The sequence below is a fragment of the Nyctereutes procyonoides genome, unplaced genomic scaffold (genome assembly GCF_905146905.1).
Source record: "Nyctereutes procyonoides isolate TBG_1078 unplaced genomic scaffold, NYPRO_anot_genome, whole genome shotgun sequence".
Classification (NCBI taxonomy): Eukaryota; Metazoa; Chordata; class Mammalia; order Carnivora; family Canidae; genus Nyctereutes; species Nyctereutes procyonoides.
In genome coordinates this window covers 9,312,934-9,601,291 of record NW_026575037.1, presented here as the reverse complement: position 1 = coordinate 9,601,291, position 288,358 = coordinate 9,312,934, and the positions used below count along the sequence as shown (strand labels likewise).

The following is a 288,358-nucleotide window of genomic DNA, read 5'->3' as shown; positions in this document are numbered from 1 at the left end:
TCTATTACAAAGATATTCCCCAAAAATGCTCCCTTTTTTATTCATTTTGTTTCGTAACCCTAGGTCCCCAAATCTTAGGAAGAAAAGAATAGTGAAACACTAAATACCACAGAGCAATACTGTGAAGTTTAATGGGAATTTAAACTAATGAAAAATCTGGTACAAATACAATCCACTTACACCAAACTTCTAGGTTAGTTCTCAAGACATATATCTTTTTGAAGAATTATTTCAACCCCCCCCCAAAAAAAAAAAAGAATTATTTCAACCCCAAATCCACCATAGGTAAAAAGCACGCATGGAACATCCATTCTTCTTTTTAGAAAATGAAGAAATATAAATCAATCTAAGTTTCTTATCCCAGGAACAATATGAAAAATCACCATTGGAAATCTGTGCTCTTTTTAACCTAGGCAGATTTCAAATTCTCTTTTTTTTTTAAATTTATTTATTCATGAGAGACAGAGACAGAGAGAGAGACAGAGACAGAGGGAGAAGCAGGCTCCATGCAGGGAGCCCGACGTGGGACTTGATCCTGGGACTCCAGGATCATGCCCTGGGCTCAATGAGGTGCTAAACTGCTGAGCCACCTGGGCTGTCTCAAATTCTCTTTTTTAAAAGTGGAATGAATGATCATCAGGAACTATATAAAGCCCAAATCCCAAAGCAAAAATTTTTATAACCAAACTCTTCCTAGAAACGCTCCTACCATGAACATCAGATATTTGGGTTCCATAAAATGAGGATTGTAGGTTTTTAGAGACGGAAGGGTTTTGGTGGAAGCCTCTAAACAGATGCTTCTCTTCCAATTTACAAAATGGAAGATGTAGCCCAAGAAGATTAGGGACTATAGTTTGTGTGACTCATGATCGTTGAAGGATTTTGGGAGTAACATCATGAAGGTGGAGGAAAGAAAGGGAGAGAGAGGGAGGAGGAAGGGGGAAAAAAGATAGAAGGAATAAAGGACCAAAGAAGGAAACAGGGGAGGAGGGACAGGAAGAAAAGTAGTATTTGTTATATATATACACACACATATATATATCTATATACATAGGTATGCATCTCTCTATCCATATATCTATATATATATCCAATAGCTTTTACTATTTCAATTAATTAAATTATCCCAGCAAGGGACACCTGGGTGGCTCAGTCAGGTGGGCATCTGCCTTCAGCTCAACTCATGGTCCTGGGGTCCTGGGATAGAGCCCTGTGTTTGTGTGGGGAGGGGGGGATTCCCTGCTCAGTGGGGTCCTGCTTCACCCTCTCCCTCTGCTTGCTGCTCCCCCTGCTTATGCTCGCTCTCTCTCTTGTTCTATCAAATAAATAAATAAAATCCTTTTAAATAAATAAATAAATAAATAAATAGTTCCAGCAACCACTACTAAAGATATTAACATCCTCCATTTAGAGTTGAAGAAACTAAAGCTGAAAGAATATAAACTTCCGTATTTTTAGCACATTGGAGAAAGGAGGTAGAAGTAAGAGAGGCAGAGGTCCTTCTGAAGGAGACACGGGCTGAGAGAAAGGTAGAAGGGATGTGTGCTGGGCTGACATTTACTCCTCGCCTCCTACCTGTGGCTACAGTACTACTACAGTGAGGAGGTCCCAGCTAGGCCCATGAGTTACATAGACCCGACTAGTAGGATTGAGGTTCATTTCTTCTCTCTTTGTCAGGTACAACAAATGCAAAGGTAATAGTAGAATTTACAATTTACAATGTTTTCCTTTTCTGCAAGTTCTTTTAGACCACTATGTCTCCTTTAACCCCTCATCAACTGCAGGACATAGTCAATTATAGAAACACAGGAGGAAATGGCCTAAAACTAGGACCAAATGCTAAAAAGGAGGAAAACATCACTTTGATCCAGCCAATGTTTATACCCCAAGATGTGGGTTTTGATTATTCTGATTTCAGCTCCTAGCACAATTGGCACATGACTGATAGGAACTGATTTCAAAGGAAGATAAAAGATTCCCAAAATACATTGTGTCTCTGATTTGTAAACACAACTTTGCTGACACACTATTTAAATAATTTGGAAAAAGTGAAGGGCTCTGAAGTTCACTAACATTTCTTGCCTCAGAACATACACGTCTTTCTTCAAAGTTTTGAATGTAATGTCCCGAGGATTCATACAGACTTCTCTGGCAAATTATTTAACTTCTGTGTCTCTCAGTTTCCTATACACATGAAAGATGGACTGGTCTAGGGGGGCCTGGGTGGCTCCGTTGATTAAGTGTCTGACTCAGGTCCCAGCTCAGGTCATGATCTCAGGGTCCTGGGACTGAGTCCCGAGTTGGTCTTTGGGCTCAACACGAAATCTGCTTGAGATCCTCTCCCTCTGCCCCCTCTCCTAACTTGTCTATCAAATAAATAAATAAAATAAAATAGTTTTTAAAAATGAAAAGGAAAAATGGGCTGGTCTCTAAGTCCCATGCCAGTTCCAGCCTTCCTGGCTTCTGTGATTCCCTGCAAGGTCCTTGTATGGAATGCTAAATTGATTCTTGACATTTTTTTTTTAAGATTTTATTTATTTATTCATGAAAGACACACAGAGAGAGGCGGAGACACAGGCAGAGGGAGAAGCAGGCTTCCTAGGGGAGCCGGTTGTGGGACTTGATCCCAGGACCCCAATCCCAGGATCACAACCTGAGCTGAAGGTAGATGCTCAACCACTGAGCCACGCAGGTGCCCCACTCTTGTTATTTATGCACTACTGCTGATTTATAGACCAATTTTCCTCATCATCATCACTGCAGAAATTTTCTTAGAGTATCAATTATACGCTAAGAGCTATATGTATTTTACTTCTGATTCTCACCATTATCCTTAGCATAGGCATCATTATCTCCAATACACATGAAGAAATTGCCCTAGCTCAAGGATTATTCAGTATTGGGGATTAATTTGAGGATAAGTGCTATAGGATATTCTTAAAGTTGATTCACCAAAAAAAGGTTTTCGTTTGCTTGTTTTGCTTCACTTTGTTTTTGCCTACTTTTTTTTTTTTTTAATTTAAGGTTATTTCCTTAGGTTAGAGCCAAAAGAAAGTAACCGTATTTTCAAAGACTGAAGGTGAGCTCTTTTTCAAGGCATTACATCTAGCAGGCAGTTCCTGAACTTTCCCCCACAGACAGAATGGCCGTTTCTTTCCTGGTGTCTTTTTTGGATGCTGAACATATTTCCATTCCAGCACATATAACACTTTATAGAATTTAATCATTCCATGCCTATCTTCCCTCACCAGAGTTTCTCACACGATTACTTTTATCTTTACTGGAAGAGATGTCTTTTTAATCTTTATTGTTCCATCAGTTCAATAGTGCCTGATATAGAGTGGGCATAAAAAAATCTTGAATTAATGAAAAAAAATCTTGAATTAATGAGTGAAATGTTGATAAATTAGGTTTTGTGATATTGTGTAAATTTAAACTACAAGCAAAAAAATGTATGAGTATTATATCTTTTCTATATTTGCATCAGCATGATGGGCTGGCATGATGCCCTTCTTCCTTTCCCAGGTCCCATACTCTCTAAAAAAGGTTTTTGTAAGTACTCTCCCTTTTAGTTCAGGAAATTATCTCCATTCTACCTGACTTCAAACCATCTAGCTCTGGTATCATTTCCACAATTTTTGTTTCATCCTTATCCTGTGTTTTCCTTTTTCCCCTACATCCTCACTACTGACAGCCAATTGGATGGTGAAGCATTGCTCTACAGCTTCCATTGACAAGGTCATCATAAACGTCATAGATGGAGATGGTTACCATGTTCTCTCTGCTTATTTATTCCCATTATTTCTTGACTGATCAACACTAGCATTATATGAGTTATTGCCTTACTGATGAAGCAGGTTCATAATTTACCTCTTATTCTTCTTTTTCCCTATGTACTTGTGATGATTAGTTGTATGTGTCAGCTTGACTGGGCCATGGGATATCCAGATATATGATTAAACATTATTTCTGGGTGTGTCTATGAGCGTGTTTCTGGAAGAGATTAGCATTTGAATTGGTGCATTGAGAAAAGCAGATAGTCCTCCCCTTTTGAATGGGCATTATCCCATCCAAACATATTATAACCCATTGAGAGCCTGAATAGGACAAAAAGGCAGAGGAAGTTTGGATTGTCCTCCCTCTGCCTGACTGCTTGGTATGGGACATCCATCCTGCCCTCAGTGCTCATGGTTCTCAGGCCTCCAGATAACGCCGATGTGTTATCCAGCTCTCCCAGTTCTCCAGCTTACACACAGATCATGGGACTTCTCAGCCTCCATAACTGAGTGAGCCAATAACACGTAATAAATCTCTAAATGTATAGATATATCCCATTGGATCTGTTTCTCAGAAGGACTCTAATACATACTTTTTTTTTTAATTTCCACTGTTGGATCTGCCTAAACTTAGTTTTCCATCCATACTTTTTCTTAACTTAGACCCTCAATTTGTTAAGGAGCACATCTTCAGGTAACTTCCTAAGAAGAATGCATGCAGAGGTAGATTTTCAATGCATTGGTATATCTGAATATGTCTTATTATTAGACTGATTATGTCACTGAATATCGTATTCTAGATCGAAAACATTTTCTCTCATGCTTCAAAGATAATGATCTATTTTCTTTTAGTATTCACTATTACTGTTTAAATATTTTATGCCATTCTGGATCTTATCCATTTGTATAGAACCCCTTCCTCACCTTCCAATTGTGCTCCCATGGCTGGAAATTTTATTATCCCCCATCCCAAATTTCACACAGGTACATCTAGGTAGGTACAAACATTCACTTAGCCTTCTTGTCATCATCCAATACTTTCTTTTTTTTATAAGAATTTATATATTTCACTATTTAATTTATAGCAATTCTCTGGTACCTTTGAGTAAATGTCTTCATCTGAGTGAGATGTTCCTTGACCACCCAGCTAAAGTTGTAGATATGCCCCAGCACTCAATCTCTCTTCCTTCCTTGCTTTATTCTTGTTCAGAGCACAAATCAATCTCTAAAACACTGAATAATTCACTTACTTTTTTTTCCCTCTTCCATCACTGGACTGTAAACCTCAAGAGGACAGGGATTTGAGTCTGTTTGGTTCACTATTACATGCCCAGGACTCTATCTGGCTCCTGGTAGGTATTTAATAAATATTTGTTGGGGTGCCTGAGTGGCACAGTTGGCTAAGCACTGGAGTCTTGGTTTTGGTTCAGATCCTGAGCTCAGGGTCTTGGGATCAAGCACTGTGACCAGCTCCACCCTCAGCTCAGAGTCTGCTTGAGATTCTCTCTCCCTCTCCCTCTGCCTCTCCTATTTGTGCTCTGTCTAAAATAAATAAATAAATCTTTAAAAATAAATAAATAAGGGTGCCTGGATGGCTCAGTTGGTTAAGCCTTTGACTGTTGATTTTGGCTCAGGTCATGATCTCAGGTCCTGGGATCAAGCCCTGAGCCCACACTCAGCTGGGAGTCTGAGATTCTCCCTCTCACTTTCCTCTGCCTCTTCCCCCTGCATTCTCTCTCTCTGAAATAAATAAGTACATCTTTAAAAATGAATAAATAAATATTTGTTAAATAAATCTTTGCTTCATATTCAAGAAAGAAGGGAAAAGGCAATAAAAGCCTCCTCTGCATGTGTGGGGCTTGTCAACTGTGGAGACGTCCCTTTAGATTGAGTGGTTGATTTAGGGCAGCTGGCCATGAGGAAACCTGGCCATTACACTGGGAGACTCTCAGATAAGAGATTGCAGAAAAATTTACACCCAAATTCTCTCCAAAGGGTTCATTCTGAAAAGCAACTGAGATACAAAATTTTATTTAGAGTTACGAGTAAACAATTTTAAAATAATGTGTGTGGGAAGGATGTAGAAAGAGAAAGAGAAGAGAAATTGGAAGTAACTCTACGTAAATAGATGATGCTAGGGTTGTTGGTGATGATTTTTTATCTTTGTATTTTCCTATATCTTTCACTTTTTTCTATTTATTATAGAAATCTGTAAAAGTCTGAAAATTAACAAAATATGTTTCCAAGATGTTCCAGGGAGGATTATCCCAGTGTTTCCCATCTCAGTGAACTGCTCTCATGTGAATATTTATTCAACACTTTCTCCTTCCAAGTCACTACCTGATTCTACTCTTTAGCTTTCTCCATGCCATTTTAACTCTTTAACAATCTGGAAATACCATTTTAATTTGGGCCTAGGCTTATTTAGAAATCTTATATTTGATAGTGTTAGCATTTCTGCTACCTAGGCAACAAAGTATGTTTTTTTTTCTCTAACATCTTTTCATTTTTAGCCAAGTGAAATCTCAAAATCTTTTAATAAACTTGTAAAAAGAAAAGCCAAACTTAAATATATTCCTTTCTCTTAAAGACAAAAATAAGGGAATAAGTATACAGGGCTGCTTATAGGACCATGTTTCTTAGAGAAAGCAGAACAAGTCTGGAGAGGGAGAAGAGAGTATATTTCAAAACAAAACAGAAAACATCCTGAAATGCCCATGAAGTTCACTTCCAATTTTCAAAGTTCAATTACTTCCTGGAAGAGCATCCTGACTGACTACACACATTGCATCTTAAATACACATAGACCCCCACGTACACTATTTTTTTGATTCTGGAGGCAATGCATCTTATTCTAGAAACATTCAAGTATTAAAAATTCAAATATTGATTTCAACAAAAACACCTTACCCTAAATTCTAGAGATAACCTCTCTAGGATGCACTTTTGAGTTCTACACTTTAACTTAAAAATTATGTTGCAAAAAAAAAAAATTATGTTGCATATATTACCATATCATTAAAGTTCTTAAAATCAGAAAATTTTCAGAACCATCAATGTACCATAGTCTAACCATTCCAATAGAATTTTTCATTTGATTTCTTTCCAGTTTTTGATATTATAAATAGAATATAAAGAACACTCCTGTGCCAAAAGCATTGTCCACATCTCTTATTCATTTCTTTTTTTTTTAGATTTTATTTTTACATAATCTCAACACCCAATGTGGGGCTCAAACTCATAACCCCAAGATCAAGAGTTGCATGCTCTACCAACTGAGCCAGTCAGGTGCCTCTCTCATTTATAATGACAGAATTCTAGAAGAATCCCTGGGTCAAATGGCCAGGGGTTATGAAACTCCTGAAATGTACCACTGACTACCTCTCCAGGAGAATAGCAACATGGGATACTCCCCCACCCAGGTGACCTGACACTATCCACTGTAGCTTTGCAATGTATCTTTTGTTTGGTGGAAAAAGTTCCCCCTCCTCATTAGCTTTCCTTTCCAAATTTTCTTTTGCTATTCTCATATGTTTATTCCTCTAGCAAATCTCCCAAAGATAAGTTCCATTAAAAATGTATTGGATTAAAAAAATGTATTGGATTGCATTAAACCTAAAGATTAATGTGGGTAAAATTGATAAATTTGTAACAGTTCACACAGACATGCTGTATACCTTCCTTTGTTTAAGCCTTATTTTATGTTTCTTGGTATAGTTCTGCAGTATTTTTCACAAAGGTCTGACACATTTCTTATTAAGCTTATATTTCTAAGTGTTTTATATTTCTGTTACTATTGTGAAAGAGATATTTTTCTCATTATATCTTCTGACTGTGGCTGGTGTGTTTGAAGTCCATTGATATTTATATTCACTCATCTTGCTGAACTCACTTCTAATTATTTTTTAGCTGATTCTCTAGGGTTTTTCTAGGCATATTATCATATCATCTGTAAAAAATGATAACTTTGTTTCCACTTTTCCGGTAATCACACTTCCTATTTCTGCTTTCTGCTGTGACCAAAACTTATAAAATAATATTAAATAGTGAAAGATAGCTGACGTTCTTGTTTTATTCTTGATGTTAATGGAAATGTCTCTATTGGTATTTTCACAATAAATAAAGATATACGTTGTCAGTGTAAGATATTCTTTAATGTGTTAAGGAATTATTCTTCTATTTACAGGTCACAAAAATAATTTTTTCCCATTAGAAATGATTGTAATACTTCAAGATTTAATAATCATATGTTTTTTTTTCTTTTTGACCTATCAATATGATAACAATAAACTTTCTAATATTAAACCAAACTGATATTTTCTACTTGGTAGTGATGGATTATTCATCTTGAATTCTTTCTAGTTCAGTTGGCTGTTAAATCATTTAGAATTTTAAAATATATTAGTTCATTTCTTTTTATCCTATCTTCATTTGGTTTTATTACTGGTATTCATAATAGCAGTAGTGATCATTTTACAAGTTCGTAGCACATCCCAAACACTGCATTTTGTTGTTATGATCGTTACAACAATTAAAAATAAGAGGGATGCCAGAGTGGCTCAGTCAGTTAAGCATCCAACTCTTGATTTTGGCTCAGGTCATGATCTCAGGGTCAATTAAGCACCACGTGGGGCTCAGCACTGGGCATAGAGCCTGCTTAAGATTATCTCTCTCTCTCTCTGCCCCTTTTTACCCCTCCCTCAAAAAAAGTTAGATATAGTATTATTTATATTTTATAGATAATGAACTGAAGCCCAAAGAAGTTCTTCACTGAGGCTAGAATCTTACAGCTTGACAGAGAAGCCTATCTCTGCAGCCTATACTATGTAGTCCTGAGAGTTAAATATGAGTTGGGTAACTCTCCATGCTCTGAAAGAAAATATATACAATAGGTAAAATCTGTTCCTTTGGAGAATGAAAAGACTGATCCACAGGAGGCAAAACAATGCTGTGAAAATACATGGGCTTTGAAACCACACAAATGCTGGTTTGAATTCCAGCTCTATTACTTAGTAGCACTCAATAAATAGGAATCATGGTCATTGGAAAAAGCCTTGTCCCATGGGGTGCCTGGCTGGTTCAGTTGGAAGTGCAGGCAACTCTTGATTTCAGGGCTGTGAGTTCAAGCTCCATGTTGAGTATGATGCCTACTTAAAAAAAAAACTAAATAAAAAGTCTCTCCCCAAGCCTTCTTTGACATTTTCCCTTTATACTTGCATCTTTTTTTAAAAGATTTTATTTATTTATTCATGAGAGACACACACACAGAGAGAGAGAGAGAGAGAGAGAGAGAGAGAGGCAGAGACACAGGCAGAGGGAGAAGCAGGCTCCCTGCAAAGAGCCCCATGTGGGACTCCGTCCCGAATCCTGGGATCACACCCTGGGCTAAAGGTAGAAGCCCAACCGCTGAGCCACCCAGGTGTCCCTGCCTGGGTGTTTTTCTAATATTTTTTCTGCAACACCCTATAGCCCTAGGAAGTCATGTACTTCTAGAATAAAATGTTATTTCAGAATCATATGTATTATTCTCTCACAGTCTTAAAAGCTCTATGTTTGTTTTTATATCCTCCTTTGCCTTTGGTATTTAATTGCATGCTCCCCTTTTGTTTCAACTAGATTTTCTAAATCGTTGTCTGGTGCTTTTTTTTTTTTTTTTTTTTAAGAAACATTCTCTTTTAGAATAGTGCAGTAAGCTGATAATGACCCCCTACCCCCAAGGTTCATGCCCTAATCTCCAAAACCTGTGAATATTATCTTACATGTCAATAGATTATTTGCAGATGCGATTAAATTAAGGATGTTTTATGATGGGAAGGCTATTCTGAATTATCCACTTTTGCCCTGTGTGACCACAGGCTCCTTATAAGAGGGACATGGAAAGGTCAGACAGAGGAGAAGGCATTATGATTCCAGAAAGTCAGACTGGAGTGCTGTGGCACAAATAAAGGCATGTGGGCAGCCTCTAGAAACTGGAAAAGACAAGGAAAGAGAATCTCCTCGGGGGCCTCCCGAAGGAACCAGCAGAGTCAACATCTAGCGTTTAGCCCCCTACGATTCATTTTGGATATCTGAACCTCTAGAACTGTAAGAGAATCAATCTGTGTTATTTTAAACTAATAAATCTGTAATGATTTGTTACAGCAGCAATAGTAAACTGATGTAAATAGTTTTAGATTGACAGAAAAGTTGCAAAGATAGTACAGAATTTCCATGTACCCATACCCAGTTTCCTCTATTGTTACTATCTTACGCAAACATGATATGTATGTCACAATTAATCTACAATATTGATACATTATTGTTAACTGAAGTCCAAACTTTATTCAGATTTCTCTAGATTTTTACTGATATCCTTCTTCTACTCTAGGTTTGCATCCAGGACACCACATTATATTTAGTAGTCACGTCTTCTTGGGCTCCTCTTGGCTGTGACAGACCACCCATGTTTTTTATGACCTCGACAATTTGAAGAATATTGGTCAGGTATTATTTAGAATGCTTCTCAGTTGGGAGTTGTCTGATGTTTTTCTCATGACTAGACTGGAATTATGGGTTTGGGGGATGAGGATCACACAGATGAACTGCCATCTTCATCACATCATGTCAAAGATACATATTGTCAACATGACTTATCACCATTGACATTGACCTTGGGCACCTGGCTGAGGTCATGTTTGTTTCTCCACTATAAAAATACTCCTTTCTCTTCTTTTATCTGGTGTTTTTCAAATAAGGAGCTTTTAAAGTTTATTTGTCAATTCTACTGGTTTTGTTTTGTTGCTTAATAAGTAATTAATGTCTGCTTTAATCTCAATGGATTCTTTCATGTTCGTGGTTTCTTTTTTATTCTTTTTCTAACTTATTCAATTAAATCCTAGACTTTGTTTTTATGCTTTTAAAAAAATACATAAAGCAAGTAAGGACACATGATCTCTGATTGGCAAGGGGTTGTTTGTTTGGACATCTATTATTAATAGTGATAAAAGAGTGTATTTTATATAACTTCTGTCCTTTGGACCATCGTCCATTTTTATTTTGGTCCATTATTTGATTACTTTCTATACTTTCTGTATTTCCGTGAGTGCTTGCAAGATATAAACTAGGCCTTGAGTTTGTAGTGGATAGGAACATATTTGTTTTGAATACTATTGAATACTCAGCTCTTCAAATAGGGCCTGATACACAATAGGACTCCTTCACCAAATAATTACGGAGTAGATGATTATAAAATCTTTGACATCCCCAGTTGTAACAACGAAAGATGCCTCTAGACATGCCCAACTCTCTCCTTGTAAACAAAATCACCCCCAAGAATGAAGCACTGCTCTACGATGATATGATTATTCACATAGAAAATCCCAGAGAATCTACTCCAAAAGTATGAGAATTAATATTTGAATTCAGCAAAGTTAGTCAATGGCTATAAAAACAATATTTAAAAAAATACATTCCTACATAGTAGTAATAAACACTCAGAGAAAGTAGTTTCACAATAAATAACATCAACATCAATATCATTGAAAGTTAGAAATTAAGAAATCTAGTAAAAGATGTGCAAGAATTTATGAAGAAATTTATAAAAATATAATGAAAGATGTTAAAGAAAACCTAACAACAGAGAAACTTACCATTATGTTGTATGAAAATGTTATCATAGAGATAGTATTGTTTTCCAAATTGATCTAATTCCTAATGCAATTCTGATCAAAACCCAACAGGGAGGGGGTGCCTGGGTGGCTCAGGGGTTGAGTGCCTGCCTTCAGCCCAGGGCATGATCCTGGAGACCAGGGATCAAGTCCCACACTGGGCTCCCTGCATGGAGCCTGCTTCTCCCTCTGCCACTCTCTCTCTCTCTCTCTCTTTCTCTCTCTCTCTCTCTCTCTCTCTCTCTGTCTCTCATGAATAAATAAATAAAATCTTTTTTTTTAATAAATAAAATCTTAAAAAAAAAACAAGGAGTGTTTGTGGGATCTGACAAAGTGACTCTAAAATTTATATTGAGGAACACAATATAGTTAAGCTACTTCTATAGAAAAATAATTAGGGAGTCTTGCTATAACACGCATCAGATTTTACTCTAAAGCTATATAATAATCCAGAGTGTAGGCAGAAATAGGCAATTAACACCAGGAAGCAGAAGAGATATTTTATTTGTAGATCTACACATATATGGTGACTTGATAATGAGAGAAAAGGCTTTCAAAACCATGGATGATGTAAGCTATATGCTGAGATAACTGAACTTATATTTTTGAAACATTCTCTTTTGTTGCTATTTATTATCTGTCTTTTATCATTACAATGTAAGCTTCATGAAGGCAGGGTTTGAATCCGTTTCCTTCATGGCTATATTTAAGTATTGCCTTGGATAACTACTTTTCACTTGCATTACAATTCATCAACATAAATAATTTGCTTTTTTTAAAGATTTATTTATTTATTGTAGAAAGAGGGGGAGAGGGAGAGAATGTGCATGTGCAGTGGAGAGGGGCAGAGGGAAAAGAAGAATCTCAAACAGACTACCCACTGAGCATGGAGCTGACTGAGTCACCCTGGCACCCCAATTTGCTTTTGTTTTTGAGGGTTTGTACTTCCTCAAGTATTCCCTTGCATTGTGGGAATCCTAAAGAACAAATTATTCCACATCTTGTTCCCCTCCCACATTTTCTGAGTAGACTATGGTTTTAGTGACAGCATGAAGAGTGGTACTTTATGTTCACCCACATGTCCTTCAGCTAAGCTGGCTAGAGCACTGCCATTATCAGGCCTGCACCAGCCTGAGCCCCCCCAGAGGAATGACATTCACAAGCACACAAGGCACCCTCAATCAGCCCCCTCTGTCACACATAGAGGTCTAAGAGAGTTTTCCTAAGAGAACCAGGTGGCAGTGGGTAACTCAGGGCAAATACATTAACCCCCCTGGAAAACTGAGTAAATCTGCGTGCCTCTCCCACATGATTCATTCATTTACCAAGAATTTGTGAATTCCCTTTACTAATGGGCCTGATCCTGAGTATGGAGGCTGGGGACCATCTTCCCTAGACATCCCGTCTGGTATTGGTCTCTCAGTGCTTCATGGGTTAGTCTAAGATAACAGAATCTATGTCCACTACAGGAAAAGAAGTCTCTTCATTTTATAGTCTAGGAAACTAATACATGAAATGATTGAGTGACTCATTCTAGGGGAAAAAAAAGTGGTATGCCAGAAATAGGGGTGGTTGGGCAGTGAAAAGCACTTGGTTCTCTAAAGTTAGAAACATCTGAGTGTGAATCCTGCTTTGGCAACTGACCAGCTGAGTGACCTCAGGGAAGTGACTTCACCTTCTCAAACTATTTTTCCTTACTTAATAAATTAAGAAGGATAATATCTTTGCAAGATTGTTGTGAAGATAAAAGACAAAGTGTATAAAATGTCTGGTATGTACTAAATTTAACTGCAGGTTTCTAGTTTCTTCTTCATTTTATCACACTGCCTCTTACTACAAAACTGATCTTGAAGATAGAATCTATGTTGTCTGAGTCTCCTGTTTCCCCATCACACATGGCACAGTTCAGAGCATATGGTGGGGGCTCCAGAAATACATTTTTTAATGTATTTAAAAGATTTTTAAAAGATTTTATTTATTTATTCATGAAAGACACAGAGAGGCAGAGACACAGGCAGAGGGAGAGGCAGGCTCTTTGGTGAGCCCGATGTGGGACTCGATCCCACGACTCCAGGATCAAGCCCTGAGAGGAAGGCAACCCTGAGCTACACAGGCATCCCCAGATACACATTTTTTTAAATGAAAAAGGTTGTTTTCTTAAAGGACAACATTCACTTAAATGAACAATGAATTTAAATCTACTCTCTTGCTTTCTCCATTCTTATTGCTTTTTTATACTCTTATCTTTTTTTAATCCTATTTATTTATTCACGAAAGACACAGAGAGAGAGAGGTAGAGACACAGGCAGAGGGAGAAAAAGGCTCCATGCAGGGAGCTGGACTTGGGACTCGATCCTGGGACTCCAGGACTACGCCCTGAGCCAAAGGCAGGGGCTTAATTCCTGGGCCACCCGGGAGTCCCTATACTCTTATCTTTTTTACATATATTTCCATATGTGAGAAGATGACCCATAAACAAATAAAATGTTAGTAATGAGTGAAATTTCCGGCTTATAAGAGGCTGGTGTTCTTGAACAAGATTTAGGAGCTTATATAGTTTTAATCCATGGAAAATAACTAAGTTCTTCCAAATGTTAATTTATATTTTAGTATAAAAATTCCACATTATCAGAACTGAAAAGATTTCCAGAAGCATGCCAGAGGGTAGCTTCTAAGTTTACTCTGGCACAATGCCATTTACGGGGTGAGAAAAAGTTCATGATTTTCTATTGTGTGAAGTCACATGTACAAAGTCCTTTTGTCCAAGTGGCCTCGTCATGTGACACTCCTAAATATTTTTCACTTGGCCTTCCAATCACGTCCAGAGTGTCATACCCTGAGAAGCAATTTGATGTATGAATAATGGAAACCCAAAGTGAAGCTCAAAGGAGTCACCAGTTGGTGGGAATTGTTCTGTGACTAGTGAACCAAACGTAGACAACTCCAAGTTTACTTAGAATGTGGACAAGGTGAGGAAAATTCAAATTGAGAGCTGAATTCGTTTCAGGGCTAAGTGGTAAAAATAGAGCACTGGTGGGGTTATTGGAGGACAAAGAGTAAATGAGTTTATTTTGCTTGGGAACAGAGTTTGAATCAGAATGGAGTTCAGAGCATTTTAGGACTTGTTCGTTTTACCAAAAAGAAGCAAAAGCAAACGGATCATTTTATTACACACTAGAAGGCAAAAGAATTGGGATTTATTTTCCCACATGGCATGAATAAAAACATGCAACATTTTTCGTGTTTTGAAAAATAATCAAAGGGTTATTTGGCAGGAATGGTATTTTTCAATTCCTGCTGTAAGCTACTCATTTTCGCCTTCTTAAGCCGGCTTTGCCTCTTACAGCAGCCCCGACTACCCTATAGCTGCTTAATCACAGGAACTCACAAAGGCCTGTGTCTGCTTGTTTTATTCTGCAGATTCTCAATCAGTCCCCCGTGAATGGTTGTTTTGACACTATCCGGTTAGCAATTCTGTGTGCACTGTCCAAGCCTCTCCTCTCCTCCAGTAACAAATCCTCATTAGACTTCGATTTTTCAGCCACTTACACCCTGACTACACATTTCAGAATATTATCTAGCTCATCTATTTGCCAAAACTGGATGGTAATTTGTTCAATAAAAGATACAATTGTTGTGCTGTATCGCTATCATTTCATGTGTTAAAACAATAACCCTCTAAGAACCACATTACTATGCATTTTACAATTGTCAGGTGGGGGGGGTGGGAGGGTTGTTTTCTTTAAGGATTTCTTGAGAAGGGGCCACGTTCCAAGTCCTTATTACACTCTCTGATAGAAATAGAAGAGATAAAAAGAAGTTGTAAGCAGATGAAATATCCCTCCAGTGGTGTTCATTATGGAAATGTTTTCTGGGGTCCTTGATAGAATCTGCTCCTTTTCACTTAACAGGCTAATCAGGTGACTAGATCCAAGGCCATTTTAAGACTGATTGAAGAAAACACACACAAGTCCCACAGCTCTCTGGAAGGGCTTTCAGCAGTCCTAATCACTCAATTCTTTGCTGTTAAACAAGAGGTCTTGGGGAGGCCAGATCCCCTTTTCATGGTGCTCTTGTGAATACTGATCTTATTGATTAAAAAAAGGAAGGCACTGAAGGGGCACCTGGGTGGCTCAGTCGGTTAAGCATCCAATTCTTGGTTTTGGCTCAGGTCATGATCTCAGGGTCGTGGGATAGAGCCCCATGTCGAGCTCCAAGCATTCAGTACTGTCTGTACAGGATTCTCTCCTCCTCTCCTCCTGCCCCTCCCCTTGCTTGAGGGTTCTCTCTTTCTCTTTCTCTAAACAAATTAATTAATTAAATCTTCAAAATAAAATTTCACAAAATGATGGCACTGGAATTTCTAAAGAGAGTAGTGATCTGGATAGGGAAATTGATGCTTTTTGAAGCTGCGCCAATTTCCAAAGAAGGTTAAGAAAACATCAGTTGGCCATCTCAAAGAATGATGCTTAAGAGGCTTATGGAGATAATGGGGGCATAGCACCGCAGTATTCCCAAACTCATAAACATTGGCATTTATCCCTCTTTACATATTGCTCCTTGATACTAAGCCTGACACACATCTGTGATAGTCAAAGCGAATAAACCTATTGCCCCACAGTCAAGAATAGGTCATTCTGTATTAATAAAAGGTAAATTCTAGGAACCACACATCTTGTTTGTAGAGTTCCACTTTGCCTAACTTTTGGGGAAAAATGCTCTTTATTTCCTAAGATTCACTATGTGGAGTGAGACCAATATGATGTTTTCAATACTTACTATTCGAATGTAAGAATATGAGTTATCATTCCCCTTATGGCTTTCAATGCGCTTTCTTTTATGTAATGTTGTTTTTCAAACAAAGATAATCAGAGATGTGACAGGGGGTATACGAGATCAAAGAATAAAGAGCATCCATTTATTGTTCCTGCTGGTGAGACATTTAAAATGTTACTTTGTATTAAAACAAACACATCTATTATTAAATATAATGCATAATGCACGTGAATTTCTCAGATAAAACATGAGACTTCAAAGCAATGTCATGCCTAAAATTTGCAGCTATGAGCTTTGCCTGTAACCTGCTAAGAGCATTAAGGGGTGCTTGGTGGAAATTTGAGTAGCATAGGTATGTACTTTCCTTATTTTATCTGCCAGCATGCACATACAATAGTATGTTTATCCCTCTACAAAACAGAAAATTCAAGTTTGGAAGGTTGAGCACTTCTCCAAGTCACTTTGCCACTTTCTACTTGACAGGGCCCTTTCTGGCTGCTTCTCCACAAGGAAGACCTTGTCTACAGTGGTTTTCATGGTGTGGTAGCCTTCTGAAGATGTCCATGTCCCAATCCCCAGAACCTGTAAAAATGTCACCTTACATGGCAAAAGTGATTTTGCAGATGTTATTAAGGTAAGGATTTTGACATGGGGAAACTGTCCTGGGTGATTCATGTGAGCCTTATATAATCATAGAGTCCCTGTAAGGAGAGACAAGAGGATCAGAGTCAGAGATGAGGTATGAGGATGGAAACAGATCAGGTAAGAGAGAAGATACTACACTGCTGCCTTCGTATGTGGAGGAAGAGACCACAAGTCAAGGAATGTTGATGATCTCTAGAAGTAGACAAGGAAGTCAAGGAAGGAAAACGGGTTCTTCCCAGAGCCTCTAGAAAGGAACACAGCCTTACCAACATCTTGATTTTCATCTTGTATGATCCATTTCGTATTTCTGATCTGCAGAGAATAAATTTCTATTGGATTAAGCCATTAAAATTGTGGTGATTTGTTACAGCAGCAACAAGGAATTAATATACCTGGTAAAGCTTTGATAGTCCCCCAATTTTTCTCTTATCTTTATGACTCTTATTAATGATATTTTATGGTTTTATCTTAATAATTTTATCACATGGATATATATATATGTATATATATGTATATGTATATATATGTGTGTGTATATATGTACATATGTATATATATATAGCTTTTAGCTCTATTCAGAGTTCCATACATTTTTAATTCCGTTAAAAGACAAATGGACAACTGTGGATGAGAATGTAAAGAGATCAGACTGCTTGTACATGGATGTAAAATGGTGCAGCCACTATGGAAAATGTTGGTGGGTTCACATTAAGTCAAACATTGAATTACCAAACTGACCCAGGAACTTCACTTCTAGGTATCTAAAGTCCTGCAAACAGGTGTTCAAACAAAAACCTGCACACAAAAGTTCAAATAGGTTCAGCTATTCACAATAGCTAAAAGGTGAAAACAAACCCAAATGTCCATTGATTTAATAAATAAATGTGGTATATCCATACAATGGAATAGTATTCAGTCATAAAAAGAAATGAAGTACTAATATATGCTACAGTGTGGCTAAATCTTGAAAACATCACACTAAGTGAAAGAAGAAACTTCCAAAAGGCCAAATATTGTTCCATTCCATTTAAATGAAATATCCAGAGTCTGCAAATTCAGAGACAGGAAGCAGGTTCAAGATTTCCAGAGGCTGGAAGGAGTGAGGAGTGGGGAGTACCAGCTTAATGGTTACAGGATTTCCTTTTGGATTGATGAAAATATTCTGGGAATGAGATAATGATGATAGCTGCACAACCTTGTGAATCATTAATGGTAAATTTTATGTGATGTGTAATTTACCATAATAAACTTTTTATTTTATAATCTTTTAAAGATTTTATTTATTTTTTCATGTGAATAGAGAGAGAGGCAAAGACATAAGCAGAGGGAGAAGCAGGCTCCCTATGGGGAGCTCGATGTGGGACTCAATCCCAGGCCTCAGAGATCACACCCTGAGCCAAAGGTAGACACTCAGCCACTAAGCCACCCAGGTGCCCCCATAATAAATTTTTTAAAAAGACAAATGGAAATGAAAATTTTTAGGGTTGAAGTGTAATGAAGTACCTGCTCCACTGATCTGTAACTCCCAGTTCTCTACTCCAAAAGTTCCCAGTTGAATCTTTGGTTTTCAGGTAAATGATTATTTTGGATATTTGCTGCCTATTTCCAAATAACATGCTTATAGTGTACTGTCATCTACTGATTTATAAATTTTGACATTACCTATTGCCTTCCAATTATAGTAGGTAAGAGTTTAGTTCTATTTTTAGCAATTATATTTTGAATATCCAAGAACCCTTTTGTTCTTTGACACTGTGTTTTTGCACTATATTGTTCTTCCTAATCAAGGCAATTTCTTCTTTCTCTGACAATGTATGATAATTGTGTTTTATTCTGCTCCCTGCCTCGTCTCTGTTTCATCCAAGTTCTTTCTTCTTTATTCATTTCCTTCTCTGTCCTTGATGTTGAGGACTTTCTTCAAATATCTATGATCCCTGACTGTTCATGTATAGGAGCAAGGCACAAAAAATTTGGCTGGCAATTCATAATCATTGCAGAGTAATAAGGCCAGTTGGAACTTCTATAAGGGAAACTCATATGTCGGTATCATAAAGTCTTTTCTCTGGGGTCACTTGGTTTCTGCAGAGGGAACTTCTTTACATTTGTATTCCTGTGTGTGGTGGGGGTTGGGGTAACATACACAACGGCTGGCCCTTCAGGTGTTCCACTGTTAATTACTTCCCTTGCTCTGCACCTCTCTCCAATATTTCTCCAGGGAATAAGCTGCTGGTCTCCTGAGAAAGGCCTAGGTGTTTAATAGATTTTTCACCAATGCCTGGGGCTTCAACCCCACCTTCTACAGCCTGTGCCTCTCAGCCTTCGCCTCCCCAGACGCCTGCCAGGCAAGTGAGTGCATTTCTCAGTGGTGTTCTTCCTGCTAGGACGGAGGCCACGACTTCATTGACTCCTTTTATCTTCTATCAATAATTTGTTGGCATTTTCTGCTCACATTTTTATTTCTTTACTTCACTTTAGTGGGGCTCCCATAGGGGAGATATTGATTTGATGTGTTTAATTTACTGTTTTAACTGGAAATCAGATGTTTTGCATTGGTGGTATATTCAGCACTCACTTATCCTGTCTCAATTCTTCCTCACAAATATTCTGTAAAGATGGCTAATATCATGTCTGAAATTTCATAGCTAAACAAATGGAAATTCAAAAAAGGATTCACTTGTCCAAGGCCACATAGCTGGTAAGTGAAAAAGCCAGAATTTGAATGCAAGTCTTTAACTCTGTCTAAAGATCTTTAGTAATAATAGTGATAATAATACCAAAAAACATTAATACTTATATAACACTCTGTATGGTAGGCAGAATGATGGCTCCCAAAGATGTCCCCATCCTAATCCCTGGGGATTAGCAGTATGTTATGCTATGTGGCAAAAAAGAGTTAAAGGTGCAGATGGAATTAAATTTGCTAATCAGCTAATCAAGTAGGGAGATTATTGTGCATTATTTGGGTGGATCCAGTGTAATCACAAGATTCCCTTAAAGTGGAAGAGGAGGGAATCCCTGGATGGCTCAGCGGTTTAGTGCCTGCCTTTGGCCCAGGGTGTGATCATGGAGTCCCACATCGGGCTCCCTGTGTGGAGCCTGCTTCTCCCTCTGCCTGTGTCTCTGCCTCTCTCTCTCTCTCTCTCTCTCTCTCTCTGTCTTTCATGAATAAATAAATAAAATATTTGAAAATTTAAATAAATATTTTTTAAAAAATAAATAAAGTGGAAGAGGAAGGTAGAGAAAGAGAGACAGTCAAGAGGAGATGTGATTACAGAAGAAAGATACGGAGAGATGCATTGTTGTTGGCTTTGAAGATGAAGAAAGAGTGCCCATAAGCCAACAAATATGAATGCCTACTAGAAGCTAGAAAAGGAAAGGGAACACAGCCTCCCTGTACCCAGAGTCTCCAGAAAAGAACACAGACTTGTCAACAATTCAATTTTAACCCACTGAAACCTGTATCAAGCATTTGACCTTGTCCTTACAGAACTGTAAGACAGTAAGTTTGTATTGTTTATGCCTCTGTGTTTCTGTTAATTTGTTGTAGCTGCCATAGTAAACTAATATACCATATGCTAGGAATTTTGGCATATCCATATAATAGAATACTTCTGAACAACAAAAAGGAAGAGTGAAACATATAAAAAAATGAATGAATCTCAAAAATACGTTAAGTGAAAGAAGTCAGATACAAAAGAGTACACACTGTATGGGACACCTGGGTGGCTCAGTAGTTGAGTGTCTGCCTTCCACTCAGGGTGTGATCCTGGAGTCCTGAGATCGAATCCTGCATCAGCCTCCCCACAGGGAGCCTGCTTCTCCCTCTGCCTATGTCTCTGCCTCTCTTGTGTGTGTGTGTGTGTCTCTCATGAATAAATAAATGAAATCTTTAAAAAAACAAACGGGTACACACTGTACAATTCCATTTATATGAAAGTCTAGAACAGGCTAATCTAATCTATAATGATAGAAAGCACATCAGTGGTTGCTTGGGTTTCTAGATTAACTGGAAACAAATATAAGGGACCATTTTAGGACAATTGGAAACGTTCTTTATCTTTTTTTTAAGATTTTATTTATTTATGAGAGACACACAGAGAAAAAGAGAGAGAGACACAGGCAGAGGGAGAAGCAGGCTCCATGCAGGGAGCCCGACGCGGGACTCAGTCCTTGGTCTCCAGGATCACGCCCCGGGCCGAAGGCGGTGCTAAACTGCTGAGCCACCCGGGCTGCCCCTGTTCTTTATCTTGATAGTATTGGTGGTTATACAAGCATATAAATATGTGAAAACTCACGGAGACAAACACTTAAAATGAATACATTTCACTGCATATAGATTTTATCTCAAGAAAATTGATTTTTAAAAAATGTATGAAGTCACACAGCTAAAATAATAAGGTAGCCCAACTTATTGTGCTCTCACCACTAGATAATGCCACCTATCAGGACTATTTGGACACTATTAAATCTAAGTAAATATCCCTAATTGTGTGGGTTAAAATCCTTTGATACATCTCCCATCAGGGGGTGGAGTCTCATTCTCTTTCCTGTGAATTTGGGCTGGCTGGTGAGCACTCCAATCAATTGAGTAAACCAGAAATGGCAATATTCCAGTTCTGGGAGGGCCTTTAAGAGACTGGCAACTTCTACATTGGTCTCTTGGAGCCCTGGAATGCCTTACAAGGTCAAACCACCTTGCTTGAGAGATCACATGGAGAGGTTCTGACATTCACATTGAGCAGGAGAGGGGCCCAGCTGAACCCAGCTTCTTGCCATTCTTCAAAAGATACTAAGTATGTGGGTGAAAACGTCTTAGACTCTCCAGACCAGAAAACTCCTGGGTGAACATGACTCAGTGACCACACACAACATCACATAGTACAGTCACATACACATCACATGGCTCACCTAGCTGACCCTGCCTGAGTTCCTGACCCACAAAATCCTGAGTTATAATAAAACACCAAGTTTGGGGGTACTTTGTTATGCAACAGTAGTTAACTGGAACATGATCAAAGGGCATTCCCATTTCTGTTGCCACTGGGATTTTTTAATGCTTCGAGGAAACCTTTCTCTGTAGTATTCCAGATGTGACACTATAATTGTCCCACTTGTGGGCTTAATGGAAGATGAACGGTTGGAAGGATTATGGAGGCTCCTCATCACTTGTTATATCAAATCTATAAATAAAGAGAAATGTGAAAATAGAATCACCAGGGTCCCCTGTTCAGTTACTGCATCTGAGCTGCTGAGGGTTCTTTGCGGCATTTAAGATAAAGTATAGGTGATCCACAGCACGCCTAATCCAAAAATCGGACAAACTCGAGGTTTTGCGTAGAAACTAGATATTTATGTAGTTCTTCTATGAAAAGTAGCCTTTCTGAAATGGAATCATCTTCTGGATACATATAAGCTATTGGCTGCAGCAGAATGAAGATATTTTCTGAAATGTTGGGCAACATCTGACTTCAGCATCTGTCTTAATGCAGCATGATAAATATAAAGCACTGATGTTTCACTTTATGGGCTCAGAACCCTGCTTCACTACAAAGTGCCAGCTGTCCCTAAGCTCCGATTGCTTACTACTCAAGAACAGTCAATGTACAAAATAGAACTATGCACAGACCGGCAGAGAAGTCCTTGGCGATACTGCAGATTCAAGGACTGTCAGGACCATCCGAATACCTTTCAGAGAAAAAGGCTTTCATTTGTCATAATTTCTAAGCATATTTTCATATCATCAAAGTTCTTAAAATGTATGTGTGTATGTACGTTTATGACAACCCAGACTGTTTATGTACAGTCTGACAAAACGATATCGAATGTGAATCCTTAAATAATCTGTCAATACTATTAGCAATGCCAGGTCACGTGATTCCCTGCCTAAAAGCCCTAATAGCCACTTACTGAAAACTGTTTACCGTGGCCTAAAAATTCTGACATGATATCTCTACTGCCAAACTCTGTCACCTGACGTGTTCTTTCCCTGCACTGTTCTCCAGTCACAAGGGCCTTTATTAAGCACTTATTATGCGCCAGGTCCTATGCCAAGTTCCTTAGAGGCATTATCTGATTTAATATTCATAACAGCACTAGGAAAGAGATAATATTATTGTCATTTTATAGATAAATTAAGATCCAGCAATTATATAACTTGGCCAAGATGACATAAATACTGAGTGTTGGAGCCAACTATGTAACTCTCTGTATACTGAAATCAGCTCCCTAATGCTTATCTTCTCTGAATTCAGACCGTATACCCAACTGCCTTATTGGTACCTCCACTAGAATCTCTAATAGGCATCTCAAACTGAACATGCTAAGTAATCAGTAATTTTGATTTCTCCCTCTCTCCCCATCTTCCCAAATTCAATGGCACCACACAGTTGCTGAGGACAAAAGCTTAGGTGTCCTCCATTTCTCTGCTTCCCTCCCCATCAACACTCAGGTTCTCAGTGACTCCTGTCAGGTTTCTTTCCAAGATACAGCCTGAATCTGCTCTAATCTGGGCCATCTTCAATTTCCCGCCTGAGCCAAGAGGCTCCTGATTGGCCACCTGCTTCCTCTCATCCATTTGTCAGACAGTGGCCTTAATGGTCTTTGTGAAGAGGATTCACTTACTCCTGAAAACACTCCAGTGACTTCTTTCCACTACACTTGGAATAACAATCCCTGCCAGTTCTCAGCCTCTCAGTGTTTGTTACTGTCTTTTGTGTTATTGTTGCTATTGTCTGGGAAAAGGAAATCAAAGCAAAGGGTTGTATCACTCTTACTCCTTAGTAGGTGGCGCATTATCATCTTCCATCCACAGAAGATCCTCCTCACTTTGTTAGTTACTTTATTTCCTTTAAAAATTTTTTTTATTTAGTTATCTATTTATAGAGAGAGCACATGTGGGAGGAGCAGAATGAGAGGGAGTAATCTCAAACAGACTCCACACTGAGCATGGAGCCCCACAGAGAGGGTGGCGGGGTCGGGGTGGGGTGGGGGGTGTACTGATCCCACAACCCCTGAGATCATGACCCGAACTGAAACCAAGAGACGGACACTTAACCGACTGAGCCACCCAGGCACCTCTGCTTATATCCTCTTATCCAAATTCCCCACCTGCATTTCCTCTCCATAAAGTGAGCAACCATCCTAATGTGTTTTGCACATTATCATACCTTTTGAACTTATGTAAATGATATTGTGAAATAAACCACATTCTGCTTCTGACTTTTTTCACTCTGTGTCATGTTTTGAAGATCACTCCAAGTTACAAGTCGCATGGTGCCTCCAGTCCAAGTCTTCTGGCTGCTGTGCAGAAATCTCTGGTGCATCCATCACCTTAGACTATCCATCCGTTCCCTGAAGGACAGACAGACACCCAAGTTAGACTGGCTCCTACTCCTTACCACCATAAACAATAAACATGCCATTTTTGTGAACTTGTGTGAGAACTACTTTGCAGTATTTATCAGAGCAGAATTGCTGGGTAATCTTGTATATTTAATTTGAAATGTCCTGCCAAATGGCTCTCCCGAATGCCTAAGCCTCCATTCGCCGAATAGGCATAATGGGGCCAATATATCCCCCTGCCAATGTCCCTGCCAACGTTAAACATAATCCAACTTCCTGAATTGGCCACTCAAATAGGTGGAAAGTTTATGACCACTAATGAATTTGAGCATCTTTTATGTGTCGTAGCCTTTTGGGCTTCCTCTTCTGGGATTTGCCTGTTTATGGCCTTTGGCTATTTTTTCCGCCAGGATTAGTGACTTTTCTTGCTGATTTTGCAAGACTTTTTTGTCAATGCTGGATATAGTTCCCTGATTGAGGTAAACAAAATATTTTCTCCCAAACTATCATCTGTCTGTTAACTTGATCAGTGTTATTCCTTATTAGAATAGCAAATCTTTGCCTTGATAAAATTAATCGTTAGTGCTTCTGAGTATTTTTAGGCAGTCTTTTCTCAATGCCAAGATACAAATAATAAAGGCTTTTTGTTTTTTCCCTTGCAATGCTTGCACCTCTTTTTTCCCCTTTTTTGATAGCTTGGAAAAGACTTCCAGGGTTATGGTACACACTAGCAACAAGAGTGGATATCCTTTTCTTGTTCCCAGTCTACCAAGAGGTAGTCCCTCCTGAGGTTTTCCAGGAATATAGTTCTGTTTTATTTTATTTATTTATTCATGAGACACAGAGAGAGAGAGGCGGAGACACAGGCAAAGGAGAAGCAAGCTACCTGTGGGAAACCTGATGCAGTACTCGATCCTAGACCCTGAGATCACACCCTGAGTCAAAGGCAGATGCTCAAACAATGAACCACCCAGGTGTCCCTCTCCATTTCTTCTTTTGCCAATTTTGACGTCTTGTAATTTCTTGGCATTTCTCTATTACATACAGATTTTCAAGTGTTATAATACTTTTATTATTTTTAAAAATCTTGATTGAGACTGACATTATTTCTGCTTTTTAATTTATTATTTGCATTCCCCTCTATTATCTTTTATTAAGTAAACATCCTATGGTAGTGTAACATGCACACAGAAACATACATCACAGGTGCATAGCTCTATGAATTTTTATAAGGTACATATCTAGGAATAGACATGGTGGATCAAACCTACATATGTACACAAAAACATATGTACAAAAATTATCACAGCCGCATTATAATTTAATTGCCAAAAGTGAAAATAACCTAAACATTCATCAATGATAGAAAAAAGAAATGTTAGTATGTTTATACCATAGAATGCTATCCAGCAATAAAAGGATAAAATACTACCTCACAAAAAAAACTCACAAACATAATGTTGGGCCAAAGAAACCAGATACAAAGGAATACATACTATATAATTTTATTTATATAAAATTCAAAATAGACAAAACTAAATTATGATTATGAAAATCAGAATAATGGAATAATGGTTAACTTTATGGGGTTCAGGGACTGGGAGGGGCCTGAGGAAAAGTTCTAGGGTGTTGGTAATGGCCTAGGTCTTGATCTGGGTAATGGTTATAAAGATGTGTTCACTTTGTAAAATGCAATGAACTATTTGTAGTTATGATTTGTGTACTTCCTATATGTATAATACACTTCAATAAAATAGATTCAAAAGTGGGGATCCCTGGGTGGCTCAGCGGTTTGGCGCCTGCCTTTGGCCCAGGGCGTGATCCTGGAGTCCCGGGATCGAGTCCCACGTTAGGCTCCCAGCGTGGAGCCTGCTTCTCCCTCTGCCTGTGTCTCTGCCTCTTTCTCTCTCTCTCTCTATGTCTATCATAAATAAATAAATAAATCTTTAAAAAAAAATAGATTCAAAAGAGACAGCAACTTTCATAGCGGTATACCTAAAAGCCTTACAAGTAGCCCACACCTGGTAAGAACATTTCAAACAAAGAGATTTCAAGAAGTTGAAAATAAAAGACATTGGCAGATTTAAAAGGCAAATATAAACAAACAAAAGGAGTGGTAATATTAAAATAAGGTAAATGAAAAGGTTAAAAGTACTGAACAGGAAACCCATGAACATAATGTGATGACAAAAAAAGCACAGTATTGGGGTAGCCCGGGTGGCTCAGCGGTTTAGCGCCGCCTTCAGTCCAGGGCATGATCCTGGAGTCCTGGGATCGAGTCCCACATCGGGCTCCTTGCGTGGAGCCTGCTTCTCCCTCTGCCTGTGTCTCTGCCTCTCTCTCTCTGTCTGTCTCTCATGAATAAATAAATAAAATATTTTTAAAAAACACAGTATTTGTGAAGAAGTCATAATAGTCATAAATTTGCTTAAGCCAAATAACAGAAGCTAAAGACATAAAGCAAAACTATGAGAACCTACTTAAAATGCAATCAGAAAAAAAATGCAATCAGAGTGAAAGATGTCAGTATACTTCCTTCAGAATCAGGGAATCTGGTACTCAAAAATAAGGACAAGGAGAAATTGACTAGTATATCAAAAAAATTCAACTTAATCAATTTTTAGATGAATTTCAGAAAGCTCTAGTAGAAAACACAGTTTCCATAAACCATAAAATATTTGCAAAAATCAATAATATACATATTCATAAAGAAAATTTTATAAAGTAAGGTTATAAATAACCCATTAAAATTAAGAATAAATAATAAAATGTTGACCAAAAGTAAGAAGCACTGACTATATGGAAATTAAGAAACACATTTCTGGGGATGCCTGGCTGGCTCAGTCCTTAGAGCATACAATTCTTGATCTCTGGGTGTGTGAGTTCAAGCCCCACATTGCACATAGAGCTTACTTTAAAACACACACACACATACTCTTAAATAGCTAGCCATTAAAGCAAGAAGATCTCAAAGCTAAAATTATAAACTCTATATAGAAAGCAATGAAAAGGGAGAACATGTCATAACATAAACTTACTGGACAGTCAAAAATGTACTCAGAGCTTTAAAAAATTGTCATACTGCCTTTATTATTTTAAATAAGAAAGACAAGGGGCGCCTGGTTGATTCAGGTGGTAGAGCATATGACTCTTGATCTTTAAGTAGTGAGTTCAAACCCCACACTGGGTGTAGAGATTAGCTAAAAATAAAATCTTTAAGTGGCATCTGGGTGGCTCAGTTGGTTAAAGTGTCTGCCTTTGCCTCAGGTCATGATCTTAGGGTGCTGGAATCAAGCTTGCATCTGTCTCCTTGCTTAGCGGGGAGCCTGCTTCTCTTCCTCCTCTGCCCCTCCCTCCTGCTCATGCTCTCTCTCAAATAAATAAATAAAATCTTAAAAATAGGGATCCCTGGGTGGCGCAGCGGTTTAGCGCCTGCCTTTGGCCCGGGGTGCGATCCTGGAGTCCCAGGATTGAATCCCACGTCAGGCTCCCGGTGCATGGAGCCTGCTTCTCCCTCTGCCTGTGTCTCTGCCTCTCTCTCTCATTCTGTGTGACTATCATAAATAAATAAAAATTAAAAAAAAAACTACAAAACTTTAAAAAAAAATCTTAAAAATAAATAAATAAAATATTTAAAAAATAAGAATAATTGGGATGCCTGGGTGGCTCAGTGAGTTAAGCATCTGACTCTTGATTTCAGCTCAGGTCATGATCTCCAGGGTGAGACACATTCTGGGCTCCACTAACTATGGAGCTTGCTTAAGATTAAGATTCTCTCTCCTCTACCCCTCCCGCCAAGCCCCTCCCACCTCCCCTCAGGCATGTGCATGCTCTCTCTTAGGAAATAAATAAATAAATAAATAAGCTAATTAATTAATTAATTAATTAAAAAATGAAGAAATTTGATATATACCTAGGAAATAGAAAAAGAAGAGGAAAACTTTTTTTGCCATTTAGGAGGAGAGAATTTATAAAGATAAAAATTGAACCTAACCAAATGAGAAACAAAATTTAGTAGAACAATAAATGAATCCAAATGCTTGCATTTCAAAAGAATCAATAATGTAAATAACCTGTTGCAAACTTGCTTAAGAAAATAAGAGAGAAAGTAAAAATAGAAAAGATTAGGAATGAAAAAAGAGACAAACTACAACATAAGAGATTTTTTAAATTATAAAGTGAAATTACACACAACTCCATTGCCACAAATCTGCAAATCTAGAAGAGACAGACAGTAAAATATAAATGACCAAAATTAACCCAAAAAGAAGACAAAAAACACTGAATAGACTAATTATCACAGAGGACACTAGAAAGGCCAAAAATATCTTTCACTAAAAATGTTACCTACTGGTTTCATAACTGAAATCTCTCTAACCTTTAAAGAACAGCTAGTTCCTATGTTATTTAAATGATTCTAGGCCATAGGAAAAAAAATACAGAAGTTCCTGATTGATTTTACAAAACCTGAACAACTTTAATACCAAAACTTTGTAAAGAAGGTATAGAAAACATTGAACTGTAATCTCCCTTATGTACATAAATGCAAAATTTTCTTCTTAAAAAGGCAAATAGTATCTAGCAGTGTAATAAAAGAATATAACGACATGAATAACTAAGATTTATTCAAGGAACACAAAGGTGGTTAAGTTAGGAAGTCTACCAAAGTAATTCTTTAGAGCAACAAGGGTAAAATGTGATCATACCAAACATGCTAAAAAGGCATTTAATAAATTCAACAATCAGGGCACCTAGGTGGCTCAGTTGGTTAAGTGTCTGTCTTTCACTCAGGTCATGATCCTAGAATCCTGGATCCAGTCCCGCAACTGGATCACCCGCGGGGCAGAAAGTCTGCTTCTCCCTCTTCCTCTGCACCCCACTTCCTGCTAGTGCTCTTTCTTGTTCTCGTTCTCTCATAAATAAATAAATAAATAAATAAATAAATAAATAAATAAATAAATAAATAAAATCTTAAAAAAAAAATAGGAGCAACTGGGTGGTTCAGTCAAGTAAGCGTCCACCTTTAAGCTCAGGTCATGATCCTAGGAAACTGGGATCAAGCCCCGTGTCCAGCTCCATGCTCAGCAGGGAGCCTGCTTCTTCCTCTTTCTCTGTTGTTCCCCCTGCTTGGGCTCTCTGGCTCTCTCTCTGTCAAATAAATAAGTGAATAAATAATCTTTTAAAAAATAAAAAATAAAACTTATTAAAAATAAAATAAATAAATCCAACAATCATTCCTAAAAGACTCCAGAGAAGGGGTGGGACTTCCAGAAAGGTTGAGTGACGAGCCCAGCAAATGCTATCCCCAAACAGCAATGAATAAAACTAGACAAAATTGTTATAAAACAATCCTTTCAAATTCTAGAAATTAACCAAAGCACAGACAACAAATTGAAAGGCATTATTTATTCCCAGGTACATTCCTTGTGAAATCTCTTTTTCTGATATTAATATAACTATGTCGGGACCCCTGGGTGGCTCAGTGGCTGAGCATCTACCTTTGACTTGAGGCGTGATCCTGGAGTCCCAGGATCGAGTCCCATATTAGGCTCCCTGCTTCTCTCTCTGCCTGTGTTTCTGCCCCTCTCTCTCGGTCTCTCATGAATAAATAAATAAATAATATTTTTAAAAATATATAGCTATGTCAGCATACTTTAGCTCAGCATTATCTTTTTACTTGTAACCTGTTTATTATAACCTGTCATTATGTAAAAAGGGCGGATTTCTTATAGAAATTTTTTTTGTCATTTATATGATGTAATAGGATTAGGTTTAAATCTACCCTTTTGCTATTTGTTTTCTATTTGTTCCATCTACCCTTTGCTCCTTTTTCCCTCTTTTACCTGCTTTTCAAAAAAATTAATATTCCACTTTATCCATGGAATAGTTAAAAAGTTAATATTTTATTAAAAATAAATATTCCACTTTATCCATGACCGTGTATTATAAACACCTCTTTTTCTTTTCATAGTTGCTCTATGTAATAGATACCTTCATCTTATCACTGTCTTCCTTAACCAATTTTATGACATTTCCCACAGATTTTAAGAACCTTACAGCAGAGTACTCCAACTACTCCTCTCAAATATCTTGTTGTCTCACGTTTTCATTCTTTTCTTACATGTTATAAGCCTCACAATACACGTGAGCACTCCCCACTTCTCCCCGTGTCTCGTTGCCTCTGATACCACTGCCACATTCACAATGCTTCTGAACCAGATGTGGGGGTGGGGGCAAGGGTCCCCACAATGAGCAATTCTGTGACACCACCTGGGAGTTCTACAATTTAACTCAGTTCTGACACTGTGTACCTGGAGGTAGTGTCAGATCCCATGGGTTAAGGGCTCAGTTCCACTGGACCACTGTCACCCTTCAGATGCCAGTTCCAAATCTACCTGTGCTTCTGATTAGCCATAAATCAAAGGTTCCCATGACCCCCTCCATGGGGGTCATTCAATTAATTTGCTAGAGAGGCTCACAGAACTCAGAAAAAACAGTTTGCTTACTGTCTACCACTTCATTTACCACTTCATTATGAAAGGACATGATAAAGGACACAGATGAACATCCAGACAGAGGAGATGCGGGGCAGGGTGGGGGTGGGGAGGGTCTGTGGGAAGCACATGGGGCTTCCATGCTCTCTGTGGGTGCCCCTCTCGCAGCACCTCCACGTCTTTACCAACCTGGAAGTTCTTTAAATCCCATACTTTGGGGATTTTTATAGGAGCATCATCATGCAGGTATGATCGGTCATTAACTCCGTTTGTGGCACCCCTGCCCTCCCTGGAGAATGACAATGAAAATGCCAAGCTTTAATCATGACTTGATTTTCTGGTTACCAGCTGCTGTTAATCCCACTCTGGGTAATTTTCATTTCAGGTGTTACACTGAAAAAAAAAAAGGAAGGGGAGAAAAATGGACCCTAGGTATTGGATATTTTAAATATGGCCACAAGGGAAAACCCTACTGATAAGGTAAAATTTGAGCAGTGACCTGAAGAGGGTGAGATAAGGAGATCTGAGTCTTCATCTTCCACCAAAGCCTTTCCTATTACGCCTTTAACACTTTTCTCTTTGCTTTTTTTTTTTTTTTAAGATTTTATTTATTTATTCATGAGAGACACAGAGAGAGAGAGAGGCAGAGACACAGGCAGAGGGAGAAGCAGGCTCCATGCAGGGAGCCTGATGTGGGACTTGATCCGGGGACTCCAGGATCACGCCCTGTGCCGAAGGCAGGCGCCAAACTGCTGAGCCACCCAGGGATCCCCTTCTCTTTGCTTTTTAATTCATTCTTCTCTTCTAATAGAATAAGAGTAGCTTTCCATAGTCTTCTGTGTGTTTCTTTTTGTCTCGGAGTCTCCTTAAATACATTCTTTTACATTTTTATTTTCTGTCTGGCTCTCTCCTGTCTTCCTTTCTCTTATTATTAACTGCTGCTGCTTCTCTTGAAGCTTCTGTATCTGTAATGGTTTTACTTTACTTTCGCTCTTTCCAAAGCGTTGACTGTTCACTCTTCACCTCCTTTCTCCTTATATTGGAACACTTTTTAATTTTCTGTTTCTAGAGACCACATCTTCTTTAATTTACTCGATACCAGGAGGAAAAATATTTAGTGGCATATGTCTTTATCTGCTGAATTATTCTTTGTCTGATTTCTGCTTCTCATGTATCTTTTTCTTTGTGGCCGCTTTCTGATTACTACTCAACGTTGAATGGGACCATTTCTAGACCAATTACTCACAAAAAGTTGTGTGAGAAGGGTTCATGAACTGAGTAGAGACAACGTTGCTTGGGCTGAGGACTTTCTTACACTTCCTGCCACATACACATCTGTACTACATGTTCTCAAACTCTAATTGTTCTGGAGCTACCTGTGGGTTGAACAGAAAGTTCACGTATCTCTTACCTGCAATGATTTTTTTTTATAGTGATTTAGTGACTATTATTCCTGGTTATCTCTGTTTATCTATAAGCAGCAGCTGAGCTGATGATCACTTATGTTTACTCAACTCGCCCATCCAATTGACAGCTTCTTCTTGCAGAGATGGCAGGTCCACATCGATTGCCCTTTGCCCCTTATCTCCTGCTTCTCTATGGTGTTAAACCATGCTTGAGATACTCCCAAACCCCTCCTTTACCCTGTCAGACCTACTGATACAAGAAAGTGAATAATGGTTTAGCCTTCAGCCTGGCCCAACTACCATAACGAAATCCATGTGCTGCTCAAGGTCTGTTGAGGTATGTGCCCATTCTTGCTGTGCTCTTCTGTTAGGTCCACATATTATTGTACTTGACAGCTATTTCTCATAGACTTGTTCCCTGATGTTGCTTCTTCCTTATCTCATGTTCTTCTCAATAGTTTATTATTATTGTTTTGTTATCGTTGGATTCACAGAGAAGAGTGAAATAGGTGGGGCACATGGGAGACTCAGTAGTTGAGTGCCTGCCTTCAACTCAGGTCATGATCCTGGGGTCCTGGGATTGAGTCCTGCATCAGGCTCCCCACAGGGGGCCTGCCTCTCCCTCTGCCTATGTCTCTGCCTCTCTCTGTGTGTCTCTCATGAATAAATACATAAAATCTTTTCTTTAAAAAAAAGAGTGGAATATGGGATCCCTGGGTGGCGCAGCGGTTTGGCGCCTGCCTTTGGCCCAGGGCGCGATCCTGGGGACCCGGGATCGAATCCCACGTCGGGCTCCCGGTGCATGGAGCCTGCTTCTCCCTCTGCCTGTGTCTCTGCCTCTCTCTCTCTCTCTCTGTGTGTGTGACTATCATAAATAAATAAAAATTAAAAAAAAAACATTTAAAAAAATAAAATATTAAAAAAAAGTTGAATAGAAAAGCCTTTATTCCAATCTTTAATTGGAAGTCTCAACTATTTTAATTTAATTCAACTCAATAAATATTTACTGAGTGCCTATGAAGTATAAGGTGCTGAGTTTAGTGCTAGGGAGGGTAAAAAGATGGAGGCAGAAAAACACAGCAAGTATCTGAGGAACACAAATAATCCTGTTCTATGGAACACAAGTGAAAGGAAAGAAATCTGCACCCATCACCATGGTGGCAACAGGAGCGTTGCTTCAGCAGAAGAGTATTTGCAACTCTGCTTGAGTGAAAGAGTCTTATTTATGTTCTGTGAACCCTCAGGACTATCCTAATAATAGCAATGCCTGGAAGTATTAATACATGATGCGAACCATCCAAATAATTATGGTAACAAATATTCAGCACGTTCTTTGGTAGGTACTTTCATCCAGAACCACATGGGCAACCTAACAAAATAGAACTTCATTTAAAAAAAAAGAAGACCAAATGTAGGAAGAGCAGTTAGTTCTCTGGAGTGGGTCCTTGTCTAACTAAGAATGTGGCTGTGCCCTGCATACTTAAAGTAATTGTTCTGTGGTAATTAAGCAAAAAAAAAAAGATTTTGTATCTCTTTAAGAGGCCAGACAGAGACCAAAAAATAAATGGAATCAAGGGCTTTGGGGACACTGATGATGCTTCAGGCAAAGAAGTGGATTTAAATACAACTAAGCAAGGAGAAGTGGTGGCCACTTTGTATTCTCAAGTCTGGAGATATTAAAACCAAAAATTACTGCAACATTTCATGGGGTTAAATTACTTCTTCCTATGGCCCCAAACCATGACAAAAAAGTCTTCTCCTTAAAGAAATAGTAGCTGACTCTCTCTCTCTCTTTTTTTTTTTTTTAAGATTTTTATTTATTTATTCATGAGAGACAGAGAGGCAGAGACTTAGGCAGAGGAAGGAGAAGCAGACCCCATGCAGAGAGCTGAATGCAACTCTTGATCCCTGGATTCCGGGATCACACCCTGAGCCAAAGGCAGCCGCTCAACCACTAAGCCAACCAGGCATCCCAGTAGCTGATCCTCAAAGCATTTTCTCACTCATTTACCCTCATCTCCTTTTCTCTGACTCCTCTGGATTCCCAAGAAGCACATTTTGCTCAATTTCTGAGTTCTGAGAAGAAGCCATTGGAGCTCTGATTTACTATTTGAAAAGCAGAGCTTACAAGACCGACACTGTTTTTTTGTTTTTTGTTTTTTCTTCTTTCCGAATCTTGCAGGATATCTTACAGAAAGAATAGGTATGGGAGCCTTTGAGTTGGGGAGGGACAGGGAATGAAAAATCTTAAGCATTGTTGGCCTAACATTAGACCTTGGCTTTGAAAAATATTAGTATTCACCCGTGTCAAATTGGTGGTCCACAGTCCTAGATTGAAAATAACTGTACATAAGCAGATTCTACAAAAACATGTTTTATTACATTAGCAATAATAATTAGATAAATCCTATTGGGAGTGACAGAAGAGAATTGATAATTACAGAGCTAAGACTCCGGGGTAATTGGTTCTCTGAAATGTGGTTCCCACACCAGCAGCTTCAGCATCATCTGGGAACTTGGTGGAAATGCGAGTTCTCAGGCCTCTCCCCAGACCTACTGAATCAGGAATTTCGTGAGTAAGATGCAGCAATCTGTTTTAACAACCCCTCCAGGTAATTCTTATCTACGTTAAAATTTGAGAATAATAGCACTCCGGGAAGGAAAAGAACACAAGATAAAGATCAGTGGTTCTCAAACTTTATCCTGCCTCAGAATCACCTGGAAAGTTTATTAAAAAAAAGATCATAGAGCCTACTCTCAGAGTTTCTAATTCAGCAGGCCTAGCTAAAAGGGAAGATGATTATTTGCATTCTGTCGAGTTCCTAGGTGGTGTTGATGCTGCTGGTCCTGGGATCACACTAAGAACCATTGGTCTGCATAAAAGACTTGAGTAAATTCAAGACTTCCTTGGCTCCTGTTCAGAAAAGGATTTTCTGGATGGAGGACTTGGGGAGTTGAGAGTAAGGAGGAGAAGTGATGACCACATAGACACGTCCATGATTTATACAGAGAAAGGCTCTTCCCACTTTGGGCCCTGGGCAAGCAGCAAAGTCTAGGCAAGCAGGGCTTTAGGTTCATTCACTGAGTTTCCTGCTGCCCACGTATTGTAGGAAAGTAGTAGAAAGAGCTAGCAGTCCACGAAGGAGAAAGCAGAGAATCTTCAAAATGGCCTTCATTAACCAAGGCCCAAGGATCAACCATGGTGATGACATGTTGGTTGATACCTGTGTGAAGATATGAATTCATAGAGAAGATTTGCCTCCTCTTACCCTGACAACTTAGCACCCCAGAAGTCTCAAGAATTCAGCCATAAACTGAGGGAAAGTGGTGAAATCTCCAGTATACTTAGATTGTTTTCACCGCTATGTAGAAATAGGGCCAGGGTCATTCCTGAAACAGTGAGGGATCTGGGGGATACAATCAACATAGTGCATTTGAAAAGGTCCATGCTTTTAGCATCTTTCATAGGCTTTTTGGGATATTGTTAAAGAAAAAATTTTGATGGATAAAGAAGATGTGGTTTATGTATACAACGGAATATTACTCAGCCATTAGAAACGACAAATACCCACCATTTGCTTCAATGTGGATGGAACTGGAGGGTATTATGCTGAGTGAAGTAAGTCAATCGGAGAAGGACAAACAGTGTATGTTCTCATTCATTTGGGGAATATGAATAATAGTGAAAGGGAATATAAGGGAAGGGAGAAGAAATGTGTGGGAAATATCAGAAAGGGAGACAGAACATAAAGACTTCTAACTCTGGGAAATGAACTAGGGGTGGTGGAGGGGGAGGAGGGCGGGGGGTGGGGGTGAATGGGTGACGGGCACTGAGGGGGACACTTTTTTTTTTTGTATATTTTTTATTGGAGTTCGATTTGCCAACATATAGTATAACACCCAATACTCAAACCATCAAGTGCCCCCCTCAGTGCCCGTCACCCAGTCACCCCGTCGCCCCGCCCACATCCCCTTCACTACCCTTGTTCGTTTCCCAGAGTTAGGAGTCTCTCATGTTTTGTCACCCTCACTGATATTTTCACTCCTTTCCCCTTTATTCCCTTTCACTATTTTTTATATTCCCCAAATGAATGAGACCATATAATGTTTGTCCTTCTCTGATTGACTTATTTCACTCAGCATACCTTGGTTTCTGATAAGAAATCCATGATCATTTCAGTTGTTTCTCTACAGGTGATACGCTGTTTCTCTCTAGTTGCTTTCAAAACATTTTCCTTGTCTTTAGATATTTGAACTTTGTTTACACTGTGTCTGGACTTGAATTTCTTTGGGTTTATCCTGTTAGGGGTTTGTACAGCTAATTTTAAGAAAATCCAATTTACCTATTTTTCTTTTGTTGCTTGTGATTTTGATGTCATATTCACAAAACTGTTGCCAAATCCAGTGTCATAAAGATTTTCTTGAATGTTTTCTTCAAAGAGTTTCATAGTTTTAGATCTTAAGTCTTTGATACACTCTAATTTTTATATGTGGTATAGGATAATTCCTTTGAATGTGATATTCAGTTTTCCCACCGCCACTTTTTGCAATGGCTTCCTTTCCCTCTTGGTCTTGACATCCTTATTGAAAATCAATTGACCATATAAGTGAGCGTTATTTCTGGACTCTATTCTATTCCTTTGGTCTATGTCTGTCCTTATGCTACTACCATGATTTATTTACTGTAGGTTTGAGTGGCCCCCCCCCTCCCCAATTTATTCTTTTTCAAGATTGTTTTGCCTCTTTGGGGCTCCATGCAATTCCATATGAATTTGAGGATCAGCTTTTCCAATACTGTGAAAAAAAGCTGTTAGCCTTTTAATAAGGATTTTGTTGAATCTATAGATCACTTTGGGTAGCTGAGGATAACTTTGGTTATCCTCTTAACAATCCTTCCTACCCATGAACATGGAATCTCTTTCCATTTGTATAAGCCTGATTTCTTTCAGCAGTGTATTGTATTTTCAATCTACAAGTCTTTCACCAACTTGGCTAGATTTTTTCCCCCTCAGTATTTAATTCTTTTAGATGCTATTGTAAATGGGATTGTGTTCTTAATTTCCTTTTTTGAATTGTTCACTGCTAGTGTATAGAAACACAGCTAATTTTTATGTTGATCTTGTACCCTGCAATTCTGCAGAATTTATTAATGCTAGTAGTTCTCTTGTGGAACCTTTTGGATTTTATCTATATAGGATCATGTCATTTGCAAATAGAGATAGTTATCTCTCCCTTTCCAATTTGGATCTTTTCATTTTTTTCTTATCTAATAGCTCTGGCTAGAACTTCCAGTACACTGTTGAATAGCAGCAGTGAAAGTGGGCATCCTTGTCCCAGACCTTCTGATTTTAAAGGGAAAATCTCCAGTCTTTCACCATTGAGTATATTAGCTATAGGCTTTTCATAAATATGAGGGGGACACTTGATGGGATGAGCACTGGGTGTTATTCTGTATGTTGGTAAATTGAACACCAATAAAGATTAATTTATTAAAAAAAAAAAGAAAAGAGGGATCCCTGGGTGGCGCAGCGGTTTGGCGCCTGCCTTTGGCCCGGGGCGCGATCCTGGAGACCAGGGATCGAATCCCACGTCGGGCTCCCGGTGCATGGAGCCTGCTTCTCCCTCTGCCTATGTCTCTGCCTCTCTCTCTTTCTCTCTCTGTGACTATCGTAAATAAATAAATAAAAAACCTTTTAAAAAAAAAAAAAAGAAAAGAAAAAATTTTGAAGGTTAATGTTAATGATGCTTTGGAAACATGGGTAAGGTGCAACACCTCATGATAAACCTTCAAGCTTAGAGCTGAAATGGCCACTTCAGTTGCCATACCCAAGGGATTGGCCTGAGGGAGGCACAAGATAGAAATTAAGTTGAGTTATAAAACATAAAATGACTAATTATGAGGAAACTATTGGTAAAAACTTAAATTGAAAGACATTCTACCAAATAACTGGCCTGTATATTCAAATATGTACTCCATATTAGATTATGGGATTGTAGCAACATTTTCCTAAATTTGAACAAAAATGAATGCAGCTTTCTCTGCCTTGGGACTTTTACTTGCTGCACCCATACCCATAGCTCATGCTTGATGCTTTCTCCAAAATGGTGAAGTTAATAATTTAGTACAAAGAACTTATCCACCAAGAACAGAAATTGTTTGCTTTTCCAAATTTGAATTATTTCATTTATTTATTTTTTAGAGAGAGTGTGTGCAAGCAAGATTGAGGAGGAGCTGAAGGAGACAGAGAAAATCCTCAGGCCAACTCTGCACGGAGCATGGAGCCCAATGCAGGGAAGATCAAGACCTGAGCTAAAAGCAAGAGTAGGATGCTCAACTGACTGAACCACCCAAGTGCCCCAATTTTGAATTCTTTTAGGACTTTCAACAGTCCATGGTTGATTTCCTTCTCTGGATGGTGAGTAGGCTGCACTCAGAGTGGGATGTGGTAGAATTGTCCAGGACAGGTGTGGAATATCACATAGTCTTGATCTAAGTCATTCCCCTGGTAATAGGAGCCACAGTTTAATGCTGACACCTGAGGCAGGAAGAGCAGCTTCTTGCAATCCCTTTCAAAGTGACTACTCTTTGATTTCTCTCTTTGTACAATCTTTCTTGTTTCTGGATTTCTATCCTGCTTGCAATCTGAACCAGACGTTCTAACCCTTGACTTTATCCAGCCTGGAACTTTTCCCTGGTTGTTTCATGGATATATCACTCATTTTTCAACGGAGATGTAACCTTCTCAGAGGCAGGAACTGTGTCTTCCATGACTTTTGTATGGTGAATAGTTTTGTACTGTGCAGAGGAAACATTTGTCAACTTGTTCACAGAATGCAGTGAATAAATGAATGAATGAATGAATGAATGAATCGTAGTGCCCATTTCTCCTAACATGCCAGTTTTTAAAACTAAGCTTCGTTCAAACATACATCTGTTGAATTTGATAGAAGGAAAATAACAAATTATTTACTGAAAAATTTAAGAATTCTCCATCTGCATATAACTTTTATTTATATCATTAATGATTACCTGTATGTTTCTTTCAACTCCTTGTTAGAGAATTACTACATGCTTCACTATTTAGGGCCAATAATGATGCTTGTATAGAGGCACCTGGCTGGCTCATTTGGTGGAGCATGTGAAACTTGATCTCAGGGCCATGAGTTCAAGCCCTACATTGGGCTTACGTAAACACACACACACACACACACACACACAAACACAAAAAACAAAAAAACACACATCTATAAGCATACTCAATGCTTATCTCAAGTGAGCTGTTGGACTAAGCTAAGGCTGAAATAAGCTAAATCTAGCTCTGCTGTCCCTCCTGTTTATGGTGTCCATATCCTCCTAACCTATCCCCCTACTCCCACTCTCCCATTTCCTTCCTAACTAGCAGCCAACCAATTAATTAGCTGGTAAGAGCTAACGTATTACCCCTTCCTAAGACTATTTGTCTTTTAGTAAAGGAATCATTAAGAGCTAGACTTCAGATCTACAGAAATGAATCTCCAATTATAAACCTTCATATATTGAAAAGCCAGTAGGAGAGATTTAGGGATCCGGTTTAAATCTCCCCTTCTAGGAAGGAGCCCAATTTACCTATGCACAAAGCCAGTGCTAGTAAGATTTATGAAAAATATCTCATTTCTATTTCATGTTTACAAACCCAATTTTTTTCATTTTACATAGGTATTTTCCTGCTTTGGGGAATGAATTGGGGCTCATGAAACTTACAAAGGACTGGCTTAAAAATCTGAAAGTAATTTATCAACTTGTTTATGAATTCTTGTTATTAGAACATTCATGTATTCTATTTAAGACATAAATGTCAAATATCTGATAGAAGTGCCAACAGCTACTAATACCACGCTCAAAGCAGACATTGCTAATTGATCGTAGAGCCCCTTTCCTTCTTAACAGCAGCCCTCCAGACAACCATTGCCATTGATCTGTGCTGGCTTGCAACATAAAACCTCACTGCCATTACTGTTCTTCCAGACATCAAGGTAATGAGGAAGTAAAAATTTGTTAGAATATTATCTGATAAGAATGGAATCGGAGCAAATGACCTGTTACCAGAAAATACAATTAGGAAATAAAATACCATATGTGAAAATAAATTAGAACTAAGGAATTATAAAAAGATGTAGGAAGTCAAGATGGGAGGGGGCATTGTTTTGTGTGGCTAGTGTCATTAGAACTTAATAGAAATTAACAGGTTTCAGAAGGTAAGAAAGAAAATGAGAGAAGGAAGGAGGGAAGAAAGGCGGGGGGCGGGGGGGCGGGTAGGGAGGAAGAGCTTTTGGATGGAATGTCATGGAGGGATGAGTGATTTGTTAGACAGCATCCTTATTTCAATGACAAATGCAGCAATGAACTTCAGAAGGCTATTCCTCAGTAAATGCCAAGGGCATGAGCCCTAGGCATAATTCAGTGAAGACAGTTCCATAGTGGGTCAAGATAATGTGCTCTAATTTGATACCAAAAAAAGAACAGACTACTGAGAAGTGTGGGTGGATAATCCCAAAGGGAATTTGATAGTTTTGCTGAAAATTTTCTACATTTGGGATATTACTGCCAGTCCACTACATAGTATAACTTTCTAATGACTGTAATACTAAAAAAATAGTATCGTCTTTGTGTAAGCCCTTATAAAATAATACTCTTCCTCTCTCCCTTTTAAGTAATTTTAAGAGTTTGCCAGAAACTTCCGTCATTGTATTCCCTCACAACATTGCTATGTCCTATAATAAGGCGTTTCTGAATTAGTTATATTTTAGGAGAGTTGCTTCTTGTGAACATATGAAACATATTAACTTGACAGTATTTTTCTCCTCCACAATGTAACACACACTGGTGCTGTGTCCTCAAACACAGCAACTATAATTCCAGATGCTTCCCAATCAAGAAGAGTTCCTGGTACACCTAGGTGCTCAATAACTATGCATTGAATAGAGGAATATCAAGGACCCTCTTATATTATTTTCTCCAACATGCTTTAGGTTTTGAATGTTTCTTTAGTAAGCAAGCTCATTTGAATAGTAATAAGTTTGCATGTTCAGATCACTTTGAAATCACTTTAGCCCTGTTAATTCTGAACTTTTTGTGATATTTGATTCTTACTGAATTTCACTTATGGGGAATGAAAGACACCAGCTAGCTTTAAAATGTTGCCTTTATTTGGGATCTTCTCTCAATGATATGTGCATGATCCTTACTGCATACCATAAACGAAACCAAATTCTAGAGGAGTTTAAGAGGTAAATGTAGAAAGTGAAATGATTTTTTAAAAATTAAAAGAAAATTTAGGGCAGCCCAGGTGGCTCAGCGGTTAAGCGCCGCCTTCAGCCCAGGGTGTGATCCTGGAGACCAAGGATCAAGTCCCACGTCGGGCTCCCTGCATGGAGCCTGCTTCTCCCTCTGCTTATGTCTCTGCCTCTCACTCTCCCTCTGTGTCTCTCATGAATAAATAAATAAAGTCTTTAAAAAAATATTAAATGGAAATTAAAATGAGATACTCAGTCTGATATATCACTTTAGTACATATTTCCACAACAATAATACTTAATACTGGCAAGGGTATAGATTTGCTGGAAAGCATTTTGGCAATATGCACCAAAAACCTTTAAGGCTCCCAGGCAAACCAGAGCAAGGTTGCATGTATCACATTAGTTCTATTACATTGTTTATAATGGCCAAAAAGTCTAGATGTCTGAAGAGAAAGGGAATGATTAAAATAATTAAACCATGTAATTGAAAAAAATTGTTGACGAAATTATGAAATCATGGGAAAATTCATGAAATAATATTAAATGACAAAAAATCAAACTGGGAAAATTCATGAAATAATATTAAATGACAAAAAAAATCAAACTGTGCACATACACACATACACAGTGTAATTTCAGTTACCTTGAACCAATATATCTTTATGAGCATAAACTTTAGAAACAAATATACCAAAATGTTAACTCTATGTTTTGCTAATTAAATTTTTTCTTCGTTGTACTTTCCCCCTTTTTTCCAAAATTTTCTACAGTGATCGTATTTTATTCTCCCAAGTTTTGAGATGTAGCATGTGAAATAAAAAATAAAATGCCTGATCTAAATGGAGAATTCTAGAATGCTTCCTTATAAACTTTCAGCTTTTTCTAGATGAGTTATTTCCTAGTATGTCTCTGGGTTCTGTCTTCTGATGTTTCATGTCCTTAATCTGTTCTCAACTTATCTCCCCAGGGGCTGGTGCACTTCAGTGATGGATGATACAATTTCTCTAAGACTATACTTAAATCACTAAAAGCCAGGTCAAATCTGATAGGTCAGATGTGCGTTGTAATAAGAATAAAAAAAGACAGTGTCACCAAGAAGTAGTCAAAGGGATGGATCCCATCAGACTTTAGAAGCAAGTTTTCTGCCCAGTACACTTCCCCTCAGGAGTCTTCCTTGAACCCCTCGAGGGTTAGGGGTTCTTCTTCTGGCTTCTCATGTCATCCTGACTTGCCTTCAGCATGTACTGCCTTAATGAGATAATCTGTTCATGAGCCTTTCTTCTCTCCCAGCCCAGGCTGCAAATTCCTTATGCACAAGTTTCTGTTTTACTCATCTCTGTAGCCTCAGAACACAGGACTGGTCAATCAGAAAAGTGCTTCTTGTCTAATGGTTTCATCTGCACTTCAACTCTTTAAAATGAATTTAAAAGAGAAGTGAAAACATTAGTCTCTTGAAACCAACATCGGGGAACAATACTGAATCCTGCCTGCCTTCTCAACTCAGCATGGCAAATCGGACACATATAAAATTGGTGGTTTCAGATTATTCTGGCCAAAAGTGGTGTATGAAACCCAAGCCTTGTATCATTATCACATGTTCGCTTACAACTCTCCCCCATCCAACAGACTAACCATTAACTGAAATAAGCCCTTCTTTTAATAACTTTGCTTGGAAATGACTGCCCAAAACCATGAAGCAGAATTGAAATCTTCTCATTTTACTGAAATTGGACCAGCGGTTACTGTCACACACTCACTGCTGTGGTCACTGGCTGTTTCTAGCCTTGCAAGCCAGGGGTCTCTTCTCGGTTAGCCGCCTAGCTGTCACATTGTACAGCCAGAGGCTGAGGCCACCGTGAACTCCCTGGGCTATAGGAATCCTGGGAGGTTAGTAACATTCTTCCATTTGGGATTTGCCTATCAATCCTGTTTTCTCTGCTGGGAAATCTTCCTGAGCCTTTTCATCTGGACAGCTAACATCCTCTAAGGGCTTCTGCTCCGTGAAGACTTGCCTGACCACTCTGTCCTATGAAGCCCTCATCAGACTTTGTATGGGTTTCCTCCTATGTCTGTTTCTCTTGCTAGACAGTAAGTTCCTTGAAAGCAGGGGTAATAGTTCATGTATTTTTATAGCACAGTGCCCGAGAAACAATCAGTCAATAACAAATTGAATAGAACCACTGGGGAAAAAAAAATAGTACTTTCAGACTCACTCTAGGAGTTACAGCCACTTCTAAACAGATTATAAACTTTTTCTGACATAGTGTGGTTGGTAGAAGTCTTTGAATCATAGTTCTATCAGTTACTAGCTTTATATTCTAGTAAGTCAACGTCTCTTAAGCCTCAATTTCCTAATCTTTTATAAAATGGGGAGTAATAAGAATGTGTAGTTGTCAGGATAAATGAAAGTATGCCATTCTCCTGGCACATAGTAGGGGATTAATCATCTTTGAGCTGTTTTATAGTTTCCCCCACACCTACCAGAACAATTTTTCCCACTGCAGTTTTTCTCCTGTTCTTTAAGATTCTTACTTTTTTCCCATCAGACTTCACGATCTAGAGCAGGAACAAACACTTTCTGTAAAAGGCCAGATATTGGATATCTTTAGGCTACACAATATTCTTGTACCATATTCTTTGTTTTTACTGTCTTGTTTTTGTTGCTTTAGAACCCTTTTAAAATGTGAAACCATCCTTAGTTCATGGGCTATAAAAAAAAAAAACTGTCCAAATTGGACCCATGACCTATATGGGTTTACGGGTTTGCGAAACTGAGCTCTAGAGCCAGGATTCTTAAAGTGCACCCTGCCGGCAGTCTCAGCACCTCCTGGGAACTCATTAATGCAAATTATTGGATCCCACCTCAGACCTTGTGAATTAGAAATGCTGAAGATGGGTAAGAATCTGTGTTTTAGTACACCTTCCAGGTGATATTGATGGGTGTTCAACCTTGACTGCATGTTACCATCACCTAGAGAGCTTTTAAACAGTTCAACACCCAGGCTGCACTCCATACCAAATCAGGAACTCTGTGGGTGGAGCAGAGCCATAGGTATTGAAAACCCTGTGGGTGAATCAATGTGCGTGTGTAGTTGGGAACCCACTGTATGAAACTGAGGGAGAGCCTTTGCATCTGCAAAGAAAGATTTAGTACTAACATTGCTAAAGTATCTAATACTTTGGGGTCTTTTCTTGTTTTGACAATTTCTTGAAGGAATCTTACTACAATCAGTTCATCAAGGCAGCTACTCTGTACGGCATACAGAGCACTGTGTTAGGTACACCTGGAATATTGAAAAAGTATGTTAATATAATCCTTTCTACTCTGAATAATTTGCATATAAAAAGCAAACTTCTCCATCTCAAGGGACTCAATTTCAGTTTTTTTTTAAGATTTTATTTATTAAAAAAAAAGATTTTATTTATTTATTCATGAGAGATACACACACAGAGAGAGAGGCAGAGACACAGGCAGAGGGAGAAGCAGACTCCACGGAGGGAGCCCAATGTGGGACTTGATCTTGGGACTCCAGGATCACACCCTGGGCCGAAGGCAGTGCTAGACTGCTGAGCCACCCGGGCTGCCGAATTTCAGTTTTACAAGTAGAGAGCAACTCAGAGTACCACCCATATTTCCTTTGTCAGTGAGTTTCAACCTGAAACATCTTTGGTCACTAATTTCATTCTCTTCACCATTACTACAATGGGCCAAGTCCATTGTCCCATGATTCCACAAAAAGTAAGCTGAAGGGTGTTTTATTCTTGTTGCAAAATCATGTTTTCCTATAAATATTCTGTGGAAAAGTCTTTGTATGGTTTTATATTGGTAAGATAATTCTAGAGTGCCACATTTGACAAATGACATCAGCTAGCCTGCTCTAGCCATAAACCATTTTAGAACTCTTATGCATAGTTTGGCTTCAGGTCAAGGTGGTGTAATATGAACCAGCAGAATATACAGCACAGTGTGTCCTTAGCAGCTATCCTAAAGATCAGCAAAACTCATTCCTGTAAGAGAAGCTCATCTGTGAAGCAAGGTCAAGCCCAGTGGTAGAGAAGGTTCCCTTAATGGAATCGCTCCTTGCCTGGAGGTGCTCCTGCTTGGTAACTCTTCTGTGGTGGTCGCTCTGGTTGGCTTATTCCTATTCCCTCCTACCACCAACTACTGCCTGTTTTCTTTGCCAGAGGTATTTCCATGTTGTTCAAGAGTGATAGCCATTTTTTTTTCAGGGGAGGCTGACCCTAGGGGCAAAATCTTGATCATTTAGGTAATTTCATTTCTTTTGCCAGTGATTGGTTTAAGAATAAGCATGTGATTCATAATTCTGGCCAATGAGACCTGACAGAAAGTCTGCAGAGGGAGCTTTTGGAAGGATCTCTTTGCTATTCAAAAGGAATGCAAAGGAAGATGTTTCTTCTTAAGCCATTGGACACAGTTTTGTGAGGATATGATGCGTAGAGTGGCCATAGGCATCTTGCAACCATGAGGGAATATGTCTGGAGCCAAAAGCTGACACCATGAGAATGATGCAATAAAAAGATGGAAAGAATCTGGCTTCCCTGATGAACTTGTTAGCTGTTGAATTAAAGACTCGGCTATCCCCTGACCTCCAGATTTCATTGCTGTGTAAGATGATAAATATCCTTATTATCTAAACCAATCGGTGGATGGCCTGTTCTTACAGCCAAAAGCATCCTAACTAATACATCTGTGTTAGTATATCATCAAATGTAAGAAAATCTTGTGTTATACTTAGTGTCTGCTTATACTCCAAAAACATACATATTAGTACTGGTGATTTTTCTGTTGGAAGGAAGATTTTTTTCACTCATTTCTTTCTTAGTTTTCTCCCTTACTGACATAGCTTATCTCCAACACAGAGCTATGTCTCACTGAGTATTTTATATCTACCACTCTTATTCATGAAGACCTGAGTGAGCTTTTTTTTTTTTTAAGATTTTATTTATGTATTCATGAGAGACACTGAGAGAGAGAGGCAGAGACACAGGCAGAGAGAGAAGCAAGCTCCATGCAGGGAGCCTGATGTGGGACTTGATCCTGGGACTCCAGGATGCCACTCTGGGCCAAAGGCAGGCACTAAACCACTGAGCCACCCAGGGATCCCCTGAGTGAGCTTTTAACTTTGATACTGCATCAGCCTACAACAGAATGGTAATCCCATCCACCCCAAGCACAGACACAATGAAGGATAGTCCTTACCACGCAATAGCTGGCATTTTTATCCATTTGTGGTTCACAGTGACATTAGCATTACCATAATCCTGAGTCTGAGTTCCTCCAAACCTTCTCTATATACCCAGTGTTTGACCCATGATAGTTGTTCAATAAATATTTGTTGGATGAATGTGTGAATAAACTATTAGTTGTAAATTTCACATCAAGGAGAATTTACAGAATTGAGAATATTTGAGGCTCTATTTTTGAGGTCGAAGCCCAAATATTAACTAGCCTTTTTCTGCCATACCTCGTTAAACCCAGATTGATAAGTCTTATAGCTCCCCTTTTAGGAATGAAGAGCCCCTCTCTCTCTTTCTTTTGCTCTGCTTCTCATGCTTGCCCTGTCTGGAAGTTTCAGAATCTTAAATGAGGGGTACCTGGTTGGCTCAGTGGTTGAGCATCTGTCTTTGGCTCAGGGTGTGATCCTGGGGTCCTGGGATCAAGTCCTATGTTGGGCTCCCTGCTGAGAGTCTGCTGCTCCCTCTGCCTGTGTCTCTGCCTCTCTCTGTGTGTCTCTCATGAATAAATAAATAAAATCTTCAAAAAAAATCTTAAAAAGATCTGATTTTGTGAAAAATTTTAAAACATATTTTCATGTCTGCAAGAAGATTGTTTTTTGAAGCCCAAAGAATTCCACCATTGCTTGTTGAAAGTCTGTAACATATTGGAGCATGTGTGTGCATTTTGAGAGGGACATGCACTTGTGTCAGTTCTACAGTAACTAGTTTATGTGGATGACTTCAAAGGCAAGGGACTGTGACATTGCTTTGAAGAAGCGCCTTCCTTGAAACGATTTCATCCATCAGACTGATTCTGGTAGCTAGAGTAAAGAAAAGATTGGCTCTGTTCAACCGCTGTGTACTTCCCCCCAGAGAAGGGCCAATTTGTGACATTCAGGGTGAGCCTGGGCAAGGAAGAAAAAGCCCTCTTGTTCTCTTGTGGAAACTTCATCATCAGACTCAAAGAAGGGAGGCTGCTTCATGCTAAGATTAAATGTCTCAAGAACCAGATCCTCCTCACCGAGAGAGAGATTGAATGACCTCAAAGGAGAAAAAGAATGGTGTGCTGGGACCAGGCTTCTCTGAAGCTAATTCTGCTTCCGAAATTAATTCCTCAGTGGATAACACTTCCTTGATAGTTCCAAGAAGGAGGGGGAGCATGCAAAAGCAAAGGAAATGTGTGGGTTTTTTTTTTTAAGATTTTATTTATTTTTTCACGAGAGACACATAAAAAAGCAGAAACATAGGCAGAGGCAGGAGCAGCCTCCCTGCAGGATGCCGGAGGGGTACTGGATCCCAGGACCCCGGGATCACTGACCTGAGCCAAAGGCAGATGCTCAACCTCTGAGCCACCCAGGTTCCCCCGGAAATGTGTGGGTTAAATGTGCTTCCCTCAGTCCCTTGTCATCCATGCGAAGATATAAAAATTATTGGCTGAATCCTATTGATTAGTATTAATCCCTCCCAGCAGAGTTGTCTGAATCTCTATCTAACCCTTCAGGTTTCCTTATGAGATAGTGGCTTGTTGATATGTCTGTCTCTTCCACTAAATTTTAAGTGCCTTGAAACCTGGTCCATGTTTCATCTTTGAACCCAGTGTCTGAAATACTTACAGTAGCAGGCACTCACTAAATATTTTGAAATAGAACTAAATCATTATGTAACAGTGAAAAGGCTCAGGCTCACTAAGTTGACAGGTATTTACTAAGCCTAGAAGAAATCGGGCAGAGACTGTAAACAATGGTATTTCACTTATATAATGAGGAGAAACTGATTCATAATCAGAAAGACCACATTTCAAATCCCAGCTTTGCAATCCACTGGTCATTCTACTTTGAGGTAGTTACTCAATCTCACGGAGCTTCATTTTCATCCTCTGTGAAATGGGGATAACAACAAATTTCTCAGTAGATTGTTGGGGAGATTAAATGAGGTGGTGCTGTGAGTTGATTACAGCCCCTCAAAATTCATGTTGCTGAAATCCTAATTCCTAGACTGTGACCTAATTTGGAAATAAGGTCACTGCAGACACAATTAGTTAAGATTAGGTCATACTGGACCAGAGTAGCCTCCTGATCCAAGGTGACTGATTTCCTTATAAAAAGGAGAAAATAAATACACACACACACACACTCAGGGAAAACACCATGTGAGGCTGAAGGCAGAGATCAAGGTGATGTTTCTAGACACAAAGATAACATAGGTTGCCAGAAAACCACCAGATGTAGAGGCACGGAACAGATTCTTTCTGTAAGCTCTCAGAATCAATCCTGCTAACACCTTGGGCTCTAGCCTCTACAACTGAGACGGTAAGTTTTTGTTCTTTGAAGCTACTCTGTTGATGGTACCTTGTTACGGCAGCCCATGTAAGGCAAGGCAGGTGGCATAAATAGTATCTAGAGGGTAGTGTGTGTGGGGACCCCTGGGTGGCTCAATAGTTTAGCGCCTGCCTTTGGCCCAGGGCACGATCCTGGAGTCCTGGGATCGAGTCCTATGTCAGGCTCCCGGCATGGAGCCTGCTTCTCCCTCTGCCTGTATCTCTGCCTCTCTCTCTCTCTCTCTATTATGAATAAATAAATAAAATCTTAAAAAAAATAGAGGGCAGTGTGTGTGTCATAGATATTCAAAATCTTTCTTTATTATTCTCTATTAGACTTCTGTGAAAGTTTATACTTCAGGACTTTGGCTGCCATTAAACATTTGATTTTGAAAGGGACAACTGAAAACAGTGGGCAGAGATTATATAATGATTTATGTTAGGAAGGCAGAGATTGGCTAGTACGAGTCAGAAAAAAATATGAAGACATGGCATTTAAGGTGAGGATATGTTAATGGCTTGAGCGAAATATTCCTCTTTAAGGAACCACATTTTCTAGAAGTTATTGGAAGTTTCTCTTTCTTTCTCCCAAGTATTTTTCTTCTTCTTAAAGCTAGAAGTGGGGCACCTGGGTAGTTCAGTGGTTGAGCATCTGCCTTTGGCTCAGGTCATGATCCCGGGGTCCTGGAATTGAGTCCCACATCAGGCTCCCTGCATGGAGCCTGCTTCTCCCTCTGCCTATGTCTCTGCCTCTCTCTATGTGTCTCTCATGAATAAATAAATAAAATCTTTAAAAAAAAAAAAAGCTAGAAGAAATGTTGATTTCTGGTCTTTATGGTATATCCTTAGAACTAAAAGAGAACCAATCAACCAAAAATGAAATTAAACAAAGCAGGGATGTCTTTTAGAGTCTACTTTCTCATAAGTTGCAAATAAGACCGTCTAAGGCTTTGATGGGAAAAGTACATTTAAATTTTTCCTCTATTTCTCTAGAGAACAAAGGTCTTTTCTTCTCATGTCCAAACTTAAAAGGCTTGAGATGTGGCCATTCATAGACATTCAGTCATCCAGCAAGGACTTCTGAGTGGGCCTTTTACTCCATTATACTGCTGTGTGTTGAGGTGCTGTGGTCTCCTCCACGGAGAAGCTCCCAAGCTAGTGAAAGAGGCAGAGAGGTGAACTAATGATTGCCACACAAAGGGAAGAGAGCCCTGGGAAATTCAGGAACGTGATGCTGGGAGAAGCTACCCTGCCTAAGAAGGGGCAGGAGGGCTTCACAGAAGGACTGCAGTGACACTCCATGTCGAGGGGTGAGTAGAAGTTTGTGTGTTTCAGCAAGATGGACAGTGGAGATGAAGGGTGCTGAGTAAAGCAGGAGGAGTCAATGGGAGGGAGGATTTCCTGGGGAAAGAAGTCTGAGTTGAGATTTGAATGAAAGAGGGGGCCATGGAACCCCATGATGAAAGGAGGATAGTACAAATGCTTTACCATAGGCAGGGGGACTTATGGGGGGTGAGCCTGGGGTATTGGCAGAGGTGTCATAAAAGCTCTTATTGGCCATGCTAAGGAGCCTGGACTTTATCCTGTTGATGGTAGGTTTGTTGTTCTTGTTGTTGTTGTTTATCATGGTAAAATATGCACAAAAAATTTACTGTCTTAACCATTTTGAAGTGTGTGATTCAGTGTCATGAAGTATATTCCCACTGTTGTGCATCACGACTATCTGTTCACAAAACTTTTCATCACCTCAAACAAAAACCCTATTCATTAAACATGGAATTGATGTTTAACAGGGAATTACCATTTTCCCCCTACCCCCTTGTCAGTCTACTTTCAACACTGTTCTACTCCATCTCTCTCTCTTTTTTTTTTTTTGTTCTACTCCATCTCTATGAGTTTGCCCATTCTAGATACCTCAGATAAGCGGAATTATACAATATGTGTCCTTTTGTGTCAGTTCATGTAGCATAATGCTTTCAAAGTTCATTCATTTGTAGCATGTATTATAATTTCATCTCTTTTTTTGTTGTTGTTAAAGATTTTATTTATTTATGCATGAGAGATACACACACAGAGAGAGAGAGAGAGGCAGAGACACAGGCAGAGGGAGAAGCAGGCCCCATGCAGGGAGCCCGACACGGGACTCGATCCCGGGACTCCAGGATCACGCCCTGGGCCAAAAGGCAGGCGCCAAACCGCTGAGCCACCCAGGGATCCCCTAATTTCATCTTTTAAGGCTGGATCACACACACACACACACACACACACACACACACACACACTACGTTTTTTAATACATTTATCTGTTAATGGACATCTGGGTTGTTTCCACCTTTTGGTTGTCATGAATAATGCTGCTGCTACAAACATCGTGCACAAGTATCTATCCCAGTCTGTTTTCCATTTTGGGGGTGTACACCTGGAGGTAAAATTACTGTATCATATGGCAACTCTATGGTTAACTTTTTGAGGAACCATCTAACTCTTTTTCACAGCAGGGCTCCCATGTTAACATTCCCACCAGAGATGCATTCCAGTTTCTCCATATCCTCTCCAACGTTTATTTTCTGTTTTTTTTTCCTCCCTTTTCTTGTCTCATTGTAGCCATTCTAATGGGTGTAAAGTGGTATCTCATTGTGGTTTTGATTTCCATTTCTCTAAACATTAGTGATTTGAGCCTCTTTTCATGGGCTTATGGACTATTTGCATATCTTCTCTGGAGAAAATGTCTATTTTCCTATTTGCCTATTTTTTAACTGGGTTGTTTGCTTTTTCATTGTAGTATTGCAGGAGTTCTTTATATATTCTGGATATTAATTGCTTATTAGGCATATGATTGGCAAAGAATTTCTCCCACTGTGCAGGTTGCCTTTTCCCTTTTTTGATAGTGCCTTTTGATGCACCAAAGAGCAATATGCAATTTTAAGCAGAGAGCAGATATTTTCCAATTGGTGTGTGGAGGGTAGATTTGAGTGGGGCAAGGCCAGGGACCTGGGGAGACAGGTTAGATGACCACAGTATCCAGGTAGATGAGACACAGTGGGGTCTAAGCTGGAACAAAGAGAAGAAATGGGAAGAAAGGGATGCCTGGGTGGTTCAGTGGTTGAGCATCTGCCTTTGGCTCAGGTTGTGATTCCTGAGGAGGGCCTGGGATTGAGTCCCACATAGGGCTTTCCACAAGGAGCCTGCTTCTGCCTCTGCCTATGTCTCTGCCTCTCTCTGTGTGTCTCTCATGAATAAAAAAATAAAATCCTTTTTTAAAAATGGGAAGAAAGACTTATTTAGAAAGTAAAAGCAACCCGAGTACAGTGAGAGCGGAGAAAATAAAGGACAGAGGGAAGAAGCATTGAGGAATTGCTTTGATATTCAACAAGAGATGATGAGGACCTGAACTGGGAGAGTAGCAGTGATGGCAGAGAAGAAACAAATTTGAGAATATTAAGTCCTAACTGATTGGACAGGCATAGGAAAGAGAGGACTGATTGATGACTCCAAGCATGAAGAGCCCAGGAAAATATTACCTTGATTTACAGTTAACAGCCTAAATTAAATTAGTCTTTGACACAGACTAGTCTAGATGTGTCAACCCCTGTATAGAATGGTTTAGTTGAGCCTGCCCTAAGTCTCCCCTCCTACCTTCACTTTCCGCTAGAATCATTTCTTCTTGTAAAAATATATTCTATGATTTATACAACCTCAAATTCTTTTGGAAGGATATGGTATAATAAGTAAGTGTAAAAAAGTAAACCCAGGTTCAAATCTGGATTGCCATTTACTAGCTTTGCAATTTTGAGTAAGTGGCATAAACTCTATGAACTTCTGTGTCCTTCTATGTCTGTTCAGTGGGTATAATAATAGCATCTCACTCATGCAGATGCCATGGGGATCCAATGGAAATGATTCAGGTCAGACACTCAGTGCTGGACCAAAAGTCTTTATACATATGAGCTGTTGCAATCATTGCTATTCCACCTCTCTATCCAATGTCAAAGTCCAGTTGGATCTAAAACAACTTGAAGATGTGAGGAAACAGGGTGGCAGGGCAGAGGGCAATGAGGGAAATATGAAGATCAGTAACCAGTGAGCTTCATGGAAGAATCATAGCCCTGGAATCAGAAAATCCTCGTTTAAATCCTGAATTATTCTCTTGACTAGCTTCATGGCCTCTTCTGCTTAAGACCTAGAAGGGGAGGGACTGTAGGTCAGTACCAGTGGTGAAGGGAATGCTGGTTCCCACCCTTCTCTCAGAAGTTTGCCACTGTGTTTTTTTCTGGCTTCTGAGGCATTACCTCCAAGAGAAATGGCAGGTCCCTGCACTTGGAGCCCAGATCTACAGAATTGGTGCTGAATCTCCCACCCACAGGAATGTGACAATCAACCTGGATGATGCAGAGGATTGCATTCCAGAATGTTTATGATACTGGTTAGGAGAACTGGAACATATTTCATATCAGAGCTTACTTGTTACTATGGAGGGAAGTGTTTCCTATGACATGCTCCTTCTTCAACCCTCACTGGAGGTGACACTATGAAGGGTTCGGTCCTCAGCTCGTTGGCCACTGTGAACCTCAGGCAAATTCTGGGGAGTGTGGGTTACAGCTGCGGTGTGCTGCAGTAATAGTGTACCACAGCGTGACTTCCCGACAGGCTTTCTCTATCAACAGGCGGAAGCTCTTTCACAGCCCAGAGTGGGAAGGAATTTGACATTGTCTCATTTAAAATAAGCACTTTCTGCCCCATGGGTTCAATTAGCAGTAGTGATATCAAGCATTTTAAAGTGTCGTGTTCCATCTAACTATATTTCTACAGGGAAATGTTAAAGACATATCTATCTATACATATGCACATAGAAAATGATTAAGAAGGGTACCTAGGTGGCTCAGTCACTTAAGTATCTGCCTTTGGCTCAGGTCATGATCTCAGAGTCCTGGGATAGAGCCCCGCATCAGGCTTTCTGCTCAGAGCCTGCTTCTGCTCTCCCTCTACCTGCCACTCTGCCTACTTGTGCTCTCTCTGCTAAATAAATAAATAAATAAATAAATAAATAAATAAATAAATATCTTTTAAAAAGAAAAAGATTAAGAATCCATAGTCTGAAACCACAGGATTTTTTTTTAAAGGTTTTATTTATTTATTCATGAGAGACAGAGATAGACAGAGACATAGACAGAGGGAGAAGCAGGCTCCCCGCAGGGAGCCTGCTATGGGACTTGATTGCCAGACATGGGATCATGCCCTGAGCCAAAGGTAGACGCTCAACCACTGAGCCACCCAGGCATCCCAGAAACCACAGGATTTTAACATTTCTGAAATAGGCTACCCCAAGCTTTGAAGAACATATGACACCTCCCCCCTCCCACAAAAAGCAATATGGCAGCTTTTATCATTGTTTTGTTTAATTCTCTTGCTAATGCTAATTAACTTGTAACTATATTTTGTCTGCCTTCAAAGGAATTACATATAATGGAGAGTATTAGTCACAAACACGTGTGTTCCACAAGCAAACACTGTCCCATATTCATTTTAATTTTGAGTTGATCACTGACATTAAAGACTGGAAGATTTCACATGGAAATTGAGATTTCTGTTCTCTTCTGAGAAAGCATAAAGGACTCACCTCCATGGATGTCAATAACCACCTGGAGCTGAGAGGCACCTCCATGCACCTCAGTCCCCCTTTGGCCTATGGTCATCATCGAAATCACTCCCTAGCCCTTAATAGCCATGTGAGTAAGACACCCTTATATCACACACATTCTGTATATTGTAACAGTAACTACTTATTTATATTTATTTAACAACAACAACAAAAACAGTAACCAACCAAGTATTGATGAAGCATCTACTAAGTGCTCATTCCAGTCCCAGTTGCTCTTCTAAGCCAAAAACAGAAGAAAAAAAAAAAAAAAACCCTCACTCTCATGTTAAAGGCACTTACAGTCTGGTTCTGTACCACCCAATACAGCCTCTAGTCATGTGGCACTACTGAGCCTTTGAATTAAGTTAGTCTGAACTGAGATATGCTGTAAATATAAAATACATGGTGGATTTCAAAGATATACCACACGAAAAAGTAAAATATATCATTAATAATTTTTATATTGATTACGTGCTGAAATAACATTTTGATACTACGAGTTAAATAAAATTTATTAATAAAAGTACTTTCACCTGCTTTTTATTTTCCAATGCCACTATTAGAAAATTTAAAATTACACATGTAGTTCACATTATATTTCTACGGGACAGCACTGGTCTCATTGGTCAATGTGTGTTCAGCAGAAGTTTATCCAGACTCCAAGAAGCTGGGATGAGAAATGCACCATAATGGAAATGGAAGATGGATTTGAATAGATGAAATGTGACTAAATCTGTGCCTATTACCTCACAGAGCCTGAAACTGCAACAGGCTGTCTGTCTGTTAATCCCATTTCAACTCTTTTCCTTCTGCCTCACTGACATGCATTGGTGACAATGATGGTGGCTGACTCTGAGGAGTGGGGGAAGGGGGCAGCAAGGTTTAGGATTTCAAGACTGCTGGGAAGCTCAGTTTGCTCAGTCCTCTGAGAAGCAAACAGCCAAGATGGAATTAAATATGCAAGGATTTTGTTAGGGAAAATACTTGAGTAAGAAAAAAAAAAATGGGAAGAGACCCAGAGAAGCCTGGGAGAGCTAGTTAAGAGCAGGAGTGCAGGAGGGAGGGATGGAAGGTTGGGGGAGGTGTCCTCTGCTGCTGTGGAGTCTGAGGATGATGGTTCAGCAAAGAGCACTGTGTCCTGGGGGCAAGGTCGGGGGTCCTAGGAGTCCTGTGTTTCCCAGGTATGGGTCTGCTGTAGTATCTCTAATGCACTCGGTCAATGGCTTATAGCAGCCACTGGGAAGCTTGGCCTCCACACAAACACAGCAATGGGTTTCTGAGCTCAGCAAAGCTGGGGCCTGTGGTTTCTAGTTGGAGATCTGCAAGTGCATTTTCGTGACTGCCACAGAAGCCATCTCTGGTACCCAACAGGCTTGGTCAACCTAGAAGAATATAGCTAGAATACTTGCTGCAAGAGAGCAAAGACTAAAATAGCCACTTCTTCCTCTCATCCTTAGAATGCCAGCATCTTTATCTATTCACACAGGTCTCCTGTTCTGATCCTTGAATTATCTGTACAACTCTCCTTCGAAAATGCTAAAAATCAAATATATATAAAGAAGAAAGAACGACCCCAAAATATACTCTTTATAGTATGAGTTGAAGTGCTGATGGGCTGGCAGTGAGCAGAATGGGGGTTTGAATCAAAAATCTTTAAGGTCACTTCCAATCTCCGTAGCTATATTTCTCTAACTCTTAAAGGAGTAGACTCTTTGTTCAATAGCCTTTTTTCTGTACTATAAAATTAAAACAGGCTCTTTGAAAAATGGAGGGAAAAATTTTTTTTGAGAAAAAGTATTTTAAGAAACAGTCACATCAAATTCCACCACAGAACCCGCCATTGTTAACATTTTAATATTTTTCAAGGCATATGTGTATAAAGTTTAACCTTTATTTGATTGTATTATATATACAATTTGATGTCTTCTTTTATAGTATAATGTAGCATAAACATTTCCTCATATCATTAAAGACACTTCAGTGTGGTATATATTACTGTACATTTCTGGATACCTCTTTATGATTAATTCCTAGAAGACTAGTAGTTGCTAGGGCAAAGGGCATATAAACTTCTAAAGCTTTTGATATATATTGATAAATTACTCTATCAGCAGTGTATCAGAGTGCCTGTTTCCCTAAACTTTCCTCAATCCTAGAGGTAGTAATTTTTAAAAATCTGCCAGTTATATACAGAGAAAATGGCATCATATTTATTTTCTTTTTTCTTTTTTTAAAAAATGTTTTATTTATTTATTCATGAGAAACACACACAGAGAGAGAGAGACAGAGACAGAGACACAGGCAGAGGAAGAAGCAGGCTCCATGTAGGGAGCTTGATGAGGGACTTGATCCCGGGTTTCCAGGATCACACCCTGGACCAAAGGCAGGCGCTAAACTGCTGAGCCACCCAGGGATCCCCTATTTTCTTTAAACACTAGTAACATTGAACTTTTTGATTTATTTTAGTAATAGTTTATATTTCCTCTTTTGTCAATTATTTTGTCCTATCTTTGATTAGCTTTCTGTTGAATTTGTATCTTTTCTTATTGGACTATGGAACTCTTTACATACTAATGGCCTAATCATTTACCTATCAACTATATTGCACATATTATCTCAGTATGCCATTTACTTTTCAATTAGTTTATGATTATTTTCTTATACAATTGTGTTATGCATTCAAAACTAGCAATTTTTTCATTTATGATTTCTGCTTGGCCAAGCCTTGCCTATTTCGAGATTATAGAAAATTTTAAACCTATGTTTTTTCTTGTACTAAAAAAAATAATAAAAGTGCCTTTACTTTTCACACTTAAATATGCCATCCTATGTCAACTATATTCAAATACAAAAATTTTTAAATAATAAAAATAAGAAATTGAGGCAAAAAATATAAATACATATGTCATCCATATGGAATTTATTTTTATATTTGCTCAGGTATAATTTAATTTTGCTATTACAAAGTGTCATCAGTTTGTTCCAACCCTTCAATGCCATAATCTATATTTTCCCATTTATTTGAATTTTCATCTTTACACAAGGAGAGTATTTTAAATTTTTCTCATTGGTTTTAAAAATCTCCTTTTTATTAATTTATTTCCAGTTTTATTGCACGGTCATTAGAATGTGGCCTATACGCTTTTCTACTTTGGGAAATGTATGGACATTTCTTTTTTGTCAGGTACGGTGGATCTCAGTCACTGTGAACTATTGTATGGTGTGTTGCAAAGTAAAATTTTACTGGTAATAAAACATTTAAACTTGCAACTGATATATATATATATATATATATATACACACATATATATATACACACATATATATGAATCAGAGTTTATCTGATATATCAATAGCAATATCTTTCTCATTCATTGGCATTATAATTCTTTTTTTCCCCAGTTTTATTGAGATATAATTGACATATAGCACTGTATAAGTTTAAGGAGTACAGCATAATAAGTTAACTTACATATGTTGTGAAATAATTACCACAATACCTTTAGTTAACATCCATCATCACCTACAGATACAAAAAGAAAAAAAAAAAAGAAAAAGAAAGAAATGTTTTTTTTCCCCTGGGATAAGTAGGCTTAGGAGGCATTACAATTCTTTATCATGGGACAAACAGGTGGAAGCTATGTGGAGTCACATCTTTACATTGATGTCCAGAAGTCTGGTCATTCTAGGGTTCTTTTCTTGAATTTCCAGAAGGATTCTGCTTCCATGATTTTTTTAAAGAGTCTTACAGTAACTCTCCCCAGGTCCCTCTGACTCAAGCTGATATACTTGAGCCTCTATTTCCTTTTTTCTTTTTTTTTAAGATTTTATTTGTTTATTCACGAGAGACACACAGAGAGAGGCAGAGACACAGGCGGAGGGAGAAGCAGGCTCTCCACAGGGAGCCAGATGCAGGACTCCATCCCCCAACCAGGGATCATGCCCTGAGCCCAAGGCAGCCGCTCATCTGCTGAGCCACTCAGGTGTTCTAAGCCTCTATTTCTTACAGTCAACAAAGCCCCACTAGAACACCATGCACATGCTGGAAGAAGGGACTGGGCCATATCAGATCAGTAGCCTGAGGACGTAGATGTGAAACTTGAGCAACAGATCACTAAAAGAGTGAGGAGCCCTGGGGAGTGGGTGAGTTTTCCAGTTGTGCAGTAGTTCACAGTTGACAGGGCGGGGCTCTCTGTCCAACAGTCCCCTTTAGCAGCTGGTTCTGAGCACTGCAGTGTGATCTAACTCTGAGTATGGCAGTTGGTACACTTCCAGAAGTTTCTGTAGGGATCAATTTGCTACTCCCTGGGTACTGTACCTCCAGGTTCTCCAGCATGGGTAACAGTGAGACTCCACTGCAAACTCCTTCTTCTTGCTACTTGGGTCCTGCTTTTGCATTTCATGAATTGGAGGCTGCCTCTCTTTTTCTTTCAAATAAGTTTCATTTTATCTAAAGGAAATATCTAAAAATATTTTTTTAGATTTTCTAGAATGTGGTAGAACTTTAATTTAGTTATATGTTTGCTTCTGTTTTTAAAAAAACCTTTGAAGGAGCATGAAGGAGTAAAGCCCTTGTGCTCCAATTATCAGCATCAGTTGAAAATTACATTTTCCATTTAATTCTTTTTTCTCATTTAAAACTAAAATGTCTTAATTTGTCTATAATACCTCCTTGTTGAAGCTGCCCAAGTAACGAAGGAAAAAAATACAATGAAAGCAGATCAAAAAAAAAAAAAAAAAAGAAAGCAGATCATCTGGTAGAAATACCAGGATATCTTTAATAGCTGTAAAGCATTATTCAACATATAATTTGTATACTTTCAGAATAATAGGCATCATATTCTTTGATATTTTGCTTTATTCTTTTCTCCATACTTTTTTGTTCCCTCTCTTCTCTCTTATAGTCAGTTCACATCAGGATACGTAGTGGGTGATATCAGCAATAAATAACTTATTCAATAAATACATTTTGAGCTCCGCAATTTACAAAGCTTTTAATTTTTAAAAAGATTTTGTTTATTTATTCATGAGAGACACAGAGAGAGAGAGGCAGAGACATAGACAGAGGGAGAAGCAAGCTCCTCGCAGGGAGCCCGATGTGGGACTGGATCCCAGGTCTCCAGGATCACGCCTTGAGCTGAAGGCAGTTGCTCAACTGCTGAGTGACTCAGGCGTCCCCTGATTTACAAAGCTTTAAGCAAAGGGTTCTAGGAAATGTGAAAGATAAACAAGTTCTGGCTGTAGCAACTGTCATCACAAAAGTGTAAGCAAACTTCAACCTTTTCATGTGTTCAACACAATTAGTCATTAGGGAAATGCAAACCCAAACCACAGTGAGATACTCCCGCATACCCACTAGGTGCAAAAAAGACAGGTATTAACAAGTGTCTGTGAATGTGGAAAAACTGAAACCCTCCTATTCTTTGAGGTGATAAAAATGTTCCAGAGTGAGATAGTGGTGATGGTTACCCAGTCATGTGACTGTACAAAAAAACAACCGAAGCATACAATTTACAAAATACATATCTACCACGTATTAGTCAGAATTGGTTAACTCCTATAACAAATAAGCCAAATCTCAAAGGCTCAAAAAAAGCCCAAAACTTCAGTAGGAGGTGGGGGAGGCAGAGTTCAATTTTGATAAGGGGGATTTTGGAAAGCTTCTCAGAACAAAAGACATTTAAGTCAGACCATAAAGAACAAGAGATTACAATAGCCATTTACAAAGCATCCATGTCTGCTCTTTAAATGTGCCAAATGGCAGGCCTTTATGTTTAATTCTCTGTATATGTATATGGTCCCTTTGAGGCAAAGGAAGACCCGAGGCTCAGAGAGGTCAAGATCGGCTTGTGGGTGGCCACAGAGCTAATAAATGGCAGAGAAAGAGTTGAATAGGCTGACAGGCGAGTTCTGGGACTATGAAGAGGTTTGAGTAGTCTACACAGAGGGAACAATATGTGTAAGGGCGTAAGGGTAGAAATAACGGAATATGGATGGGAACCAGCAAATTAGCCAACTAGCTCCAGTTAGCACCTGGAACTGGGACTTAATCTTCAAAGGTAGGCAGGGCCCAAATTATGGAAGGTTTTGTGTGCGTGATGGAGAAATTCAGAGAGCAAAATCTCCTGTTCCCACAGAGTTTATAATCTACTGGAGAGACAAGACCAACACGTGAAATAACAATTACCATTCACACATTACAGGCTGGAAGCAGGACTATATTCTAAGCGGATACCAGTTGAACAGATGACTTGAGTCTCCAGGGATTCATCTGTTACACCCACAGTGGCAGAGCTCTTGTGTGACCTGGAAAAAGGGGCGTGCCATGCTGGAAAGCTAACTTCCAATATCTGGGCAAGGCTGTGAAATGTGGAGAGGTTGGAGCGAGCCTCGGGGTGTAGCTGACCCCTCCTGGATGTCCCACCCTACTTCATTCTTCTCTTTTGCCTGGGGCTGAGTCTCACTCCTTTGTGATAGGTTCTTAACACTCCCTGCTTCAAGTGACTGTTACACGTTTTCATCTTCTGTCTACCCAGATTTGGAAAGTGAGATAAAAGAAATAACCGACCCTAGGGAGAAACCCAAGAAAGAAAGAAATAGATGTAAGTCAGAGTCATAATTTTCAGATCTAGAAAAGCAAGTTACTCAGAGTAATTCACACATCATTGAGAGACCAATTAGAACCATTAGCAAGTTGTTAGCACTGACTTTAAACTACCTACTCTGATGTAGCCCCAACCATTCTGAAGGGGCTGTGTGGTGTCACTAGAATCAACTAGTATAAACATACCTGTACATAAACAACCCTCAATCCACAACCGTTTGTTGGGTGCTTTACCTCTCTGTGCATTGTGGTCCCTCCCCAAAGGAAGATTTCAATGCACACACTCACACAACTATTTGGTCTCAAACAACTAGCTACTGGTCTTGATGGTGGAGCTAACATAAAAGATGTGGAAGGTCCCCAGCAGCGTAAGATTGTGAAATTTCAGCAAGGGAGGAAGACTATGGTCATACAAAAGTTCAGAGATCCAAGGCTAGGGTTGCTCAGTTATGCCTCCCTTTAGGCCTTAGACTGGGAGCCTCGCCTTGAAGGATGAGTAAAAGTGAAGCAAAAAAGTGGAGGAGATTGAAGAGAAAATATATTTCTAACAGAATGTGGGCTCTGGCATCTGACTAGTGAGAACCAATCTTGGCTTTTACCACTTGGCCTTGCAATCATTACTTTATCCCTACTTTCCCACCCACATCTGCGTGGGAATGATGAGAACAGTAGGATCTGATTGCATTGTTGGGGAAGATGAAGTGAGTCAGTTCACATACATTATGATTTACATGATGCCTGGTATATACAGCAGACAATCAGTGTTAGCTGTTACGGCATGGAGCAAATACAAATAAAGCACATTTCAGAGCAGTACTTACTTTAGGATCACTTGTTTCTGACTAATCCTGCCAAAGCTACTTTTAACTTGATTATTCAGAAAAATTAACCTGATTAGAACCTTTTAAAAACAAATCATATAAAATGAATTCATGCTGATCAATATGAGATATTATAGGAGGTGGTATATATAGTATTTACTACTTTTTTTCCCCAATCAACCTTCATTTTCCTTGGTTTCCCTTTTATAGTCAAGTTCAATTTTTTTTAAGATTTATTTATTTATGATAGACAGAGAGAGAGAGAGAGAGAGAGAGAGAGGCAGAGACACAGGAGGAGGAAGAAGCAGGCTCCAAGCCGGGAGCCCGACGTGGGACTCGATCCCGGGACTCCAGGATTGCGCCCTGGGCCAAAGGCAGGCGCTAAACTGCTGAGCCACCCAGGGATCCCCTCCCTTTTATAGTCAATAGGAAAAGGAATCTATATGTCTGAGCTTGGGCTGCTATAACAAAATGCCACAACTGGGTGACTTAAACTCCAGATGGTTATTTCTCACAGTCCTGGAGGCTAAAGACTGAGAACAGGGTGCCAGCATGGTCAGGTTCTTGGGGATGACCGCTTTCCCAGCTTCCATTTCCAGATGGCTTTGTCGTGGGTGGCATGGGGTCAGGGAGAGTTCTATATTCTCTTCATATAAGGGTGCTAATCTCATCATGAGGACCTCACCCTCATGACCTCACCTCCCAAAGCTGTAATAGCATGACACAGGTTAGGGCTTCAACACAGGAACTTGGTGGGGGGGTGGGGTTGGGGATATAAACATTCAATCTATTTAAAAGAAAAATAAGAAACAAAAAATTCCAACTTATTTGTTGTGAATGGTCTTATAGTGCCAAGTATGTATAAGTTAAAGCTTCAGGAATAAAATAAAGTTAATTATAATAGTAGGGACTTTGACGTTTAAAAATGCAAATTTTCTGAGCAATAAGGATATCAGTTTTCTTTGAAAGTTACAGTGAGACGTGAAGATATGGAACTTAGAGATTCTGGTGGGGTGGGAGGGCAAAGAGGTGATGATTTTATCACTTGTAATCAGAGGGGATAATCATGTTTTTCATTATTTTTATATGTTTATAGTTATCTTAATAATTATGAATAGCTAGAGATTATTCAGTAATAAAATGTCTAGTAGATTTAGCTTGTGCTGACCAAACACGTTTGCATGGTTTGCACTGCATGCCTGCCTCTCTGGCTCCCAGTGCCCCCTCCTGCCTACCCTCCTCTGCCTTCCTATTGTGCTCCTCTGCAGATCTTGCCAAGAGCAAGGTCCCACTGTCCCCACAGTCCCACTGTGTCTCCCATGACGCTCTGCAAGAAGTGTGTGTGTGTGTGTGTGTGTGTGTGTGGTGAGTCTCTATTCTTGCATCCTCCAGATGTGGTGGGGAGGAGGGATTTAGGAGAGGTGTCCCTGGGATCCCAGGTGAAAGGAAGAATGAGTTTTCTCACTAAAACAATGTTTAGCAAAGCAGTTAATTTCTACAAAAATTACAGCACCAAAGAGTGTTTACTAAAAAAGCTAAAAGGAGCTTAAGTTTCCTGACCCCCTCATTTTACATGAACACTTCTAAGGGGTTTCTGTACTTTTGATTTTCTATGGCTAGAACACCTGGCTGCCCAAATTGTGCTTCTAGCCCTATTAAACCTGGATTGTTTCTGGTCGACACTATCATTTCATTACAGATTCCCTCCACGGACTACTTGCAGACTATCCTGAGAACCTCACTACCATATATAATGTCTATTGAAAAACACACACTTAACATACAACCTGTTCTCTGCCCTAGGAAGTTATCTAGGGCAGTTGTCTATCCCTCAAGGGATAGAATTCAACACGGATCAACATTTATAGAGTTGGTTCGTTTAGTGTGGTCTGTGTAGATGAGGGATGGAGGTGGGGGAAGTGTGCACAGAAAAAGCTTGTTACCCTTAAGGATTCATTCTTTTACATAGATACACACACACATCTTAATCATCATCTATTTCTTTCATTTTGGGCCATTTAGGCATGGCCCAAAAACCCCAGAAAAGGGTTGACTACATTTGCATAAACCCAGCAGATGGATCCCTCCCCCAACTTTAAGAAATAATGCAAAGATTAAAAAAAAAAGTCTACCAGATTTGGGGTTAAACTACACATCTGAAATAACAGCTCGTATTTCTTGAGTTCTTACCATGTGTCATTTTGCAAAGTGTTTTACACGCACTGGCACCTCGTTTTATTTTCTTCTTACTTTCACAACAAGCCGATGAGGTAGGAGCCAGTATCATCAATCCCATTTTACAGCTGAGGAAGGGAAGGCTAACAGAAATGAGGTGGGTTGCCTAGGGTGATAGAGATGGTGGCTGGCAGTGCCTGATTGGAATCCTAATTTGCCTCGTCTCCCTTCTTAACCATTCCTCTTCAGACTACAGAGAATCCTGGTTCCCAGGAGACAAATGAACTAGAATATGGATCATTTAAAAGAACAGAACACAAGCAGATTTTCAAAAACAACCTGATATCAGCCTTTTAAATTGATAAAGAGGAAGCACTGGAAAATCCTTTTTTTTTTTTTCCCTCCCCAAAAAGGCTGACCTCCCCAGCCACTCTGGGTGGTTATGAACTCATTTCATCACACTAAATCACGAATTTGCCTTTCAATTAAAGTGTCTCATCACTGTCAAGGCTCTGACGTGTCCTTTCCCAATGTCCAACTTCATCTTGGTGTAAAGAGACACGATTCGGTTGGTTCGTGTGTAATCCACAAAGACCCAGGGGGGTATCTTTTGCCCCTATTGTTTTCTTGGGTGTCCTCACTCCGGAGGCCAGGCATTCCTCACGTGTCTGGGGCAATGCAGCAGCAGCAGCAGCAGCAGCAGCGAGGAGCCCAGAAGCTGCACAAAAGACGTCCGACCGCTATCAATGTGAAAGATCAATTCAGGGCTCGCACGAGAGACCCAAGATGACCGGGAAGAGGGGGGAAAACAAAACAAAGCAAAACAAAAAAAAAACCTTCTCCCAGAGGGTGGGAAACTGGGGGACGTCTTGTGAGTGCCCGCAGAGACCTGAACGGATAAAGTAGTGACTGCGACCTTTCGGGACCCTCACCCCCGCCCCCCACCCCGGGAGGCGCCCGGCCCGTGCGGCCTCCGCCCTGGTCGTCCCCCGAGGCCGAGAAGGGCGGGGAAGGGGAGCGGGGCGCGAAGTCTCCGGCCGGGGCCCCGAGGCGCACCGCTGTCCCCCCCCCCCCCAGAGCCGCCTCCACCGGGTCACCTGGGCTCCAGGGCAGGGTGGGGGCGGCTCTGCGGCGCTCCAGCGGGGAGGGGAGCGCGCGGCGCGCCCAGGGTGCCCGCGGCCCTCCCTCCGAGCGCTCCCGGCGGGCGCGGCCCCGCGGCGGGCGGGCGGGCTCTAGCGCGGAGCTGGGCCCCCGGCCGGGAGCTGCCCCGCACGCCCGCGCCTCCCCGCGGGTGGCAGGGTCCGCACGCGCGCAGCGCCCCCGCCGGGGCCTCCCGTCCCGCGCCCCCGCGCCCCCGCGCCCCCGCGCACGCGCACAGACACACGCACGCACACGCACACACACGCACGCTCGCGCGCACAGCTCCGCGCAGCCCTCCCCTCCCCCTCCCCCCCCGCAGCCCCGCGCGCCCCGCGGCCTCGGCAGGCTCCTCCCCCGGGGGGCGGGGCGCGGCCGCGCGCGGGGGCGTGGCCGGCGGCGGGGCGTGGCCTGCTGCCCCCGCCCCCCGCGTGAGTGACTGGGCGAGGAGCGCCCCTCCCCGCCTGCCTCCAGCGCCGCCGGGCGGTCCCCTCCCTCGCCCGCTCGCAGCCCGCTCCCGCTCGCTCCCTGCCCACTCCCGGGGGGACGCTCCGCGCCGCGGCCCCGCGGCCGCCGCTTCTTTCACACTTTAGTTGGGAGCCGCGCGCCGCGCTCAGCGACCGGAGAGCTGGCCGCGCGCCGTGGCCTCCCGCACGCACGCACGCGGGCCGGGCTCCGGGGCTCTCGGCGCCTACTCGGAGCGGCGGGGAGGAGGGGGACCCCCGGACTCTCGGTGGGGAGGCGGAGGAAGAGGAGAGGAGGGAGGAAGAGACGCGGCGCGGAGGAAAGGGGCGGGGGGCGGGAGGCTTGCCACCTTCAGCCCCCCCGCGAGCGCCCAAGGTAAGCGAGGCCCCCCGGAGGGCAGCCCCGGCGGGCAGGGAGGGAGGCCTGCGGGCATCCGCCGCGCGGGAGGGATGGGAGCCGCGGAGGGGGCGCTGCGGGCGCGGGGCCGCGGCTGCCGGTGCGGGGACGGAGGCTGGGGTGGGGGCGCCTGCTCGCCGGGCGGAGGGGCTGGGATGCGGTCGGGGCCGCTGACGACTTTCGTCACATCGAGGCCTGGGTGGCTGGTGCGAGACACCCCTCCCTGCCACCCGCTCCCCCTGCCGCTCTCCGCCCGCCCGCCCGCCCGCCCGCCCGCTCCTCTCGAGCTTTGCATGCAGCCGCCGTACTTTGCAAGCCAGAGCTTGAAAGAAAAGGAAAAAAAAAAAAAAAAAAAAAGCAACGAAACCCCAAAACCAAAACAAACAACAACAACAACGAAACAGATCTCAGAATCCTTCACTAAGTCTTCCGAGTCCCTTCTCCCGCTCGGACTGACCGATCGATGTGTTTGGGTGGGTGTTGGGATCCCCCGGGATTTCGGAAGTTTTGACCTTTTGGGGGTGGCTGGTCTCGGTGCATCTGTTTGCCCACCTCGGTGTGTTTATTTATTATTCGTGCCCATGCGAGGCAGCAGCAGAGGGTGCTTGGGTATTGTGCACGGAGGAGATTTCACTCTCCTCTGCAGGCAGTTCGCGAAGTCTCTCGGCTGCTGTCCTCCTGGATCATCCATCCTCCCTGCCTCCTCCCTCTCCGGAGGGATTTTTCCCCCCACCCCCCCCCACCCCCGCCCCTACCACTTACTGTTTGTGTGAGAGAAGTCCCTGGGCTTGAGGGCTCTCATCTCCCATTCATTCCTCTTCTAAAAGCCCTGAATTGGCTCAGGCACATTGGTCAAATTTGAGGTGAGGTTTTTTTTTTTTTTTTTTTTTTTGCTCCAGGAGTTACATGGTCAGAGATAAAAATACATACACAGAAACACGCATTAATCCTGAGTGATGACAAACACAGTTGGAGATAGAAGTGATTTGTTTCAGTGGGAAGCCTACCTCTGTATAAGGTATCTTCCAATCGCGTGTGGGTTAGGAAATTTGTTTTAAAATAGATAGTGCTTGTGTTGTGTGTGTGGCTGGAAGACAGCCGTAAGTTCAGCTATTGGAGCAACTCTGAAAGTGATACACCCTGATTATCCAGAACCTTGGTTGAAGACATACACAGGCTCTGACTCAGACGTTGGGAGGGGGGCTGACACACCATAGATTCCATGAGACACTTTTTTTTTTTTTTTTTTAAGGAAACATTATGGACCGTTTGGGGAAGTGGCATGTTCATTTTACACTGAGAGAGGTTATGAAAACCTTCCTACTCAAGGGGGTGGACTCACCTTTCACCTAATAATAACCTTTCAGTTTGGTAGAGTTGGAATGTACCAGGGTAGAAGAAAACCAAGGGTAATGTGGGTCTGAGCTATTTCGCTCTCCTAGGGGGAGGTGATGTTTCTGAAGGGGTTTTCAGCCCAGGATGCTCAATTTGGGGGCTTTTCTCCCCTCTTTCGTACTTCTAGAGCCGGATTGTAGGGCCAATAGGACGTGTTCTGTGTTGGCTCTTTGGGAAATACAATTGAACAGACATGGAAATTAATTTAGACCAGATCCCCTGTTTTTGTTTTGCCCCTTGTGAAGTGTCGTTGATGAGACATCTGAGTGTATTTATCTGAGGTGGACCAGCACTTTCACTGACCACAAAATGCAGCACTGAAATGTCATCTCCACTCGTGTTTCTTACTGGGCAGATGGGATTTAAGAGAACAGTTCTAGAGGGCTGCTGGGCAAAGCAGCAGAGACAAGCAAACTTAAGCTCTTGGATCAGTCGATGCCCGAGGAGGAGTGGGTGCTTCTGCTGTCAGGCTCACCTCCATTGGAGCATATGCCCCAAGAAAAATGGCCTTGGTTAATGGGGGAAGTCTTCTATCCAATGTTAAAAGTTCATCCTGGGAGAACCCTGAGGTTCTAGCTTCCCTCTGCAGCACTGACTCATTTTCACTCTTGGAGAGAACTGATCATTTTTGTTTTCTTGGCTGGTAATTTATCCACCACCCCTTTCTCCCTATCTCATTTTATCATCTAACATGGATTTCTGGGAATTAATAGGCCACTGTTTGAAGTGGTTTGAGCTTCTTGAAGAATCACAGGGTGCAAATCAAGAGCTTGTTCGTTAATTGGTACTACTTGCTGTGACTGATTAAAAAAATCCTACCGAGGAGGAAGGTGGTTTGGCCGATTAGGAGTATCATTTCCAGGCAGATGGTGCCTCATCGTTGTGCTGGGTTTTCCGCCCGGCAAGCCTTGACTGTTACGTTTCCAGTGGCTTGCTCCAGGCTCTTCATGGCCGGCCCTCTTGCTACTGGCTATTTTCTCTCAAGAGAATGAGACACCCTAGGCTGGGAGATGGAGTGTCATGGCACCTCCCAGGAGGTCAGAAGCAGGACAGGGCAGGGACTCAATCACAGGGCAGGGGGGTAAGGGGTTGGGGGTGGGGTCCTGAGTGTGATAAATATCCCCGGCTTCCCTGGAACTTATCAGTACAACTTGGGGCTGCTTGAGGCACAGACTAGTGTATTTAGGGCCACTTTATGGTCCTTCTTTGGAATTTCAGAAGTCCCATAGCATGGGAGAGGTAAATGTTGTGATTAATTAAGTTCTTGTTAAAACATGAAAAACAGATCGCAATAGACCAGGATAACATACTGCTTGGAAAACTGAGAAGACATGGGTAGGGCCTGTCTGCAGGGAGAATTGCAACACTGAAACTGTATTTTGGAAATTGGTGACAGTTGTGACTTTAAAAGCTCATAATTCAAGGGCTTATCTAAAGTGGCATGCAAATTATACGTACACATATTTTTAAAGTAGGCAATTATTTAGCTTGACTATCTCAGTTCTGAAGTTTAATTTTACAAGTTACAGTTGCAACAAGAAACAACTTGACCTGTCGTGGTTATGCAATCATGACAAGAGTGGTTGGATGTAAGCTGGGCTAGGATGAACATGGAAATGAATACCCAACAGCGTCCTCAGTCAGCAGGTATTAAGAAGTTTCTTGACTTTTTTTTTTAAGTGAAATGTGTTCCTGGAAAATGTATTTCCTCGGTTGTAGGCCAGGCACAGAATGTAAAGACTGCCTAACATCACCACTTGTAAAAGGAGAGAGAGCTCCCGTCTTCTGCAGTGGGAACAGAAGATGAATTGACCAGGTGTCTGGAAGGCAGGCAGGTTTGGGTCATCTTTGCAAGCCCCACAGTAACCAGCACTACCTTGTACTTGGAAATTACTCAGTGAGTGATTGAATTGAATTAATCTAATTAGTTAAGGTCTGTAATGTGTCAAAAAAAAAAAAAACTCCTTGGAAATACATTAGCTACAGACTGCCATTTCAATAAATCAGTGTGATAGCTTATTAACAGCTCCATATTCAGCCTCTGATAGGGTTTTTAATTGTTGAAGAATATTTGACGGGCAAGTAAACGTACCAAGCGTCATGTCCCCCTCAAATTACTGGAATTTCTACTTAGGGGCATCTTGTTTGGATTATATTGTTGACAAATATTTCTTCCCTCATGAGTGTGACTTATGACCATGGTCTTTACGTTTTTTGTTCAAGGAGTTTGGTGAATAATAACGCATCATATTAATGGGGCGCTTTATGGTTTTCAGAGAACTTTCATGTACCTTGTCTTACTGGACTTTGTGCTGTTACCGTAGCACTCGGGGTTTCCCATGCTGGAATTTCTCCTGGAATGTGCCTGGATCTAGGAGTAGGGGAAAGGGTATGGGGAGGCTCAGGTCGCCCCAGGTCTTGGTTACCAGGTTTTCCCATGGGAGGCTGTAATCACTAGTCACTGCTGCTCCCTCTAAAATAACATGGAAGAAAATAGAGACTTATCTCATGCAGGGAGCTCACCAGGCTCCTGGCATCCTGTGGCTCTGCCCCTTCATCTGTTCTCTCTTCGGGCTGCCTCTTACCTTACTCCTTTGCCCAAATGTCCCTTTCACCTTTTAGTCCTTTCTGGAGCTTTAACATGGCCTTCTGTCTCACAGATTTTCATCCATAAGACCCTCCCGCTTCTTATTCTTCCACCTTACTTTCGCCTGCAAGACTTGAGTATTTGGTGTCTGAATAATCTTGTCCAGGATTTTAACCTTATCTCCAGGCCCACTTTCTCCTTCACTCCGCCCACCTCCCTGTTCAAGTATAGACTTCTGGCTTCTGGGGAGCTTCTTCCTTCTGCCCTCCGGGTCCCTCTACCTTGTCCTACTTTGCCCCACACCTCCCTTATTACTCCCACCCACTTCTCTCCATCAAGCTTTAGATCTTCTAGCACATACCTGCCTGTGCCTGTTTCACAGGCTCATGCCGCTTAGCAGATGCATTTATAGCATTCATGAGTTCAAGTGCACATGCCTTGTGCCTTGTAGAAAAATGGGACTAGAGTACCTGCAAGTTTAGGGATCTTTTTGGCCTTTGTTTTCACTTTTTACTTCAGTATATTTTGGATTTTTTAAGGTTCTTAAGCCACATAATAATAGCTGGAGTACTTCTTTACTTAACTTTTACATATTGTGTTGAATAATAATGGAACAGCGCAATGATTATTGTTATTTTTAAAGATTTGGACAGCAAATGAAAAGCATTCCGAGATTTTCGTAATGGCACCGTTGAAAGGTTTTGCTGTACACCAAAGTTTACCGCCTAATGACAGAACTGGAACAGTTTATTTAATGTCATCTTCACATTACCTTATTTTTTTCTCCTTTGGTTAAATAAATATTACTATAAGTTGAACCAGTTTTTTTCCTCATTTGTTATGGTTTTACTGCTCTCAATGAAAATTTTATAAGCTTACAGGACACATTTATGCCAACTAAGGATTCTTTAGCTAATATTATTAGCTTGTTAACTAATAGGACCTAATATTGTTGGTTTTCCCTGTAAGTTTGTAGCATAGGTCAGCCCCGTCAGTAGGGAGTCAGTGGGAGAAAAAGTATTAATGGGGACAACTACTAGAAAAACATTTCCTATTGACTCATTACATATATACTTGGGTTGGTCTTTTTATAAAATTGTACTTCACAAGTAGATCCAACACTAGTTATGCAATATCCTGAGTGCTCCAGGGCTTTTGGAAGAAGGTGCTTTAAAGCAGAGCAGGGAAAATGGTTTTAAGTAAGAATTCCTTTTCTTTGATGGATTGTTGTTTTATTTGAGTTAGATGGATACCATGGTAGTTTTAGTTCACCGGTAAACCCTATGTTAGGATGTATTCCACCTCACTTGGTGACTTATGATTTTCCCCACCTGAGCTGGGTAGAGAAAAGGTAATAAGAAGTTTAGTCTTCACTCAAGTTTGGGGGCCTCTTTCATGCCTGTCATCACATGTATATCATAGCCACTCCTGAAACCCTCTCCCTGAACCCCTGGTTGACAAGGAGGTCTATATATGGTTGTTTACAGTGCAGTGGAACCCTTCTATTGACAGTACGATTTCTATCATGAGAAGATTGAAAGGCCAGGTGTAGAGTAAGGAGATGCTGCAGGCTGCCAGGCTGTGGTTTACAGAGAACTTTTCAAAAACACAGATCGTTAATACCTGCCAAGGGGTGACTTCAGCAGTTCTATATGAAAGTTCTGCCAGAAGCAATTTCCCTAAAATAATTTTGTAACCGTTCTTACAGTTAAAAGGTTATACAGGAAGAAACAACATATATCTCCTATGTCTCAGAAAGCTACTATTACTATTTTAATGAAGGAGATGAGACTCTAGGAACCTCTTTGAGTTGCTTAATATTTGCTGAACATTCAGATGTTCTAGCTTCTTTGCCAGGAATCCATGGCAATCTAGATACAGCAACCAAAACAAACCTTGTGCTTATCCTTGGTGGCCAGCCTTTCTAGCACCCACCCCAACCCCACCTTGGGATCTTCAGGTCTCAGTTTAGATCCTGTCTCTGACCCTTTGCTGACAGTAAGAGTGGCTCCTCCCTTGCCTTCCATGAATGTCTGCAACACTTACTGATGTTTGTTTCTTTCAGTGTTAGTTTTGATTTTTCAGTTATGTATTTTTTGCTGCCCCACCAAATGATAAGATCCTCTGTCATGCTCCCTGGGGACGTATTATGCTGAATAAGTGGCTGACAGCTGTTCAGTGGTCTAAAGCTCCCAATTTTTCTCTGTGAAGACCTTGCTCCCATTCAGAACTCTCTTTAACCAAATGAGGAAGTATAGTGTGGGATGAGAAAAGATAATGGGAAAAAAAAAAAAGATAATGGGAATTTCTAAATTCCTTTCTTGGCCATGATTAGGGCATCTAATCTTTCTTACTCACTCAGATAATTTATTAAACAAACATTTACTTTTGTTGATGATACTTTGTGTCATCTCTGTGCCTGGCACTGAAGAGATGCTGGAGATATAGATAAAAAGGCCTGGCCCTGCCTTTGTGGATTTCTCAGACAAGCATGTGAATTGACGTGCAAACACATGGTATGTGGTGAATAGATGCTGCTTTGGGAGTTGAGGGAAGAAAGCAGCCAATTCTCTCTCTAGAGTTAGGCTGACCGTGCAGCCTGGTTTCCCTGGGACAGCCCTGGTCAATGCCTAGTCTTAAGATACCCCCTTGGCCCTCCGAAGTCTCCTAGTTTGAACAATAAATTGAGTGATTCCCCCAAATAAAGAAGTCGTATAAGGCTTCGTAGAGAAAGAGGTATTTGGGATGACAGTCAGTGGCTACACAAGAGTCCTCTAAGGTATTGTTTACATTTCTAAAAATATTGGGGGGCGGCCAACATTGGCTTTTAAACTTTATTTTTCTCATATTACTGTGGATTCATAGACTAGTTCACAGACAGGCATTTGGGGATAAAGGAAAAAGGAATTTGTGGACAAAGGGAAGATGAAATAGGACATTTTAGGCAGAAGACGCACATGATGCAGAAACCTGTGGATGTGGGCGAGGAGGCTGAGGAACCACACAACGCTTCACGGTAAACGGCTTTGACTTACTGCCCCAAATACAACAGCGAGAGGCACTGGAAGATTGTAAACAGGGGAGAGACATCATTTGCATGATAGTTCCTTCCAAGTGTGGGTCAGAGACTGGAGGGGAATAGGGACTGGAGTCAGCCAAGGGAACTTGGGGAACTTGGTACTACTAAGTAGGTGAGAGCTGATGGAAACTGAATTAATTCCTGAAAATGGAGAAGATGGACAGACAGGAAAGGTATTAGGAAGCAAGATTGGTGGAACTTGGTGACAGATTGGGACTGGAGAGCCAAGAAAGGAGTAAAGGATAATTGTACAATTTTGGGACAGATTGTTCTGTCTTTGCCTGGGACAAGGGATCCATGCATCCGGAGGAAAGGTTGTTAATTTGGCTTGGAGTATGTTGAGTTTTTGGTGCTTCTATTCTTTTAGATGGAGATATCTTGAAATTCTGGTCTAGATTTCAAAAGAGAGATTTGGGACAGAATTGTGGATTTGGTCTCAGTGAATGTTTCTTAGGAAATTATTCCCTAACCTCCACGGTGAGGTTAGATCTCTCTTTTCTGTCTTCCAGTTGCAGCACACACCTTGTCTGTATGTACTTACTACGATTATAGTTGCAGATTGAGTTTTGTGATTCCTCAAATCTGATTATTCACCTCCACCTCCCAACTGTAGGGTCCACGAGGGTAAGACTATATCTGTTTATAATTCTCTTGTATCCCCAAGACACCTACCACACAATTGGGGACTAGCATATATTTGGTGAATGAATGAATGAATGAATGAATGAAAAGAAAGAAAGAAAGAGAATTTTTGTAAATTTGGTAGTTGTAGCTGTATCGTTTGGTATGAGATTGCCTGGGGAAAGTAGGTTGAAGAAAACTGAACAGTGAGTTCCAGGCAACACCAACCATTAGGGCTATGGATAGAAAAGGATAGTGAAAGAGAATGAGCAGTACAGGCCTTCAGAGAGGCAGGAGAACCAGGCGAGCCTAGTGTCAAGGATAAGGGAGGGTGGATCAAGAATCCGCATGTGGTCAGAATGGTCCAATGAAGAAGTAAATAATATTGAAGAGTAAAATAATATTGAAATGGCCCAATGAAGAAGTAAGATAATGTTTGTAATTCTGTTATTAAATAGAAGTGGAAATATATATCTTATGGGAGATATCAAGACATGGGTACTTAGCCCTGTAGTATTATGTTAGCTTACACTGCATGCAAGTTCAGAATTCTACCCCTCTTCTGTTTTATATGTTGAGATTCTGAGGTTTGCTTTATATAATTTACACCAGCATTGATGTAGCAAAAATTTGAGGCCATTATTTTGGGAGGATGGTGAAATAGCCCAGTGTTTAATCATTGTGAATTTATGAGTGTGCATACTGATTGAAGTGGGTTAAAATACTTGAGTATTTACATGCCACCAGATGAGGAGCCATTAACAGTTGAGACACATGAAGCTCTAACACTATAACAAAGGATGGCTCATTGTCTGATTCTAGAAGCCATGAGTAACAATGTCATCAAAGCTTTGTCTTGTGAAAAAGAGACTTTAAAAGAAAATATTTTATTTATTTATTCATGAGAGACACACAGAGAGAGGCAGAGACATACGCAGAGGGAGAAGCAGGCTCCGGGCAGAGAGCCCCATGTGGGACTCCATCCCAGTGAGCCAAAAGCAGACGCTCAACCGCTGAGCCACCCAGGCGTCCCCAAAAGAGACTCTTATTGCAGAGTATTTTTACTTGTTTTTAGTCTCCACTGAGAAACTCTGGGTAGAGGTGGGAGAGGCATCGTAATGTACTGGAAAGAAGGAGGGCTTTGAATTCAGCACATTCTGTCCCAATTCTACTTAAGTTTTGACTCTAGCTTCATAATCTTGAATGGCAGTGGTAATAATTGACAATAATAATAGAAGCTAACATGTTTTGGTGGCTTACTCTGTGCCTGGGTCCTGTGCTAAGTACATTACTTTAATTATCTTCGTTAATGCTTGCAACATGAGAAATCTTCTGCCATTACTCTACTTCATGGATAAAGAAGAACTGAGCATCGGGGGCTTTGGGACCTTGACCAAAGTTTTGTAACCATCAAGTGGTGGTGCCAAGACTGGAAACCAAGCTCTCTGACCCTAAAGTCAGGCCTTTAATTACCAACTCCTGGCCAATTCTGTTTTCTCCATACTCATTTTCCCCTCCTGCCACACACACCCATTCTCTTCCCCTCACCTACTGGTTCTTTTTGACGTAAATCACAGACATTATGTCATCTTGTCTGTGCATACTAGATAATATTTCTAAATGATAGGATTTTTTTTTCTTTTAGTATAACCACAATATTATTATCCTGCCTAAAAAATTTTAACAATAATTCTTTAATATCAGATATCCAATCAGAAAGCAAATTTTCCTGATTGGCCTGTAATTATTTTTAATGATTAATTTGTTACATTCAGGATTCAAACAATCTTTACACCTGAAAGATGCATCTGTCCTTATTTACAGACCTACTCTTTCTATTTTTCCCTCTTCTGTTTCTTTCCTGGAAGTTTATGTATTCAAGAAACGGTTTTTTTTTTTCTGTAGGATTTTCTGCATTCTGTAATTTGCTGATTGCATCTTCTTTCTTGGTGTTCATCACCATTTCTGTTTTTCGTATTTCCTGTAAGCTAGTAGTTTGATCTAGACTGGAAGCTGGATCAGATAGTTTGGCAAGAGTGCATCATGAAAAGTGTTAGGTACTTCTGTTACAACCCTTTAGGAGGCACGTGTCCCTTCTTATGATGGTGAGTTTAAGACTGTCAGTGGATTGAGGTGTTGTCAGCTTGATCTCTCCCTTATGAAGTTTCCCCAGGCCCTTCAGAAACCATTGGTGGTCATTGCTTAGATAGTGTTTCAGTAAGGGTTGTGCAAGGATGATAAACTGCCATCCATTCTGCATTTGTTAGCTGGAGTTTTTCTATCAAGAAGAAATGAACCGCATCAATTATTTGGTTACCTCAGAGTATAGCTTATCTAGGAAAATTAATGCTTGGTTTTATTCACTCATTTTAAATAATATTCAGAATAATGTATTGATTTTCTAGCATCTTCCAAAAAAGACTGAAGAGGTGGTGGTGGTTGTCTTTTCCTATTTTTTTGGTATTCTGAACTCATGGATTTTATACAGGTTATGTATTTCAGTCCCTTGCAGTTATTTCTTTCAGAGCTCTAATTATCTTTGGCTTCTGAATCCCTTTGACATGACTGTAGTGGTTTTTGATATATTCTTACTTTCTGGTATAACAAGATATTTCAGACTTAGCTAGGACTTTTTTTAAACTGCAGATCATTTTTAGTGGTCAGTGGTTTTTAGAGACCACAGTCCAGGTCTTAGGAATTCTTCTTGTCTGGTCATTGGGCTGGTCATTGTGCAATGGACAAGTTAGGAAAACGTACATATGTATTGTATAGGTATGTGTTTGTGTATATGTGTGTGACGTATGTGACATATGCCATATTTCTATTTAATGTATGCAAACACCTTCATTTCCTTCTTCTAAAAAAAAAGGTAGCATATTAATAGTTTTTCTCCTTGTTTTTTGTATTTAACACTATATTTCACGGATCACTCTGGAGCCATATATAAAGTTTTTCATTGTATTTTACAACTTCAGAGACTCCAGGGTATATATATACCACACTTTATCCATTTGGATATATGGTTGTTCCCAGTCTTTTGCTCTTACATTGTAGTAGGAATGATTGTTTTTGCTGGTGGAAGTTTATTTGCAAATCAGACATAAAGCCTGAACTAAAACATTATTTTTCCTTAATTGAATGGACAGTGCTGGCAGTTTTCCCCCTGGTTTATCATTTATTTGTTTTTTCTCTCCGACTGTTTCTTTTTTTTAATTTTAATTTTTATTAGTTAAAAATGTTTTTATTTAGTAATCTATACCCAAGATAGGGCTTGAACTCATGACTGTGAGATTAAGAGTCCCATGATCTTCTGACTGAGCCAGCCAATGTAATTATGTTTTTATTAATGTAAATTTTTTCTTTGATATAGTCAGTTTTATCAGTCTTTTATTGCTTCTTTGAGTCATGGTTTTGAATCATGATACAGAAAAAAAATTTTCTTCTAGATTATAGCGCAGCACTCTACAGTAGAAACCACATATGTAGATTTTTCGTAGCCATATTAAAAAGAGTCAAAAGAAACAGGTGAAATGAATTGAATAATAAATTTTATTTAATATGTCAAAATATCATTTCAATAACTTAGTATTTGTTTTAAAGATTTTATATATTTATTCATGAGAGACACAGAGAGAGGTGGAGACACAGGCGGGGAGAAGCAGGCTTCCTGTGGGGAGCCCGATGTGGGACTCGATCCCAGGACTCCAGGATCACTCCCTGAGCTGAAGGCAGACGCTCAACTGCTGAGCCACCCAGGTGTCCCAATAACAGTATTTTTAAATTAATGAGCTATTTTACATTTCTTTTCCATGCTAAATTTTCAAGAACAGATGTGTGTTTTATACTATAGCACATTTCAACTTGGTCACTAAATTTTCATAATAAATACTTGAATTGTGTTTAGACTTCATAAAGTTTGCTGTTGAAAAAGTAAATTCTCATAACCAGATTGTTCCAAGTGTACATGAAAGTTTTCAGTAACTGAGTTAAGTATTTTAAACTTACAATTAAGTTAATTAAAATGAATTAAAACTACCAATTTAGTTCCTCAGGCACACTTAACTTACATTTCAGGTGCTTAGTAGCCACATCTGGATAATGACTACCCTTTTGGACGTTACAGAGGGTCACCCATATTTTCTTGTAGTGCTTGTGTGGTTTTATCACTAACATTTAAGTCTGTGACCCCCTTGGAATTTGTTTTAGGGAAATGGATCCAATTTTCTCTTTTTCCACATGGCTATCTAGATATCACAAATGACTTATTAAAATTTCAATCTTTTCCCCATGATACGAGATGTGCCCTATCATATGCTTAATTTTTGTAAGTATTTAATTGGGCTTTCTATTCTGTTTTCTACTGATTTAATCATAGAAGTGGTATAATATGTTTTAACATTAAAACCATGATGAACTACCATTTCATACCTACCAGGTTGGTAAATATCTGTCAACATCAAGCAATGGGCAAGGATATAAAGCAGAGGGAATATGCATATGATACTGGTGATAGTATAAACTGATACAACGATTTTGGGAAGAAGTTTGGAATTTATTGTAAAATGGTTCCCTGGTCCTCTTAGTATTTGGGGTAGCAGAGCAAATTGCAGGCCTGGAGTAGAAGCAGTTTGGTCTCATAACTTTATAACTTGTCATTCTGATACTATTTTTTTTTTTTTTTTTTTATGAAATGGAGTTGTGAAGAAGATTGGGAAGCATGGCCTCAGAAACTCTTACACATTGTAGAAATGCTCATGCAAGAATACTCGAAATAGGCTTATTAACAGTATATTGAAGAAAGGAATTGTGATACATTTATAATAGACAGTAGTGAGAGTAACCTACAATTGTGTGTATCAACAGGGATGAATCTCCTAAGCATGATATTGACTGGAAAAGCCAGATAGGGGCAGCCCGGGTGGCTCAGCGGTTTAGCGCTGCTGCCGCCTCAAGGACATGATCCTGGAGTCCCGGGATCGAGTCCCACGTTAGGCTCCCTGCATGGAGCCTGCTTCTCCCTCTGCCTGTGTCTCTGCCTGTCTGTCTCTCATGAATAAATAAATAAAATCTTTTAAAAAAAAATACCAGAATGTCGGGATCCCTGGGTGGCGCAGCGGTTTGGCGCCTGCCTTTGGCCCAGGGCACGATCCTGGAGACCCAGGATCGAATCCCACATCGGGCTCCCGGTGCATGGAGCCTGCTTCTCCCTCTGCCTGTGTCTCTGCCTCTCTCTCTCTCTGTGACTATCATAAATGAATAAAAAAAAAAAAATACCAGAATGTATATTTGTAAATGAGCTTTTGTTGTATTGTGTGGTGAAAACCTACACTGTTGTTTGTTCTTGGCATCTTATCACCTGTCTGTTAATAGAGGTTCCAAAGTCCCATTGGAAATGTGTATTCAAAACTCTGTGTTGCTGTTTAGACAATTGTGAGGGCTAAGATATATATATATATAATATAAAACAGGAGTGCTGCATCAATGGAGAAATGAAACTAAACTGTCAGCCACTTGATGAAACCAAGACTCTCAAACCACACTGTTGACCAGGGTTGTTTTTTTTTTTTTTTTAATCTTTTATGCAGAATTACCTCATGATCAATTGGTTCTGTGGCAAAAATGCTTGCATCAAAGATGCTTACGGCCAAACTACCTAGAACTCTTCTTTGGATCTTTTTTTTTTTTTTAAAGATTTTATTTATTTATCCATGAGAGACACACAGAGGCAGAGACACAGGCATAGGAGGAAGCAGGCTCTCTGCAGGGAGCAGGATGCGGGACTCTGTACCAGGACCCCAGGATCATGACCTGAGCTGAAGGCAGACGCTCAACCACTGAGTCATCCAGGCATCCCACTTCTTTGGATCTTAGATGTTGTCCATCACAGAGATGGGATTAGAGTGAGGGTGAGGGGTTATATCCTTGGAATAGAAAAAGAAGCACTGGTATTTATGATCAAGTGTTGAGCTTTGGAAAATAGCATTTATACTAGAACGTGTGACAGGTTATTTGTTAAGTGGTACAGAGGATCAGGATTCCAAGGGAAATGTAGTTACATTCAGTTCAGTTGGCACTGCTTCTCTTCTCAGTACAGCCTGAAAATAACCTTGTAATCCACAGAAATGTGTTTCCCTGATTGCTCCTTTAAAGGACTACAGAGGAAGGACATGAGCTTCACTCTGTTACATTGTGCTTTAGTGAGCCAGCTGCATGTGCATGAAAGAGGAAGGGAAAAGAGTAAGTGGATTTTTTTTTCCCTCCCCACACTATCCTCTACCTCCTTTTCCCTACGGAATTGAGTCTGTGATGTGGAACTGTGACTATAATATTTTATATGTCTAAAATGAGTGAGAAAAATTAAATAGGTGCCTAAATGGTATTTCCCATAATCGAATGAATACACAACTACATTTGGTAACACTTAATATGAAAAACTCAGAAAATCTCTCAGGTGAGATTTTCTTTCTAAGCTAAACAAAACTTTCCCCACGGGTCCCATCCTGTGCTCGGCCACCTCTACTTAGCGCAGTGTATGCATCTATTAAACACATGCATGTGCAGGAGTTCAGGAATCCACAAATACTGTTTTCCCTCTGAAGTGAATAAAATACATCAGCTTGGGTTATTTTTGTAGCTCTTATAATAGCTCTTACTTTACCTTTGAAGCATAATGGCTTTTTTTATTTTTTATTTTTTATTATTTTTTTATTTTTTAGGGCAGTAAGTAGGGATGGGGCATTTAAGGGAGTGTGCTGGGTCTCTAGCAAAGCATTATGGCTCTTGAGATGCCAAATGAACATTGTGTTTGACATGCATGTTTATCTTTTTAACAGATGTAAAGAAGTCTAAAATAAAAAGTTACGTATCTTCATTGCACTGATAGTCATGGGAAAGTCTGGAGGAAAGTCATGGTGAAGAAGAGCCAGGTTCTGGTTTTTGCATTGCGTGGGCGTATGGATTCCAACTCAGGGTGCTAATGGGTGTCATAGAGGGAGAGGAGCGGTGACCTTCCACTCTGAGGAGTTAGAAACCATCAGGTGCCCCTGGATGAATCTGAGCTCTCATTTTCCATCTATACTAACCTGGCTCTAAGATGGGCAGATAATGAGAAAAGTGTCCTAAGTAGGAATTGTAGAAATTCAATATTTCCTTGCTGTGTTGGTATATGACTCAGTGTACTTGGTGATACATTAAAATTGTCCTACTAAAACTGGAAAGTGTGTATTAATATTGTAGTATCTCAGTGGGCAATGGTTTATTTTTGTTGGTGGTAGTGTATTTGCAAGTCAAACATAAAGCCTGAACTGAAACATTACTTTTCATTAACTAGAGGACAGCTGAATGAATAGAGGAGGTGAGTAAATTTATTTTGCCATAACAGCTCTGGGCATGGAGGGTTTGTGCATGTTGGCAAACCCTGCCTCCAAAGAGACTTAGTTCTGCGTCTCAACAGTAGGGCTCATTCTATCAGTGACAAAACACTGCTCTGCTGGATTTTTTTATTGCCTTGATTTTTTTTTTTTGTTCATCGTATAGTATTTTGAATCCCAGGATCAATGACGGGTTATTATTTGGATTATTTATTAGGGCCTGGAGCTTTGCTAAATTGAGCTATAAGTTAAAATGTTTATAATTAAGGAGGAATTTTTATCTGTGTTAGGTATTTGTAAGGAATAAAGAATCCCTGGTAAGCACCTAGAAATAGGAATAGTCACTGAGCTTCTAAACAGATAGGATGTGAAGGCTTATCCCCCCTGAAGGCTTTGCCATCCTTTGGGGATAGTCTGACCTTTGAAAAAGCTGTTGTAAGCCTGGTCAGGTTTCACTACCTTTTCTCTGGCATCCCAGTCTGATGAAGTCTCATGCATAACACAAATGGTAAATTAGGGTCCTTTTATTTAGTTCTGACAATGTTCCATCAGAAAATTTTAGAACAAAGTCTGTGCCTTAATCACACAGCTCTTCCCACAGTGACCTAATGGGTTTAGATGTCAGCATCCTTTGGGTGCCAGACTACCAAGAGTTATTTCAGCTGAGAAAGTAAAATATGGAGAGCTTCCAATATTTTTGTCTTCTCTTCAGCACTTTGGGGTGTGTGTGTGTGTGTGTGTGTGTGTGTGTGTGTGTGTGATTCTTACTGATTTTCAAAGAAAGTTTTCTTCAGTGTGTTTTCTGGTGTGGGGATGACCTCAGGCTAGCAGTTGGCTAACCTATTTGCTTGCAGTTTCTTTTCTGTCCACGTGAGTTTCAGTAGAGGGGCCAGAAATCCGCTCTGTTTGTGTTTTTCAGTGAGGAGACTCTTGTGTTGGAATCCATTCTGATCTTCTGCCTTTGTAGGAGGAAATCAACTCACAGTATTGGTGAGGAAGTAAATGAAAGGCAGTAATAATGGAATGTAGGTGGAGTGTGGGATGTAGCTTTTCAGTGGTGATGGAAGGACCACAGGGGGAGTGTCAACATAACCCCCTTACCAGGTGTCCTCTGGAAAAAGGGATTCATAATGGATCTTGGGAAATTCAAACAAAAAGAGTAAGAAGACAATGATCTTTTTTTTTTTTTTAAGATTTTATTTATTTATTCATGAGAGACACATAGGAGATTCATGTCTCCTATGGCGGAGACATAGGCAGAGGGATAAGCAAACTCCCTGTGGGGAGCCCGCTGCAGGACTCAATCCCAGGATCACAGGATCACTCCCTGAGCTAAAGGCAGATGCTCAACCACTGAGCCACCCAGGTGTCCAGAAGACAATAATCTTTACCAAAGTAACAGGACTCTCTTGGTTATGAATTAATAGTTCTTTACAGACCACCAATTAATGACTCCTTGTGTGAGGACTTTGTCCATATGGCCTGCCCTTCATTGCTCACTGTCTACCAAGCACATTGCTTGGTTGATGGCAGGCCTCGACAGATCGTACAGAATTGAATTAAATGTTCTGGTGACTTCAGGGGCTCTGGGTATTCATTGTTTCATTTCCCTTCTCTGTGGGTTGCTGAGTAATATCTTACTAACTAAGCTATAGTCTCAGTTGGCTTTGAGCTTATTTATGGCCTTTCTCAAGTAGCACTGCAGAGTAGCTACCACAGAAAAGAATCAAAACATTTATATAATTTGTATAACGCCAGAGAAAAAGACATATAGCAGAATAGGGCTAACATATGAAAAATTGGCAAACTTACGAGAAGTAAAAGTGATAGACTATGGAGAAGAAAGGGTAGGGACAGTAGGGAATTTATTTGTCCAATATAATAGAAATGAAGTGCCTATTCTTAAATTTCAAAATAACATCTAATAAATATGCAGCAAGATTCATCTTTTTAAAGGATTTATTATGGGGCGCCTGGGTGGCTCAGTTAAACGTCTGCCTTCAGCTCAGGTCATGATCCCAGGATTCTGGGATTGAGCCCCACCCGCACTGGGCTCTCTGCTTGGTGGGGGAGCCTACTTCTCCCACTGCCCCTCCCCCTGCTCCTGTTCTCCCTGTCTCTCTCAAATAATAAAATCTTTTTTTTTTTAAAGGATTTATTCTGATAAGGAAAAGAAAAAAAAGAACTATAGTAGATAAAAGGTATGTGATTAGTTTGCTAATATAGGAAATATGGCTTTGAAAGCAATATCCTAATAATTATACCTGTGTCTGGGCAGATAAAGATGTTTCAGGAAGTCAGAATTTGTCTTGGGAGGAAGAGTTTTGCTGAGCCCAAGGATATTTTTTAGGTGTATACGTTGGATTTCATACTCTAATCATAATTTTTGAACATGTTGAATGATTTGATCAAATTTATAACAGCACGTGAAATATCTTAGATTCAGCCTTTGGTTTGGTGGGCAGTGTTGAGATAGCAATGAAATCTAGTTCATTTCCAGTGTATATCTGTATATTGAAATGAATCACAACAAATTCTATGTGGATGAAGGCTGATGGTATATGACAATATTGAATGAGAGCTTGTGATCAGTTTTCAGATTTTCTTCTGATATATACGTGGATTAATTTTATGTGATGTAATAAGAGTTAATTTGCCAAAATATCCTGGGATGCCTGGGTGGCTCAGCAGTTAAGTGTCTGCCTTAGGCTCAGGGTGTGATCCTGGAGTCCTGGGATCGAGTCCCACATTAGGCTCCCTGCATGGAGCCTGCTTTTCCCTCTGCCTGTGTCTCTGCCTCTCTCTCTCTCTCTCTCTCTTTCTCTCTCTCTGTGTGTGTCTCTCATGAATAAATAAATAAAATCTTAAAAGAAAAAATTTGCCAAAATATATTTTTTCCTCTAAATATCTGTCTCAATTAGAGTTGTTTCTCTCAGGCAATTCTAAAATCTTCTAGAGATAATATAAATGAAATATTTGTAATTTAGAGAAAATGCCCTGTTTATTCTCTGTATTTTATTGCCAGTGTTTTGTTGTTGTTTGTTTGTTTGTTTTTTTAGAGAGGGAGAGAAAGAGAGATGGGGCAGGGTAGGGGGAGTGAAGGGAGAGGGAAAGAGAAAATCCTAAGCAGGCTCCACATCCAGCGTGGGGCTGGATCTCACAACCCTGAGATCATGACCTGAGCCACAATCCAGTCAGATGCTGAACTGACTGAGCTATCCAAGTACCCTGCCAAAGTTTTTTGGTTTTAGTAAACATGGAGACTTTAGCATGAATGCATGTGACTTATAGGAAAGTTTATGATCAAATTCAAGAATCAACAAGGTCCCATCTAGTTTTTTGGTGTTGACATAAAGTAGGCTTGGAAAACCTGTTGGTTTCTGTATTCTCTAGAAGGACTTTTCTGCAAATGGACTAGGGAATATCACTCCCTTATTCATTATTGCAAAATAAGAATATTTATATTTCACACTAAAGTGTGGCTACTGGGCAGCTTTCCATTGCTGCTTTCAAATTAGGATGTGGTAAGTTCAATGCTATCTTTTATTAAAACCAATATAGCTAAAGGTTCTTGGTTACATGAATTTCTTTTTAAATGCACTGTCCTGAGTTTATTATGAGAGATTGCCAGGTTCTGTATGTTATTTCTGTCATAAGCTAAAATTTGTCTTCAGTCCACTAAGCTTGCCTTGCTGCTCCAGACCTGAATGTGAGGTTCGAAACTCATGTGATACTTCATTGGTGTTAATCACGTAAACGGGACACCTGACATTAGGTAGAGATGAGTGAATATTTAGAAGCTATTTGAAAAGGCTGTTTATCTTCAAATAAAATCAGAGAGAACTGGGATGTAGAGGCCTAATTTACCATCTACTGTGTCTTCTTTTATTGTAGATGGCTTTTTAATGAGATGGACTGTGTGACAAAAGATGACATCATTGGGTGCTTTTTACATTTCTATGTTTTTAATTGAGTTATATTACTTTCCTAATCCCTATTTTTCAATAATCCTGCCAGATAGGATTTTCGTAGTTAACAATAAAACTAGGTTTAAATACCACTCAAAAGGAGACAGCAGGGGCAGCCCTGGTGGTGCAGTGGGCACCGCCTGCAGCCTGGGGTGTGATCCTGGAAACCCTGGATCCAGTCCCACGTCGATCGAGTCCCACGTCAGGCTCCCTGCATGGAGCCTGCTTCTCCCTCTGCCTGTGTCTCTGCCTCTCTCTTTGTGTCTATGAATAAATAAATAAAATCTTAAAAAAAAAAAAAAGGAGACAGCACACCATCCACTGTTCAGAGGATGAACCCCTCAGGATTGTCAGCAGGCCAGCAGTGGGTTTTCTTGTGTAGGAATGTATACTTGAAGATAGAAATTATGGTCTCAGGGTAATGTGAACGTGTCTGCATGCTTGGGAACATCCTGACAGGTGGTGAGTGCTTAGGGGAAGCCTTATACAGGATAAACATTGCTTAGCTACTTATTTGTCTGTTTCTTAACGAAACACATTAATAAAGACTAAGAACGCAGAACAAAAGTGGCATACGGATCAAACAGATGAAACCAGAAGAGTGTTAAAATCAAGAAAGGCATTCTATAAGGCTCTGCCTAATTATATTAAAGGTAGTCTGCAAATGTGGCCCTGAGTTTCCCTGCAGCCATATGAGAGGAAGCAACATTATCAATGACAAGATTCAGTTATAGGATAAAAATACATCTTTGCTTTGCACAGTGCAACTGTTGCTGCTACTCAGAGAGAAATTCATATGGAGAGAAAAGGACACTGAGTGATGACAGTTCAACTTTGCATGGGAAAATCCAGATTTCTTCCTGAACCTTTTTTTAGAGATAATTCTGATTGATTACTGCAGGCAGGGAGCAATGTAAGACATTATGTTTGAACATCTAGAGGGATTAACTCTCAAGATACAGTCATCCTAAAACCCTGAGAGCAAGTGGAAGAAATCTAATCTGTGCTGTTTTTTCTATTATCTCTTTGGAGGACTTGTGTTACTGCAGTGAACCTGCAGGGTCCACCATGAGTAATTTCTTGAATTCTTCAAGCAAAGGAGTGATTGGGGCTTCATGCATGTTTTGATGTATTTATATATACATGTATGATGAAATGTATGTGGGAGAATTTCTTAAAACACTACTATTTGTCATCAAACTCCAGAGGTGAAGCCCATCCTCAAATCCTGATAAAAATTATGCAGTATATTTGCAGTCAGTTGTTAAATTTATTTGAACTAAATCTCACAGAATTAATGGTGATTAAAGTATGAGAGTGAGTAGCTGCTTTGGATCAGGATAGACCTCCTATATTATTAACATTTTAACAATGCCAGAGTTGATTTTCTTCTTAAGGTTCATAAAAGTATTTGAAATCTGTAGAATATTTCTTATTTTGATCATCTACAGAGCTTGGCAATAAATCTCTGAAGTAGCTATGGTCAGACTTGAGTTACCAGGGAAGTGTGTTGCTGAAAAAACGCTCAAGGCATTGAGTTTTTAGACATGCTTGACTATCTCATAAACCCCTTGTTTCCAGAGAATGCTGTGGGAATCTTCGTGAGCAATGTAGGGACTGAAGTGAGGGGATGTGTCAGCTTTGTCTTTACTCTCACTGTCTTCTGTGCCCTTAAAAATATGGCCCGTGTGTGTGTGTGGCAGGGGCACCTTCAAATCTTTTCTTTGACCTGGACTTTGCTAGAGAAGTCAAAAGGAGAATGAAAGATGGAGGAGTCTCAGAGTCAGGAATAAGGGGCCCAGGGAGGCCACTCTACCTTATTTGCATTTTTCTCTGAAAAAAAAGTCCTCATGTGTATACATTTTAATTACTTGCTCCTTCCTTCCAGGTAAATATGTTGATTTACCTTCCAGGTAATTATGTGCCTGCTTGTGTGATTAATAATAATAATCTAATACTTATGTACACACTGAGAGATTTTTGCAATAAATAATGCAACTTGAGAACTGCAGAGTCTACTTAGATCTCTTTCTACCCCTATAGCATAACATTGAACCCAGAAGTTAGTAGTTGTTCAGTAAATGCATAATGAATCAATTTGATTTTAGAGCCCAGAAAACCATCCTTGGGCTGCTTCTGGAAGAGAGGGCAAACATTTCCTCAGTGGAATCTTCATAGATCACTGGTCTTACCATGGGAATTACTGTGGCTGTGGACCCTAACACCTGACTCATGTGAACTTGAACTAAGTGGAGGAGCCCTTCAGATGGAAAAGTTGATATTAGAAAGTAAACTCAAGAAAGCCTAACCAAACCATGAATCTGACTGTAAACATTCCCATTCCATGGTCTATTTTTATTCTATTATATATAGCTAGCTTTATTTAGTATCCTAGATTGACTTGCTTTTGTTGATATTATTCCTTTGTTAGAATCTGAAAAAACCATGTGTGAGTTTTACGATTTAGAACTAATACTGACACTTCTTATTACTAGTTTATTGCCCCTTTTGGCCATATTTGGATGATTTATACAACATTTTCTTCTTACCTGTATAAAGGGAAAGCAAAGCACCCTTGCCTCCACTAGTTCATTTTTCAATCTTTCAGATGATTTGTTTTGTTAGGTCAGAGGTACATTTGAGGAAGATCAATGCTTATTAAACAGTGTGCTGGTTGTTGGGTTGGCCATATGTATGATTTTGTACTCCTTTCTTCTTGGAACATTAATTTTTGAAATGATAAGACCTACATTTTTGTGGTTCTTCCTAACCCCTCACCCAGACATGGCACTGTTCTAGGCACTGGAGATGCAGCAGTGGGTATGACCATTGAGTAAACTTGGGGGATATAGATCAGAGATGGTCATGAATGATGCTCTCAGTGTACTTAAGGAACACTCTCCAGGAATACAGGAGACACGAACCTTGCTGTTGACTTTGGTACTAATTAGAAATATGACCTTGAAAAACCCTGTAGCCTCTTTGGACCTATTTTCCTTATTACTTATGGCTGGGTAATGGTCTAGACAAGTTTTCAGACTTCATTGCACATCAGAATGGCGTCGGAAGCTCACTGAAATGACAATTCCTGGACTTTACCAACAGATCATCTGTTGTAGAATGTCTGGGATGGAGCCCAGGAATTTGCTTTTTTTTTTTTTTTGCATGTTCTATTCTGATGGACGTGGACTGTGGGCCACACTGTCAAAAACATCTGGTGTAGGCCAGTGTTTTGCGAACTGTGGGAGGTAACCCATTAATGAGTCATGAGATGAATTTAGTAGATTTTGAAAAGCCTTGGAAAAATGAAGTAGAAGAGAAGGTATCAGAGGCTTCTTGGGGCAAAGGTAAGTAAAATGAGAAAGCCACCATGTGTACTTAGGGTTTGTTAGAGCAACGTCCCACTTCCAGGCATGTAGAAGACTGTAATGCTTACTCATTGCTAATTGACTTGAATCTGCAAATAGGAGCTTTGGAGTTCGTCTTTTTCCTGGAGCACTGATTATTTCAAGAAGATGAATTGACTTGAGATGGAGGTTTTAATACTGATGGCCACCTGCACTGCCCCAGGATTAGAAGTAGTGATTCCACCATGGCCGGGGAACCTTTTGCTCAGTATCAAACATAGAGAAAGAAGATATTTTCTAAGTCTTCTCCTCAGGAATATAATAGGAAGCCCTGCTCCCTTCCACTTACTGAATTCAACTTGGGTAATGTAAAATAATGGTCCCAGGCCAAAAAAGATTGCTAAGGATAAACTCCATCTTCACAGCCACCAAATCATCTTCCTAAAGAGATGATTTATTCACAGGAGATCTAGATGGTTATTCTTGGCAAACTGAACATCTCTCTCTCTTTACTAGTATTTGCTCAACAAATATCTTTGGGATGAATGCTCTCGAAAGCTACTTTAACTCTAAGATGCTAAATAAATAAGACTTTTCTTTTGTGCATTTGATCATTTGCTTCTTGAGGGAATCATATTTTAATATTTTTTGCTATCACAGTGAATGATTGAAATTTATGAGAATGATGATGGGAAAAGAATAAGATTTCATGAAAATTAATCAAAATGTTAAATTAGGCAGTTGGCAGAAATTATTAATATAATTTATTGTGTATACTCATTTGTGTCTCTAAACTGGGAGAAACTTCAGAATAGCTTTGGTTCATTTCGTACTACTGTTAAAGATCTTGCCATTGCTTAAAAAAAACCCCAAAACCAGGAATATACATCATAAAACACTTTTTGAACTTTTCTTTGAATTTGCTTTTAGAGTCTAGTTATGATCCTCATAAGAAAACCAGTTTTATTACTTTAATGGTCACACCTCATTTTTATGAAAAACAGTATTACTCAACATGATTACCTACATTATTTGGCAAGCTTGGGCTCTGCAGTCAAATGCTCTTCCCCTGAGCTATACCCCCTAAGCTTGGGCTCTGAAGGTCTGTCCAGTGTTTCCTAGAATCAAATACATCTTCAGAGAAAGACAATTTACTGTCTCTGAGCCATTGAAATGGAGGCAGCTGAGAAAGAGGAATCTCAAACATTGAAGCAGCCTCCTTCACCATGATACTGGAAGAAGTACTGGTTTCTAAAGGTGACCACTCCAAAAGCTTGTACTGTTAAATGTAAAATTTCCGAAGCATTTATTTTAAAACAAAACTTGGTCATACTTAATAGTGATTGACAAGTTGTCAGTGAAGGGTCCAAAAAAGAGAGATTGGAATTAGGCCAAGTTAACTTGTGACAAGAACCTAAGTGGGCCTAATCTGTGATTCCTTCAAGGAACAAATGGTTGAATGAATGAAAGTCACCAAAGAAAAGTTTTTTCTTTTCTTTTTTTTGGGGGGGGGGTGTGAAGTCTGGTATTCCTGTTGATCTATACGTCTATATTTGGGGCTCAGCTGAAAGCATGGTGCTTGACAGCAAGACAGAGGGGTATACCTAGGCGAGACATGGCATGCTGTATATTAGGTAGATTACTGTCAAAGCCCTTTCCAGTGAAAAGGAAAGCTGTGTATAAAGAATATGGCCTTTGCTAGCATAAGGAAGAACAGTCAAAATTTAGAGCTGCTTCCATAGCGACAATGCTATTTTCCAAGTACAGTTAGAGTCTAGGTACACCCCTCCCCCAAAGGCATCCATGCGTCAAGACAGCTCTCAGAGTGGCTATGGAATCCTTGCAAAGGCTTTAATTAAACATTTTTTCCTAGGGACTGCCTGCTTGTTTTACCTTACTAATAAAGTAAAAATTTCTGCAGATAATAGACCTGAAAATTAAGACTTAGGTTGCTGTCTTGATTAAAACCGTTTAAGCAGGGATTTTAAATTTGGGTTTTTTTTTTTTTTAACAATTATCACAAGGAATTCTTGGCATTTATGTGTAATCTAATTTTAGATATTGAACTCACAATTTAGAATTATCAAGCGAAAGAAAAAACTTCAGTTATCCATGTGATACTTTGCAATCTCAGATATTTCATCTGAATGAGGCAACACCAACATGCTGACTCTCATTTTAGCTCTGTCCACAGTTCATTGAAGCTGCCACCTCCCACCTCAGAAGGGTGGAAGAAGCAGTGTGTGGTTGAGAAACCACCAGACGAATATGAATAAGAAGATCTAAAAAAAAAAAAAAGATCTGATGAACTGTGTTGGAATATGCCAGGTGACTGGGGGCATAACATCATCATGCCCTGTGTGTGGGATTCGGGGGAGCCCTCGGTTGGTCTTCTCCCCCCACCCCCCAAGTGTCTGTGGTGGTGACGGGAGCCTTAGGATGGGCATCCCAGCCTTGCCAAACCACACAGCCTATTCTGAGTCATAGAAGCCGGTGGCTGTTGTAGACTGTTGCCCCATCTGCTCCAAGAGGAGCCAACCCTTCCAGAAACTTTTTCCTCAGGGGCCTTGTCTCCATTGTGGGTTGGCGTCAACTAAGACTTTGGTCTACTAGTGAGATGATTTGTAGAAAAGAGCCTTTGATAGAATTAACCTTTTTCTATCACTCTCTGGGAACGGCTGAACTCAGCTGTCTGAGTTGACTTAGGTTTTCTTCTGTTGGGCTTGTGTCATGGCTCCCAAAATACTCCTACCAATCTCAGAAATTGTGATCAGGAGATAACTGAATTTACAGCGTGCCTTTCTTCTGTATATTCATTATTTTTTTCAGATTTTTCTCACTTAGTCTTAAAATCTGCAGGCAGTATGTAAGGCCTGGGGTGTGGCATCATGCCACTGGACAGAGGATATCAGGGGATATCCTGTCCACACAGCAGGTCTTTAGGGAGACCAATGTTGAGTTGAATCATGCCTTTTCCCTTTCAAGTTCTGTTATTATTGGTTTGGTTATAACAGTATCAGAATGATTTTATAAGAAAGACCATATCTTTTTTTATAAAAGTACAGCTTCTTTCACAAAATTTTGTTGCCTTTTTTTTTTTTTTTAAGCCCAGGTTTTCTTTGTGAAATTAATTGCACACTGGTGTTTTTCCATGACACATCCACGGGGTCTCTGTTGTCTGTGCTAGTGATGAGTTGAACCAGTTTCATGATGAAGGGGGCAGAATGGGACGTCAGATGGTCCTAAAGATGCAGACAGTCCAGCACAGGCACTCCTAAGTCGCAGTATGGTCTTGGGTTATTTACTTATCCTGTCTGAACCTACATTTCCTAAGACTCCTTAAAAAATTAAGGAGGAATGTAATGTCTTTCTAACTGGCTTTTGGTGATGATTAAATGAGAAAACACATATAAAGCATGGTACCTGGCACATAGTAAATTCTCAATAAATGGTAGCAATTCATGAAAAATTTTTGAACTTCAGTAAATCATTTTCTTGGGTTGGTATCTGTGGGGAGATAACCAGTTATCAGTTTACCAAGCAGGAAGTACTGGATACTTCATGGAATTGTAAGAAGTTAGAGCAATAAAAGATCTTATTTATTCATCCTACAAGTATTTGCTGAACATCTGCTATATACCGAACACATGAGATGCATCAGTTAACAACACAGGCAAATCCTTGCCCTCAAGGAGTGTTTGTGCTAGCTGGAGGAAACAAGACAATAAGCAAGAAGCACAGTAAATACATTAATTATGTCGTTTGTTGGAAATTGATGAGTACCACGGAGAAAGAAAAATAATGGAATTTAAAGGACATGAAATTTTAAACAAATCTAGTTGGGAGGGAAAGGTTTATTCAGGTATTTGAAGGTGCCAGTCATGCAGATATTTGGAGAAAGAACATTCTAGGCAGAGAGCAACCAAAGCAGAGAGGCTAGTGTGGCTGGAGTTGGCTAGCAAAGGGAAAATCAAGAGGTGAGGACTCAGGGGTCAGAGTCTTTAGTGGCCTGAAGGCCATCGCAGGGCTTTGGTTTTTACTCTGACAGGGGAGGGTGAAGGGAGTTCTGAGGAGAGGGATGACAAGAACTGACTTAGTCTCCCCCATCCCCCTTTTAAAGATTTTGTTTATTTATTTGACAGAGAGAGAGAGAGAGCCAGTGTGCGCACAAACAGGGTGATGGCCAAGGGGAAAAGCAGACTCCCTGCCGAGCAGGGGGCCTGATGTAGGGCTCCATCCCAAGACTCTGGGATTGGGACCTGAGCCGAAGGCAGGCGCTTAACCGACTGAGCCATCTAGACCCTGATGATCTGACTTAGTTTTAATAGGATCTCTCTGGTGCTGCTCTAAGTGCAGTGGAGATGAAGAGCAGAGATCTTGGGGGTCATCTTTTACTCCTTCATGTTAGAATAGAACTTGGAATTATGGTTCAGATCCTGGGTCTGCTGTTGTACCACTCTGAGCATCAGAGATCCCTAAGTGAAGGAAATCTTCAAAATATCCTACTACTCTCTGAGAGCCAAGATTTAGGCTGTGAAAGAAGGAAAAGAAATGCTGATTCCATTTATTTTACTAATGTATCTTGGGAGGATGAAAGCTGAGGCATTTTTTGTACCCTAAAATTACTTGTGAGGTGGTCGTCCATATAGCTTTGGGTTTACGGATTGTATACTTCAAATGAAAGTTGAGATTTCACTAGGTTGGCTGTGACATTTTATTAGACTTAAAATCTCTAGTTCTGGTTAGCTCTGAAGTTAGCTGTCAGTACTTAGGGAACCAAAATACTTCAGTGGTGTTTAAAAGGGAGGTTTCTGATATTATATCATTTTTACCTTAAGAAAGTAAGCATTGCTAAGAGATCTAATTTTAGACTGTTATGAGGAAAAAAATGACTTAGTTTGATAGGCTTGCCTCCCTGTTAGTCCTTCTTTCTTTATAACGTTGGCCAATACTTGATCCCTTATCTTTCTGCTTTTGGAGAAGCCCCCTAAATGTACCATTTGGCTTACAAATGTACTTCAATCCTTCTTGTTGCTTAAGTTGCTAAAAATAAATAAATCCCTTAACCCCCAAAGCCAAAAAATAATAATTTTCTTTCAGTTCTAATTTTCTAGGTATTTTTAAGCCAATGATTTTTTTTTTTTTTTACATTTTATTTGTAAGTAATCTCTGTGCTCAATGTGGGGCTTGAGCCTACACCCCAAGGTCCAGAGTCATATGCTGTAATGACTGAGCCAGCAACCTGCCTCTCATGATTTGAAATTTTTTTTTTTTTAAATAAAGAGACCTTAGTAAAGATTAATCAGTGCTCAGAGGCCAAAGTAATCCTTTGGAAGAGAGATAATTATTTAATGTTTGGATCATTTGATCTTTCTGCTTCTTTTCTATTAATTTTGCCCACATTATGACCACAAATCTGCCCAACCCCTTCTATAATTGGGGTGAATTTTTTGGTGAATTTTCCTTGAGATCTGCTATCACACTTTGGTTTGGTTGCATACTTCATCAAAAGTTGGCCATGAAAAAATAAAATTCCTTTAGTTTTTAAAATAAAACAATATTTGACATAAGCCAATGTTAGAACGTTTTTATTATGCTTCTGATACTTTTTTTTTATTATAAATTAATTTTTATTGGTGTTCAATTTACCAACATACAGAATAACACCCAGTGCTCATCCCGTCAAGTGTACCCCTCAGTGCCCGTCACCCATTCACCCCCACCCCCCACCCTCCTCCCCCTCCACCACCCCCAGTTCATTTCCCAGAGTTAGGAGTCTCTATGTTCTGTCTCCCTTTCTGATATTTCTCACACATTTCTTCTCCCTTCCCTTATATTCCCTTTTGCTATTATTCATATTCCCCAAATGAATGAGAACATACACTGTTTGTCCTTCTCCGGTTACTGTAGCCAAGTTCAAAAAGGGTGTTGCCTGAGTTCTTCTCTGGGATTTTGATGGAATCTTGTCTCACATTTAGATCTTTCATCTATTTTGAGTTTATCTTTGTGTATGGTGCAAGAGAGTGGTCCAGTTTCATTCTTCTGCATGTGGATGTCCAATTTTCCCAGCACCATTTATTGAAGAGACTGTCTTTCTTCCAGTGGATCGTCTTTCCTCCTTTATCGTATATTAGTTGACCATAAAGTTCAGGGTCCACTTCTGGGTTCTCTGTTCTGTTCCATTGATCTATATGTCTGTTTTTGTGCCAGTACCACACTGTCTTGATGAACACAGCTTTGTAGTACAACCTGAAATCTGGCATTGTGATACCCCCAGATATGGTTTTCTTTTTTTAAAATTCCCCTGGCTGTTTGGGGTCTTTTCTGATTCCACACAAATCTTAAAATAATTTGTTCTAAGTCTCTGAAGGAAGTCCATGGTATTTTGATAGGGATTGCATTATACGTGTAAATTGCCCTGGGTAACATTGACATTTTCACAATATTAATTCTGCCAATCCATGAGCATGGAATATTTTTCCAACTCTTTGTGTCTTCCTCAATTTCTTTCAGAAGTGTTCTGTAGTTTTTAGGGTATATTTTGAGAACCATTTGAATGGTAAATGGTTCTCCAACCTTTTATTTTCAGGTTGTAGGTGTCCTTCTGTCTAAAATGGGTCTCTTGTAGACAGCAAATAGATGGGTCCTGTTTTTTTATCCAGTCTGAAACTCTGCGCCTTTTGATGGGGTCATTAAGCCCATTCACGTTCAGAGTTACTTGAACTTCTTCTTAAAGGGGAGTTTTAAGAGTCCCCCTTAAAATTTCTTGCAGAGCTGGTTTGGAGGTCACATATTCTTTCAGTTCCTGCCTGTCTTGGAAGCTCTTTATCTCTCCTTCCATTTTGAATGAGAGCCTTGCTGGATAAAGTATTCTTGGTTGCAGGTTCTTCTCATTTAGGACCCTGAATATATCCTGCCAGCCCTTTCTGGCCTGCCAGGTCTCTGTGGAGAGGTCTGCTGTTACCCTAATATTCCTCCCCATGAAAGTCAGGGACTTCTTGTCTCTTGCTGCTTTAAGGATCTTCTCTTTATCTTTGGAATTTGCAAGCTTCACTATTAGATGTCGAGGTGTTGAACGGTTTTTATTGATTTTAGGGGGGGATCTCTCTATTTCCTGGATCTGAATGCCTGTTTCCCTTCCCAGATTGGGAAAGTTTTCAGCTAGGATTTGTTCAAATACATATTCTGGCCCTCTGTCCCTTTCGGCGCCCTCGGGAACCCCAATTAAACGTAGGTTTTTCTTCCTTAGAGTGTCATTTATTTGCCTTAATCTGTCTTCATGGTTCTTTAATTGTTTATCTCTTTTTTCCTCAGTTTCCCTCTTTGCCATTAACTTGTCTTCTATGTCACTCACTCGTTCTTCCACCTCGTTAACCCTCGTCGTTAGGACTTCTAGTTTGGATTGCATCTCATTCAATTGATTTTTAATTTCTGCCTGATTGGATCTAAATTCTGCAGTCATGAAGTCTCGTGAGGCCTTAATGCTTTTTTCTAGAGCCACCAGTAGCTGTAGAATAGTGCTTCTGAATTGGCTTTCTGACATTGAAGTGTAATCCAGATTTTGTAACTCTGTGGGAGAGAGGGCTGTTTCTGATTCTTTCTTTTGAAGTGAGGTTTTCCTTCTAGTCATTTTGCTCAGTGCAGAGTGGCCAAAAACAAGTTGTATTGGAACACGGGGGAGTATCACTGGTCCGTCCAGCTGGTCTTCTGGGGGAGGGGCCTGTTGCGCTGATTTTCAGGTGTCAGCACTTGGGGGAGCTGCTCTGCCCCTGCCTGCTGCAGGGCTCAGCGGGGGTTGTTTACCCCGTGGGGCCCCAGGAGGATCAGCCGCAGTTGCTATGGCAACTCTGGAAGCCTGGATTCAGCCTCCGCAGGAACTACGGGGCTCGGGGCTCTCGGCTCTCCGTCCGCAGGGCCTGGAGGCTCCGGGGCGGGGCCGCTGATCTGCTCAGTTCGGGGCAGGAGCGTCCTTGCTGTCCTGGGCCCTCCCGGCCTCTGCCTGTCCCGGGGGGAGGCCGGATCCTGGGCTGTGTCCCGGCGCCCTGTGCTCCGGGGCCTGTGTTGTTGGATTCGCGCTCCCGCCCCGCAGCTCCCTCCCTGGAGCCGCCGCCCGAGCCCCTCCGAGCTGCTCCGGTCGGTCCCGCCGTGCGCGCTGCAGCCCTTAGGGAGCTCGGAGCACTCCCCTGCGCTCGCAGGTGTCTGTTAGTGTCCCAGGGAGCCCGAGGGCATCCCCGCCCTCCTGGGTCCTGCTCCAACTCCCTGCGAGCCCCTTTCCGCCCGCCCGGGAAGGTTGGTGCAGCTCCTGCTCCTCCGGGACGGGGCTCTCCTGTCCTGGGGACACTCGCCCCGGCCTCAGCCCGGCTCCTCGCGGGGCCCCTCCCCCTTGGAGGCCTTTTGTTTCTTTATTTCTTTTCCCCCGTCTTCCTACCTTGATAGAAGCGCGGACTCTTCTCACTGTAGCATTCCAGCTGGTCTCTCTTTACATCTCAGGCCGAATTCGTAAATTTTCAGGATGGTTTGAAGGTTATCTAGGTAATTTGGTGGGGACAGGTGATTTGGGGACCCTGCTCTTCCGCCATCTTGCCCCTCCCCTCGCTTCTGATACTTTTAATTTAATTTGAAATTTTAAAATATTTATTTATTTACTTTAAAGAGAGAGGGAGAGTGTGAGTGAGTGTGGGAGGAGAAGAGGTAGAGAAAATCTCCAGCAGACTCCCTGCTGAGCAGGAGTCTGACTCTAGGGCTCAATCTCATAACCCAGAGATCATGACATGAGCCGAAATCAAGAGTGGGACACTTAACCTACTGAGCCACCCAAGTACCCCTATGCTTCAGATAATTTTTAATGTAAAAGTACTTCTCACTTTCTTCCACTCCAGCTTATAAGGAAGCCAAGAAAGTAAATATGACAGTTTCAGATAAATATGTATTAGGGAGGGTAGAGGTTTCTTTTGTCTCACATTCTCCTGTTTTTAAAGTCCTTAGATGGAGTTGCAGTTTTAAATAATAAATCATAGTTTACCTCCCCCATTAGTGAGAAATTCAGGATGATGAGTTAGGATGAATAGGAAATATTGTTTACAGTTGAGCTGTCTGCAGTTTGGGGATTTTTCTAATTTTAGGTTTGGATTGGTAATTAGCATAGCAAATATTTCTGAACTTGAGCTGATGATCATTGTCTTGTGGTGCTTTGTAAAGTACCTGCCCTGAGAATGTGAGGCATTCTAGAAGCCCCATGGATTCTTGGTAATATGCATGTAGGTTGTATGGTGAAAGTGTATATAAATACCAACTGTATACACAAGATTGACCTTGACCCAAGAGGCATTAGCCAAGTGTCTGAGAGGGAGATCAGAGTCACATTTGTGGAAGAGGTCTAATGAGATGGCTTTGTTGGCTGATGGATAGGATTTCACTGGGTCAGGACTCCTGGAGAAAGAATATCAGGCAGAGAATATCGGGCAGAGAAAAGAATGAGCAGTATTGCAGTAGCAGGGCAGTGTGGAATGTTGGCTATTTCTATAGCCAGTCATACCCTCCCTGCTCTTTTTTCTTTAATATCTTATTTATTCATGAGAGAGAGAGAGACAGACAGACACAGGCACAGGCAGAGACAGAAGCAGGCTCCATGCGGGGAGCCCAATATGGGACTTGATCCCAGGACTTCAGTATCACGCCCTGGGCCGAAGGGAGGTGCTCAACCACTGAGCCACTCAGGCGTCCTCCCTCCCTGCCCTTATACCTACATTTGCCATCAAAGCTTAGCACTAGCATCATCTTGGTGCAGGTAGATTCCTGAGGAAGACTTTGTACAAATGGATACTAGAATCAGATACTTGGTGTATTTTGGGTCAAGTTACTCAATAAGTAAACTTTATGCAGTCTCAGGGAGCATTTTCAGTGCCTTGCATAGGCTTAGTCATTACAACATCCCTATGACTAGGAACTGTTCTGATTTTAGAGATGGAGGATCTGAGGTATGGATGGCACACAACTAGAAAACAGCAGTACCAAGACTAGAACGATGGCACTTGGCCTCCAGAAGCTGTTGTGTCAACCACTAACCACGCTATAGCTTGCCTGGCTGCAGTTTATGTATTTGTCAAAGCTTGTGATACGATTTTCAGTACATTGTTTAGCATGCAGTAGGTGCTCAATAATTAGAAGTCATTGCTATAATTAATATTTCCTGTCTCCCCAATTTGGTTGAAATGTTTTTCTTCCTATATATACCTCTCTAGTAGCATTATTGCACTATGCCATAATTGTTGTTTTTTCTCTGTCACACATTCAATAGTAAGCTTCTTGAGAGCAGGAACTCTCCATCCAGAACCTGTCCCCTAATGGCTCAGTAAATGCCGTGTTGAATGAGTGAATGAATAACATGTTTTAGCTGTCACAGATGGCCTTGCTGGAGGAAAGCAACATGTGGAATGATTCCTGTCCAGAACTTTAAAGCATGCAGTTTTAGGTTTGAATCTAACCCCTAACACTGACTGGCTTTGTGTCTTGTGCAGATGATTTATCATCCCTTACCTCCAGTTCCTTAGGTATTTACTGGGGACAACAGAGTTGTTCTGAAGATCCGAGCAGGTATTACATATCAGGAATTTAGCAGAATGCCTGGTTTATGATAAATAAGTAATTTCTATTGTTATAGAATGACTACTGAAAGTTAAGTATTCTACTACTTGTTGAAGGCACAGAGATAAAGATTCCTCCCTCATTCAGGGACTTCACAGTCTCATGGAAGAGAAGGACAGTCACTAAATGCATTATAATTGTGTGCAATAATATAAAACAGTAGACATCATTCACATAAATTGTAGGGGAGAGGGTGAAGAGTGTTCATTTTTTTGATGGAGGACATAGCTGAATTGGGATTTGAAAAATGTATAAAAGTCCTTAAGGTAGAGCTGCAATAAAATCTCAAATAAATGTCAGGATTGTGGACTTAACTCAATAGACAATGGGAGAGCCATTGGATTTTTCTGAGTAGGAGAGTGACCTCAGCAGAACTGTCCTTCAGGAAAATTAATCTGATAAAAATATATGTACATCAAATATGTATGAGTTAGTGGGAAAGAAATGAGGAAATAAATATCACATATACCTGTAGTGGAACCTTCTACATGGAATGGAAGTCCGTTCTTCAGTGCCCCTTACAGATGATCATCTAGCTGATACCTGAACACGCCCAGCATGGGGAAGTTCACTCCCTCCTGAGCCAGCTCCGCTCCCTCTTCCCTTCCTTCCTCCCCACCCGCCCATCCATCCATCCATCCATCCATCCATCCATCCATCCATCATTTCTTGAGTTTATTATGTGCCACTTTGGGCAAGGTGCTGGGAGTGTCCCATTATTGAATAGTTTTTATTGTTGCAGAGTTCTTTTTTCCTTAGCCTGAGTCAAAAGTTGCTTCCCTTTTGAGCTTTTCTCCTATTGGTCCTTCTTTTCTTCTTTTATGTGACTGCTTTTAATTATTTTTAAAACTATATCATGGGGCTTTTTTTCCCCCTGTTTTTATTTTTTTTAATTTTTGTATTGGTGTTCAGTTTGCCGACATATAGAATAACACCCAGTGCTCATCCCATCAAGTGCCCCCTTCAGTGCCTGTCACCCAGTCACCCTCACCCCCCACCCACCTCCCTTTCTACCACCCCTTGTTCGTTTCCCAGAGTTAGGAGTCTCTCATGTTCTGTCTCATGGAGCTTTTTAATCATCTCTTCTTTTGGAAAATGACTTTAACTTCTAAAAGGTCCTCATAAAGCAGGATTCATAAAACTGAAGGAGCTTTAGAGCTGAATGGGACTTTAGGAGTCATTTAGAATTCATATCTCAGCCGTCATCACTTTACAGGTAGGATCTGAGTCACAAATAAGTTGTGACATGCCTGAGATCACAGAGCTAGTTAGTGACAAAACTGGGGCAAGAACTCAGGCTTTTAGGTGTCTGTACTTGCAAGACTAGTGCTTTCTCGAAACTTCTCTCCTGATCACCCTTCCCATTCTGTGAATTTTCCCTATCTCATAAAATGTGGAACGTGCAGTTGAGTGGGATGTCTCACATGTGCTCTGACCTTGGCAGAGAGCTATAATGAGAGTTAATAAAGACCAACATTAACAGAATGTGCCAGGTTTGTGCCAGGATGATTCCCTGCACTCATTTGGTCTTTTCAACAGTCTTGGTAGGGTGGGCTTATGACTCCCGATTTCTGCGTGTGGGGAAACTTCACTTGGGAGTGAAATAATTTCCAGTCCATGGCCATAGAGCTAGTAAGTGGAAGTTTTGGAACTCACACTGTGAGCTGTCTGACTTCCAGGTCACAGAAGGGCCATTCCTGACTATATTTTCTAATTGTATCTTAATGAAGCTTGTATTAGCTGAAATATCGTATTTGTCAGTGTGTGTTACATTTATGGTCATTGTGCCCTTACAGAAAGCTTTTTAAACCTAAATAGTGGCCTTAGTTTTTCTTTCTGTGAAATGGCACGCTCTTGGCTTTGTTTAGTTTCACTGGGGAAGAGCGCAGCAAGGCTCAGGAATGGGGCCTGATCACTTGGGTGTGAGGTCTGCTGGCTCCATCCCAGGTGGTGGGGTGTGGGGGAGCGTCCCTGTGCTTTGTTGTCAATCAAGATTAGTCTTACTGACCTCAATGTGAATGTGAGATGAAATGAGACAGTAGGTGTGCATGGGCATTGTAAATGGGCCAGCTCATGCTAATCCTGATCTTTTACCAGCTGGATTGAGTCCTGCCTTGCCCCTGGGCTCCAGTAGACTCATTCCTCTTCACTCTTCCTCTGCTCAGACTCTTGGCTGCTCCCAGGTATGCTCCCTCCCTCCCCTCCTCTACCCCTTAAAGTGGTACTCAGTCTGAAAGGCTGAGGTCAGAGGCCAATTTTGAAATAAAGTTGCCCTACTTCCCTGCCAAAATTAATATCTCTTGTTCATGCACGCCCATACAGCATTGTAGCACCGTTACAGCCCTTATCTTGGCCGGCCTCATATTAACGTGCGTTGTGTGTGTCCAGAACTTCCCTATGGGCCTGGGGGTTCCGTGAGAACGAGACTGTTCAGTTGTCATCTTTATCAGCCTTCTCTTTCCCAAGCCTACAAGAGAGTCTAGGAGTGGTTCAATGGACTTTTTGGTACTGGCCATCCCTCCCAGATTTACGTACTAGTGGTTTGGCTGGTTTCCCTCCTGGCCTCATGCCCATCAAGATAATGTGTTGGAAAGGACAGAGACCAAGGGCAGAGCCAAAGAGAAATGTGGCCCCGTGTGATGAAGATCTTCCTGAAATTGTCACCTAAGCATAAATGAGCTCTTGGGTTATGGTGACCTAGTGGTGACTCCTCAGAACAGTGCTCTTACCTGCTTGTCTGTTCATTTAAAACTTGCCAGGATTACTGTGGGAGCCGCCAAATTGGTGTTCTTTTAGTTTCCCCCTCTAATTTATTCTACACACACAGCCAGAGTGGTCTTTTAGAAAGCCTGTCTGATCATGTTGCTTCTCTGCTGTCAACCCTCCGGTAACACATCCCTTTGCTCTCTGGGCAGGCATCTTCAGAGACCTGCCCACCTCTCATGCTCAGCCCCCGCACCTTGTGGAGGCTCACTCTGCTCTGCCTTGTAATCTAGCCCCACAGGGCTGCTTTCCTTTCTCTCAATGCACACTACGTCTTCCTGAGTTGGAGATTTCACTTAGGTTGTTCTGGAAGACGTTCTTCCCCCGTCTTTTAATTTGTCAACCCCTATCTTGATTCTTGGCTTACCTGTCATTTCCTCCCTAAATGCCCCCTTGAGAAGCATCTGGCACTTTCCTTCTGTAATGCTGATAATTATTTGTATGATTATTTGCTTTATGCTTGTCCCTGTCAGAAGACTCTTAATGTCCCCCCGAGGGCAGGGATCCCTCTGTCTTGTTAAAAGCAAGGCGCACTGGTGCTCTAGCACAATGCCTGGCACCTTGCAGGTACTCAATAGATAATGAATGTTTAGACAGAAGCGTGAATTCATTCATTCAGCCAACACTAATTAAGATCCTCCAGTGTTCAGGGGCTGTATATTTATCAGCTCATGGTCTACTTAGGGAGTCCAGCCAGGTGAATGAATCACAGGAAGCTGTCACCTTCGCCATAGCAGCACGAGTGTACAGACCTGTGGCAGTGGAGTAGGTGGGGTTTCCAGGTCTGCAGTGGGGCTGCCGAAGGTGTCCTAAGAAGGTAATGTTTGAGCTAATTTCCTTTTACTTTACCATTTTGATCTCTAAGTGTGAAAACATCATATACCCTAAGTCTTGATCCTTTAATTGGACCAGACTTTTTATGCTTACCAAAGACTGTAAAAAGCAAGACACAAAGTTAACTTGACATGTTTCTACTGAATTCTTGTTAGTACCTACTGCATATAAAAATCTATTAAGCCCCTTTTTAGCTTAGACGGAACCTGTCTATGGTTTGGTATCCTGTATCTACCCCATTTATAAAAAAAACCAAAAAACTCGGACCGGTCTTCCCTTCCTTTGCAGTGACTTCTCTTAAGTCTTTGTGGCTCCCCAAAGATTTCTCAGAGAGGCTTTAAGATCAGGTTCTCCTTATGTTCCTGGATTGCCTTTTTAAAATTTATTTTTATTTTTATTTTTTTACTTATTACCAGGAGGCCCAGGGAGGCAGCTGGAGGGAAAGGAGCCCTGAAGTAGAGTCTGGATGCCTTGGTGGAATACTCATCAGCTGGGTGATCTTGGACAAGTTATTTAACTTTTCTTGGCTTTGGCTGCCCATCTGTTAAATGAAGTGGTTGAAATGAATGAATTTGATGTGTCCCTCCAGCTCCTGGCAATAGGAAGCTCCACTTCTTAATATAGTGACCAGCTCTAAAATATAGTCCCAGTAGCTCTGCCTTTAGTTTGAGGAGAGTACATCTTGCCTTTCCATCTTTTTGATCATCCTAGCTTAGAAAAATCTGTTTGATTGTCTTTCTTCTCCTCCCATGCCCTTTCCCTCAGCCTTAGCTCATTTGGGGCATGGCCTCATTAACATTTGTATAGGTTCTAATACTCTTGGGCAGTGACCCTTTTTCCAGTTGACTATAGGGCTGCAACAGTCAACCACTTACCTAAAACAGGATCATGTTGTCCAGGTTTAAATCTTGGTTTAGCTGTGTGGCCTCAGGAACGATACTTAACCTCTCTGAGCCTCATTTCCATGTATGTAAAGTGAGGGTGAAAATAGACCCCACTTTGGTGGATATTATGAGGTGTTAATATCCCCCTGACTGAGCACAGTACCCTACATGTGGTGAGCGCTCTGCAAATGCCATTTTTAGTATTTGTCTCTCTTTCCATTCTTCAGCCGTAGGAACTTTTTCCAGCAAACCTACACTGAATTCTTTAGCTGTTTCATAAGGTACATCATTGTGCGGGAGACTGTGTAAGACTTCACAGGTAAACAAATTGCTGCATGAAGAAGCATTTAAAGTCAGGGCATTACAATAATGAACAGTTTTGAGGAGGAAGAAGAGAGGAAGCAAGGAGGGATGAGAAGAAATCATTCTTTTTCTGAATGTTGTGAGTGGTGGTCTGCCTGGTAATTTACATTAGGACAGCTTTAGATGGAAGGAGGAAGGAATATCTGGTCAAGGCTGGTCATACTTAACATTTCATCAGAATTAATAAAATGTACCCATATTCCACATTACATGTGACCTTAATAAGGTGAGCATTGAGTTGCATTTGATTGTTGACTTAAAATAATGTTTTATACTTATCTAGGCAAATATTTACTAATTTTGAATGTTCTGATTTCCTTTTATATTCTGGAACTAACTCCTTTTACCTTGAGTCACAGACATTAGTGAGAGCCTATAGGGCTCCTCTCTGTGCCTGTGTCCCTGGTGGATACAATGAATGGTCCTAGAGAGGGCAAGTAGCTGGGTCTGAGCTGACCCAGGGCTGCGATCGGGTTGCTTTCCTGAGGACCCAAATATAGGGGATGATGACATCTTTGACATCTTTGCATCATTACTGAGGAATAGGACAAACAAGAGGATCCAGTTAGAAGATGGCCTTGAGAGCAGCAGTGGCTATGGTCATCCTGCATTCTCCAGTATCCTGTTCTCAGATTTCTCCTCCGCTTTGCTTTTCCCCATTTCACTTTCTCTCCCAACCAACACATATGGTTTCAGTGACTCAAGACTATGCACACAGTCATCCATTAATTCATCAAATATTCATTGAGTGCCCACCAAGTGCCAAACACTTAGGTTACACAGATGAATTCAATACTCAGCTGGTCCTCAAGGAGCTCATAGTCCAGTTCTCTTCTATTTATATCACCACTTGTGAAAAGGGCCCTGACATTGCCAGCATTGGAAAAATAAATAAATTCTGGGCCTGGAGAGGCACTGACATCTTCTTGGCTCTCCTGTGGTTAAATGTGGTGCCCACGTCACTTAACTCCCATGTTGATAACTGGTTGTAGGAAAGTTATTTGTGCTAGGGAATGACATAATTTTTTCTTTTTCTTTTTAAAAAGGAATCTATGCAAGTCTCTAATTCTAAAATTCTGTGATTGTATGATTCTAAATTAATTTAGGAAAGCAGTCAGACAGTTTTTGAGTGTGTTTCCATGGACACTGTGGATGTTGTCTTGAGGTGTCTGCTTAGTCACATTTAGTGCCATCTGGCATGAAAGAATTACTGGGTTTTGGTCTGAGGGCAACCCAACGGACTTAGAGGGATCTGCTATTCTAATATTCAGTTGAAATGTTCCAGCACCTTATCAAACCACCAGGTAGCATTAGGTGTGCCAGATAAAATACAGCATTCCAAAAATATGAATAATTTTCTTAGCATATCCCACATAATATACTTCAGGACATCCTTATCTTAAGAAATTATCTGTTGTTTATCTGAAATTTAAATTTAACTGATGATTTTTTTCTCCCCTAAATCAGACAATGCTAGGCAGCATCCATGTATAATCTGTGATCTTGGGTACTTATTGGTATAGGTAACAAACTTACCAATCAAACCTGCCTCATGTCCCCCTGAATGTTTTCCACTCTGGGCCCCTCCTCACATGAGAGGATTTGCTGTTCAAACCTAACACATTTTACTGTTTGTAGGACTTTGACGTTTCTCTTTTCCCCGCTACCAATAAACTGACAACCAACCATCCTGTTAAAATGCTTAACATGTCCATGCATATAATGTATATCTCAATTAGCAGTCTGTTACCTATGTTTTAGAAAACGTGGTTTTTTGATTAAATAATATTTGATGAAATCTGAATTTACAGTACTTTATGAGTACTTTTGGCTTTGTTTTTCTTATGGGATAAAACAGCTCTGGAATTTATATGAGGTCAGGACCTGTTAGCTTAAGCACGCACCAGGAGCTCTAACCCCCAAATACCAGATTTTTCTACAGTTCATATTTGGTTCTCATTAGCATTGGAATATTTATAACTATACCCATTCATCATTCCTTCTTTTGAGATCTGGTGCCTCTGTGAGGAAGAGGGAAAAATACAGCACCACATCTTTGCAAAATTTATAGGCTTTCAGTGAGTTAAGATATTTGCTGAAGAACTAGAGAACATGAGAGATTTTGCAGAATCCTTAAGATTATTACGAATTCCTCTGCTTTGCTTTTCCTGTTTTTAATGATAAAGAACATGGAATCCCAAGTTTGCTATTTTTTATTATTGAATTTGATATCAAAAGACAAGTCTCAAAATCTTTAAAACAAAACACTTTAGTGATAGAATTGTGACGCTAAAGTTTGGGATCAGTGATATCTGGGTCAGACTGGAGAGGTACAATGCTTTTGTTGTCTCAGGTTTGTAGAATGAGGAGCCATATGTAGCACCCTTTCCGGGCTGTCACCAAACCATAGGTGGGTGAGTTTTTTCAGGGCTCTGGATTTCCCCCTCACTCTGGGTTTTTTTTTAAGGCAGGTGTGTGTTTGCTGCAGCTTGAGGCAGCATGGCCATCTCTTGGCCTCCAGCGCCATAGCCTAGCTGATCTGACAGTTCTTCCTCTGTGGGGGTGGGGGATAGTGGGGAGTGTGTACATGGTGGTCACCCATGCCCTAGAGTTTTCCCTGCTCTGGGCCAATACCTTGCCATGGAAAATTCTTTTCCCTGTGCTCTGGCTGCCAATAGTGCTACTCAGAGCTCTTTGCTGGACTGGCAGAGAGAAGGTTAAATATGCAGAACACTTTTCTTCCCCAATCTCCTCTTGGCTAGAAACTGAGAAAGGCCTGTTTTTGTTTTTGTTTTTTAAAGATTTCATTTCTTTATTTGACAGCACAAGCAGGCAGAAGGAGAGGGAAAGGCAGGCTCCTCTCTGAACAAGGGGCCTGATGTGGGGCCCAGTCTCAGGACCCTGGGATCTTGACCTGAGCTGAAGGCAGACACTTAACTCACCTAGCTACCCAGGTGCCCCAAGAAAGGTCTGATTTAAAATATGCAGTGCATACGTGGTACTCCTTATATGCCAATCTTCATAAAGTGCAGCTTTGAATATACTACTTGCCTACATGGATGCTTCCAATGGCTCTAGTTATCCATAAGAAGAATTATACAAATCTAAGGATGGCAGCATGGGAAGAGACCAAAGCCCAAGAGGGCTAGGAAGAGAAGAAAATAAAATGTAAAGATGAGAATGACACAATGGAAAGAGAGGTGCTGGTGATGTGGGTGAAAGGGGGTGATTGCAGGAGAGAAGTCCCTGGGAGGTAGGAAGAGGTGGGGAGGGTGGCCTTTGCAGAAGGAACACTTCTGGTATCGTAACCACTTAAGATAGAGGATGTGGAATAGTGCAGCTGAGTTGGTGGCATTGTTGCTGGGAAGACGGGGTAGTTCTCATTTCATGGCACCTGTTTTCTTTATGATGCTTTTAAGGATACAGGCCGAGAGCATGGAGTGAAGTCTGACACTTGAATTAGGAGTGGTCAGCCTGGAGCATTTGAAAGTATGTGCATGGGAGGGGTGGAGAAGGAGTGTGTGCCAAGTTGAGTGCCCACTGGAAATGTCCAAAGAAGTCACCACTTGTGTACGTCTGAGACAGAGCGGCCCTGGAACCTAGTTCTGCACAACCCCCAGGAGCCCAGGACTTAGCCATACATTTCCCCGAAGGCCGAAATTTCAATCTGGTCTGTGCCATCCTGCTTCTTTCCCCTCTGAGTGGGCCAGTTGTTAGAACAATACTGCCTTTTCCTTGTCTTTGCCTTTCCTGGGACTTCCATTCTCATTGCCATCTAGCTCTTCCCTTCTTCATGCATTGAACACCTAACAGAAGCAGGCCTTGGTCTGTGTGCCAGGAATACTGTCATGAACAAGGCAGAAGAGCCAGTCCCCCAGAGCATCTATTCTCAGAGGGGCCAGCAACCATAACCCAATGAAGAGACAACTGTATGCAATAATTTCAGACACTGATACGTGCTGTGAAGTCAGTAAACAGGCAGTGAGATTGAGTGACTGATTGAGATTGATGGCAGGGGGGCTACTTGAGAAGGTCCCTTTGAGGACTTGACCTTTGAGTTGAGAAGGGTAAGAAGAAGCCAGCCATGAGGAATCTTTGACCGCTGGGAACCTTTTCTGTCCCTTGTGGAACAGAGGAGACCTGACCAAAGAGAAATCCTGTGGGAGTAGGTATTGGGATGGGATGGGGAATTCCTCTTGAAATTTTTGTTTAGAAGGTTAAAATGCTAAAATGCTTCAATCTCATTGTGGAAGGAATCTTTCTGTCTCCCTTATTCCCTCTTTCCCTTCCTGCCCTATATTTCAACAACTATTCATTTCAGGAAACAAAATCATCCTGGAAGGACTACTAAAAAGGGTTTGATCTTGGGTTCAAGCCCACTCCAAAATGAACTTAGAAAATTGACCTGAGACAAAATCAAGGCTCTTGATTGCTTGACAAATTCAAGCAAACAATGAATAAGGAAATCTTTCTCTAGTAAGAAGTTCCACCTGGGCCTACCCTTGCTCCTATTTTTCCCCCTATCTTAACTGTATGTTTGGTTCCTATCTTACCTGAGGGCCTTTATTTTTCCCTGGTGTCACACCCTGGGTATAAAGGTAGCTGCCTCTGTGGGGTAAAGGCAGGCTGGATGGCTGGAGGTGTTGGGTTGTTTGTGTGCTTTTTGGGCGGGACACAGAGGAACCTAACGTTTAATCTGCAGTTGTAACACCACTTTATGGACCTTTCCCCGGGGGAGAAAGGCCAACGACCTCACCTCCCATTCTTCGGTGCTTTCAAAAATCAACTTCCCTCATTCTTAAAGAAGGAGGATAGAGCTTAGCTCAGTTCCAAATTCTGTGTTACTCTGGGAGTCCTGAGCAGATGTCATTCTGAGAAGAAAACTTTTATTTGCCAATTATATTTTCTCCTTCAGGAATCTGGGAGCCAAAGAGGGTCTTGAAGCTTGTCTCGGTCACCCAGAGAGGTCCCTTGGTTCTCCTTCCATATCAGCTTGGATGACTTGGTGTCAACAGAGCAGAATGGTCCCTCCCACTGGGCTGCCCCTCTAGTGCCATAGTGTGGCACTCCCTGGTGTGTTTTTACTTCACAGTACACATAGAAAATGATCATCTTGGCAAGGCATATTAGGGTTAATAGACAAGGTTGCTCAAGGCCAGAGGTGACTGGCAGGGGGGCCTGGGGTGGAGGGATGCACAGAGGAGATGATATCTTGGCAATCCATTGGTGGCCCCCTTGTTAGGAAACACTGCTGATAGACTGGACTCCTTTGTAGATTGTGTGCCCTTGAGAGTAGGGGCTGTGTCTGATCATTCTTGAATAGTTCTTGAAAAAGTTCTTTACAACTAATAGAGAGCCCATGAATATGGTTTCCTTAAAAACTATGATGTCTCACTGGGAGATCACTACAGAGAATTCTTTCTAAGCTTCATTGAAAACTAAAGACATATCGTTGGGCTCCTGGAATCATATCACTCAGGTTTGAGTTCCAGCTGAACCACTCGTTGGCTGTTTATCTCTTGAGGCCATGGTTTCCTCACCTGTTCATTGAAGACAGTAATACTATCTATCGTGTGACAGAGTCCAGATTCTACCCCAGAGCTCTCTGACTCCAAAGCCTTTGCTCTAAATCACTCCATCAAAATTCCCCTGTAGAAGCCTTTTGGTAACACAACCACATTCATAAGATACCAGAAAAGTTTAGAGGTTGCATTTTTTTTGGTAAAAAATTGTGTGGTTTAGTTCAAATAGATATTGGCCAACAATGCCTAGATTTGTCAATCATTTGAGTTCAGTCATTCAACATACATTTCTGGGCGTTGTCTTATGTTTTGGAGTTAGAAAGGTGGTCCAGATCAAGATGGTATGAAAAGGGAGGATAAAAAGTGAACCTTATGATTTCTTAAGGTTTTTGTGGTTATTAACTTAGCAAAAATTAAAATGAAATAAGGATTCAGCTTGATGTCAAATTTCTCTAAAGAAACCAAACCCTCAAGGCTTAATATTAGACTTGTTCGTTGCTTCTATTTTTTAGTTCTGATTGGAGCTGAGCCTTATGAAACTGAGGAGCCATTGAGCTGGATATTAAGATGGTTGCTGACCAAGGATGTTAGGAAGTGATAACTGATTTCTCCACAATAGATATTGATGGCTTTGGTAAAAATTAGCATTTTTTTTTTTTTTACCAAGACTTGCTTTAAGATGAATAGCACCAGAAAACATGTCAATTTCCTAATTTTCTTTTTTTAACATCAGAGGAACCTGTCTAAATATTTGCCTTGAGGAAATCAGATGATCCTAAAAGCTTCTTTGAAAGTAGTTTACTAAGAAGTTGAATGAACATATTCCAAAACAGTAAGTTTGGAAGAACATCCCTGATACTTTAAATCAAAGTATATCATATCATTCATCAAATATGAAAATCAAGTATATCATAGAGAGGGGAAGGAGAGAGAAAAAGAGAAGAGTGTTTTATAAAGTTTATGAAGTGTATATCACTTAAAAGCATGTATTAAGTAATGCATTAAGCATTCATGTTAAAAAAATTATTAGGAAACCCGATTGACCTTTACTGATTAAAGGGACCTGGCTGAGAGACCTGCCAGATTCTATATTTTCCAAGAAAATCAAGTCCTAGAAAGGTTGCATTTCCTTTTGAATGTTGGTGCCAGAGATACATCAAAAATACAGGAGGGGAAAAAAGGAAAAAAAATAAAGGGGGGGAACATCTTACCAAGTGCTCCCTCTAATTTGAACTGAAATGTTGTATATGATATTTTTTTGTTGGACATAGTGTCCCAGGTAAACTGGAATTCCACTTCTTCCCTTTGGAGACGCATCAGGGGAGAGGTACCTCCTTAAAATTTTAAGTTTTCTGATAAAAGAAAGCTTCATCTTTTCATTAGTGGAAACTTCGATTCCCAGGATACATATACATTTTTACCTCGGTGTAGCTTCCACTTGGTTTTGTGATTGAATTATTTTTAGTGAGTTACCATGTTTCTCCTCATTCCCTATTTAACTATGCTGTGTCTTTTACTTCTTTCTTCATTAATTAATTCCCACAGCTCTGTTTTAAACCTTTCCTACACTGAGAGGTATTTTCTTTTTCTTTCTTTTTTTGTTTCTCTTAAGGAAAAAAAAAAAGGAAAACATCTGGTTCGTCTAGAAATCACTATCAGTTCTGCCCCCAATATCAGATGCTTTAATTCCTGGTGTGTATTTTTGTGTCTTACAACCCAGTTTGAATTCATTCACCAGTTTCTTAGTTCTCTGATTCTTACTTGACCTAAATGACCCAATTCTAAAATAAGTGGGCAGTAGCAATGCTATGTGGTTATTATGTGCCAGTGCTGTGGACATTTATGACTTTATTTAAATCTCACACAACAATCCTCAGATGAGTGGCATCATCTCCATTTTATAGATGGCATCATCATCATACACATTTTAACTATTGTGTTTACACTGCCTGGTAATACTAATAGATGAACAGTTCTGAGCTAATTGGAAATTGATTAGTGTTTTTAAAGCTGCTGTAAACCCAAGGTATGATGATTTTCTTTTTTGACTTGGTTTAGAAGCATGTCAAAAAATTTAACAATAATAAAAGAAATGTTTAGGCCTAGTTAGTGGTGGTTCATGTCCAGCAGATATTCATGTTAATAGGGGTTAGTAATCATTAGTAATATTAGGAGTAGACGTCAGTGAATGTCACAGCAGAACTCTTACACTCTTTTAATAGTTATGCTGGGGTCATTGGTGGGACTAGCCTTACAGATGAGTGCACCTTGGATTTTCAGTTCAAATAGAACTTGATTCAGTGTCTTCCCTACTCTTCGATGACCTTGCAAGCTATTCAACCTTCTAACCTCATTATGTCTATCTGTAAAATGGGGATAATAATATCTCTTATGTTAGTGGTTATTACAAGTGAAAATGCATGCACATTGTTTAGAGCCTTACACAGAATAAATATTCCACAAATGGTACTTATTAATAACAATTGTCATAATCATAGAGTCTCTGAGTTGAGAAGGATCTTATGGTCAGATAGACTTAGTGCAAGTTTTCACTCTACTAGCATTCACTATAGTCAAATTGCATGGCCCTCTGTGTTTCTATCTCCTTGTCCTCACAATAGAGATAAAATATTTAACAGAGGGTTGTGATTAAGATTATGTGACGTGACATCTGTGAAGTGTCTACCACCAGTTGATCCTCATAAATGGTGATGACTCGCTTCCTTTGGCTCATAACCTCTAGGGACAGGGCAGCTCTAGGGAGCTGGGATTATTAGAGCTTTACTCTAACCAAACATTAGTTACTCTGTGACATTTACCAGTTTGGTGCTGATCCCATGATCTGAATGATTGAAGAAAGTTATTTTTGTTTACTAGGTCATGATTTTGATTATATCTAGACATACTGTCAGGACCCTAACCCACTTACTTGATTGTTAAGATTAAAAGTTCCTATTCTTCTACCATTGATCTTTATCTCTGTTTTCCTGGATACATTCTGTGCTGAACAAAAATATTTGTGTACATGAGGAACAAAAGTTCTGAGTCAAAAGACTGTGAAAGTGTGTCCGTTTATATTAGTATGTGGATCGGAGAGCTCAGTGCTCTGAATGGTTGTTGCCAGTGATCCAGAATGTAATACTGAGATCATCAACATTTCAAATAATTTAATGCTAAGTACAGCGTTTTAATTTCTTTTATCTCTACTCCATTCTCTCTCTCTCTCTCTCTCTTTCTCACTTCATGTGAAGCCCTGCAGTTTGAAGTCAGCAATAATGATAGTAATATGCTGTTAGTGAAATGTGAAATGTGAATGTGAAAACATGAACAAAGCACCTAAATCATTTTACTGTGCATTTTCTTGAAGGGAGTTCCCCTGCTTGCAGTATTCTTCCCTGAGGTTTAGGTCCAAAATCCCTTAATCATATGCTTAGCATTTCTACTCCTTACGTGCAAATTTACTTCATTTCTGTGGGCTGTTTCATGCCCTGCATAAAGAGCTCTGGGTGAGATTATTATATGTAATGTAAGATCTTACCTAACCTGCTTTTCAATGTTTTGGAACTAGGAGTGCAGGAGCTGTTCTGATGTGAATAGTTATCAGGTTTTAAAATCCCAAATTCTGTTTGCCACTCGATGCCAGATTTAATATTCCACTGGCTAACAAGTCTGTAAACTGCATGTTAACTTTCCTTCCTTGTCTCTCAGAGTGGCAGCAACAATTGTCATGAACATACGTGCCCTGTGGTGGGCTCCTGGAGCCCTCAAAGCAAAATTTCCTTTATAAACACAGTACCTGTGAAAGTGTGCTTATACTTCGTGTTATTTAAGGGGCATTGGGAAAATTCTTCACCTCACATTATTCTCCCTGCTAATTACAAGTGTTGGTGATTTATTCCTCTGGGGTCCACATCCCTCCCTCCAACACCTGGAGGGACAGTACATGAGTCCCTGATACTCGATTATTCCATCACTTCCCTTTAACTAGCTCCCATTTTCTAGAGCTGCGAAGGGATGGCAGGACAAGGTGGGTTCCCACTAGCCTAGAGTCCCTGAAATGGGAGCATCAAGCACAGAAATCCAAGCAAAAAGCAAAGTCTGAAGTGCACTGGGTTCCACTGTGTCTAGAGTCTTCTGTTCTGCCTGGCAGGAGGTGAGAATGCCCGGTCCTGAAGTTGAGGCTGTATATAAGCAGCATTTTCCATAGTGATCAAGAGTAAATCGTATATGAGCAGCATTTTCCATAGTGATGAGGAGTAAACCACAGCCTTAAGAATGAGCTGGTTGTTGAAAGTTCTTTCAATTAAAAAATTCTTGCTTTGGGGTGGACACAAAGGGAGTACAGCTTCCTAAAATGCCCTTCGCCCCCATTTGTTTGATGTGTATGTCCCTAGATGGCTCTGCCTCTCAACAAGGAGAGTCCTGAAGAGAGCTCCCAGGGCCTCATCATCAGAGTCTGGCAGAGGAAGACTGCATCTTCTACCTTGGTCCATTGGTCCTCTCCTTCATCTACTCAAAATGGACTGGTTTCAGGGGCCCTACTTACTACCTGTGAGAAGGTCACGTTATGTTTGAACCTGATTTCCTTATGTATAAAGGAATATATGATGTATGTCCTTCCCGTCCACCTCACAAGGTTGTTGTAAAGAACACAAGGAAAATGCTTCATCCAAGCATTCAACAAACACAGGGTTAATGCCAAGCAGTTTGTATCAAGTGCCCAGGTATCACAGGGTCCCCTATGCAGGGAGGTAAAGAGTACTCTTCCAAGCAAGTTTATTCCTCTCACCTATTGTATCCTCAGTGGGTAAACACCTAGTATGAATACAGTAGTCGTTTAATGGTTGTGTGTAGTGTGACCTGTGCTGTAATACTTTTTTTTAAAGATTTTATTTATTAATGAGAGACACACAGAGAGAGGCAGGGACATGGGGGCAAAGGGAGAAGCAGGCTCCATGCAGGAAGCCCAGTGCAGGACTCAATCCTGAGAGTCCGGGATCACGCCCTGAGCCAAAGGTAGACGCTCAACCACTGAGCCACCCAGGTGTCCCTGTGTTGTAATATTACATGTGACCCAATATGGGACAACAGCAAGATGGTGAATTAGTACCTCATGGGTATGGAAAGACCACTGAGCCACCCAGGTGTCCCTGTGTTGTAATATTACATGTGACCCAGTATGGGACAACAGCAAGATGGTGAATTAGTACCTCATGGGTATGGAAAGACCTCCCAGGAGAGACATTTCCCACCATTTCATGGTGGACTGTCCCTGGTTTCCAGACTGGCATATGGGAAACATTTCTTGACATTTTACTTGTCCATGGAAATCACCTCATTGGTGCATTTATAGATGCATTAAAACGAGGCTTGTTTTGGGGCACCTGGGTGGCTTAGTCAGTTAAGCATCTGCCTTCAGCTTAGGGCATGATCTCAGGGTCCTGGGATTGAGACCCACATGGGGCTCCCTGAGCAGGGAGGAGTCAGCTTCTCCTGTTCCCTCTCTGGCTTGTGCGCTCTCGCTTGCTCTCTCTCTCTCTCTCTCTCTCAAATAAATAAATTAAAATCTTTTAAAAAAAGGCTTGTTTTCACATGAATGTTTTTAGGATACAAAGTTTTATGATGAAAAACCTGTTAATTTATCTGAGCCCTTTTTTACCTGATACTATTTCACTCTAAATTAAAACATGCTTTGTTTTTAGACCTGGCATTTGTTTGCAATGGCAGAGTAATTATAGTGCATGGGAACACGCAGTGAGTTGGAACATACCTGCTATAGATGTTGAAATAGCATTTGTTCTTTTGAGGTAGGGACAGGAGAAAAGTCACAGACAGTAAGACAGGTTTTTCAACAGGGCATGAAATGTGGAATGAATGTGTCCCTTGGGGGGGCATCCATTAATGGAGCTTGTGTTTTGAAGAAGAGCGTTCTGTCAAATGAAGGTTTCGATCCTTTAAAAAAATGTCATGTGAGGATATGGTGAAAATTAATGAAAAGGGTATATATAACTTTGGATCTCCTCTTTATTACCATATTACTGGAGCAATTACATCGATGTTATTACAAGGCTAAATATTTTGTCTTGTGAAGTCGAGGGACATGATTATATGGGCTCTGTGGTTACAAGACAGAAGTTTTCTACATGGGTGATGTGGTAGGCTTCTTTTTAGTAACTTTTCTTTGGAAGCTTTCTTCTTGAACCCTAATTTAGGATGACTGTGATGGGTGCCAGTTGTTACCTCTAACGCTATGGAGAGATGCTTGGGGCTGCTTGAAATGTTCCCACAGTGCAATGCTTTATGAATAGGGTATGCAGTTGCTTTTATATTTTTCTGTTTCTTCTTTCACTGTCCACTGTCTTTCAGGCATGCTTTTTCCCATTCTTCACCCTCACCTTTTTCATGGACTTCTTTCCCATAGGATATTGATTGGTTAGCTGCATCTTTTTAAAAATCTTACTTATATATCTCCTGGTGGGAACCTCAATACCCTGTAGGAAGTATTCTTGCCAAAATATTGAATCAGAATCTAATCCAACTTGTAATGTCCAGGTACCAATTTATAAGATACAGAGGAGTCAGATGAATGTTGAATATTACTTTGGGAAACAATCAGAAAACAACAACAACAAACTTTTACAGAATAAATGACCAAAGGAAAAATAAAGGAAGGAAGGAAGGTAGAAAGGAAGAAACAAGGAGAGGAAAAGGAAAGAAAAGAAAAGTCATGTAGAGGAACCTATAGGTTAAAAGACGCTAGAAGACTTATCAGTCATAGTGTATGGACCTGATTTAGATCCTGCTTTAAACAAACGGAAAACACAATTAAAAATATGAGGCAATGAGAGGAAGTTGAACACTAACTGGATATTTGATACTTTCAAGGAGTTATTGTTAATTTTTGAAGATGTGATAAGGCCAGCATGTTTATGTATTTTTATTGTGATCCTTTTAGAGGTAGACACTGAATGTTTAGCGATGCAGTGATAGGAATTGATAATTGTTGAAGTTCAGACATAGGTAAAGGGGCTTCAGTAGATGTTCTCTCTACTTTGAATATATTTGAAATTTTCGATAAGAAAACAAGAGCAAACCAAAACTCTACTTTGAACCTAGCCCTGTCCACACGCCTGTTATCTCACATTCAGTTGTGGAAGGAGTGGTCTGCACTCACTGAGTCTCAGATACTTAGCAGCTCTTGCTGTCTCTTTGCTCTCTGTTTTATTTTTATTATTATTACTTTTTTGCTCTCTCTTTTAATTGTCTCCTCCCTAAGCCCCCTTCTCTTCTTGCTTTATGCCAAGAGTTAATAGATAAGCTTCAGAAGATCTGGAATTTCTTTGATACTTAGTGCCTTTTCTGTGTTTGTAAATGCGCTTTTTTTTTGGGGGGGGGGTGTTTAGGCTCATGACTTTTATCAGAATTTCAAGGGTCTGTGATTTAAGAAGGTTAAGAACACCTCCTGGCTTTTTCTTCTACATGCATGTTTGGCGTTTCATAATTTGCTGTCTGGTCCTCAGCTTTGTCCTGCACTTGAGCCCTGTCCATTGATTTGTGTGGTTTTAATCTCCACCACCACCTCAGAGATAACATGTTTAGGTGATGGGCTTCCCGTATACCCAGTTCCTCTTTGTGCCAAATACCCCTGAATTAGCCCAGATTTCACTATTTTCTTTGCATGAACTACTGCATCTAAATAGTCCTCAGACTCTCGTCATTTTACCTCCTAAGTGATATCTCTTGTGTCCTCTTCTTATTTGGTACGTGTCTTCATATGGATGCTCACCATCCCTCACCTGGCTACTGGACTACCACCGTGAACCTTACCAGATAATCTCCTTGCCTTTAGCTCAGTGCTTTCAGTTCCCAGAAATGATGTTACTAACAAAAACCTGGCCATTTTGCCTCTCTGTTTATATCAGTGCTTACAAGGTCTTAGCAAGGCTGTTCATTAGGCAGCTCTTTTCTACTTAAGCAGTCTTATTTCCTGACACTTCCTCCTCAAACCTATTTAGAGCATAACAGATTTGTCAGATTTCCTAGGCTTTGCTTATATATTCATTTCACCTGAAAGTCACCACACCTTACCACTAACCCTCCCCTCCCCATCTCGCCAACATGGGAAATACCACTTTATCCTTCACATCTTAACTCTGGCCCTTCTCTCAGAGGCTCCTGATGGCCTCCTAGAGCACTCGGGTGCTTCTCAAATGCTCACTCTGCCAGTTGCACATACTGCCACTAAGAGTTGTTTTTAATTGCCTTGCAATTGCTTATACGGCCGTAAGCTAACCTGTTAATACCTTCATAGCATCTTTTTGAGACTATCTAGCTTTTGCCCAATACTGAGGGAATGAGCGTTTGATAGGTGGTGGCCAGATGTATGCTGACCTGGGACCCCAGAGACTTCCTTTCCAACACGTGGGTGTTACCCCAAGCTCTTTCAAGGAGATGGTGGCAGGGAGACCACAGGGCTTCTTTTTCTCTTGGATCCCAATTCCCGAGGAGAGGCAAAGCAAGGCATCCTGAGTGGCCACTGGGAGGGGAAACCAAGAGACCATTTTCAAGCAGAAGTTTCCCTTTGGTGACTCCATTATTTCCTTCCCTTTCTATGTTCTTCTATTCTCTCCCATTTCTTAGTGACCTCTTTGAGAATAAAGGGTTTGAAATAAGACTACTCTCCTTCTAAACCTTATGCCTAAATATGTATTTTTTTAACTGAATCCAGTGGATTGAACTTTATTTTTAACTTACTTTATAGTAATTTTTAGCAATGCAAATCAGTACTTAACTAGATTTCTTAGTGCCCTGGGATGACCGTATTGAGAGTGAACCCATTTTGTCTGGAAAATTATTATTAAATCTGTCTGAGAACTGCTTTAGTTGGAGAAGGCTTTGTTAGTGATCCCAAGAAAGATTTCTATCTCAATGATATGCATAAGTCCACAGACTGGTAGCTGTGAGTTTGTATCTAACTGTGTGATCGTGTATCTCCATTGACTTCATCCTGCTAGCTTCATGGTGGAGAAGGCAGGAGGGTGTTGTACCCTGAGTCCTGAAAAATAGAAAAGGAAGGCTTGCATTGGATTTTGGAAATCACAGAAAAGTCTCCCTGCCTGGTATGTAGGATATGGCTATAGACAGAACACAAGATGGAGGGAGATATTTTTATGGTAAAATTGGGGTGTGTGGTGTCTTCAATTCCAGGCGTATGAGTCATTTGTTTTGAAGATAGCACAATGAGGTTGTAGTAGGTGGATGCCTAGTACAGTCATCGAGGTGATGGTGTATGGGTCACCTTGCAGAGCGGCTCCATGAAGGGTTTGTCACTCAGGGTTCAGAGAAGCACCCCTTTGCCGGCTTCATGGGGTCAGTGAAATGGAGAGGATGGTCAATGCAGCGAGTGCAGACCTGTCAGGGGTTCTCCAAGCCCAGTGCCCTTGCAGGCAGGATGCTCATTACTGCCCTTCCTTGGACTCTCCTTGTTCCCGCTTAGAGCCTGCCAGGTGTCTAACCAGCTAACTTGTAGCATTGAATCAGGGAAGCGGGTTAATGATAGAATATGTTGTCTTCTGAGTAATCTTTACGTGTTAATGGATGTCAACAGCACCATTATACAAAGAATGGAAAATCTGTTGAATTTAATGTGACAGGTAGCAGAAGTGCTATTCCCAATATACCTTGTAGGTTGTGGCATGCTCAAGAGGTGTATACATGCACACACACAGCTAGATAAAGGTTGTCAAAATAAACATATGGCCAGATTGCCTGTTCTCTGGCTTTAACTTTCCTGTCCTCTACTATGTCCATATCAATAGTAAACTTAATTAAATCTCATCTGGATGAAAAGCTTTATAAAGGTCAGGGAGAAAACCTAACTCATTTTTTTTTTTTTGCTAATGAGTTCTTTATTCTTTAAAATCAGAAATGAGAATGGAGAAAAAAGTTTCAGATGACCTCTGAATTCACCAGTATAAGAATTGCTCATTAAAGCTATGATTTTAAAAAATGAATCACATAAAAATAATTGCCATGCCTGTTCTTTTTAAAAATTTTCTATTTTTCACCAATTTTGGAACATTGGTTTTAATCTCAATCTGCCCATCAACCTTGTGGCTCTAAAGAATTCTGTACACATACATACACACACACTTTTCTTACATGCTGAAAAATAAATGAATTAAGTTAGCAGAACTCCTCCCCCCAGAAATGAGTATCTTGCACACTGAAAATCTCTTCTGCTCCAAGTTCACAAAAAGGGCATTAGCAAATTATAAGCATCTGAAAACTAAAGTTTTCCATGTTTATAAACTTAATGAGCAAGTGCTCCATTGAGTGATTACATTCTTTATAAATAACTGTGTTTTGAGAAATAAATATTAATGTTAGTTATTGGAGATGAATGAAAGCATTAATCCCCATGTAATCTTTTTCTTTCTCTGGGAGGCAAAATATTTTGTGACACTGAAATCAGAAGTCAAAACCAAAGCTAACTACTTAGATGAAATTTATTCCTGGCTAGTGTATGGAATGCTTCTTAAACCCTTAGACATGTATGTGTGCATCAGAGAAGTATTTCTTCTGATGAATATTTTGTGGAATGCATCTTAGAGGGAGCTTACTGTTTATTAACAAGGTAGAAGGTGTGGTTGGCAGGAATGATGGTATCACTGCCATATCTCTGATGAAGGACTTGTTTCCCTTAAAAAGATTTTGGTTTCTAAGGTTCCCAAAGCCTGATGCAGAGCAAAATTCCCCTTCCTTACAAGGGTGGGTATAAGACCAGCTCTCTTACCAGTCCAAAGGGAGATCAGACTTCTTATCTCATTGGTGGGTCACCGTTGCATGTGGGTGACTGGATAATGTTGTGTTTCTTAGAAACAGAATTAAGGTTTGCCCCCAAAGTAAACTCTGGGTTTTTCTGCTTGTGTAGTAAAGGCCATATTTGCCTCATGTACTGCCATCAGCCTGACCTGAGTATGGCCAGGTGGCAAAAACAGGGTATAATCACCACATGCATTGTTTGCACATCAGAAGGCCATGATTTATATACCTTTTCATGGTACGTCAGTGTGACTGGTGGCCCAGAACATACTTGAGTTGACCTTTTTGTAGCTATCAACAAAGAAGTTCTGTGAATGATTGTAGTGTCCCGGAGGATTGATGAGATTGTTCAGATTATACCTGGTAGGTGTGCAGTCTTCATCTTACTTGTCTGTTCTTTCAGCCTGTCCTCTCTGAAGCTCTCTCTCTCTCGTGACCCAGCATAATTTGATGTACAATTTTTTTTTAAAAGATTCTATTTATTCATGAGAGACACATACAGAGAGAGGCAGAGACATGGGCAGAGGCAGAAGCAAGCTTCCTGTGGGGAGCCCAATGTGGGACTCGATCCTGGGACTTCAGGATCACGCCCTGAGCTGAAGGCAGACGCTCAACCACTGAGCCACTCAGGCGTCCCTGATGAACAATTTTTAAGGCATTTTAAAAATTTAGTAGCTTTGCTTCATCTCTATTGTTTGTTCCTTAAAAGCTTTCCCTGGCCTCATGAGTGGAAAACTTTCAAGTCAGAAGGAAGCATATGGTCTTTTGCTAGGAAGATTGCTGGGTTCTAGAGCCCATTGGTCTCTATTCAGCTAGGGTCACTTCCCTCCTAAATGGTAAACAAGCTAGCTGAGGAGGAGCCACAGTCTGTTTCTAGAAAAATCTGAGAGCTGGAAAGCATGCTTTGGAACGCATCTAAGTAGTGAAGACCTCAGTGTACATTGCTGTGGGAAGAGGCAACAGCTGGAGTTGCCTTATAGTCAAGCTTATCTTAAAGAACTGAGCCCCATTCCCTTCTCCAGAGCTTCTTTGAGCAGAGAGAACTCAATTTTAACCCACTGTTGCATCCCGATTTTGGCATCCTTGAAGCCCCAGGTAAATGCACGTTAAACAGAAAACAGTGCTCTGTTGTGTGCACAGAAAACAGTGCTCCGACTTTGCTCTGCAGTTCTTTCTTTGCCTTCCATAACATTTTAAAGTATTGACAAATACACAGCTTAGTAATAGATTTTCTTCTACATCTGCCTTTCTCAGGAAACTAGTGTTTCATTTTCGTAAAGGAAATAACCCTGCATAAGTACTGGTTTGGGTGTCAGTGTTTTGTCTTTTCCTTTATTTACTGCCTGTACTGATGTTTTGTGGGTTTTTAAAGATTTTTAAAAATTTATTTGAGAGAGAGAGAGAGCAAGGAGAGAACACGAGCAGGGGGAGGGGCAGAAGGAGAGGGAGAAGCAGACTCCCCACTAAGCAGGAAGCAAATGCTCGATCTCAGGACCCTGGGATCATGACCTGAGCTGAAGGCAGACGCTTCACTGACTGAACCACCCAAACACCCTCTACTGGTGTTAATGTCCTTTCTTGTGTTCCAAAGCCTTGACTTTGCTTGAACACTGCCATCTATTTTAGTTTTTAATCTCTGAATAAATCTTGGGCCAAACTGTTTTTTTTTTTTTTAATTAGGTTATTTGTTTATAACTGCTATGTTTGACTTGTTCTTCAAGACATAGCTGTTAGTTTTCGTGTGTGAAACTTTAGGGATTAAGGGACAGTGAGTGCCAGATATTTTATAGCTTTTGTCTGTGTCTGTTAGAGTTTAATGAAAGAAGCTGCTCTTCTGCTTTTCCCAGAATGTGCTTTTAAATTACAATTTTGAAAAGTCAACTCTGAAAGGGAAGAGAGATTATATTTAAATTTTCTTTCCAGCAGCTAGAGAGGATGACCGAAATCTGTTTTTGAACTTGAATATAGGAAACAAAACATTGTTTGGGTAAGAAGATAACGTATATTATAAGGGGATTCTCAGTGCTCTGGGCTAAACATATATCATTGGTAGCAGATCCATAAGGAAAGCACTTAAAAATACATACAGAGAGTGAGTTTCTTTTGTTTTATTTACTTTTGGAAAGACTGAGAGGGAAATTTTGTATGCTTACAACTTAATCCTTACCTAGTAATGGAAGCTGAAAATCAAAGGAGAAAAGAATACTTCAAGTTTTGATATCATTGATACAGTTCATTATGATATGGTTGAGTAGATTAGAAACCTTTAATTTTATATGGATAATCTATTATCAGAGTAGGTATAAATAGAATCAGTAATTACAGTCACAGATATTTAGAGGTAAATTTAATGGTAGGTCCAAACAGCAGTGGGCAGCATAACCCAGTAGTCAACAGCATGTGTACAAGATAAGGATCTCTCAAAAGGCATCCAGTACCACACTGTGGTTTCTCTTCATTCTTGATGAATTATAAGCCACTAATCTCAGGCAAATCAAAACTGTTCTCAGACACCTGCATTATTTGGAGGAATTAGGGAGTAGTAAATATATTTCTTTAATGTAGGCCATTTTAAATTAGTTAATTATATCCTTATTTCAAGACAGTCTAGATTCTGAAAGTAGGAATTAGAGTTTAATGAAGTGTGATATGTCCTGTTTGTTTAATAAAAACTTATCCTGTCATCCGCATTTTGAACAAACTAAGAAAATAACTAACTAAGATATTTGTAGGTTTGTCCCTAACCTATGACCTAATATTTTAGAAGAACGAATGAGCCCGCTGCAGACTTTCAGAGCTATTGTTCACAGCACTTTCTCCAAAACTGGAAGGAGCGGAGGTCTCATTCAGCACAGATATAAAGTGACCTGTTTGTAATTAGACTTGGAAGTAAAACTTCTGAGAATGGCGCTTCTGAAACTTCTGCCTGCATACTCATTACTGGGGGGTCTTGTTAGAAGTGCAGATTCTGGGGTTTGGGATTGCGCATTCATGAAAAAATCCTAGGTGGATCCCAATCCTGTTGGTCCCCTATATCATACTCGGAGAAACAAAGTCTTAAAAAGTAGCTGTGAAATAGCCAACCCCCAACCCTGAATTAGGAACTCTCCTTTATACATTCTCCCTAATGGGTATTACATGGGCTCTGATATTTTCCCACTTTGGGGGCATTGATGAAAATCAAGCACTAAGGGTTACCTTTCTGGGATTGCTAATACTAAGTTTTACTGTAAACCTCTTTCAAAATGACTTCTAATAGCTCCATGTCTTCTTGTTCCCATTATGTTTCAAGGACCTAGAGTGGCTCCTGGCACATGCTGAGTGCTGAATAAATAAATACCTGCTGAATAAGGTCATAAATGGGTAAATATATAACATTCAGATTTGGGGACATTATGAGTATCATTCACTTTTGGCTTTCACCATCAAATTGCTAACGCCCCATGGGAACACATCAAGAAGCTACCTAATACTCTGTGTCTAAGTGTAGAGCAGAGACTGGTTCTTACTTGAGGAGAGTTGTCAGGTTGACAACTGATCTTTTTCATTGCTTCCTACTTAAGTTTAACTACTTCTTTCATCAACCAAATCAGGTAATCTTTTTATCATAGCAAACATTTCCACAGCAGTATGAAGAGTTTACTTCTGGGATCAAAACTTGGTAATCTTTGGAAAGGTTATGATATGTTTATATTCGTTCACAGTAAAGATATTCCCAGTCTTCCTCTTTAGAATCAGCTATGACAGCACAAGTCCCAGACTTGATATTTTTCACATTAAAATTCTCCAAGCATCAGCTCAAACCCTACCTTCTAGCACAGATTTTCTGGAATCCATCCAGGCATACTTTGTAACGTGGTCTCCTCTGCTTGGTTTGGTGCCGGCCACATCAATCAGCTTCTTGTATGGCAGGCTCTGACTTGCTCATCTTTTACTCTCCAGTGATCACTCCATTGGAGAGAAATACCTTTGTCTATATATTTTTATATGTCCAGATATGCCTAATCTAATGCTGGCCCACAGCAGCAGTAAATGTTGACCGAAAACGCATGAATGGTTTAAGCATTTGAAGAGAGAAAGAAGACCAAATCAGGCAGAAGTTTTTTGGGCAGCTTTCTGGAAAAGGTGATGATGATCATGTGGTTTGACATTATCTCCTCCTTTATAATTATGATAGCACTGCCGCCAATATTGGAGGGTTGTAAATAAATGCCCCATAAGACGATGGTGTTGCAAGGCACTTGGATGGCTCAGCGGTTGAGTGTCTGCCTTTGGCTCAAGTCATGATCCCGGGGTACTGGGACTGAGTCCCACATCGAGCTCCCTGCAGGGAGCCTGCTTCTCCCTCTGCCTGTGTCTCTGCTTTTCTCTCTCTCTATGTCTCTCATGAATAAATAAATAAAATCTTAAAAAAAAAAAAAGAATGGTGTTGCTGTGTAAAGCAGCAAACTCTGAAGATATTTACTGAATTCCGAACTTCATTCTTACTCATAGGAAGGAATTTTCACGGGGACACAGAAGTGGCTAGAATTATATCTGTCATCTTTTTTTTTCTTTTTTTTTTTTTTAATTTTTTATTTATGATAGTCACACAGAGAGAGAGAGAGAGAGAGAGGTAGAGACACAGGCAGAGGGAGAAGCAGGCTCCATGCACCGGGAGCCCGACGTGGGATTCGATCCCGGGCCTCCAGGATCGCGCCCTGGGCTAAAGGCAGGCGCCAAACCGCTGCGCCACCCAGGGATCCCTATATCTGTCATCTTGAAAGGAAAGTTGATATATTCAGGAAATACTTAAATGAGGAAAAATGAGTAAAACTTGTTGCTTGCTTCCAGGGAGCCATGGTCTACTGACATAGAGACCAAATAGGCTTTAAGGAGCTCTGTTGTGGCGAAGCAAACACAGTGCTGTGAGAACCCACAGGGAAGAGGCGTGGATTCCAGCTGGAGGAGATGGAGGCTTACCAGTTGGATAGAAATGTTTTTTGCATGGATTCTTCCTCTCATACCTTCTGGAGTGGAATTGTTCTGCTGCAGGCAATGTGACCTCTTTGTGATCACTCACATGAACATCGGTTTGTGACCTCGGTCAACTGAAAGCTTCTCTTCTGGGACTGCCTGGATGCTTCTGGATTCTTGCATCCGGCTCCTGGTTCTCCTGGTTCTTTCATGGGTATTTTGCCAGCTGTCCGTGTGCTTGCTTCCCCCATGTTCAGTCTGGTGTGTTAGGAGCTGTAACACAGATAAAGAGAAAGTGAGATGGCATCCGTTTTGGGTGTCCTGGGTTTTTGTATGTTTTTTTGTTTTGTTTTGTTTTATGGGAGTGAAGCTAGGTAGAAAGCCGTTTTTATCATTTAATGGCATGTACATTTCCTGATTCATATTCACTTATAATGATGGCTGTCTTCTATTACATGTCTACTAAGAGCTTGGTCTCATGGCTGTTGCTCTGTAGACATTGCTTCACATGCTCAGAACTGTCCTACAGGGGTAAATGGTGTTTATATATCCATTTTATAGAAGAGGGAACCAAGGTTTCAGAGATTCATTAACTTAGGCTTCTCTCATAGCTGGTAAATAGCAGAGCCTAAGTTTTTCCCAGTCTGTCAGAGTACAAAGCTTTGGTTCTTTTAACTGCCCCATTTTGCCTCTATTGGTGGAGCTGAATCCCCTGATCAAGGGGCCTCTGTTCCTACTTTTATGGAACTTTAGCTGGGAGCTAAGATATTTGCAGCCTGGATGACTGATCCCAGGAGAGGAACTATTACTGTTTTGTGGTGTGTACAGATTATTCCAATGGTGTTTGCCCTTTCATCTGTCTTCTGCTAATATTTGCTTCTCTTCAGGAATTTTGATAGGGGATTGATTGATAAGATTGATGGGGAAAAAGGTTTGTCACAATCTCCTAGTCATTTATCTCTGCTGGATCCCAGTGGGGAAACAGATAAAAGGAATTAACATATGTAATAAAGGAGTTAGCATATAGACTGCTAGGTCTAGACTATTTGAGGCAATAACTATATATTATGCTTGGCACATGTGTACTGAATAGTAAATGGATATGGTTTTGAGTCTGCTATAACTTGAAACAACTCCAAAAATATTTCAATTTAACATCTCCCATTTATTTATGCTAACTCTGGCTTTTACAACAATCTGGCTTTTTGCCAGTTATCACAAAAGATTGGAAATTTTCTCATAATAAATTCATTTATTTATTCATTTCTAAATACATGTTATAAAAATAATTTTGAAAGAATCAAACTTAGACTAATTCATAGTTTAAGGACGTTAAGGTTAAGCCAGGAAACAAAATAATAGAATGCTAGGACTTCACAAAGAGTGAGAAACTAGCTCTTGCATAAATGAGTTTGTGGCAAATTTAAATAAATAGGAATCAGAGTGGTATTTGTATTTGTATTAAGTTTTTCTGTTTTAGAGGTTATTCTATCAGAGGTTTTTCCCATTCCTTGAATAAAATTAAGTGTATGGTTTTTTTTTTTTAAAAAAAGCCCAGAATCTTAGTAGTATTTGTATTTACTTAAACATTGTTTAACTGACTTCCATGTATGTTGCATTGTGCTGTTTGTTATGAAGTACTTTTGTTTTTGCATCTTGATTCCTTTCTGGAGAACGTTGATGTTACAGAGACTTTTCCAGCATCCTAAACTTTTAAGTGTCAGCTTCAGCCATCTTCCCTAGAAGAGTAGATTGCAAAGTGGTCTGGGGAGTAATTTATTTGGTAAATAGCCTGACATTCAGGAAGTTCATCACTTTAACAGATAAGGCTATATTATTCCAAAATATAAATCGTTCCTGGAGAAAGAGAAGGGTAAATCAGACTCCTGTAAGGTTTGCCTGAATACATTTAGGTCAGAGTAAAAACTGTTAAATCTGTATTCTTAAGGAACTGATGCCTGCTAATAAAGTGCCTCGTTGGGCCTTGTGGAATATGGAAAGGAACTACATGCAGCTTTCCTTGTTTACTTCTCAGTGACTGAATGCCTATCCTTTCTTATAAAAGGATTTTATGGCTGTTTGCTGTGCTGTATATTGGTTTAATATCCCAAAGCTGCCCTAGGATTGCTATGGCCGATATCCTTTATTAACATCTTCTCCATTTTTTTTTAAATGCTTTGATTCGATCTTCATCTTTTTTTTTTAATTTTTATTTTTATTTTAATTTATGATAGTCACAGAGACAGAGAGGCAGAGACACAGGCAGAGGGAGAAGCAGGCTCCATGCATCGGGAGCCCGACGTGGGATTCGATCCCGGGTCTCCAGGATCGCGCCCTGGGCCAAAGGCAGGTGCCAAACCGCTGCGCCACCCAGGGATCCCCTCATCTTCTCTATTTTTAAGATTCATGTTATTCGGCAAACGTGTGTTGAACGTCTTCTATGTATCATCAGTCAGTGCTGGGATTTGGGGATAGATTTTTTTTTTTCTAAGTGAGTAAGAGTCCCTGTGTTTGTTGCTCATGGTCTAGTTCTGGAGACAAACATAGGAAGCCAAGAGGATGCAATGCAGAAGCACACAGGGGGAGCAAGAACCACCAAAGCCTTCCTAGAAACCTGATGCTTTTGAGCGGAGCGTAGAGGTTGAGTTGGCCCTGGCACAGAGAGTATTCATAAAAACCTTTTTTCCATTCCCTTCTCTTTTCCTTCTTATTTCTTTTACTTTTCCTTTGGCTGCTTCCAGCTTCCTCAGCCTCCCACAGCTGCCCAGCATGTCTTTTCCTCACACCCCACTTCTCTTCAGCTCTTTTAGTTCTTTAAGACTTTTCCTCACCGGGGCTCTACACACAGCCCCCTTCCACAACAAAGGATGCAGTGGGCGCCCTGAAAGAAAGACCTATTTCCTCTGTGGTAGATGGGAACCATCACTGCTTTTCTTCAGACACCCAATGCACAAATTTAATTCAAAATCATGTTGGTAGGTAGTGATAGAAATAGATTAGAAGTGGGGGGATTAGCAAGGGGTGAGAGGAAGTCACTCAGTCCCCAAATTCCAGCCGTCACTCTGCTCATTCAAGCAACTGCTACCATTGTCAGGAGAAGCAGGATCCTTTTACAGATGTTTACATCCCAAATCAAATGCAGCTTCAATAGACATTCAATAGAAATTGAGCTGTGGGTGTGTCAGCAAGAGGTACTAAGGTCAGAGATATTATAAATACCATCAAATAAGTTCTGATAGCCTTATTGATTTCTTTTGGTCACTAAAACCTCTGTTACTCTCAAGCAAAAGAAATCAAATGGGGTGACTACCCTCCTTTCTAGAAGTAGCCCTTCCTTTCGTTCTCCCACACGGGGGGCACCCTAGATCTGGATTAGCTTTACTGGCATCTAGAATTGTATTCGAGGTGCCTTCTAAGGTACTACTGAAGACCCTGGCAGATCCACAGAGCCAATTTGTATGAAAGGTTCTGCAATTAGTAAAGTGGTGTGTAGAATCAGTTGTTTTGCATCTGTGATGCCAGCAAGTGGCCTGGATTCCATAGCTCTCCATCACTGACACTAAGGACTAGTGTCATTCCTTTTCACCATCATGTCTCCATTACCTTTTCTTCTTTGTCTCCATTTCTTCACAGAAAATGCTGATGCTTGCATGCCTTCCATTATCTGAACATCACTGCCAGAGGTAGCATTTTCAGTATGAGCACCTTGCCCCACTCCTGTGACCCAGGAGCATCCTCATTATTCATTCTATTGGCCAGGCCTTTGGCTTGGGACCTCAGAGTGCTCAGCCAGACAGTGCATGAATGGGCTTATTCCTTGTATGCAGTGTGGTGGCCTCGTCCATCTAATAGACTATCCTAATACCAGTGGTCTGGACTCCCCATTGCCTTATACACTCTGTCTTTGATCTTCTTGACAGAACGTTATTGGTATCCAGCTCCTAATAAAGGGTAGTTGACTTAGAGGGAGCAGGGAGTCAGATTTTTGATCCTAATAAGCACAGTACATAGGCAACCACCTGATCTGAAGTAGCCTTGGTCAGTTTAGGTCTCTGTCCTAAGGCACTGCTACTGAAAATTGTCCTGATCATTGTTGCTACCTAAAGATGTCCTATCGGTGAGCCCATATCCTGCACAACAAACAGAGCCAGAGCCATCAGCCAGTCAGCTAATGTTTAAAAAGAATGCAAGTCTGGCTGCTGCATTTCCTGTCTTGTAGATTGACGATCTTTGGTTGTTTTGCTGATGTCATTGTACATCTGTTTTTTTTTTTTTTTTGGAGTATAACAAGGAAGGAGAATGGTTAATCTAGCAAGAACTCATTATACCATGAATGATGAAGGGTGGCTCCTGTTTTATTCCTATTTGATTTGTTTGCTTCATTGGGGAAAACAAATGATTGTGTCACCCTATAGAGAATTTCACTTTCCCTTTGACATACAAATAAACAGCCTCCCACATTTCATTTATTTTTGCCACTGCTGGGATGGTTGATTTAAAAAACACATTGTGAAGCTGCTTTCCTATATCCTGACCTTCACTATTGGGTAGGGAAGAGAAACCAGTAAAATATGTATACTTTTTAAGAAATGAGGGGCCCTTAGCATCTAATAAGCCCATGTCCATTAACGAGATGGATATAATGGCAGAAACAAACTAAATAGGAAGGAGGAAGACCTGAGTCTTCATTTTATTTCCTGTAATACATCTTGGAGATGAGGCAACTCTCATTTCATTAAAGTAAAACATCAAAGTGTCCTTTCTCCTCCTTGTCTAAGTCTTTACCTGACAAAATGTTCCTGGTAATGGGTACATTTGTTCATTTCCACTAAGAACATGTGTTCAACCTTTTATATATAAAAATACGTGAGGTGTTGGTTGGTAAAGGGTTACAGATACTGGCTAATTTGGCTTTTCCCAGGGCCAAATCCCAATTGGTAACTTTGTGGCCACTAGACTCTGGTAATATGTACCTTTACTATTTCTGTTCCTTGACACTGGGCTTTTGGATACCAGCGAAAGCCGTTTTGTTTTATTTCCTGAGCTGGCCAGTATCGATTTGTGATTAGCGAAACCTGATTTGAACAACATTTTACAGTCCCAGGTCTTGGGGGTATGTGGCTATTGGGCACTTGAGGATATAAATTAGGGGGTCTTGACATTCTGTTGCTAGGTTACTGAACCCTGAATTGCTGAACCCTGAACAGAGCATTTGTGTTCTAAAAATTGTTATTTATGGTTGAAAGCAGCTGCTGCACATATTTTGGAGGAAAGTATGGTGAGATCTAAAATAAATAAAACTAAATAGTTAGGCACAGTACATCAAACAATAATTATAAGGAAATGTTTATGGCAAACTAGGAAAGAGATTGATTCCTCCCCCTTCTTCCCCTGCAACGTTGGGAGAATTATTTTGCTCATGTTCACAGAGCTGTTGGGCCAACCTTTATAGAGTCATTATGTGAACTCAGTCATGACCTAGACTCTGTAATAAAAGTCAACCGATTCAGTTGTGGATGCTGCCGCCAACCTTCCTGATCTAGGGGAAGAGGTGAGGGTGGCAATCTTGGGTATGTTTTTCTTTCCTTCCTTTTTTATTCCTTTTTAAAAAATTTTTAGTTTATACTAAATTTCCTTTTCTATTTGTAATTTTTTATCACATAGATGTTTCTATTTAAAAAAAAACTTTTATTCAGAGAGTAATTTTACAAAATTATGGTATAATTATACAACCAACATTTGACCTTTTAAAACAGCTTCTAATAATCAGAAATGTTCAACTGCAGTTTTGGCAAAAGTTTTTTTTTTTTTTAATAATTTCTATAGTTCTGTCATCCTGCACACTTTTGTTTTCTAGCCAACATGTCAGGTAACAAATATTCTTTTAACCTTTTACTTTGTGCCAAGAACTGCACAGGATCAGACATCGAAAGCATGGCTTGCCTTGAAGGAAAGTCAAAAATGAATTAGGATGCCAAGACCAAAATGCACAAAAATTAAACAGTATCAAGCAACAGTACAAGATACGTCCCAAAGCTGTGTATATGATTCTTTCCTGAGAGTTCAGTGCTGCCTTCAGAGGGAAGGCCCATAGGCCACGTTAGACTGAGATGGAATGATGACTGGACGTGTCCCAACATGGATGCATGAATGGTCATATGCATGCCTGCTGATGTGCTTACAGAAGGAGCAGATCCATGTGGCCTGGGGCAAGGTTTCTCAGAGGTGACAAGACTTGTTCTGTACCCTAAAGACACATAGAATTTGCATCACAGGTGGAGATTAATGGGGAGGACTTTCTATCTGAGGTGAGACCTTCTAACTGAGAGGTAATTAGAGTTAGACTAGGAAAATAGGTCCATGGCATAGTAGCTAAAGACGAGACTGGCTAGAGCAAGGTGTACCTATAGAAACCCTTGATTTCCATGAGAAGGAGTTTAAACTTTCTTGTGGATACATTCATTTATTATTTATTCACTGTGCACATATTTTGAATGAAGTGCTGTGAGAAGCTGGGTTTACACTAGGGAGCAAGAAACGCAGCCTGTATCTCACGAGGCATGTGCTCTCCAGACCTGTGGAAGGGATAGCAATTAGGAATTGAGAATATCCTTCACCCTTATGGGTGCCATGAAGGGGAATTCACAGGTGCACTGGGACCTTTTGGAAGGGACAGCTCATGAAGAGCATAAGTTAGGCAAAGGTGAGGAAGAAGAGCTTTCTAGCCAGGGGGATAACAGGTGCAGAGGTAGGAAGACAAAGATAGCCTGCCGCTTGCCGTCTTAAAGGTTTACTGAGTTCGTACTATCTGCCTAGCAGTGCACCTCTCACACACACACCAATAGTAGGGGAGACAAATACAGGAGACGGTTTCTGCCCTCAAAGTACTTAGTGTCTTTGCAGAGAGAGAGATGTCTAAGAAACGCCAAATAATTTACTCTAGAAATAAGATTTAGGAGAGAAAATGGAAGGAAGTCATGGAATGATGTGGAATCTTCTTCTTACGACAGTTAAAGCTGAAGCAGATGGAAAGAGGTTGGTATGTGAGCAGAATATTGAGGAAGATGGACAGTCTGTGAGACCCACTTGGTGTGATGAAGAGGATGCTAGTAACCGTGGAGCCGTAGAAAGAGACAACAGTGGTTCAGCAGGTTTCAGTCCCATTGGTGGAACTTTGCCCTTCAGTTTTCTCATTTGTAAATTTAGAAACCTTGACCTCAGTGGTCCCTGAGAATATGCCTGCTTGAAAGTCCAGGTATTTTGGGCTTTACCACCAATGCATTAATGAGTTCTGGAGGATTTTGAAACAGAGGAAGGATCTGACAGAAACAGTGCTTGAAGAAGATTAATTTGTCTTTATTATAGAAAAGTAATGAGATTATAACTAATTTATAAGAAGTAGAGTTTTTTGCTAAAAATTTTAATCATGTTCTGATGTTTTAAAACTGCTAGTAGGACCATCCTGATGTCTACTGGACATTGCCTTTTGAGTTCTTTCTCAAAAAAGCAAAAAACAAACAACAGATATGGCCTAGGAAAGCCTGATGAATAAAGGAGAGATTTAGAGGCTGAGTCCAAAAAGTAATCTACAAGTACAAATTTTAATTTGGATCCTTCCTGAAAATTCTCTAAGGATTTCAGGGAGACCTTGAAAAATGTATGTCTTTTATTTTTGTAGTACTGTTCCTAGGGTGGTTGTGGCAATGATGTAATGGAGGTGATAATGGGGTGGCAATCCATCCAGATACAGGAATACTATGCAGCTTGCCAGATGTGCCTTTGTCATATCTGGGACCACAACTGCCTCAGCCTGTCCATGCACTGGAGGTCCCACAGAGAGGACAGTGGTCAAAGGCCTTGTTAGAGTAGAATAGAATGTGGTCAAATCCTAATTGTAACCTACTTCTGCTATTCCTTTCTCAAATTAAACAATTTATCATCAAGCCATGTATTTAGTTCTCCGTCCAGATGAAGACTTGAAACTTCCATGTGTCAGACTGGAACTGAATGCAGATTTGTTGGAGAGTGTTAATGCCAAGGAGTACTGGCTGATACATCTTGATGCTCAGCAACAATCTTCTGTTGGTGGGCCCCAGTCCTGTTACTCTTGCCCTCATTTTCCACTCCTGCTGAGTATGTGATACTCTGGCTGCTTCCTCTAAGTTCCTTTTGCTGAACAAGTAGGAAAGAACACTCTGTTCACTAATTATACTACTTCAAATGGGGAACATTGGGCTGATTTAAAATAATTATTATAGAGTAGACTGCAAATTTTGGTAACATTTACGAGGTCATAATAGCTCATAGCTTATAACCCTACCTGTTGTTTAATAGCTGTTTAGTGGCTGAAGAAGAGTATCAAAGCCAGGGAAGAGCTTCGTGCCTTCCTTTTACATTTCACATCTCAAACCTACTACATGTCACAGAAATGGTGGTAGGTACATTCAGTGTAGAGTCCAAAGTGAGCTTGTGAGGGGCAGGAGAGGGCTTCTGCTGGTGCATTAGAAAGAAGTGGGCGTTACTCAACTGACTTTGCTTTGTCCTCTGGGTCTAGTCTTTCAGCTTTTTAACTTTTTGTTTTCTTTAAGGAGATAATTGCAGAAAATGTGTTTTTGGCCGAGCTCTGCAAAAATCGAAGATCCCCAATGTCTTTTGCATTTCTTGAGAGGAATATGAGAATGGATATGTCCTTTAAAAAAAAACACACAACACCTCAGTAGGTTAAGGGGGTATTCATTTATTCCACCTGAAAATAAAACTTATAACTTCAATTTTTTGGCCTTGTAAGGACATTATTCTTAAATAGTTCTTTGCAGTGGAATGTTAATCAAAGATTTAAATTTCAGCAAAACTCAAAATACCTTGGTTTTTCCAACAGATGAGTTTTCAAAACATTGCTAACCATCGCTCGGTTGTAACTGAAAGTCAGAAAATGTGTGTCAAGGTCTAGCTGACTTACCCATTTTGGAATCTCTGGTTCCTAGTGGAATGTTAAGAACTAAACAAGTTCCCCCAAAATGATTGTTGAAATAAATAAATAGCATAGTTTTCCAAAGCATATTAGGACCAACCATATAAATGCCAAAAGCTTTCGAAATTCCATCATACTAGTATAATATTATACATTACTTCTTTCTTGTCTTTTTAAGGAAGTAGATTTTGAACATAGTTTTTTTTTTTTTAATTTAAGATTTCATTCATTCATGAGAGACACAGAGAGAGAGAGGCAGAGAGAGACACAGGCAGAGGGAGAAGAGAGGCTCCATGCAAGGAGCCCAATATGGGACTCGATCCTGGGACTCCGGGATCACGCCCCGGGCCAAAGGCAGATGCTCAACCACTGAGCCACCTGCCACCCAGGTGTCCCTTGAACATAGTTTTAAATTGTCTTTGATGGCTTAGACGAGCAAGTTTAACTGTAGTTTTTGTGATGTACTGAAGAAGTCACTGTCCATGCAGAGAGCACCCTTCCTTTAAACCCCCGGACATCTCTTTGTTAAAAAAGGTTTCTAAGAGAATTCGTTAGTTCAACATCTGTTGCAGACCTACTGTGTGTCTGATACTGGAGGGAAGATAGGAATAATTAGGACATGGTTGTGACCTTGGAAATCTACCCGGTGAAGGAGTAAACACCAAACAGACACGTAAACACCAAACAGCAGCAAGATGAGAGCTGCACATCATCAAGGCTGTGGCAAAGCTTGGGAGAGCTCACTGACCTTTCAGTTTGTCTGCACGCAACAGCCTTGGCCTTCAGAGCCCTGGGATGTGTGCCACACAGAAGCTGACCTCGCTACCTCCCAACACTGCAGACATATGGGCACTGCTCAGGGTTTCCTTTGCAGGTGCTGCACACAAGCCAGGAGCTTCTCCTGCTACAGCACTGCTGTCTCTTGGTTCTGTCTGTGTTGCTTGTATCTGCTTGCATCTGCCTGGTTATCTCTGGTACGGGGCCTAAGAGATACCGAGTTCCCCCTATTAACCTCTTATCTCTTCCCATTTCTCCTTTCTAGTCTCTTTTGCCTGTACCCCTTTCTTTTTAAAGTTTAACACCTTTGGGGCACCTGGGTGGTTCAGTCGGTTAAGCATCTGCCTTTGACTCAGGTCATGATCCCAGGGTTCTGGGATCGAGCCCCATGTCTGACTCCTCGCTCAGCAGAGAGTTGCTTCTCCCTCTCTCTCTCTCTCTCCTTGCCTCTCATTCCTCGTTCGTGCTCTCTCACCATCTTCTCTCTCTCTCTCAAATAAAATCTTTTCAAAAGAAAGTTCATCTCCATCCTATTAAATAATGATGATGGTGATGATAACAACAATAAGATCACATATTGATTCTTTACTAATTGTCAGGTGCTGTCCTGGTTCACGCACTTTTACCCCATCTTATAAATGAGCACCCAAGGCACCGTGAAGTAAAAAACGTGCTCAAAGCTACACAACTCCTTTCCCTTACAAAATCATAACATATTGGGTATAGTCTTTGCATCTCTACAACTTGTGGTAGGCATGTGTGTGCATAAGGAAGAGAGAAAGAGATTAAGTCCTTCACCAATAAGGTGATTTTATCTGTTTGCTTTCTCTAACTTTTCAGGGCACTTCCAAATCTTGAGCTGTTCTGGATAGAACTGGAAGGTTCTGAAGGCAGAGTTGCTGTCCCTTTGGGGATGCTCATTTCACTCAGTAGCTCTCTGCCCGGTTGGAGAGATGTGGGTTTCCTCCATCACTGGATCATTGATTGCTCACTTCTCAGACCTGGGATACTGTGGCCTGAAGCCACACCCAGGGAAAGAGAGCTCTTAGGCTAGAGTTTGCACCAGTTTCTCAGGGATGATTTCATTTATTTTAGTAGGGAGAGGGGGAAAAAAGGAGAAAAGAGGCTATTTTAGGAGGGAAGAGGGATGTATGTTTAGATTTTGAGGGAAATGCCATTTTTTAACATCTATTTAGCGCTTTTCAGAGTGTTACTACATTCCTTTGTCAAAAGTATTTATAATTCTGAAGATATTAAATATATCCATACTTAAATATTAGTACCAAAGTGCTCAAAGAAAACATAAGCAGACTTTTTTGTTTTTAAATAATTCTCACGTTTGCTTCTAGTGATTAGATAATTCATATCTCTTGTGTCTATTAGTCCTGTTTCCATTTATCTTCCACAGTAACCAGCTTAAGGCTGAGATATGCCACATAAGTTAGAGTCAGCATTAAGTTTAGAGATTGAATAGAAATGAGGAACCTACTAGTCTTGTGTGAAAGTTGATGCTTTCTAATTCAGGGATGAAAACACCATACGTGCTTTTCCAGTGTGCACATCGGACCAGGCTCAGAGGCATTCAGCTCTTGCCCCCTTGGCACCATGAGAGTAGCATTCAGATTTCCGAGGGATTAATCCAGCTGCAGTTCTGTTGTAGTTCATGGTGTTAAAAAGGATCAACAGCTCAAAACTGGCATGACATCTGTTCCACTGTCCTCCTCATCAGTAAATGCTTACCGAGGGTCTGCTAAGATTTGCGCGTTATATGGATGTTTCTCCATCTCTTGTTACATAAAATAAAGCTGAGACAGCACTAATTTAATTAGATTGAAACATCCGATGAATTTCAAGAACATCTCTGATCCCTTCTTTTCCTGCAGTGTACATTAGGTATTGGAATTTTATTTTACTTTATTATGTTTATGATCTGTTAGCCCTCTCTGAATGCTCGTCCTTCCAGAGCAGGAATCCTATCTGTTCTTCATAACATATTTCAACATTTCAGTTTACCCAGTGGCCTGTTCTTCTTTGGCCCTTTACGAAGGATCATGACTCACTGACATAGGATAAAATCAAATTGTGCTTCTTTAGTATAATTCTTTAGAATTATTTAGTAATTCGTACTTATCCTACTTTCACTTTCTAGTTATTTCTTGATTTTTAAAAAAATCTTTCCCTTATCATCTGTTCTCTCTCATTTTTCTGGGGACACCTATAGGAACCCTCTGGGCAAACCAATTCCACCCAGTGTGCCTAAATAGTAATGTCCTGCACCTGGCATAGCTAAGTATGCTTCGAAGAATATCCCCTCGCATTTATAAGTGCTTTTCCAAGCATTTCATTATCTACCTAGATTTCCAGAACAATCCAAAAAAAAGAGAGGGAGCTGCTATTGTTATTCTTAGGATACAGACAAGGAAATCACACAGATTTGGTTCAAGTGACATGGTGAACAAGCAACACAGCTGTTGTGATCCCAGCCATGGGTGGCATGGTACAGAAGGTTCCCAGTGACACAGGTTGGCAACTTCCTGCACATACCCTTGGTATTCTGAGTCTTTAATATGGAAGGAAGGAAGAAAGAGAACCCCTGAGTCCTGGAATATCTGCCATTGGCCTTGCTCACTGAGGAGCAAATCTAGAAACAGCGTAATTCTGCTTAGGTTCACCCTAGTGTGAGTGGATAACTTTAATCAGGATCTGCTCTTTTCCTCTCTCGGCTTCCCAGAAATAGTATCAGCCATGCATGAACTGTGTGAACATACACAGGTGACACATGAGTGGAGTTTTCAGGTGTAGGATAAAGGCACCAAACCTGTTAATCCTTAGATGATGAACAATTATTCTACAAGCTTTTTTTTTTTTTAAGCCTGCTCCCTACAAGAAATGTTTTTAAAATTTATTTTTATTCATTAAAGGCAAGATAGAGAGGAGGACATAAGAGAGCTAAGCTTTGTTTATTTTTCCACTTTATATAAAATTGAAATCCACACCCTCAGGCCCAAATATCATTGGTAATAATCACAGACTTTGTAGGGCTTCCCAAAATTTTGCAGGTTTCAGACTTGCAAGGATATCCTAACTGGGTAAATTTTGAAAACAAAGTTTGTAAATAAATTGACTCTAGATAAAAACAAAACAAATGGCCTTTTTGTAAGTGGCAGTTTCATCCTGAGCATCCCTCAGACGTATGTTCAGGTAGATCATGGAATCAAGGAGAAAGGCTCAGAGAGATGAAGCCCAGCCTAGGTCCTGAGGCAGGCATGTGTGTGGTGCGAGACCAGAGCTGGGATTCTCATTCCATCTGTGTTGCTCTTGCTGCCTTGCCTCCTTACCCCCACACTTCACTGCCCAGGTCCTGCAGAAGTGTGTCATCTTGCACAGGACTCATTATCGTTTCATTTTTGAGACACCTCCACACAATTATTATTTATGGAAGTGAGAATTTTCCCGTAAAGAAAGCAGACATCCAAATTCCTGTTTCTTTGGAGTTAATAGCATATTGTTGATTGTCATGCCACCAAATGAGTGTGAGATGAGGAACGAATATCTTCTGTGATGCCAGCAATTGCTGGTAAGAAGATTTGACTTTCCCAGATTACCCTCATGTCAAATGTGACATCTCTTTATGTATTATTTTTAACATCCACAATGAAATGTGAAATGGTGTTAACAGAAGCCCAAGGATACCAAAGCTTGAAGATTAGAAATCACTTTTAGGCTGCCCGCCCCCCCCAGTCGGTTGCTGTATTAACGCTCATTATAGCAAAGCAGAGCAGATGGGCAAACAGACTGATTAGTTATTTATATATATATTTTTTTCTTTATGGAGCTTAGATGTTGGCTCTTTCTTTAATAAAAGAAAGGAGTTTTTAGATGTTGCCTTGTCTTGATTTCCCTTTTTAATCAGAGGGAAAAAAGGGGTACTTTGCTCCTGATCTATTAATAATGTGGCTATATCCTTTTCTTAACTGCTGACTTCATAGCTCTCTGTATACCCTTTCAATCAGAATTTGATTTCTCTCCAATCCTCCAAGCTGCATGTGGTACATTCATGTTCTTTCTGGCCTAGGATTTCTTTATGGAGCTTTTCACTTTTAATTCATTTTTTAGAAGTATCTTTCTTGACAAGGAAACTGTCTATAATATTTTTGGCTTTTTCATCCAAAATGAAAAAGACTTTGATTGGTGGAAAGTTAAATTATCCATAATATTATGTCAATAGAAATATTTTCCCATGTTTTTCCTCTTTTGGAAAAAGGTCAGATATCTCTTTGGTTTTTCTCAAACAGAATTTGTATATTTTTTTCTTCCTAATTTTATAAGAATAGGGTTTGTTTTTTTAAAAAAAACATTTTACTTATTTGAGAGAGAGAGAGAGAGAGAGCACAAGCAGGGAGAGGGAGAGAAAGGGAAAGCAGACTTCCTGATGAGCAGGGAGCCTGATGCAGGGCTCAATCCCAGGACCCCAGGATCACACCCTGAGCCGAAGGCAGACACCTAACTGACTGAGCCACCCAGGTGTCCCCAGAATAGGTTTTTTGATGTAACTATGCTTCCAGTTCAAAAAGAGAAAGACCATCAGCAATCCTACTTTTTTGGATATATATTCAAAGAAAACAAAAATCACTATCTCAAAAAGATATCTGCACTCCCATGTTCATTGCAGCATTATTCGAAAGAGTCAAGGTATGGATACAACCTAAGTGTCCATTAGTAGATGAATGGATCAAGAAAATGTCGCACACACTATCACACTGGAATATTAGCCTTAAAAAAGAAAGAAATACTGCCATTTGCAACAACACAGATGAACTAAAGAGCATTATGCTAAGTAAAATAAAGACAAATACTGCGTGGTATCACTTATATGTGCAATCTAAAAATAAAATAAGTCAAACTCAGGAACAGTATTATGGTGGTTGCCAAGGCCAGGGGAGTGGGAGTGGGAGAAATAAGGAGAGGTTGGTAGAAGGATACAAACTTTCAGTTATAAGATGAATAAGATCTGAGAATCTAATATAGAACATGGTGACTGTAGTAGATTAACCTGTATCTTATAGTTGCAAGTTGCCAAGAGAGTAGAACTTAAGTGTTCTTATGAAAAGAAGGAATGAAGGAAGGGAGGGAAGGAGGAAGAAAGAGAACTATGAGAGGTGCTAGATGTGTTAATTAATTCAGTGGTGGGATCCCTTTCACAGCGTATGTGTTAGATCATCTTTATGGAGCTTGAACACTTGCAGTGTATTTCAGTTTTGTCAGTTATACCTTAATAAAGCATAAAACAATAAAATACAAATAAAGAGAAATCACTGGCATTGGAGAAAAAGCCACAATAATCTGTAATCTTTTCTTATAAAAGGACAAATATATCCCATGTATGGAATATGTGTTCATAGAAAGGCAACAGGCTTCGTTGTATATAGAAAAGAACTTTCTAGTGTTATAATGTGGAGTGTTCTCTAACAGTAATTCCTGTAGTGATACTTAAAGCATTACCTAAAGAGCTTGAACCATAGTGTAAGGAGAAGAATTATAAACATGCATGGCCATGCATGTTTTAGTCCTCTTTAAAATTTTTGAATTGGACTCGCAAATTTGCAAATGTATTTTATCAAAGGAAAAATATCCTATAAAGATGGTCCCAGGAGTTCCTGGGTGGCTCAGTGGGTCAGGTGTCTGCCTTTAGCTCGGGTCATGATCCCAGGGTCCCACACAGGGGGCTCTCTGCTCTGTGGGGAGCCTGCTTCTCTCTCTCCCTCTGCCTGCCACTCTGCCTACTTGTGCTCTCTCTGTCAAATAAATAAAATCTTTTTAAAAAGAAAAGAAAAAAGTGGTCCCCAAAGTCAGTTAGCATATAGCATTGTGGATGGGGATTATGTCTAATTTCATGGTACAGGATAATATAACCACACTACCATTTGGGGAGACTTTTACAGAAAACCATGGGCAATTAATTGGATCTCGTGATTTTAAAGGTGACTGATGATCCTATCATATAGATTATTTAGTTTTCTAAAACCATCCTCAGTGGGATTTGGTATTATTAGAAGATTCTATCAGACAGCAAAGAGATACTTCAGCTTAATTCTTAAACTGTGATCTGACTTTGGAAATAGCATGCTGTTAATAACAGTATGTGAAAACGAGACTCCCCTCCACCCAGCTTCATGGTCTTGGCATGTTCATCTGCACCATCAGACTTTCCTCTCTGAGTGGTGTGGTTTCAGGAAGGGGTGTGAATAGAAGGTGTGGGGGTTGGCGAAGAGAAGCTGAGCAAAGCCAAAGACAAGATGGAAGCTAAAAAAAAATGCTAGGGTTTCTGTGAGGGATAGGACAGACCAAAGGGAAGTGTTTAGAGCAGATTACCATGGCAGACATTGGGAGTACATTTCTGAGGGTCTGCTCAGTTTGAGGTCTTTGTGGGACTCAAGTCAAAGAGAGAATTTTCCATAGAAATGAAACCTTGACATTACACTAGGCTATGAAAGAGAGATATAGTGGAGGGGTGTTTCAAAGATGATTCTTTAGCTGTGGTCAGGCCTTAAGGCTGACCTCTCTTGACATTCTGTCTCTAAAGGCTGAGTCAAGTGCCTGTGGGGTGAACTCACCTTTCTTCCTGGGTTTGACCTGCAGTAGCTGAAACGACACTTGGTGTGAAACTGGTCTTTCTAATGATACCCTACTCTGTGGGAATAGGGAGGAAAACCGTATCTTGTTTATCTCTATGTACCCCATGCTTGCCAGACACTTGTTAGTTTACAGTGTTTGTTGATTAAATGAATGGATGATTGGATAATTGTTTATGTGCAGAATCCAGATGATGTAGTAAAAAGCTTTCCCTACTGATCCATGGTTAACTTTATGAAATTAGGTATCTTCTGCCTGTTAAATGACTTCATAAATATAACCTTCAAAGTGGGCAAAATATTGGGGCACCTGAGTAGCTCAGTCGGTTAATCATCTGACTCTTGATTTCGGCTCAGGTCATGATCTCTGGGTTGTGAGATCGAGCCCCACATCGAGCCCCACCCTGGGCATAGATCTTGCTTAAGATTCTCTGTCTCCCTCTCCCCCTGCCGCTCCCTGCGGAAAATATTAAAATTCTGATGAAGTTGTAAGACTTGAAAATACCATTCATTAAATTACTGTTGTATAATCTAGTGTGTGTGTTTTTCAAAAACAATCTCTACCTTATTAGGATTTGGAGAGAACTCCTATCGACCATTAGTGCCTTTTTAAAAATATAATTAAATGGAAGCTTCCTTCATCATCACTTGAATTGTCTAGTCTGCTTATTAACATGCCCCTCACCTTCATGCCTGAATAATAGAGAAGTCCTTCTAAAATTCATTCTAACATGTTTTATATTTATTAGCCTGCTGCAATTTGATTTTCGTGTGATTTCAACTTTTTAAATTCAAGTAAGAGTCTTTGTTACAAACACAACTTTTAAAATACTGAAGAAACACCACACCATGCTTTTCAGGGATAGTAGCAAAGGATAATTCACATCTTAGATTCTTACATTAACTTCTTAGGTGGCACAAGGCTGTTAACAGGAATTTGGAAATAAGGAAGAGAAAAGCGAGAGGGACTCCCAGAGAGGATAGTTGTCAAGTTGCCCCTGGATCCCTTCAAGGGATTTTGTCAGGATGTCCCACTCTCCTTCCCATTTTCACTTTTTTGAAGAGGTGGCAATGGAGTCGGGGAGGCGAGCGGGAGGTTTCCCCTCCCACTTCAGTTTGCTTTTCTGTGGATGTGTGAGCTTATTTCCCCCACATTCCTTTTTGAAAAGTGAGGACTTGGTTCTGGGGGCCACACCTGTTACCTTACGTGGTGATGCTAGAGGCAGGAGTGGGGGCACCGCCTCAGAGAAAGTGCTGGCCTGGAATGCCTGGCAGCCTCAACAACCCTCCGCAGCCTCTTGGTTGGAGAGGAATTCTTCTCCTTTTTCCACCTTTGGAACTGCATCCCATCTCTCATTCTTTTTGTCTCACATGTCAGTGATGTTTCTTCAGAAACCATGATAGGTTGACAGATGGGTTTCTGCACTACTAATTTAATATCTCTCAGAGTGTGCTCAAATTTGCACCAGAGAGACGTCCTCATCTTTAAGTTGGATAAAGTGAGCAAGGCCTCCTCTAAGCCCTTCACAAAGCATCAGTGGAGCAGTCCCCTGCCCTGCTCTGTTTCCACCTCCCACCAAACGAGGGTGAGGACGGATGCACGTGCATGCACGCTCTCACTTGTGCACTTCCACGTCCTATCTTAACTCAGGCAGTTCCTTATGTCTGGATAGTGTTACTGTCCTTTCAGCCATCCAGATTTCTACCAAACTTTTAAGTCTCTACAAAATACTACTTCCTCTTTGAATGCCTGCCTTTGCCCAGTCATAATTTCATCTGTTTTGTGTTTTTGTTTTTTTAATTTTTTTTTTTAATTCTAATTGCCACAGATTCCTGTGAAACCTATCATGGCACTCCTACAGTACATTTTGTAGATTTTTAAAAAAATGCCTCCCTAATGCACATTTCCCCCATCAGGCCCCTGAGCTATATATAGATCAGTATGGATAGACCATCAAATCAAAATATTGTAGTTTTAATGACATTACTGCTAAATGTGTTGTGTGAGTATGTCCTTCATATAGCTTTAAAAATATGAAATATGTTAACAAGAGGTTATCCAATCCTGTAGAGAAACTACAAATATTAACTATTTAGGGAATAAAAAAAATCTTCCTTTTAGGTAAAGCTTGACCAACTAACCCTATACTTCCTGTAATTGATTTGATGGAATCAGTGCTAGAAAATAGTATGAAGAACTATACAAAGATAGGACTAATGTTACAGCCATAGAGTTGATATTGCAATTTGCATTTGCTTGGCTTCATTTAAGATCATTACCTTTGTTATCTGAGTTTGTTTTTGAGGTTGATTTAGAATTACCTTTCAGTGTTGAGTTAACTTGAAAAATCCCCTTTGCTGAGATTTTATGGCTTAAATGATTAGATTTCTATGTCCACTAGTGTCCTTAGAGCACTAGGAAGGAGGCCTGCAGCTGTGTTTCAGTTTCTGTAGCACTGTTTCTGAGGCTGAGAAACATCAGTTGTTCACAAAGGGGAGGGGTAAGTAGGGGGATGCAGGTGAGTAGGGGGATGTAGGTGCTAATCCATAGCATCAAGTGCATGACTTGACACTTCTTTTGCTCTGCTTGGGTGTGAGGAGGTAAGGGCCTGTACTACAGTGGGAGGGATGGAGAAAAAGGAGTGGGAAGATATCCGAAGGAAACATCTAGAGACTGGAATAAATTGTCTACAAGATTGGAATGGCTGGAAAAGGATGATAAGGGAATGAAATAAAAAGCAAGCGCTGAGAATTTGGGGAGCGACCTTGGGTGGGGTGAGGAATGTATATTTACCTAAGTTAACTAGAGTTATCTCCTTTGTGGTTTATCCATAAATTCTCTTTCAGTCTTTATTAGTGGCCCAATAGAGGTACAAAGGCTCTGATAAGAGGTGGGCAATTGCCTTGTTTTCTTCTCTTGACTTTCCTGCATCTTTTCAAACCTTAAAGCATTCAGCTAGCTAAGCAGAAAATGGACAAAAATAAGTTTGAATCCTTGCCCCCATCTCCTTCCTTTATCTTCCAAAACACTGTCACCTCAGGTAAAATAAAATATGGAGTTCCTTACGGAACCCACTAGAAATTCTATAAATTAGCCCATATTTCAGGCTGAGGAGGAAGGCCACTTCCTCCTGGAAAAAAATGAGGATCTGAGAAGAGCTGGCTTGCAAGGCAGGAGGGGGAAGATGGAGAATTTTTCCCCAGTTTCTTGAGCTGTTGATATCATGGATGTCCTTTATCTTACTCTGAAGGCTTTTGAGATTCCAGAACATTAGCAAACATACACGCACTGTATGTATAGCGAAAAGTAGTGTTCAAATATATATTTGAACAAACAAGTACGCGGTTTTTGTTACCTCCTTCAAAAAGTCCAGCCATGTGTTGTGCAGGGGGCATGCCTTTGGTCCTGCTCTTTGAGTGAGAATCAGAAGAAAATGGGCCATGTTGCCATTTCCTCCTTCAGCACCAGTTGCTCCCCCAGTATTGGGGGGAGGGGTCACACCGGAATCCTAGTGCATTGCTGATCACACACAGCACAACGACACATGGAGATACAGGTTTGTTTTCCCTCATTCTCATCTCTCTCTTTCTGTCCTTTCAGGTGCACACATCTTGACCAACTCAGCAGGAAGGTGGATTTTCTTTGGGTTTAAAGAAAAAAAAAATGTCCCTGTGTCTGTAGAGATGATTTGCAGTTCAGCCCGGCTGAAGCTGACCGAATGAGACTATGGGCTGTGCCTCTGCCAAGCATGTTGCCACTGTTCAAAATGAAGAGGAAGCCCAGAAAGGGAAGAACTACCAGAACGGAGATGTGTTTGGTGGTGAGTGCCATTGAACTTTAATCTTGACCTGTTGACCCAGGCCTTTCACTTTCTCAGGAGTGAATATTTGTAGTGTTAGTGGTGTTACAGTTTTGGGGGGGGCTGCTGGTAACGGGCTGATGAGATATGGCTAGAAATCAATGCAGATATTTTCCGTGGGGGCAATTTTCATAATAATTTATACATAGAGGATTTTGAGGAGCATTATGGAAGTTTTATATAGAAACTAGCATTTAAATCAAGTTTTTAATAACTAGTAGGACTTAAATAGTGCATAGGACAAGCAGCCACACACAGGTTCAAAAGTGGAGTGAATAAGGATATGTAAATGAGAGGTAAGGTGTTTTTTTAGGGTTTATAGTTACTTTTCATGTGAATTATAAACTTTCAGGTTAAAAAAATACAAATACAATGAATTTAATAATCATCTTTTAACTTACGATGATTCAAAGTGACTTTAGACTATCCAGTGCAAAGATTACAACCTGCCAACCCATGGCCACATCTGGCTTGCAAATAATATTTTCTTTGGCTCCCAGAGAATTATGAAATAAAAAGCCAGGCAGCATTTAAAAATCAGGATGCTTCACATAAAACCCCAAATTGCTTCAGAAAATCTGGCAACACCAAGTCTGCATTCTCTGAGGCAACAGTCAGTGGGTTGAGGTAGCAGTGGTCCCTTGCATCAGGCTGTGGCCTCCAGGGAACCACTGAGCCTACCCTGGAAAGTTCATCAAGTCCCCTTCACTCATGAATGTTACCTGCCTGGCCACTTACAGACTTTTGAGTTTGTCTGGTCATGAGTTTGTTCCTTAGAAGATCAGGTGTTGCTCTGGTGCCACATGGCTATGAGTTAGCCCAAAGTTCCAATTAGGAAGCTAGATATAGCCATTCTGCTGAATTCCTTGAATAGTAATAACCCACTACTTGGCCCATGCCTGGCACTCCTGTTCGTAAAAGTACCTCTCCTTCGCTAAATAACCACATTGAAATAATGTTTACATGTAAACAACTGAAGTGGCTTTGTCCAGTCACTGTCCAATAATCCTCCTGCATTTTGGTCCATCGTAATGGTTGTGTCCATCCTTGGTAGAGAATTGGGATGCTGTGGGAAGACTCATGCTCTGCTAAAAGGGAGCTAGTATATATGAGAGGAGGATTTTGTGTTGTGTCATTTCAAGGAAACGTATGTGTTGCCTGGAACAAATTTGCTTCTGGCGGTGACTGCCTAGAAAATTCAGGACTGTGGAGAAGAGTCACATGTGAGCATCTAAATAAAACTCAAATTCAGATCACTGAGACCAGTTTCTGGGAAAAGAGTTCATTGGAAGTAGAATCATTCTGTTACCCTCAAACACTTCACTTTTAAGAGACTGTAATATAATATCGAGGATTTGTTCAAACTAACTTCTACGTGATACTCTGTTGTCATTATCGTTTTTGTAACAAGACTGCCATTAATGGAGCTGCCACCATATGTCAAACCTGCAGAAACATTTACATTCATTTTTATGGTGAATTTTCACAACAATCCTGTGAAAGATGTGCCATCCCAGTTTTACATATTTGGAAGCTGAAGCACAGAGAGATGAACTGGTCCCAGGTTGGCCGGCTATGAAGCCACAGACTCAGGTCTCTCTGACTCTTCCAGAATCCATGTTGCTTTGTCGGTGTCATTGCCTGGTGCCCTGGTGACTCCCATTGGTCACTCATTCTTCAATGCACAAAGGTATTGACTGGCCTGTACTTGGTATGCCAAGACCTTTTGCTAAATGCTGCAGAGGGCACAGAGGTAAATAATATGTAAACCTCCCTTTCTAGGACTTAGTAAGAGGATGAGGAAATGTTATGAAGCAGAATAATCCAAATACCAGGAAAGGAAAAGACATACATCATAGGTAAGAGTTAGGGGGATGGAGAGGCTGTCTTAAAAGGTGGGACCAGAGCAGATTTCTCACAGAGGTGACATCTGAAACTGGCCTTAGGGGACCTGAAGAATCTAAACTTGTTGGATGAAGGGTGCAGGGAGGAACTAAAAAAAGAAAGGCTAGAGGTAATGTGAGACTTACTCGAGAATTATAGATGATCCAGTTTCAATGAAATATAAAATTTAAGTGAGAGAATTGGCTAGAAAACTAAGTTAGGGTTAAATTATAGAGAACTTTGAATACCAAATTACAATCTTTAGAAAGATAGACTGTAAGAGCCAAAAATCAGTGATATTCGGTATATTGTATTTATATGCTGCCCAGCAATGAGGCCACCTAACTATCCAGCTGGTAATTTAGTTTCAGCTTTTATAGGCGAGGAGACTGTCTATTATCCTAAAGTACCATAGGTATTTGGCAAATGTTGGCATCTAATAAAGGAGCCTTGTATTAGTCACCTATCGCTGGGTATTGGACAACCTTAAGACCTCAATGGCTTTCAACAATGAGCGTGTCTTTCTTGATCACGAGTTGGTGAGTCAGCTGGAGTGGCTCTGCTTCATGTCTCTCTCTCATCTCCCTCCTGGGACCAGTGAGCTGCAGGAGGGGGCATGGTGGGGGGAGGTGGCATGCTCTTATTTTGCGGAAGGGTAAAAGTGCAAGCGATGCACAAGATGCCTCTTAACCTTGGGCTTATTGCTGGCACAGCATCACTTGCACCCACATTTTACTAGCCAAATCAAGTCACACGAATGTGCTCAAAGGCGGGAGAAACACATCTGACGGCCATGCATTCGTGACAAGGGTGTGGATGCAGAGAAGGGTCAAGAATGAGGGCTAACAATTGAGTCCACCCCCAGTCTGCCCAGTCATTGCTAGCTGCAGGGCTCCATGCCATTTGTGCCATTGAGTGCAGTCTGTTAGCTTTTTTTCAGTCTCCCAATACTTATACTGAAGTTTTATTCACTCCATCATTCATCATCTTGTTACTCTTTCTCACATAAACATTTGCAGGTTTGTGGCATGGTGTTAGATAAAGCAGACAAAGAGGGCCAGAGTTTCTTGAACCCATCAAGGGAGATATTTTTTGGTAGTCCCACAGGGTTCTGGGGGCAGAATTGTCAGTGCAGCATGAACATCAGTGCCATTATCTAGATGTTACTGAATGCGAGAGTTTGTATATCTGCATTTCTCCACTTGCATTTTAGTTTGCAGGCAGAGCAAGTGTTCAGAATCCTAGCATGATCACAGATGGTCGCAGGTGACTAAGCAGATTTGGCTCACTTTTAACCACTTGATATCTCTGTCACCGATTGTTTCAGTAACTTATTACCTTATAACAAAGAACTCCACAACTAGTGGCTTAAAACAAGTACTGATTTATTATTTATCACAATTCTGTGAGGTGCCTAGGGTTATCTGCCGTTTTTGTCTGGGTTCAACCAAATAGCAGCATTTAGCTAGGAGCTCAGTGGGGCTCAAGCAACCGAGATGACTCTTTCCAGCTAGAAAGTCAAACCAAGGTTCTCTTTCCAGCTAGAAAGTCAAACTTTTCACGAGGTGGTTGGTTTTTAAGAGAGGAAGTAGAAACTGTCAGGCCTATGAAGACCTACCTTTGAAAGTCTAAGAATGTCAGTTTTGCTCATCCTGTTGGTAAAAGCAAGTTTCAAGACCATCCCAGAGTCAAGAGAGCTAGAGGTCTCCATCTGTTGAGTCTAAGGAATTGTTGGGAGCCATCTTTGGAGACTCGTTACCTCAGCCACTGAGAGAGGCAGTGAGAATGCCATGACTAGGTTATATTCCAACCTGGACAGTTCCAGTCTGCTTTCTAAATCACTGCTCTGTTTTTCACTGAATAAAGTTGCCTCATTCACTTTTTAGAAGTCGTTTTTAAATGTTTAAAAAATGTTATTACTGCTTGTTGTTGAAGAGTTGACAAAGTCTGTGAAGGATGGCATATTTGAGGATGGCTCTGAAGTATGTGTCTCTGAGTGTGTACACACACACACACACATTTCAATCCTTTTCCTAAAGGTGTGAATTTAATTTCATAGCTTCTAAGGACACGCTGGGGAGCGTTGATAAACAGTGTGTTTTTACAAATGGTAATTTCCATTTTCATAAAGCAGTTTGGTCTCCATGACGTTGTGGTTATTTAGGAGACCAACCACTCCAAATATGTGTGACAGAGTATCTGTAGAATATTCCACCATAGAGGATTAAGTGACAGAGGGGCATCCTGGCTCCTAGATTTCATGGAATTCAGGAGATCATTGACAAGGGACTTTTATCACTGACATTTACCTATAGACTTTCTTTCCCTTTAAATACTGAAACATAAAAAGTTCCAGGTCTAAAGTTATGCCTCACATACATGTAGCCTGTTCAGAAGTAAAATCCAGTCCAGAAAGCTCCCTCCCTTCCTTCAGTGGTCAGGGCAGATAGGAAGAATGGTCAGCAGATCTGCTGAGGTCAGTTGGAGGACAGCTGAGCAGACTGCCAAAACCAGCTTGCAGAAAATGAATGACTGATAGGTTCAAGTTATCATGCACTAGTTAAGCAAGTTCTAAGGGAAGCCAAGTGCTTATTGGATTTCTTTCAGTAGCCATTCACATAGACTATTCTGGTAGGTGCAGGGGAACAGATTCAGGCCTTACTAGGAAAGTTAACACATCAAACCTGAGGTCCTCTATTCTGCAGCCCACCGCAAGGAGAGAAAGCCCTTTACTTATATTGACTTTACTATTTGCCTGAAGGTCACCACGTTCTTCCAATAATACAGGCTTTAATCTTGAAAGGGCTTTAAACTGGAGGCTTTCGTGTCTTCTAGGTCCCAGCTCCTGTGAGTCTTGTGGCTCTCCCCAGAAGCTCTTGCCCTGCTGCCACCGCAGCCCCAAACCCAGAATAGCACATCGTCCTCTGAATGGATCTTCATTAGCCCCCTTGGTTGTTTGTTCATGTGTTTGGTTTCTGTTGTTGTTAGCTCTTAATTCTGATGGTTTCTTGCCCTGTGGTCAGATTCTGTCAAGTTTTTCTAAGTGCTCCTCTGCGCATGTTCATTCTCTTGCTCTAGAACTTTCTGTTGCACCTAATGCTTAGCCAGTAAAACCCTAAATCCTTAGTGAACATGCAATGCAAGGCCTCTCAGATAGCTCATACGCACCTTGGCAGCCTTGTCAGACTCTGTCCTTCATGTCCCCTGCTCTTTTGCCAGGTTGGATAGCTCACCCCGTGACCTCAGACACACCTGACTCCCGGGCCCTCTGGTGCGCCATGACTTCTGCTTGGCATGGGCCCTTTCTTCTGTCTTCATTGTTTTAAATCTTGCTGTTCTCCCAAACTTCACCCAAACTTGCATGAAGCTTTTCTAATACTTTGAGAAAGTATCTCTTTCTTGCCATCTCAGAATACCTTTTACATCCTTAAGTATTTGGTTTATTCCTTTATATGTCTCATCTCATTAATTGTGTATATGTATCATCTCTCTTAGGAGCCAGTTAGCCGCCTAAAGACAAGGACTGTCGTTCTTGAGAGAAACCAGGGTTCCTAGAACTCTGGGAGCTGGAGGCAGAGAGATTGTTCGGGGATCACATTGAGCCCTGCCCACGCCAGCTAGGTGGCCGAGTTTGGCTTAAGGACTGAGAGAGTCTGAGGTTTATAAACACTCCCTTAAGTGGAGGTGCTTAGATTATTATAGTAAATTCTTCTGGAATAGCAGAATAAAGCTTGAATATAAAAGGAAAACAAGATTTTGGCTACTTTGTTTCCCCTGGGCTCTATATTGTTGTGTAGCTTCAGTTAAGTTTTGATGCTCAGCTGTGAAAATTGGGAACCTATAATAGGATTGTGTGTGTGTGTGTGTGTGTGTGTGTGTGTGAGAGAGAGAGAGAGAGAGACAGAGAGAGAGAGACAGAGACAGAGACAGAGACAGAGAGAGAGATGGTATTATCCAATCTGTTACCCCCTCTAAAATACTGTAGGGACCAACTTCACATGTTATGGGAGGATTATATAAGAGAATATTATCACATTCATTCAGAAAGTCAAAGCAGTTGAAGGCAAAGTAATAATTCACCGTTTCTTTCTGTAGTAATTTCTGATTGCATGAAGTAAAGATTAATTAAAATTAATCTGCATTTGTGTTTGTCAGACAGTAACAGAATAATGTTACCCTCTGTGCCATTTAGTACAGTAGCCTCTGGCCACTGTTGAATATTAAGCATGTGAAATATGCTTAGTTCTAATTGAGATATGCTATGAGTATGAAATACATACAGGATCTTAAGGACTTAGTATAAAAAAGTATAAAATAGCTCATTAATGATTTTTTATTAATCACATGTTGAAGTGATAGTATTTTGGATATATTGGGTTAAATAAAATACATTATTCAAATTAATTTCATCATTTCTTTTTGCTCATTTAGTGGGGCTACTAGATATATTTAAAGTATAGATGTACTCACCTTATCTTTCTGTTGAATGGTGCTGGTTTAAGTCACTGAAAGGTAATGTTGGTGTTTAGGGCTCCCTTTTCTTCCCAGTTTCAGCTTTGGAGTGTACTTATTCTGGAATGCAAGAGAAAAGGAGTGAGGCTGAGATAGGTGAGGAAGCAGGGTGTTGGGGTCCATAGACAGCTAGAAAGGCAGAGATGGGGCAGCAGCTTGGCAGATGAAGAGCACACTCTCTAACTTGCTCGTCTCTCTGCCTTAATTAGTGGTAGTCTTTAGCTGCCTTTTGTGTAACTTCTTTTGCTGGCCCAGTGAAGTTTCAATTGACTTCCTAAATTGTTATTTTCCAAAGATCAGAGAGGAAATCTTTCTTCCCCCTTCTTTTTTTTTGTTTTCAGTGAGTTGCTAAAGAACCTTAATGGCAGGAGAACTGTTTGTTGGGTTTGTAACAGAGCTAGGTCATAGTCATGAAAGCTGAAAAAAAAAATTTTTTTTAAGTCAAGACAAGTGAGTAACCTGGCCCTAGTCTTTGAAGACTCCACGTTTTGAGCTGAGCCTCAGAAAGGTCTCCATGGCTTGAAGCATACATGGAGCTTGTGGAATTACAGAAGTCAGCCCACCTTGGCCATGGATATTCTCTTCCAGAGTAAAAGTGTTTAGCCCACTGCCTGACTCAGAGAAGGTACCTAATGGTTCCTAATAGGTGCTTGTTGCTTTGACATGGGACAAGTCTGTAGCATGAGCACGTAACCGTGATTGTGAGTTCTCTTGCTAGCTAGGGTTTCTCCCAGCTTCCTAGCCTTTTCTATTGTTTTTGACAAGTAACATAACCTCATTAATGACCGGGTTTCTTCATCTGTGATACAGAGATAATAATGGAATACACCACTTGGGAGTCGTGTGGAGGATCAGATGAATTAACAATGAAAAGCACTTAGAACATTGTCTGGTGCATAATTAGCACCCAAGCATCAATTATAAATATGAATAGATTTGCCCCACCTCTTCACTCTTTCCCCTCATCCACCTCAAATATACCATGCTAAAATGTCCCGTGATGCAGAATTTAATCTAGCTGAGGTAGAGTCAGAATTTCTATTTGGAAGAATTTCCTGTAACAGAAAGTCAAGAAAACTCTATACTTTCTTTTTTTTTTTTTTACTTTCTTTTTCTTTAATTTAAATTCAGTTAGTTAAAATATACTGTATTATTAGTTTCAAAGGTAAAGTTTAGTGATTCATCAATTGCATACAACACCCAGTGTTCATTACATCATGTGGCCTCCTTAATGCCCATCACCCAGTTGCCCCAATCCCTTCTACCTTCCTCCCCTCCAGCAACCCTCAGTTTGTTTCCTAGAGTTAAGAGTCTCTTATGATTTGTCTCACTCTCTGATTTCATCTTATTTTATTTTTCCCTTCTTCCCCCTATGATCCTCTGTCTTGTTTCTTAAATTCCACATATAAGTGAAATCATATGATAATTGTCTTTCCCTGGCTGACTTATTTTGCTCAGCATAATACTTATATTTTTTAAAAAAGAAACATCTGGGGCTCCTGGTGGCTCGGTTGAGCATCAACTCTTGATTTCAGCTCAGGTCATGATATCAGGGTCCTGAGATCAAGCCCTGTATCAGACTCCATGCTCAATGGGGATTCTGCTGGAGATTCTCTCTCCTTATTCCCTCAAATAGATAAATAAATAAATCTTTAAAAAAAATATATCCAAGTACTATTTTTTCCTTCCCTTGCCATTAGTATCATGACCTGTTTGTTTAATGTTATATAGAGAGGTAAGCGGAAAAGTAGGACTACTTGTCACTTACTACTTCAAGACAGCCTGACTGCAGGATGAGAGAGTCTCTGATTTCACAGACAGTGTTGGCAGGGACATGCTAGCAGGGCCCTTGGTGGTGTCCCTCTGGTTTTATGCCTAGAGGGTTTCCTTCAATTGCTCTCTTTCCCCTCTTGATGCCTAGTCTTCTCTATAGCTGCCTGGAGCCCTTTTTCAGACAGAAACTAAGAAAGAACTTGGCTCTGGAGAAGGCAGTAGAGATGCTTCTGGTACTATCCAGTGAGAGGCACAGAGGACCAGAGCTGTGGGCAAGGCTTGTTTGTTGGGGGGAAGTTCTCAAAAAGTGACTCAGCAACACAAGAGAAGGTGGGAGGTTTCTTTACCCATAGCATTTCTCTTCTGAGTTATTTTCTCCTGAGTTACATCACAGAATTCAGAAATTAAAAACAGTGGCCTCTTCCTGGAATCATGGCTGCTGTGGTAGAAAGGATGTGTTTTGCCATAAGCACCTGCCTGGTCCCACCCACCTGGCAGTGCACACCAGGCAGCACCTGTCTGATGCTTAGACCTCATTTAGGTCCTGGCTCTCCTCTGCAGAGATGAGCACAGCACCTACCTTCTGTACCCAGAGCCTGAAATCTGGCTGTTTTCTTTTGCCCCTGAATGATGACATCAAAAATGCAACTATTAGACTCAGATTTTACTGTTTCTATTATCACTGTTATCCCCATTTGATACAAAAGGAAAATGAAGCCAAGAGCCATGCCAGTTCTCTTACCTAAAGAAGCAAGGACTGCAGCTGGAAGTGAGGATACAGACTCTTGACTAAGGGAGATTCCCCGTCTCGGGAGTAAGATATCTGTCTTTGCTATTAAATCTAAACCAGCCTCCACTCAGGAGTCTTGGGAAGTAATTGTTAACTGGCTGCCTGAGCTCAGCCTCAGCTTTTAACGAAGGATGTCTGAAGGCTCTTTTGTTATATTTAGGGCTATTTTCAGTAGTCCCGAAATTCTCTCTCATGGTGAATGCACGGGCCTGAAATCTGGCAAATTGGTTTCAAATCCTGGCTCAGCTACTCACTAACATGTAACTTGGCAAATTACTCTCTTGCCTCAGCTGCCCCATCTGTATAGTATGGAGAGAATTAGTATTTACCTGCCTTCAGAGGACTGTTATGTGATTTAATGTACCAGTGTATGTAAAGCCTGAAGAATAGGACTTGCTGCATAATACACACTGTGTAAGTGCCATTTGTTAATATCGTATTAAAAGCCTTCATTTCCCTTGATTATGCCGGGGGGTTGGGGAAGCATAACCTGTTCATTATATATATATGTGATTCTCCAACCTTTAAAAGGTTATCAATTGGGGCATCCCGGGTGGCTCAGCAGTTTAGCGCTGCCTTCAGCCCAGGGCATGATCCTGGAGACCCGGGATCGAGTCCCATGTCAGGCTCCCTGCATGGAGCCTGTTTCTCTCTCTGCCTGTGTCTCTGCCCCTCCCTCTCGTACTCTATTTCATAAATAAATAAATAAATAAATAAATAAATAAATAAATAAATAATTTTTGAAAAAAGGTTATCAATTGTCCATGTAATACTTATCTCTTTATTTTGTATTTTAGAATATTTGTGCTCCTATAATTTGTTTTTTTCCTGTTTTGACCTAAAACAGTTTAAGATAGGAGTAAGATAGGAGTCTGTGTTACCGTGTGTCTTTAAATCAGAAAACTAAAGTATATGATTTGAGTGGTGAATATAATATTCTGCCTCATTTTTATAAAAGCATGGTTTAAAAAATAATCCCATCATAGAAGTTAACAAATATATTTTCATTTCTCACACACAAATCTGTGTGTGTGTGTGTATGTGCGCACGTGCACGCGTTTTCCTACTCCTGGCTCTATCATGCACAGAGAGGAGGTTTATAGAAATAAGGACATTTCGGGGGATCCCTGGGTGGCTCAGCAGTCTAGCGCCTGCCCTTGGCCCAGGGTGTGATCCTGGAGACCTGGGATCAAGTCCCACATCGGGCTCCCTGCATGGAGCCTGCTTCTCCCTCTGCCTGTGTCTCTGCCCCACCCCCCTCTGTCTCTCATGAATGAATGAATGAATGAATGAATGAATGAATGAATGAATAAATAAATAAATAAATCTATCTTAAAAAAAAAGAAATAAGGACATTTCTTTGTGAAGTGCTATAGAGAAACCAAGGGACAACAGACACAGATGATGCCCTTGGTGACTGTAATTAAATGAATGCATCTATAACTAACAGATAAAACGATGTACAAATTAGATACTATATCAACTCACGTTTTATTCTTTAAAAATACATTATTTATAAATCTAATATTAAAAATTGAATTTCTTAACTCCTCACTCTGTATTAGAGTTTTTAAGATGAATCTAAAGATTGAACCATAAGATACGGATCTGTAAAAGTACTATAAAAAATAAGAGTGTTTTTATAATCATCGGTTTGTAATGCCACAAAATCCAATACCATAAAAAAAGGCTGATAAATATGACTATGGAAAATTATCTGCACAGCAATAAACCAACCACCACAAATTAAGTTAAAAGACAAATGTCAAACGGAGTGAAAATAATATTTGTAATGTAGATCAGGTTAATAAGGCTAGTATAAAAGGATTCTTAAATCTATAAGGAAAGAACTAATGCTCCAGTTGAAAAGTGGGCAGGGTTTGTAACCAGGCAGTTGAAAAGAAAAAATACAAAAGGCCAATAAACATGGTGGAAGAATACGCAGCTTCTTAGAAATTAAAAAAAAAAAAAAAAATGACACTAAAGAAAGCAGAACAAAACCGTTTTCACCAATCAAATTGGCAAGATTGGGCATCTATCTCACACTGTAACTGGGAATTTGGGGCGGGGGGCTTTATATAGTATATATATATGTGTGTGTGTATATATATAATATATATGTGTATATATATATATGTATATATATATATATTATATAGTAATGAGCATGCTCTTTGCACCAGCCATCACACTTAACAGGAATTTATCATAAGGAGATAATTAGACGAGCATGCAAACCTAATATGCTTCAGAATCTTTCTCACTGATGAAACATATATCAGATAACAGCCATTGAAGATTAAGGTACTATGTGAAAAATATCCCATAGGAGAAAGTTCTGTCCATCACTGGAAATAGCCCCAGGCAATAGGGATTGAACCCATAGACTCTCTTGCCCAGGTAAACAGATGGAGTCTGATCAATGGCATTTGTTGGGTAGCAGTTCGTTCTGTGTAGTAAGCACTTAATGACTACCTCACATGGTTTAGACACTGTGCTAGGCACTGAGACTATATAGATAAATTAAGCCTGGTCCCTGCTTTTTAGGAACTGATCATGATGCAACAGATGAGCATCTCAACAGAATGTCAATATTGTATGATGATCATGCAGAAGGGTCTCTTATCCTAGGAGTAGAGAAAGACTCTTAAAGAGGTTGACTAAGATCTCAGCTGAGTCTTAAAAGATGAGTAACAGACAAAAGAATAGAGGTAGGCCAGGAGTGAGAGGCTGAGAGTGAAAAGACTCAGGGGTGCATTGTGCAACAAGTATATCAAGAGGAGACTGGGAAGCTTTACCAGTCCAGTGAGGGAAATAACTTTAGAGAATCTCACATCAAAACAAGTGTCTTAAATATTTGGAAATTTTACACTGTAATTTTTTCCAAAATACTGAAGCTCATGCAGGCAGCACAGGAATCAAAATTATGTCAGAGATCAGACAGTTGGATGAGAATTTAGAAAATACTGGACAGATAGTCTAGAAGATTTGATGCTAATTCCTTAAGCTATATGAGTGGTTAGCCTCATTCGGTTTTAATAATCATAGACCCTGAAACACTAATCCCAGAATATAGCCTCATATACATGTTAAGACTGTATTATCATCAAAACACCTTCAAACCAGCTAAGACAGAATTTAATGATGTGTTTGTCCCATGTGAGAATCAGAACATGACTCTGTTATTTATTATTGCACACTGGTGGTATCTTCAAAGTAGATTCTGTATGTGCCATGTCACAAGTAAATTCTTCACATGGGATGAAATAAATACAAAAACATGGCAATATCTATCTACTCAGAAGCATGCAGGAACTCATTGCTGCAAATAAGCCCCGTGTCTTTGCCCCAGTCATTAGAGAGGAAGATTGAGACACAGTGGGAGGTAGTAATGGCATGTCCATCCCCCAGGACAGAGCAAGATTAAGTCACTCATCCAGCCATTCTTCCTAAGAGTTCAGCTGTTAAATATTTCTAGGTGAGTAGTTTGTGATCATAAATTGGTGTCACAGTTTAATTGTGTTTCTGATAACATTCTAGACAGAAAAATTGCTTCATCCTATTAGTAACCCCTAAAGCAATAATCCTCAGTCAGTGATTGTTGTTTGGCTAGTTACAAGGTTAGAATGGTTCCAATTCAATCAGTGTTTATGAACAGGACCTGTGCACTGGTGGGTGATGGATACAATAGAAGCAGAATGAGGTGACTTGCCCACAAAGACTTTACCCTATTTTGGAAAAGACACCATTTAGGCACAGGAAATAATTCAGCAAGAAACAGAGACTTGAAAACATATAACAAAGTGGTATACTGAGTGTCTGTTGTCTGTTGGACAATAGGTCCACAAATACTGTGGACAATGGAAAAAAGAAATACAGGCTGCTCTAGGGGTAGAGCAAAGAGTAAGATGTTATGGGAAAATAAAGACATTTCCCTCTTAGAGAAAAATCTAGCCACTCTTCAGTAAATCATCAGTCTTTTTTGATCATTGACTATGAGTTCCTTGAAGGTAATGCTTATAATTTTTTTAATAATAAATTTATTTTTTATTGGTGTTCAATTTGCAATGCTTATAATTTAATCACACACCACTCTTGCCTGATGTAACCAAGTGCCCAACGTATAAGTTGTTTGATAATAATGGACAGATATTAATAACAATGATAGCTATCACTTACTGGTGGGCTGTCATGCCCAGTTGTAGGTCAGAGAGTGGAGACCATGAGAAGTTATGTAACTCGTCTAAGTGTACACAGGTATTATATTAACTTGGAGTCTGGTCAGGAACTTAGCTATGTCTGACTTTGGAACTTCAGTGAACAAATGTGTGCTTTGAAAGGGGAAGCAAGGAAGGCCTCCATTAGGTGTGGTAAGGGAATTTTTAAAACATACAAGATCCAGTTCCTCTGTTCTAGGGACTTTCAATCTATCGGAAGAACAAAGCCTTGGATCACCTACCTCATCCTTTCTCATTCATCAAGCCCTGATTTATTGAGCCCTGTTAGATGGGAGGCCTCTTAACCCTGGCCTGTTCCTTGTGCACTAATGGCAGCCCCCTGGCCCACAGCTTTCAGTGCCAACCTGACCACTGTGAATCATCCATGACAGTGAACCACAGGGCTTTGATGAAGGCACACAGATGTTATGGGTCATGTTTTGCATTGGATTTCTTTTTTGTTCTTGTTGGCAAAGAACCACTGAATACTGATGGGTAGATACCCCTCATATTGTATCCTACTCCTGTTGCCTGGGATCTGGAAAACCTGTATCTGAGCCAAGGAGGGTCAAAGGCATGTCTTTTTGAGAGGCTTGGAACTCATCTGCGTGTCTGGTTCTGTCTGGCTCTGCAGTTCTTTGAACCCAGTGAAAACCTAATTGTGTCAAATAATCCCAAACTCTAGACTTCGGGGATATAAAGATAAGTGAGTTTACCATAGTAAATGTTTCATTTCCTTGTTTGGGCATATTTGTTTGTTCATTGTATTAAGTACTCTGATGTTAAATGGAAAAAGCTGGGTATGAAACTCATACATAGAGAATAACTCTATATATCAGGCAATATGTATTTAATATTATGTGCATGAACTGAGAACACTGCCTCTAGGTGTTTACCAGGAAAGGTGAATCATGGGGACACCTGGGTGGCCCAGCACCTGAGTGGCTGCTTTTGGCTCAGGGTGTGATCCTGGAGTTCGGGGATTGAACTCCCCTGCAGGGAGCCTGCTTCCCCTTCTGCCTATGTCTCTGTCTCTCTCTCTGTCTCTCATGAATAAATAAATAAAATTTTTAACAAAAAAAAAGACAGGTGAATCATGATTATCTCTGGGGGATACTGATTACCAGTGAGTCTTTGTGCAGCTGTTATAGTTTCCAATATTCTACATCTCTTTCTAAAGAATTTTTTAAAAAGAATTAAATGTTTGTTTTTTCAAAACATACTATGATGAACCTTACTTTTATAAAGATGAATGTGCTGTTTGTGAAAGGAATAATCTAGAACATTTTCTTAAAGAAGTTTATGTATTCATTGGATACTTGTTATGTGCAGGCATTATTTCAAGTATTTTGTTATTCATTCATTCAATCCTCATAATACCTTATGAGGTAGGTTCCAATAGGAACCTATCAGCTATGTCCCCAAATCTGTACATTTAGCTACTATGCCATGCTGCCTTGTCTCCAAATCTTTTCTTAAAATCACTGCCTTTATAGGTTTCATGAACTATGAAAAGCAATATGCTGAAGATGCTGGCTTTTTTGGAGAAAGTTCTGTATTTCATATACCTGTTGCCACTGAGTATATTAGCATGCATAGTAGTACTTCCCCTCATTTTTAGAGGCTTAAGAATGGTTATTGACAGCAGAGTTTGGTCCCTCCATGTCTCAGTGACAACTTCACCATCATGAACCATCACAGTGAATTTCAGTGCTCTGAAAAAAGGAGCTAACTTTCCTTAATTCACAGTTCACTGGTTAAACAGTAGTTTCATTCTGCTTTGAGCCCTGCACCCAGACTTTTGCTTAAGACCTGAGAATCAGGGATCCCTGGGTGGCGCAGCGGTTTGGCGCCTGCCTTTGGCCCAGGGCGCGATCCTGGAGACCCGGGATCGAATCCCACATCGGGCTCCCGGCGCATGGAGCCTGCTTCTCCCTCTGCCTGTGTCTCTGCCTCTCTCTCTCTCTCTGTGACTATCATAAATAAATAAAAATTAAAAAAAAAAAAAAAAAAAAAAAGACCTGAGAATCGGGGCACATGGGTGGCTCAGATGGTGAAGCATCTGCCTTTGACTCAGGTCATGATCCCAGGGTCTCGGGATTGAGCCCCTCATCAGGCCCCCTGCTCAGTGTAGAGTCTGCTTCTCTGTCTCCCTCTCCTGTGATCCCTCTTACTCTCTCTCTCTAAAAAAAAAAAAAAAAAAAAAAAAAAAAAAAAAAAAAAAACCTCTTAAAAAAAAAAACCCCACAAAAAAACCCCTGAGAATCAGTTGAAAGCTTGTTTATAGCAAATAGGCCTTTTCCTTTCAAAGTATAAAGAAGGGAAATAAAGGGAGTCTGGGGGACTCAGTGAGTAGGCATCCAATTCTTCATTTTGGCTCAAGTCATGATCTCAGGTTATGAGATCGAGCCCTGCATCAGGCTTCACGCTCAGCACAAAGTCTGCTTAAGATTCTCTTTCTTCCCCTCTCTTTGCTCCTCCCCTCTGCTTGCACACTCTCTCTCTCCCTCTGAAATGAATGAATGAATAAGTAAATAAATAGCATACTAGTTTTTGCTTTTTTTTTTTTAAGAGGAGAAATGAGCAGGTTAATGTGAGGGTTGACAGATTACCAGCTTGAAGTTGAGCCATCCTCATCCTATGTGAGTTCTCCATTCTTCTCAGATTTTCTACTATAAGTAATTCTTCACAGTAGTAACTTATTTTAGCATAGTGAGCCACATACTGCATGAGGTTTCATTCAACCAAACAAATGAAACAAATGGCTGTAGCCTAGTAAACCCAGGCTTTAGAGGAGCTGCCGACTTAGTGGCTGGGGACCTTGTGTGCATTTAGATTCTCCTGTGGAGTAATTGCTACAAAGTGGCCTGTGAGCTTCTTTCTCCATCTTGGGAGTGAGTATGTTGAACTTAGGTGATCACTATGGGCATGCTGGGCACTAATGATCAAGGTTCCACTTTACCTACTTCCCCACACAGTGGTTACACAACTCCGGACTTGGTTTCCCTGAAGCCATGGGGTCACTGAAAAGATTTATATGATTTTTTTTTTTTTTTTAAAGATAAATGATGGGGTTGGTAGTGTTCACAGCTACCAGCTTTTTTTTTTTTAATTTTTATTTATTTATGATAGTCACACACAAGAGAGAGAGAGAGAGAGAGAGAGAGGCAGAGACATAGGCAGAGGGAGAAGCAGGCTCCATGCTGGGAGCCTGACGTGGGATTAGATCCCGGGTATCCAGGATCGCGCCCTGGGCCAAAGGCGGGCGCTAAACTGCTGCGCCACCCAGGGATCCCAGCTACCAGCTTTATGGTCCATAGTTGACCAAGGTCTTGACTGTTTTGTGATAATAATTTTTTTAAAATATTAGAAACAAGAATCACGAATTCTTCTGTATCTTCAAAGCATTACTTTGAGCTAGAAGGTGAGAAAGCTGGACATGTGGGGTACTGTCCCTGTTTCCATCTTGGCTGACTGGTTTTCCATTTATCTTTCATCCAGCGATGCTTGCTTGCATTGCTGTTGTGCGGCTGCTAGTCAGTGTGAGATTCATGTGACTTTTTGTTTTAAAGTTTTGTTAGAAGCAGTGGGTGACATACATGGGTTCTGTTATTTGAAAGGAATAATAAAATATTTGACAGAAGATGGTCTGCAATAAAATTTAGGCAAAAAGAGAACATTTAATTTCCTAGGTTGCTGACTTTGGCAAAAGCTAGTCTACTGTAGCCTGGTCACTTTCAGAGTATGATTCTGTTTATTAACTTACATAGGTGTACTCTGTTGGTTCAGCTAGATTTTGCAAGAGTAAGACAAAGTCAAAACTTAACAGAAAGTCAAATTCTAAAGGATAACAGATCAAAGTCTCATGGCCATAATATTAAATATACATAAATAATATTCCACTAACATAATTAACAGTACATTTGAAAAATGGTCTTTCGTGGTTTTTAAAAGGTTGCATGATTAAAATTTCTTAGAAAGGTCATTGCTGGGGAAAGGAATTGGTGGAGAGGAAGGCTGTGTTGTACACTATGTGTGCAGTTCACTTCCTTAGAAGTACTAGTCCATGCGTAAGTTATTATGTAAATAGATACATACATTTTCATTTAAAATATATTTCAAAAGCTACATGCATGGTTATTAAGACTGTAAGTCAAAGGAGTAAAGGCAGACTGAAAAAGCAGAGTGTTTTAATAGCAACCTATGAAACTAATGAAGTTTTCAAATTTTCAAATTGCGAAATAAAGCCAAACTGGTACACATCTCTATTTGGATTAAGTTTCATTTCCATTTTGGAAACCACATTCACGACAAGCTGAATTACATTTAAATTCTCTTCTAGCTGTACGTACCCATGCTTCACTGTATAAACATCACTGTTGATTTTGATCTTTGACCAAAGAAGGTATCATCAAATTAGATATGAAATAAGATTTTATTTTTAATGTTGTACCCAACAGTTTGGCATTTATTATATCGACATTTTAACGTAATATTTTTCATTAATCTTTTACTTCCAGTTGCCTTCTTTCACTCAAGAAGTTACTTTATTTAAAAGTGTTTAGACCTTGGGGCACTTAGTTGGCTAAGTTGGTTAAGTGTCTGCCGTCAGCTCAGGTTATGATCATAGGATTCTGGATTCGAACCCTGAGTTGGGCTCCCTGCTCAGCAGGGAGCCTGCTTCTCCCTCTCCTTCTGCCCCTGCCCCCCATTTGTGCTCTCTCTCTTCCTCTCAAATAAATAAGTCTAAAAAAAAAGATGTGTTTAGAACTTGAGTTTTGACCATGGCTTTCCTCCTTTGTTCCTTGGCTGTTTCCCCTAATGCAGCTGCTAAATTGGAAACTGTTGAAATGAAAAACAATATGCTTTTAGCTCTTATGGAACTCTGAAAATCACGTTATTCATTTCAGAGATATTTATTGAGCAATTGCTATAAACTGGCTTTTACTAGGGGATGTAACCTGTAGTAGGACAGTAAGTCCCCTCATCTGGCCCACATCCCAGGGAGTGACACAAACACTAAGCAGAGAGACAGATGATACACAGTCAGATGGGGATCTGTGCAATGGAAAAAATGGAAGGAGAGAGTGACGCATGGCTATTTTGTTTTGTTTTGTTTTTTAATTTAAATTCAATTAGCCAACATATAGTACATCATTAATTTCAGATGTGGTGTTCAATAATTTCCCAGTTGCATATAATACCCAGTGCTCATCATTGACGTGGATGAAACTAGAGGATATTATGCTGAGTGAAATAAGTCAATCGGAAAAAGCCAATTATCATATGGTTTCACTCATCTGTGGAATATGAGAAACAGCACAGAGGATCATAGGGGAAGGAAGGGAGCACCGAATGGAAAGTCATCAGAGTGGGAGAAAACCACGAGAGCTCCTTAACTTTAAGAAACAAACCCGAGGGTTGCTGCTAAAGGGGAGGTGGGTGGAGGGATAGGGTAGTTGGGTGATGGTGGCTATTTTAAATGCGTAGGTCAGAGAAGGTTTGTCTGAGTAGTTGATCTTTTTGAGCAGAAATCTGAAGTTAGGGAACAAAAGTCTTGAGAATACCCAAGAACAGAGTGTTTCAGGCAGAGAGACTGCAGGGCCAAATCCCTGAGAGGTGAGCCTGCTGGTGGATTCCAGGGAAAAGTCTGATGAGGTCCTTATGCCAGGAGTGTGGTGGGTGGTAAACTCACTGTATGTTGCTCTGTAACTCAGGTATAAACTCCAGATTCTATTCTAAATGTAATAGAAACCAGCAGAGGGTTGAGGGAGTTAGGGAGTGATGTAGTCTGACTCTGGTTTTTAATCTAAAGGCTTAATCTGGTTGCCGTGGAGGGAATATAGGCTGTACGCAGCAAGAGGGGAAGCAGGTGATGGTGAGAGAGGAGTCAGGCAAGAGATGATGGTGGTCTGACTAGGGGGAGGTATCAGTGGAGGCAGTGATGTGGGCAGGTTCTGGGTATGTACAGGGGATGATTAAATAAGGTCTTCATTAGAGCACATCTCATCCGCAGGTTTCTCAGTGAAGGAGTGGGGAATGGTGGGTGGAATTATGTACCAATAGAGGCTCCTCCCCCTAAGTGGTTCGTGGGGATGCCAGGTTTATAGGTTCTGCAGCAAGACTGCATTCTGAGGCTTAGCAACATGGTCTTGTGCAAATAAAGATGTTTTCAAGACAGAGCTGTAGTAAATATAAAATGACTTGGTTCTGTTCTCTAGTTTATGGTGCTAGGCTGTACGTAGGTATGGAGCATGGTCCAGGTAAAGAGAAATCACTTTGTGACTCCACAACCTCCTGGTGTAAGGTGCTTCTTCTCTTGAGCATTTCATCTGATCCTCTAAAAACCACCATGTTTCATTTCACTCAGCCTAATTGTGAAGGGATCTTCAGACATGACATATTTTTTTTCATCTTTAACAAGTTGGTTGAAGGCCACAGATACCTAAGGAGGCACATGTGAGGTCTCACCTCCCTTCCTTTGATTGCTGTCTCTCCCCCAGCCCCCAACACCAACCTCTATTCCTGAAGTCTTTGTTCCTCATGCAACTCTGAGCTCCAGTTTCTTCTTTCCTTGACCTGCCCTGAGCTGTGGTTGCAAATATATGCACCATCCCAATTCAGTTATCTTTTACATCTCCCCAGGATAGGAGCCACATCCAATGAGACGTGAGACCAGATACACACAAATAAAACATTTCTGTGGAGGCAAACCAAGCCCCCAGATAATTTCCCATTGTGACTCTCTTTTCCAGTGTGCATTGTTACCTTTCAAGGAAAGAATAGCATCAGTACCCTTACTCATTGTCCTGTCTGCCCCCCCCAACCCCACCACTACCTCCCTCACCATATTACAACATCTATGTTTTTTGAGGTACTCCACAAAAGATACTCTTTTGTGCTCAGCAGAATCTTACAGAAGAAAAAAGTCGCTCATGAAAAGGTACGGCAAATGTGTAAATGCCACTTTTTGCAGAAAGTTGGGCTGAGGGGTGGGAGTAGGCTTGACTTGCCTCCATAGATTGTGGGGAGAAGAGGTGTTGATCGAAAATGGAAGAGGAGATTAGATGACTGGAAAAAGGGTAGAAAAGGGAACAGGTCAGGAAGGGGTGATTAGAATAGGTTGGGTAAGCCAAAGCCAGGTCTATCCATAGAGCATCCTGAGAAGAGAAGTGAATAACCTCTAGGCCATCCCCATGTAAGGGGAGATCTGAAGTCCTAGCACAAGAGGGATTTCAAGACCTGAAACCCATACCTTAGAATGGGGGATGTAGCTCATTTCATAGGGAACGGTTGCCCCAAATGGTGATAGAGGTTGTTTCTGGAAACTGAGATAGAGGAGATGTAAAAGGCAGTGGACCCATAATTACCCCTTGATTGGGTGCAAGGCCTCTTTGCACTATATGTGCTGCTGCAGATGTAACCCAAAGTAAATGAAATTTTGAACCATGTCCAGCTCATGCATTATACTTGAAAATCTTTGAAATCTGATATTTTACCTAACTTAGGCCTTTGAGTACAAGGAACAGCTCAGAAGGGTAGCTGAGAGAAAGTGGTACAGGAGATATGCTAAGGAATTGTGACTATTTTGTGCCTCTATATGAGCTGTCCTCCCAAATTCTCCTTTGACCTGTTTGTATAGGAATGTGTGGGCCTTTCATACTTCCCTATGTGTTAAAAACGTCTGATTTAAATCCTACAAAGTCTTAGAAATTACAGCAGTTCTTTTTTTTTCACGACTTTTCTCAGCATTATTTATGTGTAATTGGCTTGTAACATTGTATAAATCTAAGGTTTACAATGTGATGATTTGATACACTTATATATATATCAAAGTAGCTAAGGTCAGTTAACATGTGTATGACCTCACATAATTACCCTTTGTTGTGTAGGTAATGAGAACACTTAAGATTTACTCTCTTAGCAACTTTCAAGTATATAATACAGTGTTGTTAGTTGTGGTCTGTACATTACATTCTGCACATTACAGTCCTAGAACTTATTTATCTTATGACCGAAAGAGTACGACTTTGACCGACATCTCCCCTTTTCCCTCATCCCCAGCTACTGACGACCACCATTCTACTCTATTTCTATGAGTTTAACATTTTTAGAGTGTACATTATAAATGATATCAGACATATTTGACTTTCTCTGACTTATTTCACTTAGCATAATGCCCTCAAGATCCATCCAGGTCATCACAAATGATAGGATTTCCTTCTTTTTCACAACTGAGTAATATCCCTGTGTGTGTGTGTGTGTGTGTGTGTACGTACGTACTACATTTTCTTTATCATTTTCTGTATTATTAATGTCCATTACTTTGTCGATGAACATTTAGGTTGTTTCCATATCTTGGTATTTTGAACAGAGTTCCAGTCAACATGGGGGTACAGCTATCTCTTCAAGATCCTGATTTCCTTTCCTTTAGATCTATATACCCAGAAGTGGGAATGCTAGATCATCCTATGGGAGTTGTATTTTTAATTTTTTGAGGAACCTCCATACTGCTTTTCATAGTGGCTACACCAATTAACATTCCCGCCAACAGTGCATGAGAGTTCTCTTTTTTCCCACATCCTCATCAACACTCACTACCTCTTGTCCTTTTGATAATTGCCCTCCTAACATGTGTCAGATAATACAGCAGGGTTTTGTGTTTTGTTTTGTTTTGTTTGCCACTCTACATCCCTCTTGAAGCACAGTTAGCTTTAAGAAGTTTTGTGATTCTAATCTACATTTAAATAACTCACATATAGATGGTGAGTGAGAGTCCCTGAGGACCACCCCTCCCCTCCATCAGCAGCTCCATCCTCAGACTCTCACCATAGAACCTACCTGGCAACTGTCACACAACGTAGTGGATTCAAATTGAACTGAACCACTCAGATGCCCTTATGAATGAATCCTCATCCCCTCTCTCCAAAAGATAATCAAAACGGCCACTGTTCTTTTACAAACCAGTTTAGCAGAATGAGTTTCTGACAGAGGCTTGTTTGGACTGAACAGGTTGTGGAAGACAGTGTGTTGTTACTGTACCGCTCCCCGTGAAACTCTCCTGGAGCATGCTGTCCCTCTGACCCAGACACATTATTCCTAAAGAGCTACCCCCTGTCTCCATCAGAGGACACTTTCATCTCAGAAGATGGCTTGGGATGCAGAGCAACTGGAAATGATCTTTTGTTTTAGGAGAATGAGGCTCCTGTGAGAAGAGATACAGACCTGTCCAAAGGAGAGAGCTCGAGAGGCCTGGTCTGTGCTCCGTGCACATGTGGACAAGCACTCTCCCTAACACTCTGGGACCTTTCTTCACTAGTGTGGGCATTTGTTTTCTTTTTCTGTGCAGTGAAAGTCAGGTCATGAATATTTTTTGTAAGTAGAGAGGCTCCCCTGTTTTATCACAAATTGTATTTTAGCTGTGTTTTTCCATTTTCAAAATTCAGTGCCCTTACTTAGCAACTTGGGCATTTACTTTAACTGAAAATGACCCTATCCAGTCTCCCTCGATTTTTCTTAATCATTTTGCTGCTGCTTGTGGTTGTCTAACCCAGATTAAGGCAGGCCTCTGAAAACCAGCTTCAGTCCAGAGACATATTAGAGAAAACATTAAAGATCACTGAAAAAACAATTTAAATTTTTAGTGAGGGACACCTGGGTGGCCCAGCAGTAGAACATCTGCCTTTGGCTTGGGTCGTGAACCAGGGGTCCTGGAATCAAATCTTGCATCAGGCTCCCTGTGGGGAGCCTTCTTCTCCCTCTGCCTATGTCTCTGCCTTTCTCTCTGTCCCTCATGAATAAATAAAATCTTTTAAAAAGATTTTTATGTGAATAATCTCAAAGAATCACAAGGCATTGGCATTCATGAACACAGCACAACATACTGAAGTCTACTCCCATGAATCTCTAGCTCTGTCACTCTGGTGACTTTGTCTTCCTTTTACACCCCTCAGAAATCTCCCTCTTTCTCTGTCTCATCTTCCACAAAACTTTCCCTTCTAGCTGAGCCCACCTGAGGTTTTCAGTGGCTGGCATTAACAATTCTTCTCGTCTAGTTAGCCCTCTCCTTCCTAGTGTCAATCCAGCCTGCTGCAGCTCCACCACTGACCTCACCCCTTCGCCATGCAGCACAAAATCATACAAGCTGGTCTGTCCTCATGCAGCTCATCAGTGAGGTGGCTTGGCCGGTGGGGTGCTGGGAGGCTCGAGTGCTAATACAAGTCTCTGTCTGGTTATTATCTGCAAATCTTTTCTTTAGCAGTCAGGACCCAATCAAAAGAATTAAGTCAAATGGGCATGAAAATGTACTTCTTCCTTAAACACACACACATATGCACACACACATCCGTTGGACAAATTGTTCAATGTCTGAGATGGCTGTGACAGCCACACTAAGTGGGGGAGAGTTTCTGGAATGGACTTTCAAATTCCTCATCCTGAAGAGCTATACCGCAAATTCATGACCATTGATCTTGGACTTAGTGAGGAACTAACTGACTGCAAATGAATCAGCAGAAATTAATCGCCAGCCCTAGAAAAACAACTCACATTTCAGGCCCTTCTGAGATGAGTGGAATTTTATCAACTGCATATACAAAGGAGGGCATGTGAGCCAATCTGTTAGTTATCTCTTCAGAAATATTTGTTACTGCCTTATAGTTTACCCTAACAGTGTACTGTTTGTGTTACTTCAGGTCTTAATGACTGGCTGGAAAAGGCTTATCTTAAGAGTGACTTCCATTCAGGCAGAGGGGACCTTTTGTGGAAACATGTAATAGTTATGTATACAAAAAGAATTTCCCTTTTTTCAGAAATTCACTTTACTGTACATTTGTGGGAAAGTTGAGTGAGAGTATGGGTCTGGGTTAGACCACCTGGGGTCAAGGCCTAGCCCCAGCCTACCACTCACTAGGTGGTACAGCTAGATGAGTGAATGCTCTGTGCCTCAGTTTCCTTTTCAGTATGAGGGAGACATCAATGGTTCTACTTCAGAGAGCCCTTGTGAGTATTTTTTTTTAAAGATTTTATTTATTTATTCATGAGAGACACACAGAGAGGGGTAGAAACATAGGCAGAGGAAGAAGCAGGCTCCCTGTGGGGAACCCAATGCAGGACTGCATCCCAGGACCCCAGGATTATGGCGTGAGCCACCCAGGTGCCCGCCCTTGTGAGTATTAAATGAGTTGTCATATGTCAGGTTTACAGAACTGGATCTGGAACATTAAAATGGCTCTTATAAATGATAGCTCTCCTTTCTTCCTCTCTTATGCCATCTCCTCCTCCTCCTCTTCTCCTTCCCCATCGTCCCTTCCCTCTTCCTTCTCCTTATTTCAATGAAGGAAGAGATCCTTGATTTATCGCTAGGTCTTCATGATCATATACCAAAGTTGTAGTAGTATAGCAGAGGCCTTAAAATTATCTCTCAAAAAACAAGTTTTTGTAAAGACATTGCAGTAATCACTATATATTGGAGAAAAACTCAGTTTTCTTCTCATAAATGCAGCAGTGGCCAAATCACCATTTTAACAGAAGTTTTCATGTAGCACTTACTTTGGATATGAATCCCTCACTGAAAGAATACAGGGATGCATTCTCTCATGGATAAAGTTTCCTGACAAGGGAGAGACTTGTAGTTTCCTGATGTTACTTTCCAAGAAGGTTAGATGTCTTTGTAACTTTTATTCATATCCCTGTGATTCATAGATTTGTCCAAATCCTTTCTGAATCCATTCATACTTTATTCCTATATCATCTATCAAAGTAGTTATTTACTATGCTTTGTGGTTAAACAACAACAACAACCCGCAAATAATAACTGACTTGGTGGTTAAGAAGTCTTGCCCCAACTGAGACCAACCTGGATTTGAACCAGCATTGCCACTTGACCAGGCAGTGAAAGCTAATCTCTGCATCTGTAGAAAGGGGGTATAATTCCTGCCTCATAGAGCTGACGTGAGGATTAAATAAAAGCAGGAGAGAGGATAGATGACTGGGCAGGCTCTTATCATGAATGCTCATCTAGTCTAACAGGAGGCCCACTAAGAATAGCAGAGAGGAATTAGCTAGCCTCCAACTTTTCAGGAGTCCCAGCAGTGCAGCAGTGGGTGGAGAACTAGCATTACAGAAGAGTCAGAGCAGGGCTCTTAAGAAACCTGATAAAGGGATCCCCTGGGTGGCGCAGCGGTTTGGCGCCTGCCTTTGGCCCAGGGCGCGATCCTGGAGACCCGCGATCGAATCCCACATCAGGCTCCCGGTGCATGGAGCCTGCTTCTCCCTCTGCCTGTGTCTCTGCCTCTCTCTCTCTCTCTCTCTGTGACTAAATAAATAAATAAATAAATAAATAAATAAATAAATAAACCTGATAAAGTGCTGTCAGAACAACCATGCATGCCCTTCTCTCTAAAAGCGGCTCTGAATCTTCATCAACCACTCATTCTGTTTCTTGATTGGAAATTGTCTCTGCATGATGTAGAAACCAAACCCCCTCCCTATATGAAAGCCTCGGTGTGCATTGATAAAGGAATCCGGGCTGGACTTGGATTTGGTTGTGTGTCTTTTGTAGGAGCTTGTCAGAAGATGAATGTCCAGGGGCCCTTAATGACTGGATAATAGTTCCCTGGTCACTGAATAATGAACCCCATATGAACGAAGGAAATATGTTGTCTGGCCTCAGAAATGATTAAATGATTTGGGAATGAGGCCTGCAGGTCGAGTGTTAATTATTAAGGGTGCTATAGTAAGAGAGGCTTTATCACCCTCTCATCCTTACATCTGTGGGCGCCTCTCCTCTTGTCCTCTCAAAGACATGGGCAAGACCTAAGAATGCTAAGAGACCATAAGCACCCTATGCACATATCTCAGCACATGTAGTTCATTAAGAGAGGTACCCTGCTTCCATGGCACACAGCTAGGAAGTCACAAAGGCAGGTCTGGAAAAGAAAGGCCTTTGAAACCAGTGCTCCATCTGGAGTCATCCGTTGTCTGGTAATCTGTTCTTGTCCTATGGAAGGGAAAGGAGCTGGCATCAGACTCAGTGGCATTCTTTTTTGCCCCTAGAAGAGTTTATACATCCCCATCTCAACCATTCCCTATTCTACTCTACTGTTGCAATACTTCCCCATCCCCAGAAAGAAGGATGTTGGGGGAGACAGGAAACATGTCCTCCTATTGAGAGAGACAGGAAACACATTCCAGCATATATGGCATCTTAAGCTCCATACCCACCAGTGCCTCATCAGCTCCCCTTCAGCTGAATCCAGGATAGATTCCACTCTTTTTTTTTTTTAAGATTTTATTTATTTATTCATGAGAGACACACAGAGAGAGAAAGAGGCAGAGACACAGGCAAAGGGAGAAGCAGGCTCTATGCAGGGAGCCCGATGTGAGACTTGATCCCGGGTCTCCAGGATCACGCCCTGGGCCGAAGGCAGGTGCTAAACCGCTGAGCCACCCGGGCTGCCTAGATTCCACTCTCTTGAGACTTTTTGTGAATCATCTCTCTGGCTCTTTCCTTGTCTTATTTACATGTTCTTCCTAACCTTCCTCAACCAACTGATCCATCTCAAGATATATACATTCATTCTTCCTTTGCCACACCTTCTTTCAGAGAAAAACAGAAAGCCTTGGATTAAAATGGTTGGGATCTCTCTAGGAGAGAGGTTTAGGACAGTCCAAAGGACAGACAGTTGACATAAATGGTGGCTTCAATGCTGGGCACTGGTGAGGGAGTGCACATCAATTCAGAATAGATCCTGACTCTTCAGTGGGACTTGCATATCAGGTCTTCCTGGACTGGTCCTATCAACTCTTCTCTTCACATCTCTGTGCCCATCCTAGAATTCTTCATGTTGGCCATATTTAATTACTTATAGTTCCCATTTGCCATAGTCTCACTGGCCTCTGAACTAACTGGCCCATTGCCTGAACTTGTCCTTCCCACACACACTATGCTCCTTAGGACTCACTGAGATCTATCACCTCCTCTAAGGCTTCTGCCTTGCATAGGAGGGGGGGGTTTCTCCTTTTTATCTCCTTTTTGTCACAACCACCACATACATGCACTTCTCATAGCTGTAGACACTGTGTACTCTACTTCCTTACTTTCTTGTATTCTTCCTCACCCACTCCCCCAGAGGAGGCTTTGAGCTCCTTCAGAACAGGGACTGCTTCCTCCTCCTCCTAGACATAACCCCAGGACTGAGTGCTATGTTCTCTGGCAGATAGTAGGTGCCCAGTAAATATTGCTGAAGGAAAGAAGGAAAGAAATACAGAAAAGCAACACAGGATAACCCAGCATTTGACTCAAAGATAGAAAGCAGCTAGTTCCTTCCACTTTCTCATGTCCAAACTGAGCTCAAAAGGTGTTTTTGCCCAGAAGTGTGTCCATAAATTGGTGTAGTTTACAGAGAGGTCATAGCAGGCAGTAAGAATAACACTACAATTCCAATAAGAAAAAAAAAGGGCAAAGGATATGAAGAGATGCTTCATGTGGACGGAAGTGCAAATGAATGATATCAGCACATGGAAAAAGCACTCAATGTCATTAGTAAATTATGAAACATCAAATTAAAATAAATATATAGGTACCCACTTCCATGTTTCAATTCCTTGCATATTTTTGAAAAGGAGAGTGCTCTTTATGGACGAGGGGGTGCTGAAATGAGTTTTATACCACTGAAGCAAGACTAAATGGAGCCAGCACCCCCCAAGGCCCTTTCTCTCTGGTTTTCAAATACAAGCAAGCATTAGTTTTCACTAGAGAATAAGGATGCAATAGGCATAAGAGAATTGCTGTCTTTGTGACATTAACATTTTGGGATTTTGAGATAATGGGGGGATATGTACAGTCTTCATACTTCCTCTAGTAGAAACCGCCCCCGGGCCAGACCTCTCTGTGTTTAATCTCTACACATATGAAGTCTAAAAGTGTAATTTTCTTGCTTGTTATTTTTGAACAACTTCTATTTTTAGATTATTAAAATGTATCAAACAATCTCAATTTGAAATCACTTTTCCTTTATTAGGTTGATTTGAGGCATATTCTAAAAAAACCAAGAGTATTCTATATTAAATGTACCAAAGCCCTGTTTTGAAATGTTCAAAACATTTAGAATGGGCAGTTTATAATTACCCTAGAAATTGCTTAATAATAACTATTACATTGGAAAGGGCAAAATCACTTTCTACCAAGCAAGGTACAGTAATTAATCACTAAGGGCCTGCCTGACTCAAAGAATTGATAATCGTCTGTGAGCTCCTTCAGCCAAGTCTCTGCTTTGTCTAAGATTGTTCCAGCTTTAGAATTAGCAGTGTAGGCAGTGTCCGAGTGGAATGTGGTCAGTCTGTGTGTGTGGAGGAATGTGCTCCAGATAGCGGAGGGGTGCTCAGAGCATGAGCCTTCCCCTCCAGACAGTTGGTTTTCCTTGGGCACCCCCAGCCTCCTCCATAACCCCTGTATTGCTTGTCACAGAACCCAGAACATTGCAGTTCTCCATACAAGCTTTCAAGATGAGGAGAGTTTAGACGTGAACCAGGGTTACATATGCTGTAGTCATCGAAGCTTTCACCATTGTCTGCTCTTTAATGCCTCCGTAACAAAATTCTGTTCAATCCAGCGGATATCAGGCACTGACCTATTGCTGCCAAAATAAGAAACACAAAATTTATTTTAAGATGAGCATGATAGGAGAGATGAGACAAGTTCAAAAGCATAGCCCAGCTATACAGGCATACTTCATTTTATTGTGCTCTCCTTTATTGCACTTCGCAGATGCTGCTTTTTTGTTTTGTTTTGTTTTTAACAAATCAAAGGTTTTATGGCAACCCTGCATTGAGCAAGTCTGTCCCTACCATTTTTCCAACATTTGCTCATTTCATGTCTCTGTGTCACATTTTGGTAATTCTCTCAAAATTTCAAACCTTTTCACTAGTATTATGCTTATCAATAGTATGATGATCTATGATCAGGGGTCTTTGATGTTACTATTTATAATTGATTGGGGCACCACAAGCCGCACCCATGTATGATGGGGATGTTATTGGTAAATGTTGTGTGTGTTCTGACTGCTTCATTGACCGGGCGTTCCCCTATCTCTCTCCTTCTCCTTGGGCCTCTCTAACCCCCGAGACACAATATTGAAAGCAGGGCAGTGGATATCCCAACAATGGCCTCTAAGTCTTCAAGTGAAAGGAAGAGTCACACATCTCTCACTTGAAATTAAAAGCTAAAAATACTTGAGTTTAGGGAGGAAGGCACGTCAAAAGCCAAGATAGGCCTAAAGCTAGGCCTGTTGCACCAAATAGTAGCCACATTGTGAATGTGAAGGAAAAGTTCTTGAAGGATGTTAAAAGTGCTATGTTCCAGTGAACATACAAACAATAAGAAATGAAGCAACCTTATTGCTGAGATGGCGAAAGTTTGAGTGGTTTGCATAGAAGATCAGACTAGCCATAACTTTCTCTTAAGCCAGAGCCTAATCCAGAGCAAGGCTCTCTCTCTCTTCCATTCTATGAAGGCTCAGGGAGCTGCAGAAGAAAAGTTGGAAGCTAGCAGAAGTTAGTGCATAAGGTTTAAGGAGAGAAACCATCTCTGTAACATAAAAGTGCAAGGTGAAGCAACAGGTGTTGATACTAAAGCTGCAGCAAGTCATCCAGAAGACCTAGCTGTGATAATGAAGGTGGCTACGCTAAACAATTTCTAATATAGATGTGACAGCCTTCTGGATGCCACCCAGGACTTTCATAGCTAGAGAGGAGAAGTCAGTGCCTGGCTTCAAAGTTTCCAAGGACAGGCTCACTCTCTTGTTAGGGGCTCATGTAGCTGGTGACTTGAAGTTGAAGACAATGCTCATTTCCCATTCTGAAAATCCTTGGCTCTTCTGAACTATGCTAAATACACTCAGCCCGTGCTCTAGAAATGGAACAGCAAATCTTGGATGACAGCACATCTGCTTACAACATGGTTTACTGAGTATTTTAAGCCCATTGTTGAGATCTGCTCAGGGGGAAAAAAAAAAGTTTTTTTATTTTTTATTTTTTCAAAATATTACCACTCATTAGCAATACACCTGCTCACCCAGGAGCTCTAATGGAGACATAAAATGAGATGAAATGTTGTTTTTATGCCAGCTAACACAACATCTACTCTGCAGTCTGTGGAATAAAGAATAATTTTGACTTTCAAGTCTTTTTATTTAAGGAATACATTTTGTAAGGCTATAATTGCCATAGATTGGTAATTTTTCTGATGGATCTGGAAAAAGTAAGTTGAAAGGCTTCTGGAAAGGATTCCCCATTCTAGATGCCATTAAGAACATTCATAATTCATGGGAAGAAGTCCAAACACCAACACAAACATGAGTTTAAAGAAGTGATTTTAACCCTCATGGATGACTTAGTGGGGCTTAAAACTTCAGAGGAGGAAGTAACTGCAGATGTAGTAGAAATAGCAAGAGAATGAGAATTAGAAATGGAACCAGAAGATGGGACTGAATTGCTTCAAACTCATGGTCAGACTTGAGTGGATGAGGAGCTGCTTCTTACGGATAAGCAAAGAAAGTGATTTCTTGAGATGGAATCTACTCCTGGTGAAGATGCTGTGAAGACTCTTGAAATGTTAAAAGATGATAGATAGATAGATAGATAGATAGATAGATGATAGATAGATAGATAGATAGATAGATAGATAGATAGAATATTATATAGCCTTAGTTGATAAAGCAATGGCAGGGTTGGAGAAATCGACTCCCGTTTTGAAAGTTCTCCTGTGGTTAAAATGCTGACAAACAGCATTGCGTGCTATAGAGAAATTGTTCTCCAGGAAGATTCACTTGATATGCAGTCTTCACTGCTGTCTTATTTTAAGAAATTGCTTGAGCCATCTCAGAGTTCAGCAACCCCCACCCTGATCAGTCACCAACCATCAACATCCAGGTTCACTAATAAAAAGATTATGACTTGCTAAAAAGCTCAGATGATAGCATTTTTTAGCAATAAAGTATTTTTATTTTTATTATTTTTTAAAAGTCACTAAATATTTAAGGAATTTTACATGTGATTCCTTCCACTCACTGCCAGTCACTGTAGTGCCTCCAAAGTCAGAATCATAATCTTCAAAATAGCCCTTTAATTTAATTTAATTAAATTAATTTATTTGAGAGTGAGCAAGAGAGAGAATGAGCAGGGGGAGGAGCAGAGGGAGAGGGAGAAGCAGGATCCCTGATGAGCAGAGAGCCCAGTGTGGGGCTCGATCACAGAGGCTTGATTGCAGGACCCTGAGATCATGACCACCCCAAGGCAGATGCTTAACAACTGAGCCACTCAGGCACCCACAAAATAATCCCTTTAAAAAAAAAAAAACAAAACTTTGTTCAGTCCAGATTTGTCACTTTTGGTCTTCCAGATGGACTTCAGATCGCCACCTGAATATGGACCTCACCTGTAATCTTTGGGATCCAGTTTCTTTACGTTAGGGCCCTAGAAGTCAAATTGTAGGAAATATATTGATTGGTATTTTGGCAAGTGATCTAAACTTACTCTTCCTTAATCGTTTCTAAAATTGAAAAGTCTTGTTACTTCCATGCTACTCTTTGAGCCTAGCAGAAAATGTTACAGGTAGCAATAAAGTATTTTTCAATTAAGATATCTGTGTTGGATTTTTTTTAGCTATAATGCTATTGCATACTTAATAGACTGCAATATAGTGTAAACAATCTATACCTAGTGGGAAACCAAAACATTTATTTGACTCACTTTATTGCAATGTTTGCTTTATTACAGCGGTCTGGAACTGAACCCACATTATCTCTGTGGTGTGCCTGTATAGTTCAGCTGAGAATGTCAGTTTGAGGGCATCCATAGACCAAAGATGGACTTGAAAAGAGCATTTTCACATCCATTGCATTTGTATGCAAAAAAGATTTGCAAAGAATGGGATTTTTTTTTTTTTCTTTTAGAGATGCTTTTTATTCCTTGGAGAATCTAGCAGGAAAAAGAAAAAAAAGGACCCCCTGAAACAAACAGGACTGAAGCACTCATGGATAAGGAGAAATACTGATTCATATATGAACTAAAGTCAGCTCTCTGCTTTTTTCCTTTTTTTGGAAAAAGGCTTTATTAAACTCCTGTGTGCCAGACACTTGGAGTAACAGTGCAGGCACACAGTCCACATAATGAACTGCACCTGATGAGTCCCTGAGAAAGACCAGGGCTTACTTAGCAGACAGCAAATATTAAATGCTATTTGTTGAATGAAACCATTGGAAGCAGAAACAGCTGATGGATGAGCTGGAGTCTTCCAGAGTGAAAGCCACAATTTCCCAATGCAACTGACCATCTACCCATCTTTGGTTTGGAGCTTCAGAGTCCTGCCTCTTTGCCCTTCCAGAAAAGGGTTTTCCTTCCATAATTGCATTTTCTTTTTATTTATTTATTTATTTGTTTGTTTGTTTATTTATTTATTCATTCATTCATTCATTTAGAGCTGCCTCTACTCTTCTTGCTCTAGAACAGTCATTCTGCCTCTTTTTTTCTGTCAAAGATTTATTTTTTTTGTATATTCTTTTATTGGAGTTTGATATGCCAACATACAATGTAACACCCAGTGCTCATCCTGTCAAGTGCCCCCTCAGTGCCCATCACCCAGTCACCCCAGCCCCCCGCCCACCTTCCTTCCACTACCCCTTGTTCATTTCCCAGAGTTAGGAGTCTCTCATGATCTGTCACCCTCACTGATATTTCCCACTCATTTTCTCTCCTTTCCCCTTTAATCCCTTTCACTATTTTTTATATTCCTGCCTCTTCTGAATTGGCCCTCACTTGTTCACTCTTGGCCCTCAAAGTAGGCTACACCTAGGCTGTGCAAATGGCAGTTATTGAGTAAGGATGTAAAGAAAGATAGAGGAACATCATTTTGTTGTACCCCTGGTTTCACTTAAATAACGGTCACTTTTCTTAGTTATAGAAGCTGTTTATTGTTTTAAAATCATTCTAACTAAAGTAATACAGTACTTGAGTTAGTATTTTGGTTAAAGTAATCTATGTGCATGGCCAAAAAAATATTAAAGGCTTATTATGGATGATAAATCCCCTTCTCACTTCCTCTTCTCATTTGTTAATGTAGTTAATTAACAATTTTGGTTAATTACTGATGTTTATGTTATACCTTTTCTTTTTAGATCTTGATGGATTTTGTACATTAGGAATAATATTCCCTGTAGAACTAGCAGAGCTTTCTAAAGTAGCAGCTAACATTTATTGAACATATACTATAGACTAGGCGCTGTTTTCATGTATTAATTCAGGTGACTCTATGTGTGAGATTATGTACCATAGATATTCTCATTTTACCAGTGAAGAAATCAGGGCACAGAAAGGATAAGCAACTTGTCCAAGGTCATATGGCTAGGCATTCCAGCTCTACAGGCCAAGCTTTTAGCCATTATGAATATTTATTTCTTGAAAAACTCCTGCCAAGTAAGGAAATAAAGATCCTAGGCAAGAATTTGTATCAGAATATTAAGGCTCAAATTTAGTTAGCTTGGGAGACAGGATGTTCAAAGGAAGGCACCCAAGAGGAACAAGTGTATGCCATAAGCTTAGTATAGTTTTTTCTTTTCAATGTCTTATGTTTGTAAATACTTCTTGTAATGCCTTTCCCAAGCTCTCATATTTCCGGAGCATATCATAATTGTCTACCAAAGAATCTTCATGCAAATTCTGGATAAAGAGGCAATCAAGAGCATTTAATAAAGGTGTCAAGTTGTTGGACATTTTTAAGATTTTATTTATTCATGAGGGACACAGAGGCAGAGACATAGACAGAGGGAGAAGCAGACTCCTTGTGGGGAGCCCAATGCAGGACTTGACCCCAGGACCCTGGGATCATGACCTGAGCCAAAGGCAGATGCCCAACCACTGAGCCACCCAGGTGCCCCCAATGTTGGACATGTTTAATATGAGAACATTAGCACAAAATTCTTGAGATTGGAACAGCCTTGGAAAAAAAATTTTATCACATATATGTCATTGATCAGAAAAACACTGGGTAAGAAGGTATGAAAGTAGATGCAAATTTCACCATTTTAGCGAATAACTGTAAGATCTCTTTTTACCAGAGAGAGTAGCATATATAGCATTCTGCTTTTCTTCCTTCCCTATCTACTGAATACATTTGTGAAAGCTGTTAACTTTAAAAAAAAAAATTATTCTGGCATTATAAACTCACGCCAGCACTTATCTCCATCCAACTGGCCCATTTTAAAGCCAGTGCCATTGATTATAAAGGTAAACTTATAGCAGCAAAACTTGGGAAAACTGAGATAGGGCCAGTGAGTTGTCGATAATAGAAGAATTGACAGGATCCAGAAAATGGGGTGAGTCCGTACTACCTAAAGTATGTGCAGCCAACTAATTTCTTCCAAGTTCTAAAAACGTAAGATTATATATGTATACAATACATATATCCAATATATATATATTACAACATATACTATATATATATTACAATACATCAAAATGAAGCCCAGAGGTTTGGTGGGAAACTGTGTGTCTGCATGATGGAGCCACCACAGAAACAATCCAGCCCCCCTCTGATGTAAGCTGGGGAATAAAATGCTAAAAATATCACCAACGCATTGCTCTTACCCCAGATCTATTTTGACTAGCACAGCTTGCAACTGTTTACATAGAGAGAAGGGGGAGCAGATTTGGAATGGGGTGTCAGCCTACTGTTCCTGACGTGCATTTTAATAGGCCACCTGACAAGATCAACAGGAAGAAAAGAAAAATTGTGAACAGGTGTGAGGGAGCCAGAGGAAGATGGTCCTGCTTCTCCCTCCTCTTAATCAAGTTGGCACATTGTTCTGCTGCCAGGATTCGCTGGCTTATATCGGTGGCTGTGCTAATTGCCTCCAGTGTGGGGCTTGATTAAGGGGGCCCAGAGTCCCACATTGATTCCCCTGTGCCTTAAACAAAAGGAAAACTGGATTTTTGTCTGGCTGTTTCACTGTCAGAACCCGAAATGCTCCATTCGTCTGCACAGAGGCTTGTTGGCGGGTGCCGTTCCTGACGGCTGCATCGCCATGGAAATGTGTGACACATTTGTTGATGAGTTGTCTGTTTCCAGATGGACATCTTCAATCCCAGCACCAGCCTTTGAGAAATTTAACAGACCATTTTTTAAGTATTTCCTTTGTACGAATTGTGGTTTTATCTAAGGGTCTTGCTGGCTTTTTTTGTTTTATACCACAATGGATTTTATTCAGTGTGTTGTGTAAGTAATAATGATAGGCCTGGCTTTGTAGTTGTGCCTGTTTGTTTTTTCTTTCTTTGTATCCTGCATTGTCCAGCCAGCCATGGTTGTTAATGACACACTAAAACCTATTTTCTTTCTGAACGGGTGATGATTCTGCCTTGATGTTTAAAAAAAAGTTTGGGATAATACTGCTTTGAAAGTCATGTTGCCAGCGGCTTTCCCATTTCATTGAAGAAAAATAGTAGGAAAAATATTAATAGTTTGTCTATTACTTTCAATTCAGTTGTGTTCCTGGAGGGTAAAAAAAGCAAATGAAGACTAACTATTGCTAGACTGCCCAGAGACAGTGGGCTGTGGCTTGGTGGATGGAGAGGATGGGGCGAGGCAAGGATGAATCTTCTCTAGGACAAATCCTTTGCTGTGCAGTGGGCAAAGTACCATCTTTCAGAAGGTTCGCCTTAGGTCCTAAAATGTGCTTTCCTCATCTTATCTGAGGACTAGGATCCTACAGACAGTCATAGAAATCCACCAAAATTATGTTTAAAAACTTTTGTGTGTGTGTGTAAAATTTATATTTAAATAATCAGAAATCATAAGTAATTAAGATCACAATTTAGTCAAGTGAAATGTTAATATTTATCCGAATGAACTATGTTTTACAAATATTAATGTCCCAAACTGACATTAGAGAGGTTATCTCTTTCATTTTTTACCTTTATTTTTATCTCTGCGTAATTGTACTGAAGGCATAATTTGTCAATGTCCTTTTTTTTTTCTTTTGGTAATTAACAAGTGCTTTTCTAACTTCTGAGTAAGTAATCCTTAATTAAATGTGTCTATTTTGTTAATTTACTTTCATTTTTTTCCCTCTTACTACTAAATTGGAATGTGAAATTCTTCTGTGTTGTGATTGCGGATCCGAGTCCACTGATTAACATTTAGGACTCGGTATTCCTGAAGGGCTCATTACTGTAACCTCACATCGGTCTTTCTAATTTCTTTAGAAAGAAGTAGAATCAATAACTATCTTGAATTGTCAGGTGGAAAAAACAATTGGCTTAGCCATGAACATGGAGTCTCATTCAGATACATGCTTTCATGTACTACTATCATAAGGATGATTTTGAAAAATATTTGAACAGTATAATTACTTGGCAAGATGTTACTTTAGCTAACATCTTTGGGGGTAGTGTGTTAAGGGGTAGTATGAGAAACCTGAAACTAGATAGAAAATAGTATTATAAATAATAAGGCAGGAAGTTATATACTTAGTCATTGTACCAAATTCATCACAAGCAGTAAGAAAATACATTACAACTTCCTGAACTGAAATATACACTTTCTTAGCGATAAGCGTCTTTCAGGTAGACCAGCGTAGGCATTATTCCATGCCATATACTAGGCAGCTGTCATTGTGTTGATGGGTGAAATTTTCCACTTGCACAATTTCAGTGATTTTTTTTTTCCCAACAAATTAGATTAAAGATGACTTGAAGTCACACCTATTTGGACCTTTGGGCTCCCAAGTCATTACCTGTTGACAGGACTCTGACGAAAACATCATTGTCATTACCAAACTGCTACCCTGGAGAGGAGCTTGTGCCACACATTCTCCAGAGTTCGTCCTGTGATGTGTATTTATACTGAGATTTACTGTACTCTCTCTCTCTCTCTCTCTCTGTCTCTCTCTCCTCTCTCTGGCTCTTATGAAGTCTAGATCCCATTACCTCGAGGGATATACCTATTAGATTCATTAGATACTGTGGCTCTTCATGCATGTGACTTTACAGAGAGATTGAAGTGTGTGTGGTGTGTGTGTGCTAGCATATGAAGTAAATGCAGACTATTCCACATTTAATATGGGGACCACAAATAGGAAAATTTTAATTCCCTATTGTTTGTATCTATTTTTTGATCAACTAAACTCTTTAATTGTAAACAATACCTTGTTTTTCCAAAAGAGGGAAATTAAGGTGTGAACATACTGCTGAAAGTTGCTGCCAGAGGCATTTTGAACTAGTGTTCTCATGGAGAAAAACTTCCTTAGACCATTATGTGGTATGCCTTGGTATGTATAGATTCCAGATAGTCTTTAGAGAGGGATGACCTGTGTTGCCTCTGCCACCATTTGCTTTCTGTGAAAGGACGAGGCAATGCCACGTTCATTAGCTGCCTTCATGGTGCTGAGCTCTTCCCAGTGGGCAGAGGAGAGCACCTCCTAAAAAAAGGCTGGTTAAACATATTCCAGATTGTTTCAAATGAACCACAGATAAAGGCTGCAGGGAAAAGGCTCCAACTGATGATGCTATTGGATTTTTTTTCACTGACAGTTTTCTACCATTGTGAAAAAGTTATAAAATGTCTTTTCTTTTTTTGGTGCTCAGATGAGTATAGGATCAAACCGGTGGAAGAGGTCAAATACATGAAAAATGGGGCAGAAGAGGAGCAGAAAATAGCAGCCAGGAACCAAGAAAACTTGGTAAGAATTGAATTTCTCAAATAACAATGAATTTTGGTGACACTGGTGACAATTGTAATAAAATCTGCACTGCATGTTTAAACTGTAACTTACACATTGGCACAAGATTTCTTGAAAATGCTATTGCTATTCATAGCTTGCCTGGAAGCGGCATGCTCATTCCTGTATCCTGTTTGTTTCTGAATAAGCCCCTCTTTAATCTTGATAGAGAATGCTCCAGGGGGAAATATTGCAAAATTATTAGCATCCTAAAATGGTTAAATTTAAAGTAGAAAGCATGAAGGAGTATTGAGATTTATGGTGTGTATGGGGGAACCAATATATTTTTTTCTTTTTCTCCACGTTTTTAAGTCTTCTTACCCAGTTAGAATGAACGGTTAAGCTTCATTACTCTGTTCATGGAGTGTTGTTGATAAAGTTGCCTTTGAGAGGAAAATGATGTACTTTTAAGTTAGGTCTCTATAAAAATAGTCCCTACTTCACATTCACAGTGTTAAAGGGTTTGAGGCTTCTGAGTGAATGTGAGAATAGCAATGATCTGAAACAGAAAGTTAGGAGGCCCTTTGTTTCATATGAATCAGTATGCATATTACACCTTAATGTTCCATCTCTGTGAAAACATTTAGTTAATGCCATATTAGCTGAATTCTTAAAAGACGTTACAGACCATTAAGAATGTGCATTTATTCAGTGTGTGCAAGCAAAATTGTTTTTATATCTTATTTTGGGATTAATTATTTGCTATGCTTTCACATTTGAGTGGATGTATTTTTAAGAAGCTTGAAACGTCATAAAGTGTTTTCACTTGACTTAAACTCTTTTTTTTCCATTATGTGCTTTGTTTTTGTTTTTATGATTTCTGCTACAGCAGAGGGAGTTGGCCAGTGCTCATGAGTTTCAGGCTGTCATTTTCCATGATACATTAATGAACATAATGGACTAATTCTTTCTCCTCTGTTCTTTTCTGAACGTCTGAACTATACTTTGAAACACTGAAGTGACCAGCAACTGACTATTTTAGATCATTGTAAAAGAGTTAAAATACTCTGTAATAAAATTTTGCTTTATAAATGGGACTTAGATTTAAGGTGTTGCTTGAGTCACAGAGATCACCTATGGTATATTTTAACATTAGCACTTAAATCTAGAAAACAACATCTATGACTAGTAGTGGGAGTTACTATGATCCAACTTTTTACATCAATTTTTTCTAACTTTGAATAGATAAATAGAAGGCCCAAGGAGTTGAAGCATCAGTTGGTATTTTTCTACTTCATTTTACTGAAAATCAGATTTTGTCCTTGCTTGGTATAATTTCAGCTTGAGTTATAAATCCCATCTTTAATATTTCCATTGGAAACTAAAGAGACACTGGTGTTCAGGCTAGTAGTGGCTGTTCCTTGGATCTAACAATAGAATCTATCCCTACTTTGCATACTTATATCTCTGAAATCCTATATCTTACAGCATGTGAGTTTTTCTTCAATATGCCCTCATCATATTTAAAGCTGATACACCTTTTACCTTCTTTCTAACTTCTCATTCTCCTAACTCCTCAGTGCCAGTATATTCTTTTCCAGAACTTGACCTGCAGACTGAATAAAAATTCAAAAAGAGAGAAATTTCTGGTTTGGGGTTTTTTGTTGTTTTTTGTTGTTGTTGTTTTGTTTTATTTTACTCTTAGTGACAACCCCCATTCCCCTTTTCTGCCAACCAATCAGTCCAGACCACCAACAGGCATTTTTAAAGGATGTGCAGACTTGCCTGGAGGTTGGGGAGTAAGTGACTATCTTTGATTCTGAGATTTCTACACAGCTTTCCAAAATGAAGTGATTTTTCATTTATCTGATAGTATATTATCTTTGTCATCTGATCCATCCTTTGGGATACATAATCAACCATGCATGTTGTTTGAGAAAACTAATAGCCTCCTAAATTTGAAGCTTACATTGAGGTGGATGAAATAGGTTTAACAATTCTTTATTTTTCCATCCATTAAAATAATCTAAAAGACAAGAAGTTCTTGTTTTGGTATTTTTAGAAGGTTTTTTTTTTCTTTTTTTTTTCTTTTTACTCAAACTGTTAAAATTAAGAGGCTCAGCAAACTCAATCCAGATAGTATGGCATGATGATGACAGTCGTGGGCTCTAGAGACAGAAAACTGCCTGGATTCAAATGTCAGCTCTGCCACTTGCTCACGGTGGGGTCAAGTTACTTCACTTCTCTGCCCCTCCTGCCCATCAAGTGGGGAAAGAGTGCCTCCTGGGGCTGTGGTGAGAACTACATAAGATGAACATTATAAGACCTGGAGTATAAAACCTGGCATATGATAAACACCTAGTAAGAGTTAGGTGTTATCATATAAAACAAAAGGAAAAGAATGTTAGAGTCATCGTTCCTTTCCCCTTTTTTTATGTTAACTGGTGAGAAGTTTCTAAATGAGTCATTTAGGTTAATGCTAGTATTCACATATTTTGAAAAATCTTTCTTGGGAACTACAAAGTTATTTAAACAAATATGTTTTGATCACCTATTACATACAAAGCCCTTATTTGTATCAAGAGGCTCAGCAATACTTAAAGTCACTGTCCTCAATGAGCTTACAGCAAAGTTTAGAGAACAGTTCAGTTCCCACAAATATTTTATTAATTGCTTCTAGGTACAAGGCTCTGTACTAGACCGCAGAAAAATACAAAATAAGGAAACCACTGACCCTTACCTGAAGGTGCCTCATGGTAGTAAACAAGGTAAATACCAAATGACTATGAATAAAACAGGATTAAATACATAAGTAAATACATAAATCAAGCAAAATTGATTCCAAGAAGGCAGTACAAAATGCGGCTGATATATCAAAGGAGGCAGAGATCTTGGCTGTTTGGGTGTCAGGACCTATTTCACAAAAGAGCAAGTGTAAGGTTGTCCCAGGCAGAAGTGATGGAGCTGGAAAATGCAAGGTGTATTTAATGAAAGACATGTAATCCTGTTTGATTGAGGAGTGGGTGGGAGGAGGAGAAAGTGTCAGTAGGATAGCAGTGGGAAATTATAATCAAAATGTGGATAGGATATTCTATAGAGCCTTGATGTCCAGCTGAGAGTCTGAAATGAATCCCATGGATCATAGGGAGCCTTTGAAGGTTTCAAGCAAAGGATTGACAGAATGAGATTATGAATCAGGAAAGTTTACATGGCAGCAGTGGGTGTCATATGGATTAGGGTGGGGAGCCCCTGTTGGAGATCATTTATAATAGCTTTTTGCAAGAGACGGTGAGCCTGAAAGCAAAGTGGTGGCAGAGAGAACAGAAAAGATTTGGATAAAGTTGTAGTTGAAGCAAGATTTGACAGCTTACAATAGATGTTAAAAGAAGAGAGAATAATCAAGATCGTGTAATGCCAATGGCAACTGATAAATGTGAGAATAAATAGTGACCTCAACAAAGTGGGAAAATCACTTAGGAAGATTGGGTTTGATAAAGATACAAGATGTTTGTTCCTTTCCCCCCTGTCATTCATTCGTTATTCATTCTTGCCCACCCTTAAAAATATCACATTGTAGTTTGCAAGAGAGAAAGTTAAGCCACTGATCACACAAAAAAGTAAGAGAATGCCTCTACCACCAGGGTCCTTAGACTCTGCTTTGGACGACACAAGAGGTGCATCAGATATATATCTCACCCAAGAGAGCTCACTTTCTGGTAGCAGATAGAAGAAGGCATGTGACCTGAATGGCTATAATAATCTAAGGTAAATTGTGAATGTAGAGGTTGGTTTTGAGTAAGCAAAGCCATAGGAATTTGGAGAACATCCGTGTGGAGGAATCTAGCAAAGGAAAAACATGAGGGTGTGGAGCTCAGGATCACTGCCTGGAACACGTTAGGTGTTCAGAGTATATATATATTTTTGCTGGAATGGATGAATGAACGAATAAATGAATGAAGAGTAGTTGGACCTCTATGTCACAGTAGTTGACACCTAGTAGTTGCTCAGTAGTATTTAGATCTCCAGTTGCTCTAGCCCTTTGGCTGAAGTTTCTATGGGTGGAGGAGATTGTGCTGGTTTTCTGAGGGTGATAATGAATCCTTTGTATGTTAGTCATTTATGTATTCTCAGTGCAAAGATGTGCATTTATCCCCAATTTCATCATTATTAGACATCTGTATATTTCACTTTACTTCTCTCAGACTTTAATTTGTTCTTCAGGAAGGTGATGTGAAATTGTTGCATTGGCTTTGATTATATATAGATATATATCAATCTAGATCCGAGCTTCGTTGTTTCTAGTTTTATAATTTTGGTCAAAATCCAAAACTTCTGAACTTTTCAGTTCATCCTCTGGAGCTTGGTAATAGCAAAATGACTGAGGTATTAGAAGAAACATAGACAAATAGGTTTAGAATCTTAGCAAAGGGAGGTTTTCTTAAACAAGACATAGTAAGCTAAAGCTAAAAAGAAAGAAAAATCATTTATTTCATTAGATTAAAACTAGGAGCGCCTGGGTGGCTCAAAACCTTGTTAAATATTTATGGGACTCCTGGGTGGCTCAGTGTTGAGCGTCTGCCTCCAGCTCAGGGTGTGATCCTGGGGTTCCAGGATCAAGTCCCACATAGGGCAACTGCAGGGAGCCTGCTTCTCCCTCTACTTATGTCTCTGCCTCTCTCTGTCTCTCATGAATAAATAAATAAAGTCTTAAAAAAATATTAAAATTAAATACTTCCATGAAATAGAATAACTATAAAAAAAGTAGTTAATAGATAGGTTACAGCCTGAGAGAAAATGTTTATGACCTATAAAAGGCAAAAGATTAATTAATATCTGAGACTTAGAACACTTGTAAATAATTAAGAAAAAGATAATTCATGAGAAAAACAGGTATATGCAATGAACAGAAACAGATGGTTCACAGTAGAGGATATTGGGCAGTAAGCATATGAAAAGATGTTCCACATCATTGGTACAGTGGAGACTCTTTTATCTAACTCCCTGCCTTAGAAGACTGTCATAAATCCCCTTGCGAAAGATGCTGACTGCAGCCCTCGGCGTGCTCGCCTGGATGGCTCGTGGGCTACTCTCTAGAACACGCCTGTGCTTGCGCTCCCTCAGTAAAATATGTTTTCCAAGAGCCTGTGTGATGGTTCCGAAACCTGTTTATACTGGTTGAATGTCATTGTAATTATGTAATTTATTAAGTAATATATAAACCACTGAAACCAAGTGTGGAAAGAGAGCTGTTTCATTGAAAATTAAATTAAATGCTTTAGAAAGTCTTGATGAAGGCACATGACTAAAAAGCTTGCTGTTAAATTAAATTAAATTAAATTAAATTCTGCACTCAAATTATTTCACAACGTCTTTGCATTCTTGCTTCAGTTAAGAAACCAAACCAGGGAACCTTAGATGTACGTTATAAGGCTGTGGTTTGTACAGGGGTGCATGTGGAGCTTTGTGTGTGGTTCCTTACCTAAGGGAGAAGCCTTATTCGAGGAAATGAGCATCTATGCATTTTAAAATAAAATCATATGCTTATTGTAGATTTACAGTTTTAGGTTGCCCTGCTTTAACTCACTTTACCATTTAATTACCACTCCGGATGGTATTGCCTAATATAACTTTTATTTTAATCAGGGAAATGCAAATTAAAACATGATTCCTTAGACTGGCAAAAATTTGAAGCTTAATACTATCAGATTTTGGCATGGTTATAGGAAAATATGTATTCACATAACAGTGGCAGACATCTTAGAGGACACTGTAGCAGTATCTATTTTTTTAAAATTTTTATTTATTTATGATAGTCACAGAGAGAGAGAGAGGCGGAGGGAGAAGCAGGCTCCATGCACCGGGAGCCCGACATGGGATTCGATCCCGGATCTCCGGGATCACGCCCTGGGCCAAAGGCAGGCGCTAAACCGCTGCGCCACCCAGGGATCCCAGCAGTATCTATTAAAATTTAAACATGCACACCTGTGACCCAGGACTTCCACATCTTGGTATCCACCCAAAGAAGCTGCCCATGTGCATGAGGAAGCTTGCACAAGACTGTTCACTTAAGCATCGTTTCTATTGAAAAATGGAAAATAGCTTTCATTCTTGTCAGTAGGAGAATGGTACAGCTGTAATTATTTGTATGATTTAAGTTAATTTTTTAAAAACATTTATTGGGATACCTGGGTGGCTCAGCAGTTAAATGTCTGCCTTTAGCTCAGGGCACGATCCCAGGATCTGGGATCTAGTTCCATATCAGGGTCCCTGCAAGGAGCCTGCTTCTCCCTCTGCCTATGTCTTTGCCTGTCTTTTTTTTTTTTTTTTTTTAAGATTTATGTATTTATTCATGAGAGATACACAGAGAGAGAGGCAGAGACATAGGCAGAGGGAGAAGCAGGCTCCCTGCAGGGAGCCCTATGCGGGACTCCCAGACCTGGGATCACAACCTGAGCCAAAGGTAGACACTCAACCACTGAGCTACCCAGGTGTCCCTGAAGTTAATTTTTTTAAAAGGAGAATAATAAAAGCAAAATTTGAATTTTGAACTTGGGAATGTGTAATGTAAGTGGGATTATGTCATTTTCTCATTATCTTTAAGATCCCCAATTTTCTGTCATTCTCTGACATTGATAAACAAAAGGCAGTTAGAAGAAAGCTCAGGGATCATCCAGCTTTGTTTATGTAGCTTAACTGTTTTACATATAAATAATTTAAAGGTAAATTACTCCAGACATCACAGTATTCAGTCCCTTCCTTCTCCAAAGCAAATATCTTGACTAATGAAAGACATTCCAGTCTGAGTTTTAAAGTGCTTCCTCTTACTATTTACTAAAACATTGTGTCGTTTTCCTTAACATCTGTCCTTCGTAAGCTATTTCCCCTTAGGAGTTAATAAATTCTTTGATTATGGAGGGTTTTTTAAAATATGTATTTCCCTAAATTTACATATATGTCAATGGCTTTTGATTCACTATTTCTAGATATCTTTGTGTAAGTGAGAACATTCTTGTCTATCCAGTGTCCTAGCTCATGGTGGAGTGAGCTTTTGACGTCATCCTTATCCATAGGGTTGAGGACTGATTTGAAACATGCTTGTCTAAGTCATCACTTCCTGAGTACAATCAAATTGTGATATAAAAAGAATGTTCTAATATGTTTTAGCAGGAAAGGAGAGTGGAATCAAACTTTAGGTGTGGCTACATCCTCCTCCTGCTTGCTGAGTTTGAGAGAGCTCCCATATGTATTTCCAGTGCATTATATTTCCAGTAAATGTCAGAGCAACCAGTTACAGAACTGAAAACTTGGCGATTAGGAGACATCTTTGAGTAAAGGAAATGCTCTAGAAGCTGGTGAGAACTCTTTTTGGAGCAGTGATTTCCAGCTGGCGAACACTGGCAAGTGGCCCTGCCCCACTGCTAAAGGAGTTCTCTGTAGGCAGCTAGTGTTCTCCAAAGCACTGTATGGATAGACAGTCCAAAACCAGGGAAGAGTCTGTGATTCCATTTGTAACTGTAGATCACTAGGAGGGCTAAGTGCTTAAGAACCAGTCACTATATCACTCTAAATAGGTGATAACTTAGGTGAATGAATATTATAAACATTAAATTAATAATGTTTATTATACTAAGATATAGACATTCCAATGAAGACGTTCTCCTAGTTGGGACCTCTTTTAAGAATCAATTTAAATTATTCTTTTTAACAAATACAACCATGGTTACTTCTGTGACTCCACAGAGCAGCTAATATAGTAACAAAAAACCATGACTGAATTATCCCAATTTCGCAAGTCATTTAAACATTCTTACCACTCTTGGGAATAAGGTAAAAGAAACTGACAAGAGTAAAGCTGATATTCCAGACAAAGGGTCAAACTCTGTGAAGTACCTCTTCTCTCTCCCCTTTCTCCTTCCAAGTACAGGTTGGTTTGGAGCTCACTCAGGCTGGGGCTGGAGTTGGGTGGGTTGCGGGGGGTGTGGGGACATCTGGACTTGAGGTAGAGAATTTCTGGTTTATGGAAATTAGATAGGACTCAGGGTTCCCAAGCCAAAGTAAAGATGGAGAGTGGTTTGAGGGTATCTGACTTTAGACAAAGAGAACCTCTTCCTAGAGCAGCTTCGGAAACAATCACTTGAGCACTTGACCTCTCCCTGAAGTTCACCTTCTAACTCAAGGATCCCATTCTCATTCCCTCTTCTCCCACGCACATGATGTTGACATCAGCCTCTGGTTCTTCCACAGAATTAGAGGATCACCTAAACCTTTTAGTTTCTTAAGGGAATAACAGCTGTTATGAGTGGAGGGTTTGGGTAGTATTCTCTTTTACTATGTTTGTTGTGGCTTGAAAGGAATAGGGGAAAGAGTGCTACCTCGTCATCTTTCTTGGAAGACATCCTTTTTCCAGCTAGCCTTTTTGTGGTACCTGAGCCCGGTACATTCAAGGTTTTAACAGATTTTGCTGGCACTGTGATAATTTGTTTTAGAGTAGAACAGAAGAGTGTATGTAATTCTTTAAGGATGAGGGATTTGTCGAATCAGCCTTCTAAGTTTCAAGTGTTGTACAGAGGCACAGTTCCTGATTCAGGAACAGAATATTATAAGAATAAAAAGAATGTCCACCAAAGTGCTTTGTAAACATAAAGCCCAATGCAAATTATAGTGATTATTTTTGTTACTAGTTGAAAGGACACCTGGATGCAATTCTAAGGTTAGTTGTTATTCCATGGTAGAAACACAAGTAAGGCACAGTGTATATCATCATAGCACCTTTCACTCTCCCACCAAGAAGTGGCATCAAAGTATATACTCAGAGTAGATACAGAAATCAATGAATCAAAGGTGGGTTTTAGAGCAACTACCGTAATCATTCAAATAGCCAGCATAGCAAACCATGACTGAAATCCTATTTCAAATGGCTTTTTTTCTTTCCCATATTAATGCAGTGAACTGACCATATGCAGATGAACAGTATTAGGGCCCTGGTACAATGTGTTTCTTGAGTAAATCCGTATTTCAATGGATTCAATTCTCCCTGGCAGCTAGGCATTGTCTGGGGCACTGAAAGAATATGAAGATTGGCGAGGCATGGTTGTTAACTCTCAGGAAACTCCAGGAAACAGACAGATAGATATACTGTAAGTCTCTAATAGAGGCTTTTGAAGTCTTTGGGGAGAACCAGAATGGAGTGGGGGACCTTTATGGGATATCTAAGAAGATTCACAGAGCTGGCATTGCAGCAGAGCCTTGAGTGGAAAGCAGGCTTTCATTGGCAGATGAGATTGGGAAGGGGATTTCAAGCAACAGAATAATGAGAGCCAAGCACAGAGACACGGCATGAATAATGAGTGGGCTGGGAAGCTGATGGAGTGCGTTGTGAAGTGTTTTGGTTAGTTGGTGTGTTTTAGCTGGGTTTTTCTGTTTTTGTTTTTGTTTTGTTTTGTTTTCCGTCACCACATTAATTTCTGCTTTACAGAGCGCCACATGCTTTAGCCAGTTTGCAGCATTTGTAACTAGAGAATAAACAGACCTCTGCTCCTCTAATTTAAAGATGCAGGGTGTTGATAATGACTTCCCTTTTCTCAGTATTGTTGCAAAATGTGATTGCTTTTAAATATGCTTTCCTCTGATGCAAGGTGCCGTCTAAGAGTTGTTGAACGTAGTTACTTTTGACCTTTGCTTGCCCAGTAAAGGATAGCTTCTAATTTGTCCTCTGGAACTTCCCCCGTGTAACTTTCAAAAGTACAGCCAACACAAATAGGACCTTAGAGTTCGAGTTTTGGCCTCTTCTGCAAGAGCAGTACCCTGATATTCAAATAGAAAGCAGGAAAGGAGCCCTCTTCAGAGCTTGATTCTGTTTGACCCCCATGGTCATTCTAGATACTGGATTTATTCATCACACCGAAACATAAGCATTTTTTACCCAAGTGGCTCAATTCTAACCACAGAGTGAGGGGAAATAAATGACATTTGAGAGAGCCACCAAAGTCTCCACCACGGTTATTAAAGTATCTGGAGCAAAAACACAGTGGTGTGCCTTTTCTGCAGGTTGTTCATATTTCTCTCTTATCTCTTATGCTGTACTAAAAATAAAATCAAAGCATATACGTTTTACTCATCAGTTGGCAAACTCAGTGAGGTAACACCACTCGAAATTAATTATTTATGCCCTGGAGATGAGAGTATCAAAAATACATAGTAATGTTTCTGAGTCTGGGCTTTGATAAGTCTCTCTCTCTCTCTCTTTTTGTGGACTTTATTTGTGAGCAAATAACACCCAGTATTAACAGAGGTACGGGATTTGCTTACCACGTGATTTGTTTTTATAAAGTTCCCAGTAATTCTAACAATAGATGTTATACCTGTCATTCGGAAAAGATGGGAATAAATAACCAGGCATAAAAAATTCATACTTCATCTTTGGAGGGAGGAGAATGTATTATTTTAGCTTGTCAACATTATAGTAAATATATGAAGATGCCATTGTAACTGCCTGCTTTGTGTTCATGGTAAGTCTAATTCAATTTATTTCCTCTGTACTTTGTGTGATAAGAGATGCCAAATTTCCTCCTTCTTTGAAAATTAAAACAATGGATAATGACGGTGATACTTTCTGAAATGTAATGAGCAGACCCAATTTTTTTTTTTTTTGTTCCTGTCAATGTGTGATGGTATACTACAGATTTTCATTTACTGACAGACTTCTCCTAACTAGATCGCTTCAGGGCTTGCTTAATTGGAGAAAAACCTTTTTTTTATATATATACTTTATGGATCTGTACAGTTGAGGGCACTTAGACCAGAAACAAGATAGGAGTCTGTTGATTGGAACTGGAAAATTAAGTAAAGACTGGTCTCAGAAATAAAGCAGAAGGTTCATTATTAGAAGTGAGATACAGCAGCACTGACATGAATCTGAGTTTCTCAAATGCTAAGCCGGGTTCCTTGACTTCTCCTGAAAAGGAATGTCAGGGAACACAAGCTGTGAGGAAAGAACAGAGAATCTCATTATAGTGAAATGCTTCACAGTCTGTGTTGATGCCTTAACATTCACAGCGTGTAAGCTCATGTCAAAGAATCAGCTGGCTGGGAGCTGGCTGGTGGGCTAATAAAACAAGATAAACAATACATAGTATTGAATTTGGTTGAATCCTGTTAGCCCCTTATCTAATTGTACTTTTTAAATTAACTTTTTCATGATTATATATGTGTTGCTTGAATTACTTTAAAACATTCTTGGGAAACACAGAAATGAATATCAATAAATAAAATCAGTCATAAATTGTATAATAACTTTATGATTTATGCCTTATATACGTATACATTTTTTTTCTGAACAATATGGATTCAGATCTCTTACAAAACTAAACATAGTCTCAACATGTATCCAGCAATCACAGCCCTAGAAAAACTATGTTCAAGGGCACCTAGCTGGCTCAGTCAATAGAACGTGTAACTCTTGATCTTGGGGTTGTAAGTTCAAGCCCCACATTGGGTGTAGAGATTACTTGAGAAGAAATAAAATCTTAAAAAAAAAAGAAAGAAAGAAAACTATGATTAAGCAAAAACCTTCATGTGAACATTGATAGCAACTTTATTCATAATCACCAAAACAACTAGAAGAAAGGAAGATGTCTTTTAAGGGGTGAATGAACAAACTAGTACATCCATACAATGAGATACTATTCAATGATAAAAAGGAATGAGCTACCATCCGTGCAAAAACATGAATCTTATGTGCATATTGCTAAGTGAAAAAATCTAGTCTGAACAATATATACAGTATGATTCTACCTATATGATATTCAGAAAAAGGCAAAACCATAGAGGTGTGGTAAACAGATCAGTAGTTTCCAGGAGTTTATGGGAAAAGGAAGATTGATTATGTGAATCAGAGGGGATTTTTTTTTTTAAGTATAGTTGTCATATGTTATATTACTTTCGGGTGTACAACATAGTAATTCTACAATTCTGTGTATTGCTCAATGTGCACCAGGATAAGTATAGTCACCATCTGTCACTATACAATGTTATAACAATGTATTACAATGTTTCTGACTATGTTCTCTGTGCTGTACTTTTCTTTTGACTACTATAAAAGTTTATTTAACAAAAAAGTTCAATATGAAGATGTATACAACGTGATTTTTATATTGTAGTAAAACAGGTACTATGGACAAGGGACATATGGAAGCAGTTGGTGTCTTTTGAGGAACACACCCATTGTTTATAGTCATTCCAAAGCTTCTAATATGATACTATTTCCTCATATTGCCACCATTCCACTATTGTTCTCTTGCCCACTAGTTGCCATTTCCACACATTCATCCATGTGAATATGTTCACAAATGGATCGAACCCCCGGCAATATTCCTTGGACGTGTCTGCCACCATTTAATTTCAATGATAATTTCTTGTCCATAAATTTTTCAACTGAGGAAGGTGAGCTTTGCCTACTCATCAAGCTCAAAGATACCTCCTATGCTGTACTTTTTATCTCTTTATGTCTTACCTATTTTATAAGTGGAAGTTTGTACCTCTTAATTTCCTTCACTATTTTGACCATCCCCACAACTCTCCATCCCCCTCCCCTCTGGCAACCACCAGTTTGTTCTCTGTACTTATGAGTCTGTTCACAGGGGATATTTTAAGGTAGTGAAACTATTCCTTATAATAAACTGTAATGGTAGATACATGACACTCTGCATTTGTTAAAATGCATAGAGCACTACAACAAAGAGAGTGAACTTTAATGTTTATAAATTAGAAAAAAAGACATGTAGGAAGTCACAGAATCCCAGAGTAGAATATAGACTGACAAAGGAATCTAATAACAGTATTATAAATACATGAAATAACCTCCCTGAAAATGGTGGAGGGAAATGTGCTGACCTAAGTAACCTTGGAAATGAATGGAATCTGTCAAAACTATAAGTAAAAGTAACTGTATATAAAGCACTATACTCTTACTGTGGAGCTAAGAGTTAACAATTCTAAAAGCACTACAATTAATTAGTAGTGGCTGGATAGTGGAGCCAGGTTTCTTCTCACTGTTGGAGTGAGAGGTTGTAAAAACACAAAGGAAGCATCCTATGGCAGGACACCTGGGGTAGCTCAGTCAGTGAAGCACCTGACTCTTGATTTTGGCTCAGGTCATGATCTCAGGGTCATGAGATCAAGCCCCACTTCGCACAGAGCCTCCTTGAGATTCTCTCTCTCTCCCTTACTCCTCCTCCTGTTCACTCTCTTTTTCTAGGGGGAAATAAAAAGAGACACATCCTGTGGCAATGGATCAGAGTTGGAGACATCAGTGTGAATTGATAGCCTAATGGAGATACAGATGGACATGTGTAGAAATATTAATAGCTATGTGTAAATACACATACACGAGTGCACCTGCATATATTTGTGTATGTATACACATGTAGATACATGTGATTATAAATGTATATGCACATGTAGAGATGTGTACACACACACACACACACACACACACACACACACACACACACTTTCTTGCTCTGTCAGCTAAGAGGACCTAGAAGCAATGATACCCCAGTAGCAACAAGCATACCCGCTTGTGTCTAGTACAATTCTGGAAAAAAAGGAACCAAGACTCCTTAGGTAAATGGCTGAAATTATGAGTCAGGTACTTAAACGACTGAGCCACCCAGGTGCCCCTGTGGCCCTAGTTCTTGTAATGGAAATCTCTGAGAGTAGCAGGAAAAGGAGAGTTCACCCAGTTTCTAACTCGAGAATCAGTGGAAACTTCATTTGGCCATAGTTGGCATAATAAATGAACGAATGCGCCCTTATATAACTTTTCAGGACTTAATAAACTAGAGAGGGGAACACATTCACCATGTGGACAAATTACTTTGTCTTTTTTAGGAGTTCTTTAAAAGATTCAATGAAAGTACTGTTGTTGTGAAACTCCATTATTTAGCAAAATGGCAATAATTTTTAAATCTTATTGTTAGAGTTAATGACAGAAAACTTGAGTTAACCAAATTGCCCCAGGAATGGAGTGTGCTAATCAAGCAACCATAATTTCTTTATTCTTGCCTTGTTATTGAACAGTTTTTAAAATATATATATATCTATATATATATTTGCCCTCTATTTATAAGGGCAAGATTTTAAATAGTAGTAAATTTTTCTTTCATGATTCAGTATATTGCCTGCCAATATAAGGTCATTGTTAAAGGTCATTGTTAAAACAAACAAAAACCAAGCAGTAGCTCCAGAGGCTGAAGAGATTTGACAGACTCTGTGCTGGCCTTCTGACAGCCCCTAGGAAAAAAGAGTTTATTTTTTATCTAAACATTATTTTCTCTTATACCTAACCTTCAGGAATTTTTAGAACATCCTTCTGTTCCCAGCATTTTATTCTCTTTCTTGGGATCATTAGTGCTGAATTCTCTCTTATCAGCTCAGGTGGAATTTGGTAAAATTCCAAAAAGTAAATAGTAAATTTACTTTTAAATTTAAATCAAGTTATTGGCATTCTGAGGCTGTTCAGTGACTAAATCTTGTTTGGCTATTGCTTTGAAAAAGGAGAATAGTTTGACAGCATTATGGTAAACTGACTCCATATTTTCTAATCATTTTGCCAAGAACCCATTCTATTTTTTTCTTTCTTTTTTAATATTTTATTTAAATTCAATTGACTAACATATAGTATAACACCCAGTGCTCATCCTATCAAGTGCCCTCTGTAATGCCCATCACCCAGTTACCTCATCCTCCCTGCCCTATTCCCCTGCTGCAACCCTTTATTTGTTTCCCAGAGTTAGGATTCTCTCATGGTTTGTCTTCCTCTCTAGTTTTCCCCTACTCAGTTTCCCTCCTTTCCCTTATAATCCCTTTTACTGTTTCTCATATTCCACATGTGAGGGAAACCATATGATAATTGTCTTTCTCCAACTGACTTATTTCATTCAGCATAATACCCTCCGGTTCCACCCACATCAAAGCAAATGGTAGGTATTCATTCTTTCTGATGGCTGAGTAATATTCCATTATATATATATATACCACCCCTTCTCCCACTGTTTTCTTGACAAAATATCAGCTTTGAATACCTCTGTATGCCAAATTTATTGAGAAGTAGCCCAAAATATAAAAATGTTTATGTAGACACATTTTCATAGTCCCTCGATTCTTTATAGAAATAACCCTCACCCTAGAAAATTACTTAGCCACCACTTAGGGTATGTGTGAGATTTTAACATATCCTCTGCCCCCAAAATCTACTCGCAATTGCTTTAAAGAAATAGTTGCTTCATTCTAGAAGAAAACCAGCACACTGTTTTTACTATCTACTGTGTAACAAGCCTCTCCAAAATGCAGTGTCTTAAAATAATAAGTTATTATTATGTCACGGTTCTGTGGATTAACTGAGTTCAGCTAGACAGATCCTGCTTAAGATCTCTCACACAACTTTCATTTAGGTGCTGGCTTACGTTGCAGTTATCGTAAGGCTTGGCTGGGCTGGATGTTCAAGGTGGCTCCTTCATAGGGCTGGCAATTGATGTTGACTGAGCTCAACTGGGGCCATCAGCAAATGACTTTTCCACATAGCTTGGGTTTCTCACAACATCGTGGTCTGAAGATAGTAGTCATGCTTCTCATCATACAACTGGCTTCCTAGAAGCAGTAGTACTTCTTCCCATTCTGTTTGTTAGAGCAGTCACAGAGCCTGCCCATATCCAAGGGAGTGGAAAAATAGCCTTCAACTCTTGTTGGGAAAGTAGCAAAGTTTCATGGCAGAGGAGCACCAGAAACAGGAGATACTTGAAGCAGCTATCTTTGGGAACTGCAATCTGCTGCAACCACCAGCCTGTTCAAATTTCAGGATGGGGAAGGACCACTTTCTGTGAAAAGCATGATGGACAATCCCACTGATTTCAGATTGAAAATTTAGATCATGTCCTTAGATCTATTTTTTATTCTGAAAGAAAAGCTGACAGAGAAACACATTTACCTCATGCTTGTGTCCTGAGGTAGACACCTTTGTAAGTACCAGATTATACCCAAAGAGCTAAATGTATCTAATCCAGGGTGACAGACAAACAAAAACCAGTTCTGTTATTCTTAAGGTCTTCTCAGATACAGGCTAACTTCAGTAATGAGCCCAGAAGAAGCAATCTAACACCAAACCTAGCCAAGCTACTTTCTAACCAGATGACCTTACTCAAACTCCATATGCCTTGATCCCTTATCTATAAAATAAGAAAAATGATTTATACTTTCCCGGACTGTTTTGAGGAATAAAGTAAGTGATCTTTTAAAATGGAGTCTCCTAACTAATTTCAATTTTTAGTCTATTTTCCCAATGTGATGGTTGATATTGGGTCATTGTGTTTAAAGTGGAAGATTGCCATATTAGTCTTAATGTCTAAATTTCAAGTTTAAATTAGTTCATATTATTGGAATTTAAGAAAGAATAAATAAAGTGTATTTATAGTACAAGTAAAAATGTGTGTTTAACTAGAATTTGTCATCACTCATTAATGAGGAAAAACTGTGTCTATCTCTAGCGGCCCTCTTGTCTCAAGAGTCTGCTAATTAGCTAAATGTTTGGCATATCTCAGTAACCCTATAGCCTGCATAATTAAAATTAGCTTTGAACACACAATATCATATATCTTCTCTTCCTTTTTGAAGGCATCTTCTTCAACTGAGAGCTTTCTAATAATAGTTCCTCAGCACTGAACTGATGTCAGGATAAAGAGAGAGAACATGTCCACCAAATGAATCTTCTTATTCTGTGCATTTTTAAAGAAATGTTAAGTGGGAAACATTTTTACTTTCTTAAAAGGTTCTATTCTGTTTTTAGAGAAAAAAAAAATAGATCCTGTATAGAGTTAGAGCTCCCAGTAATTTCCTAGTCGTTGAAGAGAGTACACAAAGATTTAACATAGATGGACAAGTATTTTAATTATCGAAGTTGTTCATTTAATGTTTATACACGAAATTCTGGGTGCATCATAAAATCAAAAAGTTTTTTTTTTTTTAATCTGGCACTGGTATCGTGGAGCATGGTACAAGTTGAAATATGTTCTCAAGAACCCAGGGAGAGAAAAATGCCTCAACTACATTTATTTATTCATTCATTCACTCAGCAAATATTCCTTAATCACCAGGTACATGCCAGTTACTGTCCTTGGCTTTAGGGATTATGTATAATACCTATAGTCCTATCTAGAAGCGGAAGGCAAACTAGTGAGCATGCAGTTTCCATAGAATATGCTAACAGGTAACCACATGGCACTACACACCCTTAACCCAAACATAGTACATTAGGAAATCCAAGTGGCAGGTCTCTTTTATGTTCTCATTTAGCTAAACTATCTCCATCAAAGCTCTTTGAAAAACAGTAAAGTATGGGCTCCTGATTGATGGTCCATCCTTTGTACATAGCAAAAGGTGCTCTAGTGTTGACTGGTGGTGCCTGGAAACATCCTCCCAGCTGGAAGTATTTGCTTATTCAGCAATTAGTAGTTGGGTCCTTATCATGTACTGGGAACTGTGCTTAAAGCCAGGAATATAGCAGTTCACAAAACTGTGTAAAACATGGTGTTTGCCTTTGTGCAATATAATTGGGAAGAAACAGCCTGGTAAAGAAACATAGAAACAATATGGTAGATGCCTACTTACACACACGAATTACTATCTAAAAGAGCAGAAGACAGGGGCACCTGGCTGGCTCAGGCAGTGGAACATGTGACTGTTTTTTTTTTTTTTTTTAAGATTTTATTTTTATTTATTCATCAGAGACCCAGAGAGAGAGAGAGAGAGAGAGAGAGAGAGAGAGAGAGGCAGAGACACAGGCAGAGAGAGAAGCAGGCTCCATGCAGGCAGCCCGATGTGGGACTCGATCCTGGGACCCCGGGATCACGCCCTGGGCCGAAGGCAGACAGACGCTCAACCGCTGAGCCACCTGATCCGAACATGTGACTGTTGATCTCAGGATCGTGAGTTCAAGCCCCACATTGTGTCTGGAGCCTACTTACTAGATAGATAGATAGATAGATAGATAGATAGATAGATAGATAGATAGAAAAAGAAAGAAAAGAAAAGAAGGAAGGAAGGAAGGAAGGAAAGAAAGAAAGAAAGAAAGAAAGAAAGAAAGAAAGAAAGAAAGAAAGAAAGAAAGAAAGAAAGAAAGAAAGAAGAAAAGAGATCAGGGAACAATTAATTATGCCTCTTGAGATATGGGGAGGTGGAACTTGGAGGGATGAAGAGAAGTTTTGAGAAAGCCCAGGTGAGGAACAGAAGGAGCTAAGACCGGGGACTTAAAAGGTCATGGTGTCAACTCAGAAGTCCCCAAGATCTAGAATGAGGAGAGTGTGGACCATGACCAAGCTCAAAGGACTGTGTACACCAACTTAGCAAAAATTGGAAGCATCATTACATAGTCGAAGCACCTGGTTGGCTCTGAACTCAGATGTTCAAATTTTGGCTCTCTTGCTCATTAGCATGTTACATAACCTCTGAGCCTGAATATCCTGAGGACACAATTATGGTACCTCCGCAATGGGTTGTTGTAAGGGCTACATAGAATAATGCAAGGGAAGCCCTTTAGTGCAGTGCATGCAACGCTTGAAGATACTCGGTACAGGGTAGCAGTTGCTCTTGTGCCTAGATTTGATCCCATGGGCACTGGAAAGCTATTGAAAGTTACTGTTATCTTGCTACCCTCTGTAGATGACTGAACTTCCTTGTGCGTCATCTTAAAAAGTTGTTTTGATAGTTAAACATGGTAATATTTGTAAAGTGCTTAGAACAGTGCCAGGTACATAGTAAGTGTTTATGACATAATTTAATCCTCTAAAAGATCAAAATAGAGTGTTTTCATTTTCTAGATGAGTAAGCTAGGTTCAGAGAAGCTAGGCTCCTTGCCTAAGGTAGTACAGCTAATTAAGTATGCGACCCACATCCAGCCTGTGTTTCATTTCATATTACAGCAATGGCATCTTAAAATTTGATTTTTAAAAGATAATAAAAAATCTGATTACCACATTTTTCATTTTTGTGAATTCTCAGCAGATGGCTTCTGTCCTTGCTCAGGTGCAAGTAAGTTTTTACAGAGTGGCAGTCATAGCCGGCTTGGAACTCTGCATTCCAGCTTTTTCTTAGCATTAGATCATTTTCCATTTTCCTTTATAGTCATCGTGTTAAATTTTAATGGATGTGTAAAAGTACTTTAAATTGATTTCCTCAGCTTTTATCCTACAGTTGGGTATTATGTATTTCCTATTTTTCATTATTACATAGCATATAATGCTTCTGTAAGCATGTCCCCAAATATAGTCATATTCTTCTATTGATTTATTTCCTTCGATAAGTTTCCAGGAGTGGGCTCATTGGGTTGATAGTTATGAACAGTTTTATTGTTTTTGACATACCTCTCCTTGTGCCTTCCACTGGCAGTGTTCAGAGACTACGGTTTCAACACTAAGATAAAGGGGCCCAACTGGTAGCCTGGCCAGCAATGTGCAGTTTATTTTTTTAAAACTCTTACTGATTGAATTCACCCAAGGCCATTTTATTTTTTGCAAGTTTTTGATTAGTATTTTCATTCTTTAAAATGGAGTGTCACCTAATGTAATGGCCTTTTATGCTTTCTTTTTACTCGTATTTTTATTATTCAATTAATAAACATCTCTTGTGCATCTGAACCAGACCTGGACTCCCTTGTCTTGAAAACAGAGAATGAAAGAGAAGAGATTTTACAGTCTGGCAGAAGAGCTAAGTGGCTGAAAGCCCATTTTTGGCTTCATGTGATAAGGACTATGATAGATATCCACATGTAGTAGGAAGGAAGAGGGCAAGGAAGAACAAATTTGAATAGAATGGCTCTTGAGTTGTTTTGAAAAAGATACAGATGTTGTATGTACATGTGTATGTGTGAGTGCATTTAGGCAGATACAAATACGTGTGTGTGTGTGTATCAGTGTGTGTTGTGTACAGACATCTGGGCATGTATAATATTTGGTCATTATCATAGGATGACAAGCGGAGCATTTGCCCAAAGCCAGATGTACCTACTGATAAGGAGATGAGCAAAGACAGAGCAGCCCCATAAAAGAATGGAAAGAAAAGGACAGGGAGGTGGGAGAAAAATTGGAGGACAGCCATGGGAGGAAGGGATATAAAGAGGAGCGGTAGCCTCTTCCGGATGATTGGATGATTGAGTCTGGGAGCATCTGTTGAATTGAGCTATTAGCATTGGTAACCTTGATGGAAGCAGTGCCTTTTTGAAAAACAAAGTTGGTCTGATATTCTTTTATCTTTCAGTGCCATTCTGCATATAAATACCTGCCCCTACATGGGATGTAGTGTAGTAGAGGAGTCTGTGCTTCAGGGTCAGATAGACCCCAGTTCAGATCCTGGCTTTGCTACTTGCTAGCTGGGTGATCTTGGGCAAGAATCTAATACTTTTATGATCTTCACAAACTGCACAGTATTTTACGTAAACTCTTTTACAGTGTCTTGCAGGCTCTTAGGATTAAATGAACTGATGTCTTTAAAATGCTTAATGCAATGCCTGGCAATAATAGGTCCTCTGTAAATAGTAGCTGCTAGAATGATCATTATTAACTCCAATGTACTAGTGATTATTTTTAAACATATCCTGTACATGCTGTGTTCTTCTAGTCATAGCAGAGCAGGAGAATGAGGTGGTTAATAGCTGGGTTAGGATCCCACTTAACTCAGGGACTTGGGCAAATTACTGTGTCACTCTGGGCCTCAGTTTCCTCGTCTGTGAAATGGAGACAAAAATAGCACCCATCACATAGGATTCTTTTAAGGATTAAAATACTGCTCTGCTATGACTGGTTATGTGTGTGTGTGTGTGTGTGTGTGTGTGTGTGTGTGTGTACACACACACATTTCTTAAACTGTCTCTCTAATTTTGGAGTGTCTACTGTATGGAAGCTGACTTTAAATTCTATTTCTGCCTGTTTGGGAGGTTGGGATCATATCTATCAGAGATGAATTCTTTTTTTTCTCCGCTGTCCCACCCTTTCAGTAATCAGCAGTGTGATTTCTCCAGTTGAGATTGTAGATCAGACCATTTTAAGGGGACATTTCATCTTGCCCAGCCATGTGGTTACTGCAAATATTTATCTCCAAACAGACTGGTGGAGCATATAAACATGTATGTGTCATTAATGTGGTAGATTAAAAAATGAAAATTTTCTTCTGAATTTTCTCAATCCTTATTATTCCTTGTGGTTGTATGTATTTAGTTATAGATTTATTAGTTAACTTTTCAGAAAATTTCCCTAGGTTTTTTTGTTTCTTTGTTTTTTTTTTTTTTTGTTGTTGTTGTTTTTTTAACTTAGAGAACTCTTTCCCTTCCTGTTCTGATGTTTCCCAGAAGACCAGAGTTTAGCATTTGAGATGATAAAATCTAGAGTCCGTATGGTGTGATGGCAAGGTTGGGAGCCAGAAGGAAGTGGCTGTGGACCCCAGTCCCACTAAACTGTGTGACCTTGGGCAATTTACAGAATCTTTTTGAGCCTCTATCTTTTTCTACAGTGAGATAATAAACAGTAAAAATAATACCTACCTTTTAAGACTGTTGTGAAGAGTAGAAATGGAAAGTACCTACCAAGTTGCCTGGCATGGGGTAGGTTCCGAATAAATGACTGTCGCCATCACTAGTAGCATCATTCAGTTCAAAGAGGCAAGAAAGTAAAGTCAGTTCTATGATTATGTAGATGGGAGTCAGAGAATGGGAAAGCCAACACTCCAAATTCAGTTATAGGATGGGAGTGTGCTATTACAGAAAAAAACAAACAAACAAACAAAACACTGGACCAAATATCAGAAAAGGGTGGTCCTGCCAGTATGTCTCTCTGTGTTCTTGGTCAAATGACTTCACTTTTGAGACGCAGTGTGTTCATCCACAAAATGCACATAACTGTGATGCTCCCCCCACCTACCCTTGTCCAGCTCTTTCTATCTCTTGCCACTGTCCTGGGTATTAAAGTCACCTTTTGAAGTTGGTGTTGCTTTTTACTGCATATCTAATCATATTACTTCTCTTTTGAAAGCCCTTCCCATTGTTCTCAGGTTCTGACCCAAGTGGGGATGACCCTGCACTGCACTCTGGGCTCCTCCCTCCCCTCCCATCCTGACCAAGCTCCTTCCCACCTAGATCCTGCACTCCTGTTCTTCCTGCCCCTGACGGCTTTCCTCTTTTCCTTCCCTTGGCCAGCTCCAGCTCCCATGTCTCAGCCCTATTGCCCTTGCCCCAGGGAGCATTCTCACATCCCTCCCCTCCACCATACCTCCCCGCCCCACAGATTTCACTGTAGCATGGAACCCTGTACTTCCTTTGTAACCCTTATCAATGTTGTAATTAAAGCTACAATATAACTGTTTGTTTTAGGCCATCTCTTGTTGTCAGTGGCTATACTCCAACACCTTGCTTATTGCCTAGCATGTCATAAGCACTAAATAAATATTTATGGGATAAATGAATAAACAAATGAATGTTATTTTCAACATGATGCTAAAGGAGGCATGGTCTTTGATTTTTAATACTTCCTATAGATCCAAGACTTAGCCAGGTTGGATGCTTAAGGAATAATGAATGCCTCATAAACTACTTCAAACACAAATGTCCTAACATGATATTTGCAGTTATTGGTTCTTTCATGTAAGAAAAAAGTTAAATTATATTGCAGTTGTTGTTTTCAATAAGAACTGACTAGCTAGGGATCCCTGGGTGGCGCGGCGGTTTGGCGCCTGCCTTTGGCCCAGGGCGCGATCCTGGAGAACCAGGATCGAATCCCACATCGGGTTCCCGGTGCATGGAGCCAGCTTCTCCCTCTGCCTGTGTCTCTGCCTCTCTCTCTCTCTCTCTCTCTGTGTGTGTAACTATCATAAATAAATAAAAATTAAAAAAAAAAAGAACTGACTAGCTATGCTATCTCCTGTCAAATGGGGTGGGGATGGAGGGGGGGCTCTTGGTGGTCCTCTATCTGGTGTACGTCTTGGCCTCAGAGATGCACCTGTCCCTGTACCGTATCCAGGCTTGCCATTGGGCCATGATGCTCACTCCCATGAAGATGTTAGTTAGTTGTAGAGAGGGTCCATCCCAGAGTAGGTGGGACTGTCTGAGGGAGGCCCTGCTAAGGCAATCCTGAGTCTCCAGGGTTTCTTTGAATTGCCAACACCTGGTACTTTACCTGGTCCACAATAACCACTCCAAAGAGGATTGCTGAGTGAAAGGTACTTGTCTCCTTTTCTTTCCTGTCTCTGATAATAATGCATTTCATTTACATGTTACCCAGTAGTTTACAGGGTGCTTTCATGGCCACCTGCTTGTTGGAACCTCACACACTGTGAGGAGGGTACAGCAGGTATTTTCATCTCTATTTTAAACTAATTTTAAAAAAGAAAAGAAAATCTCAGAGGGGTACTCCCTGCCAACTATTGCCTGAGATTTACTTTGGAATGAGGTATGATTTAGATTTCAATTTTATAAATGTAAATTGCCTGGAGTTGAGGCAGAAAACTCAGAGAAGAAACTCAAATCTGGGTCTTCTGATTCCTAGTGTAAAGATATTAATTGCCTCTTATTAATAGCTTTTCTACACCATAAATTTGTTTCTTTCTGCCTGACTGTAAAAGATAGAACAAAAAGACACCATTATAAATTTTCATTTCTTTTACAGATTTAGTTGGTATTTTTTTTTCCATTTTAGTTTAGGATCCTTTCTTTTTCTTTTATCCCCGCAATGATTCAGCAGTCATACATTGAACATCTGTGTGCCAAGAACTGTCTCAGATGTTCAGAATAAAATTAGGATGTGATCCCTCCTATTGAGGTGCTCATAACTTACCATATGTGGATGCATAAATAGTTAAAGTACAATTAGAGAAGTGATACTGTAGGTGTAGGGAAGTCTAGGGAATGAACATGTCTCCGTGGGAGTAGAAGAGAGGGCAAGCAACAAGAATACTTCATGGACAATAAATAGAAAAAGAGGCAGACGGAGTCACTCCAGGCATAGAGTACAAAAGGATGGGGAGAGAAAGTCCTCAAATGGAAAGGGTCCAAGGTTATGACAAAAAGGAACAATGAGGGTCTTAAGAGTCAGGATGGGCAGACTTGAAGGTCTTACGATGTTAAAGCTCAGACATTCTCTAGGCAGAAGGAAGCCCTTGATATTTTTCAAAACAGATAGATGACATCAGATTTAAAAAATAACTAACATTAATGTGTCCCCTTCTAGAAATTCTGAGTTCCAAATTGAAGATTGGGAAAAGTAGAAGTGAAGTGAAGCAGAGAACATTGTATTGCAGAAAAGTGAGCCCCATTCATACTAACTATGAATTCTGCTAGTAGCAAAAATGACTCAGGTCAGCTGTGTGTGAACTCAGGAGGGGTGGGAAAAAAATGGAACCAAATAATACTGCATTTTGATGGCTGGTTGACTGCAGTTTTAGTTGTCCCTCATTCTATGATGTTAAGACTCAGTATCAGCCCTCTAAACATGGGGACACTAAGTAGAACTCAAAAGAAAAGCTTCTAAGTGATATTCCAAAGGAGAGAAGGAATTCTGGTTTTCTATAAACCATATCCAAAGCTTAAACCAACAAGGTCAGATGTTTTTGCTCTCTGAAACTGTTCCCAGCCATTTCGCAACTCCTTAGAGCATCAGATGCATGAACCACGTCAAATAGCATAATTCCTGTTGAATGTCATTTAAAACAGCACATGAGGATATCAAAGAAGTGGTGAATTGAGAACCTTTTTTTCCCCTTCTTTTCCTATGAAAAAGTTAACTAAAAGCACATGTGGTTTAATGGGTGGACTTCATTTTAGTAAATTAAGCCTGTGGTTTCTTCTATGTGTACTTAAATCTGGGTGCTTACACCATCAGAGCCAAATTCCAATCACATCTGAAAGCTTACTGTTCCCTCTCAGAAAGAAGTACAAATACAGACAACCCACTGATTATCTTCCTCTGGACTTTGGGAAATGTACTTCAAGAATATCTTCTGACAGTTTGGCTATTGCCTCAACCACAACCTTTAGAATTTCTCATTAGCTCTGAACCCTGGCAATCTGCATTGAATTGAATAATTTCTATTAATAGGCTGTAGTGATAATCTTAGGAAACTTGAAATGGTATACTTCTTAGCATTAAGTTCTATTGTTCCTCCTGCTTAGTATAACATTAAATCAATAAGAAAGGAATTGTAATAGTCATTAACCTAAGAGATGAGTAATTTTCCATCATTTTAATGAACAGTCTCCAGAGAAGATAGCTTTGTGACCGTGGACAATCGTTTAGTCTTTCTGGTTTCAATTTCCTCGTCTGAAAACAAGAAATTTGAACCAGCTGACGTAGTGATAGTTAACACTTTTTATAAACATGTTTTTCTCTCACATAAGGTTTTGGCATACACATTCCAGGGCTGTTTCAGAAGCTCCATAGTTTCAGAGACCCACACTCTTTCTGTCTTGTTGCTCTGCCATGCTCAACACACAGCTTCCATTTTGTGGTGAAAAATGTTGCCACCATGTCCACGTATCAGCCAATGGGAAGAGGGAAGGTGCCAAAGGGAAGATGCACCTGTTCTTTCAAAGCCATGATCTAAAAGTGACACACACCTTCCACTGGATACCGCTTTGGCCAGAACATGGTCATGTGGTCACCCCGAGCTATGAGAGAGGTGGGAGATGGCTGTCATATCATGTAGTTGTCACATATGCTGCATTATATAGAAGGAGCAAGGGTAGATACATAAAGACAACTAGCAGTCTCCTGTCACACATCTGAGGTCTTTTCCAGTTTTAAAATAAATGATCATAAGTGCAAGTTCCAAGTCTGATTTCCCATTAGCTGTAAAAAAAATTGAGACCATATCATACCTCTCTTGCCAGGTACCTGGTAGAAGTGCTCGTGGCAGAGGAGGCAGGAAGAGAAAGGTCAAGCAGAGGATGACATTGTAAAGTCTTAGAGAGTAGCCTAATGAAGTATGTTATTTGTGAGAAAAAACTGATTACTTTTCCTCAAAAAGAGGAAACAAATTAGAAACCTGTTTGTTCCTCTCTCTGCTTAAATTATAACTCAACGAGAAATACATTAGCAGGAACCTTAATTTCTTTTTTCTACTTTCATATCCAGATTTTGTTTTTCTTCAAAGGGTCAACCAAGTTAATTCCTGTTAGATGCAAATTACTAATGCTTTCCCTTGCACAGCCCAGAACAGGGCTCTTGCTTTTCCTAATGGAATGTCAATAGAGGTGATATGTGTCACATTTAAGGGAAAACTGAAGAGCCAGTGTAGAATTTTGCATCTTGCCAGCTCCTTCCATGGTGACCAGCAAAGTTCTCAATTACTGCTCTCTTTGCAACTATATCCGTAGGGAGGATATGACATGGTGACATGGGACAGCACCCTTGCTGACCTGTGATAGGTATGAGAAATAAACCTTTGTTGTTTTAAGCCACTGAGTTGGGGGATGTTTGTTACCATAACATGACTCCCTCACTGATACAAACAAACTTAAAAAAAAAAAAACCCATCAATGGATGACAAGTGATAGGGAGGCAGTTGCTATTCTGTTCATGAAAGTGAAATCATTAAACAAAAACACAGCATTATTAATAAATGCCAAAGAAATGCAGTGTATAACGCATGCATCCTTTTGTTCTATCTAAAAGCTTTTACTCAAATACTAATAGCTAATGCTCAAGTTATTAGCTTAATTTAATTGTTGTCTTTTCATAGTGGTTAACAGCAGGATTTTCAGTAAATGCCAATCCCTAACCTCTCATTTAACATAATTGTTAGGCTATAAGATACACCAAGATTTTCTTGGTTTGGGTTTTGCTTTCTAAGATACACCAGGGTTTTAAAAGAAATTGACAAACTTGTAGTATGTCCTTGAGTCTGGCAGTCTTCAGTGTTTTGAGTTATAGAAATTTGTAATCTAGATTTGGAAAAAGGTTTTACTATGCAATAAAGCCCTATTTGTAGTTCTGATGTCCTGAAATTTAGAGCAAAAGCAGTGACTTTCTGATCTATAACCTGTGAAGGATAATACCACAAACAATGTAAATGCTATCACCAGTTTTTTCTCCAAATGTTTCTCATTTTTTAACCATTTAAAAGAAATATCAAAGAATACTTATAAACTTAAAAATAACTTTCAAATGTTATCTTCCTTAAAAATCAGTTCCAAAAACAGAATAGCTAACATTTATTGCATCTTACCATTTACCAAGTATTCTAAGTGATCTGCATAAATCACCTCATTTAGTCTTCATAGTGACCCTCAGGTGCATGAGAAAACCAGGAAATCTACTGAAGCCCACATAGTCCACGTGAAGGTACTGAGATGCAAGTCCATGTTGTGTGGTCCCCTGAACCTCCATCTATATCACCAATGTCATCCTGCCTCCCAGAGGGGGTTGGTATGGGGGAATCCTGGAAGTACCTGTGTCCCTTGCTGCTTCTGCCCAACTGCATATATAGTAGAACAGCTACATTACACTTCTTTCCCATATTTGGACAATAACCAGTATGTGATTCCCTTCATCCTGAAATTCCAGTTTTGGGGGGTTTTGGGGGTTTTCTTTGTTTAATCATTTTAAGTAAATATCTTTAAAAGTTTAACTTAGAGATCATCTTAAGTGAATATGCTTCCTATCATCATTATAAGAAACAGCCTTGACCTGTTGATCTCTTCTGTATGTCTGGCCTGCTCTTCCTCATCCCAGAAGACAGAATTCAATTTTTAGGACTGAGAGTAAGGCTCGTTATGCATGAAAGACCTGTAAAGGTGACCTGTCTAGATGTCTTCAGGTGACAGGATAAGGGTATAAATCTTATGCTCAGGCCCTAGCGGAAATGATAGGGAGAAAATATCAGATCCTCAGATGCTTACTGAGAGATCACATCATGGTTCCCTATTGATGTTGAGGTCCCAGAAGGCCAAAATTGCTCAGAGTGTTCTCCAGTTAAAACTTTAAAAGCAGTGCCTTGTTTTCTTCTTGTGTATAAGAAGAGCAGAACTGGCAGTCCAGATGGGAAGCTCATGATCTTGGTTGGCTTTTGGGAAAAGTGTGCCAAGGTGTGTGTCTTCACTTACTAATCTGGAAACCAGAGGGCATCACAGGCTGATGTGCAGAGTTGCTCAGTCAGAACCACCTGAACTTGAATGGGAAGTTGACAGCGTTCCATGTGGCTTCTGGCAGGTGCGGCATGTCAACTTGGCCAGCTATCCTTTTACAATTTCTTAAGCGTAGAATTCCTGAATTTGCTGAAGCTGAATGTTCTGAGACAGGCGGGATGAGAGTGATTAATTGCCTGAACTGTGCTCCTGTTTTTGCTTTCAGGCAAATTCCTCCTCCAAACAGAGTGCAGTCTTTAGCTTGTCAGCATGTTATTGTCACAACATGTTGGGAGGCTCGTCATTTTAGGCACTTACAGCTAGGTAACTGATCTCACTTGCAGATCTCACCAGATGTGGGGATATGGAGATTTAGGACAGCAATTCATGTGATACACCAATAGTAAACACTGTGCCAGCCATGGTTCTAAGCCCTTTACATGCATTCACTCATTTAATACTAATAACAACCTATGGAGAAGATGCTTTTGATATCCCTACTTCACAGATAAAGAAATCTTTAGCACTTAAGGTTATGCAACCAGTAGAAAGCTGGATTCCAACCCAGGCAGTCTAGCACCAGGAGCTGGAATGACCCAATCACACAAAAGCAGTATTCACTTGACAATGGTAAATCATACAATCAATGATGATTCAGAGGAAGGAAATACATATTTTAGCAAAATACTAGTTTTTATCATGGGAAGGTTACAAATGAGTACCTGACAAGCAGGTCAGAATTCTTAGCTGCTACTGGATGAGACATTTCCATGTGGGAAAATGCTTTATCACCTTTGCATGGAGAGTTAGTAGAGGTTGTGGATATCATAATAGACAGTGCTTATACATAGGTAGATGATTAGAAAATCTCTTCAGGGTGCATGCCATGTGTGGAGCATGTAGCAGTGACAAAATAGGGCTAATTGTCTTTGTGTTTTGCCCAAGGATCCAGCAGACCTTGAGTGAGAAAGAGTCAAGTTGACTATAAATGGAGCTCCTGCCAAAGCTCAGAGACTGCCTGCCTCCCGTGGCCACAGCATCCTAGGGAGGAAAGAGGTAGATGCAGTTTCATGGGTTTATCCAAAGCTCCCTTCAACTGTGAATAGGCAGGAATGCTTTAGAGGAAGACAAACACCATATAGTATGACTAAAATGTCCTCTCATCCAAACCTTGGAGAACCGAGAGCACAGCACCGTATCCATCCTACCATGGGAGCCAATAAGAGGGTCCAGGGTCACTGAAAGTGCAGTCTCACATTGGTCAGGGACCCAGATGCACCAGTACTAGGGAGAGGAACCCTGCCTCACTCAGGAAGAACATACACGCATGCTGGTGCACAGGATGTCGTGGCTAGAGCCTGTCACAAGCCCAGGATAGTGACAAGAACAGTTAGGCCAACTCAGGTCAGAGCCAGGTGGAACAGAGGCTGCCCATTAGAGGTTATCCCAGGAGCAGAACAGAGCAGCAAGAAAAGTTTCATGCCCTCTTGTCCACCCTGGGTTTGTCTCCCAGGAAAGCTAGAGCAGAGACATGGAGGTCCCAGTGAGTCTCCTGAGAGGAGACCCTATATTTACCCACATCCTTCATTTTTCCTTCCTCAGGCCAGTATAGCCTAGGGGAGCAATGATGATAATTATATTGCCATTTACTTGTCATGTACTAAATGAGAAGTCAACTACAGTTGACCCTTGAGCAACATGGGTTTGAACTGTATGAGTCCAGTTAGGTGCAGATTTTTTTTTATATATAAAATAGTACAGCACTATAAATATATTTTCTCATGATTTTCTTAGTAACATTTTCTCTAGCTTATTTTATTGTAAGACTACAGTATATAATACATACATCACACAAAATATGTATTAATCAACTATGTTATTGGTAAGGTTCCCAGGCAATAGTACGCTATGAGTAGTTAAGTTTTGGCGGAGTCAAAATTTATATGCAGATTTTCAACTGCATGGGGAATCCGTGTCCCTAACCAACTCATTGTTCAAGGGTCAACTGTAATGAGTTTAATAACCATACAAAGCCTTCTACCATGCTCATTTATGTGCCTCAAGTTATCGTTTGATATCATGTGCAACCAGTTTGTCTTGGATTTCAACCCTAGATACTTGGATATTTAGGAATGCTTTCTAGAATTCCACTGTACTGTTATAAAAAGTAGATTTTTTTGTTCTAAAAATGTTTCTTATGACTTCTGGTGTGAGAAACTGATACATTTCATAATTTAGTGACATGTCAACAAGACTAAGGCTTATTTTTTTAAATAACCCGAATAGGCTTTTGTCTTCATTATCGTGAAGCTGGAGTGTGACAGTGGGAAACCTGTGGTGACTGAAGGTGCTTTTTCTCTAGTGATGACTGTCATTTCTGCTTCTCTCCAATATCACTGAGTTCCAGTCCCCTCGATAGCTTTTTACTAAAGATAAAGGATTTTTTCCCAAAACTATTTATTCTCTCTAGCAACTGCAAATAAGACTCAGTTTAATTTATATTTGATGTGATCCTATTGTGATGTTTCACTTAAGTAGTTTTGGAAAATAAAGGCATTTAGTTCCCATTTGATCCTAATCATTCACTCAGTTTTTGTTTTTTAAACTTCTGGTTCCAGAACCACCAAGGAGAATTAATATTTGGATTTAGATCACTTCTAATTTATGACTCCTAGCTTGAGATTCAGGGTCATTCCTCTCATTACAATTACTTAATGTTCTGTGCATTTTTGAGAAATTAATCAAAACCAGATGCTTACTTCCACTCCCAGACTCAATTCCAGTGGTTATTACTTTTATAAAGTTAATCATTTGATAGAAATTTGAAATAATTAGATAGTGGCTTAAAGGTTGAGGCATGGCAGCCTACAGTCTCTCATTTGTAATTAATCATTTGGAACCGTACGATGCACCTTGTTTTTTGTGCTTCTGATGACACAGGGTATTTGTCCAAAAGAACTTTTGAAATTCAAGAAATACAAATCAAAGCAAACAGACACCATTTTTCACTTAATAGCTTAGCACAGTTGCTAAAGTTTGATACTATCTGGTGCTGCTGAGAGTTTGGGGCACCCGACATTCTTATGCTTTATTGGTGTGATGATAATTTGCTGCTACCTCTTTGGTAGGCAATTTGGCAAGATTTTTCAAAACTTTTAATGCATATACTGTTTGGTGTAGGTAGGCCACTGCTAAGACTTTAACCATGTGTGATGTATAAGTCATCTATTACTGCATAACACATTACCATAGATCATAGCCAGTTTAAAACTACAGATACTCATCATCTCACAGTTTCTGAATTCAGGAACTGGGGACAGTTTAGTGGATGGATCTGGCTCAGGGTCTTCACAAGGTTCCCGTCAAACTGAAGGCAGGGTCGACAATCATTTCAAGGCCCTGTGCGGTGGGGAGTTCTTTTCCAGGTTCACTCTTATGGTTGTCGGAAAACCTCACTCCCTCACCACATGGGCCTCCATACAGGCTGCCTGAGTGTCTTCATAGCATAGCTATTGGCTTCCCCCAGAGCATTTGATCCAAGGGAGACCCAGCAAGCAAGCCAAGGAACACACCAGAGAGATGCCACAATCTTTTGAAAGCTTATCTTAGGAGAGATGCGCCATCATTTCATAGAACAACCCAAGAACAATATGACAGCCAAGAGGCAGAAATTCTTGGGGGTTCTCTTAAAGGCTGCCAACCACATGTGGAGACTTTAAAATGAATCATAATCCAAGCTGTATTACCAACCTGAATGTTCATCTCTGTGTTAAATAAATCACAGTACATGATACAGTGGAATGTATTGCAGGTGTTAAAAAAAAATAAGTCTTGGGGCCTCTGGGTGGATCAGTCAGTTGAGCAACCGTCTCTTGATTTCAGCTCAGGTCATGATCTCAGGGTCATGAAATTGAGTGCCTCGTCAGGCTCCATGCTCAGCAGGGAGTCTGCTTAAGATTCTCTCTTTCTCTTTCTCTCTCTCTCTGAGAAAAAAAGGAATGAGATCTATATGCGCAGATATGAAAATATCCCTAAAATATACTATGAAATAAAGAATTGTGGTAGAGAACATGATCTACAATGATATAGATTTTTTTAATAGTATACATGTAATCTGGTACAGCATACATTTTTTTCTTCTAGAATAAAAAACTGTTGCCAGTGATTACCTTTCATCTTTTTTCCTCCTTCCATTCCCTAATGAGTAATTTTTTTTAAAAGATTTTCTTTATTTACTCATGAGAAACACAGAGAGAGAAGCAGAGACAAAGGCAGAGGGAGAAGCAGGCTCCCTGCAGGGAACCTGATGCAGGACTCGATCCCAGGACTCCAGGGTCACAACCTGAGCCCAGGGCAGATGCTCAACTCCTGAGCCACCCAGGGACCCCGAGTAATTTTTTTTCATTTTGGAATTGGAGTGCTGATGTCTGCTTGAACAGCCCTATTGCCCTGCCCCTCTCAGCACCAAGGCTCTGCACCACACAGATCTCTCTTTTCCAAGTCCCTGTGAGGCCTGCAGGAGTTTCTGAGCCATAACTGTTCCTACCTTGGCCTCTGCTTTTCATTTGCAGCCCATTTTCCTGTTATGCAGTGCACTAAGTGGCACATAGAGGCTTTCTGCCTCCACACCTTCAGCCAACTGGGCAAGAATTTTTGTTTCAATCAATTTTGCAAGTTCCAAGATGCCTGGTGTACCTGGAATCTCATGAGTCATTAGATTCTTGTCTCCCTTAGGGTTCCTCCCAGCTTGCTGCCCTGTCGAAAACTCCCTTTATTCCCAGGCAAGCTATTGGGGTTCTACTGGCCTGACTCTGCTTTCTTCCAGAAGCACCATGTTTCTTTTCTAGCCCTCAAGTGAAATGCTTCAGTGAAAATTCTGCTTTAAGTTCTGAAGTCTATCTTTTGGTCTGCCAACTTCCATGTCTGATTATCTGTTGAATCCCCATTTATTCAGTAAGAGTAAAATAAATTTGCTAGATACCTCTAGCGCATCCCATGTCTGAGTATTTCTTCCATTACAGCATCTCTGTGGCTCTCCTTTTTATTAATTCATTCCACAAATATGCATCTAGCACCTACTCCATGCCAGACACTGTATAAGAGACTAGAAGTAGAATCAAGAATTAAAACTCCCTATCCCTGCCCTAAATGGATCTTACTGTCTGGTGGGAGAACCGCCACTATGCAATAGAGCATGGGAAGCAATGACTACAGGCTCTGATCAGGGCTATGAAGGAGTCCACTTGCAGATGTAAAGCAGGAAGACTTGCAGGGCCAGTGATAGCGCCTTTGTGAAAATTAGAAAGAGCCATCACCTCTAGATAGACAAATTGAAAGTCAGCCCCTCTAGGTAGATGCATACAGTGGGCACACAGTTTGGCAAGTGGATAGAGGCTTTTTCTAGTTCATACAAAGGAATCTCTTTCTCCAGACCCATACAGCCCGCTCCCAGGGCTCATGACCTGGCCAGTAGCACAGCCTTCCTCCCTCCTCCTTGATCAAGAGCACATTCTACGTGCATACGCCCTGGGGAGCCTGGCTGACCTGGAGGATCCAGGCAAGCTTGAGATGAGATCTGAAGGATAAGTAGGTATTAACTAGACGATGGAGGAGGGTTGGTGGAGAAGACCATCAGGCATCTTCTAGGCAGAGAAAACTGTGTAAGAGTAAGAAAGAGGACAGAGCCTAGCATATTCCAGCAACTGAGACTAGAGAAGGAGAGTTAGGACAGAGGTGGATGGGATGAAACCAGAGCAGCTGAAAACCTCCAGACCAAACAGAGCAGGCCCTCCTCGCACCAGTCAGTAGGCCTAGATGGAAGAAAGCCTTGAATGCCAAGCTAAGGAATTTGAATTGGAGTACCTTCCTTTCTTTTTTTCTTTCTTTCTTTCTTTCCTCTCTCTCTCTCTTACACACACACACACACACACACACACACACCCTCCTCTTTTGTAGAGTACCATTCTTTCATTTATATAGAGTCTGAATTATTCTGCCTCCTTTTTTGTCAAGTGTAATTAGTCTTTGCCCATTTATGTTTGTAATTATGATCCTACTTCCTTGCCAATTAAAGATACATATAAACTTATGTCTTTCCCTCTTTAAAAAAACTGCAAATGGCATGAATGCTCAAAACAAGTTCTTGGATTTGCTGCAAGGAAAACGATTTCTGAGAACCACAGGGAGGAAATCTAGAAAATCATAGAGAAGCTCTGTTCTTTTCCCCATGACCGGCACACATGGATACATACACAAATGCACACAACCACCGGAATGTTCTCTCCCACATACAAAGTCAGGGAAATAAAGCCAAATGTGCTTGTCTGTTTTAGTTTGGCAGCATTTCAGGTATTTAAAACTTTAGCTCACATCTTAAGTTAATTTAAAAACTTGAATAGGTTAAATGAACATACCTCATTTATGAGAAGAACAATCAGAATGAATATGCTGTTCTCTAGGAAGATGATGTGGGTGACTATCAGACAAGAATTTCTCAGTAAGGAGTGTTTGACATTCATCACAATCTGAAATGTTGACCTAGGTCATCAGGGTGTGCAGCTGCAAGGTGGGCGAGTCACGTGGCTGGAAACAGACACCTGCTCCTGCTGCCTCATCAGCATCCACACTGGTGGCCCCTGCCCCTCTAGACCACGGCTAGAGATTGCTACAGCTTCTACTCTCAGCTGGGCCTCCCCTCCTTGCTCCTCCCTTTACCCCTTCTCCAGGCTGCCTAACAGAGTCCGTTTCCCAAAGACCTGCCACCTGGGGATACCTCCACTGCATGCTCTGAAGGAGAGAGGGTCAGCAGGTACCAGGCACAGGTCAGACAGTTAAAAAGGTGCCTTTCAGAAGTGTGGTAATTAATCTCCCACCTAACAGCCACACAGACATGCAGACGTGCTCACACAGACCTACTATAGGTGGGGAAGGAGGGCTTGTTAAATTGGCTCTGAAAGAGGAAGTGAACCATCGGCTTATACAACCTGACCCAGTTCCATGTTTTAGGGGAAGCTTTCACGTCTGTATTTTGTTTGACTCACGCTCATCACAGGTTCATTGTAAGAGTCTGTATGGTGTGTACATGGAATCTGCATCGAATACTTAGCTGGTTCTTAAGGCTGTAGACAAAATTCTAGGAGTCTGTGAACTTGAATGAGGGAAAAGAAAATAGATTCTTATTTTCACTAACCTCTAAAATTTAGAATTCCAGTTAGCATACATGTTTAGGTTACCTTCATTTGGAGGAGGAAAGAATGTATGTAGGAGACAACATGCTAATTATGAATGCAGCTAACAAGCCATAGCAGTACCTGTGACTTTTCAACAGTAAAAATCACAGATGTTAAAAAAAAAAAAATCACAGATGTTTTCCTATTATGTTACTGAGTTGAAATTGTCGAAATATTAATGGTCGTATTGTTTCAAAGTTACCATATTTATCAGACCCACTGTTACATCTTTTCATTCAATACATTGATAAGGAACATACATATATTGCTATACCATACTTTTTTTCCTAAAAATATTATGGTAACTCTATTTAATCATAATGTTTGTCCTTTATAATCCTGTGTATTTATGAGTTTAGAACAGTTCTGAGAAGCAGTATGTAGGCTTTACTAGGCTGCCAGAGAGGGGTCCATAGCATAAAAAAAGGTTAAAGAACTCCTTTCTAGGTTCAAATTCTGTTTAGTCACCTAGCTGTGTAATCCTAGAATAGTACCCTCTGAACCTCAATTTGTCACCTGCAAAATGGGGTTTCCATGACTCTGGGATCATGACCTGATCCCAAACCAAAGTCGGACATTTAACCCAACTGAGCCACCTATGTACCCCTAGAGTACTTTGGTTTTGAACTGATAAAGTAGAATCATTAAGATATCACAAAAAATCCTCATCTGTTTCTTTGCATTTTGTTTTCTGTGTCAGCATCAGTGTTTTAAAATACAATTCATTTATATTTAAATATAAAGTGAGTCTATATATATAAACACTAACATTTTTACCTTTTTAGTTGCTGTGTTTTACAAATTTTAGTCCCTAGTTTTCTGTTAAAAAAATATATATATATATGTTGCATTCCCCACCCATTCTCAGCCTGAGATAATATTTTTGTGGGCTTTTTTTCTTTTGTTTGATTGCTTTTATGATACATAAAAATTCACATGAGGAACAGCAGGGGATATATTGCCAATCAGACAGTTCTGGAACATTCCTAGCAGGTGGGTTTCCCCCCCACCCCCCAGTCCATCACTTTTCTTTTCTCTTTTTCTTTTTTTTTTTCTTTTTTAAAGCTTATTTATATGAGAGAGAGAGAGAAAGAGAATGTACAGAGTGTGGGGGCAAGGGCAGAAGGAGAGAGAGAAATTCTACTGAGCATGGAGCGCAAGGACTCAGGCTTGATCCCAGGACCCTGAGATCATGACCTGAGCCAAAATCAAGATAGTTACTACATCTAAAATCAAGATAGTTATTGCATCTGAAATCAAGGGTAAGGCACTTGACTGACTGAGCCATCTAGGCAACCCCATCACTTTTCTTTTTAATGAAAAATTTATCAGTAAAGTCTCTAAATGACTAATTTTCCTATTTATTTTCATGTATTACATCTATTTCACATAATTTTAAATAAATATGTGTGTCACTGAAAAGATCACATATAGAAAATGCCTCAGAACAAAATGGTGAAAGACAAAATAGAGTAGATTGGAGGTGTTCATATTTTTCCTTAAGGTACCAGTAACTACTGTATGTTGTTGTAAAAAACAAATAATAGGCATAAATGCCTAAAAATTAAAAAGATCTCAATATCAAGGAAAGCATATGATACTAGACCAGATTGTAAGCCTGTTAATGTATTTTTAAAAAAACTTTTGGAAGCAAAGTAAATTAATTTGTTTTAATTTTGTAAACTACTCAGTATTCTTTACCCAATTAAAAAAAAGGCAAATTATAATGCTGCCTATAGCATATTTGCTAAATTTCTTGTAGCTGCCTTATTAATTTAATCTGGCAGGGCTGCTGAGCCAGGAATGTAGCAGTGACTAGATCTGGCTGTCCAAAAGTAAAATCTCTTCTGGTTTTATAAATACAGACTTATTAAACTTGGTTGAACTGTAACAGGCTTTCAAAAGCTTGAGATACCCAGTTAGTGACATTATGAAAGAAAAAGATGGGGTGGCCTGGGTGGCTCAGTCAGTTGAGTGTCCGATTCTTGATTTCATGATCCCAGGGTTGTGAGGTTGAGCCCAGTATTGGGCTCTGAGCAGACTGCTTGAGATTCTCTTTCTAACTCTGCCTCTCCTCTCCTCTCTTCTCTCTCTCAAAAAAAAAAAATATATATATATATATTTTTTTTCAGCTTTATTGAGATACAATTGACAAAATTTATATGTATCTAGGGTATATAATATGATTTAATATATGTATACATTGTGAAATAATTACCAGAGTCAAGTTAATTAACACATCCATTACCTCACACAGATAGCTTTTTCTTTTGTAGTGAGAACACTTGAGATCTACTCTCTTAGCAAATTTCAGGTGTGCAATACAGCGTTATTAACCATATCCACATACTGTATATTAGATTCCCAGAATTCATTTATCTTATAACTGAGAATTTGAACCCTTTGACAAACATTTCTTCATTTTCCCAACCCCAAAGCTCCCAAAAAGATAATTTCTAATAACAAAATAATTTTGGACAAGGTAGCTATGAAAAATTTTTAAAAAGCAATGAAAGTTAACTTGCTATCTCAAATATTAAAATAGATAATAAAGCTACAGTAATTAAAACAGTGCACTGAAATACACACAAAGACACATAGGCACTAGTTTATAATCACTGGAATACAGTAAACCTGTGGGGGAGGAAATGGATTATTCAGCGAACCACATAACAGAATAAACTCCAGGGAAGTGGAGACTCATGTGGGATTTTAAAAACTATTCTTTTAGAATCTAGGAGAAAGAAATAGGTGAATATTTTTAACCAATACTGAGATGGGGAAGGATTTTGAAATATAAAAGCATTGGAAGAAACCACAAAGGAAAGGATTCTTTTTACTTCATTATGTTTTAGTAAAGATTATGAGTATGAGGAACTAAACTAACTCAAAATACCACAAATAAATGGAGGATTTACCAGAGAAAGATCTCAGATTAACCCCAGGGCAGGGAATGTGATTGGGCTGGGCCTTTCCAGGGTGAGATAGAGAAAGCACTCTGGATTAAAGAAGGATCAGGAATCTGAGCACTGGATCTAAACTCAGTTACATAGCCTGTGTCTGCTTCCTCCTAGGCAGGAGCAAATTCTCTGAAAAAAGGATGTGAATTGGACAAAAAGGGGCCCTCGGCAGGTCAGGGATGAATCATGCCGAACATATTCAAATTTGAAAGTCCTCAGGTGAAAAAGTACAGCAAACATTTAAAAAGTAAATGCCACCGAGTAAAGAAATATTTGCAGCAAATATTACCAGAAAAAAAGATTTACCGTCTTTAACATAGGAAGTGTTTTTATCAGACAATAGGATATTTCTAACAATCCAGTTATTTTTAAATGGGCAAAGAACATAGGTAGACAGTCTACAAAAAAAAAAAAAAGAAAGAAAATAGTATACAGAGAAGGAACAGAAGTAATATTAGCCTTATTATCAAGGAAAAAAAACAGAATTATGTGTAAAATAATGTGTAATAAAAATATGTGTAACATTTTTTTATTTAGGAAATTGACAACATTTTTTGTGCCATTTTGTGGTTGTATCTGTTTTTAAAATCATGCTGCCAATTCTGGCAAAGGTCAAGTAACTCAGATACACATGTTTTTCTGCTGAGGGTGGAAATTGTTACAGCCTTTCTGGATGACAATATTTTGACCCATGAAGATGCTTATGTTCAAATTGATTCTAAGAAGAAGGAAGTCAAAGATACATGTAAAATAGTTATTATAACATTATTTATAATGGTGGAAATCTGAAAATAACCTAAATTCTTTATATTAGCCTTAGGGTAACTTAATGGTTTATCCTATAATGAAATATTATGAAATATAATGAAATACTAAAAGCCATTAAATATCATTTGTTCAAAGAATGTTTTATTACGTAATTCCAATTTTGCAGATAAGCAGCAGAGAGAGGGAAGAAAAGAGAGACAAAGAGATAAAAAACAAACCTAGGAAACATTCCACGTTGTTAGTGGCACTAGGGAGGGTAACAAGTAATTTATTTTCTGCAATGAAAATATGACTTTGGTGATCAGAAAGACAACAAGAGGGATGTATATGGCATTTATACGAAAGTAAAATGAACATTTTTGTCATTTGGCCTAGAGAAGGGACATATCTGCTCAGGAGAAAAGTAGCTTCCATATATTTCTCATAATAGCTTTCAAAGAATTAGATAATCCATTTCTAAAAGTCTTGGCCTATGCCTGGTATTCCTAACAGTTGCGTCGACAGCACATTCGAATCTCAAATCTCTGTTGTACTGTACAGAGGGCCCCAAAGCCTGCTGAACAGATCCCCTGGATTTCTTTCCTTTTTTTTAAGACTTATTTGTGTGAACAAGAGAGAGAGAGAGACCACCCACGAAGTCAAACAGAGAGGCAGAGGGAGAGAAGGAATCTCAAGCAGACTCCCCACTGAACATGGAGCTAAACATGGGGCTCCATCTCATGACCTTGATTGAGATCATGACCTGAGCTGAGATCAAGAGTCAGATGCTTAAGCATCTGACTGAGCTACCCACATGCCCCACTCCTTAATTTCTTAATGCGGTCTAGGTACAGCTGTTCACAGATACCAGGATGAGGAAAAATGTATTTTATTTTTTTAGGTTAAGAAAAAACATTTGGTTGTAAACTCTATTAATAATGAATCTAAGAGCAACAAACTGGTTCCATTTTTTTCTTGAGAATTCTTGCTGGTTTCTGTGAATAATCCTAGGCTCTAAAGTTATTTTACAGGCTGTCATTAAATAATTTTCATTAAACAAATAGTTTAGAATTCACACAAATTACATTCTAGTATTTATTTATTCTTAAAAGAAGTCAATACATATTTACCATTTACCCAATTCTGTGCTACACTTTTTTTTTTTTAGGATTTTATTTATTCATGAGAGACACACAGAGAGAGAGAGGCAGAGACACAGACAGAGGGAGAAGCAGGCTCCATGCAGGAAACCCGACGTGGGACTCAATCCCAAGTCTCCAGGATCACGCCCTGAGCCGAAGGCAGGCACTAAACCACTGAGCCACCCGGGGCTGCCCTGTGCTACACATTTTAAATGCAGTATCTTACTTTCACAATCCTATGGTTATGGTTTTTACTCCCATTTTACAGAAATAGAGGCTTCAGAGTCAAGTTAATAATTGATGACTTTGAACCCATCTGTTAACTGAGGTATCTCCATTCGTTCATTCATTCGATGGATAAAATAAACATCAATACAAGAAAGTCCATGGTTAGCAAAGGTTTGTAAACTTTAGTTATGGCACATTTCCTTTGCATCATAATTTATGAAATAAAATCTAAATACAATAAACAGTATGATCAAGGATGCCTGGGTAGATGATTCAATTGAGCGTCCACACTCAGCAGGGAGTCTGCTGGAGATTCTCTCCCTCTCCATCTGCCCCTCCCCCTGTTTTTTTTTTCTCTCTCTCCCTCTCTCTGAAAATAAACAATCTTTTTTAAAAATTATAAACAGTTAATTTAAAATTCTCTGTAAAAGTTAAATTGACCTATAATAGGATTCTTTTAATTTGATGGTTGGAAGATTCTTGAAGATAGAAACAAAAATCAAAGCTTTTTTATTCTTTATACAACAATATAAACATTTCCCTGATTTCAGAGACCCTGATCTTCTCTACCAACCCCCACTCTCTATTATCCTGTTGTGTTTTCTTACTACTTCTTACCACCTGTCTTCATATTATATATGATATGTTAGCTCTTTTTTTTAAATTGCCTTTCCCACTAGAATGAAGGCTCTATTAGGACACTGGTTTTTTGTCCTTTTTTCTTCCTCTGCTTAGCATCTAGAATACCTGGCAAAACTACTCTTCAATTTCATTTATATAGAATGAATGAATGAATGGTTGAATTTCTCTGCCTCTATGTGCTGTGTGGGAAGAGGCTCCACCCCTAGACACACACACACACACACACACACACACACAAATGCACACATACCCCTCATCTTGAGGTTCCTGAGCTCTTCTTGGGATTTCCAGGAGATATTGGACAGATGACTTTGAGCACAGCCCCAACGTTAGCCACCACCAGTCCCTCTACCCTTCGCCCACCCTGCTCAGGCTTCCTGTGGGATCAGCTGCCTAACACCCTGTACCCTATCAGTTGGTGCCAGGCAGAGGTCCCTGTGAGCTATTCCTGACATCTGCAAGGGCCCAGTTCCTCAGAGTCCAAGCTGAGGGCACTTATGTCCATGGCCAGATGCTGCTGTTTCCACTGTAGGAAAATCCTAACCAAAGTCTATTTACTCTTCTGGGGAACTATGCTGTGAGTCTCTTCTGCTGATGTGGTAATGAGCACACATACACACTCACATGCACACACACGCACGCATAGCGCTCACACCCACATGCAAAAGACACCTGTCCCCTTCTTACCCCAGCTTTGTGGGCCAGAGCTACCTTGTGCTTCCACATTTTTCTCAATTTTTTTGGTGAAACCCTGTCTGTTTTTGACTCCTAGGACAGGGACTGGGACCAAGGTTGTGCGGGAAGTGTGTGAGGTGGAGTGGGCGGCATCACTGAATCAGAAGTTCTGAAGAAAAAGCCATCAACAGGGCCCCTCCAACGCAGAGGCATTCTTCTGATTTAGCTAACCAGTCTCTGGCAGGAAAAATCATTTCCCTGGAGGCAACTCGGTGCCTCATGCAAATTGTCCCTGTTTGGAACAGCCTCCTGGCCCTTCTGGCCATCTGGACACAATGGACCCCTGAAGTGAACTCACGATAGCCCCAGGCGAGGGTGGCTGCTAGAGGGAGATAAAGCTTAGCTGCTTCCTTTCTGCTTTGTTTTGAACTATATTCTAGAAAGATAGGTAAGAAATGTTATCCTAATTAGTACTTGCCCACCCCCCCACCTCAAACACACACAGGCATTCAGTGTTCACCACGGAATATATCCTCAGAGTTTTATTTAGCTTCGGGGACAAATACACTGAGGCAGAGGAGGGGTGGATAAAGCCGTGGGGTAGGTCAGCAGCAGTGGTAGGATTTGCGTCTCCCAGCCAGAGAAGAGGGACCCGTGGCCTTTTACTGTGTCTGCCCCTCGCAGGTTAACAAAGCATATCCAAAAACCTGCCCTTGCTTCCAGAGCAGCCAGAGAGCCCCTGCTGGTAAAGGAGTCTTTTGTCTTTTTTCTTTTTTAAAAAAGATTTTATTTATTTATTTGAGAGAGAGCATGAGAGGGAAGGGGAAAGGGCAGAGGGAGAGGGAGAAGCAAGCTCCCCAATGAGGAGGAAGCCCAATGGGGGGCTTGATCTCAGGACCCTGATATCATGACCCGATCTAAAAGCAGACACTTAACCCACTGAGTCACCCAGGTGCCCCAAGGAGTCTTTTTTTCTAAGAAGGCTGGTTCCTCTCATGAATCTGGGCAGAGGAGAAGGATGCAGGGCAACCTAAAGAAAGGGAATGGGAGCACAACCCCCTATTTATTTAAAAACAAAACAAGAACAAAGGAACCTTCCACCATCATTCCCCTGGTGACCATTGCTCATTATTTTTTCAGGCTTGTGAACTCATATGATGCTTTTAACCAGAAAAGGATATTTTGTTTTACTTTGGAACAGTTCAGTACGCTGAAGAAGAGCGAAGGACAGCACAACAGGACCCGCCTTAGAGGTAGAAAGGTGATGTCTGCATAGTGACAGGGCACAGTAGGCTCAAGCCTGGGGGAAACCACCCTGCATACTTCATAAAACCATGGTCCTAACTGTTAAGGAGGATGGCTGTAATTTTAGAACGGCAAAGATGAATGGAAGACTGTCTGGGCTCAGAAGATCCATTTCTATTTTTTGCCCAGCTGAGTCACTCTTTGATAAAAGTGGCCCCAGCATCACAAGACTCACTAACCTTTATGTCATTTCCCCTCCCACTCCATTCCCGAAAATGCTAGATTTTTTTTCTATCAGTTTTTATCTTGCTTCATACAGTAAAGAGTTTCTCCTTGTTGGCCAAACATCATATCAACTGATGGATTATCGCTGGTACATTTGCACCCATGTGAGCTACCCTGTCCTCCCTCCTGTCTTCGCACTGTTGGGTTGGAACGCCCAGAGGTATGCCCCAGACTCCTGAGTATTGAGAATATCAGTGGAGGGGGGTCATGAATCAATCCATTGTTGTTCTTACAGCTTTAAGTTCATCCGAGAATCTCGATTTATTTTTATTTTAAGTTTTTATTTATTTAAGTCATCTCGACACCCAACGTGGGACTCGAACTCATGACCCCAAGATCAGGAGTTGGATGCTCTACCGAACCAAGCTGCCAGGCTCCCTGAGAGAATTTCAGTTTAAAACATTTCCTTGAAGTTTTAATTTTCCACTCAGGAAGTATATAGATTGATTTTTGGTGCTCTTTGATTTTTATTAGTTCGTTTATTTAAGTAACTTGTTTTGTTGTGTTTTTTTTTTAAGATTTTATTTATTTATTCATGAAAAACAGAGAGAGAGAGAGAGAGAGGTGGGCGGGGGGAGGCAGAAACACAGGCAGAGGGAGACGCAGGCTCCATGCAGGGAGCCTGACGTGGGACTCGATCCCAGGCCTCCAGGATCAGGCCCTGGTCTAAAGGCGGAACTAAACCACTGAGCCACCCGGGCTGCCCAGTAACTTGGTTTTAACTTAAAAAAGCCCAGCACCTGTGGCCTGGCAGCACTACCACAGAATGTAGCCGGTGGGCCCTCTTGTCCTAGGTGACCCGACTGTGATTTGAGACAGCTATTCAGATGTGAAGTGTGGGCATTCTGGAAGAACTCACCAGCATGCAGGGGTCCTAAAAGGATGTTGGGATAAATCCGTTTCCTAAGGATTTCAGGCAGAGGTCCTGCTTTACCTACGTGGTATTCGAAATAATGGGAACAAACAGCCAAGCGGCTGCCTTGGCCATGACCAGCTCTCCCAGCGCGGGGCTGGCTGTTTCCTGCTTCTTCCTTCCCACTTCCCACTCATTCATTAGCAGCCTTTGAGGCGGAAGCCGAGCGTACTGTTTTCACCTCAGCTTTCTGTTTTTCATCTTCAGCTACCTCTTCACGTCTCACCCCCAAACTCACCAACAGGCCTTCAGCATGTGTGTCACCGAATGCACACCCTTCAGTGCCCATCAATAAACTATCCTTATGATTTCTGTGGCCCTGGCTTGTGTGAATGATCACCGCTCATTTCACTCGCGGTCTCAGAATATTTAATCTCAGCAAGGTGACGTATTGGGTGTTTTTTTTCTTTTGTTTCCTAGGGTAGTTGCTAGGATTTTGTTGTTGTTGTTTTAAACACCCATTTGATATGCCAGAAATTCTAAGGTGTCAAAGACATAAACCCCTTTAGGTTGTGAAGAAAAGCTTTGACTAATCTTTAGCTGGAAGGAGGTCAGAGGTCAAGTGCAGTCGTCATCATCGCTGGGCGGGGACTCTTCTCCAGCTTTGGCAGCTGACAGTCACTGGGAGTGAGCAGAGCTGCCAGGTAGGTCACCCAGCTCTGGCTGTTTGGGCACCCGCACAGTCTGATGCTCTGTGTAAGCCGGGGCCAGGTGTTTAAGCTCTCTGTTTCTTCATCTGCATTGGTGACTGTTAATAGTAACTGTACTTCCTCCTAGAATTGTTAAGAGTGTTAAGTCAGTCAGTACATGTAAAATCTTTGAACAATCCTGGCCAGAGCTGAGTGCCCAGTGACTGCTCGTTGGTAATGCTCTCTCTGTGGGCAGGTGTAAGGCAGGCCGACTGCTTGGAGTTCAGACTCTGCCAATACGTAGCCCTGCAAACGTGACAATTACGTTGCTAGATATTTTCTGAGTTTGAATTTCTTTATCTATCACCTGTGAGGAAGAAGTCCACAGTATGTATGTGCGATAGCACACTGTCAGTAAAATGCCAAGAGATGTAAAGGGTTATCAAGAATTCGTGTAAGATGCCCTATATGGAGTAGGCATGCATTAAGCAATCATGATTAGTCACATTTTCTACTTAGTTGAAGAAGCCAAAAAGGAAGGTTATGTTTGCTTTGTGTTAAGAGAGAGTGCAGCCCTATTCCTGTCACATTAGTGCTTAATAAATATTGGATTATGTTACTCAGAGGAGAATAAAATACAAAATTGAAGAGTAATGCACATTTGGCCCTTCCGAGGACCAAAGAAAGGGCACGAGAGATTTTTGCAGACCTATAGATTTTTTTTCCTAGATTTTATTTATTCATGAGAGTCGCAGAGAGACCTAGACATAGGTATAGGGGAGAAGCAGGCTCCCTGTAGGGTGCCTGATGTGGGACTTGATCCCAGGACCCTGGAATCATGCCATGAGCCAAAGGCAGATGCTCAACCACTGAGCCACCCAGGTGTCCTGCAAACCTGTAGATTAAAAGCCTTGAATGTGTGAGATTTTCTGATGTGTATAAACTGAGGATTTCTGAGAATGTTTCTCTTCAATGATAGAAAACTGTACTGATTCATATGAGCCCCCCCCAAAAAAAAAAAACCAAATCAGAATATTTTTAAGGAAATTGAGACTTTTTCCTTTCAAGTATTAGAGGAACCCCCTCCTCCCCCTCCACCCCCCCCACCCCCCCACCCCCCAACCCCCCCGCGCAGCATACCCTTCCTGGAGAACCTATAATTACCTGAAGGAGTCATTGTCAGGTGTCTTTTCTGCAGATAAAGGAGCACCTAGCCAGGGCAACCCACCAACTGCAGACACTGTAGACCAACCAGCAAGTCATGAGCCCCCAGGATCAGGCTCTTCAGAATCATCAGATGTCTTAAGCATAATCCCTGATCCATGCTCCTCTATAAGTAGCTAGCCCCCGGCAAAGATGCCCCTATGAAATTAATTCTTCGCTTTACCTCGAATGATTCTTTGATTGTAGATTAAGGAGATGGTGACTAATGGCAGCTCTTAAATTACCTGTTTTAATGAGTAGATAAGAATTATTTTTAATTAGTGCTTCAGTTGTCTATATGCAAACTATGCTCTCTGATGTGCCTGCATAAGGGCCTTTGGAAAACAGTTGATTTTCTTAATTCTGTTAAGTGTTGCCTAAGCGCTCTTGTTTCCATGCTATTTGTGTTCTCTATGAGAAACCTTTCTCTGAGTAGAGATCATTTCCAGCCTGTGTGGAAGAGTCCAATTTTTAGTGGCGATCATCTGGGCAAGGGCATTTACCATATTTAGAATAAATTCCAGGGCAGTGGATTTGTGTAGCCCCAGGTGAGTCTACCAGTGCCAGAGCAAGAAGCCACCTTCATGTATTTCAGAGGTGCTTGTCCTCACCCAACCCTCTGCCCACTTCAAAGATACATGACTGTGCCCCTCAGCTTCCCTGGCTGCAAGGGTGAGGAGTGGACAGGATACTTGCCAAACCTTTGCAGACTACCTTGAGCCCGGCAGTAGGCCCTTAGCCTCATATAGTCAGGTAGGTGTGACCTGGGAGGCAGCACACATTCAGTAACAAGATGATGCCAAAATTTGGGATTTGAGGATTAACAGATGTGAGTTAGAAGACACAATCCGGTTACTTGCCTACCCCCAGTTCCCATACTCAAAGTGTTTTCTCTCCCAAATCCTTGAAATTACTCCCTGGAAAGTAACTGTTGGTTGCAAAAGTTTGACATTGTCTACTGAGATATATTTTTAGAATTTCTTTAAATATGATACTTTGGGGTTTTTTTCCCCCTTTGGTTTCTTTAAAAAAAAAAATCATCTAAGAACCAGTTTTCAACCAAAAAGACTTTTATGGTTTTCTTTTTTTAGTCTGTATCCCAGAATAGTAGTTTGAGAGTTGCCAACTGCAAAAGGACCTATGTGTTGTGTATGCTGCCGAAAGCTATTTCCAAGCACAAACTACATGGTTTTAGAAAACGAGTACGTGGAGTAACTCACGTGGTTCTGTGTGTAGGGGGGGTGGGGGTGGGGAACACTTTACCTCGGTACTCCAGAAGCTGTTAAGTCTTCTGATCAGAAGCAATAATTATCTTGGACTCAAGAGCTGACAGGAAAAAATTATGTTTGACATAATAACGTTCAAGAAGGTAAATGGTTCTTTTAGCAAAATGGTGTGCTTTCACCTTTACACAGCAGTTAAGGGAGGAATGGCTCTCCCTGAACTATAGGCATGCTTCCCTGAACATGGATAAACCCTAGAGGAATTAGCTCATACTTCTGTCTGTACAGTTTATCAATCAACACATGTTCATTGAGTTCCTTTTGCCTGGCGCTACCCTAGGAGCTGCATAAAATATCAGAGCAGTAGGTATAACGCATTACCTCCTTTAGGTCATTCTTTCCATCCGGGGAAGCGATGTGTGAAGCAGTGAGGGAATAATCAAGGTAATAATGCCTTCTCGGTAGATTGCATTCACTACAGTGCCTTTCAGCCTAGGTGGAAGGTTCTTTATTTCCCTTGAAAGTGCAGCAGACTTGTCAGTGCCAGAGTTAATAGATAACCTTTATTCATTCAAAACAAATTTAGGCATCCACCACTGAAATTACTTTGTGTAGAATGAGGCACAATTCTAGAACAAATCATTTTTTTTAGACCACTCTTGGAAGTTCAGAGAAGGATAGAATTTTCTACAAGTGCCTCATTCCTAATTGCAGGGCCTGGGAGGGGGGTTCCGCGTGGCATTTGGACTTCTCTGTGTTTGACTACATCACGTTTTTTGTTTTAGACGGAATCGGCGTAGCCAAAATTGTATCAGTTCAACATAAGCCCTGCTGTGTTTTCTAGCCTTCCTAACCCTGTGTATTTCCTGCATTGTGATTTATTAACAACGACTTAGGTAATTCAGCTTAATTGTGGAGAAGAGATCTAGAACTAAAATTTCCTGATGGCTAATGTTTTGGTTTCGCTAATTTGATTTTGTGCTGCCTTAAGCTCACAGCTTGCACAAGTCTTTATACCATTGATATGGCTCTGGAGACAGTGACACCTTCCTTGGGTTTAACACCTACATTTCATTATCTCTTAATTGAGTTTTTGGACATGTAAGTGGAAAAGAAATAATGGGTGATGAATGCTTCTGCGTGCATGAGGACTAACTGTACATATAATGAATATGGCTGACTTTAAAATTTCTTCTATAGTAAAATAGTGTGCTAGTTGACAGCAGGCCGAGGTTAAAGAGACTTAATTAAAAATTAGAAGCTCACCCTAGCCCAGAGCACTATCACATGCAAATCTAAGAACACCAAGTGGACAAAAAAACCCTACAATTGTTCAATAGCACCCCCTAGCATACATAATTTTAGGCTATCAGACTAGGAAGCAAATTGTACTTATGGTTTCTTCTCTAAAAAGTATAGGTTTTTAAATATGTCTAGTTATATTGGCACATTCTTCACATTTTTCCTGAATTGAATGTCTGAAGATAACTATAAGCAGAGGGTAGCATGATCTAGTAGAATAATTTCTTATTGCAAAGATTTTCAAAATGATTTTACTTTAAATCTGATTGTCTTCTATTCATTATCTCTGCTTTGGTTGGCTGATTTAAGGAGATTTGGGGTTTATTTGTGTTTCTTTGGATTAAGTCATCTAGGAAAAGGAAAAAGGCAGAGCAGGGGGAGGTTCCTAAAGTAGATCATGGAAATCCACAAGGTAGATGTAGTATATTTAGCTCTTTGGTGAGTGTTAAGAACACAGCCCCTGGGCGTGCCTGGGTGGCTTAGTGAGTTAAGTGTCTGCCTTTGGCCCAGGTCATGATCCTGGGGTCCTGGGATGGAGCCTCACATTGGGACCCATGCTCAGCAACAAGTCTGCTTCTTTCTGCCCCTCCCTTCTGCTCATTCTCTCTCTTGCTCTCTCTCTCTCTCTCTCTCTCTCTACCCTTCCCTCCCTCTCTCCCTCTCAAATAAATAAAATCTTTAAAAAGAAGAAGAAGAAGAAGAACAACAACAACAACAACAACAACAACACAGCCTCTGGAGCCAGACTTTCTGAGCTTTGTGTTCTTGGTTGGGCTCCTTAACCAGTCTGTCACTTCATTTCTTCCTCCATAAAATGGGTGAATGGGAATAGGTACCTGTCTCACAGACCAGTTGCAGCAAATTCTCACAAGGCACTTGAGAAGCCTAGCACATAATGAATAGTCAGTGACGATCAGCAGCTATTATTTTTTTTAAGATTTTATTTATTTATTCATGAGAGACACAGAGAGAGAGAGAGAGGCAGAGAGAGGCAGAGGGAGAAGCAGGCTCCATGCAGGGAGCCTAATGTGGAACTTGATCCTTAAGACAGCGGGATCACGCCCTGAGCCAAAGGCAAACACTCAACCGCTGAGCCACCCAGGCATCCCAGCAGCTATTATTTCACCATAGATGCTTGGGTGTTGTCATGATCTACAGCTTGGAATCTCATATCAGAAAGACGTGAGTTCAAACCCCCTGGGAGATCTTGCGCAAGTTGCTGAAACTCGCTGAAACCCACTAAAGGGGATGATAGTAAGTATTGCATACCATTGTAGAATTCAACAGTGTATGCAGAATGCCTAGATTAGACTAGATAGGGGTGCCTGGCTGGCTTGGTCAGTAGAGCAGGCTACTCTTGATCTCAGGGTTGTGAGTTCAAGTCCCATGTTGGACGTGGAGCCTACGTTTAAAAAAAAATTAGACTAGGTGGAACAGATAGAATATAGCTGTTACTCTTCATTTCCTTCTGAGATGCCAATAAAACAACAGTGAGGTACTCCGCAAAATGATAGTAATCCTCTATGACTAACGGAAGACCACAATATCAACATTGGATAAGGCGGAAAGCAGAGAATAGAAACCGACTAGCAAACCCAAGAAAGCCAGTTAAACTGTAGAATGCACAAAGGGCTCGTGAATGGCTCACACTAGGTATCTCTGGAGATGGAAGTGAAAGTGGGGCTCAAAACAAGAGAATTCACTGAAACTCAGTTCTGCTTTTTCATCCTTGGAGCCAGGCACTATTAAGGGCTGGGCCACCAAAGTGAAATCGGGGTTTTTAAGCGAAAGGCTGCATTCTGAATGTGGAGATCTTTGATTGTCTTCCCCCATCTGGCTCCCAGGATCCTGGCAAGGAGGTTTAGACTCTCCAAGACCAGATGAGATGTACCTTCTCTGGCCCAAGTAAATAGACCCAAGTGTACTGCCCTTGGATATTATGTAACTAAAAAGCCCATCATATCCCTGAATCCCAAGGTCGACATGCCCAGCCTTTGTGCATGGAGCTTCCAGTCAGCTGTCTAGTGTTCCGTATTTAACTGGACAGACAGCCCGGGACCCCAGACCAAGGTCTCCTGAGGGTGTATGATTGTGTGGTATGGACAGTGAGGCTTATTTGATCATCCCATACAGGCTTCCTCGGTATGTGTGTTTATGTTGTAGGATTCATTCCTAGCACGTTCCAAGTGTGCCCCTGATTTCTTCTCAGGTATGCTCAGCACATAGCTAGCACTCAATAAATGTTAGCTGGTATCATTACTCATTCAGCCATCACAGGACGGAGCGAGTCACTTATTTCTTACAGGCATGCAGTCACATTTAGGAGGTGAGGTTTGAGCATTCAGCTGCTTCCATAACTCTGCCACTTGTAGAAGTTCAGCAGTGGAGAGGAAGAAGCCCTGGATTAAAGAACACTTGGCCTTCAGTCAAGTCCTAAATCTCTCTAGGCAGAAGTTACCACTGATGTAAAAGAAAGGGGATGGATAGATTAGACCTTTTTCTGTTTTGTTTTTAGACTAGACCACCGCCTTTAAAGGTGCCTGCCTTTTTCTCAGACACTGCAGGACATCAGGACAAGTCTCTGAGGCAGACCTGGTTACTTTTCAGAAGTGTATGTACATACTCCTACTAATAATAAATATATTGTTAGCAATACATAATAATCATGAAGATTAATAATAATATCTAAGAATTATTGAATATCTGCCATGCTCCAGATGCTTGCATTATCTTCTTTAACTTCATTTAATGGGATACTAGTACTTTATGAGAGACATACTTTATGAGAGACATTCATTTCTCCCCACTTTGCAGAGAAGATAACTGAGGATTTAAGTTTATGTGTAAAATTTACAGACAGTAAGTGGCAGCGCCTGGGTTTTGAAGATCTGGCCACCTCCAGAGAACCAGTCCTCTAGGATCTCACCATGCATCTCTTTTTTGAACTCTGTTTGGTACTACCCCAGTAAGAGCATTGTACTCATTTGAGGTCCTTTGGCTGCTTTCAGCTTTAGTCTGGCTTCATTGCCTCCTACTCGGAAGTTACATTTTCCCACTGTAAAGTGGATTGGCATTGGAGTCATAAATGAACCAAGCCCTGTATTCCTCTCACAAAGATAGTTTGTTCTGAGTTCTCAAAGTCCTCATTTAAAAAGGTTTTACATGTGTGAAATTACACTGTTAAAATTCCTGCGTATCTAAACTTTAATAGGATGTGTTGTGTTTGCCAGTGTCACCAGGCCTGCAGATCACTTTTGTTCAGTGGATCATGTGACGCACCAATTGTCCTTTGAGATTGCAGACTATATAAACTAATAATTAAATATTGTAACAGATCTGTGTACATAAATCTTTTTTCTGTATGATGTCCACTTTGGAGTATATAAAAATAAGGAGAGAACATAAAGTAGATTTGATGAAGCATCAAGAAAATATTTTAAAAGCCTGAAAAAAAAAAAAAAAAGAAGAAGCAGCCTAGGGAGGCTGGAGGTGAGAACTCCTTCTAACTTCTGTGCATTTTTAAAAACTGGGTAAAATGTACATAACATAAAATTTACTACTTTAACCATTTTTAAATGGACAGTTCAGTGGCATTAAATACATTCACATTTTCGTGCAAACATCACCATCATCCAACTGTAGATCTTTTCTCATCTTGCAAAATTGGAACTCTGTACCCATTAAACACTAACTCTCCATTCTGCACCCCACAACCCCCAACCACTGGCAATGGCCATCTTTCTGTCACCATGAATTTGGCCACTATAGGTTTTGTAGATCTAATCTGACATGACCAGTACTATAATTAGGAGAGTAACCGTTGTCATGTATTACTGTTACTACCCAAAGGTTTAAGGTGAATATATTTCAAAGGTTTTTTTAGAGTGAAATAACATATGTTAAGCTCTTTTTCTTTCTTTGAAATAAGTTGAAAACCTATTTTTCTAAAAAACATCCTGAGATTCTTATAATTCAGCTTTTTAAAAGGGATAGTGGCATGTGCTTCGACAGATGTGACTCCCTGCTCTTTTCTCCCAGGGGTCCCAGCACAGTTTCAGTGAAGATGACAATAAAAGCTCCCTTCCTTTCCTTTGGTTGCCCCCGCCCTCATGCTCCAGCTCCAAAGTTCATTCCTAAGAATCTCCTGCCCTGTCAGTGCCCAGCATCGTACTCTGAATGGAATTAACGTTGCTGAGGAATGTAGTGCTCAGGGAGGACAAATACTCCTTCATTCTTTCCTCAGACTTTTATTGAGTACCTACTACTGTCACATAATGCATACAAAGGTAGATAAGACACTATCACTGTCTTTAAGGGGCTTACATCCTATTAGATTGAAGCATTTAAAAACAACCTATGGTAAGAAATGAGAGAGAGAGGTGGATAAACATAAACTGAGGTGCCATGACCTGAGCCAATGGGAGAACAGTGAGGGAGAAGTTGGTTCTACAGGAGGCTGAGGAAGGTGGGGAGTTGCCTTGCTTCACAAGGCTGATAAAGTATACGATCCTACCTTGACTTGCTTCTGCAGCTCCTCAGGTTCTAGTCTCTGGATGGATTTGGAGCTGTTTGCATGATACAGAAGCAGTGGAGCAGGTGTGGTTCATGAATCTGGACAAGAAAGCAGCACTTCCTGTTATCCCTTGTCTCATTTCCATCCGCAGCAGTCATTAAATGGAAGCGTGAGGATTTTGCAAAGCGGGGTTGAAAGTCCTGTGGTTACACAGATTAGCTAACATCTCTCATTTGCCTCACATTTTGTTGGAAGCTGGACTTTTCTGTGGAAGGTTAAACAAAAAAACTCTAATTCATTTCCAGATTACAGTGTCCTTTCAGAGAAAATCCCTAAATAGACAACTGTCTGATTTGGAGGAGAAATAAGAGGACTTCCTACAACACATAATTATGATAGAAACTAGTCGTGGCCAGGTGGTGGTTTTTTTGGAGACTGTGACCTAGGGCAACAGATCAGTGAGCTAGGGATGGAAAATGGATTCCATGTCATCAGTTCAGGAAGAGCTCACTATGCTGTGGAGAGGACATGACATAGCAATTTGTCCAAGGACCTGAGCCTAGGGAAGTCAAGAGTTTAGGCTCTCTTCACCCAATTTTTTTTTAATTGTAAATGAGGTAATGAGGACACTTCATCCTGGTCCATTGAAAGCATTCCACTGGATTGTAGTTTCCTCTTGACCACATATAAAGGGTATTTATTTAAGGGAAAAGCTGTTGGTTAATTATGTGAAGACCACCTTACTGGGCAGCCCAGGTGGCTCAGCGGTTAAGCGCTGCCTTCAGCCTGGGGTGTGATCCTGGAGTCCTAGGATCGAGTCTCACATCGGGCTCCCTGCATGGAGCCTGCTTCTCCCTCTGCCTGTGTCTCTGCCTCTCTCTCTCTCTCTCTCTCTCTCTCTCTGTCTCTCTCTCTGTCATGAATGAATAAATAAAATCTTAAAAAAAAAGAAAAAGACCACCTTACTTTGGTCATGAACACCTGCTCAAGCCTAGAATAAGGACTCAGAGACGGCAAACAAATCTAAAACAAAAATCATACATGATTTTATATAGAGACAATGCTGATAGACTAGCTTTCTGGTGGAGGTGGGGGGAAGGTTTGATTTATATTGTTTGTCAATTTCCATAGTATAATTACTCGCACAAAGGCTGATTTCAAACTACCAACAGTTGGCTAACAAAATGCCTGAATATTTAACTGGCACTCCTAGTAAAGGCCAACTCCCGCGTACCATATTCTATGCTTGATGTGGCCAACAGAAGTATCCTTTTTCAAAAGCTTAATTTTGAGTGGTTGCTGGAGGTGGGAAGGTGGAAGGTACACCAATGGGTGAAGGGAACCAAAGGGTACAGGCTTTCAGTTATACAATAAATAAGTTATGAGGATGTAAAGTACAGCATGGTGACTATAGTTAATAATGCTATATGACATATTTGAAACTTGATAGGAGAGAAGATCTTAAAAGTTGTCATCACAAGAAAAAATTTTGTAGCTATGTAGGGTGATGGATGTTAAGTAGACTTACTGTGGCGATTATTTTACAATATATACAAATGTTGAGTCATTATGTTGTACCCCTGAAAACTAACTTAATGTTATATGTTGATTATACCTCAGTTTCCAAAAATTTAATTTGAAGGCTGTAGAGAGGTACACACTGATGGCTGTCCCTACCAGTTATTCCTGGTCCCTCTACTCCCTGCTGCTTACTCAAGATGCATCAACTATTCACATTACTTGCTTGCCCTTGCTTTGCTTTGGTCTGAGAGGTACAGGTTCTGGTTTTCAGCAATGGCCATGGTGTTCTTGCCTGTGTCTTCAAAACTGGGTCCCTTCCAGGCTTCTCATCTCATCTTCTGGTACTGAAATACAAAGCAACTGTTGAAAATTAACGTGGACTGCTTTTGCTCTCACCCTCTTTAATATATATAGATGTGGCTTTTTTTTTAAATGCAAAATATTTATTGAAAGAGATGCCCATGCATCGTTCCTTTCCCCTTTTCACTAATAACTCTGACCTTGGGCAACTCAGAAAATGTCCCAGAGCCTCTGTGTCCTTCATGGTTTTCCTTAATGTTCTTTTCTTTGAATGCTTGCCTCAAACAGTTGTTGTGAGAACCAAATAATAAAAAGTTATAATAATAACAATAATAGTAATTGCTGACATCTGTTGGGCTCTTACCACACCGCAGGGCCTGTGCTTGGCCTTTTGTCTCTATTAACATAATTAATGCCCGCAGGCCCTTGTGTGGCATCTGGCACCTGCCAGGGGTGTCGTCAGTGATAGCTATTATGTTTACCGCTCTTCCTGTTATTGCAATTACAAGAGACGGTGGTGGTAAAGAATCCAAAGCTATGTTTCTCTATTGTCAGATTATCACAGGAGCATCAGTTACGGACATACATAATGGCCTCATGTAAGAAACAAATTAAACACGGTTATATCTGTACTTGAGTTTATCTTCTGGAACAATAGCTCTGAGAGAGAATATGCTGCAGAATATGCACATAGACAAGCACACCAGCATACGTACAAGTTGTTTTGTGTTGTTTCACTATTGTCAGAATGTTTTCTACCAAATGGCTATTGGACAACAGATGTAGCACTCAACATTTGTGAGATTTCATTCCAGTGTTCTACTTGAGAGATGGGGTAAAGTCCCTAATATTTCTATTAAGTTTTATCAAGAAACCTTGGGCGGTGGTAAAAGATACCCTTTCAATCTTGTTCACATGATAAGTTTTCACTATGTTATAGTATTTGCCAGAATACAAGTGGGATTCTTTTTAAAGTCCTTCAGAAAATTAGATGCCCCCTTATATATGAATCACATGGTATGGGACACTCTTGTTATTTTGAACACAAAGTTTAAGGGAAACAAACATTAACCTAAAACACTGGCTTTTGTCAGTGAGCACTTTAGGTGCTTATTGAGACGGCCCTGCTGACAGAATTTTTGTTTCTAAATGACAAAAAAAAAAAATACCATTCTAATTTAGCAATGTTTCTGTACATCATCATAACAGCCTCTTAACAGTTATGTTGAAAGAATGATGCAGTAACTGATGAACAGTGTAGAGATCACTACTAACCTGGGTATTTATGGCTTAGAATTAAAAGGTCAAGACAGCAACACACAAAAATTCAAACTGCATTGTATTTCAGCAAGTCAGAAGTAAAGATAATACACCTTGGAAACAGTAGGAATTCAAAAAGCAGGTGACTGATTGTGAAAACACTGATGCCAGATGCTCCTGGGACGTTCAGATTGTTTGATGAAATGTGAGCGTGGAAAAAGTAGTATTTCTAATATCTTATGATTTTTTAATACAATATGTGGTTTTAAATATCTGTGTAGCTGAATTAATATTTATTAGAAGTAATCACCTGAAGATTTCGACTACGTTCCTGAAGGATTGATTATGTATTTCAGCTTGCCAAGGCATGTTTCTGAGGATCTTGTCTTTGGAGGAAAGGGGATCATCTCATAGTTAGGCCTGTGTGGTTCATCAGAGCTCTTAGACATGTAGTGTGACATAGTTTTCTTTTTTTTTTTTTAATTTATTTATGATAGTCACACCCAGAGAGAGAGAGAGGCAGAGACACAGGCAGAGGGAGAAGCAGGCTCCATGCACCAGGAGCCCGATGTGGGATTCGATCCCGGGTCTCCAGGATCGCGCCCTGGGCCAAAGGCAGGCGCCAAACCGCTGCGCCACCCAGGGATCCCCATAGTTTTCTTTCAATGCCAGCTCCACCTCCCCTTACCCCCACTCTTTTACTCAGGTAGGAAAAGACATTCACTTAAGGTGAGAGACAAGGGAACAAGCAAACTGGCTGCTAAGACTTCTTGCCTGACATGATTTAGAGTAAGAAGAATGGAGAAAATGGGATCATACATTTCAGAAACCATTTTACACAAGGCGGACTTAGTAAACCAAGGCCTGTCATACCACTAATAAGCCCCTTATTGGAAAGTCTCAAAAGAGAACCTCAGAGAGGTGAGAAATGACAGTGGCAGAGAATGCAGATCACTTGTTCCTAGCTTCTCTCCCCAGCTTGATGTCGGGCTCCATCATCGTCCCACATCGGCAGTAAGTGCTCGGCTCAGAAGTCTTACGGGAGCGTACACCAGATGTGAAGGCAAATGTGGAAAAAGATGGGTATGGGAGCTTTTCTAGAAAGCTGCTAAAAGACTGAGGAGGCAAGCAAATAAAGACACTCCTGGTTAAACACAACCCATTAAAGCTTTGAGGATCAATTCTGTTTGCAAAGTTTAGAATGAAGATATTTCTAGCAGCCCATTTCTGCAAAAGGAGGTGGGTGGGGAGGGAATAGTGCTTACCTTTTATTGTCTAAGAACCATATTTCAATTTTAAAGAGGTTTTTCTACCCAAATTCTAGTTACAACCAGCCAGTCTTTTCCTAGCCTTAGGCTAAGAGTTACGTCAATAATGGAACAACGCCAGATTTGATTATTCACTGTCAGGACTGTGTACAGAAATCTCGTGACTGACTCCACATTGTAAAATAATCGTGCCATGACAGACCTGACGCTTGTATTAGCTGGAAAGCCTGGGGGCACTATTAAAACATCGACTTCCCTTCATTTACACCAACTTCTGGTGGGGGAAGGTTGCAGAAGGGTAGAGAAGAAAATGTACGGGTAGGGAGCTAAATTTAGAATTAGCCAGGACTAACCGTAGAAGTGGTGGAGAAAGAATAAAGGAAAAAAGAAATGGGTTCTTTTCCATCAGTCAAAGCTTCTAATTCCTGTATGTGAAAACATAAAAAGATTTTTTAAACACTTTTTAAAAAGAGAAATACAAATTGAAGTTAAATAAAATATAAATACTTTAATATAAATAAATAAAAATACATGCAACAGAGAATTGAGATGTTTTGTAAATATGTACAGTAGTAGGGGGGGGGGAACACCTTTTTTCATGCAGAGAGCTCACAGGCCGAAAAAAAGATGTGGTCCCGACTGCTCCTCTTCTCCTGCCAAGTCAGCACTGGACAGAAGGCAGATTAATCAGGGTTTATCAGGGTTTCCCTGAGATTCTTGAAAGTGGCACCAACAGGGAAGACTTTGTAGCCTGTTGAGTCACAGGGTTGTAAGGATGAAATCTGGCATCACCACAGGGTCATGGAAAAAATGAAATCAAAGCAATAAGCAAAGGAGCGAGGGGAGCATGCCTTGACCACCTGGATCCAGTCAGGCATGAGCTCAGATCCACTCTTGTAAAGTAAACCAGTAAGTCCCAGACTGAGAGCGGTGATCTCCAGCTACAGAGCTTTTCTGCCTCTGACACATGGGACCTGGCCCTCACTCCTACAATGACTCGTTCCTACATGACTTGCTCCTACATGTGATAAGTAAAAGATATGGCCTCAAAAATAATTGCATTCTATTGATGTATCCATTCAGAGAGACCACCATTTTCTCTTAATTTCTGACATTCAGGCCATCTAGCCCTTCTAGGCTTTCATTCAGGCCCTGAATGAAGCTTACATCTAATACATCTAATTTGAGGAAAACCACAACTCTGCCCAGCCCCGTTTCTGCATTAATAGCCATGTCACCTTTCCTTTGCTTGTCCAGAAAGATACCTTCTCATGGAGTCGACCCACCCATTACACATATGTAGCAAGTGGAGTCGACCCACCCATTACACATACGTAGCAAAGAGGAAAAAGCAATTTTTAAAATCCATATTTCACCCTTTTATATGTATATTTTTTAAGATTTTCTTTATTCATCAGAGAGACAGAAAGAGGCAGAGACATAGCCAGAGGGAGAAGCAGGCTCCCTTTGGGGAGCCTGATGTAGGACTCCGTCTCTGGACCCCAGGATCATGACCTGAACCAAAGGCAGGTGCTCAACCACTGAGCCACCCAGGTGTCCCCATATTTCCCCCTTTTAATCAGTAACCCTAAACTTCCTTTATTTCCCCATTTAGCCACCACCATTTCCTGTTGTCAGCTAAGCCAAAAATCTGGCTGTCATCCTTGACTAAACTTTGTCCTCTTCTACCTCCCCTGTACATTCAGATGAATGACCTCAGATTTTATCAGTGCTTTTACTTATATATGTATAAATGCTTTATTTATATATGTATTTATTTTATTTATAGATGTTTATATTTAAATGATACATAAATGCTATATTTAGTATTGGGGGGTTTCTTCTCTGACATTAAGGGGGCAGAGATTTCCTTTGTCTTTTTCTTGTTTCCCTCAAAGAGAAGCAAGGCGCTCAGCATGCAGTGGCCACTCAGGAATTTTCGTGACAACTCTCCAATCCATTTCCTCATCCTTATTGCCAGGGCAACTATCTTACTAATACAAGCTCTCGTTTGTGATGCACTTCCTATACAACAGGTAACCCAGTGAAGTAGGTATGACTTCTGTCCCCATTTCACAACTAAGAAATTGAAGTGCACAGGTTACATAATCTGCTTGAGGTCACACAAGTAGAAAGCGGGGAGGTTGTCTGACTCCAGAGCCTATACTCTTGGTATCTACTGTGCTGTGCCCCTCCGGTCTTAGTGAGCTTCCATAGACTCTCTGCTGATTTACTGGCACAGCTTCCCAACTGACTCTCTGCTTCCATCTCTGAAACGTTTTGCCAGAAGATTCATAAACTTACTTTAGAGGAATACCCAATGTCCAAGCATGAGCCCTCTGCTCCTGCCCGTCTCACCACCTCATCTCTCATATGCCCTCCTGGCACCTCATACTCCCTGGTTCTCCCAGGCTCTGTATGGTTCCTGGTACAAGTTATATTCTCTTCTTTCCCTGTCAGGGTATACATTCTTCCACCTTCAAGACCCAACTCTGACTGGCTCCATCTCCAGGAAGCTTCCCTGACCTCTTCCTCTGAGTTTGTCATCTCAAGTGCTTCCACCACACATACTTCTGTCATTTCTAAATATTAGTTCACTTTGACTTTCAGCGGATGAGGATCATATCTCTAATTCTCTAGCATGGTCTGACACACAAGGACCATTAAACAGTGATTTAGTGAAGAATAGATCATAGGTTTCCCTACTATGGTAGACTATGGTAAACTTCCTTCCACAAGTGCACATCAGTCCATGTTTCTGTCCCTGCATGACTTTTCATTGTGATCCATGGACCTTGTTTGTCCTGATAGGACTGAGTTTTGCAGATGTGATGTGCCGAGTTCTGGAACCTGTCAGTATGTTACCTTACATGGGAGAAGGGACTTTGCAGATGTGTTTACATTAAGGGTCTTGACATAGAGAGATTATCCTGGATTATCCAGGTGAGCCCAGTAAAATCACAAGGATCCTTCTAAGAGGAATGCAAGAGGATCAGAGTTAGTAAAAGAAGATATAAAGTTGGAAGCAGAGGTCAAAGAAGAGAGATGCTAAGCTCTGACTTTGAAAATGGGAAGAGGAGCTTGAGCAAAGATAATCAGTCCGTCGCTAGATGCTAGAAAAGTCAAGGAAACAGATTCTCTCCTAGAGCCTCTAGAAGGAAGACCGCCCTACAAACTAGTTTTAGACTTCTGACTTCCAAATTTGTGTTTTAAAGATACCTAAGTATGTGGTAATTTGTTAGGCAGCAGTAGAAAGCCAATATAGACTTGGTACCTTGAAATATAATAATGCTGTAATAAACACCTATAAATGTGGAGTGGCTTTGGAACTGGGAAGTGGACAGAGCCTGGAAGCATGGTAGAAAAAGCCTAGATTGCCTTGAACAGTTAGTAGAAATATGGATGTTAAAGACTCTGCTGCTGAGGGCTCAGAAAAAATGTGAAGAGCATGGTGAAGAAAACCTATATCATCTTAGAGAATATAAGTCATCACAAACACACTGTTGGTAGAAATATGGACATGAAAGTTACCACTGGCAAGTTTCCAGTTAGAAACTGGAAGAAAGGCAACATTCATAATATGGCCGCCAAACACTTAACAAATCATGTTCTACAAGGATGTGGAAAGCAGAACGTGTGAACAATGAACTTTACTGTTTAGCTGAGAATATTTCAAAGCAGAGTGTTGAAGTCACCACCTAGTTTCTTCTTGCTGCTTATAGTAAAATGTGAAAGCAAAGAAATAAATTGAAGGAAGAATTGTTCATCAAAAAGGAGCCAGGACTTGTTGATTTGGGAAATTCTTAGCCTGTCCGAATTGCAAAAGATACTAAAACTAGGAGATTCACTATCAGGAACACATGCTCTGGAAAGAAGGCCAAGGGTGTGACTGTTCAGCTAATCCCTGGAAAAAATTAAGAGGTCAGAGTATTCAGTCCCACAGATGACTCTCTGAATAAATTAGGCATGTATTCCCTCAACCATCTCAGCAGAAGCCAGAAATAGAGATGGTATTATCTAGGAAATCTCTGTGGAAGAGCCTTCTTTGTAATGAAGTGAATCCCCATGACATACACAGGAGGCCCATGGAGTTCTTGAGGATGTTTCTGTTGAAACACTGCCAGTTTGAACCAGAAGGGACAGCGAGAGGGTGAGATGAAAGAAGGGTGTCACGCTCCCAAAATCCTGCAGGCAGGAAACAAGCTGATAAAAGAGCTCAGCTGCAAACATGTTACTACCCTTCAAAAAAAAAAAAGGATAGAGCTGCAGGTCTAGGAGCAGAGTCTTAATCCACAGAGGATTATTACCAGACCTTGAGCAAACTTGAGTTTGCCCAGTTGGATTTTGAAATTCCTTGGAACAAGTGACTCCTTTCTTTCTTCCATTCTCCCTGTTGGAATGGGAATACCTATACTGTCATCTTATACCTGCACCACTATTTTTATTTTGTGAGCAGGCAACTTAATTTCTAGTTCCACAGGTTCACAGAGAGGAATTCTGCCCGAGGGTGGTTTAAACCCAGAGCCTCATTCGTAACTAATTTAGGTTATTTAAATAATGAGATTTAGGGACTTTTGAGCTGTTGAGATTTGGCTAATACTTGAGACTTGTGTTGATGCTGTAATGGGTTGAGACTTTGGGATACCTTGGGATCAACCTGTTTTGTTTGTGGGAGAAGTCTGAATCGTTAGTATGACTCCAGGGGGAACACTACGTTAGGCCAAATAAAACCTGCCCCCAAAGATGTCCACATCCTAATCCATGGAAACTGCAAATAAGGTGCCTTACATTGGAAAAGGGACTTTACAGATGTGATTAAATCAAGGATCTTGACATGGAGAGATTTTCTTGAATTGAGTAGGACCCATATAATCACAAGGATCCTTTCAGGATGGAGGTAGGAGAATCAGAGTTAGAAAAAGAAGATGTAAGGCCAGAGCAGAGGTCAGCGAGGAGAGAAGATGCTACAGCTACTTCCAAGATGGAGAGAGGGACCCTGAACCAGCGAGTGCAGGTGCCATGTGGAAGCCGAGACCAGCAAGGAAACATTCTCTCCTAGAGCCTCCGGATGGAAGGCAGCCCTGCAGCCTATTTTCAGGCTTCTGACCTCCAGAAGTGTAAGATAATAAATGTGTGTGGTTTTAAGCCCCCACGTTCACGTGCCACAGCAGCAATAGGAAACCAATGCAGCAGATTTTCTGGGCACTGACAAGTTCGGGATTAAAAAGAATTGTGGGTGTGTCCAGAGAGTTCAGGAAGGCCAGAGTTGGAGTTTTTAGCTAGCTTATACAGTACAATGAGTATGAGAAAAACAGTCGTGCCCATAAGAAAAACTGGATCATTTAACTTTTTGTTTTTAGCTTTGACATTTGCAGTTTCCTTAACTCAGTGAGGAAAACCTGTCAAGATTTTGGTTCTTCACAGGAAAATCTTAGCGACTCTGCATAAATGGTGACTTTTATTTGTTAAAATTTTTAAGACATGATGGGTGATACATTTCACTGTGATATTTTATTAACTTTGATCAAACATCCTTTGATTTTTCTGGCTATCTTTTCGCCCACCAGAAAAAGCTGTTATAAAGCGTGTTTGTTTTGTGCTAGACGGCTCTTAAATGCAGTCTTTAGGGACCACAGTCCGTTGAGAGCTGAATTCCGAAAATCTTTGATCTTGTTATTATGGATGACAATGAATGTGATTGGCATTTCTGTGTGTTTCATTTTATTTGATGGTTGGAAGAAGTGAGAAATGGAAAATTCAAGAAGTGTGTGGGTATGGGTGTCAGTGTGGATGTAGGTGTGATTCTCTGGGGTATAAACCACAGATTTTGCCTCCATGCCCTCTTACTATATCCAGGTGGCGTTTAGCATGACTTACTAAGGCTCATCCACTACAGTCAGCTAACCAAGTAGTTTCAGATTTGTTTTGAAGTCTAAACTCAAGTTTTAGCCCAATATAAACTTTGGGTAATTAAGTTTCTTCCATATTTCTGTGAATTACACATAATTTAGTACAAATCAGATACTTGACACAGTTATACTTCAGATTATTCAGAAAAGAAGATTTCTGTAATTAACGTTAGGTAGTTCTGTGATCAAGAAAACACTTTTTTTAAAAAAATGAGTATTAGGGTAATCATTCAGGCTATTCATAAATATTCTAGTTCTGTCTTTCCAAGCACGTAGTAGGGTTATACTTTTTCTGTGTTCTCTCTCTCTCTTTCTCTCTCTCAAGATTTTATTTATTCATGATAGGCACACAGGCAGAGGAAGAAGCAGACTCCCTGTGGGGAGCCCAGTGTGGGACTCGATCCCGGGACCCTGGAATCACACCCTGAGCCAAAGGCAGATGTTCAACCACTGAGTCACCCAGGTGCCCCTCTTTCTCCACTGTCTTGAATCTACATGTAGTTCTCTGATTTGTTTTGGCCAAGTAAACATGAGCACTCAGCTTTTGCTCTGCTATAGTCTTCCCTCCTCTGCTATGGTGATTATGACAGCACATACCAACATAGGGCTGCCATTAGCCTGAGTCCTTGAGGCATTAGAATGAGCAGAGCCTTGCTGCTAGCCTATACTGGACATACAGCATGTGCAAGACATAAGCTTGTATTTTATTGAACCACCAATATTGTAGGTTGTTTTTTACTCTAGTATAATCTCTCCTATTCAAAGTGACAAAGTGTCTTGGGCAAAAACTGAATAAAGTTCTTCCAAATTAGTTCATTGTCTGGGTAGGTATGTAATACTTTGAAAAACTCAGAGATACATCTCAACTTCAAATTCTCAGTGTAATTTGACAACATTATATGTAACTTGGTACTTTTAATTACTGACATACTGGCATAGTAACTGAATGATTTTGTTTTAGATTTGTTGGTACACAACTAAATCTTTTCCAAGCAATTTCTTACAACTCTGTTTACTTTTTAAGGATTATTTCAAATGTTTACAGTCTACCTCAAGAAACAGCTGCACAAAATATATTAGGTCTTTAAAACTGATTTGCCCCACTTTAACATTTGCTCGATATAAAATGAAGTACATGGCTATATTTTAATTTATAGAAAAAGAATTTCCATAAAGCTGATACTTTCCATGCCAACTTTATCACTACTAAATTCTAACAAGATACTAATAATTCTAATAACCTCCTTGGACAGGTATTTATAAATGGAAGCGTTGAGTTCATGAAATTATGAAAATATAGGTCGATCTAAGTCAACAGTTGTATCTGGTAGCTTGGATCTTGCTATTTGTTAATACCCAAAAATTGTGGTAGAGTGAATGTGGCTCAGCTAGTCACCATCATTCAGAAGACAAAAGCTAAAATTCCTTTATATTTGAAGGAAGCTGAATCCTTCCCATGTTAATGCCATAAGAGAAATCCCATGTAAAACATCAAATGAGGTTGTTTTCTTAGAGAGTACATCCTATAGGTTATTCCTTCAAAGCTAGAATGATTACTCAGGTATTTTATAGCTGATGCCTTCCTGTTTTAAAAATGTGTGTACCCTCCCCTCACTCTCTTATTCTAATTAAATTATTTACCTTTTCTAGGTTTCATGTGCTTTCTGAAATGCAGTGGTTCAAATGTACACACACACATACACAGTCTGTGTGTAAGGGGGTCCCTTTGTGAATTCATAGTTAGTGCTTTTGTGTCTCTGCATAGCTCCCTCACTGGCAGTCCCAGAGACTAGTTCGGCAGCCCTCACTACTTTTCTCTAGGTCTCCAGCTTCCGGCCTCCATCTGGCCCCTGGGATTTCTTTATAAGACCAAACTTCTAGGACACCTGGGTGGCTCAGTGGTTGAGCATCTGCCTTTGGCTCAGGTCTTGATCCCAGGGTCCTGAGATCGAGTCCTGCATCGAGTTCCCTGCATGGAGCCTGTTTCTCCCTCTGCCTATGTATGTCTCTGCCTCTCTCTATCTCCGTATCTCTCGTGAACAAACAAATAAAAACTGTAACAAACAAACAACTTCCTATTGTTGGGCTCAGAAAGAGAAATCAAGATTCCTCTCCGCATTTCCAACCCAGAACCAGTTCAGGGAGCCTCCCAGGGCTACAGCTCCCTAGATCTGCTCGGACTCAGTGGGATGACACAAGCAAAGAAGTGATGGGAGAAAAGAAGTTCCACTCCTTGCCAACAAGGAGGATGCTCCCTGTCATCTTCCTGAATGCACTGTATGACGCCCTTCAGAATTAAGGAAGGCTGGGGCACCTGGCTGGCTCAGTTGGTGGAGCACGCAGCTCTTGATCTCTGGGTTGTGTGTCAGAGCCCCACACTGGGTGTAGAGATCACATAAAAATAAAATCTTCAAAAAAAAAAAAAAAGAATTAAGAAGGGGGAAGTTCAGGGGAACTTTTTTGAAAAGCTATAGTTTCTCTGAGAGTTCTGACTTTCCCTTTGGGAGATGCCACCCAGGGATTGGGCAGCAGCAGCATAAATACAGTTGCTTTGACTGTCTCCAACCTCAGAGGAACTAAGAGAATGTAAATTTACTCTGGACACTGACAAGTGTGTTCTCTTCATCACAAAAGAGAATTATTCCAAGCAAAGGAAAAAGTTGTTTGATTTGCTGTTTAACGCGCCTGATCTCATCTGATCTCAGAAGCTAAGCAGGATCGGTCCTGGTTAGTGCTTGGATGGGAGATTTGCTGTTTAAATAAACCTGTCACTACCTGGCATTAGTTTCCAAATATTTTTGAGAAATGGATGCTTTTTTCCACTGATAGAGCCCCTAAGTATAAAACAGGTTCCAGGGGTTGCTGCTCTGGTGGGCCTCTCTGTTGACCCCCAGGGCAGCTCTGCAAACCCCAGGTACTATTTCTCTGAAATAGAACTTCTTAAACTTTTTTAAGTTTAAGAGTCACCTAAGGGATCCCTGGGTGGCGCAGCGGTTTGGCGCCTGCCTTTGGCCCAGGGCGCGATCCTGGAGACCCGGGATCGAATCCCACGCCGGGCTCCCGGTGCATGGAGCCTGCTTCTCCCTCTGCCTGTGTCTCTGCCTCTCTCTCTCTCTCTCTGTGACTATCATAAATAAATAAAAATTAAAAAAAAAAGAGTCACCTAGGACTCTTATTTAATATGCAGATTTCTTGGGGTGCCCGGGTGGCTCAGCCAATGAAGCATCTGACTCCTGGTCTCAGCTCAGGTCTGGATCTCAGGGTTATGAGTTCAAGCCCTGCATTGGGCTCCACACTGGGTGTGGAGCCTACTTAAAATGAAATAAAGTGCAGATTCCTGGGCCTCAATCCCAGAGACTCACACTCAGGAAATCTTGAATAGGGCCTGGGGATCTGTATTTTATCAAGCATCACAGAGGATTCTGATACCGGAATGGATGGATCATAAAAAAACACTGCTCTACAAACTATTTGCTGGGGGCCTATTCAATGGCTTCATCTTAATTAGTCCAACTTGGTTCCAGTTTATTTTAGGTACTTAGTTTGTAAGTGTCAAATACCAATAAAATAGGTTTTTCTGCCAAAGAAAATGATATCTTAGTTACTACTTCCATCATCTCCCAGATTCTCTGTTCATATTTCTGGAGTACCCCAGACATGGCTTTTGGCTCTCTTTTGGGTCTGCATCATCTGAGCTCCCAGCAGCTTCATCGTGCCAGCCCTTCCTGGTTTTGTTTCTTTGCCTCCTTTTTTAAAAGCAGATCTTTTTAAACCTCCACTTCCCCAACAAACAAACCCAGAAGAGAAGGGATATTTATAAGCAAATATAAAACTGACTTCTTTATGCAAATGTAGCTAACTGATAAGCATATAAATGCTCCCACGTAGCAATGTGCTGGGTATTCCGAGATGCAAAGAACAAATCCAAATAAGTCATGTTTTTAAGAATAAATAAGCCCACAATGAGACACCACTTGAATGGCAATAACTGGAAACATCATGCACCCCAAGTGAGAATGTAAAATAGTGCAGCCACTTTTGGAAAACAGTTTGGTAATATCTTAAATAATTAAATATACACTTACCATATAATCTAGCAATTCCACTTCTAGGAACCTGCCGAAGAGAAATGACAATATATATTCACACAAATTCACATTCTTATATGTGAATGTTCATAGCAGCATTATTCATAGTATCCCTCAAACTTGAAACAACCCAAATGTCCATCAAGTGGTAAATGTATAAACAAAATATGGAATATCCATACATTGGAATATTACTTAGCGATTAAAATAAGTGAGATACTGAAAAAAGCTACAATATAAATGAATCTCAGAAACGTTATGCTAAGTGAAAAATGCCAGACACCAAAGGCTATATATTAAAAGATTCCATTTATATGAATCCATAAAAGACAAATTTGTCGAGACCGAAAGAATTGTGGTTACTGGGAGCTAGAGAGCAGAGCAGAAAAGAACTGCAAATGGGTTTGAGAAAACTTTAGGATGATAAAACTGTTCTAAAACTGGATTGTGGTGATAATTGTACAGTTCTATAAATTTGCTAAAGTCACTTAATCATACATTTATAATGGAATTTTATGAAATGTAAATTTTACCTCAATAAGGTGGTTAGTTTTTTTTTTAATAAAGCATATAGCAAATTAGGGATCCCTGGGTGGCGCAGCGGTTTGGCGCCTGCCTTTGGCCCAGGGCGCGATCCTGGAGACCCGGGATCGAATCCCACGTCGGGTTCCCGGTGCATGGAGCCTGCTTCTCCCTCTGCCTGTGTCTCTGCCTCTCTCTCTCTCTCTGTGACTATCATAAATAATAAATAAAAATTTAAAAAAATATTTAAAAAAAATAATAAAGCATATAGCAAATTAAATAATCAATAGTTCTTTTCTCTGCAAAAGAACTAGAGAGACACTTGTCAAAGTATGGCCTGCAGTCCTTAAAACAGTCTCAGGATGTCCTCAAGTTCATTTCCCTAACAATACTAAAAAGCAGTTTGCCTTTTTTGCCATGTTGTTATTTGTATTGACGGTGCAAAATCATGATGGGTAGACCTGCCTAGTGCCTTAGCACAAATCAAGGCAGTAGTGCCAAACCATATAAGTAGTCATCTTATTCACCACCACTATGCACTTACAGTAAAAGAATAGCTTCCATTTTCATTTAAGAATGAAGCAGTAACTTTTATTTAATTTTATTAAATATTGTGCCTTGGATGCATAGCTTTTTAATAGTCTGTGTGATGAGATGGGAAATAGGCATATGTAAAGCATTTCTTCTGCACACCCAGGCAAAGTGGTTATCTCAAGGAAAAGTACCTCAGCAGCTGATTGAGTTGCAGTCTGAACTAGTGGTTGTTTTTATGGGACACCATCTCTACTTTAGAAAAAAAATGCCTGACAGACAAATTATGGACATTAAGACTTGGGTATTTGGCAAACATTGTCTCAAGAATGAATGAAGAGAACCTGTCACTTCAAAGAAAACAATTGGCAGTATGTGTTGCCAGTCACAAAATTCAAACATTAAACCAAAAGTAGAGTTTTGGAAAATTTTATACCACCATGAGCTTGACAGCTTCTGTCAAAATTTTCCTAATGAAATTGATGGTAATTTTAACAAATGTGGTTTTTTTTTTTCATATGGTTCTACAAAATGTATAAAAATTTGAAGAGTATGGGCAAAGGGGTTTGAGAACTGCTGGCCTCGTGGCTAATAGCATGGACTCTGGGGCCATTCTGCTTGGATCAGAATCCCAACGCTATCACTTATTACTCGTATGATCTCAGGTAAATGCTTCACCTCTCAGTGCCTCAGCTTTCTCATCTATAAAATGGGAATAAAGGGATGCCTCAGTGGCTCAGCGGTTGAGTGTCTGCCTTCCACTCAGGGTGTGATCCTGGAGTCCCAGGATCGAGTCCCACATCAGGTTCCTTGCATGGGAGCCTGCTTCTCCCTCTGCCTGTGTCTCTGCCTCTGTCTCTCTCCTGTGTGTCTCTCATGAATAAGTAAATAAAATCTTAAAAAAAAAAAAAAAACTTGGATGGTCTTCTGCAGTCCATATAAAAAACAAAAGAGCAAGCATATGCCAAGGATCTAGCATAACAAACAAAAACATCAAATAAATCATGTTTCCAGATCATCAATTATTGAGAAATCCTCAATAATAAAATATTTACGTTAACTGCACTAAGATAAAGTATAATAGCTTTTATAAATATTTGCAATAAGAGTCAACAGTGAAAAATATTTTCTGGTTAGTTCTATTAATTATTACAATCAACTGATTAATAGTTATCTACTATGTGGTGGGTATTAGGTTAAAATACCAAGTAATTGAAAAGATTCTTGTCCTCAGGGAGCTTAAAATTCAGACACAGCAAATAAGACAAATGGAGATAGTAACTAATAATGATAAGTCATAAATAAGTGCCAAACAAATGGAAGTGGCAACAAATGCTAAGATCTAAAAATCAGAAGAGAGACACCTGGGTGGCTCAGTGGCTGAGTGTCTGTCTTCACCTCAGGGCGTGATACTGGAGTCACACGTTGGGCTCCCTCCAGGGAGCCTGCCTCTCCCTCTGCCTAGGTCTCTGCCTTTCTCTGTCTTTTATGAATAAATAAATAAAATCTTTTTTAAAAATAATAAAATAAAATGAAAATAAAAATGGTACCTATCTCAGTGAGGTATTATGAACATAAAGATATGTTAATATATGTAAATATTTGTGAGTATTAAAATGAGTTAATATATGGAAGTCACTTAGAATAGTGCCTGACTTATATATATAGTAAGTGATCATTGAGTTGTTATTACGGTCTTGGAGAGTGGTAATTTGTTGTTTTTTTTAAATATTTTATTTATTTATTCTTGAGAGACACAGAGAGGCAGAGACACAGGCAGAGGGAGAAAGCAGGCTCCCTGTGGGGAGCCCAATGCAGGACTCGATCCTAGGACCCCGGGATCATGACCTGAACAAAGGCAGATGCTCAACCACTAAGCCACCCAGGTGCCCTTGGGAGTAGTAATTTATAAAAAACAAATATATTATACATAAATAATCAGAGAAATCACTATGTAATAGCATATACTTTCTTTTTTCTTATTTGTAACTGGGAAATCTGAAGCTGAAATCCCACCCTGAGCCTCTGCCTCAGTTCCTGGAAGTGCTTGCCTCTGCACATATGCAGAGGCATGGCTTGTTCGGCGGAGTACCCCACCCATCCACTAAGCCTCTGTTGTGTGGAGTTTCCTCCTTTTCCTAGCAACCACACAATGTGTTTTTAAGGAAGATGTGGTGAGGCAATGTAACTATGATGGGTACAGTTTAATAAATTGACTATAAACAGTATACAATTGTGTATCATTTATAATCTTAGAATTAGAGGCCTCGTTCCTGCCCTAGCAATGTTTAAAATTACAGTCTATCAATCAGTCAATCAGTCAATTACAATGTACTATCTAAGCTCAGAGTTTGGGAAATTATATGAATAGAAAAAAAAGTGTAAGGCTCTGTCATATGTCCATTTTCAGTGCTTAATTCAAGCAAGCAGCTAAGGGGGAAAGAAAATGACTAACTTGGGACTTACCTCTGCAGTCCTTCAGAGAGACCACGTTAGAGCTATTTTTATCTCTCACTGTTAAAAAGTTCATCATTTGTTGACCTTGTTCATTCGTGTTACTGGCATATGATGCGTAACTCCCAAAGTGCCAGGCCCCACGCAGGCTCCGAGGCCCCAGTAGTAAAGAAGGAACTGAGCCTGCCTTCCTGGGGCTGCTTTCTGAAAATGAAAACTAAGATAGTTCATCTATTGTTCCCTGGCTGTATCAGCAGGAGGAAAAGTATATATTTTATACCTTTTAAAAGTTTACGAAAATACTCTAAAGTTTAGTGTCAGGTAAAGAAGGTAAGATAGACTGCAAAAAGAATAGTACCGATTGTTTCTTTTCCTAGACCATCACAAACAAAAATTACCCTGTATTTTGGAGTACTGATGTTATACAGAGAAGCTCACATTGGATGGTAAATAGCAAATAACCACAGTGTGTACATCATTGGAGTTTCACTGATTTAAATGGCTTCTGCTGCCCTGAGAGCAGTAGGAACTCCCGAAAGAGTTCATTTGGGGACCATCTGTTTTATATGCCATCCCACATCACTCTGCATGTGATAAGAACAGTGGGTTGACCCATAGGAGTCTTTATTCCTTGCCCTCGCCTGGGTCTTTAATTATCACTACACGTCAGGTTTCTTGAGTGTATATAGTCACCTGTTATAAATAGGTTTGGAATAGTCTTTCATTTCAGTGCTGTGTTTTCAGAGCAAATTATAAAGCATCCTGAATATTTTTTAAAGATAATGTTGTATAAATACAGAGCAGTACTATTATTGAGATGATATACCTACTGATATACTTGCAATTTTTAAAAAGATTGTATTTATTTGAGAGAGAAAAAAAACACAGCAGGGAAGGGCAAAGGGAAAAGCAGGTTCCCTCCTGACCAGGAAGCCATGTGCAAGGCTCCATCCCAGGACCCTGAGATCATGACCTGAGCCGAAGACAGATACTGAATCGATTGAACTACCTAAGCATCCAATACACTTGCATCTTAAGCTCTGAGAGGGTTTCTTTCTCATGTGGCTAGTGTACTGGGAATAAGAAATCAGATCGGACAGGGCACCTGGATGGCTTAGTGGTTGAGTGTCTCCCTTTGGCTCAGCTCCTGATCCTGGGGTCCTGGGATCAAGTACCACATCAGGCTCTCCGCAGAGAGCCTGCTTCTCCCTCTGCCTATATCTCTGCCTCTCCCTGTGTATCTCTCATGAATAAATAAATAAAATTTTTTAAAAAGAAAAGAAATCATATCAGACTAAAGCCAAAGAACTGCTTCTTGAATATAAGTTAGTATTGAATTTTACTAATTCAATTGAATTCCATCTCAGCATTTGTTCTGGATGGAATAACTTAGTTACTGTTAATCATGTTGTCTCTGTCAATGCTAGGGCCTCGTGCAAACTTCACATCTCAATAACTGCAGTTGTAGTTGTCTTTTATAAACAAAATGCACTGAAGTCTGTTACCTGAGAATGTAAACAATGTCTGTGGTTACACTACTGCTGCTCATTGGCACTAGAATCTTCTATTCTTTTATTCTTTTCTATTCTTCCCTAAAAACACCTAAACATCAAATACTAGTTGCACATAATTTTCTAAAAATAGTTATAGCTGTCATAAAGCAACCTCCTCTTTCCATGACAGTGTTCCCTGCTAAAATGCTTGGCAGTTTACCTTATAGCGTCACATCTTTGCAAGGATTTTTGTCCTCACGAAGTGACCTGCTGTGAAGGGTCTCAAATCTAGCATTTCTGTGATGACAGTCCATGCCATTGTTTAATTGCTGATTCTCACCTTGTCTTTTACATCTGTGTTTATGTTTTTCAGGAAAAAAGTGCCAGTTCAAATGTAAGACTTAAAACTAATAAAGAGATTCCAGGATTAGTTCATCAGCCCAGAGCAAAGTAAGTTCTGGTCCCGATTTTCCTTATGTTGTTTTTAAAGCTAATAATGTTTTCAGAGTGAGCTCAGTTTTGCCTCCTAGATAACCAAGACTTAATGTAAAGCTTCAGTGAATTGAGACAGTGTGGTTTGGTCTAACGGAACAGAATAGAGAGTCCCAAAACAGATCCATAATAAGTGACAGAACTGACATTTCAAATCAGTTAGAAGAAAATAAAGGGGAATATCTTTATGACTATGGAGTAGGAAAGAATTTTGAACAAGTCACAAAAGATGCAGATCTTAAGAAAAATGATTGGTATGACTGCATTAAAATTAAGAACTTCCATTTATCAAAATTTACTGTAGGAGAGTCAAAGGAAGGGGTGGAATATATTTACAGTGCATATAATTGACAGTAGTTGGGTTTCCAGAATGGATAAAGCAATTCTATAAAATCAAAAAGTACAGAACAGATTGCTCATAGAAAAAGAGGCTAAAGATGTGAACAACTACTTCATTAAAGAAAAAACTTGAATAGCTAATGTGTAGGAAAAATACCGTTTCGTACCACAAGATTGGCAAAAATAGAGAAGTCTGACAGTACAAATGGTTGACCAGGGTGTGTTCAGCCCAGTGGAAATGTGAACCAGTACAATCACTTTGGAAAACAATTTGTATTTTCTACTGAAATCATACCTGGACATACCTTGCCCAGCAGCAACTCCCCACTCAGGTGTGTACCCTAGAAAAACCCTTGTGCATATGTGCCAGTGGACATAGTTGACATGTCCTTAGCAGCACTATCTATGTGAGCTCCTAAAGCTCTGAAGCAAAACCTGAATGTCCTTCCAAATTATAATGGATGGCAAAAAATGTGGCATATTCTTATGATAGGAATCCTACATATCAGTGAAAATGTGTATGTGCTGCCAAAGCAAGCACAATATCAGTGAAAATGAATGACCTATAGCTCCACATATCAAGATGGAGGACTGTCATGAATGTTAAGGTTGTGCAGTAAGGGAAGTAAGTGGTAGTCCCTGTCTGCATATAGTTTCATTTATATAAAGTTTGAAAACAGGCAGAACATAATGTTACATATGTATGTGATGTGTTACATATGTATGCAGTGTTACATATGTATGTGATAAAGCAATAAAGACAAGCGAGGAAAGGAAAACGCATTTAACTTAGAATGGTTCTTGGGATCCCTGGGTGGCGCAGCGGTTTGGCGCCTGCCTTTGGCCCAGGGCGCGATCCTGGAGACCCGGGATCGAATCCCATATCGGGCTCCCGGTGCATGGAGCCTGCTTCTCCCTCTGCCTCTGCCTCTCTCTCGCTCTCTCTGTGTGTGACTATCATAAATAAATAAATTAAAAAAAAAAAAAAAAAACTTAGAATGGTTCTTTCTCACCGGATGGAAGACAATGGGACCATGGGTTCTATTTCTTAACCTGAGTGGTGATTACATGGGTGTTCCTTTTGTTGTTATTATTTAAAACTGTACAAATAACACTGTATGTTTTCTATGTGTTATGCATTGCACAATTAAAATGTTAAAGAGAATAATGAGTATTTTTCTAGATTGTTCTAGAATGGAATCTACATTGGCAGTAAAACGCACTTGGTGTCACTTTGAAGCTATCTCCCCTTTCCTTCAAAGAGGCTCTATTTTCCCAAGGCTACAAATCTCTTTTGTGGTGGTCCACCTAAATAAGAACAAATTCCCTGAGGATGCTGATCCCACTAGTACCTCTGACATAAACATGCCCACCCCCAAAATAAACCTACTATGTATATGTAATAGTAGTTCCATAAATCCAAGTCATAAGCAGAAGTTGTGTTATGTATGGTTCTTCCCGGGAAACAGAGACAAAAATAACCTAGTTCAAACTAATCACCTCACCCTGGCTCAGTGTCTGTGGTAGTGCTGTAGGTGGTTAGGATTCTTCAGGTTGGTGAAAGAGCTCAGGGATTTAAATTTTTTTACTTTCAAAGAAAACTGGACATTTTATTTATTTTTTAAAAGATTTTATTTATTTATTCATGAGAGACACAGAGAGAGAGAGAGAGAGGCAGAGACGCAGAGACACAGGCAGAGGGAGAAGCAGGCTCCATGCAGGGAGCCCGATGTGGGACTTGATCCTGGGACTCTGGGATCACACCCTGAGCCAAAGGCAGATACTCAACCACTAAGCCACCCAAGCATCCCGAAAACTGGACATTTAAAATCCACTTCTCATTTACATTGTCAGTGGAATGTTAAAACCAATTTTTACACCCTTAGGTACACTTTATGCCATAATCACAACCTCCCCTGTCCACTTCCCGGGTAATCACTTTTATCTACACTCTGAAAGCTTCAGAGAAGTTGATTAAATTGGCTCTTGTGTTCACATTAAAATTAGGAAGAAAATCCTCTGGTTGTGTGTGTGTGTATTAAACTATGAGTCAAAACCCTGGGTTACCAGAATTCAACTACGAAATCTTCCTAGAAAGCCATGAGTACTTTTCCTCCTTTCTGACACAGAGGAGCAAGGAAACTGTTATTTATTCTGCAGTGTATAAAATAAGATAATGAGTTTCTTTTCCCCAGTAGTGGAAGGACAATCCCATACCTGGTAACAGGAGATGTATTAATAATAAAGTTAGGTAGGTAATAAAAGGCTGATAGTCTTCACACCTTCCTTTGATAAAAACATACAAAATCCATTCTAACTGACTGTAATCTGAGGCCAGTGTCCTAATGTCATTGGGCTTCAGTTTTCTCAGAGAAAAATAGAGGAGAAAAAAAATCCTCTTTCATGGGGCTGGGAATTAAATGAAATAATGTATGCCCAGGACCTATCCCAGCGTCTGATGCTTGATAAGAACACCTTAACAGTTAGAAACAGCCCAAATGCTCTTTAACAGGAAATTGGGTAAATGAACCACACTGCCTTCACACTGTTAAAACAAATACACTGTACCAACATACAAGGCTGCCTAGACCTGAGCAATATAACTAGAAGAGTAGGTCCTGAAAGATTACATAGAGCATGATGCACTCTTTGTAATGTTAAAAACAACGAAATAAATTCTCTGCATTATAAAGTATGTATATGGTAATGCTTTATAAAGGGGGGGGTTGGGCATGTGGGTTCCCTTGAGTTGGGGGAAGCACACAGATGGGTGGGAAGTAAGTTAGATTTAGGTTGTTGTCAGGGTCCTGGCTTTTGTTTTTTGTTTTCGTTTTGCAGGTGCTTATTATTCTATTTTAAATATATATATTTGGCTAAATAAAAGTAAGCCATGCATTAACTGCCAGCAAGGGTGTGTCATTATGTGAGGATTAGGATTAAGCCACTTCCCCAAGGTCCAACTGAGCAATGGTGATGATGATTATTGAAAGAAATAACTGTATTCAAGCCAAGATTTGCCAGGAACTCCCTGAGTGATTGCATTTCATTTTTGCAGTTGAAGTATTAAGGAGTCAGGACCTTGCCTTCTGGTACTTTGATAGCTTAGGTTTTTATTAGCTGGAAAATTTTTTTTAAGTCACTAAAAAGGAAAGCCATATACCTTGCAGCTCTTAAGCTCATTTTGCCCACCTTTTTCATTCCTTTGATTACTTGTCATTAAGACTCCATACTGTTGTCATCCCTCATCTCATGAAGCTGAGAAGTCACAGTCAGAAGAGCTGTGGATGACTCAGGATTAACTCACAAGAGCTCTGCTAGCGCCAGCTGGGGGCACAGGAAGTACTCTAGGGGAGCCTTGTGTTTTCCGAAGCTGAGTTCATTAGAGAGAAATAGGAGTTACTGAGATTGTTAAGTTTTATTAGTTAAATCAAGTACCAGCATACAGGCTTTTATAAAAGATTTTTAGATCTAATTAATCTTAGCATCAAATATTCATACTTTATAAGCTGAATCATAAACAATTTAATTATCCATTTCTAATATCTTGAGAAAAGGTAGAAAGGCCAGTGTGCTTTTTTCTCCCTCACCACTCACAGTCACCAGGTTGTGCATCAGAAAAGGGTTTAAGAATGGACTTGTCACCTAAGAACTGTTTCTCACAGTGCAGTTTGTACTCTTGAAGGTAAAAACTAATATTAATGCCATTGTGTTTGTAGAGTTTCCACACGAGAAGAGAACGTTCAAGTTTATCTAGGCAGGAGTCCGTGAAACGGAGTAGTTTATTTACTTGCCCAGAGTAACAATGCTGCCTCTGTACCTGTTGAAAGGACTTCAGGGCTTGTCTATGAAAGGAATCCCCAGAACAGCAGAATAAACCTCTTTTTCGGGTTACACATACTGAAGATGTTAGGCAAGAAAGGCCTCATGCAAGCCATTTGCTCCATCTGGCAGTACCTGCCACACTTCCAGGGACAATGGAGCTTATCTGAAAGAGCTTTTTGGTGCATCAGGATTTGATAATAAATAAGTCACCCTTCTGTTAGACTTTTCTGGCTAACACAGTCCACATACTGTTTGTGTGAATCAGTCTGATGGAAGATACTTCTTGGTAGGTTTTGAAATGAGACAGAGGGAGGCAGAGGTGTTCTGATGATCTTACACAGAGAGAAAGCAGGCAGTATTTCTCTATCAGTGGGGTATGATGTAGAGATGCACCAATTGAAGGCCAGTTGCCTATGTTTGGTTAGAATTGTTTCTCAAAGGACACACATGGAAATTAAAATGGCAGAGTTTACTTCCCTAACCACTGTACCATCTGCCCCAGAGTTAGGCACTGTTTGGATTCAGATGGAGTTACCCTGTCCTGACTAATTAATTTTTGGTTAAGTGGCTTTTGTTCAGTTTGCTTTAATCAAGGAATGCATTTTTTAAGGGTTAGAAAGTATGTAGTTAAACTACACAAAACTGGAACATTAGGGTTTTTGTGCTTGCTTACTATATATGCATCTTGAGGTCCTCACCATTACTTTTGGCACTGGTCTTCTGATATGGACCACGGAGCTCTGCATTCTTTTTTTGAAATTAATTCATTTAAGTATTAATTACTTAATGTCTGTATACAACATGGGGTTTGAACTCATGACCTAGGATCAAGAATCGGACGCTTCTCTGACTGAGCCAGCCAAGTGCCCAGGCGCCCCTGAGCTCTCTTCTTGATCCCAGGGATGGCAGACACATTTGCAGAATCGCTTTTACTTAAGACTAATCTTGTTAAGTCTAGTATGCATGAGTACTAATCAAGCATCCCTGTTTTCATGCTGTGATAGTTCGATTAAGGAGTTAATGGAAGTTGGTAATAATCATAGAATATCAGTGCCAAAAGGGACCTCAGAGACCGGTGCCTGATGGTTTTATAGATAAAGAATCTGAGGCCTGCACCTCACCCATCCTAACAAACTGAACTGCCTCTGTGAGGAGTCAGGAACCACGTGAATTAAAATTGGGACCGCTTGGTCCCAGTTGATTAAATATTTATTGCCCTTTGGTTATATGCAAGGCAATTATGTTAAAAACTCTAACCCAGAAGTTTCCATGGTAAACATCAAATCCTAAACATGCCATTTTTATGAGATATCTTGGACTCTCTAGGGAAACTAATGCATATATGGTTATCTACATTAAGATACGTGTGTGCACACATGATCATGTGCATGGTTATCTATATTAAGATATATCTATATCTATATGTCTTCATGCCTTTCCTATTTGGGACCCAGAGCTGTCCAGCAACCTTATTTGCTAAGAGCTTGGCCAGGAACAGGGAGGATGCCCAGAACGTATCTGAGCAGCCACAGCAACTACCAGAACATGCCTGTTCCCTACTCACAGGAACCCCCATCCCCTGCACCCCTGCCCTCCCACCCACCCACCCCCACCACCCCCAGAGCCTGTTTGGGGCTCTAACCTAGACACAGTTGTGTCTAACCTTAGACACAACTCTAACAGACTTGGATGTGCTAAGTGTGAAGTAGAAGCAGCCTTCCTGGTGAAAAGGAACCAATACCTTCCTTGACAAGAAGACACATGAGAAAAAGTTCAAAGCAGACAGAGAACACAGTTAAGCCCACAGTTTAAGGCCCCATTGCTTAAGGAGAGCCAGCTCTGCCCACCTCAGAGGCTCCAGTGGGTGTCCCAACATTACAGAGGGGGATTGTGATTTGGGATCATGGGAGTGGCTGCTAGTAAGTGAAATCTACATAATGTTTATGATAGGTCCTCTATTAAAGTTTGAAGTTTTGCATCCGAAGTGGCTCAGATAAAAAAACATTTTGACACTTGAAGTAAAGCTGTGAGGAATCTGGGAAAACTTAGGCATTCAAAAGTGGCTTTTCTGCCCAGCCAGAGAAAGAGAGGAGATTGTTTTAATATAGTCTTATCATCCCAGATTCTGGCCTGCCTTTCTAACCTGCACCAAGAGAAGACCAGTTTCTGAAACAGGACATTAACCTCACAGGAAAAATTACATGTTATATGTGAGAGTTGATTGCTGGTGTCAGATAGTTTCTATTTTCCTTTTATATCAGAGCTGATGTCATGGTGCTCCCAATTTTAAATCTTGGTTTTACACACAAGGAAAAACCTTCGAGCTGCTGAAGGGTTTGGGTTCACTTGTGCCATTCTCTGTGGCCCCTAAAGGATGAGGCATAATGCTAAGGTCAGTTGGGCTGCTTCCACACCTAGACTCACAGGGGAGAAGTGATTCCAGAGCCTCCCCTCCTTCCATCCCCAGCCACGGCCACAACTGAGCACTTCTCGTAAGTGAAGACACGCTATGGGATGTGTCTCTTAGCCCAGAGTCCTGAACCTCCTTGGACCACCCACACCTGTTTGCTGTGTGGAAACCATTGTCATTAAGACTGTGTTGCCACAAGGCCCTTTTCTCCCCATGCCCTTCCCATCTGTGGTTCTTCTCTTCTCTCCTTACCTTCTTATGTTTTGTCCCCACCAACCATGTCGGTCTCACTAAGTATGCCATGAAGTAGTATTAGACAAGCAAACACACAGGGAAAAAAAAAAAACAAACAAACACACAGGGTAAGTGCTACTCAGGTATGCTTTTTGACTCACTTGTACATTCCAGTGGGATTTCACTTCCAAGGTGCATGGGCTGTCACCACTGCACAAAGTGTTCAGGGGCAATGTCAATTGTCTGCCTGTTTGCTGCCAGCTAGATACCATGCTAATGATGACCGTCTTTGTAAAATACACATTTCAACCTAATAACACGGGTATATCTTCTTTTTACAGTCCCGCACAGGCTTGAAATATGCCCTATATTGCTTGGCTATGCTTTTTTTTTAAAAAAAATCACAAATGTGTTTCTGAAGAAAAAATTTGGCACACCCCCTCCAGTAACATCTCTGTAAATAATGTGTACATCGAAAGGAAACTGTATACCTTAAATCATAGGAACTATAGACTATATAGACTATAATGATAGACTATAATGAAACACGTTTACAGGATTACTGTAATGGCATTTATCCTTAGTATGACTTAGACTACTGCAGTGAAAAAGTCAGCAATAAATAAATGTCTACCTGAAAGCTTAAGGACTCAGCGTTTTTCACTTGAGGGAGCTAGGTTTAAGAAAACATTGAAATATGCACTTAACTACTCTTTGTTTTTTAGCATGCACATCTCTGAAAGCCAACAAGAATTCTTCAGAATGCTGGATGAAAAGATTGAAAAGGTAAGAAGTAAAATAAGTTAACCACTTGTTTCAAGGGAAATATGCTAACTGCCTCATGAGTTAAGGTAATAATATTCTGATTTCTGTGTTACAAAGTTGTTCTTGTAAGGGGATGGGTAGAGACTTAAAATAAAACTCTCCCCTCATGCCAAGAAAAAAAAAAGTGACTATGAGAATGTTTGATGTATACTAGAGCATCCAAGATCCTAGGCTTCTTGATCATTAATTAATGTGTGTAGGGCCAAATAGAGACTAGTAAGAGCCTTTGCCTGAGACAGAACATTGCTCACTACACATTGTCTGCACCTCATGCCCTGCTCTCACTTCAGACTGGAAGCAAGAAGGTCATTAGTACCCGCCAAAACCTATGGCATGTTCAATATCCCTGACATTGCTCTGAGTTTTTTTACGAACATCGCATATATATTGCAGTCAGTACCTGCCTTGGGAAAATGGCTCTGAGATAGGTATAATCTGCATTTTACTGACGAGGAAACTAAGGCTCAGAATATGTGAATAACTTACCAAGGTTTGCAAGGCTAATAGTAGTCAGATTGGATTTGTAGCCTTCACCAGCCTGACCCCAAAAGCAGAGTCTCCCAAGTTGCTTCTCTAGAAGTTGTGTGGATTTTACATTGACAGGAAGATCTGTGTGCTAATTGAACCCATACTTATGATCCCAGAGTGCCATATGCTAATCAGCTGAATGAAGTATGGGGTATGGTAATAATTAAAGCCTTATGTACTTGCAGAATTTAAATTCATCACTGCAGGGGGGTGAACTTTAAATAGTAAAATTATAAATCTGAGTATTACCATTTGAAAACCTTATTCTGAAAAAGAGTGAAATTCTAAATTCAGAAAGTAGCATAACTATGGTTAAGGCATCATGAGCCAGTTTTGCCTTTGAAGTTTTTTTCATTTTCATTTTTATTTATTTTTTACTTTTTGTGGCTCTTTTATCTCAGCCTTCCTTCATGAATTCCTAAGTTAGGACATATATCACTCAATGGGAAATAATGAAGGGTTAAAATCATCAGTATTTCAGCAGCAGACCCCATTCTGAAGTGGACCTCCTTAAGGAATAGTTGTATAATCTTCTAAAGCACTATTAAAAGACCAGCTTATGTTGCCAATGTGAAAGGTAGAGATGGATGATGAATTAGAATGGAACTTTAACCTGTAGCATTACTTGGCTATGCATAAATACTCCTTTGCATGTAATTTATCTTATTTTATTTTATTTTTAGAGTGGGGGCCAAGGGGCAGAGACAATCTCTTCACCCAGCGTGGAACCAAATGCTGGGTTTGATCTCACAACCCCGAGATCATGACCTGAGCCAAAATCAAGAGTCAGACGCTTAACCAACTGAGCCACCCAGGCTCCCCACCCCCCTTTTTTTTAGTGAAACCCTGGCTTATCTAGTATTTTTTAGATTGAAAACTTCATCCAGGAATAACTACCAAGTTTCCCGTATCAGTTCAAAAGCTGTTCAATTTGCCAGTAACATTTGTTTTAGTAAAGAGAAGCATGAGAATAAATATTTTGTTCCCACTGTAATGGTGAAGACCTTTTCTTTCTCAGTTTGTTTGGATTTTTTTTTTCCTCCACTAGCTCTGTGGCAATAAAAAGATCTTCTTAGTAGTCAGAGTTAGTCTGTAAAAATTGAAACCTGAGTAGTAAGTTCCTTTTTAAACAAAAGTTACAAACCCTGACAAGGCATTTAAGATGATCTAATCCCTTTCTGGTGTGTTTCCATAACTGAAATTCTACCTCCTTTTACTCAAAACTGGAATTCATTGTTCCCATCTGAAATACAATTTCCCTTTTTCCTTTTGCATCCAGGGTATAGAGTATGATGTGTCTAACACAACAAAAGCAAGGTTTATAACTTGATCATTTGTTGGATGGAACATTCCCTGGACAAAGAAGCATTTGTAGATTCAACATAAACAGTCTTCTCACTATGGAATACATTTATATTAAAAGAAGAGCTGTTATGTAACCTGTGACATGCACCCAGTTACAGATTTCCAAGGCAGTTTTCTATCCGGTCTGAAATGGCTTTCCTGTTTCTTCCCTCTTATCTATAAAGTTCATCTTTCTGAACATTGTGAAAATGCTGTCTCATGGGTTATTTAACCATTGAGCCTCCAATATTAAAACATTTCTTCTTAATATAATGCATTTGACTAAATATCATCTTCACCCTATTTTGTATAACCAAAATTGGAGGTTGGGTTCTTATAAATTATCTTCCTGACTTTCCACCATTCCTAAATATTTCTTTGGTCCAAGCTAGTATGAGGAACAACTATAAATGCAACTCAGATCTATTCTTTAGGTTTTATAGGGTTGATTTAAAAAGAACAAAAAACAAGGGCACCAGGCTCGCACAGTTGGTTAAGTGTCCAACTCTTGGTTTCATCTCAGGTTGTGATCTCAGGGTTGTGAGATCGAGCCCTGTGCTGGGCTCCACCCTGAGCTTCAGACTCTCCCTCTGCCCTTCCCTGCCATGTGTACATGCGTACTCGCTCGCTCTATCTCTTTCAAATAAATAAATAAATCTTTAAAAAATAAAAATAAAAAATAAAACAAAACACCTCAGACCTTCATGCTGAAAATTGGAGTCATTCTAAGAGGGCTTGAGTTTTGAGATTACTATCTCTCAGAAATGTCCAGGATTTCCTTTTTCTTCCTTCAGTTGATAAGAAGCAAAATTGACCGAATGTGTGGAGATTTAAACCTGCCCTTCCTTGACTCTTCCTTTATAGTTAGTGAATGTGTGTGTACGACATGGTTTCAATTTACCCTTCAACTCTCTACACCAAAAAGAAATCTATTCTCTCTCAGGATAGATGTAAAAGTATTGTTAGTGTAAAGAAACTAGGACTATCAGATGGCCTACTATTTACAGTAAAGCTGAGGTGAGCTCTAGCTCACAGATGATCATGGTGCCCGAGTGCAGTGTACCTTTACACCATAGCCGGACCAGCATTTTCTAAGAAGGTTATGGTCTCAAAGAAAAGCAAGTAGCAAAAATGCCTTTGAAAAGCTTATTTACTGGGGGCACTTGGGTGACTCAGCTAAGCGTCTACCTTCAGCTCAGGTTGTGATCCCAAGGTCCTGGGATCAAGCCCCACACTGGGCTCCCTACTTATTGGGGAATCTGCTTCTCCCTCTCCCTCTGCCTGTTCTCTCTTGTTCTCTCTCTCTCTCTTTCTCTCTCTCTCTCTCTTTGTCAAATAAATAAAATCAAAAAAAAAAAAAAGAAAGAAAGAAGAAAGAAAGAAAGAAAGAAAGAAAGAAAGAAAGAGCTTACTTAACACTTACTGAGTACCAGATCGTTACTCAGGATAGAAAATAGATGGTAAATTTGGGATACAAAATATGTAGGTAACAGTCCCTTGCCTTGAGTAGCTTAATTTTAAAAGTGGGTTTCTTTTATAATGTAATTGTTTTACTGACTGGAGTCTTTCGTCCATCACTGCTTTTTCCCCACACCCCCCTGCCCTCCCGTCATCCCTGTGAGCCAGGTCCTCTGGTATAGAACACAGGTGTCTATCAGATCAGGTGTTGAAACTTGAGGTCCACTAACCAGACAGGACAGCTTCTTGAACCCTTGGTACCATTTCAGCTGCACTGGCATGTAGAAGGCCGGGACACCGAGTTACATCTGAGCACTTTTGTCAGGAGAGCAGTGAGAATTCCAAAGAGGCTTATAGCCTCTGTTTGATTTTTACTGCATTTCTTTTTTGGAGAGGAAAAGTCCTGTAAAACAACAGGAGCATCTCATTTATTTTTACTCATTATTTTTTACTCCAGTATCCAACCGTGTTCTGTCGGAATCTAGTCGTTTTGCCTGACAATTCACAGACTCCTGAACTTTAAGCAAAGTGGTGACATTTGTCTAATTTTGCAACTTTAAGAAAATGTCAGTTTATTGCTGAACAAAGTAATGATTTTGAATTCTAGCTTTTCACTGTAGTTAGAGGAAAAAGACAAGATCTAGATTATTAAAAGTCGGCCTTATGGAGGAGAATCTGAATATAATACAGATCATATCAGATTTTAAGATAGGCTTTCTTCTGTACATTTGAGTCTACATGTTAGAAGCAAAAAAAGTAAGTACAAAAAAAAAAAAAGTAAGTACACTTTTTAAGTATCTGCAATAATAGTATCTTCTCCAGGCAAAAATAAGGATGTATACTTTGCTTTACGAGGATTTAAGAACAGTTGATGACCAAGGAGTCTTTTACCCTCTCAAAGATAGTTCTTAATATTAAATAAAGACTGTCTCAGTACAGTGCCATTTGCATCTGATTAGTTTTTCTCAAGCAAGACTTTGTAAGCTTTGTTAGGCTGTGAGCATCATATAGACAACATTTTTTTAAGTAAATGTCTGGGTTTGATAATTCCCTGGAGCCTGTCCCTGAGCCCCACGCCAAGAACCTGTGGATTTTTTTATGATGCATCTCATTGATGTGCTTCCCTCAGATCCAGGCCCATCTGTACCCATGAACCTTACTAGCAATGATCGATACAGATCTCTGGTTTTAAAGACTAGGAAACTCCACACAAATCCATTGTCCTTCTTTTCTTACCTTCCTTCTTCTCAAAAGTAGCTGATAAGGGATCCCTGGGTGGCGCAGCGGTTTAGCGCCTGCCTTTGGCCCAGGGCACGATCCTGGAGACTCGGGATCGAATCCCACGTCGGGCTCCCGGTGCATGAGCCTGCTTCTCCCTCTGCCTATGTCTCTGCCTCTCTCTCTCTCTCTCTCTCTCTCTCTCTCTCTCTCTGACTATCATAAATAAATAAAAATTAAAAAAAAAAAGTAGCTGATAATACTTCACCCCCTGAGGATGAGTGACCAGCATACCTACTATATCATCTGGCTTAAGCCTGTGTGATCTTGAGACTCTGCCACTGTTGGCTGGAATTATTCATTGTAATATTTGGGGGCAATGTCTGAGAAAGAGCAGCTCTGGATTTAAAATCCGCTGATTTTAAAGGACGTTTGTTCATCTGTAGACCTGCACATCTATTTTTTTAAAAATCATTTACACTTAGAAAATGTTTGCATTCCTCAAGTGGCCTGATTGCCTTGGCCCCAGAACCAACATAGCTGGTGAGAAACAGCATGTCTGCATTTATAAATTTATTTCAAGGGCTCTTCCTTTTAATATATTCTATAGTTCAGTCCAAACCATATCTTGAATTGATGTGTTGGAGATTAAAAGCCATTTGCTCTTCACCTGGTGAAGAGAGTAGCATGTAATTTACCAACCATGATATTTGGTTCTAAGTATAAACTATCCCTGTAGGGGACTCTGTAACTTCAGGCTTGCTATAGAATCAGATACAGTGTTGGGCAGATGCAACTGATGATAGGTTTTACTGTCTGGTGGTGTGTGTAAGGCCTCTTGGTGCCCACTAGTGAGGAGAAACATGGAACTGTTGTATCAAATCCTAAGGAATGTTACGCAACCTGCCCAGCATGTATGGAGGAAATGATAGGGTGTCCTCCCTTCTTGCATTTCACTTTTAGTAACAGCCAAAGCCCTCAACAGCCCTCAACACTGGCAGAAAGAGAGGCTCTTGCTGGCATGTGTATTTTGGAAGTGGGCTGGGCTGCCAGTATCATTAAACAACCTCTTGTTCCACGGTAAGCATAGTATGGCCTCGCCTTTGCTAATAACCAGACCTTCCTTGTGTCCTCTTTCCCTCCATCCCCCTGCCTTGCCTTCTCTCTCTCCTATGTGTACCTTCCTTTCCTCATTCACCAGCCAAATCAGAGCTGTAATTAGAAGGGTAAGGATATGACTCAATCCTGTTTTGTTTTTCTCCCTACTGAACTGTCATGATGATAACATTGGTACAGGAACCACTGGCAAAGTGTTTGCACACTCTGGGCTATGATCCGAAGGTAGCTGATAGCAATAGATGGTGAGGCCAAGGACAGTAAAGCAGGCAACAAGCCTGAAAGAAATGCAACACACTCCGTCTCTGCTCACTTTTTTTTTTTTTTTTTTTTTTCTGGAGGGCTTGGTTTTCAAAGAATTCTTCAGGTGCTGTCAGCCAGGCTCCTTAGGAAGCAGCAGAGAAGAGTTCAGATTCCAGAACCATGTGGTACATGACTGCAAATAAGAACCACGCCATTTTTTATTAGTGAAGTGTGGCTGATGGTGCCCTGAACTCAGTAGCAGTGTGGGACACGGTCAGTGAATAGTGTCACTGTGCTGTGGGTGCAGTAATTAGGCAAGGGAGAGCAGCCCAAGGTGCCACCCAGAGCAGAGAGACAGTAATGTCGATGTGTATCATTCCTTTGACTTGTTCTCATTCAGTTCCTCCTTCCTGTCCTCTTCCTGGGCTCTTTCCCTTCCTCTGTATGCCTTTTCTACTCTTTGCATTTGGTAGCCAAGGGCATTGTCTTAGCCCTCTGAGCTAAGATTTGTCTTTGGACATCATTTGTCTTTCTTTCCCCAGAACCGGGCACAGGGCCTGGGACAGAACAGATGCTTAGCAAACCTGCCGAATAAGGGAATGGTACCAACAAGGGGGGCGGGGGGCTAGCAGAAGTGAAAACATACAAAGGAGAGAAATGTCCTGTAGTAGAGGGCTCAGCAAGATAGGAGGTGCTCTTAATAAAGAACAGCACAGCATGTTCAGTGCCAGGATCTCCATTGAGAGAAGTCAAGGAAAGAGGCAGCACAGAGAAACACAAGAGCCTGTTCTTCCAACCTGGGCCAGATCTGAGACCCAGCTCCTATCATAGCTGAGACCCCAGGCTAATTGTTTATTTATTAACCTTCTGATCCTCTGGTTCCTCACTGAAATTTTTGCATCATAATGCCAACTTGTCTGGGAAATTAAAGAGAATTCACCAGACTCTAGTGGAGAAGTTGATATGTTGGATAGGCTTGCAGTTGTTTGTATGCAGATGATCAGGCCACTTGTAGATGTTGGGAGGAGGTGGGTTTTGAGGGAGCTGAAACTGAAACTGAAAATGCAGAACTTAACAGCCTGAATTTTGTTTGAGCAAAAGGGCCTTCCTGCAGTACAGATGTCTCCTTATATATAGAGTATTAAGAGAGGATTCTTTTCCAATGTGCACTGACCCGCCTCCCTCCTGTGTGGTATAAACGTGTTAAGGAATTAGATTCATGTGAACATTTTCAGAGCCATTAAACAACCTTGCACTAGCTTTTGAGCAGTGATTACAGAATGAGTCCGTGAGTCAGTGGCCTGGATTCCTATATATATTTTTTGTTTGGAGGGTTCATTCTTTTTTTTTTTTTTTTTTTTTTTTTTTTGAGCTCTTATAAGTTCTTTAAGACCTGCTTTTACAAAAAGCAAGACAAAAAGGAAAGAGGATCTCCCCAGAAATCATTAAAATGATAAAACTGACTCCCTTTGATTCATTTAATGAGCATAACTGAGATGTATTCTCTGGACCCAGAAATCAGCTAGGGGTGCATAATTTAAAAGTTGGGTTCTTGCCTTTAGGGAATTTCTAATCTAGAAGCATAAAATTTGAGAGGACCTTAAGAGAACATCTTAGCCGATTGCCCCCAACTCTTTAAAATTCCCACTAAGTGGACCCTCTATAGCAAAGAATGGTACATGCCCATTTATATCATTTGGGAAGGAATTACAAAGCATATTATGTTCTATACATTTCCTGAAGGTTTTATCCTTAGATGATTGCTATTAATGAATACTTATTCCTCTCTTTGAAGTTCTGTTGAGTGGAGACATATACCGTTTCATTCCTAGAAAAAGCATTCTTGGAGCAGACAATTCTAGATTGCCCTCACTTAATCCCACTTTCCTAAATAGACTCAAAAGAGGAGTACCAAAATTCTTTAAACTCCTATTCCCAAAACTGGTTGTTGGAGGTTTGTAGATATTTATCCATATCCTGCCTCCCTTCTGCGTTCTTACACTGAAAATTGACACAAGGAGCCAGGTGACTGTCATGGGTCAGTGTCTCCCTTGTTGAAGAAGCCTCATAATTCCCAAATGCAGAGCTTCTAGTAGACTACTTTGGAATATATTTGCAACCCTTAAAACATCGAAAGGATCTGTAGCCAGGATATATAAAGAAGGACTCTTAATACAAACCAATAAAAGCCATCAAAGCCATCAATTAAACTTCTGGGTCTGTATCCTTGAAATTCTTCTACATCTGTACAATAGACTTCACTGCAGAATTCTGTGCTCAATAGTAAAAAGAAAGCACGAATGCACTGGAAGCAGCCTAAGTGTCTGCCTCTAGAGGAATGAGTAGATTGAACTGTAGGGATCTATAGTGCAATATTATACAGCAGTTAAAAGAAATGAATCAGGTATATATATATATATATATATATATATATATATATATATATATATATATAAATGGACTGTTTAGATCTGAATCCATATTATTAAGTGAATAGAGGAATATGCAGAGTGGTAAAAGTATGATACCATGCCAGTTAAAGAATGTCAAAATGCCATGTTGTTTAGAGATGGACATTCAACAAGTATTTATGAAGTACCAGCTGTATACCATTTACTGACACACACATGCACACACACATATGTATGCCATATTTTTACATATTTAAACATTCATATACACATAAAGCATAGTTTATTTGATATAGTAAGAATACGATATGGATGTTAGAGTATCAAAATGAGCTGGAAGGCCACATACTAAACCCAATGCCATTGTTGTGCCTGGGGGCGGGGAGGGGAATGGGACTGGGATGGCAGTTTCATTAGGGAGGGAGGCAGCTAGAAGCAAACGTTACAAAATATTACTGCTTCTTATGTCCAAGTGATAGAAATACAGTGTTTGTTACATCCTTTCTGCTCTTCTGTATCCTTTAAATTTCTCAAAATTAACAGAAGTCTGTGAAAACAGGACTGTGTTTATGACAAAATGTCTAGTGGGAAAAAGCAGATGACGTAGTGGTCTTGAGTCTTACTCACACCTTCCGCTTCCATACTGCACTCCAGTGTGTGCAATTTGGTAGAAGAAGACCAACGAGCACAAATATCTGAGAAATGCTCTAAGTCACCTGAAACAGTCCTGTTTCAGATTTCATTTGAATCGCTGTTCCCAAGGATTCTGATAGTCCTGAGCAGAAATGCAGTTGGCTTCTGTTAATTATTATTCTCATTGGCCAGTTGGCCAAGTACGTGACAATCCAGTTTTTTGTTTGTTTGTTTCTAAGTCTTTATTTTTGTTCATTCATGAGAATACACAGGGAGGAGAGAGAGAGAGAGGCAGACACAGTCAGAGGGAGAAGCAGGCTCCATGCAGGGAGCTTGATGTGGGACTTGATTCTGGGTCTCCAGGATCACGCCCTGGGCTGAAGGTGGCACTAAACCACTGAGCCACCCAGGCTACCCGACAATCCAGTTTTAATCAGAGTTTCCCATTAAGCTGAATATTCCCCACCAATCCAGTCAGTTCTGCTTGCCCCAGCCTGTCATGTGTCCTCTGGACGTCCCTCAGTTGTCATCCTTCAAAGTGCTCATTCCCAAGAAATAGGTTCATCAGGCCAGTAGGATCCTCAAGATCCACAAAGAAGTCCTATGGACCCGCACTTTCCCTTCTTTTTTTGGGGTGCAACTTGGTCACCTTAGCCATGTCCTGGATGAGGAGGGAAGCCACACGGACATGTTCTTTGCATTTCCAGGTCCAGGACATCCACTCCTCATTGCCCTGCCCTCTGGGCCTTCTCCCCCCTCATACCTGGCTAATTCACTCTGCTCTGCCTTTTACAGGCAGGGACTTCACATCAGGAGTTGTGGTCCTCTTCCTGGCCAGATAGATGGCATGTGCTTTCTTTTCTGAAAGCAAAGAAAAAGGGAAGGGATGGTGAGCACTGATCCAGCAAACAAGGTTGCTCTTCTCTGTGGGGAAGAAGAAAGGGAACCACTTGTCACACTGTCCCCTCTAGTCTGCTAGCCGTGAGCAGTAAGAGGGGCAAACCCAACATCCTCCACTCTGTCCACATATGATTGGCTGGGTCCGTCACCATGCATAAGGCCTTGAGGGTGGGATGGGGCTGGTGATGAGGAGGGTTCCCTAACCCAGCAGGAGAGCTAATTCCCATCTGACTCCTTCTGACTGTTCTCAGTTAAAAACTGTATGGAAGAGAAGTGGGTACTTAGCCTCCCCAAGTCTCCAACCATGTTCAATGTACATTCTAGAGTATAAGCAACTAGTTCGGAACAAAGAACTCTAAAGAGTTTATCTGGAAAACACATCTTTGTCAAGAGACATATGGATTGAAATCTTGAACTTGTTAAAGCCATTGTCCTGAAGGAAGTGAACTCTAGAGAAGCCATGAGGTTTCATGTCCTAGAGGAAGTGAACCCTAGAGGAGACCCATGAAGCTTCATGTCTAGAGGAAGTGAATCCTAAGAGAGACCCATGAGGCTTCATGTCCTAGAGGAAATGAACCCTAGAGGGAATCCATGAGGCTCAGTCTCCCAACTAGCCACCTACTAGGTGGTCCTGGCCCGGGAGTAAGGGAGTGGTAATCTTAACTCTTCCACCTGAGAATAGATTAAAACATCCCTTTTGAATTAAGTCCACCAAATAGCCTGGAAATCTTCCACAAAGAATTCCACAAAAATTTATGTTATATCTATTTATCATTAGAAGGAATCAGTTACAACAGGGAAAAAATTTTAAAGGTAACATTAAGTGAAGAAACAAAAAGAAATGTGTCATGTGTAAAAATGACATATATATGGACAGAGATATATAGACAGAGATTTAAGTGAAACTTGGAAACTCTCCAATTTATTAGGTAGACTGTAGGAAAATTTTTTATTTTGGTTTTGATTGATGGTTTTCTTGTTTGTAAAATAAGAACAATTTTATAAAATGACATTTTAGAAAGGAATTCTGACCCCATCTTGAGAGAAGTGTCTCTCAAGATGGAAATTATCTCTGTTGCTTGAGCTTCTAGGAAGAGGGCCAAACCCTTGACAATGTTATTAGCCTCAGAACCCACTGATGGTGATTCTGTTCTCTGGAACAGGGAACAAGGGTGGGCAAACTATAGTCAATGAACCAGGTCTAGCTCACCAAACAAAAATGTTTCTTACATGTACCAATGGTTGAGGAAAACAAAAAGCAGAATGTATTTTCTGACGTGAAAAATTACATGAAATTCTAATTTTAGTGTCCACAAATAAAGTTTTATTGGAATACAGCCATGCTCACTCTTCTTTTATCTGTGGCTGCTTTCATGCTTACAACAGCAGAGCTAAGTTGCAACAGAGACCATATGGAATGTGAAGCCTTAAATATTTACTACTTGGCCTTTCACAGAGAGAGACAGTTGCCAGCTCCTGTCCTAGGACATCATCCATTCAATATGGCCTAGAGATATGAACCTCCCACCTTTATCCTCATTCCTACTCACCTCTTTTGGGGGAAGGGGCATCAGTGAAGTCATCTGAGTGCCAACATCAGATAAAGCTTGAGAACAATGTGCCTTGAAGCTTGTAAAATTTCCTTCTTTTTGTTTGTAGAATGAGGATTTGGGTATAATAAACACTTCATGGGGGTTTTAAAACCATTTAGTTAATACTTGCTCTCTCTCGGAAATGAAAAGCTCAGTGTACTGGGACTATTGTCACTGCCACTGTTATCATGGTGATCATTCCTGTGTATGGTCAAAGAAACCCGCAGAAGCTGCCACGCTCCTACTGCTCTTTACAAACGAGACCTTTTTCCCAACTGAAATAATAACGTGAGTCTAATTAGAATAAAGCTCATTAGAAACAGAGATGGCCATTAATGCCTTGACTGATTTTTCTAATGAAGTAAGCCAGAGGAGGAGACTTTAACAGCGCAGCTAATTATTTTTTGCTTTTCTTTGGCATTTCCTCAAAACTGTGGTTAGAAATTGTTGTTGGACTGTTAGCGAAAATGCTACTAGAACACTGATGAAGAGGCCCTGCCACTTCCAGCCTTGAGGAAGGGGTGGAGGGCACCTGCTTCTGGCCCACCGCCCCACAGGGGGTGGATGAAACAGCAGCCCGCCTCCTGCCTCCTCCACATCATGGGTGTTCTGGATTCTAGTTCATCATTCACAGATGCTCAAGCTGTGGCATGCAGCTCTCCTGCCCCTGGATTCCTGGTTCAGGGACAAAGCTTAAATGTCCCATGGAAACTTGGATCTGAGATTGCCTCTGGATGGTGATGCATGGAGGAAAACGTTGGGGAGACAAAAGGTGTTAGTTGAGCAAGGAGATGGGCCATTAAATTTCTACACCAAAATACAGTCGCAGCAGTTGTGTTTCATTCATCAGGGTGTTTTTTGGCACCTGAAAGCCACAATGCAGGATAGAAGCCTGTCAACGAAGCAGAACTAATTCATGAAACTGAGATTCAGGATGGCTACAATTAGGAAGAGAGAGGAGGAAGAGAATCCTACAAAGGAAGCAGGCAAAAAGTAGGAGAATCACAGTAATGCACAGGCCAGACACTAACCGTGGTTCCTGGTGTCATCATCCAGAAAAGTAAGGGAGAGGAGAATGAATACTTCAGCTGTTCAGTCAGTCAGCAAACAGAAGCCTGCTTTCAGACAGAAATCAGCCTCATCAAAACAAACTCTTAGGGACACCTGGGTGGCTCAGTGTCTGCTTAGTGGTTGAGCATCTGCCTTGCTCAGGTCATGATCCCAGAGTCCTTGGTTCAAGTCTCACATCGGGCTCCCTACAGGGAGCCTGCTTCTCCCTCTGTCTGTGTCTCTGCCTCTGTGTGTGTGTGTGTCTGTGTGTCTGTGTCTCATGAATAAATAAATAAAATCTTAAAAAAAAAAAAGAAAGACTTCTGGCTGCATATTATGAGAACCAGGCTGGGAATGCAAACTGGCACAGCCACTGTGGAAACAGTATGGAGGTTCCTCCAAAAATTAAAAGTAGAACTATTGTGTGATCTAATAATCACACTACTAATATTTACTCAAAGAATAAGAAAACGCTAATTTGAAAAGATACATATACCCCTATGTTTATTGTAGCATTGTTTACAATAGCCAAGATATGGAAGCAACCCTAATGTCCATGGACAGATGAATGGATTCAGATATGGTTGGTGTGTATAACACGGTGGAATATTACTCAGCCATAAAAAAGAATGGAATCTTGCCATTTGCAACAACATGGATGGATCTAAAGAGTATGAGGCCAAGCAAAATAAGTCAGAGAAAGACAGATACCATATGATTTCACTCATATGTGGAATTTAAGAAACAAAACAAATGAACAAAGGAAAAAAGAGAGACAAACCAAAAACAGACTGTTAACTATAGAGAACAAACAGATGGTCACCAGCAGGGAGGTGAGTGGGGGGGATGGGTGAAATAGGTAAAGGCAGTTAAGAGTACACTTTTCATGATGAGCACTGAGTAATGCTAAATCACTGTATTGTACACCTGAAAGCAATCAAACACTGTACATTAACTATATTGGAATTTTTTAAAATTTAAAGGGACAGCTGGTATTCTATTACACCTGAGTTGGACTGACACTTTATAATTTAGCTGTCCAGATGCACATTTTTTTAATCAAAATATAAAATTAAATTTGCTTTGTCCAAAAAAAAAAGAGAGCGAGAACCAGACATGATTCCTTATGTGGTTTACGTATTTATATAAATAAGAATGATGAGTAGTGGACAGTGGGATTCTCATGTCACCTTTTGTTCTCTTTCCTTATACTCCTGCTACCCTCTGCTAGATTCCAGGCTGTTCTCGGAACCAGGCTGTGCCCCCGTCTCTGCTGAAACTTGTGTTCAAACTTATTCTTTATCATCTGTGTTGTGGAAGAGCAGTGTTTTTCTAGTGCAATCCACAAAATGTTGACAACTTAATTCACTTATGAAAGTCCCTTGGCACACTTCCCAAAAACATCATGTAACAGCCTCCATCCCTACACACACAAACACACACATACAGCAGCAGCAGCACCTCCCTCCAGACGCCTGAGTATTCATAACCATTGTGACGTGGGCCACACAAGGATTCCATTAAATACCAAAAAAGACAAGGATGGATAAGGGACACATCCTACTGCCTAGAGCAAGGGCGGCAAGCATTTTGGCTAAAATCCCTATAAAGCATGGTGGTGCGATGGAAGGGGAGAGACTCATTCTTCCTGAGCAGGTGGGGGAAATGTCACTTGAAGATACGATGCTGGAACAACATTGTAAAGACTGAGTGGCCGGGTGGGACCAGCTGGGGAAGGGGGGCTGCGAGAAAGGAACGATATGGGTGAGAATGCAGTGGTGCACAAGCAGGAGCTGCCTGTTGGGGACACAGTGGGCAGCTAGTCCTGTCGTTTTGTCTCTATGGTCGCATGGTCGCAGAGTGTGCATGGACCATACCTTAGTAACCAGTTTTTTCTTTGGGATATTTAATTGAGGTTTTCTTCACATCTAGTAAAAAGGCTGCAAGGAATATATTTGTACATATACTTCTGAGAACTTTATGAAGATATAATTTACATGGCCTAAAATTTACTCATTTTATGTGCATGGTATGATAATTTTTAGTAAATTTACCAAGCAATGCAGCCATCATGGCTCTCCAGTTTTAGGACATTTCCATCACCTCAAGAAGGGTTCCTGCTTTTGGTCGATCCCTGTTCCTACCGCCAGCCCCAGAGAAGCGACACATATCATTTTTAAAAAGATGTATTTGGAGGTTTGTCTTTGATATTGATTTCAGTGCTTCCTATAATAAAGGGTATGAACATTTTTATGACTCATAGTACATATTATCACCAAGTGACCTTTCAAAACCACCATATCATTTGATGCTACCACCAGAGTGATAGAAGAGCTACATTTCATTATGTACGCTCAAGAATCAGGTGTCGCTATTTTTCAGTAATATCTAATTATTTGATTTGTAATTTTTGATTGCTGAAGCAGACCATTTTTCTGCTTATGTATTCCCTGGTTTTACATCATTCTGAATGAGTTCCCAGTTTGTACCCTTCCCTTTTACTGAGATCTTCTTACTGTCCATCTTTTCTTGGTATGAGCTTCTCCTATCACTTATTTACACATTGTATGCTACAGGTATTTTTCACATTTGCCTTTTGTTAGATTTTATTGTTTTTTTAACCTGCAAAACTTCATTTTCACATGATGTGTGTGTCTCTCTTTTTATTTTCTTGTGTTCTTTTTCTGTCCCTTTGTATAAGTTATTTCTCTTTCCCTGAGAGCTATTTCCCTCTCCAGAACTTTGACAGAAGTTCTGTTGTATTATTGTTAAGATTTAGCACATCCATTCTCTTGGAATCTGTCATTCCTGGTGATTCCTTTTTGTCAGATACTTAATGCTTTCCTCTCTTAGGCTGTATATTTGGGATATCTTATTCTATGCAGGTGATGTTTTTGAGGAGCCCATTTTATTTTATTTTTAAAGATTTTATTTATTAATTTGAGAGACAGTACATATGAGAACATGAGCAGCGGGAGGGGCAGAGGGAGAAGCAGACTCCCTGCTGAGCAGGGAGCCTGATGTAGGGCTTCATCCAGGGACCTTGGGATCATGACCAGAACTGAAGACAGACATTTAACTGATTGAGCCACCCAGATGCCCTGATGAGTCCATTTTAATAAGATGATGGTGAAAGTGAGATCCTTGCAAGGGAGGGAGACCTAGATGGAGCCGTGTTGTTTGCAGATGAGGGACCAAGGGGTGCTGTTGGTCTGCTAAAAATGATCCTCTGGTTCCATAGATTAAGCCATTCTTTGGGAATTGCAAAGAGGCAGAGTTTGGGATCAGCTGTTGAACAGTATCATGGGCAGCTGGGAAAACTATCTGACATGTTCCAGCCTAAAAGAGAAGGCTCCCTGTCTGGACTATGGTAAACAGAGGCCCATCCTACATTAGATGCAATGTAATCTAATGGGGTTGGAGAGGGAAACCTCTAGGCCCCCTTTCAACTCTGAAACTTTGCAACCATAGACATTTTTCATCCTTTCATTCATTCAGCAAATATTCACTGAGCATCTCACATGTGGCCAACATTAATATTAAGTCCTGGAGATGCAGTGCATAAAACAGTCACTGCCCACTTGATGCCTCTATTCAAGAAAGTAAGCAGTTAATAGAGAAAGGAATTACTATATTAATATCAAGAAATTATAAGTAATATAAATAAATATGATGCGGAGTAAGGGAGGTGCTATTGTGTATGAGGTGTTCAGGGAAGACAGGGAGGTGGCGTTCCAGCAGAGATCCAGAAAATGAGAAGTGATGTGTGTAGGGAGGGCTGAAGGCAGGGGGAGCCAGTCAGGACGGAGGAAGAGGGACAAGCACGCAAGTGCCTGGCTTGTTTGAGGACCTGAGTGTAACTGACTCATTCAGCTGTGGGCCCAATTTCTCACCTAGACAGTTTATTCACTGCTGCATCTGTTGCTGTTATTTTTCAATATCGTCATTAGAGCTCCAATTTATTAATTACCTCCCATGTGCCAAGCTTTGCTAAACACCTTATGTGTATTACTTCTAATTCAGCAACACTGCATGGTAAGTCCTACTGTCCCCATTTTAGAGATGGAGAAATGGAGACTCCCTGCATCCTCTCTGTAACATCTGTATAGTTGTGATCTACCCCACTGGCAAAATACTCAGTTCACAGCTGAGGATTATGTGCTTGATGTTATTCAGTTATTAGGCCGAATGCACACAGGTCTACAGAAATGTACTGGAGTCTTCCAAGATAAAATCATACCCGCACCTGGACAGCCAGCCCTCGATTATTTGTCTAGTTAAACTTTTTTATTTTTTTTAAGATATTATTCACTCATGAGAGACACACAGAGAGAGGCAGAGACATAGGCAGAGAGAGAAGCAGACTCCCTGCAGGGAGCCTGATGCAGGACTCGATCCCTGGACCCCAGGATCACCACCTGAGCCAAAGGCAAATGCTCAACCACTGAGCTCCCCAGGTGCCCCATCTAGTTAAAGAGAAAAGCACTGTAGGTACTTCGGAGGAACAATTCTCTTGTTCGAAGTCAGTCTTTGAGCTGCTTGTCTTTGAACTGCAGAATTTAAAATTTAGGATAATGGTCTTTCCTCTGTTCCTTATTATCCCTAATTCTTAGCCTGGACATTTCAGCAAACAAAGAATCCTCACCACCCTAGAACCTCAGAAATGTCTGTTCTGAGTTGACATAAACTGAAGTTTCCAAGGAGGTAACACAGACAGCTGACGAGAACACAGAAACCTATACAGAGTAGGGCGGTGGTGGGGAGAACCTCCGTAGGCAGGAGCTCCTCGAGATGTCGGAGTCCACACCAAGAAGCCCCTGTGGTTCTTCAAACAACCCTCCCTGGGACTTTCTAGCCTTCCAGCTTGGGGGCTGGGGGTCTCCTAGGGATCTTGTTCCCCATAGCTTTCAGTGAGTCCTTTGCACAAAGTGGAATTGTGTCTCCCGGTCCTACTTCTGCCTGCAGGAGGCATCTCTACAGACATACCCTTTGTAGCTCTGATGGGGCAGGGCTGCTGCCTCGATTAGGAGAATGGCCGTGTTCCTCTCAAACCCAGCTCCCTCCCACCTCTGTCTTCTGACAGCTGAAGGTTTTCAGGTTCTCTTTTTGGCACAGTTGGTTATACATGTAAATGAGACATGCAGTGATGTTGTGGAAGGCCTGCCCGCGTGTAGGTGGGGTTCCTGTGACGCTTCTCAGGTTCCCCCTGCTTAGAACAGGGCCGGCCCTCTGGGAGCTCTTACTCTCCATTGCTTGGATTTCCAGGTTTTCCATCCATGAGATATTTGGTTCTCAGAGCTACTGGCAGGTGATAATAACCAACACGGAACAGATGTGAATTTGAATTTAGTTGTCAGCTCACTGCATTTGTAACCAGAGGCGGAGGAAGAGCCCTGTGGTCTTGGGTCCCTGTGAGGTTTCCCTCTAGGTAACAGGGCGCCAGTCCCCCTGGCAGGATTGGTGTCAACAGTCAAGGAAATAACATCTACAACACAACTGATACCATCTTCCTCCTCCTCTTCATGGCGATTATCATTTCTGAGAAGCAAATGCTCGGGAAATGATGATTGCATTCTTGGGTTTGCACAGGCAGCTGATAGAGATTTGTCCCTCCAAAAGGGGTGCTCCCTTGTGCTAACAGTAAGCAGGGAGGCTCTGAAATGCTCTGTCTGCTGTGTGAACCCCATAACTCTTTTACGGAATTGGAGACACTGCTTTGGCCGTGAGTACAGCAGTTCACGTACTTGTGTAGCTGCCTGTGTGTCACCACATGCGGGTTCTTTCTTGTGGGTAAAGTGCCATCTGAACACCACACTGGCTGGCTGAGCCTTTGATTTGCAGCCTCATTTAGACAGAAGGGAAGAGCCTTAGGTGTCTGCCACAGAAGTTTTATCCAAGCTCACAGGGTTCCTGTGTGAGGTACAAGGCTGAGGTGGGAAGAAGGGCTCCCGATATCTGTCCCATCAGTTTATGACCACGGTCCTTACCGGTAGCCACAAGGAGGGAGGCCCCTGTTCCCCCACCAGGGGACTGACCCAACACAGGGTTTATGATAACAGTGATTGCAGTGATAGCAGCAGCTAACCTTTATGGACTTCCTCCCAGACAGTGTTTTCCCCATTTAATCCAGATCGCAACCCTGAGCCAGAGACCATGATTATCCCCAGGAGACCAAAGCCTGGTATTTTGCCTGTTTTCACACAACAGTGTGTATATCCATATAGACACTGGATATGCCCTCTTTCCTTTCCTAATAAAACCAGCATGAGCCCTGCCTTTCCCCTCCAGCTAAACACCCAGTGCCCCCTTGCAGGTCCCCTCCCTGAACCTCATGAGGTGAGGACCTGTGGACAGCATCACCGGATACGTTTCTAGCATCATGCTGCTAGGTTTGGATGTGTCCTGTTTCTCCCATTGAAGAGTTACACTCCCAACCGACAGGGTTCACGAGGTCCTCCTTTCTGGCTTTCCAGCATGTGGCTCAGAGGGTCTCCTGAGTGGTCCGGGCCAAGGCCAGGGACGGCATCTGCTTGGGCAGGGAGGCTGTCGATGAGGGGTGACTAAGTGCACACATCTCTCCTCAGGGAGATTGGTTACCCAGTTTCTTGGCCCAGGAGATGTTTTGTGCCACAAGTGAAATCAGCCTGGTGGTGACTCGGGGCTCAGACACTCTGCAAGTCGCAGGGGTGAGAGTTGGCTATCTGACAGAGGAGGAGACCAAAACATGCTCCTTAGTGAATCACATTTGAAGGGAACACGCAATCTGGGGCCATTTAGCAAGGGGGCTGGCGGACCCCAAAGACTTCATTGTGTGGCAGCATTTTCTTATCAAACACACATGCGCACACACACACATAACAGGCATTAACTGACGTGCCAGGCACTATTCCATCACTTTACAACTAGGAACTTATTTAATCTTCAACAACGATGAGAAATAGGTATTAATTGTTTTCTCCACCATACAGATAGGGAAACTGAGGTACAGAGAAGTAACTTGATCAAGATGCCAGAGTTAGTAAGTCCCAGAGCCAGGATTACTGGCCGGCCAGATGGTACAGTCGTTCTTTATGATGATGCTCAACTGTTAGGAGAACGTGAAATCGGTTCAGTACACGAGGATTGTGACAAAGAAACCTGCAGTACATTGGAGAACTAGTTTTATGCAAAACTAGTTTATTTCCTTTAAGTTAACTTTTAGGAAAAAGTTCCAGTTATGTAGAGGATTCTGTTTTTAAGGGAATATTTGCCCCCAAAACTTAAAACATGTAGTGTGTGTACAAAGAGAGAAAGGTTGAAGGGTACAGATCGTATCAATACATGACCTTTTACAAAGCCCTTATCTAGAGTACTGTGATGCAGGCAGGGCAGGTGGTCTTGTTCTTGTCCTATCACGAGGGACTACAGACCAAGAAGCTGAATGCTTTGACCAAGACTACCCGGCTGGTCAGATAGGACGCTCGAATCCCCATCCTAACCATGCCTTCGTAGACTGTATAACCCACTGGAGAGAGGAGGAGAAAATGTTCAAAAGTAACAATTGTACATAGTCCTTAAGCCTTCAAGGGACCTGTTTTGGTAGCAAATGAATCAAGAACATTTTCACTTTTCTTGTGTGTCCTACGCATACCAGCCAGAATCCCAGGTTTGTTTCACAGATCTCAGTGAATCTTTGGGATTTTTTTTAGACCCCTGTTTTAATTTAGAGTGGATTAAAACTAAGGCATCCTTGGATGATACCATCCCCTTCTGTAAAATTATAAATTCCAGGCATGGAAATAACAGCTGTAGAATATGAGCAGCCCTGACCCCAGGCAAAATGACTTGTTCGTGGTTTATTTCAGTTTCTCTCGTTCATGAGAACTTGGTCTCCTGAATAGGGCGTCCATTTGGTAATTTCTTGGTGAACGACCGAGTCTTGTATGAGTCTGATAGAAGTTCTTACCAACACAAAGTAAGGGCTTATGGGGGGCTTCGTAAAACTGCCGTGCCTGGAGGCATACACCGTCGATAAATCAGCCAACGCATCTCGCGACTTCCCTTGTGCCCAGTCGTCACTGCTAAAGCCTGAGTTCTTTTCCAGGGGGACACACTGAGAGAAAATCGTTGGTGATGAGCTGTCTCGGGCTCTGCTTTGAATTTCTCACTCACATGCTCTCCTTTTCTTTTCCCCTCAAGGGTCGAGATTACTGTTCGGAAGAAGAGGATATCACATAGCACCGATTCTACTACTCAATCCAGGAGCGACTACTGTGTAAATAGGTTACACCCCAGTTGAAATCTTTGCAAAGGTCGGTTCTCTTCAACGAACAGCACTATAGCAAAAGAAGATCGTTCCATATCGTATGCCCCATTAAATTACAGTGTTTCTTAATGAACTTGCAAAGGGATATTGCTAAAAACAAACAAACACACACACACACACACAAAAACTGTTATCGAACTTTCTTTGTTGCTGCTAGTTAAAACTTGTTGCAACTTTTCACTTGTGTCCAGGTATGCAGCAAAAATCTGCGATTTCACCTTAAAGATACTGATGGTTTTACAGATGCTCTCCAACCTATTTTCTCTAAGATGAGGTAGTGGTGAACTCAGATATCAAACTTCTGTTGTAGAACTCTTCCGCTTCTAAGACAAGCGTCTCCTTCCCTCTCTCCCCCCTCCCTGTCTCTCCTGAGCGGTCCAGAGCCTCGCTTCTCACTGGCAATGTTGCGCTTTGGAGATGGGATGGTTGCTATGGCAAGCCTTGTTTCTCTGCTACGAAGAAGTAGAGAAGCCATTGTCCATTACAAGCATGTTGTGACGTGACTCCCGGAGTGACATGGGAGGGAGCAGCAGGTGGTTTCATTTACTAGGTATCTGAATCGAGGATTAAGCTTGCAACATTGGCTTTGCTCAGATGCAGACGGAAGTGTGATCACAATCATTCTGAATCCCTCTTCCCCACTTTTTTTTTTCTAAGAAAATAAACATTTTACTGTTTTTATGTATCCTTGTCTTCTCCCATTCATCCAGTTCGGTGTTTTACGGTGATCCCGGGTGCAGAAGATGAGCCCTTCTTTGCAGTGACACCGATAATTGACCCTCATGGCTCCCTACCCTCCCATCAGCCACCCACCTCGTGTTAGCAGGGCTGCTGGTGGTCAGAGGAGACGAGGGGACACTCCTCAACTTTCTAGGAGGGCCTGAAACCACCCTGTTATCTTTCATTTTGTTAGCAAGTAAGCCATCCTACTTCCTCGTTCTCCCCCTTCCAAATGTTCCATGAGCCTCGCCACTCCCTTCTACTCAAGGCACTGGCTAGGACAGTGCAAAGCGTTTGCCTGTTGGAAACGTAGTACATTGACACTGGTGATGGTATTTGGAGATGCGGAAGCCAAAGCCCTAAGGCAGTGTTGGGGAATGTTAACTTGTGGGTTTGGTAGAGTTTATTTTTCCATATTATATGAAGAGAACAATCTCTTCTCAAAGACAGAAGTAATATTTTTAACAAATGTTGTCACAAGTAAATAGCAATCAAAAGGAGAAAATAACTTTTGTATTTTTTTAACGCGTTTGATAGCTTTGACGAGGATTCTCTTTGTTACTTTCGGGCGGGGCACCCCATGAAATGCTAGGCCCGCAGGCCCGGTTTGGATTTGTTCCACAGAAACACAGAAGGAGCACTGTCTGTTTCTCTCGTGGGGTTTGAATGTGAGGGGCTCAGGATCAGCCACGCTGCCAACCCTCCGAAGGTGGGTGGTTATTTATCCTGGGGAGCCGAGAGCTTACCTGCCACAGAACAGAATAAGAAGCAAGATTTGCTCTTGCTGAGAAGATGAGCCTTGACTTTAAAATCCATCTGCATAATGGATGGCACCATTGATGTGCTAATGGTGAGACTCCTTCTGCTGTTAGACCCGGGGGCACCGAGAGGAGGAACCTCAGTCCAGTGCTACAGAAAATGGACTCACATGTTAGCAACAAAAGCCCTTAATTCTCTCAGCCAGCAGCCGCTATTCTGGGGAGCAGCTGTGGTTGTTACATAAATAGAGATGCAGCCAAAATTTAAGGCTTTTTATCCTGCTTCAAGCAGAAAAATGCAGAGAGTCAAGTCGCCTAGGGGTTTACGTTCCCTTTGTATGGTGTTTGGCCAAAGGACTAAAATAGTTTTTCCTCAACTGTAAATGAACCTGCTGAGCCCCACCTGAAACTTGTCCACGTGGGACTCTTCACTGTTACGTGATTTCTGATGCTTCTCAAGCAAGAATGACTAAGCATCCTCCACGTGGCTCCTCTACTTGGTGTCTCAGACAGTGTCTTCCCAGAAAACCACCCCCTTCTACCCAAAGATGACACATGCTTTTTTTATCATTTTTTTCCTAGTCCTGTTTAACATTTTACATGATACACATGTACACAGAGCCAAGTGTTTCTTGGGAATTTGACTTTTGAGTGTTTCATAAAACTAGAAGCTGGTTCCCGAGAACCAGGGGCTTTTCACCTGGAATTCCGTCTCCCAAGTTTAACTCTTTGACGTGCAGACGCGATTTCCTCTGCAGACAAATGTTGGTATATCTAGAAATAGATCTGGGAAATGGGGTGGATGAGTGGGTTGGCATGAGACGCTTGATTATGTTAGCAACACTCAAAACTGTCTTGTGTTTCCATCGTTTCGCTTTAATCATAAAATTGTCAAGTGATTTGTGTTTGTACTTCGTTTTATTATGCCTTCTGAAAAGGGTCTAATGCAAAAATATTTTGCCTTTATTTCTGCCCCTGCCCCCCCCCCGCCCCCCGCATATCCGAACATGAAGCAGATTGTTCCAGATACAATGAAAAGAATCGTCCACAAACTAGTGGCTTCTGCTGGCTGAGGATTCAGGGAGATGGAAGGAGGGAGGGAGGGAGGGGAGTGGCCTGGTGGACGGAGGGAGAGAAAGGCAGGACGAGGAATGGACTGAGAAGCATTTAGCAGAGAGAGTTGATAGCATGGCCTGGCGTTTGGGTGCAATTCAAAACCCAGCTGCCTGGCGGCCGGAGGGCAGGGCCAGCTGTCAAGACGATTTGCAGCTGGATCGCACACGCTCTCTGGGCTCTGGGTTGTGGAGTTGTAGGAGTCCAGCAGGAGGATGCGCTGCTTGCTTTTGCTTGGCGGAGGTCCTGGGATCGCGGAGTACTTGCTGTCATAACTGAGTGCGTGCTTGTTACTGGCGGACCTCAAAGAGGCTTTTACCTCAGCGAGGCCTCGGCCCCAGGCTGGAGCATCGAGGGGTGCTGTGGTCTATTTAGGGACAAAGAGCGTCCGAATCCGGAGGCGGGGAAACTAGGTCAGCCGGCAGAAGCAGCAGTGCCCCCACCCCCAGGCCTGCGGGGAGACTGGTGTCTCCCCCTCCGCAGAGCCCGTGGTCCAGCCTGGGCTTCTCTGCTGATCCTCCGCGCTCTGTGCCTGTGGTGGCGCTGCCGCCGGCCCGGGGCACCCAGAGTCAGAAGCGGCCGCGCCCGCAGCTCCTCAGCCCCCCGGCAGCCCCGGGTGGTGGCACCCCCTCTTCCATCCCATTGGATGCCATCCTCCCAACCTCATCGAGAACTTTTTTCTCTAAGGGCCAGACTCTCCCGGAAGCCTGCTAAGCCCAGAGATTGTCCCTTTCGGGAGCCTTGCCTCGAGCCTGCGCTGCGGGCCAGCCGGTTGATTACAGATGCTGCGTAGACGCGAGGCCAGAATTTTAAGAGCGCTCCATCCCGACGGGTCTTAGGAAAGAAACCCCGTGAAATGATGTCCGTTTCGTAGGAGGAAGAAAGATCAAAGTCTTAATCCAGGAAGATACTCTGTATCTTGGGCTCCGGGACTCAGATGTGCTTTGTTTGAAAAGCAAAAGGATTGGTATCTAAGGC

The 288,358-nt window shown here is 40.5% G+C and overlaps 2 protein-coding genes across 3 annotated transcripts; one reads left to right on the top strand and one right to left on the bottom strand.

The window, feature by feature from the left end:
• Window positions 1-65,744: 65,744 nt before the first annotated feature.
• On the top strand, window positions 65,745-285,474 carry CUNH1orf21 (chromosome unknown C1orf21 homolog). Of its 2 annotated transcripts, XM_055319476.1 has the most exons (7): window positions 65,745-66,130; window positions 145,290-145,509; window positions 183,361-183,455; window positions 234,526-234,621; window positions 256,243-256,319; window positions 263,892-263,952; window positions 284,663-285,474. In XM_055319476.1, the coding sequence occupies exons 2-7, from the start codon at window positions 145,416-145,418 to the stop codon at window positions 284,699-284,701; spliced, it is 462 nt and encodes a 153-aa protein (XP_055175451.1). In that variant the 5' UTR covers window positions 65,745-66,130; window positions 145,290-145,415; the 3' UTR covers window positions 284,702-285,474. The 2 variants fall into 2 exon arrangements, with proteins under 2 accessions (XP_055175451.1, XP_055175452.1); XM_055319477.1 differs by lacking the exon at window positions 234,526-234,621 and having other exon boundaries at window positions 65,751-66,130.
• On the bottom strand, window positions 195,700-195,894 carry LOC129506041 (small nuclear ribonucleoprotein G-like). Its single transcript, XM_055319478.1, has one exon. It carries the CDS (start codon window positions 195,892-195,894, stop codon window positions 195,700-195,702), a length of 195 nt encoding a protein of 64 aa, XP_055175453.1.
• Window positions 285,475-288,358: the final 2,884 nt, after the last annotated feature.

Bases quoted from the DNA above. Each gene is read 5' to 3' on its own strand.
- CUNH1orf21 (XM_055319476.1), top strand. From the start codon at position 145,416: ATGGGCTGTGCCTCTGCCAAGCATGTTGCCACTGTTCAAAATGAAGAG. The intron at 145,510-183,360 runs GTGAGTGCCATT...TTTGGTGCTCAG, and splicing joins GAACGGAGATGTGTTTGGTG to ATGAGTATAGGATCAAACCG. The intron at 256,320-263,891 runs GTAAGTTCTGGT...TTTGTTTTTTAG, and splicing joins GTTCATCAGCCCAGAGCAAA to CATGCACATCTCTGAAAGCC.
- LOC129506041 (XM_055319478.1), bottom strand. From the start codon at position 195,894: ATGAGTAGGCAAAGCTCACCTTCCTCAGTTGAAAAATTTATGGACAAG.